Source organism: Dendrobates tinctorius, unplaced genomic scaffold, assembly GCF_039654945.1.
Source record: "Dendrobates tinctorius isolate UK_male_01 unplaced genomic scaffold, ASM3965494v1 ptg000028l, whole genome shotgun sequence".
Lineage (NCBI taxonomy): Eukaryota > Metazoa > Chordata > Amphibia > Anura > Dendrobatidae > Dendrobates > Dendrobates tinctorius.
In genome coordinates, this window is record NW_027361696.1 from 48828608 (window position 1) to 49116965 (window position 288358).

The window sequence follows — 288358 nt, forward strand, 5'->3', positions numbered from 1 at the left end:
CTAGCATTACCTAGCTTCAGCCAAATTTACCATCCTCATGGACAACAACCCGTTGACTCACTTGGAAACTGCAAAACTATGTGCACTATGAATTTACCATCAAGTACCGAGCAGGGCACAAGAATGCCAAAGCTGATGCGCTGTCCAGAATGCCTAATCTGCCAGATGCAGAAGACCCTGAGGCTCTTGAAGAAATAGAGTTACCGGCCAATTGCGGCCCAACATGCTCAAGGAGTGAGAAACCGACGGTCTGGCTTGAAAGAGGTCACCCTAAATCCATTGCCCCATCATGACTGGGGAGAAACACAGGATAGCGACCCCGCAGTCTGCCTGGTAAAGGAGCTACTGTCACAAGCTGACTCATGCCCAGAGTCGGATGCTCCTGAAGAAACCCAGCAGTTGTGGAAGGAAAGAGGTCGGCTGGTCATCTATGAAGGAAAGCTGTGTCGGAGGAGTATCAATGCCCGCACTCATGAGCTGGGCAGGCAGGTGGTAGTCCCAAAGAGAGAGGCATCAATGGTCTTGGAAGCATACCATAATGGAGCTGGACACTTCAGATGGAAGAAGATGGAAGCATTGCTCCGGGAGAGATTCTACTGGGCTGGTATGAGGAAAGCCATTGAAAAGTGGTGCTGGGAGTGTGGACAATGTAACCTGCGCAGAAAGGATCAAAACAGCCAGAGAGCTCCTCTACAGCCAATAGTAACCAAACAGCCACTCGAGTTGGTCGCCCTGGACCATGTGAGGCTGGTTCCAAGCCGGTCATGCTACATCTATGCTCTTACCATTGTGGACCACTACTCAAGATTCCTGGTAGCTGTGCCTGTCAAAGATCAGCCAGCCATGACAGCAGCAAGAGCATTCCAAAAGCACTTCTGTAGACCACATGGGTATCCTGAGAGAGTGCTTACAGATCAAGGTCCCGCCTTTGAGGCAGAAGTGTTCCAGAAATTCTGTAACTTGTATGGTTGCAAGAAGATCCGGACAACACCGTACCATCCACCGACCAATGGCATGTGTGAAAAGAAGAACCAGGTGGTGATCGATCTGCTGAAAACCTTGCCTTTGGAGGAGAGGAATCTGTGGCCAGAGAAGTTGCCCGATCTTGTAGACCTTTACAATCACATTCCTGTGAATTCCACCAACTGTACTCCAGCCTACCTAATGAGAGCGAGGCCTGGCAAGTTGCCTATTGATTTGGACATGGGAGTCCTTACACCTGAGGTAACAGCCCCAGGTGCTGACTGGGATACAGAAAGAAAACAGCAGTACCGTAGAGTACAAGAGTGTGTGGAGAAGAGTCTAGCACAAGAAAGGCACTACAACCAACATGCACCTGCAGTTCCCTTGTCACCAGGAGAACAAGTCCTCAAGAGGAAAAGAAGACTGCATAAATTGGATGATCAATGAGAAGCTGAACCCTACACCATTTTACCCTCAAACTTTGACAACACCAAGGTGTGCCTTATTAGTAAAGATGGAGGAGAAACCTCAGCAGCAATATCAAGGGATCATCTGAAACTGTGCCCTGACCAGTTAAAGGAAAGAATGGAAGAACAAAATAACATCCAACCCATAGAAGAAGAAGAAAAGGTCAGCACTATACTTGGAGAATTCCCTGAATTTGGACTAAAGTAAATGATGCTATACTGATGCCAGTGTTGACATTTCCCCAACTGGTAGTACAAGAAGACCGGACTCAAGAGAACTGTGAGAGTCAGGAAGTTCAGGTAGCAGATGCCATACCAGCAGTGGAGCCAGAGAACCATCGCCTTGCCAGTGGTGAATCTGTCATACCCATGGTGAATCTAAGAGTTTGCAGACAGCTACTACCCAGTTTACCTACAGTGAGCGGAAGTGGACCTTGAAAATCTAGTATCCCTGTGCTACGTAGAAACGTCAGTATTGTAGCCAGTTCAACACCAGTGGTTAGTACCAGACAACCAGTGAGTTCCACAACCACACCAGTATTACGCAGATCTACTCGTACAACACAAGGCATACCACCCTTTAGATTCCGCATATAATAAGTTAAAGTAATGTAACTGTCAAAGTTTTGTGCCTGCAGATATTCTGTAAGATTGTTCTTTTTGAATTTTTCCCGCTTGTTTTCATGGACATTGTGACCGCAGGACTGTGTGTGGTCACTACTCTTGTAAATAGTTCACCATTTGCCCAGGAATGGACCATGGACGCTGATGCTTGGATTTATCATCACAGGACTGTTTTTGGAGCTTTTGGTTTTTGTAATTTTTCCTTTTTCAAATCTTGTAACCTCCATAACTGTTTATTTGTCATTTGTTATATGTTTTTATGTTTTTCATCAGCCCAGGAGTGCTGACTTGCACTAGGGGGGAATGTGGCATCCCCAGGAGTATGGTCGCCACAATGGCATTGCCTTCCTCCAGGGAGGATGATGTCATGCTTGGAAGCAAGGAAGGGTCTCTCTAGCAGTTAACCATGTCACGCAACACAGTTGCCACTCCAGGCCAGCAGAGGGAGCTCTGAACCAGGATTGGGGGAGGAGCGCGCTCTGAGGGCCAGGAGGGGAAATAGTAGTTAGTGTGAGGAGGGCAATGAGTGTAGATGTGTGGAGAGAAGCTGGAGGTTGAGCTGAGGATGGAGAGATCCCTCCTTGAGATAGCGCATGATCTGGAGCCTGGTCTCCACGGTTGTATGGATACTGAAGGTCCTGCAACAGAAACCAGAGGAATAGGAAGATGTAAGTGTTCTATTCCCACCTAAGACTCGGAGGCACAACAGCGACTGGTGAGCCAAGAGAGATAGAGGGCTACAGCTGTCTGCCATACGAGGTAGTTCTAAGAGAAGATAAGAAGGAGGAACTTCAGTGTAGCACTGTACTGCATGTACCTCAAGCCAGTGCTAGGAAGGAGACTACACAACCCATCTGATAGAGAGATCCCTGAGTTGCTTCCAGGCTAGCCTGCTCCTTTGCCATCTGTAATCAGGACCCTGGACTGCGTTTGCCAAGTAAAGGTAAAGAAACTGCACCCTATTGTGTCCTTGCCTCCTTCCTGCAACATCCTCAGCACTGCTACATCTCTGTGCCAAACACTGCACCTTCTTCCTAACCCTTCATCCACACTGCCCTGGGACTACAGCCCTACCTGTGGAGGGCTACAACATCATAGCTGCACTACACCATCAGTCCCAGAGGATCTGCATGCAGTGTCGGCTTAACATCTCCCTTGCCGAACACCACAGGTGGCGTCACGAATCACTTATAAACTTTATTCCCAACTCAACCCCTTTTACATGGGCGCCCAGGGCTACGAACCGGGTCACCGCTGCTGTTATTCGCATCTGAGAGACCGACCCGGTACCGAGTACCCCACAGCCCTGGGAGGGCGACCCAATTCCATTTCCGTTTTATGGGCCACCATACAATAAAAGACTTTTGATGAAACATTGACTTTTATGGGTAGCATGAAATAAGAAACATCTGGTCCAAGGAGTGGCCGCCCTCATGCCCATAGGCTGCGTCAATCCAATCTACCAGAAACTTCTATTTTATGTAATAATATGGCCTAGGTTATGAGTGATGGAGACAAACCGTCTGTGATCCTTCTCCTTTCGGTAAGACAAACATCTTCATCTGGTTCGCACACTTTCCTTTTTTTTGAGCAGGAGGCAGCATTATCATTATAGCAAACGTGACACCACAAAAAGTTACCTGCAGTGCAATGCAAAAAATGTTTCAGCTCGATGAGTATGGTCAAATATACACAATATAAAAGGACATGGTGCATCAAATCACTGAAGACTCAAGCATTGATTCAGTGGAAGGCATTGACCTGTCTACTCTTGTTATTTTAGGGCAATCATACTGTATTTAAGGATAAGGATGCAACAAAAAAATCACTGACACTAAAAGGAGTTTTTTAAAAAATCCTCCAAAAATATTAAGAAACCACTGAAAAAAAGGTAGAGATGCTTACCTGCCTATGGCTCAAAATAATTGCACTATCAGGGTGCAGTGGACTCAACTAATTATGGCACCAACACAGGTGCAGCAATACCAATATAACCAATATAACCAATATATCACTCTCAACCTACCAACCCATGAAGGGGGTGATTGTTCAGTATACTAGTGCATACAAAAAAGATTCCATTCTGTACGCTGCATAATTCACACAGGTAATGAAGAGCATCTGGCTTACAGTCTATTACAAACGCCCATATTTTTAGATCAGGCGGGCCGCATACAGATTGGAATCTTTTTTGTGTGCACTAGTATACTGAACAATCAACCCCCCCAATGGGTTGATAGGTTGAGAGTGATTGTTAGGGCTTATACTCACTTGCGAGAGACTCACACGATTCTCGTGCGAGTTTCTCCATGTGAACATATATTCCCTATAAAAGCCTATTTTATTCAATGATATTAAAAAACACCATTTTCCCAGTGAAAAATAGCGGCAGATGTCACAAATTTAAACCAAAGACCTGTACTGAGATGCTACTGTGGCGCTCCTGAGGCTCAGCCACCACAGAGTACTGCACCTCCTTCTGAGGTGTGGTGCCCCACCATCCAGGTAGCTTGGAGGCTCCGGACCACGCTCCAACACTCGCATCCCACACAACACAGTAGTTCAGCAAAGCCACATTGCGGCTCCCTGCTTGGAGTGTAGCAGAGCACCTTTGGTGGCTCCCTGCTTGGAACATGAAACGTGCTGGGAGGCGGGTGGAGTTGAGAATACATTAAAGAGCGGGGAGGTTTAGAATTACAGGTCAGTCTGAGGGAGGAAGTCACTCAGAGAGGAGTGAGGAAAGGAGATCCCTGGAAGAGGGATGGAGGAAGGAGTGCTGCAGCTGCCTCAGTGATCTGAGCCAGCTGGCACGGGAAAGGAAAGAAGGAGAAAGACATTGAACTGACGCATGAGTTTCCATAAGAAAGAAAGACAAGTACGGAACGTAGGAGTAAAAGGGAACACAGAGGACGTGGGTTAGAGGAAGAACCCTGCCTAGAAGTTCTAAGCGCAAGGCCGGGACCCGGTCCCCGAGGTTGTATGGACACTAATGGTTCTGCAGCAGACACCGGTGGAGTAGTGGGCTGTAAATGCACTACTCCCATCTAAGACTTGGGGGCACAACAGCAACTTGGATAGTGAGCCGGGACTCAGGAGTAAGGAGTCCCCGAAGCAGGCTACAGCTGTCTGCCGTGCAAGTAGAGTTCTTGGGAACATCTGTCAAGAGGCACTCCAGTGTAACTCAGTACTGGGAGTACTTCACACTTAAAGGCACTATAGAGGAGACGTTCAGAAAGGCACATATTGGCGGAGTGTTGGAAGGGAGCATTCCATCTTGCCTGGAGGTTGACTGAGTCCCTGACCCGGAGGACACAGCATGGAGGCAGGCACCTGTGTGTACTACAGACTGTGAGTAAAGTTTTGGAACTACAAGCCCTGGTGTCCTCCATTCATTCCTGTGCCAACATAGCGGGTACCGCTACATCTGGGTACCAGCATCTACACTGCCCTGGGACTACAGCTCCACCTGTGTGGAGCTACACCATCTTGGCTGCAACCCACCATCAGTCCCAGAGGATTTGCATGCAGCGTCGGCCGAACACCTCACTTACCGAACACCACAGGTGGCATCACGAACTATTCATCTAATTACATTCCACCACCATTTCCATTCCCCCATTACTTGGGCACCCAGGGCCACGGACCGGGTCACCGCTGCTGTGACACATCCCGCCGACAGCGGCTCGGTACCGAGTACCCCACGGCCCTGGGAGGGTGACCCACTACACAACCCTAGGTTAGGTCTATCTGATATCTTCCTATCTGTGGAGGTTGGCACCCTAAAGATAATGATTTTTTGGTGCCCCCACTCAACGAGGACTGTCCCTTGCTCCCCTACCAGTCCCTTGTATCACAGGTGGGAAAACAATATCCGATAGTACAGAAATGAATCATCAGAGTGCCCTGGGTATAGTGCAAACAATCTCAGAAAAATAAACACCAATAAAAAAACAGATTACCACATCATGATAATCAGAGGTCCACCATATATCTACAGTGAGTTAAACATGCCCGGCAGTGGAGCATAGATAGACAACAAAGATTAAGAAAGTGGCCACTTATCATGTATGATGTCACCCCAACGCGTTTTCCCGCAAGAGCGGTTCATCAGGAGGTATAGATGATAGAAATGATGTCCATCATGCCAGATACCATGATGCAAAATGATGAGCCCTTATATTGGTATTGGTGCACCTGTGTTGTTGCCATAATTAGTTGGGTCCACTGCCCCCTGATAGTCAATTGTTTTGAGCCATAGGCAGGTAAGCATCTCTGCCTTTTTTAGTGATTTCTTAGGGATGCAACAACCCAAAGGGGTGTAATATGTACTATGGGGGCTATCCATGCAATGTGCAGACATGTCTGGTCCATTAGATCAAGATGACATCTATAGACCCCCATACCCTTTCGATAGCTGCCAGACAAACAATACTTCAACTGGCAGCTATCACGCATTAACTTCTCCATACAGAAGAGCGCTTGTTCTGCCGGGAACTCCTTTATTCTCTATGATAAAGCCACTGCCTGATATCTCCGGGATAACAAAAGGATTGGTAGTCCTAAATCAGACATACTGGATTCTTATCTCGCCTGACAACCATCTTTCCTGGGCCCCCATTCACATTGGACCAATGTCTGAACCCATCAATATGGCCAGGTCCTGCCAATATTAAGAAAGAGAGGGAGTTAAAGGGGCTGTGCACTAGTAGGGCAACCCCTTCTTAAGCTAAATGTTCAGCCCCAATAAAATATTAAAACCTATACTCACCTCCTGTGCTGGAAACATACCCACAGTGTCAAAACTCGCTCTCGCTGTGATGCGATGTTGTGACACATGATGCCCGGCACCCAGTCAGAGAAAGGGGTCACTGTCTTCACCTTCCCACAAACTTAACATAAAGAGGAAGTCAGAGATCAGCAGATCCTCGGCTTCCTCTTCATGTTCAGTTTGTCCAAAGGCGGAGACAGTGACACCAGCACTGATTAGGTGCCGGGCACCACGTGTCATTCTACTGCCTCACAGCCCAGGGACAACGAGTGCCGACACCACAGGGATGGCATCGGCACAGGAGGTGAGCATAGGCTTTATTATTTTATCAGAGCTGAAATTTTAGTTCAAGAAGGGGTTGTCCTAGTAGTGGACAACCCCTATAAGTTCGGGGCCATATAAGGAGGCATCTATGGAATTTATGGTGGAATATGAGGCATTTTATATTAAGAGGTGGCACACAAAAATTTGTACAAAATTTAGTCCAAAAATTATCACATAAAAACTACTAGTAATGGAAAAAACATGGCACCAAGTAGAGGAAAGTAACTTTATCTTACCGGGCATTAATCCCGGGATCGGTGTTGTCTTGGTGACTTTAATTGAGGAGTAAATGCTTAATAAATTATGTAAATTTCCATTTTCTTGAATGAAATTTTTGGTACCACAACCGAATGAGTAAACATTAAGCACTAGATTGAAAAACACAAAAACAGTCAACTCTACATCCAATTTTTTTTAATTAAAATATGAATAGTAAAATGAACAGCACATTATTGCTTTATATATATACAATATATATATTGTGTGTATATATATATATATACATACATACATACACACACATGCACATCTCTGGCAAAAATTAAGAGACCACTTTCAAATGTTCAGTTTGTCTGATTTTTCTCTTTATAGGTATATTTTAAACTTCTGACAACATGTCTCCGAATTTCCAAGCCATACATTTTGTATTTTTTTTCTGACAAAGAAAAATGGTCAAAATTAAAAAAAAAACAATGCTTTCAGACCTCAAATAATGCAAAGAAAACAAGTTCATAATCATTTAGAAACAACAATACTAATGTTTTAACTCAGGAAGAGTTCTGAAATCAATATTTTGTGACATAACCATGATTTTTAAAAAACGGCTTTCATGCGTCTTGGCATGCTTTCCACCAGTCTTTCACACTACTTCTGGCGCAAAAATGTAAGCAGTTCTTCTTTGTTTGATGGCTTGTGACTATCCATCATCCTCTTGATTACATTCCAGAGGTTCTCCATGGGGTTCAGGTCTGGAGAATAGGCTGCCCATGACCGGGTTTTGATGTGGTGGTTTCTTAATTTTTTCCAGAGCTGTACATATATATTGTGAGGTATTGACCATTGTCACAGGTAAGGGTCACTGTTTGTTCTCTCCAGGATGCACATGGAGGCATAGTGAGGCCATGAGGGGGCATTGCAGTCGCAGGTGTAGCTGTGATTGCAATGATGAAGCAGTAGCCGAAGTCAAAGGTAGGGGTCACTGTGTGTTCTCCCCAAGTTGTGCATGAAGGCGTATGAAGGCCATAGGAGTGCTTGGCAGTCACTAGCGTAGCGGTGGCTGCAATGCAGACTAGAAATAATAAAAATAAGTGTGGTCTTTTACATGCTAGTGTCCAAGGCAGATGTAAAGAATCCTGTTCTGGGATATTGTGCTATGAAACAGACTGCAGGATGATAGTTGTGCAGTTTGTTTCATTTCAGGCCCGGGTTTTCCATGTGGCTGGAGAATGCGGGGCAGTGTGAACTTAAGTATACCCCAAAGCCTGCTGCGTGTCGTTGTGTAAGTCTGCTGGAAAGATGGAGGAACTTTTGGAGCAGTATGTGCTTAGTCAGCAACGGTTTCAGCAAGAGGTGCTGCAGGTCCAGCAACATCAAGAGGTGCTGCAGTTCCAGCAGTGGCAAGAGGTGTTGCAGTTGCAGCAGCGGCAGCAAGAGGTGTTGCAGTGGAAGCTACCAGAGTTTCAGCTGTGTAAAGAGGAGATCCCTAAGGTGAGGGGCGGTCAACAGGGTCAAGAAGAGACCCCAAATTTAAGGGGTGATCAATGGGTGTACCAGTGGTCCTATGTAGAGTCTCGGCCCACCAGGTCACAGGCAAATGACTTGTTGCATTTGGTGGAGGAGTGGCCCCAACCTAAATTTTAGACCCCGACCAAGATGGTAGAGAGAGTGGTGGTCGATCGGATGATGCGAGCTCTGCCGGCCGCCATGCAGCCTTGGGTGGGACTAAGGGTCCTAGGCACCCTGGACCTGTCCTTAGGATTGATTGAGCAGTATAAACCCACTCAGGACGTTGTACCAAAGCAGGGGAAAAGTCCACAAATCATTGTTGGCGTTAACTAGGACCAAGGCCGTGATGTGGGGGTAACCCAAAGTGGGGATGACAAAACTCCTGTTTCCCCTAATGTGATTTTAAGGACTAGTCGGGCTGAAGTTGTTGAGTGTTGGCAGTGTCAAAAGCCCGGACATGGGGCTATCAACTGTTCTGTGACACCTGAGCCCATGGACTGTGGGAATACTCGCCATGTATCTAGGTATGCCCATCCAATCTATACCACCTCTATGGGCACTGCCGGCAGCAAGCCGCAATTATGCTAGGTACTTGTGAATGGGTGCCAAAAAGAGGCCCTCCTGGATACGGGGAGGAAAGTGACTCTGGTACATAGGTCACTTGTAGCCTGGGACAAACCCAAAGGACAGAAATTGAAGGTGATGGGTATCGATGGGAAAATCCATAAATATCTGCGGAGGTTAAATTTTGTGAGTAAAGAGACATTAACACTGTGGTGTATTCGCCCAAGGCTGCTGGTCAAAGGGAGGGCCATCGTGTTTAGTGACTGTAAACGGAAGGATGCTGTGTAGTATGTAGTGCAGTGAGATAGACACCAATTCTATGCATTATGAGATTATATGCACTTGCGTGTAAATTGAACATTTAATGCCGTGAAGTAACACATTAAAGGAGTTTTTTGTTTGAACTTTGTGGGTTACTGCCTCCTCACTGCATAAGTGTGCTACCGCTGCACTACTATATATATATATATATATATGTATGGTATATATATATTATGGGTGGGATTTTTTTTTACTTTCGAGCAATGTTTCATTGAAGAAGACACATAAGGTTTCTTCTCCCATGCACTCCATTGTACTCTTTGGGATGCAGACGTTGTCGTGATTGTCGGCGTAGCAGGCTGGACAGGAGACACCATTTTTCTTTAAATCTACCTCCGGTACTGCAGAAATCCACATGAAAAAAAAAGAAGTATACATCAATGTAACAGAAAGTTCTACATCCTCATGTTCAGTTTTTGCATGTAATTGCCCGGTTAGATGCAGAAAGAGGCTCGAGTAAAAAAAAGTTCTTTCAGACATAGGAGACATTTATACAACTATTACTAGTAGCTATGAATCTTTGAAAAGGAGATTGCTTTAAAGGGGTTATCCACCTTTGGGGAAATTTTATTTTAATTTTATTTTATTTTTCTTTAAGTGCCTGTAATTGGGGATAAAAATCATTTTTTCAACTGCATTACAGCAAAACATTTTGTGCCTTCTTTATCCTTTGTGTTGCGCTGTCTATAGCTGACTGCAGAAGGAGTTAACAGACTGTCAGTGAGCTCATTCTATGATGAGAGAGTTTATAACTAGGGGTGGTTGAGCACTAAAATGCTCGGGTGCTCGTTACTCGAATCGAGCAAATCGTAATGCTCGGATGCTCGTTTCCAGTAATGAGCATAATGGAAGTCAATGGAAAACTTGAGTATTTTTAAGACAGACCCTACCAGTAGGGCTGGGGCGATTGGAAAATCACTAAAATTGATGGAAACACCACTGAAATGACATGGGAAAAGCATGGTGAAGACCTTTGGACGCCTCTTTGAGTCACAGGACGCTACTGGGAATAATGTGGCCAGAGTATTACTCCACTTTTATGGACTGACAATAAAACATACAAAACCAAAGATAAATTGGAGTCTACAGGAAAAAATGTCAGGACACATTCTTTCCTAAGTAATGACTTGTATATAAGACAAAATAAAAAAAAAAGAGCAGAAAAAAAACACCATCTCTCACTGTAATTCCCTGTTGTTTTTAGAAATAAATAAATAAAGAATAAAAATAAATGGCGTGAGGTTCCCCCTACTTTTAATAACCAGCTAAGGCAAAGCAGACTGCTGAAGGCTGATATTATCAGATTGGGAAGTGCATGGTTATTAGCCCCTTCCCAGCCCTAAGCTGTCCATTAGACAAGCTAATTCTGGCACAGCATCTCATCTCTTCCTGATTGCCTTGTGGTGCAGTTGGGGTATTGGAATTTGAAGTTGATGACAGCTGTGATTTGTCAAATATCCATCAAGCCCTGGGGTTAGTATTACAGAGGTGACAGTCTGACACTCCTATTACTAACCCTATAAATAAAAATTAATAAACCCAGATACCCTCATTCACCAATTTATTTCCCCCCCAAAATCCCACACTCCAATGGATCCGCCATAACCCACATCGATGTCTCACGATTAGTGTTGAGCGATACCGTTTGATACCCAAAAATATCGTATCGGATGGTATCGCCCGATACGAAAAAAATATCGGGTATCGCCGATTCCGATACCGGAAGTCCCATTCAAGTCAATGGGACTTCCGGTATCGGAATTTAAAAAAGCCCTTTATTTCCTTGTTGGCTAATTCTACATAATTGAAAACAAATAAGAATCATGTAGAATGTATTGTGGGAGGTGGAGGAGACATTAAAGGCATAGTGATTTATTCAAATCACATGGTATAGCATTAATTCCAATTTTTTTTTTCAAGACGTTCGGAGTTAAAAAGATATTGACTGTTAACTTTTTTATATTTAGTCAGATATGTATGTTTCACAACTTCCATGCTCTTCACCTTCTTTTGTACTTCTCCCACACTTTCTCCTTCATGATCTGCAGCAGTAGCATTTTTTTCATCAACTTTTTCTTCACCTTATTCATCTTCTTCTTTTTCACCTTCTTCCCATTAATTTTTTTTTCCATTCTTCATATTCTTCTTATTCAGCTATTATTAATTTTCATATGCTATTTCTTCATCTTCTTCCTATTCTTCTTTTTCTTCATTTTCTTATGGTGACAGGCATTCCTGTAGTACTTATCTATAAAAGTTATAAGATTACACCTTACGTTCTGCCTGTCACAAAAGATTTACAACAGGATTTGTCCGCGTTCAGTTTGGCCTGCAGCAGCAGGCATTTTCCAGGGGCACCACGAGGAGGAACGGACTTACCCCCATTTACTGCTTAGTCTTCTTCTGCTTATAATTTTGATTTCTTCTATGCTGATTTTTAGTCTTATGCTTAATGTTCTTCTGCTTTCTGTTCTTCTGCTTTTGCTTCTTGTTCTTCTGTCTTTTGTTCTGTATCTTGGTGGTTGTCTTCATGTTCTTTGTCCTCTTGGTCATATTATTTAGGGTCATATTTCTGGTCTTCTTTGGTGTGGTCTTCAGGGTCGTCGTCATGGAGATCAATAAGGATTACCAAAGACAATTTCAAAAAGCTTGATCTTGGAAATGTAGCAGAAGGTACAAGAAGGCTGAGAAACTGGCGAGAACCAGCTGACAGTACTGGAACCCATAGTGGCAGCAGAAGGAACAATAGCCAATGGCACTACTGAGGAAGAGCTGACGGTGCTGGACCCCGGTTACTATGCAGGAGGTACCTGTGCTAGAAACCACTACCAAGGACCAGCTGACGTTGCTGGACCTTGGATACCGAGATGGAGGCACCTAGGCCAAAGGCTCTGGCGAGAACCAGCAGACAGTGCTGGTACCCGGATGGGTAGCAGAAGGAACAAGAGCCAATGGCACTACCGAGGATCATGTGACGGTGCTGGACCACGGTTACTAAGCAGAAGGTACCTGTGCTAAAAAGCACTACCAAGGACCAGCTGACTGTGCTGGACCTCGGACACCGAGATGGAGGCACCTAGGCCAAAGGCTCTGGCGAGAACCAGCAGACAGTGCTGGAACCCGGATGGGTAGCAGAAGGAACAAGAGCCAATGGCACTACCGAGGACCAACTGACGTTGCTGGACCACAGTTACTAAGCAGAAGGTACCTGTGCTAAAAAGCACTACCAAGGACCAGCTGACGGTGCTGGACCTTGGATACCGAGATGGAGGCACCTAGGCCAAAGGCTCTGGCGAGAACCAGCTAACAGTGCTGGAACCCGGGTGGGTAGCAGAAGGTACCCATCCAAAGCAAGTAGCCAGGCCGCAAGCCGGCCGCAGTTACCGAAACCCACAGTCCTACAGGGGGTCCATGTCCCATTGGCACTACAGATCCAGCCTTCGGTGCCAGTTCCCGCAGCCCACATAGGAGTCAACTAAACTGCAGGCACCGTAGAGTCGGCTAACCCGGCCGCAAGACGACAGGACAACGGATTGGTGGCATAGTGACCTTGACACTACCTGGAAACAGCTGGTGTGCTGGAACCAGGCTGGGCAACAGGGAGTACCCGTGCCAAAGACACTGCCGAGAACCAGCTGACGGTGCTGGAACCCAGATGGGTAGCAAAAGCTACAAGAGCCAATGGCACTACCGAGGAACAGCTGACGTTGCTGGACCACGGTTACTAGGCAGGAGGTACCTGTGCTAGAAAGCACTACCAAGGACCAGCTGACGGTGCTGGACCTTCGGATACCGAGATGGAGGCACCTAGGCCAAAGGCTATGGCGAGAACCAGCTGACAGTGCTGGCACCCGGGTGGGTAGCAGAAGGTACCCATCCAAAGCAAAGTAGCCAGGCCGCAAGCCGGCCGCAGTTACCGAAACCCACAGTCCTACAGGGGGTCCATGTCCCATTGGCACTACGGATCCAGCCTTCAGTGCCAGTTCCCGCAGCCCACATAGGAGTCACCTAAACTGCAGGCACCGTAGAGTCGGCTAACCTGGCCGCAAGACGACAGGACAACGGATTGGTGGCATAGTGACCTTGACACTACCCGGAAACAGCTGGCGTGCTGGAACCAGGCTGGGCAACAGGGAGTACCCGTGCCAAAGACACTGCCGAGCACCAACTGGCGTTGTTGGAACCCAGGGACAATCAGGGTGCAGGCCGAGGCCTACTTGGTGGCAGTTTGAGATTGTTTGTAGGCTACAACAGACTGTCAACGTGCTCCAATTAGGCATCTGTCTCCACTCTGTTTCCAGGATTTCACGTGACCACCAACACCGCCAGTTTATGCGTACAGTAGCCGTCTGCCCAATCCACACGTGTTCCTGTGTTACTGGGGTTCTGTAATGTCAGCAGATCCCCTGATGTGTGTCTTCCAATGTCTCCTGCTCTGTCCACATTCCCACCACTTGCAGTGGGAAGGTGGACAGCGCAGGAGACAGTGGCGGACACACATTGGGGGATCTGCTGACATTACAGAACCCCAGTAACACAGGAACACGTGTGGAATGCGCGGACGGCAACGGTGAGCAGGAACTGGCGGTGCTGGAGGTCAGGGGAAATACTAGAGACAGAGTGGAGACAGAGGCCAAATCAGAGAATGTTTAAATCTGAAGTAGTTACAATTTGGAGGCAGCAGCACTTTGCCCTCCACACAGCAGGGGATCAGCTGACGTTACCGACCCCCACTTTCACATGAACGAGTGTTTTTTTCTGTGTGGACAGCACTTCCGAGCACCAACTGGCGTTGTTGGAGCCCAGGGACAATCATGGTGCAGGCCGAGGCCTACTAGGAGCCAGGTGTAAAGCTGAGGTATTTTGACTTTGGAGGGAGCAGAACACTTTGCCCTCCACACAGCAGGGAATCAGCTGACGTTACTGACCCCCACTTTCACATGAACAAGTGTGTTTTTCTGTGTGGACAGCACTTCCGAGCACCAACTAGCGTTGTTGGAGCCCAGGGACAATCAGGGTGCAGGCCGATGCCTACTTGGGGGCAGTTTTAGATTGTTTGTAGGCTACAACAGACTGTCAACGTGCTCCAATTAGGCATCTGTCAGCAGGAACTGGCGGTGCTGGAGGTCAGGGGAAATACTAGAGACAGAGTGGAGACAGAGGCCAAATCAGAGAATGATTAAATCTGAAGTAGTTACAATTTGGAGGCAGCAGCACTTTGCCCTCCACACAGCAGGGGATCAGCTGACGTTACCGAACCCCACTTTCACATGAACGAGTGTTTTTTTCTGTGTAGACAGCACTTCCGAACAACAACTGACGATGTTGGAGCCCAGGGATAGTCGTTTTGTAGGCTGAGGCCTACTTGGAGGCAGTTTAAGATAAGACGTTGTTTGAATTTGGAGGCAGCAGGAGAGTTTGCCGTACACACAGCAGGGGATCAGCTGACGTTACCGAACCCCACTTACACATGAACAAGTGTGTTTTTCTGTGTGGACAGCACTTCCGAGCACCAACTAGCTTTGTTGGAGCCCAGGGACAATCAGGCCTACTTGGTGGCAGTTTTACATTGTTTGTAGGCTACAACAGACTGTCAACGTGCTCCAATTAGGCATCTGTCTCCACTCTGTTTCCAGGATTTCACGTGACCACCAACACCGCCAGTTTATGCGTACAGCAGCCGTCTGCCCAATCCACACGTGTTCCTGTGTTACTGGGGTTCTGTAATGTCAGCAGAGCCCCTGATGTGTGCCTGCCACTGTCTCCTGCTCTGTCCACATTCCCACCACTTACAGTGGGAAGGTGGACAGCGCAGGAGACAGTGGCGGACACACATTGGGGGATCTGCTCACGTAACAGAACACCAGGAACACAGGAACAAGTGTGGAATGCGCGGACGGCAACTGTGAGCAGGAACTGGCGGTGCTGGAGGTCAGGGGAAATACTAGAGACAGAGTGGAGACAGAGGCCAAATCAGAGAATGTTTAAATCTGAAGTAGTTACAATTTGGAGGCAGCAGCAGTTTGCCCTCCACACAGCAGGGGATCAGCTGACGTTACCGAACCCCACTTACACATGAGCGAGTGTTTTGTCTGTGCGGACAGCACTTCTGAGCAACAACTGGCGGTGTCGGAGCCCAGGGAAAATCAGGTAGTAGGCCGAGGCCTACTTGGTGGCAGTTTTCGATTGTTTGTTTCTAGACTACTACTAACTGTCAACGTACTCCAATTAGGCCTCTGTCTTCACTCTGTTTCGAGTATTTCCTCTGGCTTCCAACCACGCCAGTTGCTGCTCTGAAATGCCGTCTGCACAACCCACACTTGTTCCTGTGTTACTGGGGTTCTGTAACAGCAGCTTCTCCCTAGAGGTGAGTCAGGCAATGTCTCCTGCTCTGTCCACTTTTCCACTACAAGTAGTGGGAATGTAGACAAAGCAGGAGACATTGCCGGACTCACCTCTGGAGATGAGCAGATGTTACAGGACCCAGGTAACACAGGAACAAGTGTGGATTGTGCAGACGGCACTTGAGAGCACAAACAGGCAGTTTTGTAGGCAGGAGGAAATACTCAAAACAGAGTGGAGACAGAGGGCAAATCAGAGAACATATTAAATCAGAGGTAGTCAGAAGTTGTAGGCAGCAGGAGAGTTTGCCATACACACAGCAGGGGATCAGCTGACGTTACCGAACCCCACTTACACATGAGCGAGTGTTTTGTCTGTGCGGACAGCACTTCTGAGCAACAACGGGCGTTGCTGTAGCCCAGGAAATAAAGTTCAGGTCATAGAAACATGAACACAACAGGAGACCTGGATCCTGTTGCCAGCCAATTATTTATTCTGGAAGAGGACTGGCAAATTCAGGTGAGATCCAGGCCTTGTTCATTTTCAGAAAAGTAAGCCGGTCAACATTATCGGCGGATAGTCGCGTGCGATGGTCTGTTACCACACCACCTGCAGCACTAAAGACACGTTCCGATAATACACTGGCAGCAGGGCAAGCCAGCACCTCCAATGCATACTGGCTAAGCTCTGGCCATGTATCCAGCTTAGAGACCCAATACTTGAACAGGGAAGAGCAGTCTGGGAGTACACTAACAGGGCAAGACAAGTAGTCTGTCACCATCTGACGGAAACGTTGCCTCCTGCTGACTGGAGCCGTCTGTGATGGTGTAGCCGTTTGTAGCGGTCCCACAAAACTTTTCCACATTTGGGCCATACTGGCCTTGCCTTGTCCTGCGGCACTGCCTCTGCTACCTCTTTGTGCAGAGCTTCCTCCACTGCCTCTACCCACATGGCTGCTTTGAAAAGCACTACCAGCAACACTTGCGGGGGGAATGGAGAACATGATGGCCTGCACAAGTGTTTCTTGGTACTCCCGCATTTTTCGCTCCCGGTTCAACTGTGGTATGAGGCTTTGTAAGTTGTCCCGGTATCGAGGATCTATGAGGGTGTACACCCAATAATCAGCCGTGTGGAGAATGTTGGCGATGCGGCGGTCATTTAACAAGCACTGCAGCATGAAATCAACCATGTGCTGCAGACTGCCAACTGGACTGGAAACGCTGTCCCCAGCTTGAGGCAGCATCTCAGCCTGCTCAGCATCACCCCACCCTCGCTGTACACACTGACTACTAGAGCCTTGTGTACCTCCCTCCTCTGGAGAGATGTGTTCCTCATCCTCCATTGACTCCTCGTCATCCTCCTCACTAAGTGTCCCCTGCCTGGGCCTTTGTGTGGAGGCACGTTGCGCAGACTTGCCAGAAGCAGATGGCATTTCTGACTCCTCATCCTCGACCTCTTCAAAAACCTTCTCACTTAGTGCTTGTAAGGTTTTTTGAAGCAGACAGATAAGGGGGACAGTCATGCTGACTAGTGCATCATCTGCACTGGCCATCTGCGTGGAGTCATCGAAGGCACGCAAAACTTGGCAGATGTCCCTCATAGTGGCCTACTCAGTGGTGGTGAAGTGTGTCCGGCGCACAGTGCGACTTGTTTGCGCCTGATGCAGCTGGTACTCCATTACTGCTGCCTGCTGCTCACACAACCGCTCCAACATATGTAACATTGAATTCCACCTGGTGGGGAGGTCACATATGATGCGATGTTCTGGCAGGCGGAATCGGCGTTGCAGAGATGCAATGCGAGATCTTGCCATTCTGGAACGCCGCAAGTGAGCACACTCTAGGCGAACCTTGTGCAGCAGTGCATCAAGATCCGGATAGTCCCTCAGAAAGCTCTGGACGACCAAATTGTGCACGTGTGCCAGACATGGTATGTGAGTGAGGTTGCCTAGGCCAAGAGCTGCCACTAGATTTCGGCAATTGTCACTCACTACCAAACCTGGCTGGAGATTCGCTGGCACAAACCACACATCGCTCTCCTGCTTGATGGCATTCCAGAGCTCCTGTGCTGTGTGGCTCCGATTCCCCAAAGAAATTAATTTAAGGACGGCCTGTTGACGTTTGGCCACACCTGTGCTCATATCTGGCCTAACAGGCTCATGCAGTGCTGATTCCGAGGAACTAGAGTAGGAGGAGGACTCAATATGTACAGACTGCATTCCTGCAATCCTTGGAGTTGGCAGAATACGTACAGAGCCACTCTCCAGATCTGTACCCGGCTCCACAACATTGACCCAATGGGCAGTGAGGGAAAGTTATCGTCCCTGTCCATGGCTACTGGTCCACGCATCGGTGGTCAGGTGGACCTTGCTACTGACGGCGTTTAGTAGCGCATTTTTAATTTTTACCTCCACTTGCTTTTGCAGGGCAGGGACGGCTTGCCTGCTGAAATAAAAGCGGCTGGGCACATTGTATTGTGGAACTGCCAATGACATCAAGTTCCGGAAGGTGTCAGTCTCCACCAGCCTGAATGACAGCATCTCAAGGGCCAGTAGTTTGGCAATGCCGGCATTCAGAGCCAGTGCTCGGGGATGGTTTGCCGAGTATGGCCGCTTTTTCTCCCATGCCTGTGCTACCGATTGCTGGTGAGTGGCCTGGGAGTGTACTGATGACTGAGAACGTGGTTCAGTGGGTGGAATTTCACTGGGTCTCTGGACAACAGTGGCAGAGGTTCTTCCATGGCGTTCCAGTGAGGAAGCCGAACCAGCTGTGTGTGAGCTGGAGGAAGAGGCCCCAACATGAGCTGAAGAGGTGGTAGGTGCTGCTGAAGGTTGGCCTACATCTTCAGTGTGTCTGTGTAACTCCACCTCGTGCTTGGTACGCACATGTTTCCACATATTTGTGGTATTGAGGTTGCTCACATTTTTCCCTCGTTTAACTTTCTGATGACACAGCTTGCATTTGACAAAGCAAATGTCATCTGCAACTGTGTCAAAAAAAGACCACGCACTGCAAGTCCTGGGAGCGCCCGTTTTCTGTTTTGGAAGAGGATTGCTCCTCACGGGTGCCAAAGTGGAGGCTACAGGCAACCAAGTCTGCCCCCGCCCTCTCCCTCCTCTTTTGGCTGTTCGGGGAATCTCTTCCTCAGAGCTGCTCCCACCACCTTCCTGTGGTTGACGCCACGATGGGTCAAGGACCTCATCATCTCCACTTCCCTCTTCATGCACCGGCTGGTCCTGGGTTGTCTCGCCAGCACCGTACGCACCAGAAATTGGCAACTGAGTCTCATCATCTTCAGATGAGCACTGAGGTGTGCTGACAATAGGCACTGGCCCACCCGCCTCTTCAGATTCAGAGGGACAAAGCAGTTGTGCATCACTGCATACTCCCTCTTCTTCACGCTCTAGAATGCTGCTTGGCTGGCCACCTCTTTCCAAGCCAACAGATTCTGAGAACAGAAGTAAAGATTGAGATGGCTCCTGTCCAGGGCTCTCAGACTGCCTGGGCAATTTGGCAGGTGGTGAAGAGACAGATGGTTGCTCTTCAGTGCTCTGGCCCTGGGAAGATGCGGAAGTCATTGAAGTGGATGCGTTAGCTGCCATCCATCCGACAACGGCTTCATTTTGTTCGTCACGCAGCAGTGGGGTAAGGCGAGGTCCTACAAAGCTGCGCATGAAGGACTGTTGCCTGGTAAAAGTGGGGGATGCCGGGTCACTGGTGGCCACAGCAGACACCGCATCCCCACGTCCTCTCCCTGCTGAATCCCCCCGTCCTCTCCCTGCTGAAACTCCACGGCCACGACCACGTGCTTTACTCCCTGCCTTCTTCATCTTGGTAGACTGATAAAGATAGGCAGAAAAGTAAAAAAGGGGGGCTTAGTGTTCTTATTCCTGAACACCTGCTAACCAGTATAAGAAACACTAGTTTGGCTAAGAGTGTGTGTACTACACTTTAATATGATCTAATGTGGCCTACACAACTGTAAAGTGGAGTGTTTGGTGAAATTTATTTCCTTTTTTTTTGGGGGGGGGGGAGAAAAGGATGTGACCAAAGTTTGAAAGATATAGTATCACAAACTTTTTGGAGCGATTACAATGCAGGAAGCTAACCTACAATGCAATTGATGAGGCTCCAAAAAATAGGGTGATACTAGTATGGCTGGCCCTGAAGGGCACAAGCCAGCAAAAAGGCTCCTCCATCTAATCCTATATAGTGTTTGCAACCAACCAATGACAATGGATGCGGTTGGAAGCACACTAATATAGGAGCAAAAATCTGGCTAAATTTGCTGCAAAAAAGGGACTATGTTTGAGGCAGTGACGCACGCTGAGCGGACTACAACGAGCGGTGGCTGCAGAACAAACTGCAACGTGAGCTGCACTCACACACAGAGAGACCTATCAGACAGCCAAAAACAGTGCAGAGAGATGGGCTATAGCACTGAAAGGCTGCTGAAAGGCTCCGCTGTCCACTCCTTTAGTGTTTGCAACCAACGTATATGGATACGTATGGAAGCACACTATACAGGAGAAAAAAAAAGCAGCAATAAAAGAAAAATGTGTATGAGGCAGAGACACACGCTGGGCGGCCTACAAGCAGACGTGCCTGCAGGACACACTACACAGCGCGGGTCTGCACTCACACAGCCCTTGCAGACAGCTATTAAAACAGCGCTGCTGGGCTACAACAATGCTACAGTGGTGGATTATGTAGCCTGGGTAGAGCAATAGATATGTTTGATGATCGCTATTTCTAACTGTCCCTCACAGTCTTCAACAGCAGCCTGTCCCTAACTGAATTCACAGCAGAGTGACCAGAAATGGCGGCTGCTGCGGTTTTCATAGTGCATCATGACATCATTTCAGCAGCCAATCACAGCCATGCCAGTAGTTAACATGCCTACATGCCTAACAGGATGTGCCCACACTTCTGAGGATCCCCATTGGCTGAATCAAATCGAGCGGGCTCCTAGCATTATGGGAACTTCCGATTCCGGTATTCGATATGAAAAAACATCGGAACTAAGTATCGGAATTCCGATACAGCGAATATCGGCCGATACCCGATACTTGCGGTATCGGAATGCTCAGCACTACTCACGATGAGGTACTTCCAAAATTCCAGCATATGGAGCTCCATTCAGAGAATGGGGCTTAGGCTTTCACACCAGCATGCACTGCCGGATCTTGCACCGCTTCGCGATTGACGGCAGTTTCTGTGACATCAGGAAGGTTACCGCTGGTCACTCACAGATGCTGTTTCCCATGCTGTCCCAGAAGCTGGGAACTCCAGTAACCTTAAAGTCTCTCAGCTGTGTTCACATGTTGCATTCTTACCTCTTTTTGCCTCTTTTTTTTAAAGCGTTTTTTACCTGTGCTTTTGTACAGTAATGAATGTTGCTTAAAGCTGGTTGAAAAAAAAGGAAAATAGGCTTAGTTAAAGAGATGGATGGGTGGATGAATGAATGGATAGATGAGAATAGATAGATAGATAGATAATAGATGAGAATAGATCGATAATGGATAGATAATAGAGCCACTGCCTTTATTGATCAATTATCTACCTGGCTTCTTCACTTTCTTTCCACTGACATTCCCACTTTCATCATGTGTGACTTCAACATCCCCACTGATACCCTTCACTCAACAGCCTCCAAACTTCTGTCCTTTATTTCATCTTTTGGACTTACTCAGTGGTCCTCCTCAGCCACCCATACAGACGGACATACACTAGACCTGATATGCACCTGTCTCTGCTCTCTATCTAACTTCACAACCTCCACTCTCCCTCTATCTGACCACCATCTACTCACTTTCTCATCTCTGTCCTCCTCACCTGTCACCCATGTCCAGCAACATGTGCACCCACGCAGAAACCTCGCACACCTAGACACCCACACGCTCTCTGACTCTATTTTACCACTGGTATCCATATCCTCACTCCATGACACAGACAGAGCCACTAATTTCTACAATGCCACTCTCATATCAGCTATTGACATGGTCACCCCTCTCGTTCATGGCAGAGTGCGACGTATAGTCAATCCTGGCACAATAACTTCAATAAAAAGCTCTGGCAAGTGTCCAGGGTTGCAGAGCGACTTTGGAAGAAAACAAATTTGCAAGATGATTTCACTGCATTCAAACAGGCAACACTCACTTTCAAATCTGCCTTCACCTCTGCTAAATAGGCCTACTTCACAACCCTCGTATCTTCCCTTTCCTACAACCCCAAACATTGATTGAAAACTTTTAACTCCCTCCTTCGCCCACCACTGCCCCTCCAACCTCCCTCATCTCTGCTGAGGACTTTGCCACACACTTCAAAAATAAGATCGACCAAACAAAGCAAGTCTTTATTGTTCAACCATCACAACCCCTTTGTATACCAGATCAATGCCCAAACCCCATAACCTTCCTTTCCAACATCACTGAAGGGGAACTTAATTGTCTCCTCGCCAAATCGAACCTCACCACTTGTACACTTGACCCTATCCCATCCCACCTACTCCCTAACCTCACCACCACACTTATCCCATCCCTAACCCACCTCTTCAACCTATCACTAACTTCTGGTACCTTCCCTTCTCCTTTCAAACATGCCACAATCACGCCTATCCTTAAAAAGCCAACCCTTGACCCAACCGCTATGTCCAGCTATCGCCCAATATCACTGCTCTCATTCGCTTCCAAACTCCTGGAGCAGCATGGTCACACTGAACTTTCCTCCCATCTCTCATCGATCTTGCTCTTTGACAATCTACAATCTGGTTTCTGTCCCCATCATTCAACTGAGTCTGCTCTGACCAAGATTACTAGCGACCTACTTACAGCCAAAGCTAACGGACAATACTCTATACTCCTCCTTCTAGACCTGTCTTCTGCTTTCGACACAGTTGACCACTGCCTCCTACTGCAGATCCTCTCCTCCTTTGGCATCAAAGATCTCACCCTATCCCGGATCTCCTCATACCCTTCCAACTGCACATTCAGCGTCTTCCACTCCCACACTACCTCCTCATCCCACCCTCTCTCTGTTGGAGTCCCCCAAGGCTAGGACCCCTACTCTTCTCAATCTATATGGGTCACCCTCGCTCGCCCAGGGCAGCGGGGTACTCGGTACCGGGCCGGTGTCAGGGGGGAAAGCTTCACGGCAGCTGTGATCCGGTCCGTGGCCCTGGGCGCCCAATATCAATGGCGGTGATGTTAATGGTGTTAAAGTTTATATGAAGAGTTCGTGACGCCACCCATGGTGTTTGGCAAGGGGAGATGGTAAGCCAATGCTGCATACAGATCCAGTGGGACTGATGGTGTGGTGCAGCAGAGATGGTATAGCTCCCCACAGGTGGAGCTGTAGTCCCAGGGCAGTGTAGGTGCAATGGATGAGGAGAGGCGCAGAATGGTATGGATGTTGGTACTCAGTTGTAACGGTGCGGGAATAACTGGAGGACACCAGAGTATGCGGTTCCAAAGCTTTACTCACTGTTTGCAGTTCACACAACTGCCTGCCTCCGTACTGTGTTCTCCAGGTCAGGGCTCCAGCCAACCTCCAGGCAGGATAGGATTCTCCCTTCCACACTCCACCAACATGTACCTTACTGAACGACTCCTCCAATGCGCCTTTAGGTGCGAAGCACTCCAGTACTTAGTTACCCTCGAATGCCTCTCTCTAGGTGTTCCTAGTCTTTACTTGTATGACAGACAGCTGTAGCCTGCTTTGGGGACTCCACTTTGTGTCCCGGCTCTCTATTCAGTTGCTGTTGTGTCCCAAGTCTATGATGGGAGCAAAGTGTTAGCGGCTCACTACTCCTCCAGTGTCTGTTGCCGGACATAAAGATCGAATCAACCTCGGGGACCGGGCCCCGGCCTTTGCGCTCTCTGGACTGGAAGGGTTCTCTACCTTTCTTCAACCAGCTTCCCACCGTCCTTCTATTCTCCTTCGTTCCGATCTGTTCTCTCTTATGGAAGGTTAGGTTATCAATCTTATCAGTCTCTTTCTCTGGTCTTTCTCGCACCAGCAGCCCAGATCACTGGAACCTGCTGCAGCACGTCCCTCAGACACCCATCTTCTCTCTTCTCTCTCCTCTAACCAACTAACCACTAACTTTCACTCTTCCCACTCTTTTGTATCATCTCACTCCACCTGCCTCCCAGCACATCTCGTGTTAAGAAGCAGGGTTCCACGAGGGGTGCTCTGCTAACCCCCAGCTTGAAGCTGTTAGGTGGCCCCACTGAACTATCCTGTGCGTGGAATGCAGGCGTGGAGTGTGGTCAGGAGTTCCCACCCTACCAGGATGGTGGGGCACTACACCTTAGGAGAAGGTGCAGTACCTCTGTGGCGACTGAAACCTCAGGGGCGCCACATACCCCCCCATTAAACACAGCACGTCCGCGGGCTGTAAGACAACAAAAGGTACAATACAGGAACACAAAAAAAAATTTTAAATGCTGTTTAACAATACTTATCTAATCTTCCTAGTGTAGGAGGTACATTTCTTAAATGTTACAAACAGGCTAACTTCCTATTGTAGTATCCTACGCTTGGCCTGTCACCTGTCACTTTCAATTCTTCAGTCTTTATTCAATTCTCACATTCTATCTCAAAACCTTTCTAATTCTCTGTATCAAATATTCTATAAAAGACATTTACTTTTCATAAGACACAACATTATCAAATACTTTTTCATAAAACATTCAAAATTCTTGCAAAGTGCTGAACACTGCTCCCAGCCGGGATTTCTTGCAGTGTCCCTTGAGGTAGACATCATTCTTCGAAAAGTGTCCATTCAAAAACATTATCTTCGCAAAGAGTCTTTATATGTAAAACCAAGAGAGAGCACCCAAAGGGGTGGGTGCAAACTATTTACAAGAAAGTTTTGGATCACACAGCGTTCATGATCTCCACAGTTCCATTTGTAGAAAAGCACTGCCAATCAGAAGCAGGCAGCAAAAGTGCTACCGTAAAAACATGATAGCAAACAAGGCACAACTGGTGCAAACAAAACCCTCCTGGGTAACGAGATTTAGTAAATTATTTTAACGGCTACCAGATTCCAAGTAGTCATCATCAGCAATCCGCAGGTACTCCTCTTCCCACGGCGTCAAGCCAGAGATCTTTGGTTTGGGCTGCCAAACTGGAGGTGATGCAATAGCAGCCTGGTTCTTGGAAACAGGTACCTGAGCAGTCTGTTGGGTACCGGTGGATGGAGCATTGACTGGTCTTGATGGCAGGTACCTCTCGATGAACTCTGCAGGGATACGTCGTACGTTCAGGGTGTACCATCCCCTGAGTCCCTCATGCCGGGTAAAGGTCACATATTCCCCAGGCTGCAGGTCTCTATCTGGATGCCCTCTCCTCAGATGGGGCTCAACACATCCCGCCGGTTGAAGAACAGGTCACCAATGCGCTTGGGGTCCGCGATGAATCCAAAACCACTCTCCTTATTCACATTCAGCACCTGCCCCCAACCAGCTGCATCCTGGGAACCATAATACCCAGCACGGGCCCTCTCTTTCCTGCTCAAATCTGAGCCCAGTACAGCCATTCTCCTCTGCTCCCTCTCCCGGTAGTCATCTGCCAGCTTTTTAATGGTGGCTCGGCAATAGGCCTCATTCTGCTCCTCCCGGGACCTGCTTTGGCCTACTGGGGCCTGCGGTGCCACCGTTGGGGGTTCCGGTATCTCCCCCCCTGCTCTTCTGTCTTCTCATCTGCTTTCATCATGGCGTCCTTCTTCTTGCTGCGCCCTTCTGCTCGCCACTGGCTTTCTCTGCCCCTCCTTCCGGGGGCGGCGTCTTCTTCCAGCGCCTCAATACCAAGCCAGTATACGAACCCCTCGGGGGGTGGGCCATGCATCTGTCACATAGTAATTCAGACAGGGACAGCCCAATACGCTTCGCGGTCTTTTCTTAGGACCTCCCATCTCTTCACGCCCTTCTTCTCTGTGCCAGCGGCCATTTCTAATGTCCATTTTACAGTCCATTATTAAATTTGGTCTTCTGCACATTTTCAAAAGTTGTAAATCCAAGGCACACAGAACCCGATGGCATCGGGTCTCGTCATCCTGTTCGTGATGCCAAAATTGGGTCGCCCTCGCTCGCCCAGGGCAGCGGGGTACTCGGTACCGGGCCGGTGTCAGGGGGGAAAGCTTCACGGCAGCTGTGATCCGGTCCGTGGCCCTGGGCGCCCAATATCAATGGCGGTGATGTTAATGGTGTTAAAGTTTATATGAATAGTTCGTGACGCCACCCGTGGTGTTTGGCAAGGGGAGATTGTAAGCCAACGCTGCATACAGATCCGCTGGGACTGATGGTGTGGTGCAGCAGAGATGGTATAGCTCCCCACAGGTGGAGCTGTAGTCCCAGGGCAGTGTAGGTGCAATGGATGAGGAGAGGCACAGAATGGTATGGATGCTGGTACTCAGGTGTAACGGTGCGGGAATAACTGGAGGACACCAGAGTATGCGGTTCCAAAGCTTTACTCACTGTTTGCAGTTCACACAACTGCCTGCCTCCGTACTGTGTTCTCCAGGTCAGGGCTCCAGCCAACCTCCAGGCAGGATAGGATTCTCCCTTCCACACTCCGCCAACATGTACCTTACTGAACGACTCCTCCAATGCGCCTTTAGGTGCGAAGCACTCCAGTACTTAGTTACCCTGGAATGCCTCTCTCTAGGTGTTCCTAGTCTTTACTTGTATGACAGACAGCTGTAGCCTGCTTTGGGGACTCCACTCTGCGTCCCGGCTCTCTATTCAGTTGCTGTTGTGTCCCAAGTCTATGATGGGAGCAAAGCGTTAGCGGCTCACTACTCCTCCAGTGTCTGTTGCCGGACATAAAGATCGAATCAACCTCGGGGACCGGGCCCCGGCCTTTGCGCTCTCTGGACTGGAAGGGTTCTCTATCTTTCTTCAACCAGCTTCCCACTGTCCTTCTATTCTCCTTCGTTCCGATTTGTTCTCTCTTATGGAAGGTTAGGTTATCAATCTTATCAGTCTCTTTCTCTGGTCTTTCTCGCGCCAGCAGCCCAGATCACTGGGACCTGCTGCAGCACGTCCCTCAGACACCCATCTTCTCTCTTCTCTCTCCTCTAACCAACTAACCACTAACTTTCACTCTTCCCACTCTTTTGTATCATCTCACTCCACCCGCCTCCCAGCACATCTCGTGTTACGAAGCAGGGTTCCACGAGGGGTGCTCTGCTAACCCCCAGCCTGAAGCTGTAAGGTGGCCCCACTGAACTATCCTGTATGTGGAATGCAGGTGTGGAGTGTGGTCAGGAGTTCCCACCCTACCTGGATGGTGGGGCACTACACCTTAGGAGAAGGTGCAGTACCTCTGTGGCGACTTAAGCCTCAGGGGCGCCACATATACACTTGGCCTGGGACAACTCATAAAGTCCTATGGATTCCAGGACCACCTTTATGCTGATGACATTCAGATCTACCACTGTGGCCCAGACGTCACCTCTCTGCTGTCCAGAATCCTGGAGTATCTATCAGCCATATGCTCCTTCTTCTCCTCTCGCTTCCTCAAACTCCATGTGAACAAATCTGAACTCATCATCTTTCCTCCATCTCAGATATCTTCCTTACCTGATCTATCACAATTAATGACATCGCACTTTCCCCCATACTGGAAGTCCGCTGCCTCAGAGTAACCCTTGACTCTGCCTTGTCCTTCAAACCGCACACCCAAGCTCGTTCCACCACCTGTCGCCTCCAGCTCAAAAATATCTCCAGAATCCATCCTTTCCTCAACATCAAACTACTAAAATCCTTGTGCATGCCCTCATCATCTCCCACCTTAACTACTGCAACATCATTTTCTGTGGCCTCCCTTCTAACACTCTCACACCTTTCCAGTCCATCCTTAACTCTGCTGCTCAAATAATTCATCTCTCTCCTTGCTACAACTCCGATTCTCCCCTCTGCAGATCTCTTAACTGGCTCCCATTCCCTCAGTGTATCCAGTTCAAATTACTAATACTGACCTACAAAGCCATCAATAACCTGTCTCCTCAATATATCTTTGAACTAATCTCCCAATATCTTCCCTCACGTAATCTCCGGTCCTCCCAAGACCTCCTTCTCTCCTCCACACTTATTCGCTTCTCATCTAATCGCCTCCAAGTCTTCTCCCGAATATCACCCATCCTCTGATATTCTGTGCCCCAACACGTCCGACTATCAACCACATTTGGATCCTTCAGACGGAACCTGAAACCCACCTCTTCAAGAAAGCTTACAGACAGCAATGACCCCACTGCCTCCTCAACACTACCAAATCTACCACTTCACCAAGTTTGCAGCTGCTGCAACCCCCCAACCTACTGTCCCCACCATGGAAAATGTAAGCCAAAAGGCCAGGGTCCTCTCCCCTCTGTGTCAGTCTGTTATTGTTAGTTTGTTTACTGTAAGTGATATCTGTAATTTTTATGTAACCCCTTCTCATGTACAGCACCATGGAATCAATGGTGCTATATAAATAAATGATGATGATGATGTATAGAAAGATATATAGAGAGTTAGATAATAGAGAGATAATAGATAGACAGATAGATGGATAGATAATAGCTAGATAATAGATAGAAAGATAGATTATAGATATATAGATAATAGATAGATGATAGATAGATAGATAGATACAGAGAGATAGAGAAATAGCAGGCAGATTTCCAGCTAAGGCAAAGCAGACAGCTGCGGGCTGACGTCAGGCTGGGAAAGGCCATGGTTATTGGCCCTTTCCCAGACTTAAAATACCAGCCCTCAGCCACCTCAAAACTGACGCATCACACTACTTACCACAAATCTGGCGCCTTGTCTCAGCTCATCCCGATTGCCCTGGTGCGATGGCAATCGGGTTAATGGAATTAGGGGTTGATGTCAGCAGCTGGCACTGACACCAAGCCCTGATGTTAACAATGGAAAGGTGTCAGTCACACATCCCCACTAGTGACATTGAACACTGTAAATAAAATTGAATAAACACACACAAAAAAGTCCTGTATTTTGTAAAAAAAAAACCCTCTTTCACTAATTTATTTCCTCAAAAAAATCCCACGCTGGTCCATCGTAGTCCAATGGATCCGCCAAAATCCACATAGATGTCCCACGATGAGCCCTATCCATAATTCCAGCATATGGACGAGGCTTCCCAGGCTGTCACAACAGCACACACTGCCGAATCTTGCAGTGCTCCTTGAAAGCCGGCAGTGTCTGTGACCAGTGATGATGTCAGTAATCCTTTATCAAGGAGATAAAGCGGCCTTTTAACGCAGCAAAACGCGTGTCGGAGGTCACTGCCAGACACTCCCTTCTGCCCTTCTCCCTCCGCACTCCCTGGTAAGGTAATTGATAAAAAAAAAAAAATTCTGCTGCAGCTGTCCATGGGCATGTTTTTGCATCTCAGGTTGGCACTATGCTTCCTGAGTTGTTTCCTTGCTCCGGGTCTTTCATCTCACTCTAGGAGTTTAGAGCCAGTGTGCCATATAGGGTGACATTATACTTGGATATTTTGACTCTTGGTGGACATATTTTCAACATGTTACATATGGGGGTGATTATTTCACTCTGGATGGTGAGGAGTTGGCTAGGGTTTTACATTGACACCTCATTATTATTATGTGCACTTTTGTAATATATTTAAATAAACTTTGATAATTTTGCAGTCATTGTTTTGCTCCTTCTTTCTCCGTTTTTTTATTGTCCATTGGAGCAGATGTGGCTGCAGCCCGGGGTGAACAAATGGTTTTGGTATCATCCCTGAGCTTTTCAGCAATTTATATGGGATTCGTGTTCATAATATATAAATATATCAGTAACACACATATATCTTTATATTTCAAAGAGAAATAGATAGCAAAATAGCCGATAATTCATTTGTCGGCTGCTATAAAATCATTGCAGAAGACGACAGGATAGGAGACATGGTTTACATACTGTAAACCCATGCAGAATAGTTAGATTTAGATATGTCAGTGTCTAATACTGTTAGTAGTATGTGTGTGTAAAATTTGGGACCTGTACGTATTAAGTTAAAGAATGTATTCAAGGAAAAAACTGGCGTGTGATCCAGCACGATTTTCTGCTCCAGAGAAGGAAAGCCAGTGACTGAGGGCAGATATTAATAGCCTAGAAAGGGACCGTGGTTATTGGACCTCCCCCCGACTAAAAAAAAATCTACCCCCAGCCACTCCAGGAAGAGCACATCTGTAAGATGCTCCAATTCCACCACTTAGCCTCTCTCTTCCCACTGCCCTGTAGTGGTGGCATATGGGGTAATAATTAGGGGTTAATGTCACCTTTGTATTGTTGACATTAAGCTTGACTTAGTAATGGAGAGTTGTTAATAAGACACCTATCCATTACTAATCCTTAAGATTGTAAAGGGTTAAATAAGCACACACACATGCAGAATAAAGTATTTTTATGAAATGGAAGAACAGTTTTGCCTTCCTTATTCTTCTGCTAATTCCAAATGATGCCCTCGATAAAAAAACAACAAAATATACCATACCTGTCTGGCGAAAAGTCCCGCACAGTAATCCATATTTGGGGGTTAAATAGTTTACAACCGGAAGCAGTGCTAATGCAACCGCCTCGGCTGTAAACCACTGAGGAATGAATGAGATGCTGCCGGCAACAGCTTCAGTGACGTCAGGGCAGCCTACCAGCCTGACCCGAGATGAACTCTTGAGCGTGAGAAAGTGACAGTTCATTTTCCCACACTGCCAAGTTCATCGCAGGTCAGGCTGTGAGTCTGTGCAGCATCAGTGAAGTCATCGCTAGCCACTGATGCTGCACAGCCTCCCATCCTGACCTGCTATGAAGTAAGCAGCATGGGAAAATGAACTGTCACTTTCCCATGCTCAAGAGATCCCCTCAGGTCAGGATGGGAGGCTGCGCTGACATCACTAATGCTGTTGCCAGCATATTCTCATTCATTCCTCAGTGGTTTTCAGCTGGTGCCATAGCATTAGCAGCGCTCCCGGTTGTAAACTATTTAACCCCCAGATATGGATAACTGCATGGGACTTTTCGCTGGACAGGTATGGTATATTGTTGGTTTTTTATTTTTTACAGAAGATTGAGGGCATCATTTGAATTTGGCAGAAGAACAAAGATGGCAAAATTGTGTGTTTTTTCATTTCATTAAAATACTTTATTCTGCATGTGTGTGTTTACAAACTTAAAGATTAGCAATGGATAGGTGTGTTATAGACACCTCTCCATTACTAAGCCAGGCTTAATGTCACCTTACAATACAAAGGTGACATTAACCCCTTATTAATACCCCATATGCCACTCCTACAGGGCAGTGGGAAGAGAGAGGCTATGTTCTGCCCATTCATGTGCAGCAAGTAAATTCTTAAGTGCTGTTCCAGCTATGGCCATTAAAAGTCAATAGTTGCCCTTGTTCTTAGATTTAAGATCCTTTCCCTTTAATAGTTGTTCTGTTTAGAACCACCCCTTCATCTTTCCCAGGCTAGAAGTTGTAGCCATTTTCTCCCGGATCTCTGAGCTACTCACACGTGTCCTGCTCCCTGCAAATCCCTGTTTCTGTCAAGCGGATTCCAGTGAGGGTTTAATACAGTTATGTGTTTTTGCAATGCATCTGTGTAAGCTAGCCATAATGCAGCCCCGTGATGTGTGCAATGTATTTCCAACTCTTTGTAATGCTCTTGCACTGCATGTATAGTTAGATGCATTTCTGTTCAAGGTAGTGCAATGCTGCAGCCTAAGTTTGCTTAGATATCTCTCTTCACTGCATTTTGTGTTGTATTACTCATCCTCTGTAATAATGCCTGCTACTGATGTAAGAGCACCCTGTATCATTGCCTTTAAATATGTAATAGCACCCTGTATTATTGCTGTGTTGTTATCTGCCAGTACTGATATACTGCACTGTCTGTTTGTAGTTTTTACCAGATCTCATCCACTATTGTGTTCACCAATCTCATCTACTATATCATCCGTTATCATATCCCATTGATGTTCACATCATCTCAGTAAATATAGACTTAAGCACCCATACAGTCTTTTTACTGGGAGTGGATGAAGGGTTTAGCCGTATTCTGGAATCCACACAGCAACATACGTGGAAGAAGGCAGAACAGAAAAAACGGACCGCAGGTTGCATGCGGTGATTACACAGGCTATACGGGACTGCTATCACCCAGACTGCACCGCATATGGGTATTACAGCAGCTGCCATACAGCCGCAGGGAAAAAGAGCCCAGGGCTCAGTAAAGGACTGCTGGTCAAACACGGTGATTGCATAGACTGTACTGGAACACTACCACCCAAACTGCTCTGCACACAGGTACTACAGCAGCCCTATACAGCCGCAGAAGAGAGTGCAGCCCGCCAACAAGTGCTACATCATTCCCGCCACGCGGAAGCCCACCATGCATGGAAAGTTTCCCGCCAAAATATACTCAGCAGTACACAGCTAAACTCACAATGTCTCAGAACAGCACATCATCACTCAAAACGAGGTCACGAGCAAGCTCTAGCAGGTCATCAATAGCAGAGCTCGCTGCTGTTGCTCGTGCCGAAGCCGAAGCAGCCAAAGCAAGGTCCTCATTTGCCGAACGAGAGATGCATCTAAAGCTGAGACAAGCAGAGCATGAAGCAGCGAAGGTATGTCTGCAGGCAGACCAAGATGCGGAGGCCGCACGTTTGCAGGCTGAGAGAGATGGAAACTGCATGCCTACAAGCCAAAACTGCACATTTGCAGGCAGAGAGAGAATCAGAAAGTGCACGCCTGCAAGCCGAAACTGCACATTTGTAGGCAGAGCAAGAGGCGGAGAGTGCACGCCTGTCAGCGTCTCTAGAAAGACTTGCAGCAGACAAAGAGACAGCAGCTGCAATAGCCAAGGCAGAGTATTTGGAAGCTATTAAGGATCCTGCTTATGAGAGACGCAGCAACATTCTTGAACCAGATCTAGAGCAGCAAGATCCAGCGCAGCGCGTCACAGAGTATGTCCATCAACATTCTGGCGTGGATGATAGCCCTGACGCACCACATCGATCAGCCTATGCCGATTATCAGCGATCCAACCCCGAACTTCACTACCATAGACGAGGAGATGTCCAGCACAGAGATGTCGACCACAGCTACCATTCCACTGAGCAGAAGGTACAGCTCCAATCCCACCTTAAAGAGACACCTTCTTCACCAAGAAGGTACAGCACAAACTATCCGAAGTCAGAAGCATCTTACAGGTATGGTGATATATGGTGCCACTGAGGGTCCAGTCGCCACCGAGATACTGCACCTCCCCCAGAGGTGTGGTATCCCACAACCAGGTAAGGTGAGTGCACCTGACCAGATTCCAACACCCACACCCCACACACACCACTAGTGTAGCAGAGCACCCTTTATGGCTCCCTGCTTGGAACACAAAGAGTGCTGGGAGGTGGGCGTAGCGTAGCTGAGAGCAGGAGAGAAGCAAGGAAGTTAGGATGAGATCCCTCTGAGGGAGGGAAGGAGGAGGATGTGTCTGCAGCAGCTCTTGTAAACAGAGGCTGCTGGACAGATTGGATTACAGAAAGCTCCCGACGGGAAAGAAGGTTCTTCTGGGACACGGCTGGAGCATACTCCCCGTGGGTCCCTTCTCCATGCTGATTACAGGTCAGGTGGAGGGAGAAACTGGTCGCAAAGGGAACGGACCCTAGCCTAGATCGCATTCCTCAGGGTGCCACTAGCAAAGCAACAGCTTTGGTTACTTTATGGACCATCGCCCCTACCACAGTTAGTCCGACTGGAAAGGCAGCTATATAGAGATCACAGAAACGGTGAGGCGTTGTCTTAACAGGATTCGCAGCTGCTGGCCCAGAGCGATAATTGTGAAGCGCTGGAGTGGAAGGAGTTTAAGCAGCGTATTGTTTGGTGATGGCCAGGAAAGGAACGCACCGACAGGGAAAGCTGGAAGGGTGCATTTCATCTTATCTGGAAGTTGTCTGGACCCCTCACCTGGAGGACACAGCACTGAAGCGGGCATCTGTACTGCAGACAGACTGAGTAAAGCCCATTGAACTACATGCAATTGTGTCCTTCATGTTATTTCCGCACCTCACACCCAACTCTGCTACATCTTCCTCTCTACAATACTTCACCATCTACCAACTCACTTCATCTTCCCTGGGACTACAGCTCTACCTGTGGAGAGCTTCTACATCTCAGCTGCACCACGACATCTGTCCCAGAGAAGCAACACTGCAGCACTGGTCACTCTGACCAGAAACCACAGGTGGCGTCACAAATCACTTCATAAACTTTATCCCCATCAATCACGCCTTTTACATGACCACGGACCAGGTCACAGCCACTGTGACATCTCCCATTGAAGTCAACGGGCCCGGCGCCAAGCATCCCATGGCCTCCTGGGCGCGTCAGATACACCACACACTAGACATGACTATAACACACCGGCTCGTGCCAGCACTGACGGAGCCACCATGGACTTTGCAAAGTTCTTTGCTCGCCGAGAACTGGTTACAAAAGGACTTGTAAAGTTCACTGACAAACCCGAGAACTATAGGTCATGGCGAGCTTCGTTCCAGAACGCCATTCATGGTCTGGACCTTCCTTGTAGTGAGGAGTTAGATCTCCTGGTAAAGTGGCTCGGAAGTGAGTCGGTGGAGCATGCCAAAAGACTAAGAGACAATAATATAAAGCATCCACACACAGGTCTACGAAAAGTGTGGGAAAGACTTGATGAATGCTATGGGACAGTAGAAGTCATAGAGAATGCTTTATACAAATGAATTGATGATTTTCCTAAGATAGGACCTAAAGGTTATCAAAAGCTTAGAGAATTGAATGATTTATTGATAGAGTTACAGGTTGCCCAGGAGGAAGGAGATTTGCCCGGATTGGCATTCTTAGACACCGATAATACAAAAACTTCCTTACAACCTACAAAAAAAGTGGGTTACATGGGGTTCACAGTATAAATAAAATCATAATGTACCGTTCCCTCCTTTTATTTTTTTTGTAGATTTTGTCATCCAACAAGCTAAGATCAGAAATTACCCTAGTTTTGACTTCACTCTGTCATGTTCCACTGCCCCAGTGTCAAACGCAGTAGGACACCCGTGGCAGTCCACAAAACTAACACTGTTTCAATAGGCCTTCCTCACAATGTGAATAAACCCCCTCCAGATGAGAACAAGCCTCAGGGTGTCAGTAAACAGTGTCCTCTACACAAGAAACCACATCCTCTACTAAAATGCAGAGCCTTCAGGGAGAAGTCTTTGGAGGATTGCAAAGGTTTCCTCAAGGAGAACAACATCTGCTTCAAATGTTGTGTCACAACCTCTCACCTAGCCAGGAACTGTGAAGCTAGCGTGAAATGTGTAAAATGCAGCAGCATGGATCACAATACAGCCTTGCACCCTGGATCACCTCCACAAGTGTTGTCGCAAGCAGAGGAGCATGATGGGAAGCAGGACACTGACGAAGACACCCCAAAGGTCAGCTCTAAATGTACGGAGATCTGTAAGGGACTCACAGGAGGAAGGTCCTGTTCAAAAATCTGCCTTGTCCGAGTCTATCCTGCAGGCCACAAGCACAAAGCCCTCAAGATATATGCAATCCTGGATAACCAAAGTAACAGGTCCCTAGCCAGGTCCATCTTCTTTGACAACTTCAGCATTGTAGGCCCTGGTTCTCCCTACACCTTGAGGACGTGTTCAGGTACCGTTGAGACGGCGAGGAGGAAAGCAACCGGAAACAAGTTGGAGTCCATAGATGGCCAAATCTGCCTGTCGCTACCGACCATCCTGGGGTGCCACCAGATTCCGGACAACAGGTCAGAGATACCTTCACCAGAGGTGGCAGCACATCACCCCCATCTGAAGTGTATAGCCCACCTGATACCTGAGTTGGATCTAGATGCCCCAATAGCTCTACTCCGGGGAAGAGATAACAGAAACGGCTCCAAGAATGCTCCATACGCACAGAGGCTTGACCTTGGATGGGTCATCATAGGAGACGTCTGTCTAGGAGGAGCACACAAGCCAGCCTCAGTCAACAGTATGCTTATGAGCACACTAGAAAATGGACGTCCGTCTCTCTTCCGGCCATGTCACAATAGTCTGCTGGTAAAGGAATTGCCAAACAGCACTCCCCTACCTTACCCCTTCTCAGTACCTACTAACGAAGACCACGCCTGTGAAGGTGAACAAGACCACATGGGATGTACAGTCTTCCACAGGACAATGGAAGATGACAAGATAGTGATATCTATAGAAGATAGGATGTTCTTGGACATCATGGATAGACAAAAAGTCAAAGACAAATCAAAGAGTTGGGTCTCAGCTTTACCATTTCGACCTCAGAGAAGGTGCCTACCCAACAACAGGCAACTGGTCTACAGTCGATTCATCTCCCTCAGGCACAAGCTTCAGAAGTCACCTGAAATGAAGGAACACTTTTTTACCTTCATGGGGAAGATATTCCAGAACAACCATGCAGAAATTGCACCTGCATTTCGGTCCTCAGAGGAGTGTTGGAACCTGCCCATTGTTGGAGTATACCATCCTAAGAAGGTATTCAATTCAAGCGCCAAATGCAAAGATATTTCATTGAATGATGTCCTACTGTGGGGTACAGACCTCAACAACAGACTTCTGGAAATACTACTTTCTTTCCGCAGAGATACGGTGGCAGTTATGGCTGACATACAACAGATGTCCCACTGTTTTCTTGTCAAAGAGGAACACAGAAACTACCTGAGGGATTTGTAGCTCCAGCAACTATTCAAGGGAAAATGATACTAAGAGACTTCACCCAAGACACGTCTGATTGTGGCGTTCCACTTCCAGTAGACCTGTGAGAAGAGTGGAGGAGGTCTCTCGAGGCCTTTACTGAACTTCATTTGAAATGACCGTATGCTCCTGTGCCATCCACAGAAGTCAAGACACAAAGACTTTGTATCTTCTGTGACACATCTGTCAAAGTGATCACAGCAGTAGCTTACCTCAAAACCATGGATGTAAACGAACAGAGCCACATCGGGTTTGTTTTGAGCCGAACTAAACTGGCACCACTCCGTGAACACACGATACCCAGACTGGAACTCTGCGCTGCTGTCCTCGCAGTTGAGTTGGCCAAGCTTACCTCAAATGTGATGAATCTGGAGACCAAGGAAGCAGAGTTCTACACTGATAGCAAGGTGGTACTGGGATACATCTGTGATGAAATGCAATGCTTTTATGTCTACATCAGCAACTGAATACTGAGGATAAGAAGATCCACCTACCCTAATTAGTGGCACTATGTGCCTACTCACCTCAATCCTGCAGACCATGCGACTAGATCCGTTGCTCCAAGTCATCTTAAGGACACTACATGGTTCACAGGCCCTGCTTCCTTGTACCATTCAATGCCCCACATTGACAGGCCTGATACGTTCGAACTAGTGGATACAGATGCCGACAAAGAGCTCCATCCTCAAGTGTCTGCTCTGCATACAAGGATTTCAATTCATCACCTGGAATCTCATCGGTTCAGCAGGTTCTCAAGCTGGAAGTCAATTGTTCGAGTCATTGCTTGTCTACTTCATGTGGCCCAGTCCTACAAGTCAGCATCACCTGCAAGCCAGGGATCTTGTAAAGTTTGGCATCACTGCAAGCATGTGTTTACTGCCCTCAACCTGGAAAGAGCCAAGGTTACAATACTTTGTGTTGTACAAGAGGAAACCTACCCCAGAGAAATAGACAACCTCAACAAGGGACAACCCATTCCTGGAGACAGCGTGCTAAAGAAGCTCGATCCAATTGTCGACCAAGACGGGTTGCTGAGAGTAGGTGGCCGTCTTCAAGAAGCCGAGGTAGAAGTTTCAGAGAAACACCCGGTAATAATCCCTGGACGTCATCACGTTACAACCATGCTCATTCAGCATCATCATGACTTAGTGAGACATCAAGGCCATTTGTTTACCGAAGGGAATCTGCGGGCGGCTGGACTATGGATAGTCGGTCAAAAAGAGAAGCATGAGCAAACTTATCTTTAACTGTGCTACATGTCGCAAACTCTGTGGCATGTTCCAAAATCTGTAGCTGGCCAATCTTCTATCCAACAGACAGTACTGAACCCCACTTCACCAACGTTGGACTAGATGTAATCAGTCCTTGGTCCGTGGCTACTCGACGCACTAGAAAGTTCAATACTGAAGCAAAGTGTTGGGCAGTTCTATTCACCTGTCTGTCCATCAGAGCCGTTCATATTGAAGTAATCGAGTCTATGGACACTTCAAGTTTTATAAATGCATTTCTACGCATCATCGCAATCAGAGACCCTGTCAAGCATATTCGCTTTGACCGAAGTACGAATTTCATCGGAGCAGCAAGAGAACTCCAAATCCCTTCCAATTTAGACATCGCTAATGTTGAAAGGTACCTAGGCGAGCAAGGATGCACCTGGACTTTCAATCCACCACACTCTTCGCACATGGGAGGTGCCTGGGAGAGAATGATAGGGATGGTACGCAAAATACTAGACTCTATCTTCTTACAAATGAACAGCAGACTCACACTTGAGAGTTTAACTACGTTCTTGGCCGAGGTAAGCTATCATGAACGCCAGGCCACTGACAGCACTTTCCAGCGAAAAAAAACAGAAAACCTGTGTCCCAAGAGCTCCACTCGGAGAATTCAATGATAAATGGGTCGCCCTCCCAGGGCTGGCGGGGTACTCGGTACCGGGCCCGATGAGCTTCAATGGGAGATGTCACAGTAGCTGGGACCGGGCCGGTGGCCCTGGGTGCCCATTGTAAAAGTAGGGAAAGTTCAGTGTGCTTATGTTGATTAAAGTTTATGAATGATTTGTGATGCCACCTGTGGTGTTCGGCAATGAAGATGTTAAGCCGACGCTGCAGACAGATCCTCTGGGACAGATGGTGTGGTGCAGCAAGGATGTTATAGCCCTCCACAGGCAGGGCTGTAGTCCCAGGGCAGTGTAGGTGAAGTGACACGTAGATGGTGCAGTGTCAGGCATGGGGGACGTAGCAGTGCCGAGTATGTTGACGCAGGAATAAGTGAAGGACACCAGGGCATGTAGTTCCAAAGCTTTACTCACAGTCTGTTGTGGTACAAGGGCCCGCATCCGTGCCGTGTCCTCCAGGTCAGGAGCTCAGCCAACTTCCACGCAAGATGAAGTCTTTCTTTCCAACACTCCGCCAACATGTGCCTTTTCTGAACGTCTCCCTCTTGGTGCCTAGAGTGAAGTACTCACAGTACTGAATTACACTGGAGTTCCTCTTTTCTGATGTTCTTAGAACTCTACTTGTACGGCAGACAGCTGTAGCCTGCTTCAGGGTCTCCTTGCTACTAAGTCACGGCTCACTCACGTTGCTCTTGTGCCCCCAAGTCTTGTGTGGGAATAAAGTGGTGACAACTTCTATTCCTCCGGTGTCTGCTGCAGGACCATTAGTATCCATACAACCTCGGGAACTGGACCCCGGCCATGCGCTTAGAACTTGGGAAGGGTTCTGCTCTAACCCTAGTCCTTAATTCCCTTCTTCTCCTCAAGTTCCATACAAATCCTTTCCTTCTTATGGAGAGAGTCAGGCTTTCTATCAATGTCCCTTTCCTGTGCCAGTGGACTCAGGTCACTGAGGTCAGCTGCAGCACTTCCTTCCCTACATCCCACTCAGGGGATCTTCTCTCTTCCTCTGACTCCGTAAGACTGACTAAATCCTAAACTCTTCCCGCTCTTTTGGTGCAAACTAAACTCCACCCGCCTCCCAGCACACTTCGTGTTCCAAGCAGGGAGCCACCAAAGGGTGCTTTGCTACCCTACTGTGTTGTGTGGGATGCAGGTGTTGGAGCGTGGTTAGGTGTCTCCACCTTACCTGGATGGTGGGGCACCACACCTCAGGAGGAGGTGCAGTACCTCTGTGGCGACTGAACCCTCAGGGGCACCACATAAACACCTCTACAGAAGACAATGGAGGCAAGTATAAAGTGTGTCCAATGTCTTCTGGGACAGATGGAAGAAACTATACCTCTCCACTCTGCAAACCAGGATAAAGTGGCAAAAAGCCCACCCAAATATCCAACCCGGTGATGTTGTACTTGTCAAAGACAGTCAGTCACATCAAAATGAGTGGCCACTCGACCTACTCACCAAGCCTCTTCCCAGCAAGGATGGGAAAGTGCGCAAAGTAGAGGTCAGAGCGTGCAAACTTGGGGAGAACAAACTGTTCCTCAGGCCAGTTACTGATCTTGTATTGTTATTGTCCCCAAAAGAACCAAATAGTGGCATCCGTTGATTCCAAGTGCGGAGTGTTCTGCCCATTGATGTGCAGCAAGTAATTTCTTAAGTGCTGTTCCAGCTATGGCCATTAGATGTCATAGTTGCTCTTGTTCTTGGACTTAAGATCCTTTCCCTTTAATAGTTGCTCTGTTTAGAACCACCCCTTCATCTTTCCCAGGCTAGGAGTTGTAGCCATTTTCTCCCGGATCTCTGAGCTACTCAAACGTGTCCTGCTCTCTGCAAATCACTGTTTCTGTCAAGCGGATTCCGGTAAGGCTTTAATACAGTTATGTGTTTTTGCAATGCATCTGTATAAGCTAGCCATAATGCAGCCCCGTGATGTGTGCAATGTATTTCCAACTCGTTGTAATGCTCTTGCACTGCATGTAGTTAGATGCATTTCTGTTCAAGGTAGTGCAATGCTGCAGCCCAAGTTTGCTTAGATAGCTCTCTTCACTGCATTGTGTGTTGTATTACTCATTCTCTGTAATAATGCCTGCTACTGATGTAAGAGCACCCTGTATCATTGCTGTGTTGTTATCTGCCAGTACTGAAATACTGCACTGTTTGTATCTTTGTAGTTTTACCCGATCTCATCCACTATTGTGTTCACCAATCTCATCTACTATATCATCCGTGATCATCTCCCATTGTGGTTCACATCATCTCAATAAATATAGACTTAAGCACCCATACAGTCTTTTTACTGTGAGTGGATGAAGGGTTTTAGCCGTATGCTGGAATCCACACAGCGTCATACGTGGAAGAAGGCAGAACAGGTACGTGGCGGAATTGGAGTATCTTACAGATGCAATTTTTCTAGGGTGGCTGCGGGCAGATTTTTTTTAGCCAGGGGGCGGTCCAATAACCATGTTCCCTTTCTAGGCTATTAATATCTGCCCTCAGTCACTGGCTTTCCCTCTCTGCCGCAAAAAATTGCTCATGAGCACATTCCAATTTTTTCCTTGAATACATTCTTTTACTAAATACATACAGGTCCCAAATTGTACACACACATACTACTAACAGTATTATTCACTGACATATCTAAATCTAACTATTCTGCATGGGTTTACTGTATGTAAACTATGTCTCCTATCCTGTCGGCTTCTGCAATGATTTTACAGAAACCAACAAATGAATTAACAGCTATTCTGCTATCTATCTCTGTATGAAATATAAAGACATATATACAGTGCATTGTGAAAGTATTCGGCTCCCTGGAACTTTTCAACCTTTTCCCACATACCATGCTTCAAACATAAAGATATCATATGTAAATTTTTGATGAAGAATCAACAACAGTGGGACACAATTGTGAAGTTGAGTGAAATTTATTGGTTATTTTAAATTTTTATGGAAAGTCAAAAACTGAAAAGTGGGGCGGGCAATATTATTCGGCCCCTTTAACGTAATACTTTGTTGCGCCACCTTTTGCTGTGATTACAGCTGCAAGTCGCTTGGGGTATGTCTCTATCAGTTTTGTACATGGAGAGACTGAAATTCTTGCCCATTCTTACTTGGCAAACAGCTCGAGCTCAGTGAGGTTTGATGGAGATCGTTTGTGAACAGCAGTTTTCAGCTCTTTCCACAGATTCTCGATTGGATTCAGGTCAGGACTTTGACTTGGCCATTCTAACACCTGGATACGTTTATTTGTGAACCATTCCATTGTAGATTTTGCTTTATGTTTAGGATCATTGTCTTGTTGGAAGACAAATCTCCGTCCCAGTCTCAGGTCTTTTGCATACTCCAACAGGTTTTCTTCAAGAATGGTCCTGTATTTGGCTCCATCCATCTTCCCATCAATTTTAACCATCTTCCCTGTCCCTGCTGAAGAAAAGCAGGCCCAATCCATGATGCTGCCACCACCATGTTTGAAAGTGGGGATGGTGTGTTCAGGGTGATGAGCCGTGTTGCCTTTACGCCAAACATATCGTTTGGCATTGTTGCCCAAAAGATCGATTTTGGTTTCATCTGACCAGAGCACCTTCTTCCACATGTTTGGTGTGTCTTCCAGGTGGCTTGTTGCAAACTTTAAACAACACTTTTTATGGATATCTTTGAGAAATGGCTTTCTTCTTGCCACTCTTCCATAAAGGCCAGATTTGTGCAGTGTACGACTGATTGTTGTCCTATGGACAGACTGTCCCACCTCAGCTGTAGATCTCTGCAGTTCATCCAGAGTGATCATGGGCCTCTTGGCTGCATCTCTGATCATTCTTCTCTTTGTTTGAGATGAAAGTTTAGAGGGATGGCCGGGTCTTGGTAGATATGCAGTGGTATGATACTCCTTCCATTTCAATATGATAGCTTGCACAGAGCTCCTTGGGATGTTTAAAGTTTTGGAAATCATTTTGTATCCAAATCCTGCTTTAAACTTCTCCATAACAGTATGACGGACCTGCCTGTTGTGTTCCTTGGTCTTCATGATGCTCTCTGTGCTTCAAACAGAACCCTGAGACAATCACAGAGCAGGTGCATTTATACAGTGTTACGGACTGGCGGAACGCACCTAATTATAAATACGTAGCGGCTAGGTGCGTTCGCAGTCCAGGGTCCACCGTGCAGAGATGTTAACTGCTGCTAGACAATAAAGGACGGAATATAATAGGAGATAGCCGAACACCGGTGGGTTAACCACTGACCCAGTGTGTGCAGGAACGAATTCTGTTACTTCACAGAGTCCGCCCTTGCAGGCATAGAGGCCATGACCTGTTATACCTCACAAGCTACGGTTAGGAGAGCGCTAGTGAGGAGACGGGACGCTGACCCCAAAACACGGGAGCAGTGCCCCATTAGACCCAGTCGCGTACAGAATCGCTACTGCGGTGCCAGGGATAGTCCCTTACGGAAAGCAGCACCCTGTTAAGCTTCACAGGGCAAAACAAACTGTTGCTTACTGCTCTGAGCGGGTACAGCGTCTGCACTGGCAGTCGCCACTAACCAGCCTAAGCTTAGCTATGGAAAGTGCACGGCGCTGATAGACGTTGCGGTATTGTGGTGCCTTGTGCTGACTGGCGCCCTCAGGTGCTAATGGACGAGAGAATCTGAGTGCACTGCGGCGCTAGGCAGTGCCAGTACTCGGTGCTGACTCAACTCTGGAACCCTAACTCATACACAACCGAGGGAGGGAGTCTTAATGAGTCATTCACCTGTCTCAAACATCCATCATCATACACACCACTTTAGCAACAAGAGTAAATCTCTATCTTAGTGCATGGCTGGGTGGCCATGCGAAACTATTATAGTTGCAGCCCTCCGGGACCTTCCTGGTGGTCCAATCGGAGCAGCAACAGGACCTGAGCATGTGACCTCCGACCTCCAATGAGAGGTCGTTCTACAGGCATGCTGAGTAGAAGAAAACCAGGAGCATCTGCTTGCTGCTGACTTATGCATGGTACAATAGCTGAGCCTGGAGGAGCAACCAGACACCTAGCATTAGTCTGGGCAAAATGCTGGGACCGACGTTTCTGCTGAGCAGGCTCCTCTGCAGCCGGAGAGGAATGGGAGACCACAGAAGGCAAAGCTTGGGCTTCCTCCTGTGCAGAGGCAGGAACCCGACGCCTAACATACGGAGACTTGATTACACACAGATGGATTATATTTATCGTCATTTAGGACAACATTGGATCATTCAGAGATCCACAATGAACTTCTGGAGTGAGTTTGCTGCACTGAAAGTAAAGGGGTCAAATGATATTGCACGCCCCACTTTTCAGTTTTTGACTTTCCACAAAAATTAAAAATAACCAAAAAATTTCGTTCAACTTCATAATTGTGTTCCACTTCTTGTTGTTTCTTCACCCAAAATTTACATTTGGTATCTTTATGTTTGAAGCATGATATGTGGGAAAAGGTTGAAAAGTTCCAGGGGGCCGAATACTTTCGCAAGGCACTATATATATATATATATATATATATATATATATATATATATATATATATATATATATATATATATGTCTCACTGATATTTATATTTACTGTATATATGTTTAGATGAATATTTGAGGCCATGGATCAGTTGAATATCCATTTTGCAAGTCTGCGAGAAAATAACGGCATACCCATGCAGTATGGATGCCATATGGATGTCACACGGATACTTAGATGCAAGGAAATCGCATCCTCGCATTGCAAATGGATTACATACGGATCACTGTTCACGAAACATTGATGCAATTCTTGCCCGTCAAAATCAGACTAATTTTTTATACGTTAAGTGTGACTCTAGCCTAACGTTACCGCCAGGGGTGGATTAAGGGTAGCCAGGGCCCGGGGCAGTTCAGACTCTGTGGGCCCCCCTCGTCACGTGACGGGGGTCACGAATCGTAGAGCCACACTCTACATAGAGAATAATGGGGCCTCCAGCACCGACCTCCACCCGCAGAGCCACACTCTACATAGAGAATAATGAGGCCTCCAGCACCGACCTCCACCCGCAGAGCCGCACTCCACATAGAGAATAATGGAGCCTCCAGCACCGACCTCCACCTGCAGAGCCCCACTCCACATAGAGAATAATGGAGCCTCCAGCACCGACCTCCACCCGCACTCCACATAGAGAATAATGGAGCCTCCAGCACCGACCTTCACCCGCAGAGCCCCACTCCACATAGAGAATAATGGAGCCTCCAGCACCGACCTCCACCTGCAGAGCCCCACTCCACATACAGAATAATGGGGCCTCCAGCACCGACCTCCACCTGCAGAGCCCCACTCCACATACAGAATAATGGGGCCTCCGGCACCTACCTCCACCCGCAGAGCTGCACTCCACATAGAGAATAATGGGGCCTCCAGCACCGACCTCCACCCGCAGAGCCGCACTCCACATAGAGAATAATGGGGCCTCCAGCACCTACCTCCACCCGCAGAGCCGCACTCCACATAGAGAATAATGGGGCCTCCAGCACCGACCTCCACCCGCAGAGCCGCACTCCACATAGAGAATAATGGGACCTCCAGCACCGACCTCCACCTGCAGAGCCGCACTCCACATAGAGAATAATGGAGCCTCCAGCACCGACCTCCACCCGCAGAGCCACACTCCACATAGAGAATAATGGAGCCTCAAGCACCAACCTCCACCCGCAGAGCCGCACTCCACATAGAGAATAATGGAGCCTCCAGCACCGACCTCCACCCGCAGAGCCACACTCCACATAGAGAATAATGGAGCCTCCAGCACCGACCTCCACCCGCAGAGCCACACTCCACATAGAGAATAATGGGGCCTCCAGCACCGACCTCCACCCGCAGAGCCACACTCCACATAGAGAATAATGGAGCCTCCAGCACCGACCTCCACCCGCAGAGCCGCACTCCACATAGAGAATAATGGAGCCTCCAGCACCGACCTCCACCCGCAGAGCCACACTCCACATAGAGAATAATGGAGCCTCCAGCACCGACCTCCACCCGCAGAGCCGCACTCCACATAGAGAATAATGGGGCCTCCAGCACCGACCTCCACCCGCAGAGCCACACTCCACATAGTGAATAATGGAGCCTCCAGCACCGACCTCCACCCGCAGAGCCACACTCCACATAGAGAATAATGGGGCCTCCAGCACCGACCTCCACCCGCAGAGCCACACTCCACATAGAGAATAATGGAGCCTCCAGCACCGACCTCCACCCGCAGAGCCGCACTCCACATAGAGAATAATGGAGCCTCCAGCACCGACCTCCACCCGCAGAGCCACACTCCACATAGAGAATAATGGAGCCTCCAGCACCGACCTCCACCCGCAGAGCCGCACTCCACATAGAGAATAATGGGGCCTCCAGCACCGACCTCCACCCGCAGAGCCACACTCCACATAGTGAATAATGGAGCCTCCAGCACCGACCTCCACCCGCAGAGCCGCACTCCACAGAGAATAATGGAGCCTCCAGCACCGACCTCCACCCGCAGAGCCACACTCCACATAGAGAATAATGGGGCCTCCAGCACCGACCTCCACCCGCAGAGCCACACTCCACATAGTGAATAATGGAGCCTCCAGCACCGACCTCCACCCGCAGAGCCGCACTCCACATAGAGAATAATGGAGCCTCCAGCACCGACCTCCACCCGCAGAGCCACACTCCACATAGAGAATAATGGGGCCTCCAGCACCGACCTCCACCCGCAGAGCCACACTCCACATAGAGAATAATGGAGCCTCCAGCACCGACCTCCACCCGCAGAGCCGCACTCCACATAGAGAATAATGGAGCCTCAAGCACCAACCTCCACCCGCAGAGCCGCACTCCACATAGAGAATAATGGAGCCTCCAGCACCGACCTCCACCCGCAGAGCCCCACTCCACATAGAGAATAATGGAGCCTCCGGCACCGACCTCCACCTGCAGAGCCGCACTCCACATAGAGAATAATGGAGCCTCCAGCACCGACCTCCACCCGCAGAGCCTCACTCCACATAGAGAATAATGGAGCCTCCAGCACCGACCTCCACCCGCAGAGCCGCACTCCACATAGAGAATAATGGGGCCTCCAGCACCGACCTCCACCTGCAGAGCCACACTCCACATAGAGAATAATGGAGCCTCCAGCACCGACCTCCACCCGCAGAGCCCCACTCCACATAGAGAATAATGGAGCCTCCAGCACCGACCTCCACCCACAGAGCCGCACTCCACATAGAGAATAATGGAGCCTCCAGCACCGACCTCCACATAGAGAATAATGGAGTCTCCAGCACCGACCTCCACCCGCAGAGCCACACTCCACATAGAGAATAATGGAGCCTCCAGCACCGACCTCCACCCGCAGAGCCGCACTCCACATAGAGAATAATGGAGCCTCCAGCACCGACCTCCACCCGCAGAGCCTCACTCCACATAGAGAATAATGGAGCCTCCAGCACCGACCTCCACCCGCAGAGCCGCACTCCACATAGAGAATAATGGGGCCTCCAGCACCGACCTCCACCCGCAGAGCCGCACTCCACATAGAGAATAATGGGGCCTCCAGCACCGACCTCCACCCGCAGAGCCGCACTCCACATAGAGAATAATGGAGCCTCCAGCACCGACCTCCACATAGAGAATAATGGAGTCTCCAGCACCGACCTCCACCCGCAGAGCCACACTCCACATAGAGAATAATGGAGCCTCCAGCACCGACCTCCACCCGCAGAGCCGCACTCCACATAGAGAATAATGGAGCCTCCAGCACCGACCTCCACCCGCAGAGCCACACTCCACATAGAGAATAATGGAGTCTCCAGCACCGACCTCCACCCGCAGAGCCACACTCCACATAGAGAATAATGGAGCCTCCAGCACCGACCTCCACCCGCAGAGCCGCACTCCACATACATGGCTGCTCTCAGTGCTCTGTGCTGTGCGCACAGGACCTGTGATGAGGTCACAGGAGGGGAGGAGACAGGGGTCACATGATCGCAGGCCCTGACACCTTACCTCCTGTGATCTCATCACAAGCCTCTGCACGCTACCAGCAGCATCAGCGTTCACGCTACTTGTAGATGCTGCTGGTAGCAGAGCACATAATGCCGCCCCCACGGTCACTCACTTTTAGGTGGGGAGAAGATGGAGTGCCATTGCAGCAGCCAGCAGGAATGTGGTGGGGGCCCCCTTAGAAGCTCTTGTGGTGGGGGCCCCGGGGCTGAAGCCCCGCCTACCCTGCCTATAATCCGGCCCTGCGCGGTGGCGGATTATAATGGGGCAATTTACTGGCCTGGGCTGTGGGCCCCTTAACCCCACTGGGCCCGGGGCAACTGCCCAAATTGACCTCATTATAATCCGCCACTGGTTACCGCTAGTCACAGACACTGATACCCACGATGTCACACAACTTCTGTTACAGGCGGTAACCTTCCTGACGTCACAGTGGCCGGCTCTTGCACTACCCTCAGCGTGAGAACCGATAGTGGCTGCCATAGCATATCATATATGCTGCCGATGTCAGAACTGTGATCTTGGTGCCATGGAGTACATCAGAGCTGCGAGGGACCTTTACTTCCTAATACATGGGTAAATGGGGGGATTGTCAGGGAGTGTTTTTTTAAAGGACTTTTGTACGTGTTTACAATGAATATTCACTGCTTCTCCCATCCATCTCTAGGCGCTGAGAGATGGGCGGGGGAAGCAATAAATATTCATTTTAGGCTGGTTTCACACTTGCGCTTTTTTTGCGCTGTATTTTAGCGCTAAAAACGCATGCGCTTTTTTTTCCTATATTTTGCATGGGATGTGCTTATGTACGCATACACATGCATTTGTATGCGTTTTTACGCGCATGCATTTTTTTGTGGTGTGCGCTCGGGCACAGAAAATGCATCCTGCTGCTTTTTTTGGGCGTCCGACTTGCCTCAAAAAAACGCATGCACGCGCAATGCATTTTTTTACAGCAAGACACCCATTATAAGTCTATGGGTGCGTATATGTGCGCATTGGCATGCGCATGTATGCGTTTTTTTGCGAATGCGTTTTTTTGTTGACCATTGGTTAGACAATGGAAATTAGGGGTTTGGGTTAGAGTTAGAGTTAGTTAAGGGGGTTTAGGGTTTGGGTTAGGGTTAGTATGGTTTGGTTAAGGGTTAGGGTTTGGGTTAGGGTTAGTAGGGTTTGGTTAAGGGTTAGGGGTAGTATGGTTTGGTTAAGGGTTAGGGTATGGTTTGGTTAAGGGTTAGGGTATGGTTTGATTAATGGTTAGGGTTAGGGTTAGTAAAGTCATGGTTTGGGTTAGTGCGAGTGGCCAACTAATGTTGGAAAAAAAATGCAAACGCGGTAAAAATGCACTAAAAACGCATACAAACGCATAAAAACACTGCGTTTTTTTCATGCATGCTCATAAAAATGCTTGAAAAAAACGCAGCATTTGTATGCGTTTGTATGCGTTTTTTCCATGCGTTTTTTTGCGGGAAAAACGCGCTGCAAAACAAAGCAAGTGTGAAAGTAGCCTTATCCTCTCATTTCAGAGGTCAGAGGGCCGAGCATTGGGTCCCCAGGTCTTACATAGCCCGATGATGCGATGCACTATTGTGCATGAAAGGGAACCCCTGCATGTTGATTGGCTGTCTAACAGCCGCAAAACATGCGGGACAGGCACTCGAACATTACACGGCTGAGTAGCGAGCATGCCCAAGCACCCTAATGCTGTATCTAGTATTGAGCAGTGCCTAGCACACTCGCTCATCACTATTTTTCTGAGAACCTCTTGGCTGATTTCTGACCACAGACCACATCAAAGTTGAAAGTGCAGCAAAACAACTTTAAAATGCAAAACCATGCAAACTTTTTTCAAGAAAACCAATTGCAAAAATGAATTTTTAGTTGTAAATACATGAATTTTAAAAAAAATGTCCTCAAAGGTGGATAACCCCTTTAGGGACACCAAATGTTTTTTTAAGAAGAATATAATTTGGAGGTCTGCAGTTGTCTGGAGACACTATCTGTAAAATTGTAATTTTTCCTTTCTTTTACTTATCCCACCGGTTGGACCTCAGGGCATGTAAAGTCACTTTCCTCCTTTTTTTAACCCAATTTTTCCTTTGTCCAACCCTGAACCCTTCCTTTGCAACACTCTTTTACAATTCCTCATTGTCTTTTTCTAGGAGGGAACATAAAGTCACAAAGCAAACCACAGCGACACTTAAGGCCCCGTCACACACAGCGAGATCGCGAGTGAGATCGCTGATTTTGTGACGCAACAGCGATCTCGCTGTGTGTGACATGCATCAGTGACCCGCCCCCCGCTGGGTATCGCTGATCGTGCAGGATCGTCCTGGGCCATTTTTAGATCGTTGGTCTCCCGTTGGCCAGTTCACATCGCTGCGTGTGGCAGCGGGAGACCAATGATCAGCGAGCTCCCAGCGCTGTAAGCAGACGCTGGGAGCTGGTATCCAAGGCAAATATCGGGTAGCTAAGGACGCGCATCGCTTAGTTACTTGCTGTGTACCTTGGATACCAGCGTGCTCGCGCTGGGAGCTAGCATCCAAGGTACAGGGAGGGTAACTAAGCGACACGCATGCTTTGTTACCCGATATATTTACCTTGGATACCAGCATCCTCGCTGGTCCTGATCGCTGGTGTGTCTGCCTGTTTGACAGGTCACCAGCGATCATGTAGCGAGGCACCAGCGATCCTGACCAGGTAATATCGTTGTTGGGATCGCTGATGCATCGTTTAGTGTGACGGGACCCTTACTCACATAGAACTTTTCCAAGAAAAATTAGGCTAAAGTATAGACATACACTTGGACTACCATGACCATTTTGAAAAAAACATTTATCAGGAAAATATGTGTTCTTGCATAAATAATCGAAGCACCTACCCAGAACTTCCTGCGACATCGCCTTGGTTTTTGGAAGACATGCTGCCCCTCCCCCATTAGCTTTGTGCAGTACACACATGAAGCTCCATGTGCAGGCACAGTTCACAAACATCCCCCTCACAGCTGCACGAGCCCACTCTTTCTCCCTGATGGAATGCCCACTCACCCCTCCCTGTAGGTATACCAGCTTGTGTAATGTGATATCCTGATCTGCCCGGCTCAAGATGGAAGTAAAGGTTTAGAGCACATGTCCTTTGCTTATTCAAACCTGAATTTAATAACTCACGATAAGCCTAGAGACAGGAAACTTATATTTTTAGAATCTGCATAATTAAAGCTATCCCCAGCAGCGTTTTGTAGCTTGGGTGGCCACCAGAAACTGAGAAATGGATTTCTGCCTGCCCGTAACACCCAGACACGTCTGGTCGTGAATGAAAGATAATGTCGCAATAAGAAAAATGATACCCTTGTTGTCTCTTTCCGAGGTTTTCACCCAGAGTTATGACAAATAGAAATTTTTAAGAACTCTTTAGAAGGGGGCATATATCTTCTAGCTCAGCCCCCCCAATGAGGTCAGCTAGGGAAAGGTATAAATCTAGGATGCTCGATCAGGAAGTGGTCTTTTGCCTGGGGAATCAGCTGCAGGAAGCTGTGCATCTGTAACCCTTTGTTCTGGGAATGTTCCCCTCCCCCACATCCACATGGCATACCAGTGACTGAGATGTGTAAGTTCTTATTTTAATCGTAACGGTCTTTATATACTGTATTTTGTCTATTTTGTAACATCTTTTGTATTTTTGTAAACACTGCCTATATTTTCTGGGGTAAATCTATAAAATTAATTAGTTTAATTTTCCTTGCTCTATGAACTGACCACCACGTCCTCCTCGTTAAAGTATGCTACCTTGTTGGTGGGCACCTGACCCGATATTGGTTTTAAATTCAAATGAGGAGCTGGTGGCAGAAAAGTGTTCTGGGGGATTTTGGGAACCCAGGCAGTGACGAATAAAGGTTTATGTTTGTATTTCAAGCCTGAGAATGGGGATATACATGCCGCACTCAATGCAGAGTGCCCAATAGCCAGTACACGGCAAGACAGACTTTCTGGTGACTACTTATCCTAGGTGTAGTTCCCCAACTGACCTGAGACTAAGGGGGGCACCAGAGAGCTGCCAGTTCCAAAACAGGAACTGAAAGTGGGTTAGACAAGTAAATCCCTGACACATTGATGGCAGCGGTGGGATTCAAACCTTTGCCCCTGAAGAGACTGGAAATATGTCAGGAATTTACTTTTCTATCCCACTCTCAGTTCCCGATTCGGGGCGAGTGGACATTCCATCAGGGAGAAAGAGGGGGCAGGTGCAGCTGTGGGGGGGATGTTTGTGAGCTGTGCCTGCACATGAGGCTTCGTGTGGGTACTGCACAAACCCATTAGGGAAGGGGCAGCATGTCCTTCAAAAACTAAGGCGATGCCGCAGGAAGTTCTGGATAGGGGCTTCAGTTTTTTATGTAAGAACGCATATTTTCCTGACATATTGGAACAATTTTCCATAAAAATCATTATAAACTCTCAAATTAATTGGTAAAAAAAGGTTCAAGAGACTAAAACTAACATTCATGAAGTGATAGAGGATTGGCCCATCCCCAGATGCCAGAGACTGAAAGGAGATCTGTATGCAAGGCCTTATATGTGTGTATAATATATAGTGTTATGACCCTGCTTTTGCCAATTTTTAAGAATTATAAGAAAGCTTCTCATCGTAATAAATCTCTCCAAAATTAAAATGAAATGGCCCTGCTGACCTTGTCAAATGCTACACAGCAAAGCAAAAAAAATTAGGCAAAGAAAACAGAAATAGTTAGGTTATATTGCATTGAGTAAAACTGCAATATTATAGCTTGTTTCATTTGGATAGTCACATAAAAACGCAAAGTGCTAGTTTCCTCTTTGTGTTTAGGACTATCCACAATTTGCATAGCTTTAGGCGCTCCCTCAAAACACATTTGTTCAGAGCGGCTTATCACGTTCCCTAATCAAAGTCATTCTCTGTGTAAGTGTGCTTGTGTAGCCCATTCACTATATCCATGCATCCTTCACTCCCTCAAGATGGCTGGACCTTCATTGTATATACACACCTGTACTTTGTATCTCCCTCACCTCATTGTAGATTGTAAGCTCTCACGAGCAGGGTCGTCTTATTTCGTCTTATTTTGCTTTAATTATTGTATTGTTAACGCTGTTACTTATGACTTGTGTTTTGAAACTGTTAAACTGTAAAGCACTGCGGAATATGTTGGCGCTATATAAATAAAGATTATTATTATTCTGCCATTTTTTGGGGGGGTCAACCTCTCTCAATTAGTGACTTTTTGATTTGTAACAGATTCATAAAACAATTAGTTTCCTTTATCAACTTGTTTTTTCGTAGTCTAGTTAGGTTTTCCAGTTTTAGATAGATTCATGAATTGAATTTAAAAAAAAAAAAAATGCAAAATTTGGGTCAACTCCACTACAGTCCCTCTCACCCACCTGTAGTAACTTGTCACTTTACCTGCTAAGAAAGTTAAAGACAGAAAAAACGACAATTCTGGGGTGTTATCCATAATTTAAGAATCGTGTGTGCCATGATGATGAATTTGGAGCAAAAAAAAATCAGTGAAAACCACAAGTTAAAAAAAGTGACTTAAAACCCCCCGCAAATGATGAAATGGGCTCCCGAAAGTTTACAACATATATATATTTTAAGACAAAGGGGCAAAAATGGGAAAGCAAAATTAAAAGTTGATCTTTTATATTACAAATATTTTTTTATAGAACTATTTCTTTATCCTTTGTGCATTTTATGCATTTATTGCACAAACTATGGCTCTCAATCATTCCTAGATACCTACATACAGGCAGCAGCGGCAGGCAGGAGTCCGTGCTACAGCAGGTGATGCTGTATTTTAAGTAATGGCTGACAGATGTCATACTTCCATTCATGTTGCATTGAAAAGAATTACCGCAGGTGCGGTGAAACCGAAATCCGTTCTCTTTATTTTCACCTGATGGAACCAAGCATATGACAATAATGTGAAAACAGTTTTGCAGTGGAAGCCTCATATAGTTGACCCCAGATGTCCTTAAAATTTTCTGATTGAGCAAACTGCCAGATATTTCTTTCTGCATGGGAAACGCCTGGATAAAAACATACACCCTGCAATTTCAATGTCTACCACAAGATGGCATTGCATAACAACTTGGGGTCATACAATGCCATCTTGTGGTAGAAACTGAAATTGCAGGGTCTACGATTTTATTCAGGTGTTACCCCATCCTGTTTTATAATTTTATGCTGTCTCTGTACTAATACCAACTGTGTATTTTTTTTTAGAAGTTTAAATAAAGCTGAAGTTTTATTTTGGTTATAGTTATATTCCTTGCATTTCTTTCTCCTGAATGGCTGGGCAAATTTCCAGAGTCCTCAGGGAAATCAGCTATTTTTTAGGTTTTCTCCTTCGTTAACTAGCAGAAATGAGGCAGAAATGCATATGCAGAAGACATGTCTTCGGTATTAAGTTTCATTGTTGAGTTTGTTTACAGTACACAAGCTCCATCTAGTGGCTGAATTTATTTATTAGCACTAGTATTTTGTCCCTCTGCTTTTGTTAGCCCTTGTTCTGTAGTGGTGCACACTGGGAAGAAGAAACTTGTTACCTCACAGACTGGTGTTCAGAGGATATCCACCATTTTACTACCCTTTGTGACAAGAAGGATTATGTGGTACTTGTTTGCATCCACCAGATACCTCAGACTTTCACCCCTATAGCCAGATGCATTTATAAGACTGGATAGCAGGCTGGTCTAAAGGGGACCTGTCATGTCCACCATGCCCTCCAACCCAGCAGCATTCACCTATGTAAGACCAAATCCCTGCCTGACCAGCCCTGTATAACATTATACAGTGAAAGCGAGGTATGAAAAAAGCTTTTATACTGTCCCCGCTTGCTATGCTAATGGAGACTTTAAGTAGTAGATGGGTATTAGTTATCACAACCCTGCGATGTGCACCGCTCATTTCTGAAGCCGGGGATACGCTTACTGGCTTCAGAGGCGCGCACTGTCCATGTCTGGAAGTTTAGAAAGTAGCATCCGGTCATGTACAGTGCAGAAGTATACACCCGGCTTCAGAGATACTGCCGGAATGAGCGGCATGGCAGGGTTGTGATTAGAGATGAAAGAATATTTCAATGTTCAGTTCAGCTTACGATGGCCGAATTTGCAATGTTCACCGATTTAATCGTCAATTAAATAGCCAAATATAGCCAGACATACACAGCAAAAAAGCCGGCGTTTCCCACGCTGTTAGACAGCGTGGGAAACACCTGCGTAGCACTTCCGATCGGCGGTGAAACCATCCCCGCAAGTCAGAGAGCCGCGGTTCCAACACTGCCAGCTGTGATCAGAGGTATAAAGTTTACCTCCGGTCACTTGTGTCAGCTGATGGGACTATAGCTCCCATCACCCGACACCTGCTGCCACTAATAACAGTGAGAGCAGGAGCGGTAGATGGAGTATTCATCAGCCGCATCTGCACTGTAATTAAATTTAAAAAATAACCTGCGTGGGTTCCCCTGTATTTTTGATAACCAGCCAGGCAACCCTCAGCTGTCTGCTTCAGCAAGGTTGGTTATCAAGAACAGAGGGGTCCACACACTCTTTTTTTAATTATTTAAACAAATAATTTGAAAAAAAAGGTCATGGGGTCCCCCCATTTTTGAGAACCAGAATTACTAAAGCAGACAGCTGGGGACTGGTATTCTCAGATTGGTAAGGGGCCATGGATATTGCCCCCCCAGCGTAAAAATAGCAGACCGCAGCTGCCCAGAAAAGGCACATCGATTAGGTGTGCCAATTCTGTCGCTTTGCCCGGCTCTTCCCACTTGCCCTGTAGCGGCAGCAAGTCGGGTCCATATTTGTGGGGTTGATGTCACCTTTGTATTGTCAGGAGACATCAAGCCCATGGCTTAGTAATGGTGAGGCATCTCTGAGACACCTATCCATTACTATTTCTATGGTTAGATGGTAAAAAAAGACACAGCCAGAATAAAGTCTTTTATTAGAAATAAAACAAAACAGTTTTCCATTTTATTTTAAAATAACAAACGCAGTTATACTCACCTAACGCCTATTCCACCGAAGTCCTCGTTCTCCTGTAATAAAACTAAAATAAAAATAAATCTTGCCAAAATCAGACAAGATGATTTTCTGGATTTGTCTTCTCATTTTGACTCTCATAGTTGTGGTCTACCTATGATGTCAATTACAGGCCTATCTAATCTTTTTAAGTGGGAGAACTTGCACAGTTGGTGGCTGACTAAATACTTTTTCCCCCACTGTATATATATTATAGGGATTTGTACTCATTCAGGTGCGTTAGAGGAAAACAGGAGGAATGTTTCTTTAAAAATAAGTCTGTGCGGGTTTATTTGCTCCATAAACCCAGCAGTAACAACAAACGGTAACGGCCTTCAGAGCAGGCAAAACAACACAAAACTGTCCTTAGCCGGGCTCTCTGCTCCCTCAGGCCTGTGGGAACACAGGCTAGGCAATGTCCAGCATGCAGGTTTGGTCTGGAGCCACACACACAAGAGGCCTTCTACCTCCCAAGACACAGATCATGTGCCAAACAACAGCCACCTTGATATAGGCTGTAACCACACCCACATGCGAGGTACATGGGCAGCCAGACCCACCCATCTCTCATAGCTACCCACAACCCAGACCCAGGTGCATCAAACATCATCTTAGTGCTCACGCGCACTAAAGCAAAATTCTCCGGGTTGCATTGCAGGGAGCAGCCAACTCTGCGACACATACCTCCCATTGACTCTGCCTAAAGCCTTGGGGCTTGGCACCTTCCATTATCCGACTAGAGACCCCATCTCAGTCGCCTTTGTTAGTACACCTATCTGTCAAAATTGGGCCCTGTCACTGAACGTTTTTGGAACAATGTATAATCTGACTCAGTCACCTCCTCTGGTAGAGTTGCCCCTTTTCCAGACCATTCTCTCCCTGACCGCATCCACTGGTTTGTGCGGCCGCAAGACTCTCTTACAGTCGAGCCTACTGTCTGGTCTGAGTTTGACCCTTTGTCACTGCCTATGCTACTTATGCTACTCAGCACTGACTTAACAGATGAGTCAATACTTTTAACCGTTTTAGCTTCAGATTGCGTACTTCTAGTCTTTAGAGAATCCCTTTGTCTCTCTATACCTCGAGTTGGAAGTAGTTGCCACCTTCTGACCTCTCTGACCTTTCCCAGCACCTGCGCACTGCAGGACTTTACTCTGCCCTCAACAGGGCAGAGTAAGTACGCCTGCGCAGGAGTAGTGGCAGAAGTAAGAAGGAGGACGTCCCCTCTAGAAGATGAGAGGCGCTGGATCGGACCACAACACCCTCCGCACCCGACCACACCCCCCGTTGAGTATAATCTAACTTGTTTTTCTTATCTTTCAGGTTACATCGGGGGCTTATCTACAGCATTACAGAATGCTGAAGATAAGCCCCTGATGGCAGTGGCCGCAGCTCATAGGTCGAAAATGGGGTGACAGATTCCCTTTAAGACAAGGGTTTGCACATTATTTCTGTTAAAAACCTCTATTAAGTTAATCGCACACCTAGTATTGTCGCCACCCTGACAGAAGGGAACAAAACCCACTTGATACTTGTCCATGAGCCGGGGGCAACCAAGAATTGAGCCTATTCACTAACATGCAGGTAAAAATTTTAGGTCAGAATTTAACAGAACTATTGGGTTGTAGTTTGTACAATCCAAGGGATCCCTCCCAGACTTGGGGACAAGGACCAGATAAGAGCATGAGAGCGAGTCCAGGATGGGTGAACCCTCCATGAAGGAGTTGAACATCCTTATCATGTGTGGGGAAAAGCTCCTCTAAGAAGGTCTTATAATACAAATAAGTCAGCCCATCTGGGCTAGGAGATTTACCTAAGGGAAAGTCCTTCAGGATGTCTACGATCTCATCTTTAGATACTGGCTGATTAAGAAATGTTATTGCTTCTGGAGGGAGCACTGCGAAATTTAGTCCTGAGAGAAAGTTCTGTAGTAAGATATTCCTAGTTTCCGCATTGGAGGGAAGAGGATCCTTTAGGTTATATAATTTATCATAATAATCATAGGAAATATTTGAAATTTCAGCTGGGTTATAGTGAATCGTGCCATCGACTCCTCTAAGAGCCTGGGGACTAGCGGATGAGATTCTCTCCCTCAATTGCCTGGCCTGTATTGAGTGAGTCTTATAACCCTTTCATAATATTTTTGTTTAGTATATAGGAGAAGTTTATCAACTTTACGTATAGAGATATCTTTTAGCCTATTTCTATTACCCACAACTTTCCTTAAAATACCCAAAGAGGGCAATTCAATCAATTTACTTTCTAGACTAGATCCCAGCTATCATGGTGAGAAAAACTCTCACGGTGCTAGTAGGGATGTCATCAAGGTCACGGCAGTTCAGCCTAGCTGGGAATGGAGCCTCAGTGACCGGACGTAACCTCGATGACATCACCACCGGTCTCTGAGGCTGCGCCCACAGCAGTTCAGTCACCAGTGGTTTTCAGCCTGGACGGTTGCATCTTGGCCCCATCCAGGTTGAAAACTGTTTATCCCCCAGACATGGATTATGGCGTGGGACAGAATGACGGACAGGTATGGTATATTGTTGTTTTTTTATTTTACTTTTATTACAGGAGAACGAGGGTTTTGCTAGAATTAGGCATTTAAATAAAAATGGAAAACTGAGTTTAGTCTTATTTCAAATAAAGGACTTTGTTCTGGCTGTGTCTTTATTTACCATGTAACTATATGATTAGTAATGGATAGGTGTCTTATTGACGCATCTCCATTATTAAGCCAAGGGCTTAATGTCATCTGAAAATACAATGGTGACAGCAACCCACAAATATGAACCCCACTTGCCACCGCTACAGGGCAAGTGGGAAGAGCTGGGCAAAGTGCCAGAATTGGTGCATTTAATAGATGTGCCTTTTTTAGGCATCTGCGGGCTGCTATTTTTAGGCTGGGGGGGCCAAAATCCATGGCCCCTTGCCAGCCTGAGAATACCAGCCCCCAACTGTCTGCTTTAGCAAGGTTGGTTGTTAAAAAATGGGGGGACCCCACTCCGATTTTCTAATCATTTAGTTAAATAATTAAAAAAACAGCATGGGGACCCTTCTATTCTTGATAACGAGCCTGGCTGAAGCTGACAGCTGAGGGTTGCAGCCCCCAGCTGTGAGTTTTGAATGCTAGTTAGCAAAATTACAGGTGAATCCATGCCATTTTTTTAAAATTATTTATATACAGCGCAGGAGCGGCTAATCAATACACCCATCCGCCGCTCCTACTCTCACTGTAATTAGTGGCATCATCTGACATGAGTGACCGAAGGTAAACTTTATACCTCCGATCATAGCTGAGCGCTCATGCTGTTTATTGACAGTGTGGGAACTGCGGGTCTCTGACCGATGGGGATGATTTCACCGCCGTTCAGAAGCGGTGTTTGCCGCACTGTCATGCACATGACAGCGCAAAAAACATCCGGTGTTCGGGCAGCCAAACCCGAACAGTAACACGGACTTCCTGGTGAAGTCTGTGTTTGGTGTCCATGCCCGAACAGTAGGTGTTCAGTACGGACACCAAACTTTACTGTTCTGGTTCGCCCTTCTCTACTCTTTTATACAATACCCCCTCATGACTGCCTTGTGAGGCTCCCAAAGAACCGAGGGAGAAGAGACTGAACCTTCATTAAGATGAATTAATTCAGTAAGATGGTCAAATACAATCTTTCTAATATTGGGGTCTTAAATTAAGAACTCATTTAGGCGCTTTGACAGGCCCGGGAAGGAGGTTGAACAGATTTAAGATCCATCACCACTGGAGCATGATCAGACCAAGTTATTTTACCCATCTCCACTTTTTCCAACATCCTAAGAGTTATTATATTAGCAAAAAAGAAATCAATTCTGGTGTTGGTGTGATGAGGGGGAGAGAATGAAAATGCTCTTTCCCTAGGATGCTCTATTCTCCATAAATCAAAAAGGGAATTGGCCCTAATTAGTTTCCTAAAATCCATTGCCAGTCTAGTTACATTATGTGATGTGTATGTGATGTGGGCTTATTTCCCAGAGAATGTCTATCAAAAATCTCTGAAAAAGGCATATTAAGATTCCCACCCACCACTAGAGCCGCTAGTGGAAGTTTCTGGAGAAGAGAAGACACTCTACTCAAGAAGCGAATCTACCCAGTGTTTGGGGCGTGCAGATTGCATAAATTAATGAGCCTGCCCCCCGAGGAGGCTTCTAAAACAATAAGTCTGCCCTGAGGATCAATATTTGTCCTATTCACCTGAAGGGGATAAAATGAGGATACTAATATCGCAACAACTCCCCTCTTATTGCTATTAGCTGCATAAGACACAGGAAAGGTGCTGAGAGCAAACATAAACATACCAATCTTAATGTAGTGATTTTCTTGGAAAAAAGCAATATCAGCTCTCTGAAACTTTAGCTCCTGTAAAGTGAGCCTACGTTTTCTTGGGGAGTTAAGACCCCTAGCATTCAATAAAACTATGCAAGCCATGGCAAATGGGACAAATATTCACAAACACCGGGGGGCCCCCCCAAAAAATCCCTTATCAAGATCCAACATCAGATGAGGAATTTCCCAACTCTCTATGCAGTCATGACTCCTACCTCGAAACGGGTGTGCCTGTGCAAATAAAAAGGGTAGAAACACAAGGGCAAGGGGGAGACAGACAAGAACATACAAAAACACAAATAACAATTTGGACCATGACAACCAACATATTTCCCAGGAAAATACTCCTGGTCCAGGGCTACTCCTGTGGACTAAATGGAACCCACCAGGAGAGGTAAAATGGCAAAATAGCCCCAGAAAAAATCTTCTGCAGGGTGGGCCCAAAACCTAACAGTAAGGGCAAAGGGGAAACCCCATCTGTATGGGATGTAGATGTCCTTCAAAATGGACAACAAAGGTCTGAGGAGCCTTTTCTTCTGCATTGTGAAACAGGACAAGTCTGGAAACAGTTGGATCACGGTCCCTAAATAAGATATCTCTTTCTGCAACCTATCCTTTGCCATGATCCTCTCCTTAGTCTCATAGTCATGGAGACAGCAGATGACATAATCCCGTGGATATGGCATCGACCACTTAGACGTTGAGAGAGGCTCCCCTAGCACAGCAATAAAGATCTCCTGAAGGATTAGTTTAGGGTTTTCTTGCTCATTAGTTTACAGAATACCTCTCACTCTGTTATTGCATCTCCTTGGGACACACAATAATGCATTCAATTTTGTCATGACAAGCAGCGCTGGCATGTATTGCCAATATACTGCAGCCAGACAAGAGGGAGGACAGTGCAGGAAAAAGGGTAAGTCAGGCCAGTGTCTTATATTCAGCCCCTTCACCGGGTCTCTCTTGTGTCTCATGCCTCTCTTGTCTTCTGCCTCTAGACTTACTGTCTAGTGCCTCTGTCTCTCTCTGTCATCACTTCTCCCATATTTTCTATCTCCCGCTCTTTTCTTTCTTTCCTTCTACTGGGTTGTCTGTGGCTCCACCCCCTCAGTTTAGCCCCACCCCGCTATGTTCCACACTCTACAGCCTGGAAGGGAGAGATCGGCTGCCCGGCTCCTGGCTCAGCTGCTGACTGCAGGCTGGGATGAGTGATATAGCCTGTCAGGACTGATCCTGCCCAGCCTGCATTGCAGTGCAGAGTGCTATATCGCAAGGGCGGCACAGTGCTATATCTCAGGGGCCGGCACAGAGCTATATCGCAAGGGCGGCACAGTGCTATATCTCAGGGGCCGGCACAGAGCTATATCTCAGGGGCCGGCACAGTGCTATATTTCAGGGGCCGGCACAGAGCTATATCTCAGGGGCCGGCACAGTGCTATATCTCTGGGGCCGGCACAGAGCTTCTGCTGCAGGAGGATTGTGCTGCCCCCTGAGAGACCATGTAATAAAGTGTGTTTTAAACTGCCCGGTGAGCAAAAGAAGGGGAGCAGCGTGTCTCAGCCGGTCCGGGCCCCTCCTCTTTGCTGCTATTCAGCGGGCCCCTTACACAAGTAAGGATAGTAATTCCCTGATGGCGGCCATGCCCTCTACTATCCAGATCTTCCAGTTGTCCCTGCAATTCTCTGACAGACCTCTGTTGTGAACAGGTTAATCAATGGAGATCAGACACATGTGTTCTGGTAGTGTCATGTTCCCCCTCCAGTGAGTCTATGCAGCTAGTTAACTGCTGCAGGTCCTGTCTCATACAGGCAGTCTCAGATCTACAGGTTTCCTTAACCTCAGCAATCAGGGAATTAAAATCGTCCCTGGAGGGAAATTGTTCAAGAAGTCTTTTCCAGGATGACAAAGATGGAGAACCCATCTGACCCTCTTCTCCTTCAGAAGACTCCCCTGTGTAATCACTTGAGACCTCTACAATATTAGCAGAGTGAGAAATATTGGGGAGACTTGTCAGAGAAACCATTTCCTCTCCTCTAATTTCTGAAATGTTCTTTTTCTGAGAAGTCCCCTTATCCATGGGAAACAGTGGAGACTCATCTGCCTGGCAATGCAGAAAGGGGGGGAGCGGTATCTGCCCTCTCCATCCTGTGGTGGGATGCCATCTTGTGCTGCACAATGCCCTGAAGGAGACAGCTCCTTATGCTCAGCAGGAGCACGCTGATGCTGTAGTAAGTAGGATAAATGACCAACCTCTCTCCCAAGGTCAGGTAAATGCTCATCAGAGGGACTTCGGAGACCTCTGTCTGGTCACGCCGCGGTACCTCTACCTCCATAACTGCAGCCTCCTCGACCGCGCAGCAAGTTGGCGCTTGCTCTCTTGTGCCTGTCTGCTTACGTAGGAAGAAGGCATTCAATGCGGTCACCAGAGCAGCCGACACCGCTCGCAGCTGAGCTGGGTTGTTCAGCTTCCTGGGACCCATCGGTGCAGCTTGAAATAGAGCCGGTAGAGGAAAGTATGAGCTGCTATAAAGCCAGGCCTGGCCGGAGCTCCTCTCACCCACGTTCCATCAGCACAGCATACAGACATGCCTCCTGAATTGCCAACTTTCATTCTTTTATGGAATGTTATAAACTTTTTCCAATTTCATGAAAAATGCTCGTGTTACCGATCACGAATCCAAATGTACCATATTCGTGCCAAATTTATGTTTGGAGATTGTTTTCCGAACCTATTCGCTCATCTCTAGTTGATAAGGAACGCCCATCGACTGCTTAAAGTCTTCATTAGTATAGCAAGTGGAGACAGTGTAAATACTGTTTTTTATACCTTGCTTTCACTGAATAACGTTATACAGGGCTGATCAGGCAGGGGATTTTGCTAAAGAGCCTGTTAAAGTAAAATGAATGGCAAAATACATGTTTTCATCTTATGCACTAGAGTAAAAAAAAATATCCTCAGAGGAAGCAACCCCTTTTGGATTTTCAAACTGCAAAAAGTTTTTAGAACCTGGGTGAGGCTGGAATTTTTTAGTCTTAGGCTACGTGCACACGCTGCGGAATGGGGTGTGGATTTGGCGGCGCAGATTTTGTAAAATTCGCAGGTAAATCTGCAGGTCAAAAGACCTGCGGTTTTACCTGCGGATTGGCCTGCAGTTCTGCCCTGCGGTTTTTCATCTCCACAATGGAGGAGATGGCAAACCGCAGCGGAATCCGCAGAAAGAATTGACATGTCAGTTCTTTCTGCGGATTCAAAACCGCAGGAAAACCGCACGAAAAATCTGCACCGTCTGCACAGCGTTTTTTTATTCCCATAGGGAATAATGGTACTGTACACCGCAGCAAAACTGCTGTGGAACCGCAGCAGAATCGCAGCGTGTGCACACACCCTTATAACTAAGGAAGCGTACTTACTTCTCTTTTGTAAGACATAAAATACCAATAAACAGACATCATGTTCCGATGAACAGGTTTCTTCTTTCCCGAGTTTTTCATTGAAAAATGTTTGGGAAACTGGATGGTGATATATAACACACCTCAAGCAACAGGCTAGAAAAAGAAGACAACAGACACATAACACAATTTGCTGACAGTGAATAGAGACATACTTATTTCTATCCAGACTGGAGCGAGTGCCGGAGAGATAGATAGATAGATAGATAGATAGATAGATAGATAGATAGATAATCAAAAAAGATGGAGGCAGCACACCATATGAAATTTTAGAAAAAAGTTATTTTTAATAACCCATGTGGCGACATTTCGGTCTCAAGTGCAGACCTTTCTCAAGCCTGCACGTGAGACCGAAACGTCACCACATGGGTTATTAAAAATCACTTTTTTCTAAAATTTCATTTGGTGTGCTGCCTCTGTCTTTTTTGATTTTCTATTCATAAGGACTGGTATGTGCCTGGGAGGCTTTGCACCCTACTTTTTCCTGTGCTGTTGTTTCTTATTTTTTTAGATAGATAGATACTGTAGATAGATAGAGTGGGTACGGAAAGTATTCAGACCCCTTTAAATTTTTCAATCTTTGTTTCATTGCAACCATTTGGTAAATACAAAAAAGTTCATTTTTTTCTCATTAATGTACACTTTTGACTGAAAAAAAAACAGAAATGTAGACATTTTTGCAACTTTCTTAAAAAAGAAAAACTGAAATATCCTGTGTGACTAGGTATGTTGTAGGTACCTTTATACTCCCATAAATCAGTGATGGCAGCGGTTATGCATGGCGCTTCACCGATGAGCCGGGTATGATGTCACCGCAGGTCAGAGTCACGTGCCGCTAGTCTACACCCCCATCCGACACGTCCGGATGAAGGGGTGGAGTCAGCAGCAGCACACCCGGAAGTCAGGGAAAATAGTGTCAAGAACTAGAGTAACACACAGCAAAAACAGTTGAATGGAGTCTCAAATACCACAATTTGTAGCCCACAGATAGATGAGGCATGTGACGATCATACTACACTGTAAAATGTGTAGCCTGTGTTTTTATTTTTTTACAGGAAAATAGTGTCAAACACTAGGGTAAGGCTGGTTTCACATTTGCGTTTTTTAGCGCTGGAAAAAAACGCTAACCTGCGCATGCGTTTTTTCCCCTATCTTTAACATGGGTGCGCATACTTGCGCGTTTGTAAGCGCATGTATGCGATTTTCATGCGCTGCGTTTTTTTGGGGTGTGCGATTGGATTTTCCAGACGCATCATGTTGCATTTTTTGGCCCTGCAAAAAAGCGCATGCGCACATATGCGCACGTTTTGCGCTAAAAAGGGCCATTATAGCCTATGGATGCGCATATGTGCGCACTGGCATGCTCATGTAAGCGTTTTTTTGCATATGCGTTTTTTTTTTTTAACCATGGAATTTAGGGGTTTGAGTTAGAGTTAGGGTTAGTTAAGGGGGTTTAGGGTTAGGGTTAGGGTCAGGGTCAGGGTTAGGGTTGGGTTTTGGGTCAGGGTTAGGGTTTAGTATGGTTTGGTTAAGGGTTAGGGTCAGGGTTAGGGTCAGGATTAGGGTTAAGTATGGTTTTGTTAAGGGTTAGGGTCAGGGTTAGGGTTAGGGTTAGGGTTAGGGTCAGGGTTAGGGTCAGGGTTAGGGTTAAGTATGGTTTTGTTAAGGATTAGGGTCAGGGTTAGGGTCAGGATTAGGGTTAAGTATGGTTTTGTTAAGGGTTAGGGTCAGGGTTAGGGTTAGGGTTAGGGTTAGGGTCAGGGTTAGGGTTAGGGTCAGGGTTAGGGTTAAGTATGGTTTTGTTAAGGATTAGGGTCAGGGTTAGGGTCAGGATTAGGGTTAAGTATGGTTTTGTTAAGGGTTAGGGTCAGGGTTAGGGTTAGGGTTAGGGTTAGGGTCAGGGTTAGGGTTAGGGTTAGGGTTAGGGTTAGGGTCAGGGTCAGGGTTAGGGTTAAGTATGGTTTTGTTAAGGGTTAGGGTCAGGGTTAGGGTTAGGGTTAGGGTTAGGGTTAGGGTCAGGGTTAGGGTTAGGGTTAGGGTTAGGGTTAGGGTTAGGGTCAGGGTTAGGGTTAGGGTCAGGGTTAGGGTTAGGGTTAGGGTTAGTTAGGGTTTAGGGTTTGGGTTAGGGTTAAGTATGATTTGGTTAAGGGTTAGGGTCAGGGTTAGGGTTAGGGTTAGGGTCAGGGTTAGGGTTAGGGTTAGGGTCAGGGTTAGGGTTAGTAAAGTCATGGTTTGGGTAGTGTGAGGGGCCACCTAAAAATGTTGGAAAAAAACGCAAACGCGGTAAAAACGCGCTAAAAACGCATACAAACGCATAAAAACGCTGCGTTTTTTTCATGCATGCTCATAAAAATGCTTGAAAAAAACGCAGCAGTTGTATGCTTATGTATGCGTTTTTTCAATGCGTTTTTTTGCGGGAAAAACGCGCTGCAAAAAAAAGCAAGTGTGAAACTAGCCTAACACTCAGCAAAAACAGTTGAACGGAGGCCTCAAATGTCACAATTTGTAGCCCACAGATAGATCAGGTGTGTGACGAAGATACTACACTGTAAAATATGTGGCCTGTATTTTGTTTTACAGCAAAATAGTGTTAATAAATGGAGTGACACACAGCAAAAACAGTTGATTGGAGGCCTCAAATGCCAATTTTTAGATAGATGAGGCGTCTGACGGAGATAGCCTACTTTCAAATATCTGGCCTTTTTTACAGCAAAATAGTGTCACTAACTAGGCTATGACACAGCAAAAACAGTTAAATGAAGGCCTGAAATGCCACAAACTTTAGCCCACAGATAGATGAGACGTCTCGTCTAACGGAGATAGACCATTTTCAAATATCTGGCCTGTATTTTTTTTTTTGTGTGTCCAGAAAAATTATGTCAATAAGTAGGCTAAGACACAATAAAAACAATTCTAAACAGGCCTGAAATGGCACAATTTTGAGCGCAATGATATGCCATCCATGTGGCGGACAAAACCCAATGTAAAATATCTGCCCTGTAGCTAAATATTTTTTTGGCAGCTCAGTATTTTTTGGTAGCAAAATGGTGTCAAGAAATTGTATAACATCACGAAACAATCACTGACCTCAGGGAGACCAGTCAAAGAAAACACTGCGGCAGCCGGCTGCCGCAGTGTTTTCTTTGACTGGTCTCCCTGAGGTCAGTGATTGTTTTGTGATGTTGGTCTACTAGGCATTGCTCCCACCTAGCCAGAATCCTACTCCACACTGATGAGGGGCAACACCCTGAAACAGCTGTCTGTGGATGGATACCTGGCCTTGGTATTTCCCTTGTCATATCTGTAAACGCGTAAAGAGCTAGATATTGACTTAAAGGGCCACTTAATATGGTGGTAATGGTGGTTTCCGAAAGGAGCCACCCCTTGGCTGGGTCCTTCCCTGGAGGAAGATCTGGCTAGTCCCGTGTTTGACACTCTTAAATGAGGCTCCACGGACTTTATAAGAAATTGTATAAGACACTCCCAAACATTTTTTACAGTACCACAAAAATGGCAGAATTTTATGTGCAATCAGATGTGATCACTGGGACAGGCAAACCCGTTTAAAATAGTTGGATTTTCACGCTGTACTTTGAAAAGGATTTGGCTGTATTCTGCAGTGTCAATGAGCAAATGGAGAAAAAAGGGGGCACTGGATTGCATTGGAATAAAATAATCAGGATTAAGATGCCCACTGATACCTGGGGCTATATATACGGTCAATATATGTAATAGGTAGCATCAGATAGTAATGGAATGGACTCCCTTGATGTATGCAATGAAGTATGCCACATACAATGCCTGCTTGCTACTGATATCTATATACCCACATACACTCCATGCCTACCTAGCACTGCAATCTACAGTATATACCCCGTAATTAGTCCTTAGAAGGACTGTTGATTTAGCTGGATTTGTGCATTCATTTACGTTATATCCACACTATCTTTGATACCCCCAAATCTGATCCTTTCTCGGCAGCAACTCTCCCTACAATAGCTGATTCCAGAGCTGAATGTGACGAGCAGGGCGGCGCCAAGTCTGATATAGACCTGTTGTCGCTCTGCGGCCAGCCAATCACTATAATGCCAAAACCAACATGGCTGCAACATTACAGTGCGTGGCACACAATCTCTGCATGTTGATTGGCGCTCAAAAGAGCGCCAAACATGCAGGGTGGGGACCCGAGCTCCCGCCGAGCAAACCCGGAAATGCTCGGCGCTCACTGAGCATTGTGAGTACAGCGACGCTCGGGCGACTACCGAGCATTACCGAGTATGATCACTCATCACTAATTGATAATATGTACAGTATAAATAGAAAATAGAAATATAAATAATGGATAGATAATAGATATATAGATAGATAATAGATAGATGGATAGATAGATGATAGATATAATAGACAGATAGATAAATAGATAGATATATTGTAAATAGAAAGATAGATAATAGATAGATAAATAATAAATAGATAATAGACAGATAGATAACAGATATATAGATATAGATAGAGTTGAGCGAAACAGGTCGGTCAGATTCAAAAATCAAAACCCGACCCTAGCGTTAGGTCGGCCATGAGGTCGCTGATCAGCGCGCCAAAGTCGTGTTTCAAATGATGCTTTCAGCGCCTTTTCTCACCCAATGATGGAGGATGCACACTGTGGAAAACGCGATGACATGCGCAGCGGCCAGCACCATCTTAGAGAAGGGCATTGAAGTGATTGGCTGGCTTTGTGTGGCGTCACAGTGGATATAAAAGGCTGTGAAAGCCGACCACCATCTTACTTCTGCCGATCTTACAATAGGGAGAGGTGCTGCTGCTGATTCTGAACAGGGAGAGCGAAGAAAAAAAACTGCTTCTGCTGATAGCGCTTTTCACTGTACAGTTAGTGTGCAGTGAAAAGGGAGGATTTTTGTTGCGTGTAGCAGCGCTGGTGGTGATTAGGCTGCCTTTTAAGGCTACCTGCTAGCTGCATTGCTGTGTGCACACTGCTGTTCAAACTGCTTTTTTCAAAGCACTCCAAATTTTATTATTTTGTCCTGGTGAGTTACTGAGCGTTCATTTTTTCACACACCGTACAGCGTTGTACGCTCCTCACACACTACCGTGTACCGGCTGGTATCACGGGCAAATAGAAGCTACCTGTGTGTGACTCTGTAAAAAAAAGCTGAGGAGTTTTTCCGTTTTTCCAGAACTACACCTTAGAGTCGTGTCCGTTTTTCAAACAGTTTCGTATATCTGCTGTTTGATCACGGTCAAAACTACACAGAGACAGCGTGTGTCAGTCCGTATACAAATACACGGAGCTTGACAATTTTCATACACACACGGTACAGCGGTGTGCGCTCCTCACACACTACCGTGTACCGGCTGGTATCACGGACAAATAGAAGCTACCTGTGTGTGACTCTGTAAAAAAAAAGCTGAGGAGTTTTTCCGTTTTTCCAGACCTACACCTTAGAGTCATGTCCGTTTTTCAAACAGTTTTGTATATCTGCTGTTTGATCACGGTCAAAACTAGACAGAGACAGCGTGTGTCAGTCCGTATACAAATACACGGAGCTTGACAATTTTACATACACATATCGTATAGAGCTGTCAGATTCTCCAACAGTATTGTATATCTGTCATACGCATTACAGTCACTTTTATACCTAGTCAGCATGTGTGTATGACACTCCGTAAATACCTACACGGAGATTGTTAGTTGCACAAAAATCATATACAGCTGTACACTTCTGATACAGTTCCGTATATCTGCTTGTTGGATTACGGTCCAATACATACTGTGAGAGCGTCTGTGACTAACATAATATATACAATGATTTAATTTGTTTAATATACCTTACACAGCTGGACGCTCCTCATACAGTACCATCTCTCTGCTGGTATTTTTGGTACATTTTCCCAAACATGAGGAAGTATGGTAGAAGAGGCCGCGGACGTGGGCAGGGGGGAGCAGCTGGTACTGATGGTGGTGGTGCATCGGCTGGTTCTGGCAAAAGCACAATAGCAGCTAAGGCAGGAGGTGTTGAGCCTGCGTCATCCTCTGGCCCAAGAAGGCTTGTAAGGTTGCCTTTTCTTGGAGTAGGAAACCCGCTTTTAAAGCCGGAGCATCAGGAACAGGTTTTGGCGTACATTGCCGAAACAGCCACCAGCTCTATTGCCTCCTCTTCTGAACGGTCGAAACCTGCAATCACGGAGTCGTCAGTGCAGTGTTCTGGTCATAAAAAAGCCCTTTCCTTGTGTCCTTCACCCCCACCAAAAGTCAAGGATGCGGCAGCCCACACTCCAGATTACTCTATGGAGCTCTTTTCACATACCATGCCTGGGTTTTCCAGTCAAATCCTGAATTCCCCAGTCCAAGATGAATCTTACATGGAGTGCACTGATGCACAGCCACTGCTAGATGATTCTGGCTCCACAAGGCCGCGAAGGCTCCCTTTTCTGGGAGTAGGTAAACCGCTTTTAAAGCCGGAGCTTCAGGAACAAGTTTTGGCTTACATTGCTGACACAGCCTCCAGCTCTATCGCCTCCTCTTCTGAACTTTCAAAAAATAAAAGCACTGAGTCGTCATTGGAGGCTCATTGTCAGGAACCACACCTTTCCTTGTGTCCTTCACCCCTACCAAAAGAAAAGGATGCAGGCCACACTACAGATTACTCCATGGAGCTCTTTTCACATACCATGCCTGGATTATCCAGTCAAATCCTGAATTCCCCAGTCCAAGATGAATCTTACATGGAGTGCACTGATGCACAGCCACTGCTAGATGATTCTGCTGGTACATTGACCCACAGCACTACATTGCCCTCGCAGTCTATTGAGCCAGTATCTGACCCTGATGAAACCCAGATGCCCCTTCCCACATGCTATGCCACCTTACACGGTGACACAGAGGAAGGTAAAGAGGAAGTTGCAGATGACTTTGAAGAGGAGGTGATGGATGACCCAGTTCTGGACCCGGATTGGCATCCATTGGGGGAGGAGGGTGGCACTGGTAATAGTTCAGATAAGGAGAAGGATCCGCAGCAGGCATTGACATCGCAGGAGTGGTTATCTAGCAGGCCCGTAGCTGTCCTAAAACTTGGAACAAAAACTAAAAGAGTTGCAGGACAGCTTGACCAGACGGTCAACTTAGCACAGCGTGCAAGGCCAGAAAATGTTTACCATAGTAGGAAGAGTGCAGTGTGGCACTTCTTTGTCCAAAATCCTACTGATGAGGCAAAGGTTACCTGTAAGAAGTGTGGAAGGACCTTTAGCCGAGGTAAACAACTCAGAAATTTGAATACCATTTGCATGCTTAGACATTTAATCAACATGCACTTGCAAGCGTGGACGGACTACAAAACCTCAGGTAGCACATGTGCACCTGCTCCGACTGAAGGTAGCCAACAACGCTCCATCGCTACCCCCACTGTAAGACCACCGCCACCATTAAGCACACCACCAGCACTAAATGTGGAGGTGTCGTCGCAAGGCCAAAGCACTCAGGGAATCACAATGGTTTTGCAACACAACACTGAATCTAGGCCATCACCACCAATACCATCACCAACCCCCTCTCACTCCATCCGGTCCACCGCTATTTCCCCCATATGCAGCTCTCCAGTCCAGCTCACCCTACCAGACACTCTGAGTAGGACAAGAAAGTACTCATCCTCTCATCTGCGTACACTGTGTTTGAACGCCTACATTGCCAAACTAATCTCAGAGATGGTGCCCTACCGTTTGGTTGAAAGCGAAGCTTTCCGCGACCTCATGGCCTACGCTGTCCCACGCTATGACCTACCCAGTCGGCACTTCTTTTCTCGAAAAGCCATCCCTGCCCTCCACCGGCATGTGAAAGACCGCATTGTCCATGCACTAAAACAGTCAGTGAGTGGAAAGGTGCACCTCACAACAGATGAATGGACCAGTAGGCATGGCCAGGGCCGTTACGTGTCCATCACTGCGCACTGGGTTTATGTGGTGGATGCAGGCTCCACTGGGGACAGCGGCGGTGGAACAGTGCTGCCTAGCCCACGGTATAGGAAACAGTTGGCTGTAGGCTTTCGCTCCTCCTCCTCGTCTATCAGCGAAAGCTTGTCCACAGAGCGCAGTCGCACGAGCACTACATCTGCAGCTGGCAGTGTTGCACACGAGGTATCCCACTATCGAACAGCTAGTGGTAAGCGTCAGCAGGCTGTGTTAAAGATGATGTCTTTGGGTGACAACAGACACACCACGGAGGTACTGGCCGACTACTTGCAGCGACAAACAGAGTCATGGCTGGGCAGTCTACATCCTGAGGCAGGCAAGGTAGTCAGTGATAACAGCCATAATTTTGTGGCAGCCATAGCCCGTGCAAAACTCACACACATACCTTGCCTGGCTCACACTTTGAACCTGGTGGTGCAGTGCTTCCTTAATAATTATCCAGAGTTAACATCCCTGCTCCATAAGGTGCGAAGACTGTGCTCGCACATCTGTCGCTCGGCCGTACACTCCAGTCGTATGCACAAGCTCCAGCGATTGCTCCACCTCCCCAAGCACCGCCTAATCATAGACGTTGCAACAAGGTGGAACACCACAATGCACATGGTTGAGAGGCTGTGCGAACAGAGGCAGGCTGTAATGCATTTGTGGGAGGATACACGGGCAGGCAGTTTGAGGGAAGACATGGAATTGTCGGGTGTGCAGTGGTCAAAGCTGAAAAGCCTCTGTAAAGTCCTTCAGTGTTTTGAGGAATGCACACGGCTGGTAAGCACAGACGACACCATCATAAGCATGAGCGTCCCACTTATGCGTCTGCTCATGCAAAGTTTGACGCACATTAAGGATATTAAGGATCAGGCGTCTGCAGCAGAGGAGGAGGAGGGAAGCCTTGATGACAGTCAGCCATTGTCTTGGCAGGGAACTATCCTGGAGGAGGTGGAGGAAGAAGAGGAAGAGGAGGAGGATGAGGATGAGGGGGATGATTATTTTCGGCAGGAGGATGTTTCTCACGGGGCAAGAGAAAATATTGGCATTCCAAGGTCAGGTACAGTGTTTGTGCATGACTGTAGGGATGTGGATTTGCCAGAAACTGCTCCTCCACCCACCACAGGCAGTGCATCATTGACACCTGGAACATTGGACCACATGTGCGATTATGCCTTGCGGATCCTAAAAAGGGACCTCCACATTGCCAAAATGATGAGGGATGATGACTACTGGCTGGCCAGCATCCTTGATCCACGCTACAAAGGCAAATTACACAACATCATGCCACAGGAGAACCTAGAGATAATATTGGCAAACAAAGAAGCAACTCTGGTAAACCGTTTGTTTGAGGCTTTCCCAGCACACAGCGGCATTGCTGGTTCTCCCACGAGCCGTAGTGGGCACAATGGAAGAGGTGTTCGTGGTGCACACAGCAGAAGTGGCGTTGGAGACAGAGGTTTAATGACCTTGTTGTGGAATGATTTTTCAGGTACCGCTCACGTGACTGCTAATACTGCATCGATTAAAAGTGACAGGAGGCAGCAGTTGGCAACTATATTTACAAACTACTTTTCCTCCCATATCGATGTTCTCCCTCACAGGTCATTCCCCTTTGACTATTGGGCCTCTAAACTGGATGCCTGGCCTGAATTGGCACAATATGCCTTACAGGAGCTCGCTTGCCCTGCTGCTAGTGTGATATCTGAAAGGGTCTTCAGTGCTGCTGGATCAATCCTGCAAGTAAAAAGGACCCTTCTGTCGACCCAAAATGTTGAGGATCTAACCTTCATTAAAATGAACCATGCATGGGTTTCAAAGGATTTTGTCCCACCTTCCCCTGATGACACACAGGTTACCAGAAAAGTGCCTCGGTTTTTTCCTCCTGTTCCTCCGATTTGCCCAATTACGCCCTTTGCAGCAGCTGAATGTCCAGCCAACACATCAACATATGCCAATTTTTAAACCTCCCTATCTGGGCTGCCCACCCCTCCCCCAACAGCTGGGGTCAAGACCTGGCGCACACGGGCAAGTGCCGTTGCTCTGAACAGGTGGAGGGGCCCACTGATGGCCGATGGCAATGGCACAGGGCCCCTCATAGTACAATACAGTGTATCAGACGGTGGGAGGGCCCACTCGCCGTCAGACACACCAGCGTACTATGAGGGGCCCTGTGCCAGTACCGTCGACCACGATTGTGCCCCCCCGCTTGGTCATGGCCACAGCACTTGCAAGTTGCAATACTTACCTCTCCCTGCTCCACCGCTGTGTAGTCTGGGCAGTTAAATCCTTCACAAGGACAACCACTGGAAATTTGGTATATTGATCAATGATGGTTAAGATGTAGCTATGGCCTGTCCTGCTGGCCTCTACCTTCAGATGATCAATGGCTTCCATTTGAAATGGACGTCAACTTACAAGCGGATGCAGTGGTGGTTTATGATCACCTTTCACAGTTGTGATAGTCACTGACCTGTGACATTCCTGCCACCATTTTTCAACCTCTCCTCTGATGCCAATCCAATAGAATCGCCTACGGCCTGTGGCTTCTGTCTTTTGCACTCCAAAATGACCAGACACATCATGATAGGCAGTGGGGACCATGGGTACATCTTTCCCTGTGATCAGAATTTGATGGAGACGAGTGACGGTGATGTCATCCACGCTACTGCGATAAAGCAATCCTTTCTTCACAAAGAACCTTTATCGCTTTCTCCACAGATACAGTAATTGAGGGTCTGCATCGCCTCTGCAACATCTACCGAGAGGTTTTCCCGCGATGAGTAATTCCAAAATTTCTGCTAACACTCGACTTTGCGTCTATACTTGTATCCATGTAGTTTCCAGTAGCGGAGATTCTGGACTGGCTTACTGAGATTGAAATATATACAAAGATTTAAAAGTACCACAACACTGTATACTGGTGTACGCTATGAATACCTTTCCCTTTTTCTACTTTAATTCTGGTGTAATACATAGTGAGCCTGTGAGTGTCTGTGTCTGACTATGGAAATATAGACGGAAATTTAACCCTAGACTGGACACACCTGGTATGTGCTGATACAGTACCTTGTGTCATGATCTCAGTGCGGGTTTGACTCGCACACGTGGGGTTAATGTTTGGAACCAGTGCTGATGACTGGCATTTCTGGGGTTAAAGGTTGTGATCCCGATGCAGGCTTACCTGCACACCTGGGGCTATGATTGTGGCCTCTCCCTGGTTCTGGGGGAGGCTTCTTATAGCCTCAGGACGCTCCCATCTCTGTCAGTTATACTCTTGCCCTTGGCATTGTGTGGTGACCCCTGAGTGTGTTAGTGCTGTGTTCTGGTTGCTTGATTCTCTGTGAATGACTCGGTCTGTTCCCTGGATATCGCTTTGGATTCTGCCTGGTACCTCCTATGTCTGTTTGGTTTTGATCTCTGCTTGGCCCTGATTATCCGCTCTGTCTCCTCCCTGGTACTGTACTGATATCTTGTGTTTGACCTTTGGCTTTGTCTGACCTCCCGTCTGTTTATCCCTCCTGTACCTCGCTGGTCTGTACCGTGCATGACTTCTGCTTTGCCATAATCTGAGTTCTCTGGCTTCTCTGACACTATTAGTTGAAGCATGCTTTGTCACCTCTGCTGCCCTGCTCCCCAGGTAACTCTTAGCACTGCTTCTGTACTCAGGACACGTGCACTGGCTCTATGAGCAAGTGTAGTGTGGTGTCTCTGACACCTTGTTTCAAAAATTTGTATTAAGGTATCATCTGTAGGATAACCAACTATAGGGGGGGGACCCTCTTCTTGCTGCAGACAAACACAAGACTGAGACAGAGTTTGTATTGAACAGGTCCGTTTTTAGTGCCCATCCTTCTGTCGACAACAGCAATTCACCACAGCCGTTTCACATTTCTCTGTACGCAGGCCCCGGTACCTTCACTTCCTGTGTAACTATAGTTGTGGCGTCCTCTGTGGCTCTTCCACTGTGGCTGGCCTAGGCCCAACCACCACTGCGCTGCACCAGTCTGAGCACACCGTCCGTATGATAGTCCCAGGCCGTCTTCATCTGCGGCTACCATCCTCTGGACCACCCCCCAGTGACCGCCTCAACTGTCAGTCCTCTCTGGAGCCTTTCCACTGTCTCTATTTCCTCAGCAGAACTTCCTCTTTACTGTGCTCCCTTCGCTGACTGACTCTTCCAGGACCTTCCCTCAGCCTTTTATACTTCCAGTTCTGGTAACTCCACCCACCATCACCTAACAGTTTCTCTGACCAATGGCAGTTATTCAGGTCCACTCCTACACTCTCCACTGCCCTCCAATGGGCAAGCTAAAACATTGTACCCTCTCTCTCTATCTTAGCGGTTTCACACCTACACTGCGCTACACCTCTGTTTCTCACTACAGGCTGGCTTGTCTGTCAGTCCACCTTCCCTACATCATCCATAGTGAGTGAGCGTGTGTGGGTTACGCCTTCTATATTTATGGTGAATGAGAGAAAAAAAATTGTACACTTTACTCGATACAGCTTGTATCTTGTTATACAGTACCTTTGTTCGACATTTAGCATTACGGTCAAATCCATACTGTGTAAGCATCTGAGAGTGACTACAGGACTATTTATACGGAGATTTCAATTGTACCTTAAAAAATATATACTTGCTATCTTGTTATCCAGGACCTTTTTTACAACATTTTTTATTATGGTCAAAACCAAACTGAGTGAGCGTCTGAGGGTGACTACGGAAATATATACCGATATTTTCAATTTGACCAACACTGTATACAGCAGAACACTTTTGATACAGTAACCTTTTTAGCTATTTATATTCTGCTGTAATCCATAATGAGCCTGTAAACGTCTGTCTGTTACTCCGGCAATATATTTGGAACTTTAAGATTACCACAACACTGTATACAGCAGTATGCTTGTGTTACATAACCCATTTAGAGCTTTTCATATTCTTGTGTAATCCATACTGGGCCTGAGAGCGTTTGTGTCTGCCTCCTGAAATGTATACGGTGAATCAGTATGTTTACACTATACTATATATACCTTGTATCTGGTGATACTGTACCCTTTTCCAACTTGTTATTTTATTGGGTAATCCATACTGAGGCTGTGAGCGTCTGTGTGTGCCTCATGAAATATATACGGAGATTTACTGTTATCCATAGACTGTATAGAGCTGTACGCTTCTGATACAGTACCATATATCTGCTGGTATTTTGGGTCCATTTTCCAAAACATGAGGAAGTATGGTGGAAGAGGACGCGGATGTGGGCGTGGAGGGCCACCTGGTACTGATGGTGGTGGTGGTGCATCTGCTGGTAGTGCCAAAAACACAATAGCAGCTAAGGCAGGAGGTGTTGAGCCAGTGTCATGGTATAGCTCTGGAAGGCCTGGAAGGCTCCCTTTTCTGGGAGTAGGTAGACTGCTTTTAAAGTATCAGGAACTGTTTGTGGCTTACATTGCTGAAACAGCCTCCAGCTCTATCGCCTCATCTTCTGAAGCTGTAAAAAATGCAAGCACTGAGTCGTAACTGCAGGCTTCTGGTCAGGAGCAACCCCTTTCCTTGTGTCCTTCACCCACACCAAAAGTGAAGGATGTGGAAGCACACACCTCGGATTACTCCATGGAGCTCTTTTCACATACCATGCCTGGGGTAATTAAAATAGGGCCCATCATGTACTGGAGCAATGTAAATGGGGCAGATCAGACACTGGAGCAGCATCTAAGGGGCCCATTATACACTGGAGCATTACACATGGTGCCAATTATATATGGAGCATTATTAGGGCCCATGATACACTGGAGCATCATCCATGAGGCCCATCATGTACTGGAGCAATATAAATGGGGCAGATCAGACACTGGAGCAGCATCTAAGGGGCCCATTATACACTGGAGCATTGCAAACGGGGCCCATTATATCTGGAGCATCATCCATGAGGCCCATCATGTACTTTGAGCATTGTAAATGGGGCAGATCAGACACTGGAGCAGCATCTAAGGGGCCCATTATACACTGGAGCATTACAAATGGGGCCCATTATATATGGAGCATTATGTGGAGCTCATCATATACTGTATGGAACATTATATGTGACTAATTATTTGGTATGGAGAAATATATGGGGCTCATTATTCTGTATGGCGCACAATGTGGTGGCCATAACACTGTATGGAGTAATATACTGTCCTGTTTTTGAGCTATTGTACAATTTAAAATAGATCAGTCATGTAAGCAGTAAAGTATGTGTCATTGTACTATACCTATATTTCTGTGGCGTATCGGAGCATCATGAGTTGTGGTTAGAGTTGAGCGACACGGGTTGGTCAAATTAATAAGTCACCGACTTTCACTAAAGTCGGGTTTCATGAAACGAACCCCGACCACAGCGCGAGGTCGGCCATGAGGTCGGGGACCAGAGCGCCAAGGTCGCGTTTCAAATGATGCTTCCAGCACCCTTTTTCAGCCAATGATGGAGGACGCACACTGTGGGCAACGCGATGACATGGGCAGCGGTCACCACCATCTTTGAGAAGGGCATGCAAGTGATTGGCTTGCTTTGTGTGGCGTCACAGGGGCTATAAAAGGGCGTGCACGCCGACTGCCATCTTACTTCTGCCGATCTTAGCATAGGGAGAGGTTGCTGCTGCTGATTCTGAATAAGGGAGAGCGTTAGGCAGGGAAGAAGAAAAAAAAACTGCTTCTGCTGGTAGTGATTTTCACTATTACAACACAACAGTTTGTGTGCAGTGACAAGGGAGGATATATTTTTGTGCATCAGCTCTGTTGGTTATTAGGCTGTCTTATAAGGCTCCCTGATAGCTGCATTGCTGTTTGCACACTGCTGTGCAAACTGCTTTTTTAAAAGCAAAAATACTTTTCTTCCTCTTTTCTGCACAGTTACCAAGCATTCATTTTTCCACACTTTTGTGTGCAGCCGTCCTGCTTATTAGGCTGCCTGTGTCCATACTTGGACTGAGAGCATCGTTGTCAGCGTCCTCAAATCTCTAGTGAGATCCAAATTCTCACCAATCCTATAGACACCCTCCACCTTGTCATACACCATCCAATTTCAGCCTGTTACATTGAGGTGTAATCTATAGTGGGCCTGAGATAATAGTTCATCCTCCTAAAATCTCTAGGGAGATTCAAATTCTCCACAATACTATATACACCTTGTACCTTGTCATACACCAGCCTATTTCAGCCTGTTAAATTGAGGTGTAATCTTTAATGGGCCTGAGATAATAGTTCAGCCTCCTAAAATCTCTAGGGAGATTCAAATTCTCCCCAATACTATATACACCTTGTACCTTGTCATACACCAGCCTATTTCAGCCTGTTAAATTGAGGTGTAATCTATAGTGGGCCTGAGATAATTGTTCAGCCTCCTAAAATCTCTAGGGAGATTCAAATTCTCCCCAATACTATATACACCTTGTACCTTGTTTTACAGTACCATATAGCTGGTGGTATTTTGGGTACAATTTCCCAAAAATGAGGAAGTATGGTGGAAGAGACCGTGGACGTGGGCGGGGGTTGCCAGCTGGTACTGATGGTGGTGGTGCATCTGCTGGTAGTGGCAAAAGCACAATAGCACCTAAGGCAGGAGGTGTTGAGCTTGCGCCATCAACTGGCTCCACAAGGCCTCAAAGGCTCCCTTTTCTGGGAGTACGTAAACCACTTTTAAAGCAGGAGCATCAGGAACTGGTTTTGGCTTACATTGCCGAAACAGACTCCAGCTAATATGCCCTCCTCTTCTGAAGTTTCAAAAAATGCAAGCACTGAGTCGTCAAGTGCTGGCTCCTGGTCAGGAAGAACCCCTTTCCTTGTGTCCGTCACCCCCACCAAAAGTGAATGATGCAGCAGGCCAAACTTCACATTAATCCATGCAACTCTTTCTCACATACCATGCCTGGGTTATCAAGTCAAATTGTGAATTTCCCAGTCCAAGATGAATCTGACATGGAGTGTGGGTCGCCAGCCAGGGTAGTGGGGTTAATCGGTACCGGGCCGGTGTCTCAGAAGGATGTGTCACGGTGGTGGTAACCCGGTCCGTGGCCCTGGGCATCCATGCAAAGGAGTGAATAACGTTTATAGGTGAATGATACGTGACGCCACCTGTGGTTTCTGATCAAATTGACCAGCGCTGCAGTGTCGCTTCTCTGGGACAGATGTTGTGGTGCAGCTAAGATGTAGAAGCCCTGCACAGGTAGGGCCGTAGTCGCAGGGCAGATGAAAGAGTTGGTAGATGGTGTGCAGTGCAGGATGTAGCAGAGCCGTGCGCCAGGTGCAGGAGAAAGATGACAGACACAGTCGTCCAGTTCCTTTACCTGTACTTGGTAAATGGGTAAATGCCGTCCAGGACCCAGAGTACAGATGGAGAAGTAGTTGGTCAGCCTGGAAGCAAATTAGGAATTCTCTCTCTGCAGATAGGTAGTGTGGCCGCCATTCTAGCGCTTATCTGAGGTACTCGCAGTACTGAGTTCATTGAAGTTCCCCCTGTTGACTCGCTTTTGGAAATTTCTCGTACGGCAGGCAGCCGTAGCCTTTTCCTTCTGGCTCACACACGTCGCTGCTGGGTCCTCTGAGCCTTAGTTGGGACCAGAGCATTTACAGCTGCTACTTCCTCCGGTTTCTGCTGCAGGACCGTCAGTGTCCCTACAATCTCGGAGACTGGAATCCGGACCATGTGCTCCAGCTCGGAGTGAGCCTTAACTCTGCTCATCCTCCAGCTCCCCTTCTCACATCCACACACTTCCCCTTCCCTTCACAGACTGCCCTAACTTCCCTCCTCCCGACCACAGAGAGAAGCTCCTCAGCAGTCAGGTTCAGAGCTCTCCCTGCTGGCCTGGAGTGGGAACTGTGTTATGTGTTGGTTTAACTGCTAGAGAGATCCTTCGTTGCTCCCAAGCATGTCATCACACTCCCTAGGAGGAAGGTAATGCCACTGTGGTGCCCATACTCCTGGGGGCGCCAGAAGTGCACTGATGCCCAGCCACTGCTAGATGATTCTGCTGGTACATTGACCCAGACCACTACATTCCCCTCGCACTCTACACAGCCAGAATGTGACCCTGATGAAACTCAGGTTCCCCTTCCCGCATACTATACCACCTTACACGGTGACAAAGAGGAAGGTGCAGATGAAAGTGCAGGTTCCTTGAGCAGGTGGGGGGGCATACTCATGGGTGACGGCACTTGCACAGGGCCCCTCATAGTACGCAAAAGTGTCTCTGCCAGTGGGAGGGCCCTACCCCCACCCCCACCCCCACCCGGGAGGGCCCACCCACCGTCAGACACACCGCCGTACTATGAGGGGCCCTGCGCCTGTGCCGTCGCCAACGAGTGGACCCCCCTGCTTGCTCAGGATCACAGCACTTGCAAAATTGAAATACTTACCTCTCCCTGCTCCACCGCCGTGACGTCTTCCGTGTTTCCTGAGAGTGACATTCTGGTCAGAGAGCGTGATGACATCACATCTGTACGCCCTCTGCCTAAACAGTCCAAGTGCAGAGAGATGGAAGATGGGGACGACGAGGAGTCCAGAGTACAGGGATTCCCTAGCGAGGAGACTTATTTAATTGTTTTTAAGGTTGGGAGCAATTTTTGGGGAGCACTATACTCTGGAGAATGATATATGGGGCTCACCATACACTGGAGCATTCCAAAGGTGGACTTCAGACACTGGAGCAGCATTTACAAGGCCCATTATACACTGGAGCATTAGAAATGGGGCCCATTATATATGAAGCATTATTTGGGCCCATAAGACACTGGAGCATCATTCATGGGGCCCATCATATACTGGAGCATTGTAAATAGGGCAGATTATACATGGAGCATTATTTGGACCAATCGTACACTAGAGCATCATCCGTGAGGCCCATCATATGCTGGAGCTTTCTAAATGGGGGACATCAGACACTGGAGCAGCATTTACAGGGCCCAATATACACTGGGGCATTAGAAATGGGGCCCACTATATATGGAGCATTATCTGGGCCCAGAAGACAGTGGAGCTTCATCCATGGGGACCAACATATACTGTAGCATTTTATGGAGCTCATCATATACTTTATCGAACATTATATGGGACCAATAATTCTGTATGGAGAAATATATGGGCCTCATTACTCTGTATGGCGCACTATGCCGTGACCATAATACTGTATGGAGTAATATACTGTCCGTTTTTGGAGCTATTGGAGAATTTAAAATGGATATCAGTCATGTGATGTAAGAAGTGAACTATTTTTCATTGTACTATACCGCTATTTCTCTGCCGTATCAGAGGATCATGAATTGTGGCATGTGTTAAAGGAGCCCAGTGACAGTCTTTGGCCCTGGGCCCACAAAAATCTGGAGCCAGCCCTACCCCCCCCACAACTTTAGCCAAATAGCCCCCAGTTTTCAATGCCTAACTATTATTATAAAGTAAATTAAGGTTGACAAGCTTAAGTAATAAGAATTGATGTTTTTGGCATTAAGATGGGCACTGTAGGTGTGCTTACTGTCCTCCACTCACTGCCGACTTTTCTTCCCCATTGACTTGCATTGGGTTTCGTGTTTCAGTCGGCCTTTGACTTTTCACGATATTCGGCGGATTGCGTTCGACTCGACTTTTGCGAAAGTCGGGTGGTCCGAACCCAACTCGACCTGAAAAAAGGGAAAGTCGCTCATCTCTAGTTGTGGTATGTGTTAAAGGGGCGCACTGACACTCTTTGGCCCAGGGCACACGAAAACCTGGAGCCAGCCCAACCCCCCCACAACTTTAGCCAAATAACCCCCAGTTTTCAATGTGTAACTATTATTAGGAAGTAAATTAAGGTTGACAAGCTTCAGTTATAAGAATTGATGTTTTTGGCATTGAAATGGACACTGTAGTGTGTTTCCTGTCCTCCACTCCCTGCCGACTTTGCTTCCCCATTGACTTGCATTGGGTTTTGGGTTTCAGTCGGCCTCCGACTTTTCCCTATAGTCGGCCGATTTCGTTCGACCCGACTTTTGCGAAAATCGGGTATCATGAAACCCGACTCGACCCGAGAAAAGGCAAAGTCGCTCATCTCTAGATATAGATAAATAATAATTAGATAATAGATAGATAGATAATGGATAGGTAGATAACAGAGATAGATAATGATAGATAATAGATAAATAATAGATAGATAAATAGATAGTGGTGATGAGCGAGCACCAAAATGCTCAGGTGCTCGTTGCTCGGGTCAAGCAAATTGGAATACTTGGGTACTCGTCAAATCGCAGGGGAAAACCCGCTGGCCAATCCGCAGGAAGACCTCAGGTCACTTTACCTGCGGTTTTACCTGTGGATCCGCACAGAAAAATCCGCTGGTGAATCCGCAGCGTGTGCACATAGCCTTAGGGTCTAAAAACATCTGAAAAGGATGGAAACTGCTGGAATGACATGGGGACATCATGATGAAGACCCCTGGAAGCATTTATGACTCCCAGGTCACAGCTGTGAACAATGTTTTATGACTTTTACGCCACAATAAAACATACAAAAACGAAACCAAAATGGATTTTACTGAGAAATATGTTAAGGAACATCCTTTCCGGGGTAATGACTTTTATGTAAGGTAAAAATGAATAACCCAAAACAAAAATATTCCTCCACCACTTGGGCTATGTTCAGACGTAGCATTTTTGATGCGTTTTTCAGCTTTACCATTGCTTTTAACCAAGACAAATGCATTCACTGGGAAATGTCACTTTATCAGTTTACAAAGTTTACAACCTTATTTGGCCATGTGGTGTGTGACACATCTTCAGAAACATCTTGTTTCATTCATGAAGGAGGGACTCTGAAAGTCACAAAGTCTATTTTTATAGGGCAAGCAGTCGGCCCTCACTATTCTTAGGCCTCTTTCACACATCAGGTTTTCGCCGTCAGGCGCGATCCGGCGCTTTTGACAGAAACCAGATCCGGCGAAATGCAATGCCGGATCCGGTTTCCCCCCCATTGACTTGCATTTGCGCCGGATCGCGCCGGATGGCCATGCGTTTCATCCGGTTTTCGCCGGATCCGGCAATGTGTCGCGATCCGGCGTCTGGAAAAAACGGCTACTGTAACGTTTTTTGTCTCCGGCGAAAAAGCCGGACACGCCGGATCCGGCGCGTCCGGCTTTTTCACACAATGAAAGCCTATGAGCGCCGCAATGCGCCTGATCCGGCGAAAGCCGGATCCGGCGGCCGGATCCGGTTTTTTTGGTCTGAGCATGCTCAGTAGCTCTGCCCACAAGACATATATAAAAGCAAGACAGTGGGACCCACAGCCACACCCAACATGCCACCCAAGAAAGCAACCAAGCGCAGCAGGAGAAGGCAGGAGACCACTGCAGCACCATCAGCACCACCACCACCCCAAATGGAGCAGCAAATGGAACATGCTGAGGAGGGGAGGCCAGCAGCAGATGAGAGACGGTAATTATCAAATCCCCCATTCCTCCAAACTAGGGCTATTGAATATCAAGATATTCATTGGCCCTTTGTTTCTCTTTATTCAACAGCCGCCCAATAGATGCAGCAGCAGCAGCAGCAATGGCAGCAGCTGGAACACCACCCACAGGCATGGAGTGTGGCCACCAGGAAGACAGCACATCATCTTCTGGGAGCCCTCCCTCGCATCGTCAGCGTTTGACGGTAAGTTTTTATTTCCAAAATCCATCATCTCTGTAAGATATGTCTATTCATTGCCTTTTATTTCAAAACAGGATTCACAAGATGAAGAGGAGCTCCCAGAAGAAGAAGGAAGGGGTGGACAGACACTTGGAGTGGGCTCACAATTGGTAAGTTTTTTGCATCAAACGCAGAAACACAACATCACACTACACACAACACATAGAAAACAATGTTCTGCAGACCACACACAGCAAACAAATGCCTACATCCAAAGACATAACATTTTTTGTTTTCTTCTCTAGTCTTCCCAATCTGGTGCTCGGCCAAGAGGTCCTCGCAGTGCCTCCCAGGGTCGTCGGCGACAGCAACGCGGCGGTCACCAGCGTGTAAGTATAAATATTTTTGCTTTGTTTTTTTGCACTTTTTATTTCATTTCTTTTGTGGAGGCTAATTATGTTATTTTTGTCTTTTTCTTTAACAGCCTTCACAGCGTGCTCCCGACTCTGACGGTGAGGATGGAGGACTCGATGTGGACCACCTCATCGATCTCGTCAGAGAAAGGGAGCCGCTCTTGAATATGGCTGACCGCCGCCACGCTGACCTTATCGTTACCCGAAGACTCTGGGAGGAAATCTGTTCGCTCCTTGTGGGCCGCTGGGAGGACCTCGATGTTCGGGCCCAGATTAAAGAGCGTAAGTATATACAGTACCGGTTGCTTGATGTAAACCAGTGTTTCCCGAACTCCAGTCCTCGTGGTCCCCACGGATCATGTGTTCAGGATTTCTATTTACTATGAAAATCCTGAAAACATGACCCCTGGGGACCATGAGGACTGGAGTTTGTGAAACACTGATGTTGTATACTAACCACTCCTTTCTCGTTTCAGGGAACAGAATTGTGAATCGGTGGCGGTCTGTGAGGGATCGTTTCAAGAAGGAGTTCAATAAAGAGATGCGGGCCCCGAGTGGATCTGGAGGACGCAGGAGCAAGTACAAGTACGCACAAGCCCTGTCGTTCCTCCGGGAAACAATGGTCACTAGAAGGTAAATATTACACACCACATGTGAAAAAAAATGTTAGATGTAACTTTTTTTTTTCAGCCAGGGCCATACCATGTCAGTATTTTAATTGTTTTTTTTTCTCTTTATTCCACAGCACGGTGAGCAGCACTCGGGAGCCTGCACGATTGGACCCTTCTGAGGCGATCCCTGAGGAGACCGGCACCGAGGGACACTTCGACCGCCCCGGTACATCTGCACCTTCCCAGCCTTCCCACACATTCGACCCATCTGTCCCATCCACCAGCACAGGAGCATCGTGGCCGCCTACATTACATGAAGCTGCTGGTGAGGAGATCGCTTTCCCTTTACCCCACCCTTCTGCCCCTGCCACCTCTAGTACACCTGCGGGTACTGGGCGACAGCGGCAGAGGGGTCAGGAAAAGAGTTATGCGCCAGAGTTCTTGCATCTGAATGCATCTTTCCAGAACTGTCTAAAAGTCTTGTCAGAGCAAATCTCCGCAGGCTTTCAGCAGATCAACTCCAGCATTCTGGAGGTGAAGACACTTCTGCAAACCATGCATTCAGAAGCAAGATCTTCACCAAACCACACCTTTTTCAGGTCTGTTGTGGAGCGCATGGCAACACTATCTCCTACCCAGCAGATGCATGTAATGCATTCGTGCCACGGTGCTCTACAGCAGGTTACCTCCCAACCTCCACCTCCCACCACTGTAGTTCCTCCACCTGCACCCCCTCCAGCCACTTTCCATCCTCCCCCTCCTATTACATCTGCACCCCCTCCAGCCACTTTCCATCCTCCCCCTCCTATTACATCTGCACCCCCTCCAGCCACTTTCCATCCTCCCCCTCCTATTACATACCAGCAACCTCACCAGTACCAGCAACCTCCCCAGTACCAGACATCTCCCCACTTCCAGCAACCTGCCCCGTACCAAACTCCTTCCCCATACCAAACTCCTTCCCCGTACCAAACTCCTTCCCCGTACAACTTTCCATCAACATCATCTGCTCCTACAGTCCCTGCCCAACCCTCCACTCCACCGACCACCACCTCTTCTGCCTCCCACATGTCCACCCATTCTGTAGCTTTTTCCACACCATCACCTCTAACTGTTCCTTCCCCACCACGATCCCAGTCCTCTCTCCACACTCCCATTGTCGAAGTGTCCCGCAGCCCGTCCAGCAGTATTTCCACCCCACACTACACCGAGTTATAATGTTTTTTTTGTAATAAAAATGCCCATTTGGTTGGTTTCAAACCTTTATTAGAAAAGTTTTTTTAACTTTAAAAACAGTTTACACAAAAAAAAATATTTTAAATAAAAGTTAAATTATTGTTTACACTGGTTGTCTGTCATTTCTTTCTGCGGCGAAATATGTTTAAAAAAAAGGTTAAATACAGGGTATTTAAAAGGTAAAAAGGTATTCAAAACCAGGTATATAACTGTGGGTAAATTTTAGCTTTTTGCCACAGTTGTGTTCCTGGTTGTGTTTGAAGCAAAGTATTTCACCTGAAAAGTTGTGTTTATTGTTGGTGATTTCCTAACAATGTACACAACTTTTGTTAAAAGGTGAAATACTTTGCATAAAACACAACCAGGTACACACCTGTGGCCTAAAGCTAAAAATAGTAAGACCATGACTTTGGTTGGCAAAGGTATATACTGTTGGTCCAGAAGGTACACAAGTTTGGTTAGGGCACAAATCTTTCACACTCTGTCATCCTGCCAGTGTACTCTGCCTTGAGGTGACATAAAGTATAGTGCAAAATTGTCCCTCATTACTGAAACCGACACAGAACTTCTAGTGGTAATATTTCCAATGACAACATCCATCTTCGCCAGTAACTTGCTCTTCTCTCCAACCTGCACTTTCTTCTCTACAACCTGTCAAAGAAGGGCTGTAGGAACATGCTATATATAGTTTTCCAGTAGCCAATCCCGTTCGGAAGGCCACAAGGGTCAATTTTAAAAACCGGATCCGGCGTAATCCGTCGAAAAACTGATAGAAAAACGGATGAACCGGATGAGACGGATCCGGTTTTGTCTGTCAAGAACAAGACGGATCCGGCAGAAAACCGGATCCGGCACATCAGGTTTTACAAAACATTTGCCGGATCCGGCATTCCGGCACGACGCCGGATCGCGCCTGACGCCGAAAACCTGATGTGTGAAAGTAGCCTTAGAGAGCCATCGGCCGGCTATGCTTTGTTGCTCCCGTTATTAAATAATGTGTCCCTTATACTGTTATCGTGTATGCATTGAGTGGCAGGGCTGCCCAAAATTTGGATGTACCTATTGAACAGACGTTATGGATCACCACATGCAACCAAAGTTCCAAGTATTCATTTGGTACTCCCATACTGTTTGTTTTTGCTTTGAATGCAAAACCTGCCCTGCACCAAAGTTACACGCACACCAAAAAGCCTTTGAACACATGTCCTGGATGTCCACATGAAATCAAAGTTCCTATTTTTCTGATTTTTTTTAAGTCACCTAAAGTTGAAGTGAATACAAGGTCTGTCCAAAATTTGCACACACTCCAATCCCCCAATGAAGAAATGTGAAGGTCGGTCTCCGAAAAATGTTTTCCCAGTTTAAAGGAGCAGGTCTCCTATACTTATAATGCCCATACACTAAGTGTATATGTGACACCCCAGAGTTCGGTTGTCACAGTGACATTGCCTCCCTCTAATGGGTAAAGTCATGCCTGGAGGCAGGAGGGGGGCCCCATGCCAGATAACAGATTACATTACAATTCCAGCTGCAGGTCAGAAAGAGGAGCTGCCTTATAAATTCTGGCCAGCAGATGGGGTTAGTGAGTTAGCAAGTAGTGAGCTGAGGGAAAGCACAGGGGGTTGTCATGGAGACAGGAACAGTGAAGCTATGACAGGACAGTTAGTGAATGAGTTGAAGACGGGAAGCTGATCTGTGAGGAGGGGAAGGACAAGGAGCTGAGACAAGAGGCTCCGGGGAAGCTAAAAACTGCTTATAGCAGAACCCAGAGCGAAGCGCTAATAGAGAGAAGGGGACGCCAGAGTCCTGGGTGGGCAGGAGCTGTATGTCCTGACTGCCGAATCTGGAACTACAGGGGACTGCAAGTTCCTGAGCGACATTGAACACCTGAGGGTACGGCAGCGGATCAGGAGCCCGGGGATGACGGTGAAAAGGACAGTACTCATAGAATAGGCTCATGCTGACAGCCATACAGGTTAGAGAAACCATCACGCAATAGAGGGTCGCAGCTTAGCTACAAACAGCAGAGACCCGCACACAGAGCGCAGAAGGAAGGTCACAAACCCCCACCTGGCAGGGTGGATCGCCTGAATGCCTCACTCTATCACCTGTATGTGGTACTCCGGATTGCAACCAATTACCAGTAAAAGGTAAAGAAACTGCACCTCTCTGTGTCCTTCCCTTATTTCCCTGCACCCCAACGTTCACCGCCATCTGAACTATTAATCAACTCTTAACAGCCCTGGGACCATTGCTCTACCCGTGGAGAGCCATTTCCACCTCAGCTGCGTCACACCAACAGTCTCAGGGGAACAAAACCGCAGTGATGGTCACCTCTGACCAGAACACCACAGGAGGCGTCACACTTAAATACCACACAACTTTCCCCTATTTTATTACTGGACCCCTCAGGGCCATGGACCGGGTCACCGCCACCGTGACATCCCCCATTGAAGTCAACGGGCCCAGTGCCGAGTACACCAAGGATCCGCGGGGCGCTCCAACTGGCGTCATGAACAGAATCTACCAAGCCTAGCAAAGCTGGGTACAAGGAGCCTGGCAAAGCTGGGTACTGTGTGCCATAGACTTTATTAAATTGAGTGCTAGAGACTTTAATGAACTTTCAAATAACTGCCATAACTGCGTCATACAGCGCGTGCGAGCAGTGAGGGACGTGCCATTCTGGGCGGAGCCAGAAATAAAGCATGACGCGAAGCCCCCTGCCCATGCTCTGACACTAGTGAGCAAGTGAAAAAGCAGGAAGAAAAATGCTCGACGCGGGTGAAGATTCAGCGGCGGTCGCAGCGGCAGCCTCCATAATGCCGCTGTTAATGCCATATATACCAGGAGCAGCCTGGTTACCACAGTACTCAGGGGAGTCGCACACCCTGAGCGATTTTAAAGAAAGACTATGTAGTTTGTTCAAAGTGTACCCCCTGTCTGAGAGCCAAAAAGTCAGTATCCTCATTGGCTAGTTAACTGGTACGGCTCAGAGGAAAGTAAAGTCCTGGTCAGACACTGATAAAAGAACTGTCAAACAAATCTTAGCCAGACTGAAAGACACTTTTGATACCCGTACTGCAACAGAGATAAAAATGAGATTGCAGGACAGTATATGGGACTATGCCTTTAATCTTCAGGAGGCACTATGGGCTGTAAAGCAGGTTGACCCCGAGAGCGTGCAAGATGAAGATAGATTACTAACAGAGCAGTTTATAGAGGGACTCCAGTCTAACAATCAAAGGACACAGATGCGCATAATGGCCCTACAAAATCCTGAATTGGACTTTGCACACTTTAAGGATAGAGCCATACGGGTGCTACATGAACCAAATCCTAGCAGCACAGAGCCCTCTAAGCATCCAGCAATTACATAGCAGCAGGAGGCAGCATCCTTTCCAAAAACCCCTATTGAGACTGACACGCTGGCCCAAAATGATGACTCTGCTGCAGACTTACGTCTCCAAGTCAAGGAACTAACCAAAAGTGTGGCTGCACTCACTAAAACTGTGCAGTCCCTACAAGTGGCTCCAAAGTTAAAGATCCAGCTGGCCTCCAGTCCAGATCATGCTCCATGGCGACAGCAGAGGAGAATCCCGCCGACCAGTGGGAGAGATAACGATCGTTACGATGAGGACAGACAGCCCATTTGTCGCTGCTGCATCAAGGCAGGACACCTAGCAAGATTCTGTCATTTAAACAAGCAACCCCTGGGGCAAAGGGCCAACCTTCAGGAGTAAAGGGGCCTTTACACATAGCGATATCGCTAGCGCGTCACCGATTTTGTGACGCAGCAGCGATATCGCTAGCGATATCGCTATGTGTGATACCACCGACTGGCTCCCCCACTGTCTGTCGTTGATCGTGCAGCTCCATTTCTCGTCGGGCGCTTCCTGCTGGGCTTCAAGCTGGCGCCGACGAGCGACGCGTGGACGCGGGCGGGAGGACGTCAGGATCGCCGCGTCTGAAAAGGTAAGTAACGACCGCTGCTGCGTCGCTACATCGCTGTGAGATCTGCCTGTGTGGCAGCTCACTAGCGCTCCTGACCGGTTCGTATCATTGTTGGGATCGCTGGTGCATCACTAAATGTAAAGGGGCCTTAAGACGACCAGGTCCACCAATTTGGAGAGACAAGTACGTAGGGGGATGGCCAGTCCTGCCTATTGTGATTGACGGCTTTCCAATGAACGCTTTACCGGACACCGGCTCACAGGTGACAACGATGCCATATGTTCTTTTTAAGCAGTACTGGGCTGATTCAGACATTACTCACAGCCCAGATAAAGACCTTGCCATTTTTGCCAGCAATGGTCAGCCCTTGCCTCAGATGAGATATAAAGAGGTGACCATCAAGATTGGCCAAGTAGAATTGCAATCGCAAGGTTTGATTATAGTTTATATTGACAAACGAGAATGCCATCCTATGATCAATTTAGGCACTAATGTCATTGAAAATTGTCTTGGAGAAATTATTGTTTTGTTACAACAGATAGCCGAGACCGCCAGCTCCAGTCAGCAGCGGGTCCTGCAGAAGGAGATCAGAGCCCTGATGCAGAGGCAACAGGTAGAGCTGTCTGGTGGAGAAGTCGGCAGTGTCAGAGTAAGTGATCCTTTTCCCACTGCAGTACCTCCCAGAAGTGAAATGTTAATTTGGTGTCGGGCAAAAATAGGCCTAAGGGGTCAAGATTACCAAGCCCTGGTTGAACCCATGTACTCTGATAGTAGGCCTACTATCCTGACAGCCAGAGGGGTAGTTGATGTCCGCAAGGGGAGAGTACCAATACGCATCTTAAATTGTGGGGAGAGGGAGGTCCACTTACCCCGGTATGCCACCCTTGCTAAGCTGTTCACTGTCAGTAACAATGCAATAGAGGCACTAGAACCCTTGCTTCCGTCTGACAAGGAGGAGGAGAATGGCTCTGAAGGGCAGCAGGAGGATTGATGTCAGCAGCTACACGTAGGCACTGACTCCACCCCTTCGCACAAAAAAATATGGGGCTTACTGGGTGGCTCGAGAATTTGAACGGGTCTTCAGCAAGCATCCTCTAGACTATGGGCAGGCAAAAGTGGTCCAACACCATATCCCCACCGGAGATCATCCACCCATTAAAGAGAGGCACCGGCCTGTGCCCCAGCACACTATCAATGTGCCAAGAGTATGTTAGGGGAGATGAAGGAGGCTGGAGTAATCAGAGATAGTTGTAGCCCCTGGGCAGCTCCATTAGTCTTCATTAAGAAGAAAGATGGTACTATGAGAATGTGTGTAGACTACAGGCGGATTAACAGCATTACACATAAAGACGCTTACCCATTGCCTAGAATTGAGGAATCACTAGCTGCACTGAGAACCGCTAATTATTTCTCTACCTTAGATCTCACCAGTGGGTATTGGCAGGTTCCTGTGGCAGAGGCAGACAAAGAGAAGACAGCGTTTACAACACCAATGGGCCTCTGCGAGTTTAACTACATGCCATTCGGGTTCAGCAATGCGCCAGGAACATTTCAGCGGTTAAAGGAATGCTGCCTTTGAAAACGTTCTGCTGTACCTGGATGACATCATCGTCATTTGAAGCACCTAGCCGAGGTATTCGAAGCCCTGTCGAACTTTGGCTTGAAAGTAAAGCCGTCCAAATGTCTACTTTTGAAACCCAAAGTACAGTACCTAGACCATATGGTGAGCGCGGAAGGTGTGGCACCCGACCCTGACAAAGTCACCGTTTTCCGGGACTGGCAAAGACCCAGCACTATTCATGAAGTAAGGCAGTTTCTTAGATTAGTAAGCTACTACCGAAGATTTTATCAAGGACTTCACCAAAATAGCTGCACCCCTGCAAGATCTTCTAGTGGGCCAATCCAAGAACAAAAATATGCCGTTCGAGTGGAACAAAAGGGTAGAAGAGTCCTTCATCAGATTGAAATTGGCCCTCACGGGAGATGAGGTCCTTGCCTACCCTGACTATGACCAACCATTTGTACTTTACACTGATGCCAGCAACGTGGGATTGGGAGCAGTGCTGTCACAAATGCAAAAAGGCAGAGAGAGAGTGATTGCCTATGCTAGCAGGAAGCTTCGTCCCACTGAGAGGAACCCCAACAACTACAGTTCCTTTAAACTGGAGTTCCTTGCCATAGTCTGGGCGGTAATCGAGCGCTTCAAGCACTACTTGGCTTCAGCAAAGTTCACCATCTACATGGACAGTAATCTGCTAACTCACCTTGAAACGGCAAAGCTAGGGGCACTTGAGCAGCGTTGGATGGCCCGGCTGCCAACTATGAGTTTACCATCAAGTACCGAGCAGGACGCAGGACATAAGAACGCTAATGTGGATGCGTTATCCAGAATGCCCAATTCACCTGACGGGGGAGAAGATCCAGAACAATTCGAAGAAATCGAGTTACCAGCCTTCCACCGTCCAGTTGCAGCCCAGAGCTCCCAAGGGGTGAGGAATAAGCGCTTTATCGTACGAGAGGTAACGTTGAATCCATTACCCCATCATGAGTGGGCAGAGACACAAGATAGTGACCCAGCTGTTCGCCTAGTAAAGGAGTGGCTGGCACAAGCTGATTCACACCCTGGTCCTGATGACCCACAGGAAGCACAGCAGTTATGGAAGGAGAGAGGCAAGCTGTTCATCTACGAGGGTAAACTGTGTAGGAAGAACATCAACTCGCGCACACACGAACTGGTCTTGCAGATGGTAGTCCCAAAGAGGGATGCGCCAATGGTCTTGGAGGCGCACCACAATGGAGCAGGGCAATTCGGGTGGAAGAAGTTGGAGGTCCTACTTAGTGAAAGATTCTACTGGGTTGGCATGAGGAGAGCCATTGAGAAGTGGTGCCGAGAATGTGGCCCATGCAACCTGCGCAGAAAAGACCGTAACAGCCAGCGAGCCCCATTATAGCCGATCATCACAAAACACCTGCTTAAACTGGTAGCCTTGGACTATGTGAAGATAACTCCAAGTAGGAATGGCTACACCTATGCTTTGACCATAGTGGACCATTACTCAAGGTTCTTGGTAGTCGTTCCTGTTAAAGACCAAACAGCAAAGACCGCGGCCAAGGCATTTCAGAGCATTTTTGTCGACCGCACGGATACCCTGAACAAGTGCTCAACGACCAAGGTCCAGCCTTTGAGGCAGAAGTGTTCCAGGAGTTCTGTAACATGTACGGTTGCAAGAAAATCAGGATGATGCCGTACCATCCACAGACAAATGGCATGTGTGAGAAGATGAACCAGGTGGTCATTGACTTATTGAAGACCTTACCTCTGCAAGAACAAAACCAGTGGCCAGAGAAGTTGCCAGATCTGGTAGATCTCTATAATCATATACCAGTAAACTCCACCAATTGCACTCCGGCCTACCTGATGAGAGCGAGACCTGGCAAGTTACCCATTGATTTGGATATGGGAGTCTTAACACCTGAGATGACATCACCAGATGCAGACTGGGACACAGAGCGGCAGCAACAATACCGCAAATGCAAGAATGTGTGGAGAAAAGTTTGTCCTAAGCAAGACAGAGGCAGGAAAGGAATTACAATCAACACGCCCCTGCAGTTCCCTTGACACCAGGAGAACAAGTACTCAAAAGAAAGAGACGTGTTCACAAACTAGATGACCAGTGGGAGGCAGAGACATGCACCATTATACCTTCAGACTTTAATAACACCAAGGCATGCCTCATCAGCAAGGATGGAGGAGAAACCTTAGAAGCAGTCTCAAGAGATCAATTGAAGGACAAGAAAGAAGTACAAGACACTCCACGGCCCATAGTAGAGGTGGGAGAAAAGATCCAATCTATCCTTGGAGAATTTCCTCGGACGTGGACACAAGTAAATCAGGCTATCGCAGTGTCAGTCCTAACCTTTCATCAGCCTACTGCACCAGATGAAGCAGAGACTCATAATGAAATGGCTCCAGTAACAGATACCACATCTGCAGTGGAATGCGGAAATCTGTCCCCTGCTACCAGGCTAATCTGTCAATCTCATGGTGAGTCTAGGAGTCAAGAGAAGGCAGTCCAGAATACCTATATTACACAAGTCTACTTATAGCGTAGTGACTAATGCACCAACAGTAGACATCAGAGAACAGGTCAGGTCATCAGAGATACCTATACTGCATAGATCTACTCGTAGTACTAGAGGTCAGATCCCTGTCCGTTATAGAGAGTACATAATGTAAATAAATTAATAAGAATGTTTAGTTGCAACTGTTAAGCATGAGAGCCTACAGAGACTTACTGTATGAACTTTTAAAATATTCGTAATAACCTGTTAAAGGACAATTGGGCCACAGGACTATGTGTGGTCAGAACTTTTATTTGTAAATAGTTACTCCAACTTGGCCTTGAAAATAAGCCACCGGCGTGGCCGAAAAACAGGCCCATCTACAGAGTGCCATGTAGCCACGCCCAAGGATGACACACAAAGTGGGCTAAGGCGGTTCCCACCAACCAAACTCCAGGTACAAGGACAGAGACAATTCCTGGATGGCAGCGTAAGGAATGGTCACTGCAGTAACTGTGTTATTGTTCTTTTTTCTTTTCTGGTTTTTGATAATTTTTACATTTCTAAGACTTTGTAGATTTTCATTAATTGCTGTTGTTAACAATTCTTGTTATGTTTCCTCAGTCCGGGAGTACTGAACTTAACTGGGGGGAATGTGACACCCCAGAGTTCGGTTGTCACAGTGACACTGCCTCCCTCTAATGGGTAAAGTCATGCCTGGAGGCAGGAGGGGGGCCCCCATACCATGTAACATTACATTACAATTCCAGCTGCAGGTCAGAAAGGGGAGCTACCTTATAAATTCTGGCCAGCAGATGGGGTTAGTGAGTCAGAAAGTAGTGAGCTGAGGGAAAGCAAAGGGGGTTGTCATGGAGACGGGAGCAGTGAAGCTATGACAGGACAGTTAGTGAGGGAGTTGAAGACGGGAAGCTGATCTGTGAGGAGGGGAAGGACAAGGAGCTGAGACAAGAGGCTCCGGGGAAGCTAAAAACTGCTTATAGCAGAACCCAGAGCGAAGCGCTAATAGAGAGAAAGGGACGCCAGAGTCCTGGGTAGGCAGGAACTGTATGTCCTGACTGCCGAATCTGGAAGTACAGGGGACTTCAAGTTCCTGAGCGACATTGAACACCTGAGGGCACGGCAGCGGATCAGGAGCCCGGGGCTGACGGTGAAAAGGACAGTACCCATGGAATAGGTTCACGCTGACAGCCGTACAGGTTATAGAAACCATCATGCAATAGAGGGTCGTATCTTAGTTACAAACAGCAGAGACCCGCACACAGAGCGCAGAAGGAAGGTCACAAACTACCACCTGGCAGGGTGGATCCCCTGAATGCCTGCAGGCGAGCTGGACTCACTTCATCACCTGTATGTGGTACTCCGGATTGCAGCCACTTGCAAGTAAAAGGTAAAGAAACTGCACCTCTCTGTGTCCTTCTCTTATTTCTCTGCATCCCATCGTTCACCGCCATCTGAACTATTAATCAACTCTTAACAGCCCTGGGACCATTGCTCTACCCATGGAGAGCCATTTCCACCTCTGCTGCGTCACACCAGCAGTCTCAGAGGAACAAAACCGCAGTGCTGGTCACCTCTGACCAGAATACCACGGGTGGCGTCACACTTAAATACCACACAACTTTCCCCTATTTTATTACTGGGCGCCTCAGGGCCACGGACCGGGTCACCGCCGCCGTGACATCCCCCATTGAAGTCAACAGGCCTGGTACCGAGTTCCCCAAGGCCCTGCAGGGTGCTCCATAAGGGCTGAAAAACATTTCCCCCTGGGGGGTACACATCAACCTTCTGTGTAAATATTTCTTTTACGGCCATTATAAACACCATTGCAAAAAACTATACAGTAGTGGCTGTTGCATCACGGACCACAATTACCCTGGTGATCTAGTGGTGGTGTCGGAAGAGATGTGGAGGATGGCCTACTAAAACTGTTTTCCCACTTTACAGAAGCGGGTCTCCTATACTTGTAATGCCCATACACTAAGTGTATGGGCTGACAAACATTTCCCCCTGGGGGTACACATCAACCTACTGTGTATATATTTTTTACGGCCATCATAAACACCATTGCAAAAAAGAATAATTGGTGTTGCATCAAGGAACACATTAACCGTCGTGTTCTAGTGGTGGTGTCTGAAGAGAAGTGTAGTATGGCCTTCGAAAAATGTTTTCCCAGTTGAAAGGAGCGGGTCTCCTATACTTGTAATGCCCATATGTGGCGCCCTGCATCTTTATTGCCACAAAAGGGTTAAATATATACTGTTTTGTATGTGTTTTGTGAGCAATGGGAGTTATGCTTTCTCTGCTAGAGACCACAACACACACACACAATTTACCTCACTCCCTTACTTGTCTGAAGCTTAGAGCTTTGCAGACATGCCCTAACTGTGAGGGGGAGGAGTCGAGAGTTGTTGTTTCAGTGAAGGAGAAAGAACGCTCCTGGCAGCCATGATGACATGAGCTCCATCCAGGAGTAAAGCTAAGAAGCATCAGGGAATCAGCCCCTAGGCCATCCATGCTTTCAGAGCAGGGTGGTAAGCTGAGAGACTGTGTGAGTTTATACAACCACCAGCAGTGTGTTTTCCCTGGGAAGGTTGCATCAAACTAGGATCAGTGAAGGATTGTGCAAGAAGGAACTTGAGCGTCACGCATGATCCAAGCCGCAAGTTGCCCGAGGAGGAAAACACAGTGAGTAGTGGCTATACTGGAAAGTTCTAGACTCCGGGAAGCCTTGGTTCCAGAAGGGATTAGAATAGCTGGAAGCTTATACCAAGTCACAGCAGAAAGAAGGATAACTCCCATTCTGCAGAGCAGACTGTAACCTGGTTAGAGTTGTAATATTTCCTCTGAACTGCACCTGAACTACAGTAAATGATAAAGTGACTTTCCTTGTCTCCTGCCTTATTACTCCGTGCTTTCTACTTCCATCACAATCTCTGGGGGTCAACCCTGGTTGGAGAGGGTTTAATATCTGCACTGCCATCACCATCTACCCCCCATGGATCACCTGCAGTGCCAGATATACTACAGTCGAACACTCCAACTGGCGTCACGAATCACTACATAAACTTTATCCCTAATCAATACTCCCCTTTTACATGACCGCCTTGCGCCACGGACCAGGTCACTGCCACTGTGACACATCCCTTTAAGACGACCGACCCAGTACCGAGTATTCCACAGCCTCTGGGCGCGTCACATACACTAAGTATATTGGCTGAAAAACATTTTCCCCTGGGGCAGAGCACCTCAACATAGAGTGTAAACATTTTTGGAATGGGCATTACAAGTATCCTTTTTAATGGGAAAAAATTTGATGAGGCCTTCCTCCATGTTTGTTCCAAGGGGGATTTGGGTGAATACAAGTTTGGGGCAGGCCTTGCATTCACTTCATGGGCAAACTTTATGGGAGTACAAATTTCATAATAATGGGAACATTGGTTTCATGTAGCCATCCAGTATGCCGGTTCAAAGGGTTATTGGGGTGCGTGTAACTTTGTGACAGGGCAGTTCTTGCATGCAATGCATATGCTAACAGTATGGTAGTACCAAATGAAAAATAATGGGAAATTTCGTTTCATGTGGCCATCCAGTACATCTGTTCCAAGTGTTATTGGGGTGCGTGTAACATTGTGGCAGGGCAGGCCATGCATTCACTTCATGGGCAACTTTATGGGAGTACAAAAATCATAATAATGGGAACTTTGGTTTCATGTGGCCATCCAGTTTGTCCGTTCAAAGGGTTATTGGGGTGCGTGTAACTTTAGGGCAAGGCAGGCCTTGCATTCAATGCATTAGCAAACTATATGAGAGTAAAAAAAATAAAAGAATAATGGGAATTTTGGTTTCATGTGGCCATCCAGGATGTCTGTTACAAATGTTATTGGGGTGTGTGTAACTTTGGGGCAAGACAGTGCGTTTGGCGCAGGTTGGCACACCATCAAAAGGACACATGCGGCGGCAAAAGCATACCTGCGCACGGCCTGCGTACCCAATGCTAAAGATAGGGTACGCAGGTCACATGCAGCATCATGCGCCCATAGGAGGAGCTGACCGGAGGAGGCGCGGCAGGGGGCAGAGCTTCACGGCGAGCGTCCGCTGCGCCTCCAAACGCTAGTGTGAAACTAGCCTTACTGAACACCTTGGACAGGTTGTAGAGTTACTAAAGATCTTGGACAGATAGTAGAGTTACTGAAAACAAATTTCAAAAACTGACCGTCACATCCAAGCATAAACATTGTGTGAACAGGTGCTTAACCTAGAGTCACCAACTCATATACATGCAAGCAAAAAAGGAAGCACACTGTAGCACCATAACATGCAAATCTGAAAAATGAATTGCATTACTGCATTAGAAATATGAAAAATTGAGAAAGTTTAGTGCATAAAATGGCCAAGTAATGTGTACCTGGAAGCCAACGTTAAGGCATTTCTCGTTTTCCAGGTCCCTGCCTATGCCAATCCTCACTAAGACTGAAGTCTCCATCTGAATGGGGACCTATGAAAAATCCGCTGTTTAGACTGAAGTCTATATCTCTGTGGAGGGGAAGTGGCCCTGCTTTGATTAAAAACGCCTGCGGCTAACAGGTGGAGTGCTCAGTCAGAAAGTAAATGAATGCAAATTTCAAAAACAGACCATCACATCCAAGCATAAACATTGTGTGAACAGGTGCTTAACCTAGAGTCACCAACCTATGACTCTGGGCATCGCATGACGCAATTTATGATGATTGCCACGGATTTAGCTTGCCATCATTAGCCTTATTGCCTGACTGTATACTGGCTGGTCACCCTTAGCATAATTTTCTTCCAGCCTATATGGCGACTATTAGGTACTTGTAACAGCCTTAGAACATGTCGGCATATTTTACAAACTATCTTGGCTTATGCTGTGTATAGGTGCAGTCATCATTTTTACCTCTGCCTGCCTTCCCTGTTATCGGTGTCTATTTGTTATCTGCAATTTTGCTGGTTATTTAAACATGTTGTTTGTGCCCGCATTTAATAAAGAATTTGATATTTTTATACTATTTGGATTCGTTTGCTCCCATTTTTTCTCCTAAATTTGCATGCTTATGGAGCGGAACTTAATTCTATCATGGCGGTTTATTTTCATGGATTGCCGCATTGTGTCTTTTTGAAAGTACTGGGCTTATGTCTATTTCTAGGAATGAAATATGTAGAATAGATGGTAAATATCACTCACCTGCCGCCATGAGAAGAGAGACGACGCACGCTGTTACGACAGGACCCCTCATGCTGAGCCGGCATCCGTCTCACCAGCTTTTCTGGAGTGGATGCTTTTCTTACATCTGCTGCCACTCCCTAAAGAGCAGACAAGAAGCGATCTCAGTAGAAATTTTCTCTGGAGAAATATTATTTCTGTACATCCTCATAGTGCTGATGTGAAAATGTGCAATAACAGTGATCAAATCTCGCAGCTGTCGCCAAGTTGAATATGTTCTCTAATGTTTGGATTCTAATAGTTTGTGAATCGGAAGAAGAGGTCTAAGGGGTAACATTTCTCATTATGGCATTTCAAGCCTGGCATGTCAGAGTGAGGAGACTTAAAAGCCATGCATGCTCCTCTGGGAAATTAAATATGCAAATTGAATCTTCAGAGAGAAAGAGGACTAGAACTCTCATGTCACTTATTGGAATCAGCAATCCTAAAAGTCAATATCGACCCATGGCTTTTAAGTCTCCTCATTCTGACATGCCAGGTATGACATGTCACTCTCCACAAAGAGAAACCTTTCCCCTTAGACCCCAGTTCAGAGCCTCTCAGCTAACTCAGATGTCATACTTAGCATTGATGAGGAACAATCACCCCGAAACTTCATGTCTGCAAACTGAGATTCTGGTTTGTCTTTTATCCTAAGTCATATTGCAAGGTTTGTCGAAGGGTAGATATTGACTTTTAGGATAGCTGCTTCCAATAGACTAGAGTTCAAGTCCTCTTCCTCTCTGAAGAGACAATTTGCATTGTGGTTTGGGACAAGAAATTAACATAATAAGGCTTTAGGTAAAATTACATTTAAAGACGTTGCTTGAAATTATAAAAAAAATTGCTGCTTTTTGTCAAACACAAAGATCAAACAGGTTCCATTTGGCACTGCAGCTGCATTGAAGTGGAAACGAGTTGCAATACCACCCTCAACCTGATATACGAGGATGGTGCTATCTATGTGAGAAGTAAGCTTGTAAGTTGTAATCTTTTCCCAGTTCAAGACCTGGTCATTTTCTTTTTCATTTTTATTAGTGATCAGTAGTGTTGAGCATTCCGATACCGCAAGTATCGGGTATCGGCCGATACTTGCTGTATCGGAATTCCGATACCGACTTCCGATATTTTTTCAATATCGGAATTCGGCATCGGAATCGGAAGTTCCAAGTTGATTGACAGACTGACGTCATCATGATGCGCGGTGTGTGCGCATCATGATGCGCCGTCATTTCGGGCCTTCCGGGGGTCTCTGCCGGCCTGCCGGGGGGCTGTGCCGGCCTGCCGGGGGGCTGTGTGGACTGCCCGGGGTCTGTACCGGCCTGCCGGGGGGCTGTGCCGGCCTGCCGGTGGTCTGTGCACCCTGTGGGGGTCTGTACCGGCCTGCCGGGGGGCTGTGCACCCTGTGGGGGTCTGTACCGGCCTGCCGGGGGGCTGTGCCGGCCTGCCGGTGGTCTGTGCACCCTGTGGGGGTCTGTACCGGCCTGCCGGGGGGCTGTGCCGGCCTGCCGGGGGGCTGTGCTGATGTCCGGGGGTCTGTGCAAGCATCGTCCGATGGGACTACAAGTCCCATCGGGCGATGCCTGCTACCATGACAGTGATTGACACATTAGCCAATGATGGGACAGTAGTAGTCCCATCATCCGGCTAATGTGTTAAATGTTAAAAAAAAAAAAAAAAATACTACATACATACTACATGCATGCTACATACATACTACATGCTACATACATACTACATATATACTACATACATGCTACATGCATGCTACATACATACTACATGCTACATACATACTACATATATACTACATACATACTACATACATGCTACATACATACTGCATGCTACATACATACTACATACATACTACATACATACTACATGCATGCTACATACATACTACATGCATGCTACATACATACTACATGCATGCTACATACATACTACATGCATGCTACATGCATGCTACATACTACATATATACTACATGCATACTACATACATACCACATACATACCACATACATGCTACATACATGCTACATACTACATACATACTACATACATACTACATGCATGCTACATACATACTACATGCATGCTACATACATACTACATACATACTACATGCCACATACATACTACATACATACTACATGCATGCTACATACATACTACATGCATGCTACATACATACTACATACATACTACATACATACTACATGCATGCTACATACATACTACATGCATGCTACATACATACTACATGCATGCTACATGCATGCTACATACTACATATATACTACATGCATACTACATACATACCACATACATACCACATACATGCTACATACATGCTACATACTACATACATACTACATACATACTACATACATACTACATGCATGCTACATACATACTACATGCCACATACATACCACATACATACTACATACATACTACATGCTACATACATACCACATATATACTACATACATACAATACATTCATACAATACATACATAGACATACAGTACATATAACATAGAGTAACATACTTACCAATACTTGTCACATTGTTCCCCGAAGCCATTGTCTTTTCCGGAATAAATATTAACATAACAAACCACAAAAATACTCACCCACGATCCGAAGCAGTCCACGAGTGTGTCCCACGACGATCTTGGGTAGAGAACTGCAGCATCAGATGATGCTGCCGTTCTCTACGGGCTGCAGGAATCCAATGACGGAAGGTAGGTATCCTTCCGCACTGTATTCCTCCGCCACTTAAAAAAAAAAAGTCCCTAGTCTCACTTTATGCCATTGCTGCGTGGGAAATTCCCACACAGCAATGGCATAAAGTGAGACTAGGGACTTTTTTTTTTTTTTAAGTGGCGGAGGAATACAGTGCGGAAGGATACCTACCTTCCGTCATTGGATTCCTGCAGCCCGTAGAGAACGGCGGCATCAGCTGATGCTGCAGTTCTCTACCCAAGATCGTCGTGGGACACACTCGTGGACTGCTTCGGATCGTGGGTGAGTATTTTTGTGGTTTGTTATGTTAATATTTATTCCGGAAAAGACAATGGCTTCGGGGAACAATGTGACAAGTATTGGTAAGTATGTTACTCTATGTTATATGTACTGTATGTCTATGTATGTATTGTATGAATGTATTGTATGTATGTAGTATATATGTGGTATGTATGTAGCATGTAGTATGTATGTAGTATGTATGTGGTATGTATGTGGCATGTAGTATGTATGTAGCATGCATGTAGTATGTATGTAGCATGCATGTAGTATGTATGTAGTATGTATGTAGTATGTAGCATGTATGTAGCATGTATGTGGTATGTATGTGGTATGTATGTAGTATGCATGTAGTATATATGTAGTATGTAGCATGCATGTAGCATGCATGTAGTATGTATGTAGCATGCATGTAGTATGTATGTAGCATGCATGTAGTATGTATGTAGTATGTATGTAGTATGTATGTAGCATGCATGTAGTATGTATGTAGTATGTATGTGGTATGTATGTGGCATGTAGTATGTATGTAGCATGCATGTAGTATGTATGTAGCATGCATGTAGTATGTATGTAGCATGCATGTAGTATATATGTAGTATGTAGCATGTAGTATGTATGTAGCATGCATGTAGTATGTATGTAGCATGCATGTAGTATATATGTGTTATGTATGTAGCATGTAGCATGCATGTAGCATGCATGTAGTATGTATGTAGTATATATGTGGTATATATGTAGCATGCAGTATGTATGTAGCATGCATGTAGTATATATGTAGTATGTATGTAGTATATATGTAGTATGTATGTTGCATGTAGTATTTATGTAGTATGAATGTAGCATGTATGTAGTATGTAGTATGTATGTAGTATATATGTAGTATGTATGTTGCATGTAGTATGAATGTAGCATGTATGTAGTATGTAGTATGTAGTATGAATGTAGCATGTATGTAGTATGCATGTTGTATGAATGTAGCATGTATGTAGCATGTAATTTTTTTTTTTTTTTTTTTTTTACATTTAACACATTAGCCGGATGATGGGACTACTACTGTCCCATCATTGGCTAATGTGTCAATCACTGTCATGGTAGCAGGCATCGCCCGATGCCTGCACAGACCCCCGAAGCCTGCACAGACCACCGGCAGGCCGGCACAGCCCCCCCGGAGCCTGCACAGACCACCGGCAGGCCGGCACAGACCACCGGCAGGCCGGCACAGCCCCCCGGCAGGCCGGCACAGCCCCCCGGAGCCTGCACAGCCCCCCGGCAGGCCGGCACAGCCCCCCGGCAGGCCGGCACAGCCCACCGGAGCCTGCACAGACCACCGGCAGGCCAGCACAGCCCCCCGGCAGGCCGGCACAGACCACCGGAGCCTGCACAGACCCCCTGGCAGGCCGGCACAGCCCCCCGAAAGGCCCGTACAGACCCCAGAGAGGCTGTACAAGGGCAGGAAAGGGTTTTTCTTATTCCGATACCGGAAGTCCCATAGACTTGAATGGGACTTCCGGTATCGGAATCGGCGATACCGATACTTTTTTTAAAGATCGGCCGATACCATCCGATACGATACTTTGAAGTATCGGACGGTATCGCTCAACTCTAGTGATCAGTAGTGATGATCGAATAGTGAAATATTCGGATTGGGGAAAATCGGCACAAATAATTTCTAATATCCGTGTATTCATACCGAATAATGAATCCAATGCAAGTCAATGGGAAAAATATTTTTCTGCTGGAGTTGGCAACAGCATGGAGAAGATGCTTGCATGCCTTTCTGACTCACATATGGCATCTGGAAATAATGTTGTCAGACTATTGCGCCGGTTTTACAGATTTATAACAAGACCTACCAAACTAATTTTTTTTTTAAAGTGAAAAATGCTGAGAAACATTATTTCCTTCATATTTACAATTATATAATGCAAAAAAAAATTATACCTCCCCTTTAGCATATGTTTATGTTTAGCGCACAAATGAATGGAAGACACCAGGGCTTGTAGTTCCAAAGCTTTACTCACAGTCCGTGGTACACACTGGTGCCTGCCTCCATGCCGTGTCCTCCAGGGCAGAGACTCAATCAACCTCCCGGGCAAGTCAGGATTCTCCTCTCCAACACTCCGCCAACATGTACCTTTCCTGAACGACTCCTCTATTGCTCCTTAAGGTGTGAAGAGCTCCAGTACCGTGGTACTCTGAAGTTCCTCTTGTCTGATGTTCCTAACAACTCTACTACAACTGTAGCCTCTCTTGGGGACTCCCTTCTCCGGAGTCCTGGCTCTCTATTCAGTTGCTGTTGTGCCCCGAGTCTTGGATGGGAGTAATGTTGTGAGTTCATTTTCCCCTTAACCATTGAGGTCTGATGAACTCCCTCTTCTGGTGAAGGAAGGTAGTGAGGCTGATTACCAAGCACCTGTGCAGGATGATGATGACTGGGTGACTGGAATTGCTGACTGGATATAAGGCAGCCGACGCCCTTCTGCCTTGCGGGTGATTTCTCTGAGGGATTCTAGGAGACCAGTCTGATTCCTGCTCCTCAAAAGCTAAGTTTTCTGCTCTGCTTTTTGCATTAGTGTTTTGGTTTTGTTTTGCCTTGTTTTTCTGGATTTCTGCCATTCCCTGCTGGGGTGAGCTGAATTCCTTTTTGCTCTGTCTTCAGAAAATACCTGAGTACTGATATAGTCTTTTTGAAGCCTAGCGTCTTCAGGGCTTTTTTCCCTATCAGTCTGTTGGCTCTTGTTTTGATAGGGTTTTGGGCGGATTGCAGACAGCAGCGTTTCTATCCTGTCCTATTTAGTTAGCTTGGGCCCCATCATTTGCTCAGCCTATCTTTCTATCTGTGTGAGTGTTTTTTCATCTTGCTTCACCGTCATTATATGTTGGGGGCTGCCTATTGCTTTGGGGTCTGCTCTGGGGCAGTTTAGATTTCCCTTTCTGTCTTTAGGCTATATAGTTCTCCGGCTGTGATTGAGGGGTCTAGGGCACCGTAGGAACCCCCCACGGCTACTGCTAGTTGTTGTTGATAGGTTCAGGGGTCTGCAATCGGATAGCTGCCAACTTCTCTGGTTTTCTGGACTTAGCTAGTATTTCTGTTTTTGCCTCCTACGGTGACTCATTCATAACAGAGTAATGCATTTACAGCCAACTACTCCACCGGTGTCTGCTGCAGAACCATAAGTGTCCATACAACCTCGGGGACCGGGTCCCGGCCTTGCGCTGAGAACCTATAGGCAGGGTTCCTCTTCCAACCCACAACTCCTCTCTGTTCTCCTACTCCTTCGTTCCGCACTGTTCTTTCTCTCTCTTATGGAAGCTTAGGTTGCAGTTCTACGTCTTTCTCCTTCTGTTCCTTTCCCATGCCAGCTGGCTCAGATCACTGAGGCAGCTGCAGCACTCCTTCTCCTCGGACCCGTCCTCAGACTCTCCTGACTGACTGTCCTACAGACTGATCTCAGACTCATCTCAGACTGATCTGTAATTCTAAACCTTCCCAACCTTTTATATCTAACTCCACCCACCTCCCAACACATCTCGTGTTACAATGTGGTCCTGCTGAACTATCCTGAGTGTGGGGTGCAGGTGTTGGAGTGTGGCAAGGAGTTCCCAACTTACCTAGGTGGTGGGGCACTACACCTTAGGAGAAGGTGCAGTACCTCTGTGGCGACTGAGCCTCAGGGGCGCCACATTTACACGGAGCGTTTTGGATTTAGTTTTTCCTTTAACATTTGGGAGAGTTCTCACTCCTACATTTGGGAGGTCCCTTCCTCATGCCAAATAGCTAGATAGTGGAATACGTATTCCCTATCCCTCTACAATGCCAGCTAAAACATGCCCATTTGAATTAGGGGCTTTGCCCGCCAACACCACCATGTCATTATTCGGCCCTCGCTTCACATTTTCAGAGGGCCAGCAGATGCCATGAAACATGAGTTTTGTACGGTTCACAGTTCATTTTGGTCACCAGATCACAATGGAGCCTCTGTCATAGCAGGTGAAGCTGCTGTAAGGTGAATATAATACTGGAGTTGGGGGAGCTGTATGAACAATATCAGTAAATTGGATTGTACTAGACACCATAAGCATTAGAATTAAATTCTGAATTCAGTGTATGCAAGCGAGGGTCTGTATTGTGGTCAGTCTGTTAGACCTGAAACCCATGTCTGGAACATGTACAAGCCTCATTTTCCTTGGAAGCAGCCTCCTCAAGAGAAAGAGACAGGAGTGCCATTGACCAATCTGCACAAGACCAAGCACTTCTGGAAACTATCCAACCAGGCAGAATGTATCTTTTGCATTGTTTTGAGAAAGAATGGAGTAATTCCAGGATATGTCCCAGAGAGTGTCGAGGTCTGTGGAGTGTATTACTCAGGTGACAGGCAGTGCTACAGAGCTAAGGTAAAGGCCTTAGCGTGGCAACGACCATGTTCCAATATGTGAAAGGCTGCGGCCTGAATAGGTCTGTGGAGCGTGTTAACCCAGTCTCTTAGGCCTGTTTCACATTTCTGTTTTTTGTTGTCAGTTGAAATCCGCCGAGAGTGTAAAAAAACGGATCCGTTTCCGTTATGCAACCAACTGAAGCATCCGGATCCATTTTTCGGACGGATCCGCTGCAGCCGGCATTGACTGAAATTTAAAGGAACCAGTGTTTGGAGAGATAGAGAGAGAGAGACTTTTTCGTCGGGATTTGGGGTTAAATATTTTACAAGGAAACAATACATCACAATACACTTTACAGTTATTACAAGAGGTAGAGATAGAGAGTACAAGTTTCACCATTGCACAATGTGCAAAGGTTTCAAAAAGTACAAAACAATACCCACATGGGGTATACATAGATGAACACAAATTACTTGTTGCAGAGGCAGAAGGAGGAGGAGTTGATTTCCTGAGCAAAATGGTTTTGGATGGTAAGGGATGAACGTCAAGACAACTTCCAATAAAAAACATTTTGCCTACATTTGCATAACGTTGCTGTCATCCATAGGGCTTACAAAGTTAATGGAAATCCAGCTCTTGTTCAATTTTAGATGAGTTAGCCTTTCTGCATTTTCCTTTGACAGCTGTGTGCACCTATCCGTTATGATTGTACCTGCTGAAATAAAAACCCGCTCAGACAACACACTCATGGCAGGGCATGGCAGCACCTCTAAGGCGTACAAGGAAAGGTCGGGCCAAGTGTGCAGCTTGAACAATCAATAGTAAAAAGGCACTGAAGAATCAGGAAGGATGCTGGTATAGTCACTTAAGCAGTTCTTCAGCATCTTGGTCAACTTATCCCTCCTCGTTATAGTTATACCCACAGATAGCCCTTGCTGATGGACGGTCTCATGAAAATGGCCCAGGTGGTGTACATTTTCTCCCAACCTGAGTTGCACCTTGTGTTTTTAGCTCTCACCTGTAATCCCTGCGGGTGAAAAGAACTGATACCTCTGCCACCAGCGTTGTCTGAGGGTAATCTTTTGCGCAAGTCTTCCACTATGGCCCTCTGGCACGCATGCAATGAAAATGGCACATTTCTACTGTACTTCTACCGTGGGTCAAGAAAGGCGCACAGCCAGTATTTCACGGTAGACAAAATGTCTTTCACGTGAGGGTCTTGGGAATGGCATCTGGACGTGAACTCTGCCATGTGTGGCAGACTACAAAGAGTCAAACGTTCAGTGTTCTCACCAGGAAGATCACTAACCATCCGCTCATCCTCACGACGCATAGCCTTCTCCTCCTTCTCTTCAGGCCATCCATGCTGGACAGACGTGAAGCTGAGATTGGGAGTCATCTCTGTAGCGCAGAGCGAAAAATCCTGTTCCTTCTCCTCATTTTCCTCCTCCTGTTTCTCGTCATCACCCAATGTGGCATGAGAATACTGTGTGAAGCTGGGCTGCGTGGTATCAGCCACTGTAGAATTTTGCTCCATAGCCACCTGCTCGGCATTCAACACTTCCTCTTTCAGATTCTGCAGTAAACTTTTTAATAGACAGAGCAGTGGAATGGTTAAGCTCATAATAGCATCATCAGTGCTCACCATCTTGGTACAGTTGTAGGAGGGATAGTTCCACTGTGTAACCGGACCCGAACCAAGGGGGCTGTCACCAAGGTAACTGGGGGAACTGTTTCCGGGGGACATAATTAGAGGACGGACCAGAGACAGTTCTAGAAGGAGTGGGGGCAGAGCAAGTATAAAAGGAACTCAGAACGCCAGTAGGGGGCATTCGACAGCGGGAGAGAAGGAGCAGGAAGCCGAGGTGGCGCCAGAGAGCCAGAGCCAGCAGGAGTGAGCGACGACCAGAGAGATTGAAGGGGGACAGCAGAGGGACGCCAACAGAATGACCGCGCTCCCGCTTCTGCCACTTAGACCCATGGTTGCGGCCTACCCGCTGCCACTCACGGCCGCCACTGCCCGACTCCAGCCCGCGGTTGTGGCCTACTCGCTGCCATCCGCAGCTGCCAATGCCTGACTCCAGCCCACGGCTGCACCCTGCCCGCTGCCACCCGCGGCCACCATGGCCCGACTTCTGCCTGCGGTTGCGGCCTGCCTGCCACCACCTGCGGCCGCCGCTGCCTGACTCCAGCCCACGGCTGCAGCCTGCCTGCTGCCACCCGAGGCCGCCACTGCCTGACTCCAGCCCGCGGTTGCGGCCTGCCCGCTGCCACCCGCAGCTGCCGCTGCCAGACTCCAGCCCACGGCTGCGGCCTGCCTGCCGCCACCCGCGGCCTCTGCTGCCCAACTCCATCCCGTGGTTACGGCCTGCTCGCTGCCACCCGCGGCCGCTGCTGCCGACTTCAGCCTGTGGTTGCGGCCTGCCTGTCGCTACCCGCGGCCGCCGCTGCCCGACTCCGGCCTGTGGCTGCAACCTGCATGTCCAAAGCCCCGGCCACCATCCGGCCTCGGCCGGGAGGCCCAACGCTGAGGAACTCTTCAGGGGCCTGTTGTGCCCACTCTCCACCTGGGCGTAGGAACACCAGAAATTTACGTCAACTCCTCGTTGGCTGGGCCGAGCGGCTGAGATGCCGAATAGACACCGACCACCACTCTGCCGGACATCAGAGAAGGATAAGTGACACGTCATAGTTGATCCATCATAGTTCTTGGACCTGTGGTCGGCCATACCGCGGCCTCATAGTTACCATTTCCGACAGGTTAGTTAATATCGTGTTACTTGTGTATTATTGTTTGGATCCCTGCGAGGATAACTGTTGTCAGCTTACTAGTTACTCAAGATAGCCCCTATATAAAAGTTGCATTTTAAGCTCACTCCGGCTCCCGTCTCGTCACTGCATCCCACGTACCTGCGATTACTGCATTGCATTCAAAATTTTGAAGAACCTCACATAGGTCAGCGATCCACACACACTTGGCAGTTGTTATGTGTGGGGCTGAGTGTTACTCTGATGGGTATTGAGAAGCTGGAATTCAGAGACTGCCATCTGCTGCTCACTAATCCTTGCCAACATATGAAAGGTCGAATTCCAACGTGTAAGCAGGTGCTGATTATTTTTTTTTTAAATATGCACACTACTCCAACAGACACATGTGCACAGTAGAACAATTTTTTTTTTACACACAGTATTCCCACAGACACGTTTGTAGAGTAGAAAAATTTGTTTTTACGTAGATTGCTCCCACAGACACGTGTGCAAATTATATAAAAAAAACAAACACATTACACACTCTACTCCCAACGACACAGGTGCAAATTATTTAAAATTTGTTTTTATGCACAGTTCTGCCACAGACACAGTTGCAGAGTACATAGAGGCTCAAAGGATTAGTGCTCCCAAAGACACAGGTGCAGACCAGAAAAAGTTGATTAGGCACACTACTCTCACAGACACGGGTGCAGAGTACACACAGAGGCTTTTTGGCAGAGTGCTCAAACACAGAACTTAAAACTGTATAATGACCCCCGAATTAGCTCTAGCACTGTATAATGGCCCCTGCTGTAGCTCCCATGCCTTTGATTCTGGTCTCTGCCATTTCTGTGGCCTCCAACTTGCACAGCTTATATATATATATATATATATATATATATATAAAGAGAGAGCTATTTGAAATATACGGCTGCCAAACATTCCAACATTTACCGATCTTCAATATAGCAGCAAAAAAATGAAGGTGGCACACCATTTAGACAAAATGAAAAAAACTGAGTTTTGGTTCTCATGGGAAAAGGTTCTCAGAACAACCGACATGTGGCTGAGCCCCAATGGGCTATGAAAACACTATTTTTTAATTTTGTCAATGGTGCTCTGCTTCTTTTTTTGCTACTACATATTTTTACATTTACCGGTGTGTGTGTGTGTATATATATGTACATCATAGCTCCCAACTGTCCAGGATTTGGTGGGACAGTCCTGTTTTTGATTGTCTGTCCCGCTGTCCCGGTCAGGAGCTTATTTTTCCCGCATTTCACTGAGCTGCATGCCCCCCCATGCACCGACCCCATCCTCACCCTCCCAGGCAGGCCCATCAGCCACCTCAGCCCCACACTGATGAATCCCAGCAATGACATCGCTGGGCTGTTCTGTGCGCACAGGACCTGTGATGAGGTCACAGGAGGGGAGGAGTCAGGGGTCACATGATCAGGGGCCTCTTCCTGAGGCCCCTGATCATGTGACCCCTAACTCCTCCCCTCCTGTGACTTCATCACAGGTCCTGAGCACACAGCCCTCAGTGTATGCAGGACTCTGTTGTGCTGGTTGTCATGGTGCTGGATGAGGGGAAGTTTATGTGTGGGGTCAGGAGGGGTTTACAGTGTGGATTAGCAGAGCCGAGCGTGTACGAGGTGTACGGAGCAGAGCCACACGTGTACGAGGTGTACAGAGCATTGCTGCATGTGTACTAGGTTTACAGAGCAGAGCCGCACGCATACGAGGTATACGGAGAAGAGCCACACGTGTGCGAGGTGTACAGAGCAAAGCGGCGTGTGTACGAGGTGTGCAGAGCGGAGCCGCGTGTGTATGAGGTGTATGGAGCAGAGCCACGTGTGTACAAAGTGTGCAGAGTGGAGCCATGTGTACGAGGTGTACGGAGTGGAGTCGCATGTGTACAGGGTGTACGGTGCAGAGCCGCTTGTATTCGAGGTTTACGGAGAGGAGCCGAGTGTGTAGGAGGTGTACGGAGTGGAACCGTGTTTGTACAAGATGTATGGAATGGAGCCCTGTATGTACAAAGTGTATGGAGCTGAGCCGTGTGTTTACGGAGCGGAGCAGAGCCACATGTGTACGGAGCAGAGCCACGTGTGTACGAGGTGTATGGCGCAGAACCACGTGTGTACGAAATGTATGGAGCAAAGCCTCATGTGTACAAGGTTTATGGAGTGGAGCCATGTGTGTACAAGGTGTACAGAGCGGAGCTGTGTGTGTGTGCGAGGTGTACGGCGCGGAACCGTGTGTGTACGAGGCATACAAAGCAGAACCGTGTGTGTATGAGGTGTCCCGGATCCAGCGGGACAGTCCTGATTTTGAGAGTCTGCCCCACTGCCCCGGCCGGGAGCTTACTTTTCCCATGGACATAGAAGTACACGGCGGAGCCTCAAAGAGCACTTTAAAATTCACACGTGACATTCAACCGGAAGCAACGTGCTAGAAGCTGACCAGAAATGAGGTAATTTCGGGAGGAGATTGGGACGGAACCAAAGAGGCACTTCAGGGAATGCTTCAGATCCATCACCATGTCCTGCTCTGATAGCGCAGACAGCGGGATCGCCTTTGACTCGGGCATGTCGGCCATGTGAGCGGATCATGATATGTCCTGCATCGGGAGGCTCAGATGGGCATTACAATGGGAGCCGGGCTGCTATAGTATCTTTATAGAATATTTCTTTCTCTCTCTGTTTCTTTCTTTCGCTCTCTAATCTTTCTTTCTTTCCTCTTTCTTTCTTTCTTTCTGTTCTTTCTTTCCCCTATTCCTTTCTCTCTCTGTTCTTTCTTTTGCTCTGTTCTTTCTTTCCCCTCTTTCTTTCTCTCATCTTTCTCTTTTTCTCTGTTCTTTCTTTCCTCTCTCTCTCTTCTTTCTTTCTCTCTCTGTTCTTTCTTTCTTTCTTTCTTTCTTTCTTTCTCTCTCTGTTCTTTCTTTCTTTCCCCTATTGCTTTCTCTCTCTGTTCTTTCTTTTGCTCTGTTCTTTCTTTCCCCTCTTTCTTTCTCTCATCTTTCTCTTTTTCTCTGTTCTTTCTTTCCTCTCTCTCTCTCTTCTTTCTTTCTCTCTCTGTTCTTTCTTTCTTTCTTTCTCTCTCTGTTCTTTCTTTCTTTCCCCTCTTCCTTTCTCTCTCTGTTATTTCTTTCTCTGTGTTCTTTCTTTCTCTTTCTCTGCTCTTCCTTTCTCTCTGTCTCGCTGTGTGTGTTCTTTCCCCTCTTTCTCTCTCTGTTCTTTCTTTCTCTTTCTTTCTCTCTCTATGTTCTTTCTTTACCATCTTTCTTTCCCATCTCTCTGTTCTTTCTTTCCCCTCTTTCTTTCTCTTTCTTTATTTCTTCTTTCACTCTCTGTTCTTTATTTCTTTCCCTTCTTTCTCTCTCCCTCTCTGTTCTTTCTTTCCTCTCTTTCTTTTGTACCCTCTCTCTGTTCTTTTTTTCTGTCCACTCTTTCTCTCTTTGTTCTTTCTTTCCTCTCTTTCTCTCTCTGTTTTTTCTTTCTCTTTGTTCTTTCTTTCCCCTCTTTCTTTCTCTTTCTCTGTTCTTTCTTTTGTTCTGTTCTTTCTTTCCTCTCTTTCTTTCTCTAATCTTTCTTTCTTTCTCTCTTTCTCTCTGTTCTTCCTTTCTTTCTCTCTGTTCTTTCTTTCTTTCTTTCTCTCTGTGTTGTCTTTCTTTTCTTTTCTTTCTTTCTTTCTTTCTTTCTTTCTCTCTGCTCTTTCTTTCCCCTCTTTCTTTCTCTCTCTGTTCTTGTTTTCTTTCTATCTCTCTGCTCTTTCTTTCACAAACTTTCTTTCCACTCTTTCCTTCTCTGTTCTTTCATTCTCTCTCTGTGTCTTTTTTTCTTTCTCTCTATCTCTCTGTTCTTTCTTTTTCTTTCTTCTTTCTTTATCTTTCTTTCTCTCTCTGTTCTTTCTTTCCCCTCTTTCTTTCTCTCTCCCTCTCTGCCTCTCTGCTCTTTCTTTCCCCTCTTTCTTTTGCTCTCTGTTAATTTTTTTCTGTCCCCTCTATCTCTCTCTGTTTCTTTCTTTCTCTCTATCTCTCTGTTCTTTCTTTATTTCCCATTTCTTTCTTTTTCTCTCTAATCTTTCTTTCTTCTCTTTCTCTCTCTCTTCAATCTTTCTCACTCTGTTCTTTCTTTCTTTCCCCTTTCTTTCTCTCTCTGTTCTTTCTTTCGCTCTGTTCTTTCTTTCTTTCTCTCTCTCTGTTCTTCCTTTCTCTCTCTCTGTTCTTTCCTCTCTTTCTCTCTGTTCTTTCTTTCTCTCTCTCTGTTCTTTCTTTACCATCTTTCTTTCCCATCTCTCTCTCTGTTCTTTCTTTCCCCTCTTTCTCTCTCTCTGTTCTTTCATTCTTTCCCCTCTTTCTTTCATTCTTTCTCTGTCTGTTCTTTATTTCGTTCCCTTCTTTCTCTCTCCCTCGCTGTTCTTTCTTTCCCTTCTTTCTTTTTTCTACTGTTCTTTTTTTCTTTCCACTCTTTTTCTCTTTTTTTTTTCTTCTTTCTTTCCTCTCTTTCTTTCTCTCTCTGTTCTTTCTTTCTTTCTCTAATCTTTCTTTCTTTCTCTCTCTCTGTTCTTCCTTTCTCTGTTCTTTCTCCTCTGTCTTTCTCTCTCTGTTCTTTTCTTTCTATCTCTCTGTTCTTTATTTCCCCTTTTTTTTCTCTCTCTCTCTGGTTTTTTTTTTCTTTCCACTTTTTCTCTCTGTTCTTTTTCTCTCTCTTTGTTCTTTCTTCCCCTCTTCCTTTCTCTTTTCTTTTTCTCTCTGTTTCTTTCTTTCTCTCTGTTCTTTCTTCATTTCCCATTTCTTTCTTCATTTCTCTCTAATCTTTCTCTCTGTTCTTTCTTTCCTCTCTTTCTCTCTGTTCTTTCTTTCCTCTCTTTCTCTCTCTAATCTTTCTTTCTCTCTCTGTTCTTTCTTTCCCTCTTCCTTTCTCTCTCTGTTCTTTCTTTCACTCTGTTCTTTCTTTCCCCTCTTTCTCTCTGTTCTTTCTTTCTTTCTCTCTCTCTATTCTTCCTTTTTCTCTCTCATTTCTTTCCTCTCTTTCTCTCTCTAATCTTTCTTTCTTTCTCTCTGTTCTTTCTTTCTTTCCTCTCTTTCTCTCTCTCTTCAATCTTTCTCACTCTGTTCTTTCTTTCTTTCCCCTTTCTTTCTCTCTCTGTGTTCTTTCTTTCGCTCTGTTTTTTCCCCTCTTTCTTTCTCTCTCTGTTCTTTCTTTCTCTCTCTCTGTTCTTCCTTTCTCTCTCTCTCTGTTCTTTCCTCTCTTTCTCTCTCTCTGTTCTTTCTTTCTTTACCATCTTTCTTTCCCATCTTTCTCTCTCTGTTCTTTCATTCTTTCCCCTCTTTCTTTCTTTCTTTCTTTCTCTCTCTGTTCTTTATTTCGTTCCCTTCTTTCTCTCTCCCTCTCTGTTCTTTCTTTCCCTTCTTTCTTTTTTCTACTCTGTTCTTTTTTTCTATCCACTCTTTTTCTCTTTTTTTTCTTTCTTTCTTCTTTCTTTCCTCTCTTTCTTTCTCTCTGTTCTTTCTTTCTTTCTCTCTGTTCTTCCTTTCTTTCTCTCTGTTCTTTCTTTCTCCTCTTTCTTTCTCTCTCTGTTCTTCTTTTCTTTCTCTCTGTTCTTTATTTCCCCTTTTTTCTTTCTCTCTCTCTGTTCTTTTTTCTTTCCACTCTTTCTCTCTGTTCGTTCTTTCTCCTCTTTCTTTCTCTGTTCTTCTTTTTTTTTCTATCTCTCTGTTCTTTATTTCCCCTTTTTTCTTTCTCTCTCTCTCTCTCTCTCTCTCCGTTCTTTTTTTCTTTCCACTCTTTCTCTCTGTTCTTTCTTTCTCTCTGTTCTTTCTTTCTCTGTTTGTTCTTTCTTCCCCTCTTTCTTTCTCTTTTCTTTCTCTCTCTCTCTTTCTTTCTTTCTCTGTTCTTTCTTTATTTCCCATTTCTGTTATGATTGAGTCACCATAGGAGGCAGACACAAAAATAGAAGCTACGTCCAGAAAACCAGAGAAGTTGGCAACTATCAGATTGCAGACCCCTGAACCTATCAACACAACTAGCAGTAGCCGTGGGGGGTTCCTACGATGCCCTAGACCCCTCGATCACAGCCAGAGCACTAAATAGCCTAAAGACAGAAAAGGAAATCTAAACTGCCCCAGAGCAGACCCCAAAGTAAAAGGCAGCCCCCAACATATAATGACGGTGAAGCAAGATGAAAAAACACTCACACAGATAGAAAGATAGGCTGAGCAAATGATGGGGCCCAAGCTAGCTAAACAGAACAGGAAAGGAAGGTTGCTGTCTGCAATCTGCCAAAACCCTATCAAAGACATAAGCCAACAAGCTGATATGAAAAAGACCCTGAAGCAGCTAGGCTTCAAAAACTAAATCAGCACTCAGGTATTTTCAGAAGACAGAGCTAAAGGAATTAAGCACACCCCAGCAGGGAATGGCAGAAATCCAGAAAAACAAAGCAAAACAAAGTCTAAGCACAAATGCAAAAGGCCGAGCAGAAAACTTAGCTTTAGAGGAGCAGGAATTCAGACTGGTCTCCAAGGATCCCACAGAGAAATCACCAGCAGGGCAGAAGGGCGTCGGCAGCCTTATATCCATTCAGTAACTCCACTCAGCCAGTCATCATCATCAGACTCGAGTGTTTGATAATCAGGCTCACTACCTTTCTTTACCAGAAGAGGGAGTTCCTCGGGCCTCAGTAGTGAAGGGGAAAATGAACTCACAACAGTACCTCCCCCTTGAGGAAGGGTCACCGAACCCTCAACCACGCCACCAGGGCGATCAGGGTGAGCCCGATGAAAGGCACGCACCAATCTTTTGGCATGAATATCAGAGGCAGAGACCCAGGAATTATCCTCCTGACCATAACCCTTCCACTTAACCAAATACTGGAGTCTCCGTCTAGCCAGACGGGAATCCAGTACTTTCTCTACCTCATATTCCATGTTACCTTCAACCAATACAGGGTCTGGAGGTGCCACCCCCGGAACAACAGGTTCAACAAACCTCTTCAACAAAGATTTATGGAACACATTATGGATTTTAAATGTGACAGGAAGAGCCAAACGAAAAGAGACCGGATTAATAATCTCCAAAATCTTGTAAGGTCCAATAAATCTAGGCTTAAACTTAGGAGAAGCCACCTTCATAGCAATATTTTTTGATGATAACCACACCATATCACCAACCTTAAACTGGGGACCAATGGTCCTATGTCGGTTGGAAAACCGCTGGGCCTTTTCCTGGGAGAGAGATAACTTATCCACCACTTGGTCCCAGATTTGGTGCATTCTCTCCACCACAGTGTCAACACCTGGGCAGGCAGAGGGCTCCACCTGCCCTGAAGAAAATCGAGGATGAAACCAAAGTTACAAAAAAAAGGTGACATCAAAGTGGCAGAACTAGCTCTATTATTTAAAGCAAATTCGGCCAAGGGCAAAAATGAAACCCAATCATCCTGATCAGCAGAAATAAAACATCTCAAATATGACTCCAAGGTCTGGTTTTTTCTCTCTGTCTGCCCATTGGTCTGAGGGTGAAAAGCAGAGAAGAAGGACAACTGAATTCCCAGCTTGGAACAGAAAGTTCTCCAAAATCTAGACACAAACTGGACTCCTCTGTCAGATACAATGTTCTCAGGAATCCCGTGCAAGCGAACCACCTGTTGTAAAAACAGGGGCACCAACTCAGAGGAAGACGGCAACTTAGGGAGTGGTACAAGATGAACCATCTTAGAGAACCTATCACAAATCACCCAAATAACAGTCATCCTTTGACAGACAGGCATATCAGAGATGAAATCCATTGAAATATGGGTCCATGGCCTCTTGGGGACAGGCAAAGGCATCAACAACCCACTAGAGCGAGAACACGATTTAGACCGGGAGCACGTCCCACAGGACTGCACAAAATTCCTGACATCACGAGACAAGGAGGGCCACCAAAATGACCGACTCACCAGATCTCTAGTACCAAAAATACCTGGATGACCAGCCAAAGCAGAGCAATGAACTTCAGACATCACTCTCTTCTTCCACTGGTCAGGAACATACAACTTTCCACTGGGACAACGCTCAGGTTTGTCCTCCTGGAACTCTTCCAGAGCACGTCTCAAATCGGGCGAGATGGCAGAAAGAACTACCCCTTCGCCTAAGATGGTAGCAGGCTTGGTCACCACAGGAGAATCAGCAAAGAAGCTCCTAGAGAGGGCGTCAGCCTTGACATTCTTAGTTCCAGGAAGAAAAGAAACCACAAAATCAAAACGTGTAAAAAACAAGGCCACCTAGCCTGTCTAGGGTTCAAGCGTTTAGCCGACTCTAGGTAAATCAAATTATTGTGGTCAGTGAGGACCACAACTTGATGCTTAGCTCCCTCCAACCAATGTCTCCACTCCTCAAATGCCCATTTCATGGCCAACAGTTCCCGATTCCCCACATCATAGTTACGTTCAGATGGAGAAAACTTTCAGGAAAAGAAAGCACAGGGATTCATTTTAGATGTTACAGGATCCTTTTGGGACAAAACAGCTCCTGCACCAATCTCAGAAGCATCCACCTCTACCTGGAACGGAAGTGAGACATCAGGTTGCCGCAAAACCGGGGCGGAGGTGAATCTTCGCTTCAGCTCCTGAAAGGAAGAAACAGCCTCCGGAGACCAGTTTAACACATCAGCACCCTTCTTAGTTAAATCAGTCAATGGCTTGGCAATACTAGAAAATTTTGCTATAAATTTCCGATAAAAATTAGCAAAACCCAAAAACTTCTGGAGGGCCTTCAAAGAAGTGGGCTGAACCCAATCGTATATGGCCTGTACCTTGGCCAGGTCCATTTCAATAGTTGACGGGGACAAAATAAATCCCAAAAAAGAAATCCTCTGTACTCCAAAAAGGCATTTAGATCCTTTGACATACAGGGAATTCTCCCTCAAGATCCGGAACACAGTCCGAATATGTTCCACATGAGAATCCCAATCCTTGGAGAAGATCAAAATATCATCCAGATAGATAATCAAAAATTTATCGACAAAATCTCGGAAAATATCGTTCATGAAGCACTGGAAGACAGAAGGGGCATTATTGAGCCCAAAAGGCATCACCAGGTACTCAAAATGTCCCTCCGGAGTATTAAACGCCATCTTCCATTCATCCCCATGCTTAATGCGAATAAGATTATACACCCCCTGAGGTCAAGCTTGGTAAACCAGCAAGCACCTTTAACTCTGGAGAATAGATCAGAAATCAGGGGTAACGGATACTGATATTTAACAGTAATTTTGTTGAGGGCACGATAATCAATACAAGGTCTTAATGATCCATCCTTTTTGGCTACAAAAAAAAAAACGGCACCTAAGGGTGACGAGGATGGTCTAATATGACCCTTCTCCAACGCCTCCTTAATATAGGATCGCATAGCCTCGTGCTCGGGTACAGATAGATTGAAGAGCCGACCCTTGGGAAATTTACACCCCGGGCTCAGTTCAATTGCACAGTCATAACTCCTATGAGGAGGCAGAGACGCAGACTCATTCTCACTAAATACATCATAAAAGTCCGCCAAATAATCAGGAACATCATGCGACTGAGGAGAGGTGGAAAACACGGGAGCCTCACTAAAGGCACACCGAAAACCCCAACTCACCACAGACAGATTTCCAATCCAAAACTGGATTATGAATTTGTAACCAGGGAAACCCCAGAACAATAGTATCATGCAGATTATGCAACACCGAAAATCTGCAATTTTCTTGATGGTCTGGGGCGACCCGCATTACCACCTGGGTCCAAAACTGAGGTTTATTTTTAGCCAAAGGAGTAGCATCAATCCCCCTCAAAGGGATAGGCGTCTGCAGAGGTGTCATCGGAAATCCACAACGTTTAGCAAAATCCAAGTCCATTAGGTTTAGGGCTGCTCCCGAATCCACAAAAGCCTTGGCGGAAAATGTGGACAGGGAGCAGATCAGAGTAATAGCCAGAAGAAACTTAGGTTGAACACCACCAACAGAAAACGTGTGTGCAAAGCGTTTCTCTCGTTTAGGACAGACAGAAATAATATGCGAGGCATCTCCACAGAAAAAACACAACTTATTACGCCTTCTGAACTCCTGACGCTGCTCTCTGGAAAAAACTCTATCACATTGCATAGGTTCAGACATTTGTTCAACAGGTGGCAACACCTCTCGTGCAGCTTTGCGTTTGCGCAAACGCCGATCAACCTGAATGGCTAATGACATAGAATCGTCAAGACCAGAGGGAACAGGAAATCCCACCATAGTATCTTTTACGGCTTCTGACAACCTCTTCCAAAAGAGCGCAGCCAAGGCATTATCATTCCAGGTAGTAAGTACTGCCCACTTTCGGAATTTTTGACAGTACAATTCTGCAGAATCACGACCCTGGTTCAATGCCAGCAGGGTCTTTTCAGCCTGATCAATGGCATTAGGTTCGTCATACAACAACCCCAAGGCCTGAAAAAATGCGTTCACATTAGTCAGAATAGGATCATCTGGTTTCAAAGAAAACGCCCAATCCTGGGGATCGACATGCAGCAAAGAGATGACAATTTTAACCTGCTGCACGGAGCTCCCTGATGAGTTAAGGCTTCAAGGCAAAAAATAATTTACAATTATTTTTGAAATTCAAAAATTTAGACCGATCCCCAAAAAATACATCAGGTGTAGGAATCTTTGGTTCAGCAGCATGTGAATGAGCAAGGTAGGCGGAAATCCCCCGCACTTCAGCAGCGAGCTGCTCCACACGATCAGACAATTGCTTTATCTCCATTGAGAGAAAAAAAAAATTCCCCTTACGGCCTCAGAGTTATAGAGGAAAAAATATGCACTTTTTTTTTTTTTTTTTTTTACAATTCTTTCCTGCTATTGAGTACCCTAGGATCTGCGGTATGGCGGGTGATTCTGTTATGATTGAGTCATCGTAGGAGGCAGACACAAAAATAGAAGCTACGTCCAGAAAACCAGAGAAGTTGGCAACTATCAGATTGCAGACCCCTGGACCTATCAACACAACTAGCAGTAGCCGTGGGGGGTTCCTACGATGCCCTAGACCCCTCGATCACAGCCGGAGCGCTAAATAGCCTAAAGACAGAAAAGGAAATCTAAACTGCCCCAGAGCAGACCCCAAAGTAAAAGGCAGCCCCCAACATATAATGACGGTGAAGCAAGATGAAAAAACACTCACACAGATAGAAAGATAGGCTGAGCAAATGATGGGGCCCAAGCTAGCTAAACAGAACAGGAAAGGAAGGTTGCTGTCTGCAATCTGCCAAAACCCTATCAAAGACATAAGCCAACAAGCTGATATGAAAAAGACCCTGAAGCAGCTAGGCTTCAAAAACTAAATCAGCACTCAGGTATTTTCAGAAGACAGAGCTAAAGGAATTCAGCACACCCCAGCAGGGAATGGCAGAAATCCAGAAAAACAAAGCAAAACAAAGTCTAAGCACAAATGCAAAGGGCCGAGCAGAAAACTTAGCTTTAGTGGAGCAGGAATTCAGACTGGTCTCCAAGGATCCCACAGAGAAATCACCCGCAGAGCAGAAGGGCGTCGGCAGCCTTATATCCAGTCAGTAACTCCACTCAGCCAGTCATCATCATCAGACTCAGGTGTTTGATAATCAGGCTCACTACCTTTCTTTACCAGAAGAGGGAGTTCCTCGGGCCTCAGTAGTGAAGGGGAAAATGAACTCACAACACATTTCTTTCTTCATTTCTCTCTCTAATCTTGCTTTCTTTCTCTCTGTTCTTTCTTTCTTTCCTCTCTTTCTCTCTCTAATCTTTCTTTCTCCCTCTGTTCTTTCTTTCCTCTCTTCCTTTCTCTCTCTCTGTTCTTTCTTTCGATCTGTTCTTTCTTTCCCCTCTCTCTCTGTTCTTTCTTTCTTTCTCTCCCTCTCTGTTCTTCCTTTTTCTCTCTCATTTCTTTCCTCTCTTTCTCTCTCTGTTCTTTCTCTTTCTTTCTCTCTCTGTTTTTTCTTTCTTTACCATCTTTCTTTCCCATCTCTCTCTGATCTTTCTTTCTCCTCTTTCTTTCTCTCTGTTCTTTCCTTCTTTCCCCTCTTTCTTTCTTTCTCTCTGTTCTTTATTTCATTCCCTTCTTTCTCTCTCCCTCTCTGTTCTTTCTTTCCTCTCATTCTTTTTTCCCCTCTGTATTCTTTTTTTCTGTCCACTCTTTCTCCCTTTCTTTCTCTCTGTTCTTTCTTTCTCTCTGTGTTCTCTTTCTTTTCCTTTTTTTTCTTTCTTTCTTTCTTTCTTTCTCTCTGCTCTTTATTTCCCCTCTTTCTTTCTCTCTCTGTTCTTGTTTTCTTTCTATCTCTCTGTTCTTTCTTTCTCTTTGTTCTTTCCTTCCCCTCTTTCCTTCTCTGTTCTTTCTTTCTCTCTCTGTGTCTTTTTTTTTCTCTCTATCTCTCTGTTCTTTCTTTCTGTCTTTCTTTATCTTTCTTTCTCTCTCTGTTCTTTCTTTCCCCTCTTTCTTTTTCTCTCTCTGTTAATTTTTTTCTGTCTCCTCTTTCTCTCTCTGTTTCTTTCTTTCTCTATCTCTCTGTTCTTTCTTTGTTTCCCATTTCTTTCTTTTTTTCTCTAATCTTTCTTTCTTTCTCTCTGTTCTTTCTTTCTTTCCTCTCTTTCTCTCTCTCTTCAATCTTTCTCACTATGTTCTTTCTTTCCCCTCTTTCTTTCTCTCTCTCTGTTCTTTCTTTCGCTCTGTTCTTTCTTTCCCCTCTTTCTTTCTCTCTCTGTTCTTTCTTTCTCTCTCTCTGTTCTTTCTTTACCATCTTTCTTTCCCATCTCTCTCTCTGTTCTTTCTTTCCCCTATTTCTTTCTTTCTTTCGTTCTTTATTTCTTTCCCTTCTTTCTCTCTCTCTCCCTCTCTGTTCTTTCTTTCCCCTCTTTCTTTTTTTCTTCTCTGTTCTTTTTTTCTGTCCACTCTTTTTATCTGTTTTTTTCTTTCTTCTTTCTTTCCTCTCTTTCTTTCTCTCTCTGTTCTTTCTTTCTCTAATCTTTCTTTCTTTCTCTCTCTCTGTTCTTCCTTTCTTTCTCTCTGTTCTTTCTTTCTCCTCTTTCTTTCTCTCTCTGTTCTTCTTTTCTTTCTATCTCTCTGCTCTTTATTTCCCCTTTTTTTCTTTCTCTCTCTCTGTTCTTTTTTTCTTTCCACTCTTTCTCTCTGTTCTTTGTTTCTCTTTGTTCTTTCTTCCCCTATTTCTTTCTCTTTTCTTTCTCTCTGTTTATTTCTTTCTCTCTGTTCTTTCTTTCCCATTTCTTTCTTTATTTCTCTCTCTAATCTTTCTTTCTGTTCTTTCTTTCATTCCTCTCTTTTTCTCTCTAATCTTTCCTTCTCTCTCTGTTCTTTCTTTCCCCTCTTCCTTTCTCTCTCTCTCTGTTCTTCCTTTCTCTCTGTTCTTTCTTTCCCCTCTTTCTCTCTGTTCTTTCTTTCTCTCTCTCTGGTCTTTCTTTCTCTCTCTGTTCTTCCTTTCTCTCTCTCATTTCTTTCCTCTCTCTCTCTGTTCTTTCTTTCTCTTTCTTTCTCTCTCTGTTTTTTCCTTCTTTACCATCTTTCTTTCCCATCTCTCTCTGTTCTTTCTTTCCCCTCTTTCTTTCTCTCTGTTCTTTCCTTCTTTCCCCTCTTTCTTTCTTTTTCTCTCTGTTCTTTATTTCTTTCTTTTTTTCCTCTCTCTGTTCTTTTTTCTGTCCACTCTTTTTCTTTCTGTTCTTTTTCTTTCTTTCGTTCTTCATTCTTTCTCTTTGTTCTTTCTTTCCTCTCTTTCTTTCTCGCTCTGTTCTTTCTTTCTCTTTGCTCTTTCTTTCTTTTCCCTCTTTATTCCTCTTTGTCTCGTCTTTCTTTTGCTCTGTTCTTTCTTTCCCCTCTTTCTATGTCTAATCTTTCTTTCTCTCTCTCTGTTCTTCCTTTCTTTCTCTGTTCTCTTTCCCTTTTCTTTCTTTCTTTCTCTCTGTTCTTTCCTTCCCCTCTTTCCTTCTCTGTTCTTTCTTTCTCTCTCTGTGTCTTTTTTTTCTCTCTATCTCTCTGTTCTTTCTTTCTGTCTTTCTTTATCTTTCTTTCTCTCTCTGTTCTTTCTTTCCCCTCTTTCTTTTTCTCTCTCTGTTAATTTTTTTCTGTCTCCTCTTTCTCTCTCTGTTTCTTTCTTTCTCTATCTCTCTGTTCTTTCTTTGTTTCCCATTTCTTTCTTTTTTTCTCTAATCTTTCTTTCTTTCTCTCTGTTCTTTCTTTCTTTCCTCTCTTTCTCTCTCTCTTCAATCTTTCTCACTATGTTCTTTCTTTCCCCTCTTTCTTTCTCTCTCTCTGTTCTTTCTTTCGCTCTGTTCTTTCTTTCCCCTCTTTCTTTCTCTCTCTGTTCTTTCTTTCTCTCTCTCTGTTCTTTCTTTCTTTACCATCTTTCTTTCCCATCTCTCTCTCTCTGTTCTTTCTTTCCCCTATTTCTTTCTTTCTTTCGTTCTTTATTTCTTTCCCTTCTTTCTCTCTCTCTCCCTCTCTGTTCTTTCTTTCCCCTCTTTCTTTTTTTCTTCTCTGTTCTTTTTTTCTGTCCACTCTTTTTATCTGTTTTTTTCTTTCTTCTTTCTTTCCTCTCTTTCTTTCTCTCTCTGTTCTTTCTTTCTCTAATCTTTCTTTCTTTCTCTCTCTCTGTTCTTCCTTTCTTTCTCTCTGTTCTTTCTTTCTCCTCTTTCTTTCTCTCTCTGTTCTTCTTTTCTTTCTATCTCTCTGCTCTTTATTTCCCCTTTTTTTCTTTCTCTCTCTCTGTTCTTTTTTTCTTTCCACTCTTTCTCTCTGTTCTTTGTTTCTCTTTGTTCTTTCTTCCCCTATTTCTTTCTCTTTTCTTTCTCTCTGTTTATTTCTTTCTCTCTGTTCTTTCTTTCCCATTTCTTTCTTTATTTCTCTCTCTAATCTTTCTTTCTGTTCTTTCTTTCATTCCTCTCTTTTTCTCTCTAATCTTTCCTTCTCTCTCTGTTCTTTCTTTCCCCTCTTCCTTTCTCTCTCTCTCTGTTCTTCCTTTCTCTCTGTTCTTTCTTTCCCCTCTTTCTCTCTGTTCTTTCTTTCTCTCTCTCTGGTCTTTCTTTCTCTCTCTGTTCTTCCTTTCTCTCTCTCATTTCTTTCCTCTCTCTCTCTGTTCTTTCTTTCTCTTTCTTTCTCTCTCTGTTTTTTCCTTCTTTACCATCTTTCTTTCCCATCTCTCTCTGTTCTTTCTTTCCCCTCTTTCTTTCTCTCTGTTCTTTCCTTCTTTCCCCTCTTTCTTTCTTTTTCTCTCTGTTCTTTATTTCTTTCTTTTTTTCCTCTCTCTGTTCTTTTTTCTGTCCACTCTTTTTCTTTCTGTTCTTTTTCTTTCTTTCGTTCTTCTTTCTTTCTCTTTGTTCTTTCTTTCCTCTCTTTCTTTCTCGCTCTGTTCTTTCTTTCTCTTTGCTCTTTCTTTCTTTTCCCTCTTTATTCCTCTTTCTCTCGTCTTTCTTTTGCTCTGTTCTTTCTTTCCCCTCTTTCTATGTCTAATCTTTCTTTCTCTCTCTGTTCTTCCTTTCTTTCTCTGTTCTCTTTCCCTTTTCTTTCTTTCTTTCTCTCTGTTCTTTCTTTCTTTCCCCTCCTTCTTTCTCTCTCTGTTTTTTCTTTCCCCTTTTTTTCGTTCTCTCTCTGTTCTTTTTTTCTTTCCACTCTCTCTGTTCTTTATTTCTGTCTTTGTTCTTTCTTTCCCCTCTTTCTTTCTCTTTTCTTTCTCTCTCTCTGTTTCTTTCTTTCTCTCTATCTCTCTGTTCGTTCTTTCTTTCTTTCTCTTTCTTTCTCTCTCTGTTCTTTCTTTTCCATTTTTTCTCTCTCCCTTTCTGTTCTTTCTTTCCCCTCTTTCTTTTTTCTCTCTCTGTTATTTTTTCTGTCCCCTCTTTCTTTCTCTGTTTCTTTCTTTCATTCATTCTTTCTTTCTTTCTCTCCCTGTTCTTTCTTTCCCCTCTTTCTTTCTCTCTCCCTCGCTGATCTTTCTTTCCCCTCTTTCTTTCTCATTCTTTCTTTCTTTCTCTCTCTGTTCTTTCTTTCCCCTCTTTCTTTTTTTCTATCTCTCTCTGTTCTTTTTTCTGTGCCCATTTTCTTTCTCTCTGTTCTTCCTTTCTTTCTCTCTGTTTCTTTCTTTATTCTTTCTTTCTCTCTGTTCTTTCTTTCCCCTCTTTCTTTCTCTCTCTCCTTTTTTTCTCTCTCTCTGTTTTCTTTTCTCTCTCTCTGTTCTTTCAATCTTTTCCTCAGTTCCAGTCAGTGTGCCCACAGTACCAGCCACTGTGCCCTAAGTACCAGTCAGTGTGATCAGCAGTGCTAAAAGGGTGTGGTTGGGGCATGGACATGTGTGTGACTAGTTCTGAAATGGGTGTGGTCAGGGGCGTGGCCTAAAATTTGCCGCGGCACGCTGCTTGCTGCAGCCTTTGTCCTTCTTTCCCTTCTTCAAAAGTTGGGAGGTATGTGTACATATACGTATGTATATAGGAAGAGGGAAAGTCATATACTCTTATCTGTGCTGTCCTGCAGCCGAAGTGATGTCTATCAGGGCAGAGCATAATACTGACTACTCATGTCAGTCCCTCTATCTGAGGCACAATGAGATTTATGGCAGCTGATTTGCATTGAGGAGACACCTTCTGAGCTGTTTAAAAGTTCAAGTAGCCGCAATCAATCTATTGTGCCTCAGATACAAGACCGCAAATGCAAAAAATAAACCATCCTGGACTTGTAAGGAGGTGAGCAGCATTCTGCCCCCTCCTCACTGCACAGACACCTCAGGGAGCCCGAGTTCTTACTCACAGCACCATTTTGTCTTGCTCCTCTCCTGCAGGAAGAAGAAGCTGGTGCTGCATGGTGGTCTCTCCTGCAGACACACAGGGTGAAATGTGGGCGTGTCTGCAGTTTGCTGGAGGCTGTTAAAAGGTATAGTCTCCCTGCACTACAGTGAAGCTTAACTACATCAGTGAGCTGCACACGCTGACATAGTTAACAGTAGCAGGAGCTCTGGGTGGGCCCCCTCAGAGCAAGGGGCACGGGGCGACCACACCCTCTGCTACCTTGGTAGCTATGCTACTGTGTTGTACTGTAATCAATTTTTGTTAGCTAAGATCTAACATTTACCTGCCACTGGATGTCAGAATGTAGTGATGGGGAGAATTAGTGTGTTGGGAGCCAGGGCCATAGTAATGGCTGACAAAGACTGCTCAATCATGCCCTGGTCTCCCAACACATGCATACAATGTCCCCTTTGCAGCATGCCTTCTGCTAAACCTTCTGCACTGTCAGAGTCTCATCTGGTCTGCTGAAGTTCTACTTCTGGCATTGTTATACAAAAAGAGACAGTCCAGTTCCATCTCAACAATAAAGACTTTACTTGCTGCAGTACTCAGTATGTCCATTTCAGTTACAGCCATATCATCAGGTTCCACACAGTATGCATCCTTCGCTTTCCCTGTGTCTTCCCTCATTCCTCCCAGGGTGTACCCAGGACATACTGACTTGTTTGGTACCGCAGCATCACTCTTGTAGAGCTTCCCTAACTTTAGGAGTTCCCCTGTCCGTTTTGCCCCAGACATAAGAGCATCTGCCCATGTAGTTAGCTGCCACATCCTGGTGCTGCACTGCATTGTCTTCCTGCTGTAACCTTCGGCCTCTATCAGGCCCTGGACAAACTGAGCTCTTAGCTTGAACATTGTGGGGTCACTGTTCTGTCCCGGGCTTAAAGCCCTACAGGACTCTTTGGGCTCCCTGGCCCTACTGACTCTAATCAGGAAATGATCCTGGCTTATCCCCAGTTGACACCACCTATTTAAATTATATACACTAATGTACCCCATCTAGTGTCCACATTGAGGTACTGCACTTACTCTCTCTGTTTACAGAGTAAGCGATGAACCAATGGTCTACCGGGGCAAGTATGGGGAATCATACCACCCTTGCCACCCCTTACATTAGCATGGCGTCCCCCATTCCCAATGTGCATTGCATCCAGTTTCTTCGCAAAGTGGATGTGATTTCATGAAAACTCAGTCTGCTTAATGTATTTCATTGATATACAGTAGTGAAACAAAGGAGGGCACCACCGAATGAAATGTTGGGATCCTCCTGCAGTCAGCAAAAGACAGATACTGTATAGAAGTAGAAAAGCTACTGACCAAAAACAAGCAGGGATCACCAAAACAGTATAGTAAATTTTATTAGACAACCATAAACAACACCAACATAAAAACAATTAAAAGTCATGCATCCGGCCCCTGTCTGATGATGCGTCCTCGCGCCTCCATACAATGCGTCTGATTAGGTAAAGCCTCTCAGCTGCTATTTATTAAGTCTATTAGGATATGTATATATAAGACTTCCAGTGCATACACCCTTCAGCCCCTGACGAAGCCACCTTGCGGTGGCGACACGCGTCGGGCAGGGCACTCCACAAGCTCCCCCATATGTAAGAATGTTATAAGGACATTGCAGGCAGTATTTTTTATTTATCTCTTGCAGAGCATTTTGTGCCTCTATCGTTAGATGATGTAATACATGGGTCTTATTTACCTTGGCTTTATTTCAGCTTGTCCTCTTATCTTCATTAGTGGTATTTATATTACATTGAATTGTGATTGTTCTGTACTACTGTCATAATTGTTAGTGATACGGGATGTTGACATTGTTGTTTTTTTGACTCAATTACTACAATTTTTACATCAAATTACACACTGCTCTCTTTAGATTATTTGTACCACTTTCATATTACATTTAACTGCCTAGCCATTTTCTTAGGTATATGGGGGATGTCTTTTTGGCTTTATTAGGAGCCTAGTGTACAATTTGTCATGTGTTATGACTTTTAATTGTTTTTATGTTGGTGTTGTTTATGGTTGTCTAATAAAATTTACTATACTGTTTTGGTGATCCCTGCTTGTTTTTGGTCAGTAGCTTTTCTACTTCTATACAGTATTTCATTGATATCTCCTCCTGCCAGGGTGGAATTAAATGGCAAATGGGTGTGGCTAGGTTGTGTATTTTCGGTCCTGGACAAAATTTTTGCCGTATACCGTGAACACCACAAGACCTGCCGTGTACTAGGAACACCCCACAAGACCTGCTGTATACCAGGAACACCCCCAAGACCCACCATATACCAGGAGCACCTCATAAGATCTGACAAATACCGGGAACACCTGACATGACGCATCATATACCAGGAACACCCCACAAGATCCACCATATACCAGGAACACCCCACAAAATTTGCCGTTACTGGGAACTCCACAAGACTTGCCATTTACCGGGACACCCCACAAGACCTTACGCATACTGGGCACACCCCATAAGACCTGTCATATAGTGGGAACACCACCCCACAAGACCTGCAATATACCAATAACACCCCCAAGACCTGTTTTATACTAGGAACAACCCACAAAACCTGCAGTATACCATGAACATCCCACAAGATCCTCCATATACTAGGAACACACAAAAAGACGTTGCATATATCAGGAACACCCCACAAGACTCTCTGTATAGTAGGAACACTCCAAGAATTTGCATATATCAGGAAGACCGCAGAAGACCTGACATATACCATGAACAACCCCCACAAGACCCTCTGTATACTAGTAACACTCCAAGAAGTGCTGACATATACGGAGAACACCCCACAAGATTCACTGTATGCCAGGAAAGCCCCACAGGAGCCACCATATTCCAGGAACACCCCCCAAGATCCGCTGTATGCCAGGAATGCCCCCAGAGAATCCACCGTGTACCAGGAACACCCTACAGGATCCAGCATATACAAGGAACACCCCACAAGACCCACCACATACCAGTAACACCCCACAAGACCCACAATATACCAGGAACACCCTGCAAGATCTGTCATTTACTAGGAACACCACCAAAAAATGTGCCATTATTGGGAACACCCCACATGACTTGCTGTATACAGTGAACACCCCACAAGACCTGTTGTATACAGGGAACACCCCTCAAGACCTGCTGCATACTGGTAACACCCCACAAGACCTGCCGTATAAGGGAACACCCCACAAGACCTGCTATATACCAGGAACACCCCACAAAATCTGTCATATACTAGGAACACCACAAAAGATCTATCGTATATCAGAAACATACTCCACAAACCTGCCATTACCGTGAACCCCACAAGACCTACTGTATACTGGGAACACCCCACAAAACTTGCAAAACTTGCCATATACCAGGAACACCCCAAAGACCTGCCGTATACCAGAAACACCCCCCAAGACCTACTATATGCCAGGAACACCCCACAAGACCTGCCATATACTGTGAACTCCACACAAGACTTGTTATATGCCCAAAACATCCTATAAGACCTGACGTATACCAGGAACACCCCACAAGAACTGTCATATACCAGGAAGACCCAACAAGACCTGCCATATACCAAGAACACCCAACAGCACCTGCTGTATACCAGGAACACCCAACAAAACCTGCCAGATTTGAATTCTAATTATCAATGGTACGATTAGATATTCAGTGTACATAATTAACTCAATGCAATACCACTCTTGACCCCTTGGTGTGCTGTAGGGAAGTGTGTCCATGATAAAAGCAAAGTCTCAAACATTTACTCAGGAACATACAAGTTCTGTGAATGTCCCATTAACTGGTTTATAAAAATTTTCTCCTTTTGACAATTTTGGGCTCACGTCAAAGGGACAGAATATAGAGCATAATGGAAATATGAATACGATACAGCTAACACATATAGAGTTCAAATATTTAGAGATTGTTTTTGTACCTCCACTTTCTTCTCTGCAAAATTTGCTTGATAGATTATTTCTTTCTATAAAGAGTTGTTGTTTTTTTTCCCCAAAACAGCGCCATCTTTGTAGTCACAGTTATAAGTAACGTGAAGGGCGCACCACTATCTGTAATTCATGACAAAATCAGAATGGGGTGCAATACCTAGTCTGTAAACTGATACTGAACATGGAAGAAAGAAAGACTAGACTAATAGTGGTATGCACAACCACATGATATTAACATGTAGAAAAACCTTTATTGCACCACAAACAAGACAAACATCGGTTCCCCCCCCCCTCCTTCATTTGGGACTTCATATCCATATGGCTTCTTATATAAGCCTGATTTGAGCTGGCATTGTGACCAGAACTGCTTGCATCCTATGTGGCTATTAAGTCTTTCTACATTCCTTTGCATGAGTTAGCTGCCATTTATCAGGTTGTATACTTACCTTTCTTTTATTGTGATTGTGAGACGCTTCTGGTCTCTGGCTCGCAATTGTTATGTCATATGTGGGCACTGATTAGCTCTTTATATATACATAAGTGATGATAGCTTTGGATCTGGGGCTTATGGTGTTTTTTGTACATGCTCACATGCCCTTTGAGTTATTGCATATATGCTTGCACATTTTTTGATGGTTTATGTATGTAACCCAAATGTCTTTATTATAATAGTTCTCAGTATATTTGCAGCAGTTGTTACCATGATACAATTTGGATGCATCATGATTCGCTATTAGCACATGGTTTCTTTATATGTATATTATTATTATATTGATCTTAGATCAACCATGATCTGGTTTTAACATGTGCCTTTTCCATTAGCCAGCTTAACTTGATTAATGGTGGATTTCCACTCAATTGCCTATATGGTTCCATCAGGTACAGAGTGGGGCTGAAATTCAGTCCTGGCATTGGAAATCACACAGGCCCATGTTGTCCTTGTCCCTATGAACCAGATGGGAAGTATTACTATTATTACCCTGGATGGAGGAAAGAAAGATTTTCTACAAGACCAATATTTCTAATGTTCTTGAGAACACCGATTCTGTTAACAACATAGCAGACAAGACAGGCCCTTATGGCATTTGCCAGAATTGCCAGATGGCCAGTCCGGCCCTGGGTTCCATACATGGGTGTGTTGGTCATTTGTTATGCTCTATTGGTATTTTAAATGATTTAATGTTTGTCTTGTTTGAGGTGCAATAAAGGTTTTTCTACATTTTAATATCATGTGGCTGTGCATTCCACTATTAGTCTAGTCACTCTTTCTTCCATGTTCATCCTTGTAGCCACAGGTCGTGGCTGGTATCACAGCTGGTATTTCACAATAGCCTTCTGTTATGTGCTAGGCGGTAGCATGCCGCCGCTGCACCTTTTGTTTTTGAATTGTGTTCTCTGGAGGATCTCTCTCCTGGCAGTTCCCTGAGACAAGCACCTGGTGCTAGAGAAATATAATTATAGGTGGATGGTGACAACCGGCTCAGAACTTACAGTCACTATGAGGCGACCGGTCACTGGATTTTGCATTTTTTTCAGGTCTTAAAGCAACCGGTAAGTAATAATATAGATGTAGAAAAAAAACCTAAAAGCCCAATCGCGGTGAACTACGGCTACACAATTTACATAGTTCTGCTGATTATTTGCTTTGCATTGGAGAAAATTTGCCAAACAATTATTTGTGGCGCTAAACACTTTATTATAGATTGCGGAATGTGTATTCTTTATAGTCTAATGCATACACCCGAGATAAGGCCTCATTGTAACGATATCCACAGGCTGCAGCTGAGCCTATTGCGTAAAGGGTCACCGTCCTTTAATTTCCATATCATAAATCGATAGTGCACTTGAAAATAATTACTTTGCAATATATTTTATCAGAGAAACCTGCTTCTTTCTCCTCCTGGGATGATCATTAATTCTTAATTTATGGGTAACATTTGTATTCAGTGAAGACAGATTGTCCAATGCTGAGATAGGAGAAGACAGTTGGTGCTCATAATGTTCTTTGTGGAGAGGAGGGAGGAGCTAGAGCTAGAACTATATAGAATAGTATAAGCACCAACTGTTTAGTTCTGCCTCAGTACTGGAAAAATCTGTCTACACTGAATTCAAATGTTCCCCTAGAATTGAGAATGAGTGATGAGTCCAAGAGGAGAAAGAAGCAGATTTCTCTGATAAAGTATATCACAAAGTTACTCATTTTTATATGCACTATTGATTTCTGAAAAAGAGATTGTGCCCAAATTGTGTGGACTTCCATGTGAGCTGTTATTGCCCCCTGGGGATTAGAACCACTCTCCAGTTACAGAATAGATGCACAAAGATATCTCCACCAAGAAGAAGGTAAGGAATGAAATGAAAAGTTGATATACTGTATGAGACACTGTATTTTATCATAGTGTAATGACAGTATAGTAACAAAATCTATAGTGAAATCATAAAAACTACAGTGTAATAACAAGATTATGCCAGCAGAATCAAATACATGTGCAGATTATACATTGGTACTGAAATTTAAAATATAATAATAAAATGTACACTGTACTAACGGCATAGAAACAAAATATAACTGTATATTATATTTGTTACACTGGATAACAGAATATTAAGTTATTAAGACAAGATATAGTACAGTAACCAAATATACAATGTAATAATATAACACGCATATAATGATAGTATAATAATAAAAAATGTATAAAAATATATGTGTATAATAACAGTATAATAATAAAATATGCAATGTAATAATATAACAAACAGATAATAGCAGTATAATAACCAAATAATCATAATATATGCAATGTAATTATCTAACATATGATAACAGTATAATAACCAAATAATAATGATCATAAAAAATATATATGTAATAATCTAACATACAGTACAGCTAGTAATTATAATAATAATAATAAAATATGCAATGTAAAATTATAATAAACATATAATAACCAAATAATAATAATAATGATAATACTAAATCTATGCAATGTAATATAACATGTGTATAATAACTGTATAATAATGAAATAATATATAATGTAATATTATAACATGCAAATAATAACAGTATCATAGCCAAATATACTGTGTAATAAAATATATAAATAATAACAGTATAATAATTATAATGTAAAGTGTAATAATACGATATACACGTAATATCACTATAATAAAAAAAATCCAGTATAAAAATATAATGCACATATAATTACAATATAACAACCAAATATAAAGTCTAATAATAAAACGTACAAATAATAACAATATAACAATAATATGCAATGTAATAATATAACGGACAGTGTAACAGTATATTTACCAAATATACAGTGTAATAATATAACATACACATATAATTACAAAATTATATGTTTTGTAATACACATGTTTATTGCTCTTGTATGTATAGGAACAACACAAAAAAAAAACAGAGAAAAAAAGTAAATTGAACACAATTTGACAGAAAACCCCCAAAATGGGCCATACAATATTGTTGGCACCTTTCCAAAATTGTGGGTAAACAGCTTTGTTTCAAACATGCAATGCTCATTCAAACTCACTTGTGACAAAAAGGGGGAAATTGACTCAATCTTTGCGTTGTGTGTCTGTGTGTGCAACACTAAGCATAGAGAACAGAAAGAGGAGAAGAGAAATGTCTGAGGACTTGAGAACCAAAATTGTTTAACAATATCAACAATCTCAAGGTTACAAGTTCATCTCCAGAGATCTTGGTGTTCCTTTGTCCTCGGTGCGTAACATAACCAAGAGGTTTACAACCCATGGCATTGTACCTAATCTCCCTGGATGTGGACGAAAAAGAAAAAAATGATGAAAAGTTGGAACCCAGGATAGTCCAGATGGTGGATAAGCAGCCCCAATCATGTTCCCATGGTGCATCAGTGTCAGCGCAATCTATCCATCAACATTTAATGAAATGAAATGTTACGGCAGGAGACCCAGGAGGACACCCAGATAGCTTTGTTAGCGGCTTTACAGGCTTCCACCTAATGCCTTAATTTTTATCAGACTAGGGACAGACACAGGAAACTATAGCAACAGTATAGGATTTAGTTAGAGTAATAAGAACGGTTAGAATAGGGTTTAGCACATTGGAGGCCACTGTAGTTTAGGAAGTTAGGTAGGTTTAGTACAGAAATAGTTAAAGGGAACCTGTCACCAGGATTGTGCATAGTAATATACACACAGTGTCAGGTTGGCGCCGTTATACTGATTAAAATGATACCTTGGCTGATGAAATACGTCTTGTGGTTGTTGTTTAATCTTTATTTGTAGTTTTCAGTTATTGAGATTCTCATGCTCCATGGTGGTCTGTGGGTGAGGCTGTGGGCATGGCCCTGGGTGGGGCTTTATGTGGTGCTCTGATTACATATTCATCTGTATGGCTTCTGACAGGTCACTGATCCCTCACTGACCTGCCCCCTATTTTACATACTGAAAATTATATATATTGAAAAAAAAATTACATTCAGCAGGCAGCCGCCAGCGCCTGCACTACAGAAAGATTGCATCAATAATATGCATTAAATTGTTTTATTTAGTCATATACATTTAATCTGAAAAAAAAAATCTTTCTCAAAATGGTGCCTGCCACACCTGCGCAGTAGCATCTGTCAGCGATAGGGCTCATGGATACAAGGAAACGGGAGTAGCATGAGAATGGCAGCATGTAGTTTCAGTGGGATATACAGGAACGTCCGAGACCTATGGTCTGGAAAAGGTATTGAAGAGACATCCTTTATTTTGCCCTCGGAGGGGAAAACGGGTGGGGATCCCCAAGCAAGAACTATCTCATGAAACCGTGGTACCGGATGGTAGGTCTCAAAGGCAAGGATTGCCAGGAGAGCAAGGGACAGCACAGGTGGAAGGAACTGTGAACGGTGAAAATACTGTGCGGTATCGGTGACTGAACTGAACTTGTTGAGTAAAGTTGATATGTTAAAAATGGACTTGGAGTCTGTCAGTCAATGTGTGGTGACATCAGAAACCCGGACCATGCAACCTGAGGAGATTTCCAACCCAAAAGTGAGTGATGTGCACTTTACGCCAACCACACGACAGACAGGACATTATCTTTTCTTTGCAGGGTGCCAGGGTGTCCCGGAACAGCAGCCCATCGCCATAACTACCACCCTGGCCACCTCACATCTCTATACGGTATAATAGTATAATATGGAATCTTCTGATAATATAATAATGCAATATATAGTATAATAATGTAATATGCAGTATACTGTAGAGTGTAATAATACTGTATCCACTTTAACTTTAGAATAACACATTACACAGTACAATAGTTATTGTATAATAATGGTATGTGACTTCCGCTAATAACTGGCTGTCTGGACTGTCATTGTAGGAAACTTTTTGTTGTGCCATTTCTGTAAAGATCGGGCTGCCACATGTGCCGATCTTATGATGTTGTGTCTTTCTACCCAGGACGTATGCCTTTCTGAAACAGTACGAGTAACAGAAGGTATGTATCCATTCATAGAACGATGATTCTGAGTCATGTTCACACTTACAAACTGAAACCATGATGTAGTGTTGAACCCAAATGGTGCCCGACAGACCTAGTTAGGGCCAAAATAGGAATGAAATTCAGCCATGCCATTTTGAAGCACATAAGCCCATGCTGTCCTCTTTCCCACCCACCCCCATACACACTTCAGAAAATGAGGTTCTTTATCACAAACATGTCCCTACCAGAAGATAAATAATAACCCTCCATCCATCCATATCTGCTGAATGTAACACACAGACATTTTTAGCTCATTGCTTTTCCAGTGCCTTCCTTACATCCCCCACCTCTACACAAACTAAATAGTGCTATAACCAGCGCCCTCGACAGTAATAATGCCAGACTCTGTGGCCTCCACAGTAATACTACCATTCTTCTGCACCCCCTACAGTAATAATGCTCCAACCGTGCCTCTACATAGGAAAAGTGCCTTCTCTGTGCCTCCACATAGTTATAATGGCCCCTTCATTGTCCCTTATAGTTTGAATGCCCCTTGTGCTTCCTTATCTAAATAGTGTCCCCTGTACTGTTATACCATATCAGGTTTATACAACCCCCGTGAATCTTTATATAACTCTTACTGAGCCCCCTTGCAGTCCTAATGCCCCCCTGTGCCTCTGTGTAGTAATAGTGCCCACATCTGAGCCTCCTTATAGTAATAATGTCCTGTATGGCTCCATGCAGTAAAAATGACCCCTTATAGTTATAATACTCCTAGTGCCTCCATATAGTAATAGCCCCTCATTCCTCTTTATTAGTGTTGAGCATTCCGATACCACAAATATCGGGTATCGGACGATATTCGCGGTATCAGAATTCCGATACCGAGTACCGATATTTTTACAATATCGAATACCGGAATCGGAAGTTCCCATAATGCAATGAACCAGTTGTGTTAGCCATGTTAACTAATGGCATGGCTGTGATTGGCTGCTGAAATGATGTCATCATGATGCGCGGGCTGTGCGGGCCTGCCGGGGGTCTGTGCGGGCCTGCCAGGGGTCTGTGCAGGCTGCCGGGGGTCAGTACGGGCCTGCTGGGGGTCTGCCCCAGGAATACAATAACGGGAGGTAGGTATCCTTCTGCACTGTATGCCTCCTCCACTGTAAAAAAATAGTCCCTCGTCTCACTTTTAGCATTGCTGTGTGAGAAAGTTCCCACGCAGCTTTTGCCATAAAGTGAGACCAGTGAACTATAGTAACCTCTCAGTGATGCACTGCAGGAGATCGTCGTGGGACACTCGTGGATTTCTGTGGATCAGGGAGTATATTGCTTGTTATTTTAATATTTTTTACAGTGAGATGACACTGGCTTCGGGGATCAAAGTGACAAGTGATGGTGAGTATGTACTCTGTTATATGTACTGTATGTCTATATGTATGTATTGTATGAATGTATGAATGTATTGTATGTAGTATGTATGTAGTATGTATGTTGTATGTAGCATGTTGTATGTATGGAGTATGTAGTATGTATGTAGTAAGTATGTAGTATGTTTGTATGTTGTATGAATGTAGTATGTATGTAGTATGTAGTATGTATGTATGTTGTATGAATGTAGTATATATGCAGTATGTATGTTGTATATATGTTGTATGAATGTAATATATATGTAGCATGTATGTAGTATGTAGTATGTATGTATGTATGTTGTATGAATGTAGTGTATATGTAGTATGTATGTATGCTGTATGAATGTAGTATATATGTAATATGTATGTAATATGTATGTATGTTGTATGACCCGCACAGACCCCCCGGCAGGCCCGCACAGACCCCTGGCAGGCCTGCACAGACCCCTGGCAGGCCCGCACAGACCCCCGGCAGCCCGCACAGACCCCCGGCAGCCCGCACAGACCCCCTGGCAGGCCCATACAGACGCCCGGCAGCCCGCGCAGACCCTTTATAACACCACCTTGAAAAATGATTTTAAAATCCAAAATGTTGGCCTACTGATTGTATGTTCAGTAAATGCACTCAATACTTCGTCGGGGGTCCTTTTGCATCAGTGCGACATACCATGGAGTCGATCAGCCTGTGGCACTGCTGAGGTGTTATGGAAGCCCAGGTTGCTTTGATAGCAGCCTTAAGCTCATCTGCATTGTTGGGTCTGGTGTCTCTCATCTTCCTCTTTACAATACCCCATAGATTCTCTATGGGGTTAAGGTCAGGTGAGTTTGCTGGCTAATCAAACACAATGATACTGTTGTTTTTAAACTTCACACTAGACCTTGGAAATCCAGGTCCCAGAGTCTGGAGCAAGAGTGGAGAGGCATCCACAATCAGAGTATCCACAATCAGTGATGGTTTGGGGAGCCATGTCATCTGCTGTAATAAGTCCACTGTGTTTTATCAAGACCAAAATCAGCGCAGCCATCTCCCAGGAAATTCTAGAGCACTTCATGCTTTCCTCTGCCGACAAGCTTTTTTGAGATGGAAATGTCATACTCCAGCAGGACTTGGCACCTGTCCACACTGCCAAAAGTACCAATACCTGGTTTAGAAACAACAGCATCACTGTGCTTGATTGGCCAGCAAACTCGCCTTACCTAGTGATGGGCGAGCATTAAAATGCTCGGGTGCTCGTTGTTCGAGTTGAGCAAATTGAAATGTTCAAGTGCTCGACCCGAGCAACAAGCCCAATGTAAGTCTTTGGGAAACTCGCACATTTTTACCACGCTCCCCGGGGGGTGGTCTTTAGAGAGACTAGAAATCATGGAAATTGATGGGAAAAGTGCTCAAATGACTTGGGAACATCATGGGGAAGACTCCTGGAAGCATTTCTGACTCCCAGGTCACTGCTGCGAACAATGCTACGTTATGAACTTTAGCGGAGAATATGTGTGTCTCTCTTCTGCTGTCTGCATGTGTGTGCTGCTGTTTGTGTGTGTGCTGCTGTCTGCGTGTGTGCTCGGGTGTCTGTGTGTGTGCGGGTTTTTGTTGATGTCTGCAGTAGTCTGTGGGTGTGTTGGTGTCTGCGGGTGTGTGCATGTGTGTGCAGGTGACTGTGTGAGTGTTAACGCAACCACTGGTACTGTCGGTCACGGTGCTGCGGGATCATGCTGACAGATGTCAGCGTGATTCCGCAGCTGACTGTGACCCGCAGCGGTGACCTGCAGTAAAAAAACAGGTTTAGAGAGTACTGCTCCCATCGGGCTATTTCTGGTGTCACTGATAACAGTGACAGCAGGTGCCGCTGATGGGAGAGTAGTAGTGTAGCAAGGTGGCATGGGGGGGGGAAGTTGTGGCCGAGTTATTTAAAAGCAAAGTTCACAGATAGAGTCTACTGAGCAAATGGTCAGCTAGCACCCCCCCCGGCCCCTTGTACATAAATAAACGGGACCGACACAGCTTTTCACAGAGTTTACCTAGTTCTCTCTCCGGCCACGGTAGTCCAGGCAAATTAGAGTCCAAGAAGGCAACTGTTGTCCAACAGGGAATAACTTTTAATGAACAGGGATAGGATAGGAGAATAGTACAACACTGGATTTCTGATCTCTCCCTGACACTCGCCACTGCCCACAGCCTCTACCCACAGCCGAAGATTCATAGTAGTCTGCTTGCTGGGATCTGGGCACTTAAAACCACTTCAGCAGGGGTCATCCTAGAGTCCTGGGGCCCGTGTTGCCGTCCTTATTCCTTTTTAGTCCTTCTGAGCTCTTCTGGGTCCTTTTGAGGCTGGGGCAACAGATCTCTCCCTATCTGGGAGTCTGGCAATGCCCCGGCTGCCACTATACATCTGCCCTGGACCAACGTGTCTGGGCTACTGACAGGAAGCAGGAGCAGACCTCGAGCCCCTTGACAGTGGTGGGCTGCGTTTTTTTTTAACATGGGGCTAGTCCAAGGGTCAAGGTGGGGACACAGCTCAAAGTAACGCAATCCAGCAGCCACATCCGGAGTCCAAAATCATCAACCGCCAAGGGGTTCTGGTCCCATGATCCAGCAGGGGAGGCACCAATGGGTGCAAACAAACTGGGAGGAGAGGAAAACAAACAAGCATGGCCACTAACTGGTGAACATGTCAGGCGCCATTGTCCTTGGGTGCCATACAGGAGTAATTGCCCTCTTAGGGACGCAGAACAGTCCCTTGCTTTGGGTGCAACTGGCACCCATATAAAATCTTAAAGGGGCCGCTTAGTCTGTACATGGCCATTGACTTTCATAGTCGGCTGCACTTGGCCCTTGTACCACTACATAAACATTAGATGAGAACCCACTGGAGGAGGAAGAGTCCCTGCTGTTTCTTCAGCTCCACACTCCCTCCAGTGATGGTCCTGCAGCTCCTGGAGTCTCCGCCTCGCGTTTCTGAAGCACCGCTTTCTCCTGTACGGCCGGGGCAACTGCGGCCGTAGCAGCCGGCCGTTCCACATATGGAGTCTCCTGCGGTGGACTGGTCTCCCGGTCGGAGGCCATTTTTATGGCCACTGCGTAGAGCCCCAGGGGTCCTTGCTCCTTGATAAATTTCACATAATCCCCCTCCTGGAGGGGGCCATTGAACATGGGAGAGCCAGCATTAATGTAGACCTTAGCTCCGGTCTCCAACTCTTGCACAAAGCCATAGCCCCTGTTTCAATCAAGATACCAGACGAGGCCGCGGGGCATCCGGCCTGCTGCGGTTCCTCCGCCAAGACGCTGCAGTTCCCAGACAATCCGGCACTCCCGTTGCCTCTTCTCTGAATGACCTCATGGATCCACTGGTCCTCCGCAATTGTAGATACACGGGGTTCCTCCACACCCCTGCCACGGGTGGCAGCCAGAACGGGGATGACCTGAGGAAGCGCAGTGGCCATTGCTGCTGCAGATGACAGATGTGGAGGGTCTTTATTCACTGCCATGCCCATTGACAGTCCTCGAGCGTGGCCGCCAGGGTCAGCAATCACGACTGACATGGTGCCTCGCAGGCTCACCTCCAGAGTCTTCTGCGTACATGCAGGCTCCATCCTCCTCATAGTCCTCAGCCTCCACAGGCGGCAGGCGCGTCCGCCGGAACAAGGGTCACTCCTCCAGTTCCTCTGACCACCAGAGTTCAAAGTGCAGGACCATCTCCACCCGGGCCTTGGATCGCCTCCAATCCTGGCAGCTGATGCCTCCACAGTGCTACATGCTGCTCCACTCCATGTCAGCAGACAATAGCGCCTCATATCGGATAGTCCATCTTTGCTGAGTTCCACCCATTCGTGGGTGGAGTCACTCCTTTCTGCTCCACCTGTTTCTTCTTATCAGGCTGCAAGGGCAGCAGCTCCATCTCCGCCCGAACTCACTTAGGATGGCACACTTCACAAAGGGACGTGGCTTTCTTCTTTTTGGTGCCAACTGCTTCATTGATGCCCATGAAAAACAGCCTCATCCTTACTTTTCGCGCCAAAGGCTGCCATCTTTTCGGTAGCGGTCGGCGCCATTTGCAAATCAACAACATCCGCCATCTTTACTTCTTTTACAGCAGTCCACTGCCCAAAGTCTCTGTCAGCTACCTGTAATGCTGGAACGGTGGGCAAAAAAACACAAGTCCCAAATTCACAGTCACAGCTCCATTTCTTCCAGTTCAGGTAGCACATCACAAACCTAAGGCTCACAGTCACGGTCAGCCGCCATCTCTATTTCTTCTATGGCAGACACTTCAAAATCACAGTCGGCTGCCATCTTTAATTCTCTCACAGCAGACAGCATTCCAAAACCACAAGTCAAGGCAAATTAGAGTCCAAGAAGGCAACTGTTGTCCAACAGGGAATAACTTTTAATGAACAGGGATGGGATAGAAGGAGAATAGTACAACACTGGATTCCTGATCTCACCCACAGCAGCTGCAGCAGCCAAAGATTCACAGAAGTCCACTCGCTGGGATCTGGGCAATTAAAACCCCTTCAGCGGGGGCCCTTCCAGAGTCCTGAGGCTCTTGTTGCGGTCCTTATTCCTTTTTAGTCCTTCTGAGTTCTTCTGGGTCTTTTGAGCCTGGGGTAGCAGATCTCTCCTTATGGCTGGAGTCACTCTTAACGTATAAAAATTCGGTCCAATTTTGACAGTCGAGAATCGCACAAATGGTCCCTAACAGTGATCTGTATGTAATCCGTTTGCAATGCAAGAATGCGATTTCCTCACATCTAAGCATCTGTGTGACATCCGTATGGCATCCGTATGCCATTATTTTCTTGCACACTTGCAAAATGGACATTTAACTGATCCATGGCCTCAAATATTCGTCAAAAATATATACAGTATATATATGTCAGTGAGACACATATATATACTGTATACATATGTCTTTATATTTCCTACAGAGATAGAGAGCAGAATAACCGTTTATTCATTTGTCGGCTTCTGTAAAATCATTGCAGAACCTGACAGAATAAGAGACATGGTTTACATACAGTAAACCCATGCAGAACAGTGAGATTTATATATGTCAGTGTCTAAAACTGTTAGTACTATGTGTGTGTAAAATTTGGAAAAGATACATTTCAGCTCACCTCTTGTAGGTTCGTAAGAACTATTGAAAAGCTCTGAGCGCGGACACGTCTCTGCCAGGACGTATAATGACTCCAAGAAAAGGAAGAAAGGTCCAGCTCCAGAAATTTAAAATCCAGGATTTTTATTGTATCATGTTTAAAATACATTCATGGCTGCTTGTGATCAAGTAACGGCAGCAAAGTTCACCGCATGGGGATATTCTCCAGGTCTCTGTACGCGTTTCGAGCACAAGTGCTCTTAGACTCAGAGTAGCCACTCTGAGTATTTTAAACATGATACAATAAAAATCCTGGATTTTAAATTTCTGGAGCTGGACCTTTCTTCCTTTTCTTGGTGTAAAATTTGGGACCTGTATGTATTTCCTAAAAGAATATATTCAAGGAAAAAACTGGCGTGGGCTCCCATGCAATTTCCTGCGCCACAGGGGCAAAGCCAGTGACTGAGGGCAGATCTTAATAACCTAGGGAGGGACCATGGTTATTGCCCCCCGGCTAAAAAAAAATCTACCCCAGCCACCCCTGAAAAGGTGTATCTGCAAGATGCGCCAATTCCGGCACTTAGTCTCTCTCTTCCCACTGCCCTGTAGAGGTGGCATATGGGGTAATAAGGGGTTAATAACACCTTTGTATTGTAAGGTGACATTAAGCCTGGCTTAGTAATGGAGAGGTGTCAATAAGACCTATCCATTACTAATCCTAAAGTTTGTAAAGGATTAAATAAACACACACACACATGCATATTAAAGTATTTTAATGAAATAAAAGAACACACAGTTTTGCCACCTTTATTATTCAGCTAAATCCAAAATGATGCCCGCTATCTCCTGTAAAAAAATAAAAATAAAAAAAACAACAATATACCATACTTGTCCTCCAAAAAGTCCCACGCAGTAATCCATATCTGGGTTTTAAATAGTTTACAACCGGGAGCAGTGCTAATGCTAATGCCCCAGCTGTAAACCACTGAAGAATGAATGAGACGCTGCCGGCAGCGGCATCAGTGACGTCAGCGCAGCCTCCCAGCCTGACCCGAGGTGAGCTCTTGAGCGTGGGAAAGTGACAGCTCATTTTCCCATGCTGCCGAGTTCATAGCAGGTCAGGCTGGGAGGCTGCGCAAAATCAGTAATGTCATCGCTAGTCATTAATAAAACAGTACATAAAGAGTTAAATAAAGATAAACACACACAATCTACGTGAAGCACAATATCTGTTTATTTAAAAAGAAAAAATGTAAAAAAATTGCATGGGCCCCCGCGTAATTTTCATAATCAGCAGAGGGAATGCCGACGGCTGAGGGCTGATGTTAATATTCTGGGAAGGAGCCAATAGCTATAAAGGTTCCCAGGCTATTAAGGTAAATAAAGACACAGCCAGAATAAAGTCCTTTATTTGAAATAATCACACAGACTCCTTTATTGAATCTTAATTAAACCATACTTACTGCATCACCTAATCCCGTACTCCCTCTATCTCCTGCAATAAAAATAAAATAATAAGCCAACACAAATACTCCCTGTTCGACACAGTCCATTTACCGAGTGCCCCGACGATCTCACGTGTAGAACAGTCACATCAGGAGATGTGACCGCTCTACCCGGCCTCCGGTGATACACTGACAGGAGGTAATACCTCCCGTAGTGTATCACTGCACTGCCGTGAGAGTTCACTGGAGTTCATGAGTTCTCACTTACAGCAGTACTGCTGTGTGAGAACTTTCCCACGCTGTGGTGCCGTAAGGGAGAGCACTGGAGCCGATCAGCTGATACACTGCAGGGGCAATTATCTCCTGTCAGTGTGTCACCGGCGACCAGGTAGAGCCGTCACATCTCCCGTTGTGACTGTTCTACACGTGAAATCACCATGGGATCTCTGGTTTACCTTGGACTACAGCAAACAGGGAGTATATGTTTGTTTATTATTTTACGTTATTCCTAGGAGACTAGGGCGTTGTGGATTTGGTGTGCAGTGAGTGTGTATGTATTATGTGAATATGTATGTAATTTTACTTTTTTTAACAGTTTTTTAACTGTGAGCACAGGCACTGGCAAATGATACTACTCTCCCATCAGCGGCACCTGCTGTCACTGTTATCAGTGACACGAGACATAGCCCTATGGGAGCAGTAGTCTCAATGAGCCAAGCCTGCTTTTTTACCACAGGTCAACGTTGCGGGTCACAGTCAGCTGCGGAATCACGCTGACATCTGACAGCATGATCCCGCAGTGCTGTGACCGACAGTCCCGGCAGTAGCATTACCGTACACACAAACACCTGCACATGTTGCACCCGAGGGGCTGTGGGATACTCGGTACCGAGCCCGTTAACTTCAATGGGAGATGTCATAGTGGCGGTGACCCGGTCCATGGCCCCAGGCAGTCATGTAAAAGGGGTAGAATTGGATGGGGATAAAGTTTATGTAGTGATTCGTGACACCAGTTGGAGTGTTCGACTGTAGTATAGCCGGCACTGCAGATGATCACTGGGGGAGTAGATGGTGATGGCAGTGCTGTTGTTAAACCCTCTCCAACCAGGGTAGACCCCCCGAGATTGTGATGCAAGTAGAAGGCACGGAGTGATAAGGCAGGAGACAAGAAAAGTCACTTTATCATTTACTATAGTTCAGGTGCAGTTCAGAGGAGATATTACAACTCTCACAAGGTTACAGTCTGCTCTGGAGAATGGGAGTTATCTTTCCCTGCTGTGACTCAGTGTAACTTCCTGCTATTCTATTCCCTTCTGGGACCAAGGCTTCCTGGAGTTTAGAACTTCCCAGTATTGCTTCTACTCACTGTGTATTTCGCCTTCAGCAACTTGCAGCTTGAATCCTTTGTGAAACAGCTCAAGTTCCCACTTGCACTATCCTTCACTGATCCTAGGTTGTTGCAGTATTTCTGAGGGAAAACATTTTTCTGCTGGTTGTATAATCCCACGCAGTCTCTCAGCTTACCACCCTGCTCTGAAAGCATGGATGGTCTAAGGGCTGACCCCTGATGCTTCTTAGCTCTCACTCCTGGATCAAGCACATGTCTAAACATAGCCTCCAAGACTTTCTTCCTCCTTCTTGTTCACTGAAACAACAACTCGGCCCCTCCCCCTCCAAGTTAGGGCATTTCTGCAAAGCTCTAAGCTTCAGACAAGTGAGGCAAATTGTGTATGTGTGTTGTGGTCTCTAGCAGAGAAAGGATAACTCCCATTGCTCACAAAACACATACAAAACAGTACATATTTAACCCTTTTGTGGTGATAAAGACGCAGGGCGCCACACACACACTCGCAGACACATGCAAACACACACACAAACACCCACACACAGCCACACACACACATGGACACCCACACACAGCCGCACACACAGACACAGCATGTGATGAGCATTGCAGTGCCAGGTCTGATATAGACCTGATGATGCTGTGCGGCCAGCCAATCAATCACTGTAATGAAACAACCAACATGGCTCTAAAGAGCTCCAAACATGCAGGGAGGGGACCCGAACTCCCACTGAGCAACCCCTTTAATACTCGGTGAGCTCCAAGCATCCCGAGCAGTGAGATGCTCGGGCAAGTACCAAATAGTGGCAAGTATGCTCGCTCATCACTAGCCTTACCTTAACCCCATAGAGATTCTATGGGGTATTGTCAAGAGGAAGATGAGAGACACCATTCTCAACAATACAGATGAGCTGAAGGCTTCTATCAAAGCAACCTGGGCTTCCATAACACCTCAGCAATGTCACAGGCTGATCGCCTCCTTGCCACACCACATTGATCCAGTAACTGATGCAAAGGAGCCCCAACCAAGTATTGAGTGCACTATACATTTTAGTAGTCCAACATTTTGGATTTTAAAATCATTTTTCAAGGTGGTGTTATGAAGTATTCTAATTTACTGAGATAATGACTTTTGGGATTTCATTGGATGTAAGCCATAATCAGCAACAATAGCAGAAATAAACACTTGAAAGAGATCACTCTGTTTGTAACGACTCTATATAATATGAGTTTCACTTTTTGCATTCAAGAACTGAAATAAAATAACTTTTTGATGATATTCTAATTTTGTGAGATGCAACTGTATACATATACAGTATATACTGTGTGTGTGTATATATATATATATATATATATATATAGTTATGTGCAAAATAATAGCAATGTGTGTAAATGGGTAAGTAACTGGCTTAGTCATACAAAGCAGAGGGTGGTTATAAATGGTATAGTCTCTAACTGGGTCACTGTGAACAATGGGGTACCTCTGGGGTCGTTGTTGGGACCAATTCTCTTCAACATATTTATTAACATTTTTCGCTCCACTCAATCCCAGAGCCATAACATTTTTATTTTCCTGTCAATATGGCCATGTGAGGGCTTATTTTTTGTGGGACAAGTTGTATTTTTGAACCATAACATTGGTTTTACCATGTCATGTACCAGAAAACAGGAAAAAAATTCCAAATGAGGTGAAATTGCAAAAAAAAGTGCAATCACACACTTGTTTTTAGTTTGGCTTTTTTGTTAGGTTCACAAAATGCTAAAACTGACCTGCCGTTATGATTCTCCAGGTCATTACGAGTTCATAGGCACCAAACACATCTAGGTTCTTTTTTATCTGTGGTGAAAAAAAATTCCAAACTTTGCTAAAAAAAATTTGCACCATTTTCCGATACCTGTAGCGTCTCCATTTTTCATGATATCGGCTTTGGTGAAGGCTTATTTTTTGCTCGCCATTCTGTCATTTTTATTGATACCATTTTGGTATTTTGGTGCAGATATGTTCTTTTGATCGCCCGTTATTGAATTTTAATGCAATGTCGCAGCGACCAAAAAAACGTAAATCTGGTGTTTTGAATTTTTTTCTCGCTACGCCATTTAGTGATTGAGTTAATCCTTTTTTCTTATTGATAGATCGGGCGATTCTGAAAGTGGCGATACCTAATATGTATATGTCCAAATATACAGTAATCTCCAGCGATCTCATGCAGGAAGGTAAGTATAAAAACTATTCCTTTATTTCTTTCATTTAAAGAACATATTACAGGCAGTGGATGCCCCAGTGGATGGTAAAAATTACGACGTGTTTCAACTCAGAAGAGTCTTAAGGCCCTTTTACATTTAGCGATGCACCAGCGATCCGACCCGGTCAGGATCGCTGGTGCATCGCTAAATGATCGCTAGTGAGCTTTCACACAGGCAGACCTCACAGCGATGCAGCAGCGACGAAGCGCACGATACTCACCTTTCACACACAGCGATCCTGACGTCCTCCCGCCCGCCTCCACGCGTCGCTCGTCTCACACAGCAGGAAGCCCAGCAGGAAGCTGATGACGAGAAATGGAGCCGCCCGATCTCGCGCGATCAGCGACGGACAGAGGGGGAGCCGGTCGGAGGTAAGTATCACACATAGCGATATCGCTAGCGATATCGCTATAACATCACAAAATCAGTGACGTTTTAGCGATATTGCTAGTGATATCGCTATGTGTAAAACCCCCTTTAATCATCAGATTTTTTTACCGTCCACTGGGATATCCACTGCCTGTAATATGTTATTTTAATGAAAGAAATAAAGGAATAATTTTTATGGTGCTTGAACCTCTAGATTCAAGCAACATATTGTAATCCGATTTCTTATATTTTATTCTACTTGTTCTTCTCCGCATTTTCTGCGATTAATGTGGCCCGAACCGCTTGGTGCAGAGACCCCGTTCAGGCGGCGTTTCGAAGCCCTCGGTGGGGACAGGTGTGCTATGTACAGTGGGGTACATAGCACACCTGTCACCAATGCTTTCCTTCTTTCTCAGGATGTACCAAACTGTAGATTTTGCCACTCCTAATGTTGTAGCAATTTCTCGGATGGGTTTTTTCTGTTTTTGCAGCTTAAGGATGGCTTGTTTCACCTGCATGGAGAGCTCCTTTGACCGCTGGTTTCCTTCATAGCAAGACCTTCCAAATGCAAGCACCACACCTCAAATCAACTCCAGGCCTTTTATCTGCTTAATTGAGAATGACATAGGCTACTTTCACACATCAGGTTTTCGGCGTCAGGCGCGATCCGGCGTCGTGCCGGAACGCCGGATCCGGCAAATGTTTTGTAAAACCTGATGTGCCGGATCCGTTTTTCTGCCGGATCCGTCTTGTTCTTGACAGAAAAAACCGGATCCGTCTCATCCGGTTCATCCGTTTTTCTATCCGTTTTTCGACGGATTACGCCGGATCCGGTTTTTAAAATTGACCCTTGTGGCCTTCCGAACGGGATTGGCTACTGGAAAACTATATATAGCGTGTTCCTACAGCCCTTCTTTGACAGGTTGGAGAGGAGAAAGTGCAGGTTGGAGAGAAGAGCAAGTTACTGGCGAAGATGGATGTTGTGATTGGAAATATTTTGAAGAATTTGGCGGATTTTATAGCGGAGGCGAATCGTTTGAGGGTGATTGTTCTGGAGAAGGAGAGAGCGAGACAGCAGCGCATCAGGCATCGTAGACGACGTTTGTGGATCCACCCCATCACAGCCAAGAGAATGACGCGTGGGGTCTATTCTACACTCTGCATGGACCTTCGACGAAACCCGGATAAATTTTTTGGATATGTTCGGATGAAAATGGAGAATTTTGATTACTTGGTGGAGCGCATTGCACACCTCATAAGAAAAGCGGACACCTATTGCCGCTTCTCTGTTTCACCCGCAGAGCGTCTGATGGTGACTTTAAGGTAAGCCACATTTATTGGATATGCTCGCATCAGAGCACACTTTCACTGCAATCTTGTTGGTGGTAGTTTGTATCTCCAAGTGTTATAGCTGACTTTTGGTATGTAATACTGTGATTTAAAACTAATTTATTGTTTTTTAATTCCCCACAGATTTCTTGCAACTGGAGAATCCCTTTCGTCACTGCATTTCCAGTACAGACTCGGGATTTCCACCATATCTGGAATAGTGAAGTACACATGCCGTGCACTGTGGGACTCCTTAGCTGAAGAGTTTTTACCAGAGCCCACAACAGAGAGGTGGATTGAAATTGCTGACAAGTTTCAACAGATATGTCAGTTTCCCAACTGCTTGGGCGCTGTGGACGGGAAACATATCCGCATTGTAAAGCCAGCCGAATCGGGATCTGAATATTTCAATTACAAGAAATATTTTTCAATTGTCCTCATGGCCATCGCTGACGCGGAATACAAATTTATTGCTGTTGATATTGGGGCCTATGGCCGCTCCAATGACTCTCAAGTTTTCAAACTGTCTGCCATGGGGCGTAAACTGTATGGAAACACCTTCCAGTTCCCACCACCTAGACCGCTGCCGCAAACATCTGATCCACCTATGCCATTTGTCTGTGTAGGGGATGAAGCCTTCCAGCTGTCAGAACACCTTTTGAAACCGTACTCTAGCAGAGGATTGACAAGACCAAAACGCATTTTTAATTACCGCCTCACAAGAGCAAGAAGAATGGTTGAATGTACCTTTGGTATTCTGACAGCCAAATGGCGGGTCCTATTGACTGCGATCAACCTCAAGACAGAAACTATTGACGAGGTGATCAAAGCTTGCGTGGTACTCCACAATTTTGTTATCTGCAAGGAACCCATTTCCATTGAGGACACCTCTGAAGAAACCACCTTGCAAGATTACCATGACATTACCACTAGAAGTTCTGTGTCGGTTTCAGTAATGAGGGACAATTTTGCACTATACTTTATGTCACCTCAAGGCAGAGTACACTGGCAGGATGACAGAGTGTGAAAGATTTGTGCCCAACCAAACTTGTGTACCTTCTGTACCAACAGTATATACCTTTGCCAACCAAAGTTGGCTATCTTGTCATGGTCTCTATTTTTAGCTTTAGGCCACAGGTGTGTACCTGGTTGTGTTTTATGCAAAGTATTTCACCTTTTAACAAAAGTTGTGTACATTGTTAGGAAATCACCAACAATAAACACAACTTTTTAGGTGAAATACTTTGCTTCAAACACAACCAGGAACACAACTGTGGCAAAAAGCTAAAATTTACCCACAGTTATATACCTGGTTTTGAATACCTTTTTACCTTTTAAATACCCTGTATTTAACCTTTTTTTTAAACATATTTCGCCGCAGAAAGAAATGACAGACAACCAGTGTAAACAATAATTTAACTTTTATTTAAAATATTTTTTTTTTGTAAACTGTTTTTAAAGTTAAAAAAACTTTTTTAATAAAGGTTTGAAAAAAAACTGGGCATTTTTATTACAAAACACACATTACAAATCTGTGTAGTGTGGGGTGGAAATACTGCTGGAGGGGCTGCGGGACACTTCGACACTGGGAGTGTGGAGAGAGGACTGGGATCGTGGTGGGGAAGGAACAGTTAGAGGTGATGGTGTGGAAAAAGCTACAGAATGGGTGGACATGTGGGAGGCAGAAGAGGTGGTGGGCGGTGGAGTGGAGGGTTGGGCAGGGACTGTAGGAGCAGATGATGTTGATGGAAAGTTGTATGGGGAAGGCGTTTGGTACGGGGAAGGAGTTTGGTACGGGGAAGGAGTTTGGTACGGGGCAGGTTGCTGGAAGTGGGGAGATGTCTGGTACTGGGGAGGTTGCTGGTACTGGGGAGGTTGCTGGTACTGGGGAGGTTGCTGGTATGTAATAGGAGGGGGAGGATGGAAAGTGGCTGGAGGGGGTGCAGATGTAATAGGAGGGGGAGGATGGAAAGTGGCTGGAGGGGGTGCAGATGTAATAGGAGGGGGAGGATGGAAAATGGCTGGAGGGGGTGCAGGTGGAGGAACTACAGTGGTGGGAGGTGGAGGTTGGGAGGTAACCTGCTGTAGAGCACCGTGGCACGAATGCATTACATGCATCTGCTGGGTAGGAGATAGTGTTGCCATGCGCTCCACAACAGACCTGAAAAAGGTGTGGTTTGGCGAAGATCTTGCTTCTGAATGCATGGTTTACAGAAGTGTCTTCACCTCCAGAATGCTGGAGTTGATCTGCTGAAAGCCTGCGGAGATTTGCTCTGACAAGACTTTTAGACAGTTCTGGAAAGATGCATTCAGATGCAAGAACTCTGGCGCATAAGTCTTTTCCTGACCCCTCTGCCGCTGCCGCCCAGTACCCGCAGGTGTACTAGAGGTGGCAGGGGCAGAAGGGTGGGGTAAAGGGAAAGCGATCTCCTCACCAGCAGCTTCATGTAATGTAGGCGGCCACGATGCTCCTGTGCTGGTGGATGGGACAGATGGGTCGAATGTGTGGGAAGGCTGGGAAGGTGCAGATGTACCGGGGCGGTCGAAGTGTCCCTCGGTGACGGTCTCCTCAGGGATCGCCTCAGAAGGGTCCAATCGTGCAGGCTCCCGAGTGCTGCTCACCGTGCTGTGGAATAAAGAGAAAAAAAACCAATTAAAATAGTGACATGGTATGGCCCTGGCTGAAAAAAAAAAATTACATCTAAACATTTTTTTGTCACATGTGGTGTGTAATATTTACCTTCTGGTGAGCATTGTCTCCCGGAGGAACGACAGGGCTCGTGCGTACTTGTACTTGCTCCTGCGTCCTCCAGATCCACTCGGGGCCCGCATCTCTTTATTGAACTCCTTCTTGAAACGATCCCTCACAGACCGCCACCGCTTCACAATTCTCTCCCCTGAAACGAGAAAGGACAAAGTGGTTAGTATACAACATCAGTGTTTCCCAAACTCCAGTCCTCATGGTCCCCAGGGGTCATGTTTTCAGGATTTCCAAAGTAAATAGAAATCCTGAACACATGATCCGTGGGGACCACGAGGACTGGAGTTCGGGAAACACTGGTTTAAATCAAGCAACCGGTACTGTATATACTTACGCTCTTTAATCTGGGCCCGAGCTTCGAGGTCCTCCCAGCGGTCCACAAGGAGCGAACAGATTTCCTCCCAGAGTCGTCGGGTAACGATAAGGTCAGCGTGGCGGCGGTCAGCCATATTCCAGAGCGGCTCCCTTTCTCTGACGAGATCGATGAGGCGGTCCACATCAATCCCTCCATCCTCACCATCAGAGTCGGGAGCACGCTGTGAAGGCTGTTAAAGAAAAAGACAAAAATAACATAATTAGCCTCCACAAAAGAAATGAAATAAAAAGTGCAAAAATATTTATACTTACACGCTGGTGACCGCCGCGTTGCTGTCGCCGATGACCCCGGGAGGCACTGCGAGGACCTCTTGGCCGAGCACCAGATTGGGAAGACTAGAGAAGAAAACAAAAAAAGTTATGTCTTTGGATGTAGGCATTTGTTTGCTGTGTGTGGTCTGCAGAACATTGTTTTCTATGTGTTGTGTGTAGTGTGATGTTGTGTTTCTGCGTTTGATGCAAAAAACTTACCAATTGTGAGCCCACTCCAAGTGTCTGTCCACCCCTTCCTTCTTCTTCTGGGAGCTCCTCTTCATCTTGTGATTCCTGTTTTGAAATAAAAGGCAATGAATAGACATATATTCCAGAGATGATGGATTTTGGAAATAAAAACTTACCGTCAAACGCTGACGATGCGAGGCAGGGCTCCCAGAAGAAGATGTGCTGTCTTCCTCATGGCCAGACTCCATGGCTGTGGGTGGTGTTCCTGCTGCTGCCATTGCTGCTGCTGCTGCTGCTGCTGCATCTATTGGGCGGCTGTTGAATAAAGAGAAACAAAGGGCCAATGAATATCTTGATATTCCATAGCCCTAGTTTGGAGGAATGCGGGATTTGATAATTACCGTCTCTCATCTGCTGCTGGACTCCCCTCCCGTTGTTCAGCATGCTGCTCCATTTGGGGTGGTGCTGATGGTGCTGCTGCTGCAGATGTCTGCTGCCTTCTCCTGCTCCTGGTTCTTGGCTTGGGTGGCATGTTGGGTGTGGCTGAGGGTCACACTGTCTTGCTTTTATATATGTCTTGTGGGCAGAGCTACTGAGCATGCTCAGACCAAAAAAACCGGATCCGGCCACCGGATCCGGCTGTCGCCGGATCAGGCGCATTGCGGCGCACATAGGCTTTCATTGTATGAAAAAGCCGGACACGCCGGATCCGGCGTGTCCGGCTTTTTCGCCGGAGACAAAAAACGTTACAGTAGCCGTTTTTTCCAGACGCCGGATCGCGTCACATTGCCGGATCCGGCGAAAATCGGATGAAACGCATGGCCATCCGGCTCGATCCAGCTCTAATGCAAGTCAATGGGGGGGAAACCGGATCCGTCATTGCATTTCGCCGGATCCGGTTTTTCTCAAAAGCGCCGGATCGCGCCTGACGGCGAAAACCTGATGTGTGAAAGTAGCCATAACGAAGGGATTGTCCACACCTTTCCATAATAATAATATAATAATAAATTTTATTTCTATAGCGCCGACATATTCCGCAGCACTTTACATTTCAGAGGGGATTTGTACAGACAATAGACATTACAGCATAACAATAATCACATACAGTAGATTATAACAAATACCTAGAGGAATGAGGGCCCTGCTCGCAAGCTTACAGTCTATGAGGGAAAAAGGGAGACACGAAAGGTGGGTGGTAACAGTTGCCCTGATTGTTTGGACCAGCCATAATGTTAAGTGTGTAACAGTACAGACACAGAGGGCTGATGGATGCATAAAGCATGTGGGAACATGATGCGGGGAACCTGGTTATGGTAAAACTTTTGGCTGTGCCACACAGGGATAGATTAGGTTAATGTGTTGAGGCGATAGGCCAGTCTGAATAAATGCGTTTTCAGGGCACGCTTAAAATTGTGGGGATTGGGGACTAATCGTATTGACCTGGGAAGTGCATTCCAAAGAATTGGCGCAGCACGTGTAAAGTCTTGGAGACGGGAGTGGGAGGTTCTGACTATTGAGGATGCTAACCTCAGGTCATCAGCAGAATGGAGGGTGCGGGTAGGGTGGTATACTGAAACAAGGGAGGAGATGTAAGGTGGCGCTGAGCTATGGAGGGCTTTGTGGGTGAGGGCAATAAGTTTGTACTGGATTCTGGAGTGGATGGGTAGCCAGTGTAATGACTGGCACAAGGTAGAGGCATCGGTGTAACGATTGGTGAGGAATATGATCCTGGCTGCAGCATTCAAGACAGATTGGAGAGGGGAGAGTTTGGTAAGAGGGAGACCGATTAGAAGAGAGTTACAATAGTCGAGACGAGAGTGAATAAGAGAAACAGTAAGAGTTTTTGCAGAGTCAAAAGTAAGAAAAGGTCGGATTCTAGAAATGTTTTTGAGGTGCAGATGACAAGAGCGAGCCAGTGATCGAATGTGGGGGGCAAAGGAAAGCTCGGAATCAAGTATGACCCCAAGACAGCGGGCCTGTTGCTGGGGAGTAATAGTGGAACCACACACAGAAATGGCAATGTCAGGTATAGGTACATTAGAAGAGGGAGGAAACACCAGGAGTTCAGTCTTTGACAGGTTCAGTTTCAGATATAGTGAGGACATGATATTAGACACAGCATTTAGACAATCGCCGGTGTTTTCTAGAAAGGCTGGCGTGATGTCAGGAGAAGAAGCGTATAATTGGGTGTCGTCAGCATAGAGATGGTACTGGAAACCAAATCTACTGATTGTTTGACCAATAGGGGCAGTGTACAAGGAGAAGAGGAGGGGGCCTAGAACCGATCCTTGAGGAACCCCAACAGTAAGGGGAAGGTGAGAGGAGGAGGAACCGGCAAAAGATACCATAAAGGAGCGGTCGGAGAGATAGGAGGAGAACCATGAGAGAACGGTGTCCTTGAGGCCAATGGAACGGAGCATAGTGAGGAGGAGTTGATGATCCACAGTGTCGAATGCTGCAGAGAGATCCAAGAGAATTAGCATGGAGTAATGACCATTTGATTTAACTGTTAGTAGATCATTAGAGACTTTAGTGAGGGCAGTTTCAGTAGAGTGTAAAGAGCGGAAACCAGATTGGAGAGGGTCGAGAAGAGAGTTATCAGAGAGATAGCGGATCAGACGGGAGTGGACCAGGCGTTCCAGGAGTTTAGAGATGAAGGGAAGATTAGAGACAGGTCTATAGTTAGCGGCACAGTTTTGGTCGAGGGATGGTTTTTTAAGTAGTGGATGTATGATAGCATGCTTAAATGATGAGGGAAAAATACCAGAAGAGAGAGAGAGGTTAAATATTTTAGTTAGGTGAGGGGTGACAGCAGGGGAAAGGGACTGGAGCAGATGTGATGGAAATGGGTCACTGGTGCAAGTGGTTGGGCGAGAAGATGCAAGGAGCCTGCTTACTTCTTCTTCTGTGACTGGTTCAAAATCAGAGAGTGAGTTAGATGCAGTGGGGGAGGGAGGACAGTGCATGGTATGAGGTGATTGGGAGATAATTTCCTGTCGAATCTAGTCAATTTTTTCTTTGAAGTAATTGGCCAGATCGTCAGCTCGGAGCTCCATGGTTGGGGCCTGTACTCTTGGGTTGAGTAGAGAATGAAAAGTGTCAAAGAGACGTTTAGGGTTATTGGATAGTGACGTGATAAGGGTGTTGAAATAGGCTTGTTTGGAGAGGTGAAGGGTAGTGTTGTATGTTCTAAGCATAAACTTAAAATGGATGAAATCTTCGTGTAGATTGGATTTTCTCCACAGACGTTCGGCGCACCTGGAGCAGCGCTGCAGGAAACGTGTTTGCACAGTATGCCAGGGTTGTCGCCGTCTGCGTTGTGGTGTTCTATTTATAGGGGGTGCAAATTCATCCAGGGCACTTTGAAGTGTTTCATTGTAATGCTTCAATGCAGAATCAGGACATGAGAGGGAGGAGATAGGGGCCAATGAAGACTGCAAGTTCTTCATAAGTTTCTGGGTGTTAATGGCCTGTATGTTTCTATAAGTCTGGACAGTGGGGGTGACCTGAGCAGCCTGGCAGTTCTTGATAGAGAATGAAAGAAGGTTGTGGTCAGAGAGTGGGAGAGGGGAGTTTGCAAAATCATCCACTGCACAAAGCCGAGAGAAGACCAAATCAAGGGAATTTCCGTCTTCATGCGTTGGAGAATTAGTAAGCTGCGAAAGGCCAAATGAGGAGGTTAGAGATAAAAGGTGAGTAGCAGATGATGAGAGGGGAAGATCAATGGGGATGTTGAAATCTCCCATGATGAGGGTAGGGATGTCACAGGAGAGAAAATGTGGAAGCCAAGTGGCAAAATGATCCATAAACTGATGGGAGGGGCCGGGAGGACGATACACCACCGCCACTCGCATGGAGAAGGGGGTGTAGAGTCTGATGGCATGGACCTCAAAAGAAGGGAAGACTAGTGAGGGTAGTTGAGGGATAACTTGAAATGTACATTTTGGTGATAGGAGCAGACCAACGCCTCCACCTGCTCTATTGTCTGATCTTGGGGTATGAGAGAAGTGTAGTCCCCTGTATGAAAGAGCAGCAGCAGCGGTAGTGTCTGACTGCTGGATCCAGGTTTCAGTAAGAGCCAGGAGGTTAAGAGAATTAGAAAGGAAAAAGTCATGAGTGAAGGAGAGTTTGTTACACACTGAGCGAGAATTCCAAAGTGCACAATTAAGAGAGATAGATGGCAGGCAGGGAATATTGATAAGATTAGAGGGGTTTCTGAGTGTAGCAGATGGGGGGTTTGACTTTTTATAACATGGGGGGCCAGGGTTGGGAGCAATGTCTCCTGTGACTAGGAGAAGGAGGATAGAAAGAGTGAGCAGATGGTTAAGTGATTTGTGAGAGCATCTCTTATGTTGAATGGTGGGACTGACTGGATCTGTGCTGTGTAGCAATGTGAAAAGAGCTTGAGTGCTATACATAGGAGAGGAAAGGAGCGAGGAGCTGATATGGATGGAGTGTAGAGCGTTAATGCCAGGGCGGTGGATGTGTGTGAATGGAGCGGCCAGGATATAAATTACACAAATGCATATCTATAATAATAAATGCCCTAACCAGCTTCCGGTTGTAACAACTTCCGTCCAGTTGTAACCGGTGACGTCACCACACACGCACGCACGTTAACCCTCAACACACCACACCGCCTCAACACACACTCCTCTCACCTTTCACCTCCACTCATGTCCACTCACTCTTTCACTCCACATACGTTCCTGTCTCTCACTCCGTTTCTCATACTCACACCGTCATCGTCGCTGCCCCGACATCTTCATCCGCCGCCGCGATCCAGACGTTCTCCAGGCCGCCGACATCGGGATCCAAAAAGATGGCGTCGGCGAAATCTCGCGAGATTACGCCGACGCCATTTTGGATCCCGATGTCGCCCATGCCAGCGACATGTTGTTGCGGCGACGCCATCTTGAATATCGCGGGACTTCACGAAATCCAAGATGGCGTCCCGCAAGAACATGTCGGCGGCCTGGAGAACGTCTGGATCCTGGATCGCGGCGGCGGAGGAAGATGTCGGGGCAGCGACGATGACGGTGTGAGTATGAGAAACGGAGTGAGAGAAAGGAACGTATGTGGAGTGAAAGAGTGAGTGGACATGAGTGGAGGTGAAAGGTGAGAGGAGTGTGTGTTGAGGCGGTGTGGTGTGTTGAGGGTTAACATGGCAAGAGGTGTGAGGCTGTGTGCACACGCTGCGGATTTTGCTGCGGTTCCGCAGCGGTTTTGGCCGCTGCGGACCCGCAGCAGTTTTTGCTGCGGTGTACAGTACCTTGATTCCCTATGGGAATCAAAAACCGCAGTGCAGACGGTGCGGAATTTTCCGCGCGGATTATCTGCGGATTCTCCTGCGGTTTGCCATCTCCTCTATTGAGGAGATGAAAAACCGCAGGGCAAAACCGCAGAGCAATCCGCAGGTAAAACCGCAGGTCTTTTGACCTGCGGTTTCACCTGCGGATTTTACAAAATCCGCGCGGATGAATCCGCACCTAATCCGCAGCGTGTGCACACAGCCTTAACGACGTCGGCGAAATCTCGCGAGATTTCGCCGACGCCATCTTGCATTTGTGAAATTGCGTCATTTACCTCACGCCGACATGCTGTGCGGACGCTTGGCATTGACTGTACCACCATAACTACTGCTGCCTTGGTCCTATGCCTGTTTACTGCCGGTGTCTAATTACAGGGCCAATTTGCCTATACTGCCATAACTATTGCTACCTTGCTACTCTGCCGGTGTCTAATTACAGGGCTAATTTGCCTCTACCACCATAACTACTGCTGCCTTGCTCCTCTGCCGGTGTCTAATTACAGGGCTAATTTGCCTCTACCGCCATAACTACTGCTGCCTTGCTCCTCTGCCGGTGTCTAATTACAGGGCTAATTTGCCTCTACCGCCATAACTACTGCTGCCTTGCTCCTCTGCCGGTGTCTAATTACAGGGCTAATTTGCCTATACCGCCATAACTACTGCTGCCTTGCTCCTCTGCCGGTGTCTAATTACAGGGCCAATTTGCCTATACCGCCATAACTACTGCTGCCTTGCTCCTCTGCTGGTGTCTAATTACAGGGCTAATTTGCCTATACCGCCATAACTACTGCTGCCTTGCTCCTCTGCCGGTGTCTAATTACAGGGCTAATTTGCCTCTACCGCCATAACTACTGCTGCATTGCTCCTCTGCCGGTGTCTAATTACAGGGCCAATTTGCCTCTACCGCCATAACTACTGCTGCCTTGCTCCTCTGCTGGTGTGTAATTACAGGGCCAATTTGCCTATACCGCCATAACTACTGCTGCCTTGCTCCTCTGCCGGTGTCTAATTACAGGGCTAATTTGCCTCTACCACCATAACTACTGCTGCCTTGCTCCTCTGCCGGTGTCTAATTACAGGATCAATTTGCCTCTACCGCCATAACTACTGCTGCATTGCTCCTCTGCTGGTGTCTAATTACAGGGCCAATTTGCCAATACCGCCATAACTACTGCTGCCTTGCTCCTCTGCTGGTGTCTAATTACAGGATCAATTTGCCTCTACCGCCATAACTACTGCTGCCTTGCTCCTCTGCCGGTGTCTAATTACAGGATCAATTTGCCTCTACCGCCATAACTACTGCTGCATTGCTCCTCTGCTGGTGTCTAATTACAGGGCCAATTTGCCTATACCGCCATAACTACTGCTGCCTTGCTCCTCTGCCGGTGTCTAATTACAGGGCCAATTTGCCTCTACCGCCATAAGTACTGCTGCCTTGCTCCTCTGACTGTTCACTGCCTGTGTCTAATTACAGGGCCAATTTGCCTCTACCGCCATAACTACTGCTGCCTTGCTTCTCTGCCGGTGTCTAATTACAGGGCCAATTTGCCTCTACCGCCATAACTACTGCTGCCTTGCTCCTCTGCCAGTGTCTAATTACAGGGCCAATTTGCCTCTACCACCATAACTACTGCTGCCTTGCTCCTCTGCCGGTGTCTAACTACAGGGCCAATTTGCCACTACCACTTCATAACTACTGCTGGGCAATTACAGGGTCAATTAGTATCTGTTTACTCTACAATACTCCAGGACGCCTTCTTCACTGCCAGATAACTGCCAAATAGACTCCTTTACCTGTGCCAACATGAGTCATAACAAAAAGTATGCCAATGCCAGTGAAAGGAAAGCAGCTTTAGCACTACAACAAAAACAACGCCGTGCTAATGAGACTCCTGAGGAAAAACACCATCGCCTTGAGAAGATTAAGGCTTATAAACGCCGTCGCCTCACACACGAATCCCCTAACTCTAAATCCATAAGATTGGCTGAAGAAGCCTCTGCACGCCGTCACCGCCGACAACAGACGGCCTCTTCCTCATCATTATTATTAGACTCACAACAGGATGCTTCCACATCAGCATGTGGGACAATTTACTGCTACACTTCATCCCATATGCCGTTCACTGACATAACTAATCAGCAATCTGTTTCTGCCCTATCAATACCACCATTCAATACCGATGCACAGTATGCCAATGCCAGTGAAAGGAAAGCAGCTTTAGCACTACGACAAAAACAACGCCATGCTAATGAGACTCCTGAGGAAAAACAGCATCGAATTGACAAGATTAAGGCTTATAAACGCCGTCGTCTCACACACGAATCCCCTAACTCCAAATCTATTACATTGGCTGAAGAAGCCTCTACACGCCATCACCGCCAACAACAGACGGCTTCTTCCTCATCATCTATAATAATAAATGCCCTAAGCAGCTTCCGGTTGTAACAACTTCCGTCCAGTTGTAACCGGTGACGTCACCACACACATGCACATGTTAACCCTCAACACACCACACCGCCTCAACACACACTCCTCTCACCTTTCACCTCCACTCACGTCCACTCACTCTTTCACTCCACATACGTTCCTTTCTCTCACTCCGTTTCTCATACTCACACCGTCATCTTCGCTGCCCCGACATCTTCCTCCGCCGCCGCGATCCTGGATCCAGACGTTCTCCAGGCCGCCGACATGTTCTTGCGGCGACGCCATCTTGGATTTCGTGAAATCCCGCGAGATTCAAGATGGTGTCGCCGCAAGAACATGTCGCTTGCGTGGACGACTCGGGATCCAAAAAGATGGCGTCGGCGAAATCTCGCGAGATTACGCCGACGCCATTTTGGATCCCGATGTCGTCCACGCCGGCGACATGTTCTTGCGGCGACGCCATTTTGGATCGGCGAAATCCCGCGATAGTCAAGATGGCGTCGCCGCAGGAACATGTCGCCGGCAAGGACGACGTCGGGATCCAAAATGGCGTCGGCGAAAACTCGCGAGATTTCGCCGACGCCATTTTGGATCCCGACGTCGTCCACGCCGGCGACATGTTCTTCCGGCGACGCTATCTTGACTATCGCGGGATTTCACGATACTCAAGATGGCGTCACCGCAAGAACATGTCGCCGGCGTGGACAACGTCTGGATCCAGGATGGCACCGGCGGAAGATGATGTCGGGGATCGTGGAGCAGCGGCGATGACGGCGTGAGTATGAGAGACGGAGTGAGAGAAGGGGTCGTATGTGGAGTGAAAGAGTGAGTGGAGATGGTGAAAGGTGAGAGGAGTGTGTGTTGAGGAGTGTGTGTTGAGGGTTAACATGGCAAGAGGTGTGATGCTATCGCATCCTCCCGATGCGATAGCATCGGGCCATAATCTAGTGGTATATATTTGTTGTACTCCAAATGTACAGGGAATAGATTTATTTATTTGTCTTACCTGTCTCCTGCCTTGTCTAACTGCCATGTTATAACTGCCAGTACTTTGATACATGTACTTCGATTACATGTGCATAAATGCCCCCTGCATAAATGCCCTCCCCAAGCTATGTCTGAATATATAGGAGGTTAAGGCTAAGATTTTTTTTTTTTTTTTTGCTCTCTCCCTTCTCGTTAATCAATCACACTAAATTGAGACACCAGGACCCAATAAAATGTTGTGGTCAAATAAACACATGTCCAGCACTACATGGATCATAAAGCACTTTGAAAAGTTTCTTGACCTCACAACATAAGGGGACAAGCAGAGTAAGTTGAAAAAACTATATACCAGAAATAAGCTTGCATAGTTGAAAACACATAGATAGCATTCAGGATTAACTGCTTGCTGACATTGAATGGAGAAACACAGGAGTGGATTCAGAGCAGAGAAATGAAATGAAATAGCCTTGGAGTCAATTGTCCAATTACTTTTGGTCCCTTTAAAAACAGGGTGGCACATGTTAAGGAGCTGAAACTCCTAAACCCTTCATCCAATTTTAATGTGGATACCCTCAAATGAAAGCTGAAAGTCTGAACTTCAACTGCATCTGAATTGTTTTGTTTAAAATTCATTGTGGTAATGTCTACAACCAAAATTAGAAAAATGTTGTCTCTGTCCAAATATATATGGACCTAACTGTATTTTTGGAGTCGATCCGTAGTTTTTTTTTTAAAAATTGCATTTTAAGCAAAAATGGGGCAGGTTGTCAGAGGCTGTGAGAGGCTGCTGGAGCCTGGGGGCAGGTTATCAGAGGCTGGGGGCAGGTTGTCAGAGGCTGGAAGAGCCTGGGGGCTGGTTGTCAGAGGCTGTCGGAGCATGGGGCAGGTTGTCAGAGGCTGTCGGAGCCTGGGGCAGGTTGTCAGAGGCTGCTGGAGCCTGGGGCAGGTTGTCAGAGGCGATCTGTGAAGAAAAGATCACTCTGACCCCGGTTTTCGGGGTATTTTGGCATCGCAGTGCAATTTTCATGTGTGCAGTAGCATCAGCTAAGGATTCCTCAGATTTTCCTGCAAAAACCGCATGCGTTTTTTGCAGGAAAATATGAGGAATCCTTAGCTGATGCTACTGCACACATTAACATTCGACTGCGACGAAAAAATACCCCGAATAACGGGGTCACAGTGACTTCTTCGTTACAGATTTAATTTTAAGTGTGTGCATTAGGATCAGGGCACCCCCCCAAAGACTGACTGTGTAAAAAAATTACTTAAAAACAGCCCCAAATCACTAGAACGGGGATGTGTAATGTGGGGGGCAGGGTTAGCATGTTATGTCGACACCTGATACACTGCTGGAAAGCTGGCAGCGCTGTTCAAGCACCATGTATTTCCTTCAGGAAATGCCCATCTAGTTATACTTCCCTTCCTGCCTGAAATCGCTGGAGATTACTGTGTATTTTGACTTGTATCTGCCAGGCCAGGGCGGCTCCATGCAATGGTGTGGATCCTGCTCTCCAAGGATGCCAAGGGGTGAGCTGAACATTTTTTCACATGTGTATGTGTGATTTCTTTCTTTTGTTTTATTTTGAATGGGGCGAAAGGGGGGTTGATTTGAACTTATGTTTTTTTTTATTTTTTTATATTTTTAAACACTTTTTTTTACTTTTACCATGCTTCAATACTATCCATAGGAGACTAGAATCTGGCACAACTCGATCGACTGAGCTACATAAAGGTGATGAGCAGATCACCTTTATGTAGCTGAATTACTGACTTGTTATGAACACCGACCACTGGGTGGTGTTCATAGCAATCCGGCACTGACAACCATAGATTCTCCAGGAAACCTCAGGTTGTCATGCCGACACACCGGTGACCCACGATCACGTGACACGGGTCACCGGTGTGCGTATTTCTGGACCGATAGCCGGAAGCGCCATTTAAATGCCACTGTCAGCGTTTGACAGTGGCGTTTAACTAGTTATTAGCTGCGAGTGTATCACGATTCCACCTGTGGCTATTGTGGGCACATGTCAGCTGTTCAAAACAGCTGACATGTCCCGGGAAAGATGTGGGCTCACCGCCGGAGCCCACATCAAAGGGAGGGATGCCAACATTGGCGTAATTATACGTCTGATGTCGGTAAGGGGTTAAATAAATAAATATATATATATATATATATATATATATATATATACACACGCTACCGTTCAAAAGTTTGGGGTCACCCAGACAATTTTGTGTTTTCCATGAAAAATCATACTTTTATTAATCAAATGAGTTGCCAAACGAATTTAAAATCTAGTCCAGACATTGACAAGGTTAAAAAAAAAAGATTTTTATTTGAAATAATAATTTTCTCCTTCAAACTTTGCTTTCGTCAAAGAATGCTCCCTTTGCAGCAATTACAGCATTGCAGACCTTTGGCATTCTAGCAGATAATTTGCTGAGGTAATCTGGAGAAATTTCACCCATGCTTCCAGAAGCCCCTCCCACAAGTTGGTTTGGCTTGATGGGCACTTTTTGCATACCATACGGTCAAGCTGCTCCCACAACAGCTCAATGGGGTTGAGATCTGGTGACAACTCCATTACAGATAGAATACCAGCTGCCTGCTTCTTCCCTAAACAGTTCTTGCATAATTAGGAGGTGTGCTTTAGGTCATTGTCCTGTTGTAGGATGAAATTGGCTCCAATCAAGCGCTGTCCACAGGATATGGCATGGCTTTGCAAAATGGAGTGATAGCCTTCCTTATTCAAAATCCCTTTTACCTTGTACAAATCTCCCACTTTACCAGCACCAAAGCAACCCCAGACCATCACATTACTGTACCTCCACCATGCTTGACATATGGCATCAGGCACTCTTCCAGCTTCTTTTCAGTTGTTCTACGTCTCTCACAAATGTTCTTCTGTGTGATCCAAACACCTCAAACTTGGATTCGTCTGTCCATAACACTTTTTTCCAATCTTACTTTGTCCAATGTCTGTGTTCTTTTGCACATATTAAACTTTTCCTTTTATTAGCCAGTCTCAGATATGGCTTTTTGTTTGCCACACTGTCCTGAAGGCCAGCATCCTGGAGTCGCCTCTTCACTGTAGACGTTGACACTAGCGTTTTGCGTGTACTATTTAATGAAGCTGCCAGTTGAGGACCTGTGAGTAGAGTTGAGCGACTTTAGTCGGATCTGGTTTCATGAAACAAAATTTGTTTCAGATGAAACTTGTCCGACTAGGGCAAAAAAAGTCAGAGTTTGGTCCGAAACCCGACCGCAATGCAAGTCAATGGGGAATAAAAGTCGGCATTGAGCGGATGACATTCATCCACTCAATGCCGACTTTTATTTCCCATTGACTTGCATTGGGGTCGGGTTTCGGACGAAACTCCGATTTTTTTTGCCCTAGTCGGACCAGTTTCATCTGAAACAAATTAAGTTTCATGAAACCCGATCCAACTAAAGTTGCTCAACTCTACGTGTGAGGCATCGATTTCTCAAACTACAGACTTTAAAGAACTTGTCTTGTTGCTCAGTTGTGCAGCAGGACCTCCCACTTCTCTTTCTACTCTGGTTAGAGCCTGTTTGTGCTCTTCTCTGAAGGAAGCAGTACATCCCATTGTAGGAAATCTTCAGTTTCTTGGCAATTTCTAAGATGGAATAGCCTTCATTTCTAAGAGCAAGAATAGACTGTCGAGTTTCACATGAAAGTTCTTTTTTTCTGGCCATTTTGAGAGTTTAATGTAACCAGCAAATGTAATTCTCCAGATTCTCAACTAGCTCTAACGAAGGTCAGGTTTATAGCTTCTCTAATCAGCCAGACTGTTTTCAGCTGTGCTAACATACTTGCACAAGGGTTTTCAAGGGTATTCTAACCATCCATTAGCCTTCTTACACAGTTAGCAAACACAAAGTACCATAAGAACACTGGAGTGATGGTTGATGTAAATGAGCCTCTATACACCTATGAAGATATTGCATTACAAACCAGACATTTGAAGCTAGAATAGTCATTTACCACATTAACAATGTATAGAGTGTATCTCTGAATCATTTCATGTTAGCTTCATTGGAAAAAACTGTGCTTTTCTTTAAAAAATAAGGAAATTTCTAAGTGACCCTAAACTTTTGAACGGTAGTGTATATATATATACACACATTACATATGGACTTATTCTCTATACAGATGATGTGTGCTGCCCTGGACAGCTTCTTCTTCTTGTAGCCTGTACTACTACCTCTCTTTTCTAGTGCAGCCTTTCCTCCTCGTGGAGACGGCTGAGCTCTTTTGCTGTAATTGCAGGTGTAACATCCCACACTTTCTGTGGACGGGGAGTACTCACTTGGCTGGTCCTTAAAGCATATGCTGGGACACATAGGGTTAAATAAAAGTCCATTTGGTTTATTAAGTACAACATAAACCACTCCTCAGGAACTTAATACCACTACAGCAGCCAGTACACAGTCCGTTATAAATTCGGCTCTATAGAAGAAATACAGTCTCTCACTGACCCCGGTTAGCATAACACGGATTCCTCTCTGTTACCTGTTAGTGTCGGCCACGCAGGTTCCCGGATGCCTCTTGTCCTCAGAGGTATCCAATAAACACAGCATAAACACAGTCTCTTTCTGACCCCGGTCAGCACAACATGGATCCCTGTCCGTTACCTGTTGGTGTCGGCCACACAGATTCCCGGATACCTCTTATCCTCAGAGGTATCCCATAAACATCTCTCACTGAACCCGGTCAGTATCACTCACAGTTATCAGACCATCCACTCCTGAGGTATCTCACAGGCCTCCTTCCTCTGGCTCAGACTAGCCAGCACTCACCCACATGTGCCAAACATTCCTCCATTACATAGCCCTAACCACTCCCAGGTACCTATCACATGGCTAGACCTCACCGCAGTTCCTCAAACACACAATCACATACAGGCTTCATCTTGGGTATTCAGACACACACCCCTTGGGAGGGTATGTAGGTGACTGGACCCACCCATCTCTCCAAGTCACCTGGAAGCCTCCCAATGTATAGCAAAAACCCTCAGCAGTAGATCTGTTGAGCAAAACACGCCCAGGCTTCCATCACAGGGAAACCCACTTCTGCGATATATACCACCCATCAATCACATGACCAGTCACCATGCCACACAGGGTAGACGGCAGGATGGGGAGAACTGAGGGCTAATATGCAGAGCAGGGGAGGCAGAGAGAGCAGTGCCATATTGTAAAGCAGCCGCTCTGCTCGGCTGAAGACCAGAGCTGGTGAGCGGAGCCTCCTCATCTGCTGTACCAGAGCAGACACAGAGTCACCCTTTGCGGATGGACATGGCGCAGCCATCGCACTGATTCATATGCTGTTTTTGCACAAGTGGATCCTTCTTCCGACTGGAATTGCGGAGAATTATCTTGTGGTCTTTACCGTCCTTAAGATACTGTCACACTTAGCGATGCACCAGCGATCCCGACCAGCGATATGACGCGGTCAGGATCGCTGGTGCATCGCTAAGTGGTCGCTAGTGAGCTGGCACACAGGCAGATCTCAATAGCGACATCGCTAGGGACGGGGGTCGCTACTTACCTGTCACACCAGGCGATCCTGCATCCTCCCGCCCGCGTCCACAGGTCGCTCGTCGTCACAGCAGGAAACCCAGCAGGAAGCTGACGACGAGAAACAGTCCAGCCTGTTCTCGCGCGATCAGCGATAACCAGCGGGGGAGCGGGTTGTAGGTAAGTATCACACATAGTGATATCGCTAGCAATATCGCTATAACGTCACAAGTTATAGCGATATTGCTAGCGATAGCTCTTAGTGTGACATGCCCTTAAGGATGCAGATACTGTTGAGATTATGATGGGGGAAGGGTCCGTAGCTGTTCGACACCAGGCCCTTCTGTCCTAAGGGCTCCATAGTGGCTGTGAGGGCTTCTGCTATGGGCAATACGCCCCTGCCTTTTACAACATTTGTACGTCTTAAGTCACAAACCTTTAAATAATTAAAAGCTAAAAAAATTATTTTGCATAAACTAATTGTCATTTTTTAATGCAGGGAAAAATGTTGATGTATACGTATCAAAAAAGTGCGCAGCATCAAAGGATTGTAGCTTTGCCGGTAGCATCACCAGCCTGGATAGAGCGATAGCTGTAAAGCGTTCCTGCTGTTACAACAACTTTTGCAATACTTCAATTGCTACGTGTAAGATGTTATCTGTAAATGTAAAGATAAGTAATGTCTGGAAATTAAATCCTCTTTGGCACTGATGTGAGACTTCCTACAAATTATAATACTTCCAGTGGAGCACCACTGACTTAATTTGCTTTCAACTGTGTGGTGCCAAAGGGGAATGTGTTATGATTGAGTCACCGTAGGAGGCAAAAATAGAAATGCTAGCTAAGTCCAGAAAACCAGAGAAGTTGGCAGCTTTCGGATTGCAGACCCCTGAACCTAACAACACAACTAGCAGTAGCCGTGGGGGGCTCCTACGATGCCCTAGGCCCCTCGATCACAGCCGGAGGACTACATAGCCCAAAGACAGAAAGGGAAATCCAAACTGCCCCAGAGCAGACCCCAAAGCAAAAGGCAGCCCCCCACATATAATGACGGTGAAGCAAGAAGAAAGAACAAAACACAGACAGAAAGATAGACTGAGCAAAGATGGGGCCCAAGCTAGCTTAGATAGGAAAGGACAGGAAGGCTGCTGTCTGCAATCAGTGAAAAACCCTATGAAAATAAGAGCCAACAAACTGACAGTAAAAAAGGCTCTGAAGACGCTAGGCTTCAAAAAAGGCTATGTCAGTACTCAGGAATATTCTGAAGACAGAGCAACAGGCAAAAGGAGATTCAGCTCACCCCAGCAGGGAATGGCAGAATCCAGAAAAGCAAGGAAAACAAAACACTAATGCAAAAAGGCAAAGCAGAAATCTTAGCTTTAGATGAGCAGGAATCAGACTGGTTTCCTAGACGTCCACAGAGAAATCACCCGCAGGCCAGAAGGGCGTCGGCAGCCTTATATCCAGTCATTAACTCCACTCAGCCAGTCATCATCATCAGCCCCAGGTGTTTGACAATCAGGCTCACTACCTTTCTTCACCAGAAGAGGGAGTTCCTCGGGCCTCAGTAGTGAAGGGGAAAATGAACTCACAACAGTACCTCCCCCTTGAGGAGGGGTCACCGAACCCTCAACCACGCCACCAGGGCGATCAGGGTGAGCCCGATGAAAGGCACGCACCAATCTTTTGGCATGAATATCAGAGGCAGAGACCCAGGAATTATCCTCCTGACCATAACCCTTTCACTTAACCAAATACTGGAGTCTTCATCTAGCCAGACGGGAATCCAGTACTTTCTCTACCTCATATTCCATGTTACCTTCAACCAATACAGGGTCTGGAGGTGCAACCCCCGGATCAACAGGTTCAACAAACCTCTTCAACAAAGATTTATGGAACACATTATGGATTTTAAATGTGACAGGAAGAGCCAAACGAAAAGAGACCGGATTAATAATCTCCAAAATCTTGTAAGGTCCAATAAATCTAGGCTTAAACTTAGGAGAAGCCACCTTCATAGCAATATTTTTTGATGATAACCACACCATATCACCAACCTTAAACTGGGGACCAATGGTCCTATGTCGGTTGGAAAACCGCTGGGCCTTTTCCTGGGAGAGAGATAACTTATCCACCACTTGGTCCCAGATCTGGTGCATTCTCTCCACCACAGTGTCAACACCTGGGCAGGCAGAGGGCTCCACCTGCCCTGAAGAAAATCGAGGATGAAACCCAAAGTTACAAAAAAAAGGTGACATCAAAGTGGCAGAACTAGCTCTATTATTTAAAGCAAATTCGGCCAAGGGCAAAAATGAAACCCAATCATCCTGATCAGCAGAAATAAAACATCTCAAATATGACTCCAAGGTCTGGTTTGTTCTCTCTGTCTGCCCATTGGTCTGAGGGTGAAAAGCAGAGGAGAAGGACAACTGAATTCCCAGCTTGGAACAGAAAGTTCTCCAAAATCTAGACACAAACTGGACTCCTCTGTCAGATACAATGTTCTCAGGAATCCCGTGCAAGCGAACCACCTGTTGTAAAAACAGGGGCACCAATTCAGAGGAAGACGGCAACTTAGGGAGTGGTACAAGATGAACCATCTTAGAGAACCTATCACAAATCACCCAAATAACAGTCATCCTTTGAGAGACAGGCATATCAGAGATGAAATCCATTGAAATATGGGTCCATGGCCTCTTGGGGACAGGCAAAGGCATCAACAACCCACTAGAGCGAGAACACGATTTAGACCGGGAGCACGTCCCACAGGACTGCACAAAATTCCTGACATCACGAGACAAGGAGGGCCACCAAAAAGACCGACTCACCAGATCTCTAGTACCAAAAATACCTGGATGACCAGCCAAAGCAGAGCAATGAACTTCAGACATCACTCTCTTCTTCCACTGGTCAGGAACATACAACTTTCCACTGGGACAACGCTCAGGTTTGTCCTCCTGGAACTCTTCCAGAGCACGTCTCAAATCAGGCGAGATGGCAGAAAGAACTACCCCTTCGCCTAAGATGGTAGCAGGCTTGGTCACCACAGGAGAATCAGAAAAGAAGCTCCTAGAGAGGGCGTCAGCCTTGACATTCTTAGTTCCAGGAAGAAAAGAAACCACAAAATCAAAACGTGTAAAAAACAAGGCCCACCTAGCCTGTCTAGGGTTCAAGCGCTTAGCCGACTCTAGGTAAATCAAATTCTTGTGGTCAGTGAGGACCACGACTTGATGCTTAGCTCCCTCCAACCAATGTCTCCACTCCTCAAATGCCCATTTCATGGCTAACAGTTCCCGATTCCCCACATCATAGTTACGTTCAGATGGAGAGAACTTTCGGAAAAAGAAAGCACAGGGATTCATTTTAGATGTTACAGGATCCTTTTGGGACAAAACAGCTCCTGCACCAATCTCAGAAGCATCCACCTCTACCTGGAACGGAAGTGAGACATCAGGTTGCCGCAAAACCGGGGCGGAGGTGAATCTTCGCTTCAGCTCCTGAAAGGAAGAAACAGCCTCCGGAGACCAATTTAACACATCAGCACCCTTCTTAGTCAAATCAGTCAATGGCTTGGCAATACTAGAAAATTTTGCCATAAATTTCAGATAAAAATTAGCAAAACCCAAAAACTTCTGGAGGGCCTTCAAAGAAGTGGGCTGAACCCAATCGTAAATGGCCTGTACCTTGGCCGGATCCATTTCAATAGTTGACGGGGACAAAATAAATCCCAAAAAAGAAATCCTCTGTACTCCAAAAAGGCATTTAGATCCTTTGAAATACAGGGAATTCTCCCTCAAGATCTGGAACACAGTCCGAATATGTTCCACATGAGAATCCCAATCCTTGGAGAAGATCAAAATATCATCCAGATAGATAATCAAAAATTTATCGACAAAATCTCGGAAAATATTGTTCATGAAGCACTGGAAGACAGAAGGGGCATTAGTGAGCCCAAAAGGCATCACCAGGTACTCAAAATGTCCCTCCGGAGTATTAAACGCCATCTTCCATTCATCCCCATGCTTAATGCGAATAAGATTATACGTCCCCCTGAGGTCAAGCTTGGTAAACCAGCAAGCACCTTTAACTCTGGAGAATAGATCAGAAATAAGGGGTAACGGATACAGATATTTAACAGTAATTTTGTTGAGAGCACAATAATCAATACAAGGTCTTAATGATCCATCCTTTTTGGCTACAAAAAAAAACCGGCACCTAAGGGTGACGAGGATGGTCTAATATGACCCTTCTCCAACGCCTCCTTAATATAGGATCGCATAGCCTCATGCTCGGGTACAGATAAATTGAAGAGCCGACCCTTGGGAAATTTACATCCCGGGCTCAGTTCAATTGCACAGTCATAACTCCTATGAGGAGGCAGAGACGCAGACTCATTCTCACTAAATACATCATAAAAGTCCGCCAAATAATCAGGAACATCATGCGACTGAGGAGAGGTGGAAAACACCGGAGCCTCACTAAAGGCACACCGACAACCCCAACTCACCACAGACACAGATTTCCAATCCAAAACTGGATTATGAATTTGTAACCAGGGAAACTCCAGAACAATAGTATCATGCAGATTATGTAACACCAAAAACCTGCAATTTTCTTGATGGTCTGGGGCGACCCGCATTACCACCTGGGTCCAAAACTGAGGTTTATTTTTAGCCAAAGGAGTAGCATCAATCCCCCTCAAAGGGATAGGCGTCTGCAGAGGTGTCATCGGAAATCCACAACGTTTAGCAAAATCCAAGTCCATTAGGTTTAGAGCTGCTCCCGAATCCACAAAAGCCTTGGCGGAAAATGTGGACAGGGAGCAGATCAGAGTAATAGCCAGAAGAAACTTAGGTTGAACACCACCAACAGAAAACGTGTGTGCAAGGCGTTTCTCGCGTTTAGGACAGACAGAAATAATATGTGAGGCATCTCCACAGAAAAAACACAACTTATTACGCCTTCTGAACTCCTGACGCTGCTCTCTGGAAAAAACTCTATCACATTGCATAGGTTCAGACATCTGTTCAACAGGTGGCAACACCTCTCGTGCAGCTCTGCGTTCGCGCAAACGCCGATCAACCTGAATGGCTAAAGACATAGAATCGTCAAGACCAGAGGGAACAGGAAATCCCACCATAGTATCTTTTACGGCTTCTGACAACCCCTTCCGAAAGAGAGCAGCCAAGGCATTATCATTCCAGGTAGTAAGTACTGCCCACTTTCGGAATTTTTGACAGTACAATTCTGCAGAATCACGACCCTGGTTCAATGCCAGCAGGGTCTTTTCAGCCTGATCAATGGCATTAGGTTCGTCATACAACAACCCCAAGGCCTGAAAAAATGCGTTCACATTAGTCAGAATAGGATCATCTGGTTTCAAAGAAAACGCCCAATCCTGGGGATCGCCACGCAGCAAAGAGATGACAATTTTAACCTGCTGCGCGGAGCTCCCTGACGAGTTAGGCTTCAAGGCAAAAAATAATTTACAATTATTTTTGAAATTCAAAAATTTAGACCGATCCCCAAAAAATACATCAGGTGTAGGAATCTTTGGTTCAGCAGCATGTGAATGAGCAAGGTAGGCGGAAATTCCCCGCACTTCCGCAGCGAGCGCTCCACACGATCAGACAATTGCTTTATCTCCATTGAGAGAAAAAAAAATTCCCCCTACAGCCTCAGAGATATAGAGGAAAAAATATACACACCGGTTTTTTTTTTTGGTTTTTTTTTTATACAATTCTTTCCTGCAATTGAGTACCCTAGGATCTGCGGTATGGCGGGTGATTCTGTTGTGATTGAGTCACCGTAGGAGGCAAAAATAGAAATGCTAGCTAAGTCCAGAAAACCAGAGAAGTTGGCAGCTATCGGATTGCAGACCCCTGAACCTAACACAACTAGCAGTAGCCGTGGGGGGCTCCTACGATGCCCTAGGCCCCTCGATCACAGCTGGAGGACTACATAGCCCAAAGACAGAAAGGGAAATCCAAACTGCCCCAGAGCAGACCCCAAAGCAAAAGGCAGCCCCCCACATATAATGACAGTGAAGCAAGAAGAAAGAACAAAACACAGACAGAAAGATAGACTGAGCAAAGATGGGGCCCAAGCTAGCTTAGATAGGAAAGGACAGGAAGGCTGCTGTCTGCAATCCGTGAAAAACCCTATGAAAATAAGAGCCAACAAACTGACAGTAAAAAAGGCCCTGAAGACGCTAGGCTTCAAAAAAGGCTATGTCAGTACTCAGGAATATTCTGAAGACAGAGCAACAGGCAAAAGGAGATTCAGCTCACCCCAGCAGGGAATGGCAGAATCCAGAAAAGCAAGGAAAACAAAACACTAATGCAAAAAGGCAAAGCAGAAATCTTAGCTTTAGATGAGCAGGAATCAGACTGGTTTCCTAGAAGTCCACAGAGAAATCACCCGCAGGCCAGAAGGGCGTCGGCAGCCTTATATCCAGTCATTAACTCCACTCAGCCAGTCATCATCATCAGCCCCAGGTGTTTGACAATCAGGCTCACTACCTTTCTTCACCAGAAGAGGGAGTTCCTCGGGCCTCAGTAGTGAAGGGGAAAATGAACTCACAACAGGAATGGATGAAGGTCTCACTTCACAGTGTCTTCCACCACTATCCAGTTTTCAGGTCCGTCATTTTGTGTTGATTTTTTAATACCTACTGATAGAGTTCCTAAAATTTTGCATAGCATTAAAAGTTACATTCCATCTACCTAAAGCCATCACTAGGGGGAGCTAAGTGATTTCCTGAATACAGGTTTAATACTAAGTTCAATATATCTACAGTATGCAGTGAGCTCCCACTAGTGGTGGCTTCAGATAGACAAAGTTTTACAATGTAAAGAATTAGTCTAATGTAAATATTTGAATAGACATATTATAGCTAATGTTCGGCACAGATACCTGGTGTCCTCCTTTTGAAAGTTACTGTCACAATTTCTCCTGAGATCTGGAACCATCTGATGACAGAAGCCGGTGGAGTGAGCACAGAAATAGATATTACATTTGTAATGCAGGTGTCTGGATGCAACAAGCAGAGATCACGGGGCAGAAACAGCAAGGGGTTCGTATAATTCTATTGTTAGGGCACACGAAATGCATATGTTCTTGCCTTAATTGTCTGCCGCCAAATTGTATAGGAGGTTTACGGCCAGGAAAAATCACGGGACATGGAAAATGAGTTGTCTCAAATGAATTCTGGTTTATTGGTTGAAATGTACAGTAGTTTATAGAGCGAAATAAGGGGTTTTGCCACACATTACCTCATTGCCTTATCTCATAGGTGAGGGTCACTGTTTGTTCCCCCCAGAATGCGTATTGAGGCCATGAGAGGGCATTGCAGTCACAGGCGTAGCTGTGATTGCAATGCAGACTAAAGTGAGTATACAGTTAGGTCCATATATATTTGGACAGAGACATTTTTCTAATTTTGGTTCTAGACATTACCACAATGATTTTTAAACATTTTTTATCCCTTTAAAAACAGGGTGGCACATGTTAAGGAGCTGAAACTCCTAAACCCTTCATCCAATTTTAATGTGGATACCCTCAAATGAAAGCTGAAAGTCTGAACTTCAACTGCATCTGAATTGTTTTGTTTAAAATTCATTGTGACAATGTCTAGAACCAAAATTAGAAAAATGTTGTCTCTGTCCAAATATATATGGACCTAACTGTAGGTCTAGGACATGCTGGTTGTCCAAGGCAGATTTAGGAAAAACCTGCTCTGTGCTTTTGTGTTTGAAACAGACTGCAGATGGAAGTAGTGCAGTTCATTTAATTCCTGGCCGGGATTCCATGGGGCTGAAGGCCACACTTTGCTAGTCAAAAACCCTGCAGTATAGGGTTTGGGTGTGTCAGGTTCAGAGTCCATGTCAGTCTGGTGTTTGGAGGAGTACAGAGCAGAAGGCTCTGCAGAGCTTCACCCTGTGTGAGGCAACGCAGGCAAGCGGAGCCAAACAGCCAAAGCAGCTGTAAGACTTGGCACCCACAGCGTACACAGCGGTGCAGTCACCCATCGCAACTAGTCTAAGGAAGTGGACTGGCACTGTCATGTTTATTGGCTGTAATCCAGAGGATATGGTTCCCGGATGCGATCTGGAGGATATCGTGTGCTGTGCATTATTTGTAAGTTAAGTATTAAAGAGCCTTTTGCTTTGAACTTTGCTGCATCACTGCCTCATCACTGCATATGGTGTTACTGCTCTCACTACATATGGCTGGAGAATGTGGAGCAGTGGCATACCCCAAAGCGTGCTGCATGTCAGTGATTAAGCATGCAATGCTACAGCTCAAGCTGGATGACAAAATGGAGGAGCTTTTGAATCAGTTGGTCCTCTCTGAGCAGCAGCAAGAGATGCTGCAGTCACAGCAGAGGCATCAGCAAGAGGAGCTGCAGTTGCAGTGACAACAGCAGGAGCATCAGCAAGAGGTGCTGCAGTGGCAGCAGCAGGAGCAATTGTAGTTACAGCAGCAGCAGCTGGAACAGTACAATCATCATCAGCAGGTGGTGTATCATCAGCAGCAAAAGACTAATGTGATGATTCTGCAGCAGGTTGCGGTTATGTGAGAGGCACCCTCCACAGTAACCCCAATTCATTCTGAAGCCTGGCACAAAGTCCGGACAGCACTGAAGAATATGAGTCCTGAGGACAACATGGAGGCCTCCTTACCGTCTTTGGTCGCACTGCAGAGCAGGAGAGCTTACCGATGTCACAGTGGGCTGAAATGGTGGCCCATTCCTGACGGGAGATGCCCAGAAGACTTACCTGGACCTCAGGTTTGGAGGATACCCTGGACTATGAGAAGCTGAGAGGTGAGATCCTTGCTCGACTGGGGGTTAATACATATGTGCGGGTTCAGCGTGTGAACCAGGTCTCAGGAATATGACTTGTTGCAGCTGATAACAAAATGACTCCAGCTTGAGACCTTAACCCCATCCCAGATGGTAGAGAGGGTGGTGCTTGACCGGCTGGTGAGAGCTCTGCCAGCAGTCATACAGCGTTGGGTGGAGCAAGGAGAGCCGGGAACTCTGTACCAGGTGGTTGGACTGGTAGAGAGGTATACAGCCACTAAGGACTTTATATGAGACATGGCTCCACTTCGGCTGTCACGTAAGGCCCCACCAGCCCAGGAGCTGGGGAAAAGTCCAGAAACTTTTTGGGACTAACTAGGACCAAGCCTGGGATGAGGGGGTAACCCAAAGTAAAACTGGCAGCGATCAGATGTTGGTGGTGCCAAGGGCCCAGATATGTGGCTGTCAACTGCCCAATGATATCTGAACCCATGGACTGCGGGTATACTCGCTGCATGTCTATGTATGCCTAGCCAGTCGGTACCGCCACTACAGACACCGCCAAGAGCAAATCCCAGCTGTGCCAGCTGCTTGTGAATGGGTACCAAACAGAGGGTCTCCTGGACTCGGGGAGCTTAATGACTTTGGTCCATGGGTCCCTGGTTGCCGGGGACAACCCCAAAGGGTGGAAAGTGGAGGTGATGGGTATCCATGTGGAAATCTGGGAGTACCCGACCGTGGAGGTTAATTTTTCCACACCTTGTGGGGACATTAAATATGTGATGGAAGTGGTGAAGACTGAAGACCCTTCCATATGGGGTTGTGTTGCAAAGATACTTGCCCCTGTTCTGGTCCCTGTGGGAGACCAGGGACAACCCTCTCAAGGTAAATGTTGTTCCGAACGTAGAACCCGAAGATCTCAAGTCAGGGATACCAGCCATAGGGGTCGCCAGCCTAGGGACAGAGTGTAACCCCGATAGGTTCTCCCTAGAGGTATTGGCAGGAGAGGCTGAGGATGTTATTCTGGGCGCAGAACCCGAAGATCCCGAGTCCGGGATACCTGCCATAGGGGTAGCCAATCTAGGGACAGAGTGTAACCCCACCAGGTTCCCCCTAAAGATAGTGTCAGGAAAGTTCGTGGAGACCCCACTGAACTACGAGGTGGAAATGTCCCCTGGTAAGTTTGGGACAACTCAGTTCCAGAGTCCCACACAGAGATGCAGGTATAAAAAATGCACATATAAAAAGAAAGCCTGGAGGAATCAGGAAGGTGTGATCATGGAGGCGACTAGGGACATGCACACGAGGAGCCCTCTGGCACCATCCAAAGATGTGGCCGGGGGTCAGGAGAAAATGGATAGAGCTCTCGCTAGACAGCAGCATCGAGAGGCTCGGATTCAAGTTCGGCGTGGTAAGGATGTATGCTCGGAGTTACCAGGGCAGACTGTGGTGTTTCAACATGACGTAGAGGCATGTGTAAGGGTACGGAAGAAAGGATACCAAGGGCCCAAAGGCAGGTACTTAGGTCACGGGATGAGCTGCGGGGTTAGTGAACCAAAATAAACAAGGTCGAGACCACCCAAAACTGGCCCAAATCTACTGTTAGTCACGAATGTGGTGTGTCTTCTACAACAGAGAGCGGGGAGGACTGTGGTCATGTAACAAAGTATGGAGGAGAAATGCGAAGGGGAGGAATGCTTGTGTCAACCGATTGTTCCAGTCCCTTCTTTGGTTTCTCAGTACAGTGTCAGGTGAGGGAGTCACAGGGTCATGCGGATGACCTGTCACATTTCCATGTGGGGTGACAAGTGTTCAATCTCACAGGTTTCAACAGAGGGAGGGGGTATGTGAGGTGTTACAAGTCAGGGGGGCCACTGTATGTTCCCCCCAGGATGCGCACAGAGGTGTATTGAGTAGAGTTGAGCGAAACGGGTCAAAAAATTTCAAAAGTCGCCGACTTTTGGCAAAGTCGGGTTTCATGAAACGAAACCCGACCCTAGGATGAGGTCGGCCACGAGGTTGGCGACTTACGCGCCAAAGTCGAGTTTCAAAAGTTTGTTTTGGGCTCTTTTTCAGCCAATCAGGATCCACGGACACTGTGGGCAACGTGATGACATAGGCAGGGGTCACCACCATCTTTCAGAAGGGCATGCAAGTGATTGGCTTGCTTTGGTGGGCGTCACAGGGGTTATAAAAGGGCGTGCACGCCGACCGCCATCTTCTGCCGATCTTAGCATAGGGAGAGGTTGCTGATTCTGTAGGGAGAGCGTTAGGCAGGGAAGAAGAAAAAAAAACTGCTTCTGCTGCTAGCAATTTTGCCTGTGCAACACACCAGTCACTGTGTGTGCAGTGCAAGGGGAGGCTATATTGTGGTGGATCAGCGGTGTTGGTTGTTAGGCTGCCTTCTAAGGCTTCCTGACAGCTGCATTGCTGTTTCCCCACTGCTCTGCAAACTGCTTTTTTAAAAGCAATCCCAATTTTTTTTTTTTGTCCTGCTGAGGTACTGAGCGTGCATTTATTCACACCATACAGCGGTGTACGCTCCTCACACAGTACCGTGTAACGGCTGTTATCACAGCCACAGTGAAGCTATCTGTGTGTCACTGTGGAAGGATAAGTGGAGGACTTGTTCCGTTCTTACAGACCTACACTCTAGGGAGATTCCTATTCTGCCAAATTCTACATACATCTTGTAGTTTGTGATACACTAGCCAATTTCTGCCTGTGACATAGCGCTCTGATATTCAGTGGGCCTCACACAATCCAAAAGTGTCCAGTGTCCACAAGTGTCTGCAGAAATTCAAACTCTCCCTTATCCTGTAGTCACTTTTTTCACACCTGTGCCATCGAGCCTGTGACATAGCGCTCAGATATTCAGTGGGCCTCACACAATCCAAAAGTGTCCAGTGTCCACAAGTGTCTGCAGAAATTCAAAATCTCCCTTATCCTGTAGTCACTTTTTTCACACCTGTGCCATCGAGCCTGTGACATAGCGCTCTGATATTCAGTGGGCCTCACACAATCCAAAAGTGTCCAGTGTCCACAAGTGTCTGCAGAAATTCAAAATCTCCCTTATCCTGTAGTCACTTTTTTCACACCTGTGCCATCGAGCCTGTGACATAGCGCTCTGATATTCAGTGGGCCTCACACAATCCAAGTGTCCAGTGTCCACAAGTGTCTGCAGAAATTCAAAATCTCCCTTATCCTTTAGTCACTTTTTTCACACCTGCTGCATCGAGCCTGTGACATAGCGCTCTGATATTCAGTGGGCCTCACACAATCCAAAAGTGTCCAGGGTCCACTAGTGTGTGCAGAAAATCTAAATCTCCCCTGTCCTATAGACACCTTGTACCTTGTTTTACATTACTATATAGTTTGTTTAATTTTGTCTACATTTCTACCAAAAATGAGGAAGGCTGGTGGAAGAGGCCGTGGAATTGGGCGGGGGTTGGCAGCTGGTAATGATGGTGTTGGTGGTGGATCTGATGGTAGTGGCAAAAGCAAAATAGGACCGAATGCAGGAGGTGTTGAGCCTGCGTCATCATCTGGCTCCATAAGGCTTCGAAGGCTTAGTTTTCTAGGAGTTGGCAAACCGCTTTTAAAGCCAGAGCATCAGGAAAAAGTTTTGTCTTACATTGCTGACTCAGCCTCCAGCTCTATCGCCTCCTCTTCTGAAGTTGTAAAAAGTAAAAGCACTGAGTCGTCATTGGAGGCTCATGTTCATGAACCACACCTTTCCTTGTGTCCTTCACCCCAACCAAGATTGAAGGATGACGCAGGCCATACTACTGATTACTCCATGGAGCTGTTTTCACATACCATGCCTGGATTATCAAGTGAAATGGTGAATTACCCAGGCCAAGATGAATCTGACATGGAGTGCACTGATGCACAGCCGCTGATAGATGATTCTGCTGGTACATTCACTCAGAGCACTACATTGTCCTCGCAGTGTACAGAGCCAGATTCTGACCCTGATGAGACTCAGGTGCCCCTTCCCGCACACTATACCACCATACACGGTGACACAGAGGACGGTGCACATGACATTGAAGAGGAGGTGATGGATGACCCAGTTGTTGACCCAGATTGGCATCCATTGGGGGAAGAGGGTGCTGCTTCCAATAGCTCAGATGAGGAGCATCCACAGCAGACATCGACATCGCAACAGCTGTTATCTGGCAGGCCAGGAGCACTCCAAAGACAGGTTCCAAAAATCAAAAGAGTTGCTGGACAGCTTGTCCAGAGGGTCAAAACATCACAGCGTGCTAGGCCGCAAAATGTCTGCCAAAGTAGGAAGAGTGCAGTGTGGCACTTTTTTGAACAAAATCCTCATGATCAGGCCAAGGTTATCTGTAAGAAGTGCGCAAAGACCTTTAGCCGAGGGAAAAATCTGAAAAATTTGAATACCAGTTGCATGCTTAGACATTTAACCAGCATGCACTTGCAAGCGTGGACACAACACCAAACCTCAAGTGCCACATGTGCAACTGATCACAAAGAAGGTAGTCAGCAACGCTACATTGTTTCCCCCACTGTAAGCCCACCGGTTAGCACAGCAGCAAATGTTGAGGTGTCGTTGCAAGGCCACAGCAGTCAGGGAATCCCACTGTTATATCAACGAAATACTGAATCTAGGCCATCAGAAAGAACACCAACTCCATCACCATCATCAACCCTCTCTCAGTCCGCCCTGTCCACCGCTACTTCCACCATATGCAGCTCTGTTGTGAGTTAATTTTCCCCTTCATTACTGAGGCCCGAGGAACTCCCTCTTCTGGTAAAGAAAGGTAGTGAGCCTGATTGTCAAACACCTGAGGCTGATGATTGTGACTGGCTGAGTGGAGTTACGGACTGGATATAATGCTGCCGATGCCCTTCTGCCCTGCGGGTGATTTCTCTGTGGGATCCTTGGAGACCAGTCTGAATTCCTGCTCCTCCAAAGCTAAGTTTGCTGCTCAGCCTTTTGCTTTTGTGCTTTGATTTTGTTTTTGCTTTGTTTTTCTGGATTTTGCCATTCCCTGCTGGGGTGTGCTGAATTCATTTAGCTCTGTCTTCTGAAAATACCTGAGTGCTGATTCAGTTTTTGAAGCCTAGCTGCTTCAGGGCCTTTTTCATATCAGCTGGTTGGCTTTTGTCTTTGATAGGGTTTTGGCAGATTGCAGACAGCAGCCTTCCTTTCCTTTCCTATCTAGGTAGTTTTGGGGCCCCGTCTTTGCTCAGTCTATCTTTCTGTCTGTGTTTGTATTTTCATCTTGCTTCACCGTCATTATATGTTGGGGGCTGCCTATTGCTTTGGGGTCTGCTCTGAGGCAGTTTAGATTTCCCCTTTCTTTCTTTAGGCCTATGTATTTCTCCGGCTGTGATCGAGGGGTCTAGGGCATCGTAGGAACCCCCTACGGCTACTGCTAGTTGTGTTGATAGGTTCAGGGGTCTGCAATCTGATAGTTGCCAACTTCTCTTGTTTTCTGGACTTAGCTTGTATTTCTGCTTTTGCCTCCTACGGTGACTCAATCATAACAGAATCACCCGCCTTACTGCAGATTCTAGGGTACTCAATAGCAGGAAAGAATTGTAAAAAAAAAAAAGTGTGTATATTTTTTCCTCTACATCTCTGAGGCTGCAGGGGGAATTTTTTTTTCTCTCAATGGCGGAAGTGCGGGGAATTTCCGCCTACCTTGCTCATTCACATGCTGCTGAACCAAAGATTCCTACACCTGATGTATTTTTTGGGGATCGGTCTAAATTTTTGAATTTCAAAAATAATTGTAAATTATTTTTTGCCTTGAAGCCTAACTCGTCAGGGAGCTCCGCGCAGCAGGTTAAAATTGTCATCTCTTTGCTGCGTGGCGATCCCCAGGATTGGGCGTTTTCTTTGAAACCAGATGATCCTATTCTGACTAATGTGAACGCATTCTTTCAAGCTTTGGGGTTGCTGTATGACGAACCTAATGCCTAGATCAGGCTGAAAAGACCCTGCTGGCATTGAGCCAGGGTCGTGATTCTGCAGAATTGTACTGTCAAAAATTCCGAAAGTGGGCAGTACTTACTACCTGGAATGATAATGCCTTGGCTGCTCTCTTTCGGAAGGGGTTGTCAGAAGCCGTAAAAGATACTATGGTGGGATTTCCTGTTCCCTCTGGTCTTGACGATTCTATGTCATTAGCCATTCAGGTTGATCGGCGTTTGCGCGAACGCAAAGCTGCATGAGAGGTGTGGCCACCTGTTGAACAGATGTCTGAACCTATGCAATGTGATAGAGTTTTTTCCAGAGAGCAGCGTCAGGATTTCAGAAGGCGTAATAAGTTGTGTTTTTTCTGTGGAAATGCCTCGCATATTATTTCTGTCTGTCCCAAACGAGAGAAACGCTTTGCACACACGTTTTCTGTTGGGGGTGTTCAACCTAAGTTTCTTCTGGCTATTACTCTGATCTGCTCCCTGTCCACATTTTCCGCCAAGGCGTTTGTGGATTCGGGAGCAGCCCTAAACCTAATGGACTTGGATTTTGCTAAATGTTGTGGATTTCCGATGACACCTCTGCAGACGCCTATCCCTTTGAGGGGAATTGATGCTACTCCTTTGGCCAAAAATAAACCCCAGTTTTGGACCCAGGTGGTAATGCGGGTCGCCCCAGACCATCAAGAAAATTGCAGATTTCTGGTGTTGCATAATCTGCATGATACTGTTGTTCTGGGGTTTCCCTGGTTACAGATTCATAAACCAGTTTTGGATTGGAAATCTGTGTCTGTGGTGAGTTGGGGTTGTCTGTGTGCCTTTAGTGAGGCTCCGGTGTTTTCCACCTCTCCTCAGTCGCATGATGTTCCTGATTATTTGGCAGACTTTTATGATGTATTTAGTGAGAATGAGTCTGCATCTCTGCCTCCTCATAGGAGTTATGACTGTGCAATTGAACTGAGCCCGGGGTGTAAATTTCCCAAGGGTCGGCTCTTCAATTTATCTGTACCCGAGCACGAGGCTATGCATCCTATATTAAGGAGGCGTTGGAGAGGGGTCATATTAGACCATCCTCGTCACCCTTGGGTGCCGGGTTTTTTTTTGTAGCCAAAAAGGATGGATCATTAAGACCTTGTATTGATTATCGTGCCCTCAACAAAATTACTGTTAAATATCTGTATCCGTTACCCCTGATTTCTGATCTTTTCTCCAGAGTTAAAGGTGCTTGCTGGTTTACCAAGCTTGACCTCAGGGGGCGTATAATCTTATTCGTATTAAGCATGGGGATGAATGGAAGACGGCGTTTAATACTCCGGAGGGACATTTTGAGTACCTGGTGATGCCTTTTGGGCTCACTAATGCCCCTTCTGTCTTCCAGTGCTTCATGAACGATATTTTCCGAGATTTTGTCGATACATTTTTGATTATCTATCTGGATGATATTTTGATCTTCTCCAAGGATTGGGATTCTCATGTGGAACATATTCGGACTGTGTTCCAGATATTGAGGGAGAATTCCCTGTATGTCAAGGGATCTAAATGCCTTTTTGGAGTACAGAGGATTTCTTTTTTGGGATTTATTTTGTCCCCGTCAACTATTGAAATGGACCCGGCCAAGGTACAGGCCATTCACGATTGGGTTCAGCCCACTTCTTTGAAGGCCCTCCAGAAGTTTTTGGGTTTTGCTAATTTTTATCGGAAATTTATAGCAAAATTTTCTAGTATTGCCAAGCCATTGACTGATTTGACTAAAAAGGGTGCTGATGTGTTAAATTGGTCTCCGGAGGCTGTTTCTTCCTTTCAGGAGTTGAAGCGAAGATTCACCTCCGCCCCGGTTTTGCGGCAACCTGATGTCTCACTTCCATTCCAGGTAGAGGTGGATGCTTCTGAGATTGGTGCAGGAGCTGTTTTGTCCCAAAAGGATCCTGTAACATCTAAAATGAATCCTTGTGCTTTCTTTTCCCGAAAGTTCTCTCCATCTGAACGTAACTATGATGTGGGGAATAGGGAACTGTTGGCCATGAAATGGGCATTTGAGGAGTGGAGACATTGGTTGGAGGGAGCTAAGCATCAAGTCGTGGTCCTCACTGACCACAAGAATTTGATTTACCTAGAGTCGGCTAAGCGCTTGAACCCTAGACAGGCTAGATGGGCCTTGTTTTTTACACGTTTTGATTTTGTGGTTTCTTTTCTTCCTGGAACAAAGAATGTCAAGGCAGACGCCCTCTCTAGGAGCTTCCTTGCTGATTCTCCTGTGGTGACCAAGCCTGCTACCATCTTAGGCGAAGGGGTAGTTCTCTCTGCCATCTCGCCCGATTTGAGACGTGCTCTGGAAGAGTTCCAGGAGGACAAACCTGAGCGTTGTCCCAGTGGAAAGTTGTATGTTCCTGACCAGTGGAAGAAGAGAGTGATGTCTGAAGTTCATTGCTCTGCTTTGGGTGGTCATCCAGGTATTTTTGGTACTAGAGATCTGGTGAGTCGGTTTTTTTGGTGGCCCTCCTTGTCTCGTGATGTCAGGAATTTTGTGCAGTCCTGTGGGACGTGCTCCCGGTCTAAATCGTGTTCTCGCTCTAGTGGGTTGTTGATGCCTTTGCCTGTCCCCAAGAGGCCATGGACCCATATTTCAATGGATTTCATCTCTGATATGCCTATCTCTCAGAGGATGACTGTTATTTGGGTGATTTGTGATAGGTTCTCTAAGATGGTTCATCTTGTACCACTCCCTAAGTTGCCGTCTTCCTCTGAGTTGGTGCCCCTGTTTTTACAACAGGTGGTTCGTTTGCACGGGATTCCTGAGAACATTGTATCTGACAGAAGAGTGCAGTTTGTGTCTAGATTTTGGAGAACTTTCTGTTCCAAGCTGGGAATTCAGTTGTCCTTCTCCTCTGCTTTTCACCCTCAGACCAATGGGCAGACAGAGAGAACAAACCAGACCTTGGAGTCATATTTGAGATGTTTTATTTCTGCTGATCAGGATGATTGGGTTTCATTTTTGCCCTTGGCCGAATTTGCTTTGAATAATAGAGCTAGTTCTGCCACTTTGATGTCACCTTTTTTTTGTAACTTTGGTTTCATCCTCGATTTTCTTCAGGGCAGGTGGAGCCCTCTGCCTGCCCAGGTGTTGACACTGTGGTGGAGAGAATGCACCAGATCTGGGACCAAGTGGTGGATAAGTTATCTCTCTCCCAGGAGAAGGCCCAGCGGTTTTCCAACCGACATAGGACCATTGGTCCCCAGTTTAAGGTTGGTGATATGGTGTGGTTATCATCAAAAAATATTGCTATGAAGGTGGCTTCTCCTAAGTTTAAGCCTAGATTTATTGGACCTTACAAAATTGTGGAGATTATTAATCCGGTCTCTTTTCGTTTGGCTCTTCCTGTCACATTTAAAATCCATAATGTGTTCCATAAATCTTTCTGGAAGAGGTTTGTTGAACCTGTTGTTCCGGGGGGTGGCACCTCCAGACCCTGTATTGGTTGAAGGTAACATGGAGTATGAGGTAGAGAAAGTACTGGATTCCCGTCTGGCTAGACGGAGACTCCAGTATTTGGTTAAGTGGAAGGGTTATGGTCAGGAGGATATTTCCTGGGTCTCCGCCTCTGATATTCATGCCAAACGATTGGTGCGTGCCTTTCATCGGGCTCACCCTGATCGCCCTGGTGGCATAGTTGAGGGTTCGGTGACCCCTCCTCAAGGGGGAGGTACTGTTGTGAGTTCATTTTCCCCTTCATTACTGAGGCCCGAGGAACTCCCTCTTCTGGTAAAGAAAGGTAGTGAGCCTGATTGTCAAACACCTGAGGCTGATGATTGTGACTGGCTGAGTGGAGTTACGGACTGGATATAATGCTGCCGACGCCCTTCTGCCCTGCGGGTGATTTCTCTGTGGGATCCTTGGAGACCAGTCTGAATTCCTGCTCCTCCAAAGCTAAGTTTGCTGCTCAGCCTTTTGTTTTTGTGCTTTGATTTTGTTTTTGCTTTGTTTTTCTGGATTTTGCCATTCCCTGCTGGGGTGTGCTGAATTCATTTAGCTCTGTCTTCTGAAAATACCTGAGTGCTGATTCAGTTTTTGAAGCCTAGCTGCTTCAGGGCCTTTTTCATATCAGCTGGTTGGCTTTTGTCTTTGATAGGGTTTTGGCAGATTGCAGACAGCAGCCTTCCTTTCCTTTCCTATCTAGGTAGTTTTGGGGCCCCGTCTTTGCTCAGTCTATCTTTCTGTCTGTGTTTGTATTTTCATCTTGCTTCACCGTCATTATATGTTGGGGGCTGCCTATTGCTTTGGGGTCTGCTCTGGGGCAGTTTAGATTTCCCCTTTCTTTCTTTAGGCCTATGTATTTCTCCGGCTGTGATCGAGGGGTCTAGGGCATCGTAGGAACCCCCCACGGCTACTGCTAGTTGTGTTGATAGGTTCAGGGGTCTGCAATCTGATAGTTGCCAACTTCTCTGGTTTTCTGGACTTAGCTTGTATTTCTGCTTTTGCCTCCTACGGTGACTCAATCATAACACAGCTCTCAAGTCCAGCTCACCCTCCCAGACACTATGAGTAGGTCAAGAAAGTACTCAGTCTCTCATCCGCGTACACTGGGTTTGAACGCCCACATTGCCAAACTAATCTCGTTTGAGATGATGCCCTATCGGTTGGTGGAAAGCGCAGCTTTCCGCGAACTCATGGCCTATGCAGTACCACGCTATGACCTACCCAGTCGCCACTTCTTCTCTCGCAAAGCCATCCCAGCCCTCCACCATCATGTAAAAGACCGCATTGTCCATGCACTCAAGCAGTCAGTGAGTGGAAAGGTGGACCTCACAACTGATGCATGGTCCAGTCGGCATGGCCAGGGCCATTACGTGTCCATCACTGCGCACTGGGTTAATGTGGTGGATGCAGGGTCCACAGGGGACAGCGGTGGTGGGACAGTGCTGCCTAGCCCACGGCATAGGAAACAGTTGGCTGTAGGCGTTCGACCCTCCTCCTCCTCCTCCAGAAGCGAAAGCTCGTCCACAGAGCGCAGTCGTATGAGCACTCCATCTGCAGCTGCCACTGTTGCACACGAGGTGTCCCCTTATCGAGCAGCTAGTGGAAAGCGTCAGCAGGCTGTGTTGCAGATGATGTGTTAGGGCGACAGACACACCGCCGAGGTGCTGGCCGAGTACTTGAAGCGACAAACTGAGTCATGGCTGGGCAGTGTACATCTTGAGGCAGGCAAGGTAGTTAGTGATAACGGCCGTAATTTTGTGGCAGCCATAGCCCTTTCAAAACTCAGCCACATACCTTGCTTGGCTCACACCTTGAACCTGGTGGTGCAGTGCTTCCTCAAAAATTATCCGGAGTTAACAGCCCTGCTCCATAAGGTGCGAAGACTGTGCGCGCACATCCGCCGGTCGCCTGTACACTCCATTCGTATGCAGAAGCTGCAGCGATTGCTCCACCTTCCCAACCACCGCCTCATTATCGACATTGCAACAAGGTGGAACTCCACCCTGCACATGGTGGAGCGGCTGTGCGAGCAGAGGCAGGCCATAATGCATTTGTGGGAGGATACACGGCCAGGCACTTTGAGAGCAGACATGGAGTTGACAGGTGTGCAGTGGTCGAAGCTGAAAGACCTCTGTAAAGTCCTTCAGTGTTTTGAGGAATGCACACGGCTGGTAAGCGCAGACGACGCCATCCTAAGCATGAGCATCCCACTTATGCGTCTGCTCATGCAAACTTTGACGCACCTTAAGGAGCAGGCGTCTGCAGCCAATGTTGACGAGGAGGAAGAGGTGGAGGGAATCCTTGATGACATTCAGCCATTGTCTGCTCAGGGACCTCTCCTGGACGAGTTGGAGGAAGAAGAGGAGGAGGAGGATGATGATGGGGATGATTACTTAGGGGAGGAGGATGCATCTCGTGGGGCAAGTGAAAATGTTGGCGTGGCAAGGTCTGGTACAGGGTTTGTGCATGACTGGAGGGATGTGGATTTGCCAGAAAGTTCTCCTCCAACCAGCACTCGCAGTGCATCATTGACACAGGGAACATTGGCCCACATGTCAGATTATGCCTTGCGGATCCTAAAAAGGGACCCCCGCATTGCCAAAATGATGAACGATGACGACTACTGGTTGGCCAGCATCCTGGATCCACGCTATAAAGGCAAATTACAAAACATCATGCCACACGAGAACCTTGACCTAATATTGGGTTATAAACAAGCAACTCTGGTAAATCGGTTGCTTGAGGCATTCCCAGCACACAGCAGCGGTGATGGTTCTCACACGAGCCGTACGGGCCAGGGGCAGCTTGGCAGAGGTGTTCATGGTGCACACAGCAGAAGTGGCATTGGAGACAGGGGTTTCATGACAATGTTGTGGACTGATTTTTCAAGTACCGCTCACACAACTGGTAATACAGCATCGATGGAAAGTGACGGGAGACAGCAGTTGTCAACTATGGTTACAAACTACTTTTCCTCCCATATCGATGTTCTCCCACACAGGTCATTCCACTTTGAATATTGGGCCGCTAAACTGGACACCTGGCCTGAATTGGCACAATATGCCTTACAGGAGCTCACTTGCCCAGCTGCAAGTGTGCTATCGGAAAGAGTCTTCAGTGCAGCTGGATCAATCCTGACAGAAAAAAGGACCCGTCTGTCAACCCAAAATGTGGATGATCTAACCTTCATTAAAATGAACCATGCATGGGTTTCCAAGCATTTTGTCCCACCTTCCCCTGATGACACATAGGGTGACAGAAAAATGGCTTGCTTTGGTCCACCTCTTCCTGGGACTTGACCTATTTCGCCTTTTGCATCAGCTGAATGTCCAACATCAACATATGCCACTTTCTAAAACTCCCTAACTGTGCTGCCTCCCCCCCCATGGCCGGGGTCACCACCTAGTGCACGACACCGTGCGAGTGCCGTTGCACTGGACAGGTGGGTAGGCCGACTCTAGTGCAATCAAGTGTCTCTGACGGTGGTGGTGCACACCCGCCGTCAGACACACCGCCGTACTATGAGGGGCCCAGTGCCAGTACCGACGCCCACGAGTGGGCCCCCCTTGCTTGGGCAGGGCCCCAGCATTTGCAATCTTTACCTTTCCCTGCTCCTCCGCTGTGTAGTCTGGGCCGTCAAATCCATACTGTGCCTGACACCGTCTGAACCTGCCTCCTGATGTATAGACATATCTTTTGAATGTGTACGCTATCCATACATGTTATCCGGGGATACGGTACCCTTTCTCACCTTTGTGCAATCACGTGCAATCCATACTGTGCCTGACACCGTCTGAACCTGCCTCCTGATGTATAGACCTATATTTTGAATGTGTACGCTATCCATACATGTTATCCGGGGATATGGTACCCTTTCTCACCTTTGTGCAATCATGTGCAATCCATACTGTGCCTGACACCGTCTGAGCCTGCCTCCTGATGTATAGACATATCTTTTGAATGTGTAAGCTAATCATACATGTTATCTGGGGATACGGTACCCTTTCTCACCTTTGTGCAATCACGTGCAATCCATACTGGGCCTGACACCGTCTGAGCCTGCCTCCTGATGTATAGACATATATTTTGAATGTGTACGCTATTCATACATGTTATCCGGGGATACGGTACCCTTTCTCACCTTTGTGCAATCACGTGCAAGCCATACTGGGCCTAACACCGTCTGAGCCTGCCTCCTGATGTATAGACATATCTTTTGAATGTGTACGCTATCCATACATGTTATCCGGGGATACGGTACCCTTTCTCACCTTTGTGCAATCACGTGCAATCCATACTGGGCCTGACACCGTCTGAGCCTGCCTCCTGATGTATAGACATATCTTTTGAATGTGTACACTATCCATACATGTTATCCGGGGATAAGGTACCCTTTCTCACCTTTGTGCAATCACGTGCAATCCATACTGGGCCTGACACCGTCTGAGCCTGCCTCCTGATGTATAGACATATATTTTGAATGTGTACGCTATCCATACATGTTATCCGGGGATACGGTACCCTTTCTCACCTTTGTGCAATCACGTGCAAGCCATACTGGGCCTAACACCGTCTGAGCCTGCCTCCTGATGTATAGACATATCTTTTGAATGTGTACGCTATCCATACATGTTATCCGGGGATACGGTACCCTTTCTCACCTTTGTGCAATCACGTGCAATCCATACTGGGCCTGACACCGTCTGAGCCTGCCTCCTGATGTATATATCTTTTGAATGTGTACGCTATCCATACATGTTATCCGGGGATACGGTACCCTTTCTCACCTTTGTGCAATCACGTGCAATCCATACTGGGCCTGACACCGTCTGAGCCTGCCTCCTGATGTATAGACATATCTTTTGAATGTGTACGCTATCCATACATGTTATCCGGGGATACGGTACCCTTTCTCACCTTTGTGCAATCACGTGCAAGCCATACTGGGCCTAACACTGTCTGAGCCTGCCTCCTGATGTATAGACATATCTTTTGAATGTGTACGCTATCCATACATGTTATCCGGGGATACGGTACCCTTTCTCACCTTTGTGCAATCACGTGCAAGCCATACTGGGCCTGACACCGTCTGAGCCTGCCTCCTGATGTATAGACATATCTTTTGAACGTGTACGCTATCCATACATGTTATCCAGGGATACGGTACCCTTTCTCACCTTTGTGCAATCACGTGCAAGCCATACTGGGCCTGACACCGTCTGAGCCTGCCTCCTGATGTATAGACATATCTTTTGAATGTGTACGCTATCCATACATGTTATCCGGGGATACGGTACCCTTTCTCACCTTTATGCAATCACGTGTAATCCACACATGGGCGTGAGAACGGCTGGCGAGCTGTTAAGCAAGCTACAGCACCTTTGGTTTGTACACGTAAGTTTTTCATTTTTTCAGGAATGACGGTTAGGCCTAATTCCGGAACTGCGGTTGACCTGCACTTACTGGGAAATCATCGTTCGCGGGTAATAATTGTAATCAGTGATCCCCATCACTAACGTTGTTCAGCGGGTTATCTGCACCTGTAAGCGACAAACGCTGGCCTTTTCAGTGTAGCGCACATGCAGCCACGGACATGTAAGGGCATGACACACCAGTTATTGGCCAATCTCATGTGCCAGAGCCTCACGTGTCCCTCTAGTAAGCCGGACTCGGACCGCGGGGCATGACGGAGTCTCGTTCATTAACGGAATTAAGCTTGCAATGTGTGCATCTGTTCTGTAGCTGGCATGGTTGAGGCTTCCCAGGTGGAGTCGAATTTAACCGTAGGCTCCACTCCTGGTGGTGCCCTTCTGGACATTCCTTTAAGGTTCAGCTTTTCAACCATACTGCCCACGTAAAACAAACACTTTGCCTTCATGAACGCTGTTTGGAGGGTCATGACTCGTGGGAATAACGCCGCCCAATCAGTTAACCTGCTAGAGAGATCCTTCGTTGCTCCCAAGCATGACATCACACTCCCTAGGAGGAACGTAATGCCACTGTGGCGACCGTACTCCTGGCGGCGACACAAGTGCACTGATGCCCAGCCACTGCTCGATGAATCTGCTGGTACATTGACCCAGACCACTACATTCCCCTCGCACGCTACACGGCCTGAATCTGACCCTGATGAAACTCAGGTTACCCATCCCATATACAGTTCCATCTTACACGGTGACAAAGAGGAAGCTGCAGATGAAAGTGCAGGTTCGGCCCACCCCCCATCAGACACACCACCGTACTATCAGGGGCCCTGTGCCAGTGCCGTCGCCAACGAGTGGGCCCCCCCTGCTTGCTCAGGATCACAGCACTTGCAAGGTTGAAATACTGTGCAGTGAGATGGAAGATGGGGACGACGAGGAGTCCAGACTAGTACAGGGATTCCCTAGCGAGGAGACTTATTTGATTGTTTTCAATGTTGGGACAGCAATTTTTGGGGAGCACTATACTCTGGAGAATGATAGATGGGGCCCACCATACACTGGAACATTCCAAAGGTGGACATCAGACACTGGAGCAGCATTTACAGGGCCCATTATACACTAGAGCATTAGAAATGGGGCCCATTATGTTTGGAGCATTATTTGGGCCCATAAGACAATGGAGCTTCATCCATGGGGACCAACATATACTGTAGCATTATGTGGAGCTCATCATATACTGTTTCAAACATTATATGGGACCAATGATTCTGTATGGAGAAATAGATGGGCCTCGTCATGAGATGTAAAAAGTGAAGTATTTTTCATTGTACTATACCGCTATTTCTCTGCCGTATCGGAGCATGATGAGTTGTGGTATGTGTTAAAGGGGCGCTCTTTCGCCCAGGGCACATGAAAACCTGGAGCCAGCCCTACCCCCCCACAACTTTAGCCAAATAACCCCCATTTTTCAGTGCGTAACTTGTATTATGAAGTTAATTAAGGTTGACAAGCTTAAGTAAGAAGAATTGATGCTTTTGGCATTCAAATGAGCACTGTAGGTGTGTTTCCTGTCCTCCTCTCACTGCCGACTTTTATTCCCCAATGACTTACATTGGGTTTCGTGTTTCGGGACGACCCCGACTTTTCCCTATAATCGGCCGATCTTGGTCGACCCGACTTTTGGAAAAGTCGGGTTTCACGAAACGAAACTCAACCCTAAAAAACCAAAAGTCGCTCAACTCTAGTATTGAGGCCATGAGAGTGTATTGTAGTCACAGGCGTAGCTGTGATTGCAATGCAGACTAAAGTGAGTATAGGTCTTGGACATGTTGTTTGTCCAAAGCAGATTTAGGGAAAACCTGCTCTGCGCTTTTGTGTTTGAAACAGACTGCAGATGGTAGTAGTGCAGTTTGTTTCATTCTTGGCCGGGTTTTCCATGGGGCTGAAGGCCACAGGTTGCTAGTTAAAAACCCTGCATTATATGGTTTGTGTGTGTGTTAGGCTCAGAGTCTCTGTCATTCTGGTGTTTGGTGTTTGGAGGAGTACAGAGCAGAAGGCTCTGCAGAGTTTCCCCCTGTGTGAGGCAACACAGGCAAGCGGAGCTAAACAGCCAAAGCAGCTGGAACGCCTGGCACCTACAGCGCACACAGCGGTGCAGTCATCCAGGGCAACTGGTCTCAGGAAGTGGACTGGCACTGGCGTGTTTATTGGCTGTAGTCCAGAGGATATGGTTTCCTGGCTGCGATCTGGAGGATATCGTGTGGTGTGCATTATTTGTGAGTTAAACATTAAAGAGACTTTTGCTTTGAACTTTGCTGGGTCACTGCCTCATCACTGCATACAGTGTTACCGCTGCACTACACTAGTCATTGCAGATTTCTGTCACCCATATGTCATGATCTATATTACTCTAATGGTTAATCAATTAGGTCAAGCTGACATCTTGTCTTGCAGTCTTGCACATAGCATGTTGATCGACATGAGGGGAGTGGGGACTGGTACACATTGGTAAAGCCATATTCAGTATTGTTCATCTTTGATTATCTTAATGGATCACATCATCATATCAGAGTCCACTTGATATGAGAGGTATGACTTGGAGCTCGTACACATTTTAATTTATATCTGTGATTCTTACACATATTCAGAATAGCGTCCATTTTGTCTATAAAAGTCCATATTTTGTATATCTTCATAATCAAATAATTATCCTTAACACTATATATATATATACAACTGTAACTTAGTGTTAGTAACGTTGCATTTTAACAATAGAGGGAATCACATCAGGTTTAGAATAACAAAGAAAGTATTTCACTACTTAACGTCAGTGTCCTTTTCACAAAGGTCGTACACCCAGTCTTGAGAGTCACCGTGTGAGTTCTCACTCAAAGCTCGGCCCTAGCGGGGGTCACTGGGTTTTCCCGCTAGGCAGCAAGTCTCTTCCTGACATAGTTTATTAAAGTTTGTTGAGCTTCCCACGCACCAACCTGCCCCCTCCCAACCTGTAATACTAGTCCCAGCCAGCGTCGGGACTGTAGATGATAGCTGGAATTGATGGCTGTGCTCACTCGCACTGCTCCTCCATAATCGCAGGCGTGCTTCTCCTGTCGCAGTCTCCACATGGCTCTTCTCAACTTGTCCATTGATGGAAGTCTCTCAGGGCAGAGAGGACTGGGCCTCAGCTCTTGACAGGCGACGTCGGGCCTCAGAGGCTTGACCAGCACAGGGAGCAGATCCTGGTTCTGATCATTGTAAGCAGTACTTGGGGATATCTTCTGAGGAATCCCGACCTTGCCAGACGGTGACTGGCACTTGGATGGCTCAGACTTCCCACTGAGGCCTGTCATGTTGGTCTCAGCGGTGTCTCTGAAGCACATCTGCCCTGCTCTCTTCCCTGGTGCCAAATACCCCTTGTGGTTAGGCTTTTATATCATGGAAGTCCTTCCCGTGGGTCACCTGATCCGGTCCAGCCCACGAGGTTGCTCCCCTGCAAATCTTCCGGCACACTTTGGTTGCACTTGATTTCAGCTACGCAGCAGATAGCAGCCTCTCCTCATTAATGGCACATCCTGCATGAGTTCTCCAGAGATCTCATGGCTTCTTGTTACACATCAATGTAAAACTAGACAGAATCTGTTCCTCACCAATGCACAGTTTTCTGGTTCATTACCATTTCTCTGCTCCTGCTTAGCTAATTTGATACCTATTTGCTGACCTTGGGTCATATTTTAACTATTCTACTTCCCAGTGATTTTGTCACGCTTTCTGACCTCTATATACTGACCTGGTTTTCTGACCATCCCCTGCCAGCCAGCTCCACCGGCCAGCAGGCATTCCATGGATTCAACACAGGGGCACCTGTGTAAGTCTAGATCCCTGTACATGGCTAATAATAGTATGAAGTCCAGGGTACCCTGAGTCTACCAGACAAAGTGTCTGAAATGGAGGCCAGGGGGGTAGTCGTGGTTGAGAGTGGCAGCACTGGCACACCATGGCCCTCCGTTCTATTAACACACGGTAGCTCACTCACTTGCAAGTCAGGGTCCATTTCACACTGCCAGGAGTCCTTTTCCTTTAACACCGCACAATGACAGTCAGAGTCCAGGTCCATCTTCAATAAAAACAATTTTACTCAGCTGGTTCAGTTTAGTGACAGAAACAGCACAAGATTCTTTGCAGAATTTCACCATTACGTTCCCTGTACTGGCCCTCACTCCTCCAAGAATATCTTCCGGATCTGCCAGTCCCGCAGCTTTCTTACTGGTCGGACTAACCAGCTTCAGGAGTTCCCCGCCCACTTCCCTCTCCAAAAGTGAAGTCGAGAAATGGCTCACCTTACCAGGCTGTAGGCTTTGAACGTTTAGGGTTGTTCCCACGAAGTTAGCTGCTACCATTCTGATGATGCCAAGATATTCCTCCACCACGTGTGACTGTCAGCTCTAAGGCCCTGGACTGCTGGGCTCATTGGCTTAAACTGTCCCCCTAGGACACGACTGTCCTGTCCTTGCTCCCGGTTCTCACACACTCTTTCTCTACTCTGACTAATTCCAACAAGCTCCCCAACTACTCTTTCTTCCTAGCCCCTCCTAACTAACCTAATCCTATTGGTCTGTCTAATCCTTGTTCTATTCTATTCTATTATGCTCCCTCTACTGGGCTAAGTCCTACACTATCCCTATATCTATACAGCACATGAACATCAGAACATTGGCAATACATTATATATTTGTATACATTACATGACATATGAGATACACTGTTTCTATCAGGAACATATTTACAAACGGTTATGATTCAGTAACCAAGGAGGATAACAGGGAAATAGGCTAGGCAACCAGATACCCAGAGAGGTTGGTAACTTAGCGGATTGCAGACCCCTAAACTGACAACTCAACTAGAATTAGCCGTGTGATGTACCTTTGTTGCCCTAGACGCCTCGACACAGCCAAAGAGTTAACTAAGCCTAAAGAGAGTAAGGGGAAAGCTAAATTGCCCCGGAGTAGAACCCCAAAGGAATAGATAGCTCCCAAACATATATTGCCGGTGAGACAAGATGAGGCACAAAACACAGTAAGCAAATGATGGGGCCAAAACTGTCTGGATAGAACAGGACAGGAAAGGATACTGTCTGCAATCACGCAAAAACCCTAAGAAAAATTCCAACACGTCTGATATGCAAAAATACTGAGGCCTCACGACCTCTCCCCCACTAAATCAGAACTCTGGTGTGAACTGGACGCAAAGCAAAAGATACTGAAATAACAGGGGACTAGAAATGCTGAAAAGACTGACAAAAGCAGTGGCAAATGAAACAGAGTCCAGCACAGGTCCCAGCAGGGAACCCGGCTGAACTCACACCAGCAAGGCAGAAATCAGAGAAAAGCAAAAAGGGAACAAATGCCACAGACTCAAACAGACAAAACTTATCTGAAAGATGCAGGACAAAGCAGGAAGCAAGCAGACTTCCAAAAGGCTCAGGAAGAAAACCAAATCACCGGCAACAACTGAGGGAAGGCTGCTCACTTAAATCTCTCCAGTCTGTAACACCTGACCTCCAATCATCCTCTTCAGGTGATTGATTTCTGTCAGCCAGACCAGCTCCATTACCAGCAGCAACAAAGGGGAGCCCAAACTCAGAAGCCAAATCAAAAGTGTTCACAACAGTTCCCCCCCTTATGGAGGAGTCACCGAACCCTCACCGAAGCCACCAGGCCGATCAGGTTGGGCCCGGTGAAAGGCGCAAACCAATCTCTCGGCATGAACGTCAGAAGCAAACACCCAAGAATTATCCTCCTGACCATAACCTTTCCACTTGGCCAAGTACAGGAGTCTCCATCTAGCCAGACGAGAATCCAATACCTTCTCTACTTCTTACTCCAGATTGCCCTTAACCAATGCAGGATCAGAGGGCACAGCCATCGGAACTACTGGCGCCACAAACCTTTTCAACAAAGATTTATGAAAGACGTTGTGAATCTTGAATGTTCCTGGAAGCGCCAAATGGAAAGAAACGGGATTAAGGATTTCCAAAATCTTATAAGGTCCAATGAGCCTTGGCTTAAATTTTGGAGACGCAACTTTCATAGGAATATTTTTTGAGGACAACCAAACCATGTCACCTACTTTAAACCGGGGACCAACAGTCCTATGCCGGTTGGCAAACCGTTGGGCCTTCTCCTGAGAGTGAGACAACTTATCCACTACTTGATTCCAAATCTGCTGCATTCTCTCTATCATAGAATCAACACCTTGACAGGCCGAAGCCTCCACCTGCCCTGAAGAAAACTGAGGATGAAACCGAAGTTGCAGAAAAAAGGGGATATCAAAGTAGCAGAACTAGCCCTATTATTTAGAGCAAATTCAGCCAAGGGCAAAAAAGAGACCCAATCATCTTGATCAGCAGACACAAAACATCTCAAATAAGTTTCCAAAGTGTGGTTTGCGCTCTTAGTCTGCCCATTGGTCTGACGGTGAAACGCAGAGGAGAAGAATAACTGAATTCCCAGTTTAGAACAAAAAAGCTCTCCAAAATCTGGAAACAAACTGGACTCCTCTGTCAGACATAATGTTCTCCGGAATGCCGTGCAAATGAACCACCAGCTGAAAACACAAGGGCACCAATTCAGAAGAGGATGGCAACTTCGGCAGTGGTACAAGATGGACCATCTTGGAAAATCTATCACAGATAACCCAGATAACAGTTATTCTCTGAGAGACAGGGAGATCGGAAATAAAATCCATTAAGATATGGGTCCATGGCCTCCTGGGCACTGGCAGTGGCACTAACAATCCACTAGAACTAGAACAGGGTTTGGACCGAGAACAAGTCCCACAGGACTGCACAAAATTCCTATTTCAAAAACTGACCGTCACATCCAAGCATAAACATTGTGTGAACAGGTGCTTAACCTAGAGTCACCAACTCATATACATTCAAGCAAAAAAGGAAGCACACTGTAGCACCATAACATGCAAATATGAAAAATGAATTGCATTACTGCATTAGAAATATGAAAAATTGAGAAAGTTTAGCGCATAAAATGGCCAAGTTATGTTATGTTTTTCACGCGTTTTAATTTTGTGGTCTCTTTTCTTCCAGGCACTAAGAATGTTAAGGCAGACGCCCTTTTCTAGGAGTTTCTTTGCTGATTCTCTTAATGTGACCGAGCCTACTACTATCCTAGGTGAGGGGGTAGTTCTTTCTACCATTTGAGACGCGCCCTGGAGGAATTTCAGGATGATAAACCTGAGCGTTGCCCTATGGGAAGATTGTATTTTCCTGACCAGTGGAGAAAGAGAGTGATGTCTGAAGTCCATTGCTCCGCATTGGCTGGTCATCCGGGTATTTTTGGTACCAGAGATTTGGTGAGCCTCCACCTGCCCTGAAGAAAACCGAGGATGAAACCCGAAGTTGCCCTGTAAATTCCTCCAGGGCAAGTCTCAAATCGGGTGAGATAGCGGAAAGAACCACACCCTCATTTAGAATGGTAGTAGGCTCAGTCACATCAAGAGAATCCGCAAAGAAACTCTGGAGGCAACTGAGGGAAGGCTGCTCACTTAAATCTCTCCAGACTGTAACACCTGACTTCCAATCATCCTCTTCAGGTGATTGACTTCCCATCAATTTTAACCATCTTCCCTGTCCCTGCTGAAGAAAAGCAGGCCCAAACCATGATGCTGCCACCACCATGTTTGACAGTGGCGATGGTGTGTTCAGGGTGATGAGCTGTGTTGCCTTTACACCAAACATATCATTTGGCATTATTGCCAAAAAGTTCAATTTTGGTTTCATCTGACCAGAGCACCTTCTTCCACATGTTTGGTGTGTCTCCCAGGTGGCTTGTTGCAAACTTTAAACGACACTTTTTATGGATATCTTTGAGAAATGGCTTTCTTCTTCCATAAAGGCCAGATTTGTGCAGTGTACGACTAATTGTTGTCCTATGGATGGACTGTCCCACCTCAGCTGTAGATCTCTGCAGTTCATCCAAAGTGATCATGGGTCTCTTGGCTGCATCTCTGATCAGTCTTCTCCTTGTTTGAGATGAAAGTTTAGAGGGACGGCCACGTCTTGTTAGATTTGCAGTGGTATGATACGCCTTCCATTTCAATATGATCGCTTGCACAGTGATCCTTGGGATGTTTAAAGTTTTGGAAATCATTTTGTATCCAACTCCGACTTTAAACTTCTCCACAACAGTATCACGGACCTGCCTGTTGTGTTCCTTGGTCTTCATGATGCTCTCTGTGTTTCAGTTGAGGTCTCCCAGGCTATTTTAAGACAATTATCTGTCTTTCTGTCAGAGGTTCTTTCAGGGAACCTAAATCATTAAGGAGAAGGGAGGACTTCCTGGCGAGATCGCTACGCCAATTTTTTTAAGCTTCATCCCAGAATGAGGATGTCTCTTCCTCAAAAGGGTACCTCCTTTACAGGGAATTGATTATCTGGGACTTCCTCTCTGGTTTTTCCCCTTCCCTTTTAATGAGTCCTTGCCGCTGTTAGTAACATAGGGAAGGCTCTACGTTTTCCTTATTGCAAGCTTGTTGAACATGAGTTCTATGGTTTTCGCATCTACCAGCCCCATGGTAAGTCAGACTGCTTTAATAAGATTGTCCGTACTGTATCCTCTACTAGGAACACATCTTTCGCAACTGAGCTACTTCCTCAGTAGTGAGATTTATCTGAGTCCTCCTCTGATCCCTATGGAGTCCTCCTGGGAGATCAATGAGGGGCTGGCCTATCCCTTGTTTTGCTATCCATGATCGTTGACTGCAAGCCCTTCCTGATTTACAGACTTCTGACTGAATCAGGGATCTCCGACTCTTAGCAAAGTGGGTGTCTCTTCCGCTACTGTTTTATCAATACAGGCCTGACACAACCTCATATTCCTAAGGGACTTCTTGCATAAGGAATATTCCTTATTCCTAGTGTCATGGTCACGTGTGTCAGGACGCAGATGATACCGCAAGGCGGACCCATAACACACGTGACCCTGGATACACCGCCTCCAGTGGGGTGCATTTAAATAATAAAACGTGCAGGTGGATACGCCGCCTCCACCTGGCGAATTTAGGTATTACACGTTATACATACAATAATCAAATAATAAAGGGGGAACCTAGGAAACTTTAACAATGGTGGGCCCTGCGATAGGGAATGGGGACATGGAGACCTCCTAAGCTCCCCTGAGCCAGTGTCCCTGCACTCCTTACATTCCCTAAACAGGCTCCGCACCTGTCGCCGCACGCGTACCTTAACGCCCTTGCTCACCCTGACCCTAAATCCTCACTAGGGAATGGGTCGGTGCGGAGACTAATCCCACCACTGCACTAATAACACACATGAGGAAAGAGACAATACAGGGGAAACACCACTTAGCTTTGCTCTGTTGCGTGCGCTCCTAGCAACAGAGCCCACCACCTGCGTGCGTCTTCTCCTCCACCCGGATCCATCACCATAACAGGAGCCTTCACCTTAGTGCAGCCTTGGAGCAGAGTCCACCACCAGTTGCAGCTGCTTAGAACCAGAGTCCCAAGGATGAGTTCAGCTTCTGACACGAAGTCGAGCATGCTTGAGTCCAGTTCAGCAGCCAAGTCCCACATGGTGAGTGCCACTCTCCATAGTCGCCACTCCACCAGCCCATGCAGACACTTCCCGCTGACACCATCACTGCGACTCCACCACGCCATGCCAGCCCTTCATCCAGACACCATAGCTGAAACACGTCCCCCCTGGCTAAGCTGCGCAGGACTCCTCACCAGCTCCATCCTTCCTCCCGGCTCTCAAACTCAAAGTGCACACAAACTCACAATATCACAGGCAGTGATTACACACCCCTAGCACACCTTTATAGGGTGTCACACCTGATCCATAATTAAGTGCACAAAAAACCTAAAGTGCGATACCGCTAACCACCACCGGGGACAGTCAAGACACCTTGGAACTTTCCAAAGTAAAAAAAGTTCACCCAGTGCAATTTAAAACTGTCAGATCATGACAGTACCCCCTCCTTAATGAGGGGCCTCTGGACCCTCAAGACCACCCCTCATTAGGAAACACCCACAGCGGGGACGCCCAGACCCTGAGTTCACCCCACCATTACCTGACATTTCAGGTTTATGACAAATGCACCACTGGCATTGGCAATAAAGTTTATTTTGGAGGCATCACTCATCTCCACAGCGCCGACCTGGGGGACGAGTTTATGTATGTGTATGTTTGTTTGTTATGAGCTGATCAGGCTCCACAACACACTTCCACAAGATGTTTTTTGGTGGCACACATACACGCTCGTTCACACACAGGTCCGGACCTGAACGTTTATTACACACATACATTTGTCATAAAATTGGTGAACTCATTCAGGACCTGATCACAGAGGCGTCCCCCTGTGTCACCACACTCACACCCCCGCTATTCACCAAGGGATCACCACCCTCCAACCCTCTTCACCATGAGGTCTGCGCCTCCCAGGGTTGGTTTAATGGCGAGGGTTGAGATTTGTCCCTACTCCCCCGCAGCACACCTGCTGCTCACACCAGGAGGAGAGGGATCGCATATGGAGGAAATATACACTCACTGGCCGCCTCCACACGGCCAGGAGGGGCGGCGTCTACGGTGGTATTTGAAGATTTGGCGTAAACCCCACGGACTCTACATCAGTCTGCTCATCACTGGAACGCACCCCTTCACCTCGGGGAACACCAAGCAGCTCCGTGGGGCACCATTCCTCCCACCTGCCTGGGTACGCCCACGTGCATGAGCAAGTCCCGCTCCCCAGCAGCGACTCCAGGGGCTTTTGCCAGACCCGCAATTTGCCAAAGCCGCCATTTTGATTTTCTGGTTACCTGAGCAGAGGCCCCAGACCGTGATAACTGCTGCTGCAGCGGCTCTAAACACCTTGCCGCTCCCCACTCACATCAGTGAGGCCCGGCAGCAATTACTCAGCGGTCTCCACATGGCCAAAGCTCACCAGGAAAAAAACTGTAAGGCCTGTGATAATGTCATGGTCACGTGTGTCAGGACGCAGATGATACCGCAAGGCGGACCCATAACACATGTGACCCTGGATACACCGCCTCCAGTGGGGCGCATTTAAATAATAAAACGTGCAGGTGGATACTCCGCCTCCACCTGGCGAATTTAGGTATTACACGTTATACATACAATAATCAAATAATAAAGGGGGAACCTGGGAAACTTTAACAATGGTGGGCCCTGCGATAGGGAATGGGGACATGGAGACCTCCTAAGCTCCCCTGAGCCAGTGTCCCTGCACTCCTTACATTCCCTAAACAGGCTCCGCACCTGTCGCCGCACGCGTACCTTAACGCCCTTGCTCACCCTGACCCTAAATCCTCACTAGGGAATGGGTCGGTGTGGAGACTAATCCCACCACTGCACTAATAACACACATGAGGAAAGAGACAATACAGGGGAAACACCACTTAGCTTTGCTCTGTTGCGTGCGCTCCTAGCAACAGAGCCCACCACCTGCGTGCGTCTTCTCCTCCACCCGGATCCATCACCATAACAGGATCCTTCACCTTAGTACAGCCTTGGAAAGAGTCCACCACCAGTTGCAGCTGCTTAGAACCAGAGTCCCAAGGATGAGTTCAGCTTCTGACACGAAGTCGAGCATGCTTGAGTCCAGTTCAGCAGCCAAGTCCCACATGGTGAGTGCCACTTTCCATAGTCGCCACTCCACCAGCCCATGCAGACACTTCCCGCTGACACCATCACTGCGACTCCACCATGCCATGCCAGCCCTTCGTCCAGACACCATAGCTGAAACACGTCCCCCCTGGCTAAGCTGCGCAGGACTCCTCACCAGCTCCATCCTTCCTCACGGCTCTCAAACTCAAAGTGCACACAAACTCACAATATCACAGGCAGTGATTACACACCCCTAGCACACCTTTATAGGGTGTCACACCTGATCCATAATTAAGTGCACAAAAACCTAAAGTGCGATACCGCTAACCACCACCGGGGACAGTCAAGACACCTTGGAACTTTCCAAAGTAAAAAAAGTTCACCCAGTGCAATTTAAAACGGTCAGATCATGACACCTAGCCTTTGATTTACCCCTTTTTTGGGACCTCCAATGCTCTACTCCACCAATGTATGTAAAAAGAGGGGAGAGAGGAGACAAGAGAGAGAGAGAAAGAGAACAGACATTATCGTACTGGACTTTCTCGAAGCTCACTCACCACTTGGATGCTTCACAGGATGGATACCACATCTGGAAGCTGACTGGTCTGTACACATGACTCACATCGGGACTGTGGACCCCTCCTTTTTACACCATGACGATCCTCCCGTACGCTGTTCAAGCGGCTTCCACTGTAGTTATGGCGCGTCTGGCTCCTCTCATCTGAGCGAGACCGCCACTCCTGCACCTCCTGGCGTGGCTGTAAGTGCTCTGGTGAAAAAGGCTCTCAATCTTAACAAGTTAGCTGCTGCCGCTTTCAGATGAGAACTGTCACATTCAACCTAGAATGGTTGGTGACCCCTGCCAGCAATTCTAACAGCATTACCCCCTTTTTTTTTTTTTTTGAATGATCACCTGGTTGCTGCTGGCCGCTTGCGCTTCCTGGATGTACCCCCATGTATGCGCACTGTAGCTGGCCTATGCATGCACTCAACCACATCTGGTGCACTCTGTACTATCTAGTGCCCAGAATATTACCCGAGTGTATCCGGTCTGAGGATAATGCGCGCGCCCCCGGCACTTGCTGCCGACATACTGTCCTGAGGCTGCCTTCCATTTTCCGGAGCACCTTTAGTGCATACTCCTTCCAGGTGCCCGCCGGCACCTCTGTTCTCTGGGTGTACATGCTGCCTGCATGCCCCAGGATATTACATCCGGTGTGCGCCCGGATCACTTCCGGTGTGCGCTTCCGCTCATGTGTGGCGCCCCTGGGGCCCGGTCACCACAGAGGTACTGCACCTTCTCCTAAGGTGTAGTGCCCCACCATCCAGGTAGGGTGGGGACTCCTTTCCACGCTCCAACACTCACACCCCACACAACAGGGTAGTTCTGCACAACCACATTGCGGCTCAGTGCTTAGAGAGTAGCAGAGCACCTTTGGTGGTTCCCTGCTTGGAACACTGGATGTGCTGGGAGGTGGGTGGAGTTAAGATATATAAAAGAATGGGAAAGTGTAGTGTTATGAATGGGTCACCGAGGAGGAAAAAACCTAAACATGCTAAGCCCAGAAAAACCAGAGGTTGGTAACTATGCACATTGCAGATCCCTGATCCTAACCACACAACTAGCAGCAGCCGTGGAGTGTACCTACGATGAACCTAGACGCCTCGTCACGGCCGGAGGACTAAATAAGCCTAAAGCAAGAAAAGGGGAAAACTAACTGCCCCAGAGCAGACCCCAAAGGAATAGACAGCCCCCACATGTATTGACGGTGAAACAAGATGAAAACACAAACACAGGCAGGAAAATAGGCTGAGTAAACGATGGGGCCCAAACTAACTAGAAAGGAGAGGAAAGGAAAGACACTGTCTGCAATCTGCCCAAAACCCTACAAAATAATGTCCAACACTTCTGATAATAAAATTAACCCTGAAGTCACTAGACTTCTCCCACTATATCAGCACTCTGAAATATTCTGAGACAGAGCAAAAAGAGGCCAATCTAATAAGGGACAAAAAGCAAATTGGCAAATACAGATAAATAAGAGTGGAAATTCAGCCCAGCCCAGCCGGGGCTGGCTGACCACACAAAAAACTGAATAGAACAACAAAATCAAGTGTGAACATTAGCAGAGAAACTTAGCTTGAGCTGACTGGAACAGAGCTGAGAACCAAGACCTGACAAGCAGAAGGAATCACCAGCACTAGAGTAGGGCGTCGGCTGTCTTAAATCCAATCTGAGATCCGTGAGGTCCAATCGTCATCCTCATTATCAGGTGGCAGATCTCTACTGATTAAATCAGCCTCACTACCTCCTGTTACCACCAGAGAGAGCCTGGAAGGAGAACTCAATGAACTCACAACAGTACCCCCCCTTGAGGAGCTTGTTTTCTCAGCAGATCTACTGCTGAGGGTTCACTTTACATTGGGAAGGCTTCCAGGTGACTTGGAGAGAAGGGTAGGTCCAGTCACCTACATACCCCCCCGGGGATGTGTCTCAACACCCAAGATAGAGCCTGTGTGTTTGTGCACGGGCGGCAGAGCTGGCTAGTCTGAGCTGGAGTGAGGATTGTTTTAAAGATGTCTGTGAGGATAAGAGGTATCCGGGAACATGTGCAGACGTCCCTGACAGAATACGGACACTAATCCGTATTAGGTATGTAAGGAGATGGCTGGTCCCCTCAGTTGCACCCGCTCCTTCTGCCGTGTGAACCCCTGTGCACTTCTTATGTACATAAGTTATGTACCTGTACTGTTTTATGTGTGTCCTATGCCTTGCAATGTACTGCATTATATAGTGGATGTTCCCCTTTAAATGTATTAGAGTTAGGGCAAGCAATGGTTAATGTGAGGGGATGTGTCAGCAGCAGTAGAGAGAGGGAGCTGCTCTTTCCCTCCAGTTCTGCTTGGATCCTTGACAGGTGCAGACATGTCAGACAGACGGGGCACTGCCAGACCCCCAGATGGGAGAGGTCTATTGTCCCTGACTAAAGAAGGCCACGGACTAAAGAGGACTTCTATATAGGCTCTCTGGACTATAGAGGGGCCTCCGCTGAAGGGGTTTCAGGCGCCCAGATACCAGCGGATTGGACAACTGGGATTCTCGGCTTCTGCAATCGTAGTGGGTGCTACTGCAGTTCATGTCAGGGAAAGAACAGGAAATCCAGTGTTTGGGATTGTCACTGATGTCCATTCTTCACTACCTGTTTTCAATAAAAGTTATGCATTCCCTGTGGGAACACAGATACATCTCTGGACTTTTAATCACCTGGACTGCTGTGACAAAAGGAGAGAAGGTAACTTCATTTAGGGGAAAAACCTAATCCATCTCATATCACATTTACAAGGGGCCGGGGTGTATACAGATTGTGTTTAGTGGGTGAGCTTGGTCCAGACTACCACCCCAGTGCCCTTTGTATTGCAGGTACACCGGGACTCAGTGAGGACCATAGGTTGTATAAAGCTGAATGATTGCTGGATGGGGTGCTGTATGTTACCAAGGTCCTGAAGAGAGGTTTATGCTGTGTCCTAATAAACCGAATGGACTTTTTAACCCCGAGTGTCCCGGGATATTCCTCAACGACCAGCCAAATGAGTACTCCCCATCCACAGATAGTGGAGACGTGTCACAGTTGGTGCTAGACTGTGGGCATTGGTCCAGGAGGTACCTGGGAGGATTACAGCAGATGAATGCTGTGGATCTGCTGGTCCACAAACTCTGGGCAGCTTGCTGTGGATCGATGAGACCACGAACTCCGGGCGGCTTGCTGTGGATCGGCGGGTCCACAATATCTGCACAGCGGTGTGGAGCCATGCAGAGAAGTGCAGAACCTTGCAGAGCGGTAGGAGCCTCGCTGTGAGGAACTGTTGGGGCAGAGAGACTGCCTTGCAGGTGGTGAGGTACCTGAGAGGGCAGTTGGGAGTCCACAGCGTGCACCCAGAAAGGGGGTAGAGTCCCAAAAGAGGGCAGTGTCCCAAACAGGGATGGTTTCCCAAAAAGGGGTGGTGGCAAATGCGCCGAAGGTCTGTTACCGGGAACAATATTTGAACAGGATTATGTACTGACTATCCATCTGACAAGATGTCACAGAGGTCTTCTGTGGAAGTCAATGGAGAGATGTGACTCAGGTGACTCAGGGAGCTCGGTGACCCTGGTGAGCACCACACTCCCAGTCTATCTGATTGTCAGAAGGAAAATGGAAGTCCACTCAATCCATGGTGTCGCTAGGGACTACCCAGTGTTCAGGGTGATCATTGAGACAACCACGATTATTAGCAGCCATGACGTCCCTGTGGTCCTGGATTTGCCATACCCTATTATAATAGGCCGGGACTTTAAATTGATTTGGGACTTGTAGGAGGAAACAGAGGTGTCTGATTGCTCAGAAGAGATCTGTAAGGACCCTAAGGGAGCCCCACTATAGCAGGTGGCTGAAGGGGTCCCTGTTAATGTGATGTATAAAGAGGAGGAGGTAGCAGCCCCTAAGGTTGATAGTCCAGAATTAGGGGTGACCGGAAGAAAGTGTGGGTCTGACCAATTCAGGGACTTAGCACGGGTGACCAGCAGGCTGACCATTGAAATCAGGGTAGCACCAGAAAAGGGGTCCAACACCTGGTTAAATGAGGACTTGTTGCTCCAGGGTCACAGGGTGAGTGGTGGTGATTCCAATTGAGACTGTGACTCTAACGCAAGGGAAAGAGAGTGCGGTAAGAAGGACCCAAGTAAAAGTGACAAGTCTTCCCCTTATCGCCAGGGACACGGCGGCTGCAGAAAGACAGAGTCAGGTGCAAACAAGCTTAATGTCCTTGATAAGTAGGTCACATTGCCGCTGACAAACCTCAGCAAAGAGGTAGTCGATGATGTGTTGAAAATAAAACTGGCACATTGTGATGGTGGAGATCAATCTAACAAAGGTTGTGGTAGGAGAGTGCGCGGGTGGAGGGAAAACCCACAAAGGTTACAGAGAGCAGACTGTTGGTTCATTCACCTCTGAGATGGCGGAAGATGACAACTGCGCCAAGACTCTGGAAGCGTAAGGGAACAGTACTGTGGCATGTGACACCAGGACAGGAGGTAGTGAGAACTCCAGAGAACCCAAGGCTGGGGAGATGGAGTCTGGGAACAAGAACATTGAATCTTCATAGAGCCCAGCAGAGGCCCTAGAGGTAATGAAGGGAGGACCCAAGAGAAACAAGAGAAAGCTGAACCTGCTGATGAAGGAACAGGTAGAACTCTGAAGCGTCAGAGAGTGGGTGGGCAAGCTGCCCCATCTGAAAATATAATTAACGAGTTTATGGTGCTAAAAAAATGGAACAGGATCACGAAATGGAGTTGTTTAAGGAGACAGTAGGAGACAATGTCGAGCGAGAAAAGGTCCTGAGACAAGTGGCTGAACACAGAGTGGATGAGCTGGAGAAGGAAGTCTCTGAGCTCAGAGATCATCTGTCAACGTGGAAAACAGTGAACAAAGCCATGCTGGATGACATGGAGGCGCTCAGAGAAGCGTTAAGGGGGCTTCAGCAGGAGAAGGAGATGGTAGTCGCAGATGTACAGTGGCAGTGCCAGAGTGGTAAGGAGGCGGAGCTGCAAAGGCCAATCTTGGCAAGGTGTCTTCAAGAGTAATCCTCCAATTTAGTGAGTGTACACACAGCTGCTGGAAAAACGGCACCTGTGATCGACACGCGTTGCCGTCATACCAGCAGCTGTGTGTACACTCACTATATTGGAGGATATTTCTGCCAATCTATGATATTTTAATGTTTTTTCAATAAAAAAAATTGTTTTTACGGAGCTGGAACATCAATCCTTTTGCTTCTTGTTACCTCTATGTTGGGTCTTAACGGAGTTCCGAGCACTTGTGGCAGTTTGGTGAGCTGGCTTGGGCTTCTGCCCAGTTTTGTACTTTGTTTATATGTCTTCAAGAGTGTGAAGCTCAGGGAGAGTTGGCGCAAAAAGCTGAACAAGACAGTCACCCGGTGGTGGTAGATGACTTGACGGAATTATCCAAGGCAAAGCAGGAGCCACCTGTCCATGAAGAGGATGAGACTTCGCTCTTCAAGTGCGTAGTAGTACTCGAGGACGTGCAAGAAGCTTGTGCCAGTGAGGCTGTGCATAAGGAATTTAAAAAGGCAGTGGAAGTGTGTAGTGTGGACTGGGTACCAGAGTCTAAGCAGTTAGATGTACTGTCAACTAGGGAAATCATGGTGAAGAGGGTGGCTATCCTGAGTGACATGAACCTAAACTGTGTTCGCACGAAGCAGAGGATCCTGTTGAGGAATGAGGAAGCTGCTCGACATCTGAAGCGTGCAAAGAAAGCTCAAAGTCGGTTGGAATTGGTGGAGGACATTGTTCAAATGCCCAGGAATCTGGTGAGAAAAGTTATTCAAACCTCCAAGAAGCCAGACGAGTTCAAAAAACGCCCCAAAACATGGTGTATCCTATTAAGTATTAGGCTATGTGCACACGCTGCAGTTTTTGCTGCGGTTCCGCTGCGGGTTTGGCCGCAGCAGAACTGCAGCAGTTCTGCAGACAGTGTACAGTAGCATGTTATCCTATGGGATTTACATTCTGGTGTGCACATGCTGCAGATTTTTAACTGCGGAAAAGCTGCGGTTTTGAATCCGCAGAAAGAATTGACATGTCAATTGTTTCTGCGGATTCTGCTGCGGTTTGCCACCTATTCCATTGTCCAGGTGGCCAATCCGCAGGAAAACCTCAGGTCACTTTACCTTCGGTTTTACCTGCGGTTCCGCAGATAAGAATCCGCAGACCAATCCGCAGTGTGTGCACATAGCCTTAGACACACAAAAGTAATTTTTGTGCAGAAATGTGTAAATATTTTATTCATACATAAATATCCATAAAACATGAGTAAATACAAAAAAAGAGTACATATATGGTGGAAGACTATATAGCCAAGCCACCCGACTAGAATAGTAACAGCTGCTACCGTATGGAAAAGAAACATCAGATAGAGTTCAGTACAGGGATTGGGGTTTAGGCTATGTGCACACGCTGCGGTTTTTGCTGCGGTTCCGCTGCGGTTTTGACCGCAGCAGAACTGCAGCAGTTCTGCAGACAGTGTACAGTAGCATGTTATCCTATGGGATTTACATTCTGCTGTGCACATGCTGCAGATTTTTAACTGCGGAAAAGCTGCGGTGTTGAATCTGCAGAAAGAATTGACATGTCAATTGTTTCTGCGGATTCTGCTGCGGTTTGCCACCTATTCCATTGTCCAGGTGGCAAACCGCAGGGCAAAACCGCAGGCCAATCCGCAGGTCATTTTACCTGCGGTTTCGCAGATAAGAATCCGCAGACCAATCCGCAGTGTATGCACATAGCCTTATAGGGATAGTCCCTGGAACCAATTAAGACACTCTTCGGGTAAAGTTCCCAGTCCTGTCACATAATGTATGAGTGCCATAGGACAGGGACAAAATCCTCCAACTAGCAAGTACTAAGCTAAATAGCCAACCGCAAACCACTGTCTCTTCACCCTAAGCTCAATCATCAGACCACCGGCAAAAGTGCAAAAGGGGAAAATTTCTTAGCCATAGTGGGAGTCGGGAGGTCCTGCCTTTGCCCCGACGCGTTTCGCTCAAAGGGCTTCCTCGGGGTGCCATGTGACTAGTATTCAGGCCAAGGCGTTTTTTATAGGGTACATGAGTCAGTGGGTATTGGATGCATGCGGCCATCTTGGCCGGCGCATGCGCCGTGAGCACGGAGCCCCCGCCGCATCATTTCCGGCCATCCCGGAGGCCAACTCACGTCACGGCGTCCACAGTAGCCATGGAAACCCGAAGGGCGCCGACACCGTATGGATGCCTTTCACAACGCGGCAGGTGTGAACACTGCGCATGCGCACACCACAGCGGCCATTAATATAAAGGGCAAAATTGTGGGCAATTTATAATACAAAAGGACAGGGGAAAAGAAGGTAAAATTCCCTGCCAAAGAGGTCTATATACATATTCTACCACTAAAAGCGATCTCATTGGCAACAATCATTATTCAATATAATTATATGACATATCATACATTTTCACATACAGTGGGGCAAAAAAGTATTTAGTCAGTCAGCAATAGTGCAAGTTCCACCACTTAAACAGATGAGAGGCGTCTGTAATTTACATCATAGGTAGACCTCAACTATGGGAGACAAACTGAGAAAAAAAAATCCAGAAAATCACATTGTCTGTTTTTTTTTTTCATTTTATTTGCATATTATGGTGGAAAATAAGTATTTGGTCAGAAACAAAATTTCATCTCAATACTTTGTGATATATCCTTTGTTGGCAATGACAGAGGTCAAACGTTTTCTGTAAGTCTTCACAAGGTTGCCACACACTGTTGTTGGTATGTTGGCCCATTCCTCCATGCAGATCTCCTCTAGAGCAGTGATGTTTTTGGCTTTTTGCTTGGCAACACGGACTTTCAACTCCCTCCAAAGGTTTTCTATAGGGTTGAGATCTGGAGACTGGCTAGGCCACTCCAGCACCTTGAAATGCTTCTTATGAAGCCACTCCTTCATTGCCCTGGCGGTGTGCTTTGGATCATTGTCATGTTGAAAGACCCAGCCACGTTTCATCTTCAATGCCCTTGCTGATGGAAGGAGGTTTGCACTCAAAATCTCACGATACATGGCCCCATTCATTCTTTCATGTACCCGGATCAGTCGTCCTGGCCCCTTTGCAGAGAAACAGCCCCAAAGCATGATGTTTCCATCACCATGCTTTACAGTAGGTATGGTGTTTGATGGATGCAACTCAGTATTCTTTTTCCTCCAAACACGACAAGTTGTGTTTCTACTAAACAGTTCCAGTTTGGTTTCATCAGACCATAGGACATTCTCCCAAAACTCCTATGGATCATCCAAATGCTCTCTAGCAAACTTCAGACGGGCCCGGACATGTACAGGCTTAAGCAGTGGGACACGTCTGGCACTGCAGGATCTGAGTCCATGGTGGCGTAGTGTGTTACTTATGGTAGGCCTTGTTACATTGGTCCCAGCTCTCTGCAGTTCATTCACTAGGTCCCCCCGCATGGTTCTGGGATTTTTGTTCACCGTTCTTGTGATCATTCTGACCCCACGGGGTGGGATTTTGCGTGGAGCACCAGATCGAGGGAGATTATCAGTGGTCTTGTATGTCTTCCATTTTCTAATTATTACTCCCACAGTTGATTTCTTCACTCCAAGCTGGTTGGCTATTGCAGATTCAGTCTTCCCAGCCTGGTGCAGGGCTACAATTTTGTTTCTGGTGTCCTTTGACAGCTCTTTGGTCTTCACCATAGTGGAGTTTGGAGTCAGACTGTTTGAGGGTGTGCACAGGTGTCTTTTTATACTGATAACAAGTTTAAACAGGTGCCATTACTACAGGTAATGAGTGGAGGAAAGAGGAGACTCTTAAAGAAGAAGTTACAGGTCTGTGAGAGCCAGAAATCTTGATTGCTTGTTTCTGACCAAATACTTATTTTCCACCATAATATGCAAATAAAATGAAAAAAAAAACAGACAATGTGATTTTCTGGATTTTTTTTTCTCAGTTTGTCTCCCATAGTTGAGGTCTACCTATGATGTAAATTACAGACGCCTCTCATCTTTTTAAGTGGTGGAACTTGCACTATTGCTGACTGACTAAATACTTTTTTGCCCCACTGTATGTAAACACAGTATGAAGCCACACAATGCACCAATCCATTGTAACAGATGAATAGATGGTTATTTATTTTCATGTCATCCACTGAATCAGTCCAGATCTTCAAAACTTGATAACAAGAGTACACCTTCTGAGGTCAGAATAGCATGAATTCATATATACTCAGGCTAATAAAAATAATAAAAAGAAAAAAGAAGAATTAAAAACAACCCAAAACACCCATAAAAACAAAGGAAGCTGCTCGACGTCTGAAGCGTGCGAACAAAGCTCAAAGTCAGTTGGAATTGGTGAAGGACATCGTTCAAGCGCCCAGGAATCTGATGAGAAAAGTTATTGTAGACTTGGGAAAGTAATTCAGGAAATCGTAGATAAGTCTGGTGTGGCGAGAGTGAAGATTCCAGCTGATGACGAAGCCCAGGTAGCTGGTGAAGGTGGGATGGAACAATGGAGAGCCTTAAAAATATCCAAATACTCCTGGAATATCATGTGGCGTACCAAAGAGGGGTAGAGCAGCTAAGACTTGACAGGCTGCAGATTGATAAACAGCTGTAGGAAATGCGAAAAAGATGGCGGCCCCTTTCAACCCAAGGTAAAGAGAGACGAAGGGGTTCTCTACAGGGTGAAAATACTGAACCTGAGGCGAAAATGGAAAGTAGAGATAAATGGGATGACTGCTCTCTGGGTAATAAAGACAATAGGAGAAATTGCCAACAAAGACATAATTGAAGGTGGCCTGATGGAAGAGGACAATGAAGAGTTAGAAGTAGTGACTCCTCTGTTAGCTCAGTGTTGAGTGGCCTAGGCCGGAGACCCTGTTGTGGACATGATGACAAAGAGTCATATCAGACAGAAGATATGAGTACAAGGGAATCGCAACATTGTACTGACCACTGGGGATGGGGGTGGTCCGACAAAGGGCAATCCTATCAGAGGAGGTGACAGAGTCGGATGACGTATTGTTCCAAAACGGTTCAGTGACAGGGCCCGATTATGACAGGCGGTTTGACTTTCAAAGGCAACCGAGAAGGGTCTCTGGTCAGGTAATGGAAAGTGCCAAGCCCCGTGGCTTTAGGTGGATGGGGGAGGTATGTGTTATGGCGGTATGTATCCCATAGGTAGGTGGCCGTGTGATGCAAGCCTGAGCTTGTTTTCTCATCAGATCTACTGCTGAGGGTTTACTATACATTGGGAAGGCTTCCAGGTGACTAGGAGAGATGAGTGGGTCCAGTCACCTACATACCTCACCCCAGGGGGTGTGTCTCAACACCCAAGATAGAGCCTGTGTGTTTGTGCACAGACAGCATAGCAGGATAGTCTGAGCTGGAGTGAGGAGTGTTTGGAGGATGCCTCTGAGGAAAAGAGGTATCCGGGAACCTGTGCAGACGTTGCTGACAGAATATGGACACTAATCCATATGAGGTACACCAGGGCTCAGCAAGGACCGGAGGTTCTATAAAGGCGAATGGTTGCCAGATGGTGCACCGGATGCTGTATGTTACCAAGGTCCTGAAGAGAGGTTTATGCTGTGTCCTAATAAACCGAATGGACTTTTTAACCCCGAGTGTCCTGGGATATTGCTCAAGTGGAGACACGCCACAATAGATAATAGATAATATATATATAGATAGATAGACATATAGATAGATATGTAGATAGTAGATGATAGATATATAGATAGATAATAGATAGGTAGATGATAGATAGATAAGATAGACAGTTAGATAGATAGATAATATATAGATAGTAGATGATAAATAGATAGATAATAGATAAGTGATAGATAATAGTCATGATCAAGCACTAAAATGCTCGGGTGCTCGTTGCTCAGGTCGAGCAAATTGGAATACTCGGGTACTCGGACAGAACAACGAGCCCAATGTAAGTCTAGGGGAGACCCAAGCATTTTTGCCACGATCCCCCCCGGGGGTGCTTTTAAGGTCTAGAAACGTCTGAAAATGATGGAAACACTGCTCAACTGATACGGGGATCGCCCCTGGAAGCATTCCTGACTCCTAGTTCACAGCTTTAAACAGTTTTTTCCAAGATTTATGCCATTTTTCCTGGTGAAACAAAAAACACACCAAAACGAAACCAAAACGGATTTTGCTGGGAAATATGTTAACGTACATCCGTTGCAGGTTAATGACTTGCCTGTAAGGCAAAATAATTAACCCCAGACCGAAATGTTCCTCCCCCACTTTTGCGTTTTTGAAGCTTTTTTCAACTTTAACTTTGCTTTCAACCACTACAAATGAATTCACGGAGAAATGTCATTGTAACATTTAACAACCCTAGCTGGCCATGTGGCGTGTGACACATAAGCAGATCCATCTTGTTTCATTTATGAAGGAGGGACTCTTAAAGTCACAGAGCCTATTTTTACTGGTGAATCAGGCAGCATTAATCTTCTTAAAGGGACATTATTAAACAGTGGGTCTCCTAAACTGTTGTAGCCTATGCTATGAGTGGATGGGCTGCCAAGAATTGCGACGCACCCCAATAGCCCTTTCATAAGATGTCCAGGAGGGCCTCCATAAAAAAGGTAGCACTGAGTGCAAGGCCTGCCCAGCTACCAATTCATATGCACCCCAATAAGCTTTTTAACTCACATACTGGATTGGCCAATGAAAATCCACTTCACAATATTCATTTGGTACTCCCGTACTCTTTGTTTTACACATTGGCAGCAAGGCCAGCCTTGCTACATAGTCATATGCACTCCATTACACATTGGTATCCACATACCAGATGGGCCCAGGAAAATCCACTTGACCATATTCATTTGGTACTCCCGTACTCTTTTGTTTACACAGTGACAGCAATGTCTGCCCTGCTGCATAGTCATATGCAACCCATTACACCTTCGTATCCACATACTGGATGGGCCCATGAAAATCCTCTTCACAATATTCATTTGGTTCTCCCGTACGCTTCGTTTTACACATTGGCAGCAAGGCCAGCCTTGCTACATAGTGATATGCACCCCATTACACCTTGGTATCCACATACTGGATGGGCCCAGGAAAATCCACTTCACCATATTCATTTAGTACTCCCGTACGCTTCGTTTTACACATTGGCAGCAAGGCCAGCCTTGCTACATAGTTATATGCAACCCATTACACCTTGGTATCCATATACTGGATGGGCCCAGGAAAATCCACTTCACAGTATTCATTTGGTTCTCCCGTACTCTATTGTTTACACAGTGACAGCAATGTCTTCCTTGCTGCATAGTCATATGCACCCTATTACACCTTGGTACCCACATACTGGATGGGCCCATGAAAATCCACTTCACAATATTCATTGGGTACTCCTGTACTCTATTGTTTACACAGTGACAGCAATGTCTGCCCTGCTGCATAGTCATATGCAACCCATTACACCTTCGTATCCACATACTGGATGGGCCCATGAAAATCCTCTTCACAATATTCATTTGGTTCTCCCGTACGCTTCGTTTTACACATTGGCAGCAAGGCCAGCCTTGCTACATAGTGATATGCACGCCATTACACCTTGGTATCCACATACTGGATGGGCCCAGGAAAATCCACTTCACCATATTCATTTGGTACTCCCGTACGCTTCGTTTTACACATTGGCAGCAAGGCCAGCCTTGCTACATAGTGATATGCACCCCATTACACCTTGGTATCCACATACTGGATGGGCCCAGGAAAATCCACTTCACCATATTCATTTGGTACTCCCGTATGCTTCGTTTTACACATTGGCAGCAAGGCCAGCCTTGCTACATAGTTATATGCAACCCATTACACCTTGGTATCCATATACTGGATGGGCCCAGGAAAATCCACTTCACAATATTCATTTGGTTCTCCCGTACTCTATTGTTTACACAGTGACAGCAATGTCTTCCTTGCTGCATAGTCATATGCACCCTATTACACCTTGGTACCCACATACTGGATGGGCCCATGAAAATCCACTTCACAATATTCATTGGGTACTCCCGTACTCTATTGTTTACACAGTGACAGCAATGTCTGCCATGCTGCATAGTCATATGCACCCCATTACACCTTGGTATCCACATACTGGATGGGCCCAGGAAAATCCACTTCACCAAATTCATTTCGTACTCCTGTACTCTTTTGTTCACACAGGAACAGCAATGTCTTCTGTGCTACATAGTCATATGCACCCCACTACACCTTGGTATCCACATTCTGGATGGGCCCATGAAAATCCACTTCATAATATTCATTTGGTTCTCCCGTACTCTTTGTTTTACACATTGGCAGCAAGGCCAGCATTGCTGCATAGTCATATGCACCCCGTTACACCTTAGTACCCACATACTGGATGGGCCCAAGAAAATCCACTTCACCATATTCATTTGGTACTCCCGTACTCTTTTCTTTACACAGTGACAGCAATGCCTGCCCTGCTGCATAGTCATATGCACCCCAAAACGCCTTTGAACCCACATACTGGATAGGCCCATGTAAATCCAAATCCAATTCACAATATTCATTTGGTACATCCACAAGTCGCCAATGATAGACATAAAAGGTCTGTTAATCTACCCAAGTGATGATTAATGGGCCATCAGTGCAAGGTTTCCAACATATCAAAGTAAATGGCATTTCCACGCCAAAAAAATAACTTCACCTCCATGCAAAGTGTGCGTTTTCTCCAGAGAAACCCTTGAAAATCATTATATATTTTTTTCGACTGTTATTGTATCAGATAAAGAAAATAATGTTCCTTCCCTGAAGTCGTCTTCTGATGGCAAAGAAGAGCATTCATTGAACTGTGAAACTGTAGGAAAAGATCGTACATTGCAAGATGGTGGACGTTAAACAAGGCATGGTTCCCAAAGATATTTTTCAAATGTCAGAAAAGTGCGTTTTTCCCCTACTAAATCCATATGTCAATGTTCAAATAAAAAATCACATAGAAAATCACACGAAGTTAAGGAGAACTGACTGCAAGGCAAAAAATGGAAAGAATCTGCATCTCTTCCTAAAAAAATTGCTAACACTTTTGAGTTCTGGCAGATTAAAATCTCACCAATTACTCCAAAAGCCAGTGAAACAGATTACGTAAACTCCTTTCAAGACTATAAAGTTTAATAATGTGACACAAAATGATGTCTGTTTTCAGTAAAGCTTTTGAGAATAACCAACAATGCAGTCTGAATGACGTGATTGGAGATAGGAGACAGTTAGTTAAAAAAAAGGGTACCTTGAAACCTGAAGCTCTCAAACCCTTTTTTTTCAAATGGTAATGGAATCCCAAGAATATGTTGAGAGCAGGATGCACAACATTGAAGGACGATCAAATTTGTGTATTTTTTAATGGTACGATGGCTCCCTCTTTGCAGAATTATTTATGTGTGAATTAGGCTATTTGATTTGACAAGTTTTTAACACTAAGGTTCAGATACGGCTTTAAAGAAGGCTAATACTTGAAATATAACGCAATTTTATTTCAAATTACAAAATTCAAGGAATAGTATGATTGAATAGTATGAGTGCGTACACTTTTGTATATTTTAACATACAAAGGTTAAGTACATATAAGGATTACATACATATAATGATTAAGTATATATAAAGACTAACTACATACAGTATACTTACATCATCATCAAGAGGCTTTTAAACATCATTCATCTGGAATTTCAGAGAAGCAACACCAAGACAGAGAACCCCAGGGAGATTCACTACACTGCATGGGCATCCCCAATTATGCAGGTATGAACACACTGTACATGTGCAGGTAACCCATTTTTTGCTTCTGTCTTAGTCATGTTTCTCTGGTGTTATATAGTGATTTACACTATGTAGTAACTCTAGCTTCACCCAGCTCTTCAAGTGGCCAACTTTTAAGGTCAGATGAAACTGAGATATAATGGAGTCATCAGACGAGGGGCCATAAACCATTAGAATATAAAAGCCACAAGGATTTTGATAAAAACACCACAGACAGAGGTTAAGTAAACCTTAATGTTTTAAAATGACAAACAACAAAGGTATAGAAGCTTAGAACTGTTTGTGAAGTGAATAAACAAACAGTTGTCAAGATTGTGTCACTGTGAGCATTGTCTGTCACATCTGTAAATGTTTGACCAGAAATGCAGCTATGTAATTGTCTGAATGCATTTTGTATATTTCAATATGGACTCAAAATAGCCTTTGGTATATTCACACTACACTATTACCACCAATCATATCTTTATTCAGGCTTTCTAGAAAAACTTAAGCTTAACCTATTGAGTACTATGGATAATCATGACAATGTTCTTGACCAGTTTCTATAGGTAAGTAATTTTAAAACTATATGAAATGTAAGAAAATACCTGCGCTGGTTAATATATATATATATATATATATATGAGTAAAAAATAAAAAAATAATAAAAAATATATGATATCAAATATGTCTTCTTCCAATATTCTCTTGGACATCTCCATTGATGGATTCCTTGGTTTCTTCTTCCCTCAATGAATTGCCCCATCTACATGCAATTTGATCAAGCTATGGACTACATGGATAAAGTCTCGATATCTTCCTATTGGATTTTTCAAATATATTGATAATTGCTAAAGTTTTCCTTATTGTATCTATGGATTTTAACTAGCTTTTCAGCTTGTTTTGCATTAATTTTTTACATGTTCACATCTTATTCCCCTTGTGTGGCGTTTCTGGTTGTGATTTACATTTCCATCTTAGGTGTTCTGCATGTGTTGCATGTGTTTAATATACCACATTAAACACTTGCATGTGGCTATTCCCATTGAGTGTTTTATTTGCACGCATGCATCACATTGGATTCACATGGTTATAGTAGCTTAGCGTCTTTTGGGTCCGGGGTGTGGGGGTCATTTAGGCATGTTTGCCATTTGGGAGTGGGCTGTCAGTGGTGCGGGCTGTTTCAGGAGAGCAGTGTGGTGCAGTCTCCCTGGTAATCCCCTCTTGGGTTATTGATTGACCATGCACAATCTCCTCATTTTGGAGATTGATCCACTCTAGGGACTATTTTTCATGTCCTTATATTATGAACAGAGGATATTATATTTTTTAGCACCTTCTTATCCTTTAATATCCTTTAATGTGTATTATCCATATCTGGTTACTGTGGCTCTTCATATATAAACCTTATTGAGGACATGGGTGAGCATCATTTATATTGACCTATCTGACCTTAAATAAAATGACTATATTCGTTATCTATAGTCCTTGTTTTAAGTTGGTTATGAATTACCCTTTTCACCTTATGACTTTTACTCTGTTCCCCCCCCTCCTTTTTCCTAACCAGACTGGTCATTTACATTGTGCGATACACATCCTTCTTCCTTGTCCGCTTCTCTTGGCTACTAGATTGAGGTATTCAGTGTGATGCAGCCTCCTCTGTAATCTTTTCTTAGTTCATTAATGATCATGTATAATCTCTTCCTTTTGGAGAATGGTTCATTTTATGGATCATTCCTATTGTTCTTACATTATGAACTGAGAATATTATCTCTTTATTATATCCTTATCCTCTAATGTGTACCATCTATATCTGGTTGCTGTTGCTTCCCATATGTAAATCTTATTGAGGATTTATGCAAGTACCATTTATATTGATCTATCTGATGCTAAATAAAACCTCTATATTTAGCATTTATAGTCCTTGTTCAACATTTGGCCATGAATTATCTGTGCCATATCATGGCTGTTTAATTCCTGTGTTACAGTATGTGTATTCTCATTACCTGACTGGTCATACACACAGTGCGATATACAACCCTTTTTTTTTTTTTTCCCGTCTGTGTCTGCTTGCTATTGAGACTCCCGGGAGCCGCGCATGCGCACTTTATGCTTCATTTCATGTCATCTGCACCGCGCTGTAATCACAGCGTGCGCGCAGCTGACGACTTGAGCAGAGACGTCTGCCAGGTTTTCAGTTTTCCTCTTTATTTCTGGTTTGGGTCCGACATGTTCCTTCACAGGTCGCTGGACTGAGCTCTTCATATACAGGTATTTAAAGGCTTTAGCAGCAATGTCATGCATACCTCCCCTGATGAAGCCGCCTTGATACGGCGACACACGTTGGGTTTCCTCCCTTCTGCCGTCCTGTCTGTACTGTTGCCTTGGTATGGATCTTTCATGCATTTCATTACACCTGCTTCACATGTGAGCTGTTGCTTCTAACCGTGAGAGGGCTGCCATTCACTGGGCATACTTGGCTGTTTTCAACAGCGTTGTTTGCCTGATATCTTATTGCCACTTATTTATGTGGCGTCTTTCATGCAGATCCACATTAGTGTGGTTTTCATTTGGTATTATCATGGCTTTTTGAATAATATCTGCCTGTTTGATACTTTATTACCACTCATTTAAGTGTTTTTATGTGCGCAGCTCAGCATTCAGTGCGGTTATTTATTCATATTTATGGGATTGAACCATTTTTTTGCACATGTTGTGCGCTGGTCTATATATATTTTTTCTGGACCTTCATCTCAAGTATCGTGGATGCTATATATTCTATTAGACTATGTGGCACTTCAGCTGTGATTGACATGTGATCCATGGTATTTTTCCACGTGAATGCTATTTTATTGTTTGAGTCTCCAGTAGTAGGGCGATTTGATCAGGATTGTGCGCCATTAGGTGCTCTTTGGTGTAATTATATATTTACATCTATCATATGGATACACTTTATTGTGGATGTTTTTCCTTTTTTGTTCCTTTATTTATGCTGATGATATATGCATGAGACTCAATTCATCATTGTATTGATCAGGACTAACAGGGGGATTGTATTCCCTTTTTGTTTTTACATGTTTTTAAATTTATATTGTTGTCAATAAAGCTTTTCTTGTTATTATTATATATATCGGTGGTGTGCATTTTTATGTGGTCTTTCTTTCCTTTCTTGGTGCGTATAATTACGTCTCTGGTGAAAAGTACGGTGTGTGTGTAACGGGGCCTGGAAACGGAGGGCCAAGAAGAGATTGCGGTGTATTGTGAGGGCCGTCAGTCGGACGGCGGAGAATAAACTTGGACCTGTTACACCTGAAACCTGCCTCCATCTTGTGTCTGTACATCACTGCGCGGTATACAGAGGGACCACCCCCCAGCCCGGCCTGCAACCCTACACTTGGCGTAGTCGGCAGGATCAACGGCCCTAATACAATATCTTCTTCTGAGGCAGGCCTGCCTCTGAGGAATGGAAACGGACTTGGACTGAACTGTTTGGATTATAAACACCTGTGGATTACAAATTACCAACCTGTGGATTACAAATTGGGAGCGCTGTGGCGTATCTGCGTTGCCAGCAGAGGATCCAGGGCAGTACCAGGTTCAGAGCAAGATGGCGGTGCTGCTTCAGCGCAGAGGAGAGGTCCGGGAGTTTGCAGTCGTTCTGGATGGACTGGGACTCACTCCTACGTATCCCTGTGGACAGCGATATGTACCAGGAGGCCGACGCTCCCACATACTGTACCCTTGCAGGTGGGTGGAAAGGCCTGCCGTTGCCCCACCCAGCAGAGGGAGTGGCACCGAGGAAAAGATTGGCTGCGGCTGTTTGGCGCCATTCGATTGCTGCCCACCGGACGGGATGCGACGCTGCGGTTGTTGAGGCATCGGCCGCCTGGAGTGGCGATGGCAGCGGGAGGTCGAGCTTCGCCAGAAGATCCATACCTCAGAGTCACGAGCAGCCAGTCCGATCTCGGGTGGAGGAGCGGAGCCATGGCGGATCCCACGGGAGCAGCCGCCAAAGATACCAGCAGAGAGCCTCTCTGCGGAACCTCTGAGCCTGGAGGCCAGCCCCACCGAATGGTGGAGTGAAGAGTGGAGACTGCGGGAGCAGCCGCGGAAAGATGTGATGGAGACCGCGGTGCCGGGGAAGGTGAGAGTTCCCCCGGCTCTGCCAGCGGCTCCGCAAGCGGCCCCCACCACTCAGCCGCAGCATGCGGCCTCCTGTGATCCCAAAAGTCTGGCCAAGGAAATCCCCACTGTCTATGCGGAGCTGCGTGGGGCCTCCACTCCCAGCCCCGAGCCACCCCGCCCGGTGACGCCACACCCGGTGTCGCCGGTGCAGAGCCTGTCTCCAGAAGACGCTGTTGCATTCCCCCTGCAAGTGGCGACAGCCTCCCCGAAACCGGCCGTTACTCTGGTTATGCTGCCTCCGGCTGAAGCTCCGGATGCAGTTCACCCTGCGACCGCGGCTATGCCGGCGTTGGAACTGGCTGCAGCCTATTTGTCAGGCCCTGTGGCCCAACCTTTGGAACACCTGACTGCCCCTATCCGCCACCCAGCCCCAGCGGCTGCTGGGCCGCTGACATCATCCGCCGCCTCTGCCCTGTTTTCACCCCCCGGCTAAGTCCCGCCCACCGGACTCCCGGGCTTACACCGGACCCTCCATTTGGGTCGCAGAAGTTGTGAAAAAGAAGAAGGCCAGGGAGCAGGAAGTATGGAACCTGCTCCATGCAAAGGGGGAGGCTGGCATGGCGGCTACACAATCCTTGGGACAGCTCGTGTACACCAATATACTTAAGGGGTATGGGTTCATCCGAGACCTTGCAACTGGCCAGAAAGTATATATTAATGTGACCTCTATCCGCCACGGCCGGGCTTTGCAAGAGGGGGACTTGGTGTCGTACTACAAAGAGTACTGTCCCCGCAGCTACTACGCGGTAGCTGTGATTGCTGAACCAGAAGGTCACGAGCCCCCGTAGAAAGAACTCTAGAGACACTCCCTGCATCCCAGGAGCTCCACGGCAGTGGGGCTCCTTGCTACCGGCCATCAGGAGATGGTCTGGACTGTCGGGATTTTGTTGCACCGTTGTGCAGACCACGAGGACAGTTTTCCGTCCAGGTTACAGAAAATGTTTTTTTTTATGTTGAAGTTAGTTTGCCTGACATGGCAGGGATGCGGAAAAAAAAGGGCAGTGTCAATGTCAAAGGAAGGGGGAGAAAAACTGTTATGTTTTTGTTTTATTATATGTTGGTTTTAAAAAAAAAAAAAACAGTGAATGAAAAAAAAAATAGAAAAAGGGGAACTTGTGCTATTATAAAGTTGTTTGATGTATAATATGCAAAAGTAAAATGCAACAGATCCGGGTAAGAGAAGGTCTGTGTGACTGAAGGGGTCCATGAGTTGAGAGGGTCTGGGAGACCGAGATGCCGACCATGACTGGTAACCAAGAGAAAGACAAAGAGGTGGAAGATTTGAACCGGACAGGAGTCCCAAGTCAGGTCCCTGACACCACAGACACCCCAGAAAGAAGAAGTCGGGCGCTGGTAATGATCTGGTAGGTGTAAGGCCTCGATCATGGCGTACCGGATTGTGAAAGGTGACAGAAGGGGAGAGTAGGGGAAGGTACACGCCGGAGGGAGAAAATCCAGGTGTACCTAGCCCAGTTTCGAAAGATGTTGTCATGTGGCGTGCGCACTGGTGAGTGGCAGTAGGCCGCTCGGAGCATGGTGCTCCCGGTTTGGTTTGGCCTCCGCGGATAGTGGGTTTGGCCCAACAACTGGTCCGACAACAGATGGTAGCAGAAGTTTTGGAGCGACTAAGGCATGGACGACAATAGACAAAGGCAGGAGGAGTGTAGGGAAGGTGACCTGATGGATGGACTGACTGGTCAGATTTCAAAGGGGTTTGCACTTGTCGGGCAGGATGTCAGTTATGACAGAAGGGAAAACAGGAAAGTGTAGGTGATGTGCAGTACCTGGAATTGACATTAGAGGGCAGGGAGGAGTGTGAGCATAGGACTTGACATCAGCTTAGGGCTAAGAAACCGTTGGTCATGGGGGCGGAGTTACAGGGAACCGGGAAAGCTATAAATTTGACAGGAGGGTTCCAGAAGATTCCAGTCCCCAGGGGGAGCTCAAGTGACAGGAAGACTATGACAGTTGGTGTACTGTGAGGAAAACCTAACCAGGGGACTGAGGAGAGAGAAAGTTAGGGGGGTGGTCCTGACACAAAGTACCGCAATACAGACGAGGCCCCGGGGGCAAGCACACCGAATTAAAGACGACAACCGACCAGTAAAATTGCTGTTGATGTACAGGCCTAAGGCGGCCACAGTGACTGAGCTGTCAGGAGTGTCGTGGAGTTGAAAAAAGGGACGGTGTGCATAATTACGTCTCTGGTGAAAAGTACGGTGTGTGTGTAACGGGGCCTGGAAACGGAGGGCCGAGAAAAGAGATTGCGGTGTATTGAAAGGGCCGTCAGTCGGACGGCGGAGAATAAACTTGGACCTGTTGCACAGAAACCTGCCTCCATCTTGTGTCTGTACGTCACTGCGTGGTATACAGAAGGACCACTCCCCAGCCCGGCCTGCAACCTTACAAGACTCACAGGATTTCCCTATGAGTGGCAAAAGGAAGGGCTTTCTACATAAGAGAACCGTAATAGGCCTTTTTTACTCAATATAGTTTTAATATTTTTTCCAGCTATATGAATATATACTGTATAATTTATTCACCCTAGATCATTGTTACTTTTCTTCAGAGGTGCCCCAAATAGGTTTGTGAACATGACTGGCTGTGGCATGCCATCCTTCTCTCTGAGCACACTTACATTGTTTTTCAGCAACTTATCAGCAAACAGAACCACTTACAAAAGTGCCACTTTGATCCCAAGTATGTAAAGTCTCCAATGTTGCTCTGTATAGAAGGTAGCGAACATATTAGTCCAAGTAACATTACACATGAAGGTCACACTTCAAACAACATAAGCAAATACAGACACTAGATTGAAATCCAGAGTCAAGAAGTGTAAAGAAGGATCATAATAAGAACTATTCCTTATTACGGTAATTATTGTTAAAATAAAGTTGAAAAAGGTGCCTCATGCCAAAAGCGGAAGCAGCAAAATACATACACTGCTGGTTTAAATCATATACAAGTCGATTGCCTATATAATGCAAATCTATAGATCAATAATTAAATTCCCAAGATAACTATATACTTCGGTGGAGACTTACATATTCATAATTAGTGCTAGATAGTTTAATGATAGGATTAAACCCATGAGAAAAAGTATATAAGCACTAGATTTTTAGAAAAAGTGCTTAGTGCCAAATATCAATAAAATGCTGATATGGGTGCCATCAGAATAATGGTATGTATACTAAAACATCCAAGAACCAGTTAAATAGTATACACTATATTTTTACATAAATATGCAAAAGATATAAGGAATTACATACCAACAAACAGTAATCAATATTAAGCAATCAGCAGACCAAGTGGTCATATATAGCTAAAGATGATATAGTGAAGCATATAAGAAAGGGAGATGAATCCAAAAGAGCTTAGTACTTGTACCAATAGGACAGTACAAGTGTTATATCTATGTAGTCACTATATATATATATATATGTATATACAGTTAAAAAAAAATTACTTAAATAAATGACATTGGAAACAAAGTGCCAGCTACGTCCCTCACCCCGACTCATGTTTTTCGTGTCTTTTTCCGTGGACGTGTCGTGCTAAATAGGATGCACAATACAATACAATAGATGTGCTCCTGTGGAGTTTGCATCGGGAACTGCATCACTTTTAGGCCACGTTCACACATTCAGTATTTGGTCAGTATTTTACATCAGTATTTGTGAGCCAAAAACAGGAATGGAACAATCAGAGGAAAAGCATACTAGAAACACGTCACCACTTCTGCTTTTTTCATCAACTCCTGTTTTTTGCTTACAAATACTGATGTAAAATACTAACCAAATTCTGAATGTGTGAACGTGGCCTTACACTCTGCAGTAAAAATATTATTTTGTGAAGATGTCACTCACTTTTGCCCACCACACATAAAGAAGGAATGTTATTTCTTTTTCTATCTAGGCAGAAAATATTTTACTTTCTATAATTTTATGATTTAATGGTGCATTTATTATTGTATTTAGCATTAACAGTAAGAAATGATTTATTCTCTATAGTTTTGGACTTAACTTTCTTCTATAGCACACCATATGGATGGGAGTGGTATTGCAAGTAAAACATTAAAAAGCTTTTTATGAGAATGACCAGCGCATCTTGTTTTGTTTTTTTTCGAGTCTCTCTAATAAAATTATTTGTTTCCTGTCTCTTTCCAGGTAACATCCTTTATTGCCATAAAAACATAACCTCCATTATCTTAACACATCTTTACAGTCCTTATATATGTTTACCAGGTGAAGATGTCTGTATATCTGAGACCACTCAGGTTACAAATGGTAAGTGCTAAATACTCTATGATTGCCCTACAATTTATGCTTCCAGTTAATGAGCAATCAGTAGACATTGATAGGTTACATGGTTAATACGTTTTAAAGGTGTTTCATAGAGATGAGCAAAGCTGCTAAACTTTGAATTTGTCAGATTTGCTCAAAATCATTCAATGAATTGAGTGCAAATTGAAAAAAGTTGGGGTACAAATTGAATAAAACCCTCATACTCTCCTTGGCCTTCCACATACCTCTACCACTGTTAATCCTCCATTCAGCTCCTCTGTCTTCTCTCTTCTATCTTACTCTTTTCAATCTTTTTTTAATCTTTTTATTTTTATATAGCACTAACATATTCCACAGCGCTTTACAGTTTGCACACATTATCATCACTGTCCCCGATGGGGCTCACAATCTAAATTCCCATGCAAATACGGGGAGAATATACAAACTCCTTGCAGAGGTTGTCCTTGGTGGGATTCGAACCCAGGACCCCAGCGCTGAAATGCTATCCACTGAGCCACCGTGCCACCGTATTCTTTCTGCCACCGTTCTTCACGAAGATCTATGGGGTTAAATCGGCACAATGCTCAGATTAAACTGATGGCATGGGGCTAAATGAAGAATGGCAGTGCCAGAAACCATGAAAAAAGAAGATAGAAAATGGAAAACAATAGACAGAGAAGCTGATCAGAGGCACAGCAATGGCTGGAGATGGACAGGGAATTCTGAGGAGAGAGAAGTAAAAGTTTTTGCTAAATCCCTCATAATCTAGTAAATTTGGAAAAAAATGGCTAATCCAAATTTTTGGGGAGATTTGTAATTAATTTGATTTTGTATTAGCCGATTTGTTCATCTTTAGTGTTCCTCTTCTACTCTGAATTTCCCTCAAGCCTAAGAAAGAGCATATCTTCCATTTTCTCATAGTCATGTTTGCGGTCACGTGACAACTTTTTTTTACCACATTCCTAACCTAAGAACATATAGTACACTATAGGAACAAAAAAGCGCAAATAGGGTCTTATCCGGGTTAATATTAAAAAATATAAAAGAAATTCACTCACCTATTGCAGGAGAGATCAGGCATGTACGATTAGTAGTCAGCTGCTGCACGTCCAAAGGTCAAACAAGTGACCGCTGATATAACAATTCTTATGGAACTAATTTATGGACTTCCATGCGCTGCTTGACAAAATACAGGATTCCAATTATGGTGGAAGATTAATCATTTATTTCCAACGCGTTTCGAAGTAAGAACTACTTCTTCCTCAGGGGATGACAAACATGAGCAGATAGCGTTGTCTCAAGACTATGTACACTCCATATTTGAAAATTGGTGCCAATAGTCACATGTTCTTTTGCAAGAAGTCAAAGTTCAAACATATAGAACAACAAAATCATTAATCTTTACCTGATAAAATAACAATATGCCTTTATTATATTATAGATAAAATTTAAACAAGGAGGAAAAAGAAGAAAAGAAAAAAGAAGAAAAGAAAAAAGAAAATATCTCAGCGAAAAAACAAACTCGCTGCAAGAAAAGAGTTGGAAAAAGCGGTGGAAAACTTAAGGGCCTGTCACACTAAGCGATATCGCTAGCAATATCGCTATAACTTGGGACGTTATAGCGATATTGCTAGCGATATCGCTGTGTTTGATACTTACCTACGACCCGCTCCCCCGCCGGTTATCGCTGATCGCGCAAGAACATCCTGGACTGTTTCTCGTCGTCAGCTTCCTGGGGCGCTTCCTGTGGAGAGACGAGCGATGAGCATGGAGCCGGGCGGGAGGATGTCAGGATCGCCTAGTGTGACAGGTAAGTAGCGACCCCCGTCCCCAGCGATGTCGCTGGTGAGATCTGCCTGTGTGGCAGCTCACTAGCGACCACATACCGATGTACTAGCGATCCTGACCGCGTCATATCGCTGGTCGGGATCGCTGGTACATCGCTAAGTGTGACAGTACCTATAATCCACTGTACCAGATTAGGAACAACTCACAAAGGAAGACAAAGGAATAAATGAAGGTACAAAGCAAGACATTCACAAAAGCAATATATATATATGAAAAAATATATATTAAAAAATCACTTTTTTGTGCATTTAAAATGCCAGTTCGAAAAATAAAAATAAAATATGTGTATCTCAATAAAAACTATAAATATTTCCATGAAAATGTATGTGTCAATTAATTTCTAAATCTTGTTTAAAAAATAAGCATTGTCTTTTTACAGGGTCACATCACATTACAAGAACGTGTCAATTGACATTTAAAAAGGGTCACATCACATTATCATGGAAATATTTATAGTTTTTATTGAGATACACATATTTAATTTTTATTTTTCGAACCGGCATTTTAAATTCACAAAAAAGTGATTTTTAAATATAGTGGTTAAGTGTCCCACCGCTTTTTTCCAACTCTTTTCTTGCAGCGAGTTCATTTTTTCGTTGAGATATTTTCTTTTTTCTTTTCTTCTTTTTTCTTTTCTTCTTTTTTCTTTTCTTCTTTTTCCTCCTTGTTTAAATTTTATCTATAATATAATAAAGGGATATTGTTATTTTATCAGGTAAAGAATAATGATTTTGTTGTTCTATATGTTTGAACTTTGACTTCTTGCAAAAGAACATGTGACTATTGGCGTCAATTTTCAAATATAGAGTGTACATAGTTTTGAGACAACGCTATTTGCTCATGTTTGTCATCCCCTGAGGAAGAAGTAGTTCTTAGTTCGAAACACGTTGGGAATAAATGATTAATCTTCCACCACAATTGGAATCCTGTATTTTGTCAAGCAGCGCATGGAAGTCCATAAATTAGTTCCATAAGAATTGTAACCTAAGAACATAGTGATGATTTGAAGAAATCTGATGAATCTCTATATAAAACAAATCAAACATTACATATTTGGTTCAAGTAGAGTTCAGCCACCTCGTCAAGAACATCATCTGTACCATATGTAATAAAAATGTACCCCAAGAACATAGTTGAGATTTCTAATGGTTTCATATGACCTTAATGTCCTCAATCCAACCAAAACTATCCTCATTAGAAATAACATCTGTATTGGTGGGTGAACACAGATGATGGAAAAATTAAAAGGTTTCCACCCATGGTATAGAAGACGTTGAGCACCAACAACGCAGCAGTAGACCATTCCAAAGTTTGCCATCATTGTAATAAGAGTTGACCCTTCTTTTGTAGTTTCAGGGGATGATGGAGCTCCAACAACCAAGCAATAGATCATGCCAAAGCTGGTCACCATAATAGTAGAGTTGTTTCTTTTATAGTTTCAGGAGCCGTAATATCCACAGAACAGAAAAGAAGATGTGGGTCATCAAGTGATTGTGGTCGAGCCATTGTTACTAGTGACCTCACAAGAAATATCGCCATCAACACGACATGTTGTAAAACAAATGGATGCAACCCACTGCCAGCCATTGGTAAGACAATTTTTTTTGTTTTATCCTAAATAATGTCTGGAATAGTGCTACCAAAAGATTTATTTTATCACTTTTAAGTTCCCGCAGTGAGTAAAATACAGGGAAACCTCACTTGCAAATCATGCTATGGAAAAAATAGAGATCGTTGTCTCGCTGTTGATACCATGTATTGCATGGAAAACCAGAACAGGTGTATCAAATACTCAGTGGCCAAGAATGGTAAGACTCTTCATTATCTTATCCGTGTATACTGTAACTACATGGAATGTCACAATACTCAGAGGGTTGGGTAGTTATAGGTCTTCTTGGAGCTTTGTAGGCATCATGCCAACTAGAAGACGGTTTCCAAGAAGGTTTCCATAGGCCATGGGTTTCATACTCAGAATTTTGGGGTACAGGCAACAGGAAAGCACACTTTATTTAGGATACATATTTAGGTTTCAGCTAGCTCCGATCACATCAATTTAACCTTTTAGATTATGCTGTTAATCGTGGACCTTAAGAGGTTGGAAATGGGGAATCATCTTTTCTGTTGCCCATCAGCAATGACAGGGTGCCAATGGCATTGTCATGGCACCAGGAGCCTACTGATAGTCCCCTGTCTGCCATGTTGGTTCAGCTATGAAAGCCCCAAGCCTGATTATGGTCTTCTTAAGAGATTAGTATTTATGCCACAGACTGCCATACTACCGTCAAGAAATCTCAGGTTCAAGACATCTAAGAAGACTATTAAAAATGGAAAATAATATTTTTAAAAATGATAAAAAAAAGTATAAAAAGTTCAAACTGTCTCCTTTCCCCAAATCTAAAAAAATAACATATGGGTTTCTCGATGTTCATAATTGAACTAATAAAATATTTATCACATACTCTGAAGTGTGGAAAACAGAATAAAAATTTCAGAATTGCTGTTTTTGGTCACTTTACCTACTAAGTAAATGATGTAAAATGAAAGCAGAAAGTCATACTGACTTTATGCCATGCTGTAGAACAAAAAGTAAAAAGGGATAGTTCTCAGATTATGGATATTAAAAGGCAATATATATATTTATTTTTTACATTTTTTTAAGTAGCATATCAAAGAAAGCCTATGGAATTTTGATTGTTTTTTTCTTCCCAAAAAAAAAAACTCATTTTTTTATCAAACCACAAATGTTAAAATAAATTAGTTTTTCCACCACACTGTGTCGATAGAATAATAAAGAAAAAGTAAATGTTCTTAGAAGATAAGAAGAAAAAAGCAACAGAGAAAAAAATTAAAAATGGCTAATATGTTTTCAGGTACTACCAGCTTGACAGAAACTCTTGAAGGCTGCGGAACTGAAGGGTCATGCTCGTATGTCAGGAGTATTGTGAGCCACCTTGCCCACTATGTGGAGGTGAACCTAAGTTGTGTTACTAATGATATCCTAAAGGATACTCCAAACAAAACTTCCATTAGTGTCAGTACTTAGCGTACAATGACATCTGGAATAACCATCGGATCTGCAAAGAGTGTCAAAGTGCCACCACCATCTACACTCATAGTAGCACAAGGATTGGCTCCCCCAGCACAATCGCAAAGAGTGTTCCTAGTACTGTACATGTCACTACTACAAACACTACCACAACTGTAAGCCCAATCCTTGGAACCACTATAAGCAAAGCTCCTAAATGTACTACGAGCAGCCTTCCCACCACTACTATAAGCAGCTTGTATAGCATCAGTACAACCGATACTCCCAGGCCTGACCTGACTACAAGCAACATCCCTCCAACTGTTGCAAGCATCGATCCAGTTATTAATATGGGTAGCACTGGTGCCAGTATTACAGAAATTCCTCTTGCACCTGCCACCGGTAGTATTGCTGACACTACTATAAATGGTGCCATTAGTGACACTATGAATAGTATTCCTGGCCTGACTGGAAGCGATAATCTTCAATATATAAAGGACAACACAATTAGCATTAATGCAACCATTTCTACCCGAACCCCAGACCTGGTCACAACCACAACCAGTGCCCTTAAATCTACTAGCAATCTTGTGGCCTCAATTATAGGCAATGGTTCTGTATTTGTCGGCAGTAGTAATCCCTCCATTACAGTAAGTAGCACACTTGGAACCACTTCAGGCAGACCTACCGATCTGACCTCAGGCAATGTTCTTACAGACTCAAGCAACAATACTCACACTACTACAAGTAGTATCAATGAATCCTCTACAAGCAAAAGCTCAAATGTTGTCACAACCAGTCCTCCCTCCTCTATAGTTGTAATATATACAGGCAATAGTAGTCCTTCTACTACAATGGGCTCCAATATAAGCAGACCGATCAACCTGACCTCAAGCAATGTCTCTCTTGCCGCAAACAATCATGACACTGAGACAAGAAATGTTCCTGAGTCTACTACTAGTACCATGCATGGCTCCACTATGGACGGTGCACCTTACATGACTACCAGCAATGTTCCTGAATCTACTACCAGTAACATTAATATTCCTACTACTACTACTAATAACAGTAGTAGCATGCATACCTCCACTATGGGCAGTGCATATTTCATGACTACCAGCAATGTTCCTGAATCTACTACCAGTAGCATTAATATTACTACCACTGCTACTAGTAGCATGCATGACTCCACTATGGGCAGTGGACTTGGCTTGACTATTAGAAGTGTTCCTGAATCTACTACCAGTAGCATCAATATTACTACTACTGCTAGTAATATGCATACCTCCACTATGGGCAGTGCACCTTACATGTCTACTAGCATTGTTCCTAACTCTACTGCCAGTAACATTAATATTACTACTACTACTGCTACTAGTAGTAGTAGCATGCATGACTCCACTATGGGTGGTGCACTTAACATGACTACAAGCAATGCTCCTGAATCTACTACCAGTAACATTAATATTACTAATACTACTAGTAGTAGCATGCATGGCTTCACTAAGAGCGGTGCACCTAACATGACTACCCACAATATGCCTGAGTCTACAACAAGCAGCATTCCTGAAACAGGTGATACTCTTGACACTACTAAAACACCAACTTTGAAAATAGCTGCAATCACCTTGACTGAAACTATAGGCAAATACATTTCAGGAACTGATGCGGATGCTAACGGAGATGCTGACACCATTACAAGCAGCATTCTTGACATCCCTGGGATCCATCATGAGACAAGCAATGGTCCTAATGTTCCAGACAGGTGTGGTTTTGACGACACATCAATAAGGATCACCAATCCTACTCCAATGACAAGCATGAGTAATACCCAAGGTACGGCTACAGCTGATGTGTCCAAAACCACTGCAGGTACAACTACAACCAAGGATATCACTAGTACTACGAACAGTGTCTCCAACTCCACCAAATCCAGCTTCCCGAGCACCATCAGTAGTGCCACCACCAACAGAACAAGTGTTTCTTCTGTAGCGACTCAACCCATAGTTCCTAATAGTAAAGTAATTACTACCTCTAAAGGAACTTTCTTATCACCTCTTTGATGACTACTAAAACCACTGCTTTTACAGTTTCACAACTCATGACTACAATGAAGGATATCACGACCACTATACACAGTGCCTCAAGTTTCACCAAAACCAGTTTCTCCAGCACAATGAGAAGTGCCACTAACAATGGAACAAATGGTCTTTCTCAATCTACTCAACCCATAGTCCCTAAAAGTATTATAGTTACTACATCTAAAACCATGTCTACGAAGAAAACTGCAAGTACCAATGCAGGCCACCAAAGTGCCACCACAAATAGCCGTAGTTTGATCAAAAGCAAAACTAATCATGAAAGTTGCAGCCTCACTCTTATGTTACTTTGCTTTCTTATAGTATTCTTCACAAGTTTTTACCAACGTGATTCTTACAGTTAGTGCCAAATCTGTATAAGGGGCATCAACTGTCAAGTATCGAAGTACCAGATGTGAAAGGGGAGACAATCATTTACCAGGTTCTTGAAGGTCTGCGATCTCTACACCCCCTTGCTGAATGTATAGATGGTTAAGTCAATACTAGAAGCTTGATACTAATGGTTACAATGCCAAATAAGTGAATAATAATCATGTAGTATTATAGCTGATATTTTGAAAAACAAAGTCCACGTTTTAGTCTTTTGTTGATTTTCCCAAGTCCCAAGTAAAAAATGTTGACATTTTTTCATTTGTCAAGAGTTTTTTGGAGGAGACACCAACTTACGGTAGAATATTGTTGGGACTCAAGTGCATAGGTCTAGTAATGGTAATATACCAACAGTTAGGATCCAATAAAGTGACTGTCCAATGGGTGTATACTGCGTATCAGAAAGACTGGAGGGTTATGGAGGAAGCATTGAAAAATGAGAGGAGAGAAAAAGAACTCTATATTACCGGCATAAATAGGCGGAAGCAGGTGAGTCATGTTCAACATAGGAGAGCACCATTTATCAACTTTATCTTATCATATACCCTTCAGCCAGTACGTTAAATTACTGACAGTGATTATCTCAATCAATGGCACCTGTGCCAAATGATAATGGAAACATCTGGGTCAGAGCATCTCCAAAATGGGTTTATGGATTATTCTTGGCAGTGATGTAGAGTTGGCTTCCAGGGCCTTGGGTAAGGTAAGTATTCTTCATCCCCAAACCCGTGTATCTCTAGCTCCCAATGAGTTCTTTCAATCAGTCCAATATTGATCATGTATTGTAATTTGTGAAAAGGGAAGAAGGACTGTCACAGTGTAGAGGGATCATCATTATTCTCATTTGCACATGGAAACACGAGAAGCAATGGAACAAAACTGAAAGGGAGAAGATACAGATTAGATATTAGAGAAAATTTTTTGACAGTGATGGTGATCAATGAGTGGAACAGGCTGCCACGAGAGGTGGTGAGTTCTCCTTCAATGGAAGTCTTCAAACAGAGGCTGCACACACATCGGTCTAAGATGGTTTAGTGAATCCTGCATTGAGCAGGGGGTTGGACACAATGACCCTGGAGGTCCATTCCAACTCCAGCATTGTATTATTCTAAAAATGATGACATAATTATTGTATGCAATTTTTCTACGGAAATCAGACATAAAATCTTAAAAAAAAGCAGTAATAGTTTTTTTTAGCTTTTATTTTATTTCATTTTTTATATATCAATTTTAAAACACTAGTTATATCCCTAACCCTAACTCTTTCCTTAATCCTATTCCTAACCCTAGCCCTAACTGTAAACATATTTATAAATCTAGTTAGGGTTAGAAACGTAACAGCAGCTCTTACTAATGAATGAAAACAGTACAGAATCAAATGCTCTGCACTTGTTTCTATACTGTCCTCGATCATTAATTGCTCATCTTCTGTCATCTCGGTCAGTGGTTATGTGGTTCTCAGCAGAGATGAGTCTGTCACCAGCTGGTGTGCTCTGCGTTGGCAGCGTCAGAGATAAAGCTCGTTAGCTTGTTATACTGTTATACTAAGTTTTGTCACATTGGCCTCTACCTAAGAATTCAGCTGGCAATAGCAAACTAATCTGGAATGCTGTGCTCTGCATGAACATAGCCAAGAAGAAGCAGTGCTTGCAGGTGTCAATCATGGGACTTTTCGAAAGAATGGGGCAAACATTTGCGCTCCATAGGCTTCTTCTAGACTTCTGGTTCCTCCTTTTCCCAATGCTACGCCACTGATAATCCTCAGGTTTTCGAGATGTTTCCAGTATACAGTGCCTACTGAAAGTGGTCCGTGGAAGGAGAATTGGTGAACTAGCACCATGGTCATAAATGCAGAGGTTCATTGATGGACGATGGGGGTAAAGTCTAACCCATCTGACCTGATCCCACAGATGAGAAACTGTAGCCGAAATTACTGTTGTCTATGATAGAAAGGTGTCAGATCACAAAGAGTTTTGCAGTTTGCTGCAAACGTGGCTCTTTAGCTGCAAAACGGTAGAATACCTATATTGACCATAAGTGCTTACAATGAGTAATTAACCATGGAACAATGAAAGAAGACGACCTGGTCTAATGAATCATGCTTTACATCTGGATGTGTGTCACTTATCCAGGGAAATGGAACAGGGAAAGAGTCAAGCTCTCATCTGTCCCACCATTGCAGCTCTTTGTTTGGTCCTCCACAGTCGTCCCTCCCTCGATCTTTTTCTCTTCAGTCTTCAGAGAGCCCAATAAAATCAATAGCCTGTTCATATAACGTATAGACACAACAGGTCGTCTGGAGTGGGTATTCCTCACCAAATGGACGAGTGAGTAAATAAATTCCACTAAACTCACCATAATGAGCATCTAATGTCTCTCCTTCTGCAGTTGAATGTTATTATTATTTATTATTATTTATTTATTGTTCTAGCGCCATTTATTCCATGGCGCTTTACATGTGAGGAGCGGTATACATAAAAACAAGTACAATAATCTTAAACAATACAAGTCATAACTGGTACAGGAGGAGAGAGGACCCTGCCCGCGAGGGCTCACAATCTTCAAGGGATGGGTGATAATACAGTAGGCGAGGGTAGAGCTGGTCGTGCAGCGGTTTGGTCGATCGGTGGTTACTGCAGGTTATAGGCTTGTCGGAAGAGGTGGGTCTTCAGGCTCTTTTTGAAGGTTTCGATGGTAGGTGAGAGTCTGATATGTTGTGGTAGAGAGTTCCAGAGTAGGGGTGATGCGCGAGAGAAATCTTGTATGCGATTGTGGGAAGAGGAGATAAGACGGGAGTAGAGAAGGAGATCTTGTGAGGATCGGAGGTTGCGTGCAGGAAAGTACCGGGAGACGAGGTCACAGATGTATGGAGGAGACAAGTTGTGGATAGCTTTGTATGTCATGGTTAGGGTTTTGTAATGGAGTCTCTGGGCAATTGAGCCAGTGAAGGGATTGACAGAGGGGAGAAGCTGGGGAATAGCGGGGGGACAGGTGGATTAGTCGGGCAGCAGAGTTTAGAATAGATTGGAGGGGTGCGAGAGTGTTTGAGGGGAGGCCACAGAGCATGAGGTTGCAGTAGTCAAGGCGAGAGATGATGAGGGCATGGACTAGGGTTTTTGCAGATTCTTGGGTGAGGAATGAACGGATGCGTGAAATATTTTTGAGTTGAAGTCGGCAGGAAGTGGAAAGGGTTTGGATATGTGGTTTGAAGGAGAGATCAGCGTCAAGGATTACTCCGAGGCAGCGAGCTTGTGGGACTGGGGAGAGTGGGCAGTCATTTACTGTAATTGATAGGTTCGTAGTGGGGGTCACGTGAGATGGGGGAAAGATGATGAATTCTGTTTTGTCCATGTTGAGTTTCAGATATCTAGTGGAGAAGAAGGATGAAATAGTGGACAGACATTGAGAATGTCCCTTAGATACTTTTAGATACAAACTAGCACAAAACAGCCCCACAAATCTTGCCGTCGCATCAGTACTCACATGATCTTAACGAACAATATGTGTCTCAGCTTGTTACCCTGCAATTAAGAAAGACGGACTGACTCATGGCTGGCACTGGATGAGGCGCTAGAAGAAATCTTGCTTTTTTCAGGTTGGATTCAATAACATCATCTGGGACTCACTGAGCCTCAGGGCAAACATCTCATTATTATGCTTTATTATTTAAGTATATGTGGGAAAGTACGGCTCTGCATGAATGTGTCTATTAGAACCAGTGAAATGCCCAGCAGCTTATTAAACACAATTGGCGGTAATATATGCAAGTAAACCGCCATATCAATACAAATTCCACTCCATGCAAATACTGAGAAAAATAGGAGAACAAACGGAGTAACGGATTCAATACGGTAAAAAATGTAACAATTTTATTAGTCACAATACAATCTAGAAATAATAAAATGGCATAATAGCAGAACACAGGACAGACACAGAAACAGAGGGATAAAGGTCCCATGCATAATACCCTATATCAATATAGTCAGCCATAACATAAGTCACACAATGTGACTGGCTGCATAAAGAGTACGAGCAAGCTAACCCTAATAAATTCCTAAAAATAAACCCAAGTGGGTGAATAATCATACATGTGGAGCAGAGGCGTAGCTAGGGTTTTGGTTCAGGGGGGGCGAAACTTCTGAGTGGGCCCCTAACTAGGTAACTTTGATTACATCTCGGTGACACACCTTAATAGTGGATGTAGGAGATGACTGCGCTCATACTGAAACTAATCTCTATAAAAAGACCAACATGGATATTACATGGTCAGTGGTAAATACCAGTCCTACAAAACATATAATAGATTACAGCAGAGTTACAGATAATGACTTACCGCTGATGTTCTTTCTGATGGAATCGTTCACTTTTCACGTCTTTTCCATCTGGCCCAGACCGACATGACAACTCCTCCAGCCAGGACTCGGCTACAGAGAATACAACAAAGACATGTTTCACGTCTCATATTCCAGCCCCATCACCATGTATCTCCAACCTGCACAAACCCCTCATCCTGCTGATACCCCAATGCTGAGCCGCTGCTGCCGTATGTGTCCCTATTACTGCACCTGATACCCCAATGCAGAGCCGCTGCCATATGTGTCCCTATTACTGCACCTGATACCCCAATGCTGAGCCGCTGCTGCCATATGTGTCCCTATTACTGCATCTGATACCTCAATGTTGAGTTGCTGCTGCCGTATGTGTCCCTATTACTGCACCTGATACCACAATGCTGAGCCGCTGATGCCGTATGTGTCCCTAATACTGCACCCGATACCCCAATGCTGAGCCGCTGCTGCCGTATGTGTCCCTATTACTGCTTCTGATACCCCAATACCGAGCCTCTGCTGCCATATGTGTCACTATTACTGCACCTGATGCCCCAATACTGAGCCGCTGCTGCCGTATGTGTCCCTATTTACTGCACCTGATACCCCAATACTGAGCCGCTGCTGCTGTATGTATCCCTATTACTGCACTTGATACCCCAATACTGAGCCTCTGCTGCCATATGTGTCACTATTACTGCACCTGATACCCCAATATTGAGCCGCTGCTGCTGTATTTGTCCCTATTACTTGATCTATTGTGTGGTTCTGTGTGACCTCTAAATTCTAAAGCATCCCTCTATAATATAGTGTTGCCTGGTACAAGTGCCCTAGAAAACAGCACCCACATTTTGTCCCCTAGAATGTAATATTGCCCTCTGTATGCCCCGTTTGACAGTCACAGTAACCTGAGTTCCCCTATAACAATAATTTCCCACTTTGCATTTAATAATGTCCTGAGTCTCCCCCCCTGTACAGCTCCCCTATACACAAGAAATGCCCCTCACTATATACATACTGACCCCTTACTATCCCCCAATGATGGCTCCAACACTGTATGATGGCCCCCTCACTGAAATCTCCACATTGTATGATGGCCCCCTAGATAGCCTCCATATAATATGATACACCAGATAGTCTTCAATATAGTATAATGCAGCCCCCATAGGCAGACTGTACAGTATAATGCAGCCCCCCATAGGCAGACTCAATAGTATATTGCAGCCCCCCATAAGCAGACTGTAATATAAGGCAGCAATCCCCCCATATGCAGACTGTAGTATAAGGCAGCAATTCCACCCTAGAGGCAGACTGTAATATAAGGCAGCCCCCCATCCCCTATAGGCAGACTGTAGTATAAGGCAGCACCCCCTGTTGTGAGTTCATTTTCCCCTTGGTCACTGAGGTCTGGTGAACTCCCTATTCTGATAAAGGAAGGTAATGAGCCTGATTATCAGGCACCTGAGCCTAATGAGGATGACTGGCTGAGTGGAGTCATGGACTGGATATAAGGCTGCCGACGCCCTTCTGCCCTGCAAGTGATTTCTCTGTGGACTTCTAGGACACCAGTCTGATTCCTGCTCCTCTAAAGCTAAGTTTTCTGCTTTGCCTGTTAGCTTTTGTGTTTTGTTTTTGTTTTCCTTGCTTTTCTGGATTCTGCCATTCCCTGCTGGGGTGAGCTGAATCTCCTTTTGCCGGTTGCTCTGTCTTCAGAATATTCCTGAGTACTGACATAGCTTTTTTGAAGCCTAGCGTCTTCAGGGCCTTTTTCACTGTCAGTCTGTTGGCTCTTATTTTCATAGGGTTTTTCACAGATTGCAGACAGCAGTCTTCCTGTCCTTTCCTATCTAGTTAGCTTGGGCCCCGTCTTTGCTCAGTCTATCTTTCTGTCTGTGTTAGTGTTTTCATCTTGCTTCACCGTCATTATATGTTGGGGGCTGCCTATTGCTTTGGGGTCTGCTCTGGGGCAGTTTAGATTTCCCCTTTCTTTCTTTAGGCCTATTTAATTCTCCGGCTGTGATCGAGGGGTCTAGGGCATCGTAGGAACCCCCCACGGCTACTGTTAGTTGTTGTGGATAGGATCAGGGGTCTGCAATCCGATGGTTGCCAACCTCTCTGGTTTTCTTGACTTAGCTAGCATTGCTGTTTTTTGCCTCCTACGGTGACTCAATCATAACAACCCCCCCATCCGCTCCGTACACCTTGTACACACACGGCTCCGCTCCGTACACCTTGTACACAAACAGCTCCGCTCACCCCATACATACACGGCTCCGCTCCTCCATACACCTCATACATGCATATCTCTGCTTCGTACACCTTCTACACACACGGCTCCACTCTGTACACCTCATACAAACACAGCTCTGCTACATTCACCCTGTAAACCCCTCCTGACCCCACACATAAACTTCACCTCATCCAGCACCATGACAACCAGCAGAGCACAGCAGAGTCCTGCAGCCACGGAAGCCCCTGATCATGAGACCCCTGACTTCGCCCGTCCTGTGACCTCATCACAGGTCCTGTGTGCAGATTAGCCCAGCCCAGGACGACATTGCTGGCTGTGAGGTGGGGCCCCCCACCGCTTTCTCAGGGGGCTGTGCACGCCGATACAGTTACATTAGTGTAGCTCCGGTGGGCCCCCTCAGAGCGCGGGGCCCAAGGTGACCGCCCCCCTCTACCCCCCCGGTAGCTACCCTACTGATGTGGAGGGAAGCTTACCAATGGGGATATGCACGGACCCAGGACAGAGGGTAAATGTGTCTATATATGCTCCTGTTCTCGTAGTATGCACAGAATTTTACTTGATAGAGCAGGAATGGGAAGGAACTAATTAGGCATGTCTCCTCCATGAAGGGTCCAGAACCGTCGGGTCTGTCACCTATATTGCGGGGTGGAAAGCTTGAGACTCCAGACCGCACTCGGTGTTTGAGAAAAGGGGGCATGGCTAAGGCCACGTTCATACTGCGTTAATGCAGTCCGTTCAACGCATAGCATGCTTTATCTGCAATAGCGGTGACGGACCCTCGGACGCTGCAGACCGCGTTCAAGAGTCCATCACAGAATGACGGCACATCGCTAGCGCATGCCGATTATGGCATGCGTTAGCGATGCGCTCGTTAATGGTAGTGAATGGCAGCATCAACGGATTGCGTTACATCACGTTATGCCGCTGTGCAATGCAATCCGTTATATATGGACTGCAATAACGCAGTATGAACCCAGCCTAAGTGGGCAGGGATGCAGTGCACGAGTGACCAGACAGTTTGGGCGGGAACTTTGGGCGCGCAGGACGCCTGTGAGGTAAAATCAGGTGAGAGGCATCTGGGCAGAGCAGAGCCTGGGACGACAGAGTGCTTTGACAGGAGCCCGTCGACTGAGTACCGTTCAGACACTGCAGATGGAACTGCAATCCACCCGCGGTTCATAACATGTTATACGTTGCTGTCAATCTCTGACAGCGGCATTTAACTCACGCTTACAGGAATCGCGTCAAAATCCCAGCCAATTGAGGCACCCGTCACATGATCGTGGGACACCGATGAGTTGGCATGACAAGTTCACGGAAGATGATAATTTTTGCTACACATAGCAGTGCTGAAGAAGTACTATGTGTAGCATAAGCGATCGGGCGATCACAGCTTCAAGTCTCCGAAGGAGAGTATTGAGGAAAGTAAAAACTAGAAAAATAAATGGATTTAAAAATATTTGAAAAATTTTAAAAATATAAAAGTTCAAATCACCCCCCTTTTGCCCCATTCAAAATAAAACAATAAATAATACCTATTTGATATTGCTACTTTCAGAAACGCCCGATATATCAAAATATAAAGTAAATGGCGTAACGGGAAAAAAAATCAAAACGCCAGAATTAAGTTTTTCTGGGTGCCGCAACGTTGCAATAAAATGCAATAACGGGCGATCAAATCATTGTCTCTACCCCAAAATGGTATTATTAAAACATCAGTTTGGCGCGCAACAAAAAAGCCCTCACCCAGCCCCAGATCCTGAAAACTGGAGACGCTACGGGTTTCAGAAAATGGTGCCATTTATTTTTCTTACAAACTTTGAATTTTTTTCACCGCTTAAATAAAAAATAAGCTAAACATATTTGGTATCCGTGAACTCATAATCACCTGGAGAAGCAAATTGCCAGGTCAGTTTTAGCATTTAGCAAACATAGTAAAAAAAAAAAAAAAATTGTGGAATTGCACTTTTTTTTGCAATTTTACCGCATTTGGATTTTTTTTCCCTGTTTTACAGTAAACTGTATGGAAAAATCAATGCAGTCCCACAATAAAACAAGCCCTCACATGGCTATATTGCCGAAAAAATAAAAAAATGTATGGCTCTGGGAAGGGGGTTAAAAAATGAAAGCAAAATAACTAAAAAATCTCAAGTTCGTGAAGGGTTTAATAGTAATAAACATGGGTAAATAAACTTTAGCAAAACAGTGACAAGTTGAAAAAAAAATCACGTATTTTTTATGTTTACAGCTTTGTCTCCATGGACACAGACTAGAAGCAAACCCCGAGTGTAGTCAGATTTTATAGGTATGGTTTATGATTTGCGATCAGACCACTTTTCTATAACTTTCCTGTAGTATCAAAAAGTTCAAAAAGTTCTAATTTTCAGAATTTATCATGGCGAATTTATGGGTGTCTCAAGCTGAAAAAAAGGCATAATTTTTTTACAACCTTTTCCAAAGAGTAAGGCTGAGTTCACACGTAGCGTTTTTTTCGCGTTTCCGCGGCGGTTTTAACCGCGCGATTTTGCCTCGAAAACGCGAAAAATAAGCATCCCATGCATTCCTATGGGATTCCGCAATGCTGTGCTAATGCTGCGGTTTTTACCGCAGCGGAATCGCTTCGCGGCAAAAACCGCAGCATGCTCATTAATTTGCGGAATCGCGGCGATCCCGCCCCCATAGGAATGCATTGTTCCGCTTACTTCCCGCATGTGGTTGTGCACACCATGCGGAAAGTAAGCAGAACAATTGCAGATGGTACCCACGGCCCGGAGGGCTTTGGGTACCATATCCCTGTAAAAAATAGAATTTAAAAATAAAAAATATTGTTATTCTCACCCTCCGTCGTCCCGCGCAGCCTTCCTGCCTCTCTCCACGCTCCCGTTCCCAGTAATCCTTTGCGAAAATGCCCGCGACGGCGTCCGTTCTCGCGGGATCGCGAAGTCTCGCGGTCATTCGCGCGACAGCATCGCGAATTACCGCGAGACATCGCGATCCCGCGAGAACGGACGTCATCGCGGGCATTTTCGCAAAGGATTACTGGGAACGCCTGCGCGGGACGTCAGAAGGTAAGAATAACACCATTTTTTATTTTTTTTACATTCTATCTTTTACTACTGATGCCGCATAGGCGGCCTCAGTAGTAAAAAGTTGGTCACACTTGTCAAACACTATGTTTGACGAGTGTGACCAACCTGTCAATCAGTTCTCCAAGCGATGCTACAGATCGCTTGGAAAACGCTATCATTTTGCAAGCTAATTACGCTTGCAAAATGCTAGTTTTTCCGCGGGAAAATCGCGGGAATTTAAAATGCGATTTTCCCGCGGACTGGAATTCCGGAATTCTCGCGGTAATTTCCGCAAGAGTTCCGGTACGTGTGCACTTAGCCTAAAGGGAGCTCTTGCTCTGTTTGTGTGAAGGGGGCAACACGAGGATGTGGCTTAAAAAATGTCCCTTTTCTGCCAACAGCAATGGCTGTAAGTCTGAAAATAATGATGGCAGGATTAGACTGTGCAGATGCATATTTGTAGTCTGTAACTATGGACATACATAGGGCTGCATAGGAGCTGCGTACACAAAACATTACATTTTTATAAATATTTGTATATAATATATTTATATGTATATGCATTCGGAACAATAGAAAATATGTATCATTCTCTTTCAGATTTGCCATTTTCAGAAAAGAAAAGTGGGCTCCTGTGCCCCAACAGCTACAGCAGTACTGGGATGGGAAACTTGGTTGAATATATCATGAAATGCAGGGAAAATGAAACTCAGTGCTTTATGTACAATGAAGTCATCAGATCAAGTAATTAGGAAAATTAAAGGGATGGCGGGGAAGGGTTAAAACCGGCGCAAATCAAAACTGAGAATAATTAAAGCCATGGAATTATCTTTTCAGCATCTATTTTTTTTTAAAATAACTCTGTATTAAGCCGTTCCTCTGTTACTTCTCCTGGAAATGTATAAATAAATTGACAGCTGGGTGTAATCATTCTGCATGTAAAATAGGCTGGTCCATATGCATTGTGACATCATCAGTATTGATTGGACAGTATGAACACACCCACAACTAGTAACCTGTAATTGTCAGTTTATTCGCAAACTTCCAGGAAGAGTAATAGAGGAACATTGAAACAGATATAATTCTAAGAAGATATACTCTAGAATTCTTAGTTTAAAGGAAAGAAAATAATTTGCTGAAATATACCCTAAACCTAACCCTAACCCTGAAATAGACATTTCAGAGCCTACCCATACCTTTAGCCCTAACCTTAACCCTTTGCAACATCACAATAAGAACCCACTACTTTTACAGGTACAGTTCCTCTAGTACATATCCTTCCAGCTAACTACAATGGAGTGCAAGTGTGAGCAGGTAACGGGATGCAGTGACAGACAGGAGGCAGAACAAGGGTTAACAGGTTTATTAACAGAGATATACTTCACGCAGGAAGGTAATAGGTTAAGCAGGGGTATGGGAGGTGATATTACCACGGTATGGGTGCAAGGTGAGGTAAAAGGTAAAGCAACTGTTCATGAAAGGGTTAACTTATCAGTCTGCCGGCTTCCCGACTGCAGAGCCTTAGGTTCAAACAGTGGCGCTCACACAAGTGGCGTGTGATGACTCCGGTGTCATCGTGAAGAAGTGGGGGGTCCGGTTCCTGGTGATGGCGGCGAGTCCTTGTCATCCTAAGGCCTTTTTCACATTTCCGTTTTTTGACGTCAGTCAAAATCCGCCACTTTTTTAAAAAAACGGATCCGCCCCTTTTTTGGCATATCCGTTTTTCCCCCATAGACTTACATTAGTGGCGGATTTTGACTGACGGTCGTCCGTCTCACCCGTTTTTTGACAGATCCGTCAGAATTTTAGTGGCTCCCGGGCGGAGGAGACGGACTCTGAAACGTTTTTTCAGAGCGACAGTCCGCTATTTTGTATTGCGCATGCACGGCAGATTTGCTCTGGCAGGGATTTTACGGAAAGGCCGTGGAAGAAAAAAATCTCTCTCTCTCTCCCTCTCTCTCTCTCTCTCTCCCTCTCTATCTTTTTCCAGGACGCGATTGCTTTAAATTTCACCCTCTTGCCGTCTACAGCGGATCCGTATACATAACGGATCCAGTGGCATCAGTTTGGCCCATGACGGAGGCGGATCCATTTTTTAACCGCCTAGCGGATTTTGACTGACCTTGAAAGACGGAAATGTGAAACAGGCCTAAGCGGGGTCCTAGATCCAAGGTTCGTTGGACGAGGTACAGCGCTGTCTGTAATACCGCTGGAGCGTGACTCAGCTCGGCAGTAGTATGTGGGTGAGGAATGACACAGTTTTAGATGAGTTACCTGGTCTGTCTTAGGCGGCACACATGCAGCAACCACCGACCCAGAGCGTCTGAAAGTTTCATTCCCGGGAGACAACGGGAACATGGCAGATCGCTGTCCACAGTCACAGTACCTGGACACAGGTAATCTACAGCGTGAGCCTACACTATCACGATGCTCAGGGGACGGAGCACCAAACTTCTCCTGCTGCACGCTCTGTCTTCCCACCCAGTCTCCTCTCCCTTTCCTGCACACAGGACCTTTTATCAAAGTCATGCCCCCCTGTTCTCGAGTGCAAAGGTCGGTCCAGGTTGGAAACCTTTCTCCCCGGACAAAAATGGTGACAGCCCCAACAGTTCCGGAACAGGCGCAAGAGAGGAACCCCCGGTCCGGTTCATTTTCTTCCACAACCTGTGGATGAATGTTTTTTTAACCCAATCCCTCCTAGTGCTTAGCCCACACCTAGGAATCATGAGTTATAAAGTATCTTAATTTTAACTCCTTCACGACACTTGACATACTATACCGTCCATGTGCCCTGGGCCTTAATGCCCATGGATGGTATAGTACATCATGAGCGGGGGGAGCGCGGCTGATCCCTGCAGGGTGTCAGCTGATTCTCTCAGTGTTCCGGGGGCACTTTAACCCCCAGAACACTGCAATCAAACATGATCTGCCTTTGGATCGGAGACCCCACGTCATGACTCAGGGTCCAGATCGCTGCCATGGAGACCCGATGTTGTCATGACAACATCCAGGTCTCCAGAGATGAGAGACTTCCTGTCATGTGCAGTGCATATCAGGAAGTCTGTCAGGTCAGTGTGCATAAAGTGCATCGCTGACAGCTTCTATAGCATGCAGATCTGCATGCTATAGAAGCGATCAGCCTGCACAAAACGAGTATCGCATAGTGGAACACAGTGTAAAAGTAAGAATTGAATAAATAAAAAATGTTTAAATATTTGTAAAAATATTTAGAAAAATAAAAAATAATTAAAAAAATCAATATTTATTCCATCAATAAATATTTAAATAAAAAAAATCTAAACAATATAAGTACACATATTTAGTATCGCCGCATCTGTAATGACCCGACCTATAAAACTGTCCCACTAGTTAACCCCTTTAGTGAACACCATTAAAAAAAAAACAAGGCAAGAAAACAATGCTTTATCATCATACCGCCGAACAAAAAGTGGAATAACACGCAGTCAAAAAGACGAATATAAATAAACTTGGTACCGCTGAAAATGTCATCTTGTCCCACAAAAAACAAGCTGCCATATAGCTCCATCACCGTAAAAATAAAAAAGTTATAGCTCTTAGAATAAAGAGATGCAAAAATAATCATTTTTTTATATAAAATAGTTTTTATTGTATAAAAGCACCAAAACATAAAAAAGATATAAATGAGGTATCACTGTCATCGCACTGACCTGAAGAATAAAACTGCTTTATCAATTTTACCACACGCAGAACAGTATAAATGCCCCCCAATAGAAATTCATGAATTGCTGGTTTTTGTTTATTCTGCCACCCAAAAATCGGAATAAAAACTGATCAAAAAATGTCATATGCCTGAAAATGGTACCAAAAAAAAGTCAACTCGTCCCGCAAAAAACAAGACACCTCACATGACTATGTGGGCCAAAATATGGAAAAATTATAGCTCTCAAAATGTGGTGATGCAAAAACTATTTTTGCGATAAAAAGCGTCTTTTAGTTAGTGATGTGACAGCTGCCAAACCTAAAAACCCACTATAAAAACCTGTTATCTATAGTAAATCAAACCCCCCTTATCACCTGCTTAGTTAGGGAAAAATATTAAAATAAAAAAATGTGTTTATTTCCATTTTCCCATTAAGGTTAGGGTTAGGGCTAGGGTTATGATTAGTGCTTTAGTTAGCATTAGGGTTGGGGTTAAAGTTAGGGTTAAGGTTGGGGTTAAAGTTAGGGTTAGGGTTGGTGCTAAAGTTAGGGTTAGGATTCGGGCTAAAGTTATGGTTAGGGTTGCGGTTGGGATTAGGGGTGTGTTAGGGTTATAGTTAGGGTTAGGAATAGGGTTAGGGGTGTGTTGGGGTTAGGGTTGGAGTTATAATTAAGGGGTTTCCACTGTTTGGGCACATTAGGGGCTTTCCAAATGTGACATGGTGTCTCATCTCAATTCCAGCCAATTTTGCATTGAAAAGTCAAAGAGCGCTCTTTCCCTTCTGAGCTCTGTCATGCGCCCAAACAATGATTTATCCACACATAAAGGGTATCAGCATACTCAGGACAAATTGTACAACAACTTTTGGGGTCCAAATTCTCCTGTTACCCTAGGAAAAATAAAAAATTGGGGGCAAAATAGTCATTTTTGTGAAGAAAATCTGATTTTGTATTTTTATGGCTTTACATTATAAACTTCAGTGAAGCACTTGGGGGTTCAAAGTACTCACCACATATCTAGATAACTTCCTTAGGGGGTCTACTTTCCAAAATGGTGTAACTTGTGGGGGGTTTCCACGGTTTGGGCACATCAAGAGCTCTCCAAATGCGACATGACGTCCAATCTTAATTCCAGACAATTTTGCATTGAAAAGTCAAACGGCACTCCTTCCCTTCCAAGATCTGCCATGCGCACACACAGTGGTTTACCTGCATATATATAAAAAAGTTAAATATTCATTTTTTTAAAACATTCCAAAAATTCCTGTGAAGCACCTGAAGGGTTAATAAACTTCTTGAATGTTGTTTTTAGCACCTTGAGGGGTGCAGTTTTTAGAATGATGTCACTTTTGTGGATTTTCTATCATATAGACCCCTCAAAGTGACTTCAAATGTGATGTGGTCCCTAAAAAAAGGCTTTGTAAATTTTGTTGTAAAAATGAGAAATCGCTGGTCAACTTTTAACCCTTATAACTTCCTAACAAAAAAAATTTTGGTTCCAAAATTGTGCTGATGTAAAGTAAACACATGTGGGAAATGTTACTTATTAAGTGTTTTGTGTGACATATCTCTGTGATTTAAGGGCATGAAAATTCAAAGTTGAATAATTGCGACATTTTCAAAACTTTTGCCAAATTTCTGTTTTTTTTCCACAAATAAATGCAAGTCATATCAAATAAATTTTACCACTATCATGAAGTACAATATGTCATGAGAAAACAATGTCAGAATCACCAGGATCCGTGAAAGCGTTCCAGAGTTATTACCACATAAAGGGACAGTGGTCAGAATTGTAAAAATTGGCCTGGTCATTAACATGCAAACCACCCTTGGGTGTAAAGGGGTTAAAGGGTTTGTCCACTTTGATTACTGTATGTCCCATTGCCAAGTATCCCATTAGTCAAGTTTTGGCGACTATGATAAAGGACAGCCTGACACTGACTTCATGACCTATAAAAAAAAAATATTGTTAATGAATTAATAATCAGAGCATATTTTCTTAGAAGTCTGCATTAATTAGTACTTCCATTATTCCTTCTGGAAATATATGCTGTTTAAAAAAATATTGACAACAGCCAAGTGATACTTAGTCCTCTAGTGAACACACTTGTTTATCAGTGGCCAAATATTGCTGAATGTGTCAGTTGCCAACTAAAAAAAGCCCTCCTCCTCCAATCTAAATTTTGGTCTTTTTAATATATTGCATTCATCATATTATATGGTCCTGTGCACTTACAATTGCTCATTTTGCCTTTCTACCCAGATAATTCTTCTCTTTTCCATTAAGTTTATGACATCACATGATAAAATCAGACTAGCTGAATCCTTCAAGGCTCTATGTAGAAACAGGAGGTCAATTATTCCTGTATGAGTTATGAGTCTCTGCAAAAGTCCCTGGCAGGGGGAGGAGGGAGCTGAAGAAAGAGATGACTCATGCAGTCACAACAGACTTCCTGTTTCTACATAGAGCAGAGCAGCTAAAAGAGAAAAATTATTTGGGTCGAAAGGCAAAATGAGCAATTATAAGTACACAGCGCTACATGGTATGATGACTGCAATATACTAAGAGGATAACAACTTTGATGTGGTTAATTTATTAAACTTCCAAACAAGTAATTCTCCGCTGTCCTCTAACAACCCAGAACCTCTCCTCAATTGGGCGTTTCAAAATGTTTTTTTTTATTGGACCTGGTTCTTCTCCCCACCGGATTTTAATCTCTTTCAGAATATTATAACAGTTCCACTGACATCAGTAGTTGTACAAGCAAAGATTTCTGCAAGACTGAATCTTTTTTAAGTACTGCCGTAAATTCCAGTGAGACCTTATCCTGTACTAAAGAGTTTCCACAAAAGTCATTGATTCCAAGTGAGTATCTTGCATGATAGCAAACTGTGATTATTCTGAACCTCCTGGTTCATGCATATTCCAACTACAGTGGAGGGGGGTATAGCAGAGTGTATCTTTTGAGAATCCACCGGTACACATAAGAGAACTTCACTGAACAAGTTATCTTGAGTTAACAGCATTTACTTCATATGGGTAAACATGAGGTAAGAATTCAGAAGCACACAGCCCGTGCTGCTGGCATAATACACTCAAAATCGAAAGTAAAAGTAACAACAACAGAGAACTTCCCTCCCCACAATACAGCAAACATATAACTTCACACCATCGCCATCTGCTGTCAGGCTAGTATAAAGTCCTCCCTTCACTTATAATAAGTCCATTCCTGCTGCATATGCCAACAGGGTATAATTCTATATAACGAAGCAGATTTACAGTATAGGCTATTCATTCATTCATAAACTACTGGAACGCTTGGTCCACTCCCGTCTTATCCGCTATCTCTCAGATAACTTTCTTCTTGACCCTCTACAATCCGGCTTCCGCTCTTTACACTCTACTGAAACTACCCTCACTAAAGTCTCCAATGATCTACTAACAGCTCAATCTAATGATCACTACTATATGCTGATTTTCCTGGATCTCTGCAGCATTTGACACTGTGGATCATCAGCTCTTCCTCGCTCCGCAGCCTCAAGGACTGTTAAATATTAATAATTGGATATATTTCTTATTACACTCAGTTCTGTACTGAACACATGGTCTTCCACTGACACTACATATGTTATTTCTGTAAGTTTAGCTCACGGTAAATGTTAACCTCATATATAGAGACCACGTGCTCTGAGAGACGGATATATAAGGGGGACTTACTCTAAGGGGCATTCTCTTCTTCACCACCATGAGACACACACTCGAGGGGACATCTCTGTTCGGCCACTACGTTGAATGAACAGCTGGTATGTAACTTAATCACCACGTGTTGCTTCAAGAGACAGAATTAACAGTTCCTTGCAGAATTCCAGGAAAGAAGGATACAAGCTTTGCTATGAACAAATGGACAATCTCTTTATAATCATTTCACTTATTTTTATGTTTTTCTGTAATAATCTTTTTTGATTGAAGAATCCAAATAAACCACTACATTTTTTAAAAGAACATTGTCACATTTTAGAGTATCACATCTGGTAACAAGCCCTAAACGCTGTGCACATGTTGCGGATATTTCTGCGCGGATTTGCTGCGGTTTACAATCCGTAGCATGTCAATTGTTTGTGCGGAATCCGCTGCGTTTTCACATCTCCTTCATTGTAGAGGTGTGAAACCGAAGGGCTAAACTGCAGCCTAAACCGCAGGTCTTTTTGACCTGCGTTTTTTCCAAAATCCACGCGGAAAAATCCGCACCACCGAAAACTATGTGTGCACATAGCCTTAAAGAGCTTTGCTAATGTCAGATGTGCAAGTTATCAGGAACTCCACTACTATGGACAAGTCACAAGAATCAGACAGAACCTAGAAGTGAGGACTAAGAATTGCCAGATGGATTGAGAAGTACTACAAAGACAGATGTACTACAAGATAGACATGTGAAGACAAAAGCCCAGCTTTGAAAGGAACTACAAGCTGAGATATTTCAAGGTAAGAAACATGGATGTCATTACTTCTTTTTCTAAGCAAAGTAAATTGAAATTTATGTCTGTAGACAAGTCTAATTTAGACATTTTATGGCTCAGCTTATATGCAGAATGTGAAATGGAAAATCTAAAGTTAGATTCTAAGCTGGTGTCCTTTAATAGAGAAAGAGAGAAATTGAAAAATATTTTACAATTGGTTGACGTATATCACAAGGTTGTATCAGAGAAATCCAAAAATGATTGTGGAAAGGAAAGTAGTGATGTTCCTGAGATTGATTGTATTGTGGAGAAACAGTTACAAGATGAGAGGCATGTGTCTGCAGCAGCCATTCAAGGTGACCTTGCAGACATGGAAAAAGATGGAGGAGTAGGAGGAGACTTCAGAACTGACGTAGATGACGTACGAGAGACAGACGTACCACTAAAAATAGACCACTCAGAGGCTCAACTCCAAATTAAAGTTAGGAAAAATTTGTTAAAATTATGCAAAATCATTCCTATATATGATAACAAAATCCATGTGTGTAGAAACTCGGAGATATTTGGGAGCTTTGTTGATAAGTTTGATTTGACAAAAGAGGAGAAAAATCAGTTGTTTAAAATGTGGCTTCCTGTATCCTTTTCCAGGCGGTTATCTTTAAGGATATTATTATTATTATTATTATTATTATTTATTGTTATAGCGCCATTTATTCCATGGCGCTTTACATGTGAGGGGGGTATACATAAAAACAAGTACAATAATCTTAAACAATACAAGTCATAACTGGTACAGGAGGAGAGAGGACCCTGCCCGCGAGGGCTCACAATCTTCAAGGGATGGGTGATAATACAGTAGGCGAGGGTAGAGCTGGTCGTGCAGCGGTTTGGTCGATCGGTGGTTACTGCAGGTTATAGGCTTGTCGGAAGAGGTGGGTCTTCAGGCTCTTTTTGAAGGTTTCGATGGTAGGTGAGAGTCTGATATGTTGTGGTAGAGAGTTCCAGAGTAGGGGTGATGCGCGAGAGAAATCTTGTATGCGATTGTGGGAAGAGGAGATAAGAGGGGAGTAGAGAAGGAGATCTTGTGAGGATCGGAGGTTGCGTGCAGGAAAGTACCGGGAGACGAGGTCACAGATGTATGGAGGAGACAAGTTGTGGATGGCTTTGTATGTCATGGTTAGGGTTTTGTAATGGAGTCTCTGGGCAATTGGGAGCCAGTGAAGGGATTGACAGAGGGGAGAAGCTGGGGAATAGCGGGGGGACAGGTGGATTAGCCGGGCAGCAGAGTTTAGAATAGATTGGAGGGGTGCGAGAGTGTTTGATGGGAGGCCGCAGAGCATGAGGTTGCAGTAGTCAAGGCGAGAGATGATGAGGGCATGGACTAGGGTTTTTGCAGATTCTTGGGTGAGGAATGAACGGATGCGTGAAATATTTTTGAGTTGAAGTCGGCAGGAAGTGGAAAGGGTTTGGATATGTGGTTTGAAGGAGAGATCAGCATCAAGGATTACTCCGAGGCAGCGAGCTTGTGGGACTGGGGAGAGTGGGCAGTCATTTACTGTAATTGATAGGTTCGTAGGGGGGGTCACGTGAGATGGGGGAAAGATGATGAATTCTGTTTTGTCCATGTTGAGTTTCAGATATCTAGTGGAGAAGAAGGATGAAATAGTGGACAGACATTGAGGGATTCTGGTTAGTAGGGAGGTGATATCTGGTGAATCACATATAAATTTAAACAATAAAGACAGATTAAAAATTCTGAATTTTTGTGCATCAAATAAAAATTATCCAGATATTGATATTCTTCAAAAATTAAGGATTGGTCGGAAAGAATGTACTTTTACATTCATGTCCATATTTGATCGGTTGTACAGAATGCTCGTTGAAAATGTCAAAACACAGTCCATGATAAAGAGTTTGTAAACAAATTTGGGTTTCTAAATCCTGCATCTCATGTTATTGCGTCCCAAAAAGATTCTTTATTTGAATGTGCGCAATCCCTTGATTTTGCTAGAAAACATTAGAATCGTGAAAGGAAGATAAGTCATGCTAACTTTGTAAAATCTTCTCAGAAGTATCAAAACCTCCTAAACTGAGTTATCCCCATAATCAAATCTATGAAGAACGAAGAAAATCACATATTTGAGTTCTGACCTTCTTTCTGTAAAAAGGCAAATGGCAGAACTTGACTGCCAGAAGCAGCTGACTTTGCAGAGTGAGATCATTGGCTGTAAACTGAGCACTCTGCTCAGAGAATCCATTAGCTTCAAAATGGCAAGAATTTTTCAGGACATTTTTTACAGAGAAATAAGATTGGGTTTAGGAATTGGCTAAAAATGCTTATATGTTGTGTAAAAGTGTTATACAATGTATTTGTCAGTTGTATGAAATTATTATATAGAGCATAATTCTGTAGTTCTAAAGTTTTGTAGATAGATATATATATTCATACAGAATATAGAGTGTTTGTATAAGTAGAGATTGTCGAACTGTATTTTTTAGTGAAAATTAAAATTTACTCCAGTACATATATGTCTAGGATATTACAATTGTTTTGTTTCTGGATGAATATGATATTAACCTTATCTTTTATTTTTCCTTAGAACTTTCATTTCAAAGCAGGACTTAATCGGAAAAAATTCTCTTACAAGGATTTATGCCTTTATTTACACAAGAAGTTGTAATAACTGCATGATTTTATATATTTAACACTTAAAAGAAAATAACTAACTGCATCTTAAATGTTTTCTGTGTGTATGTCTTTACTGCATGGCATGACATGACAAGTCACAGCATGTGAAATCTGAACAATAGGGATTCCACACCCGTTTCAGCTTTTGTAACTTAGCCTGTAGCCTTAGTGAAAAGAATTTTTGAGGGGTCTCAGCTTTTGCAAATCAAATGAATTTTTTCCTAGGGCCAAGTTTCAAGTATAGTTATACAGCATATATTTATGTTATGTGTCTTTGTGGAATATTCAAAGAAATATTAAGATTACATTTAATAGTTTACAATGTGCATTGATAATTAGGATATAATTATTTGGGTTATATTTATGTATTCACACCTTTGTATGTGGAATCTGTGGTGTGAACTTATACAGTATGTGACACAGTCTGAGTGACAGATGACAGATGCGTGTATGAGCAGCTGCTAAGAGAGTAATGATGTATGAAAGAGGCCTCAGGACTCTGTATGTTAGAGGAAAAAAATTTGGTCTTTTTGGGAAATAATGCAAATCAGTTAAATTATTAAAATATTAAGATACATAATTAAATATTATCTACACAACATATATTTCTATATTTCTTTAGTAATTGTTATTTCTTGATTTAGTTAATTGTGGATAATTGTAATCACACATCAAAATGGTTTATTAAGAAAATCTACATTTAAATTAATTTTAATGGTTACACATCTTCAGACAAATATATGGTATAAAGGAAGTATAAAATTTACACAATTTATAAATTAATTACTTTTAATTTTGGTTTTGATAAATGAATTATTTCATAAAACAATATTTTTTAGTATTAAGAGGGAAAAGCCTGACTACATCATCACATTTGATTAATACCTCTTCACACATTTTAATAAAGAAGAAATATAAATAAGGTACAATGGTATAAGTATTGGGGATAATAACATTAAGTATTATAAAGAGTCTTTTCTTTACACTAAGAAGAGTATTACATGCAAAGTTGCATAATTTGAATATTTTGGCAATTCAAGTTTATGACAAATATGAAATAATCCAGATCATGGAAATATTAAGGGTATATGTTATTGAGGACATAGCTATTCTGCATTTGGTATCAACATAAAGGCCTTATTTTTATTCTTATTTTTATTTTTCATTTTCAATTTTAATTATTTTTACTTTATTTTTATTTTCAATTCTTAAATTTTTATTTTTTCTGTCAATCAAGAAAAAAACATCAATATTTAATAAAGTAATGTCTAGTATGAGAATATTGCTTCATTAAATATAGCGATGATATGGTTCCATTACAAAGGAAAAATGTTTCAATTCTGAGTTATATGCAACAATTCTTTCATTCACTCATATATTCTTATTTTGGCTCATGACTATACATTCTTACATATTATTGGTCTAATAAATATATTCTATTAATAAAGTTTTCGTAATGAAGATGAAAATACTTGTTACATAAAACACACTGACACCTATGGGTTGAAAAAGGTAATTACACCTATGACATAAAAATGTTCCATCACATGAAGAATATGGATAATAATGTATTATCACTTATTATTGTTTTATTATTTCAAACTTGAATTCCATATTAATATTCTGATAATAATTATATGGATATTACTGATTGCTATGGTACGCTGTGATATTATAGGTTAGGAAAATTACCAGATTTGGTATAGAATAGGGAATGAAGACTTCAAGAAAGATACTGAATTTACGATAGTAAAGACTTTTCATATTTCTAAATTCAATTGATTCTTACTAGTTGCAAGAAGAATGCAATCCAGAAGTCCCAGCAGGTAACAAAGCTATGATTTCTGAGTAATAGACTGTGTCAATTACAAGTGCAGTATCCACCACTGACAGTCACAATTAAAGTATCTAACCTGACAACCAGAGGACGATGATGCTGAGATGAACTGTGTTATCACGTTTTTATCAAGTTCCAGTGGTTTCCTATCACCTGCAAGCTTCAATGAAAAGCTGGTGAACTATAAGGTAATTGTCAGGAAGCTACGACCCTGACATGTGTCCTGTGCATTAGGACTGAGGACTGGTTATGGTGCTAATGCTATGTTTAGCAAGGAAGAGTTATTTTAACCCTTGCTTAGCTGACCAAAGACCAGTGCCGATGGAGGATTCCAGAAATATCCAAGGCGAGCCAATGTAAGCCCAGGTTTTTAAAGGTGACACTGCACAGATATTAAAGCTACATTTCATCTATAGATTTTGTTTTCTTATCAACATTTGAATTTATGGACTTTGATTTGACACACGACACGATTTCTACAACATCTATATGCTATTACAAAGGAATTACAATATAAAGACTATGTTTTAAAAGAACCAAGAAGGAGACAGAAGACATCAAAATGAAGACCAGATGACATCAGATGATGATGACTGGACCTGAGATGCTTCAATTTAGATTTAGGGAAGTATAATTACATATGTTATATGAATATTGTTCACGGCTTACCATAACATGAATTCACATCATTATGTTATTGAGCACGTATAACAATAATCTGATATTATTATTATTATTATGGATATTAAATTATTTTGCCAAAAAAGAAGAAAGGAAGAAAGATCTTATTATATTTTTAGGGTTCCAACTAATGTCTGTCACCCTCAAAAGGGGAATTGTTAAATATTAATAATTGGATATATTTCTTACTACACTCAGTTCTGTACTGAACACATGGTTTTCCGCTGACACTACATATGCTATTTCTATAAGTTTAGCTCATGGTAAATGTCAACCCCATATATAGAGACCACGTGCTCTGAGAGACGGATATATAAGGGGGGCTTACTCTAGGGGGCGCTCTCTTCTTCATCACCACGAGACACACACTCGAGGGGACATCTCTGTTCGGCCACTATGTTGAATGAACAGCTGGTATGTAACTTAATCACCACGTGTTGCTTCAAGAGAAGTCTATGACAGAGACAGAATTAACAGATCCTTGCAGAATTCCAGGAAAGAAGGATACAAGCTTTGCTATGAACAAATGGACAATCTCTTTATAATCATTTCACCTATTTTTATGTTTTTCTGTAATAATCTTTTTTGATGAAAGAATCCAAATAAACCACTACATTTTTTTTAAAAGAACATTGTCATATTTTAGAGTATCACATCTGGTAACAAGTCCTGAATAAATAAATATACAAGAATATGTAAATTTAACAAAGGCACAGTTCTCTCCTGGTCCTCCTTCTACCTCTGACCGCTTCTTCACTGTATCTTTTGCTGGCTCCTCCTCTCCCCCTTACTGTTGGGATTACTGAAGGATCAGTCCTAGGCCCCTTCCTCTTCTTCTTGCATACTGCCCCTATTGGACAAACAATCAGATTTGGTTTCCAGTCCCATCTCTAATGACACCTAAGTATACACCTTGTCTCCTCACATCACACCTGCATTAATTATTACAAAACACCAGTGATTGTCTTACCGCTATCTTCAACATCATGTTCTCCCTCTATCTGAAACAGAACCTGTCAAAAAATGAACTCCTTGTGTTTTCTCCCTCCACTAACTTACCTATGCCCAATATTGCCATTTCCGTGTGTGGTTCTACCATTATTCCACAGCAACACACCTTCCCCCACATCCGATCACTCTCTCCCTCATGTCAACTACACTTCAAAAACATGTCTTGACTTCAATCTTTTCTTGCCTTTGATTCTGCAAAATCTCTTGCTGTAGCTCTTATTCATTCTTGCCTGGATTATTGCAACTCTCTACTAATCAGTTTCCCTCCTACTAAACTCTCCTCTCCAATCCATCCTGAATGCAGCAGCCAGGATCATATTTCTTTCCAACTGCTACACTAATGCCTTTACCCTGTGCCAGTCATTGCACTGGTTGCCTATCCGACACAGAGTTCAATGCAAACTTATCACTCTCACCCACAAAGCACTCCACAGTACAGCACCACCCTACATCTCCTGTCTTATCTCTATCACCCTATGCCTGCCTTCCATTCTGCTAATGACTTAAATCTAAAATCCTTAATAATTTGAACCTCCCATCCCTGTCTCCAAGACTTCTCGCGTGCTGCGCCAATTTTCTGGAATGCACTGCACTACCCAGGACAATTCAATTAATTCTCAACACTCACAGTTTTAAGTGTGCCTGGAAAACGCACTTCTTTAGACTGACCTATCGCCCCACCTCACTCATCTGACTATCCCTTTATTGCCCAGATAACTTTGACCAAGGTTTCTGACTTTAATTGGCCTGTTTGGGTTGTGGCTTGTTCACTATCATTGTTAGGAAAGGCCAGGTAATGGAAATTTTTCAGCTTTATAAAAACCCAACCTTCTCTAACCTTATGCAAAAAATAGCAGCCATGGGTTCTTCTAAGCAGCTGTTTCCATAACAATCTGAAAATGAAAAGCAGAAGGCTATAAAAAGATAGCAAAACATTTTTAAGTTGCCTTTTCCTCAGTTTGAAATGTAATTATTAGATGTTAACAGTAACAGTGAAGGTCAAGATAAGAACTGGAAGACGAAGCAAAGTTTCAATGAAAGCCTCTTGTGGAAGTGTTAGAGAGGCAAATCAGAACCCATGCTTGACTGCAAATGACCTTCAGAAAGATTTAGCAGACTTTGGAGCTGTGGTACATTGTTCTGCTGTTCTGAGACACCTGCACAAATATGGCCTTCATGGAAGAGTCATAAGAAAACCTCTCCTGCATCCTCACCATAAAATTCAGCATCAGAAGTATGCAAAAGAACATCTAAATAAGCCAGAAGCATTTTGGAACAGTCCTGTGGACCGATGAGGTTAAAATAGAACTCTTTGGCCACATTGATCAAAGGTATCTGTGGAGAAAAAAGAGCAGAGTTTCAGGAAAAAAACATCTTTCCAACCATTAAGCATGAGGGTGGATCAATCATGCTTTTGGATTGTGTTGCAGCCAATGGCACAGTGAACATATCACGAGTAGAGGGAAGAATGGATTCAATAAAATTTCAGCAAATTCTTGATGCATATAACACCATCTGTAAAAAACTTGAAGTTGAATCTAGAAATGAAGAATGATCCTAAACACATGTTAAAATCCACAATACACTACCTCAAAAGGTGCTTACAGGAGCTTTTGTGCCCCTATTGCCATTGCTTAACCTTGGAAGTATCACACGGGGCATTCTCTCTTCCTCCAGTTTTCCTTCTCAGTGCTGCTCTGTCCTTTGACTGTCAGATAACTTTACCATTCTGCTAGGCTTCCTGCCCCAGACCTCATCTCTGGAGAATCAATCACTCCTTCTAACAGTTTTCTTGTCCCCACTCTGTCATGTTGTCTGTTAACTCAGTCTCTGCTCACTTTAGGGATATCCAATTCATGTGGCTCTGCTGACTAATCAGACCAAAGGTCTACTCTAGCTTAAAGCTAGGCCCTATCTGCGTTTCTGACAGGAAACTCCCATTGTTCCTTCATTGTAGCCCCTCACACTCTGGGCTAGTCCCAACCATTAATGCTACCTGGCACCATCAACTATCTGTGGTATGGCAGAACACAACTCTATTGATTACTCTATTATTACTGATTAATAACGCGCATCACTAAACACATTACACATCCACATACATTGTAATAATACACTTGTGTATCCAAGGGCAATGGGAGCAACTCCTCCACCTCCTTACATTTCTCCCCTCTTTAACAATGACCATTCTCGGCCATCTGAAACCTGCAAAACACCAATAAAGTCTCGCCATCACACAGCCGTTGTTAAACAATTCTGGGACCTCTTCCTCTTGTAACGCAACATCGAGTTGGACCTTATCGGTAAAGACCCCAGGAAAATAACAAGCCAAGTCCTTTAACCTGGAACCAGTCCATCAGATTCAGCTGGCTCTTTAAGGGTTAAAATGGGCAGCACAGTGATGTCCTTACACTTCATCCAAAGAAAAATTAAACCATTGCAGGTCTTAGAAAATGGTGACACAAAAAAAAATTATACAAAGTTCTAAAAAAAATTTACCACTTAAAAAAAAATAGTTTGTTATCGCTCTAATCATATTACCAAAAAAGTATTGTGCAACTGTGTTTTTTTTCACCACTTTTGTTCTATCCCCACATGAGGCGAATGGAGGTGTAGTTGATTGGGGCTGGGAGAGATTCCTACCTTACGTTTCCTCAATGCAGAGCAGACAGGACCATTGTTGCTGTTTTGCTGTTCATGCGCCCGGAGAGATTGTACACACCAGATATTGTGAAGTCCAGACTTGTTTATTGGAAATCTGGACATACAGCGTATGATTGGTAATGCAGTACTTCTCCAGAAATGCAGGTGTAACAACTCAGGTGGCACAGCAAGATGTGTGCAGCAAGGTATGCAGCAAGATGATTCAGCAAATTTAGCAAATTGTGAGTGGTCAAAAAACTGATGCCTTTCACAGCCTGGTAAGTCTGTCTCTCCCAGGAGAAAATGAAAATAATAATGGCCAACGGCAGGAAGAGAAGCAGTGACTGACCAGGAAGTTGAAGGCATGTACTAGAATTAATTAGCTGCAATCTGCTATACAGAAAAAGGACAGCAGGTGGCAGCAGACCAAATACAAAACTGAACACAAAGAATGGTAACATAACACAATTATATAAGCATACAATCATAGCCTTAGATGGAACAGCACACTCCCCGTCTGAAATTCCGAAAGGGATTTCACTATATTAATGTTTTTAAGTAAATTTTGATAACCTAGAAAGGAAACACAAATATGCATGCAATAATGACAACAGTCTATGAGGAAAGAGGGAGACACGAAAGGTGGGTGGTAACAGTTGCTCTGATTGTATGGACCAGCCATAATGTTAAGTCTGTAACAGTACAGACACAGAGGGCTAATGGATGCATAAAGCATGTGGGAACATGATGCTGGGAACCTGGTTATGGTAAAACTTTTGGCTCTGCCACACAGGGATAGGTTAGGTTAATGTGTTGAGGCGATAAGCCAGTCTGAATAAATGCGTTTTCAGGACACGCTTAAAATTGTGGGGATTGGAGACTAATCGTATTGACCTGGGAAGTGCATTCCAAAGAATTGGCGGCACGTGTAAAGTCTTGGAGACGGGAGTGGGAGATTCTGACTATTGAGGATACTAACCTCAGGTCATCAGCAGAACGGAGGGCGTGGGTAGGGTGGTATACTGAAACAAGGGAGGAGATGTAGGGTGGTGCTGAGCCATGGAGGGCTTTGTGGGTGAGGGTAATAAGTTTATACTGAATTCTGGAGTGGATGGGTAGCCAGTGTAATGACTGGCACAAGGTAGAGGCATCGGTGTAACGATTGGTGAGGAATATGATCTTGGCTGCAGCATTCAAGACAGATTGGAGAGGGGAGAGTTTGGTAAGAGGGAGACCGATTAGAAGAGAGTTCTAGTAGGGCAGTGTTCTGTTCATGGTTCATTCTACCGGAACGTCCTCAATTGGCAATATCAATACGAGCTCGTGGATTGACCTCTGAAATGTCTTAGGCTCGCGTTTCCTAAGGACCTTCAGCTTCACCTTCCGGACCTTACCGTCTTGACTAGGGAAAGTCTTTGCAACGATTCCCATAGGCCAGTCGATCCTTCGGGCTTGTTGTTCTTTCATTAGTACCACGTCTCCTTCTTTCAAGTTCGGTTTATTCTGTCGCCATTTTCTTCTTCCTTGGAGAGTCACGAGTAGTGTTGAGCATTCCGATACCGCAAGTATCGGGTATCGGCCGATACTTGCTGTATCGGAATTCCGATACCGACTTCCGATATTTTTTCAATATCGGAAGTCGGCATCGGAATCGGAAGTTCAATGTTGATTGACAGCCGAAATGACGTCATCATGATGCGCGGTGTGTGCGCATCATGATGCGCCGTCATTTCGGGCCTTCCGGGGGTCTCTGCCGGCCTGCCGGGGGGCTGTGTGGACTGCCCGGGGTCTGTACCGGCCTGCCGGGGGGGCTGTGCCGGCCTGCCGGTGGTCTGTGCACCCTGTGGGGGTCTGTACCGGCCTGCCGGGGGGCTGTGCCGGCCTGCCGGTGGTCTGTGCACCCTGTGGGGGTCTGTACCGGCCTGCCGGGGGGCTGTGCCGGCCTGCCGGGGGGCTGTGCTGATGTCTGGGGGTCTGTGCAAGCATCGTCCGATGGGACTATAAGTCCCATCTGGCGATGCCTGCTACCATGACAGTGATTGACACATTAGCCAATGATGGGACAGTAGTAGTCCCATCATCCGGCTAATGTGTTAAATGTTAAAAAAAAAAAAAAAATACTACATACATACTACATGCATGCTACATACATACTACATGCTACATACATACTACATATATACTACATGCATGCTACATACATACTGCATGCTACATACATACTACATACATACTACATACATACCACATATATCCTACATACATACTACATGCATGCTACATACATACTACATACATACTACATACATACTACATACATACCACATATATACTACATACATACTACATGCATGCTACATACATACCACAAATATACTACATACATACTACATGCATGCTACATACATACTACATATATACTACATACATACTACATGCATGCTACATACATACTACATACATACTACATACATACTACATGCATGCTACATACATAACACATATATACTACATGCATGCTACATACATACTACATGCTACATACATACTACATATATACTACATACATACTACATACATACTACATGCATGCTACATACATACTACATGCTACATACATACTACATATATACTACATGCATGCTACATACATACTACATGCTACATACATACTACATATATACTACATACATACTACATACATACTACATGCATGCTACATACATACTACATGCTACATACATACTACATATATACTACATGCATGCTACATACATACTACATGCTACATACATACTACATATATACTACATACATACTACATACATACTACATACATGCTACATACATACTGCATGCTACATACATACTACATACATACTACATACATACCACATATATACTACATACATACTACATGCATGCTACATACATACCACATACATACTACATACATCCTACATTCATACTACATGCATGCTACATACATAACACATATATACTACATGCATGCTACATACATACTACATGCTACATACATACCACATATATACTACATGCATGCTACATACATACTACATGCTACATACATACTACATATATACTACATACATACTACATACATACTACATGCATGCTACATACATACTACATGCTACATACATACCACATACATACTACATACATACTACATGCTACATGCTACATACATACTACATATATACTACATGCATGCTACATACATACTGCATGCTACATGCATGCTACACACATACTACATACATACTACATGCTACATACATACCATATATACTACATACATACTACATACAATACATTCATACAATACATACATAGACATACAGTACATATAACATAGAGTAACATACTTACCAATACTTGTCACATTGTTCCCCGAAGCCATTGTCTTTTACGGAATAAATATTAACATAACAAACCACAAAAATACTCACCCACGATCCGAAGCAGTCCACGAGTGTGTCCCACGACGATCTTGGGTAGAGAACTGCAGCATCAGCTGATGCTGCCGTTCTCTACGGGCTGCAGGAATCCAATGACGGAAGGTAGGTATCCTTCCGCACTGTATTCCTCCGCCACTTAAAAAAAAAAGTCCCTAGTCTCACTTTATGCCATTGCTGCGTGGGAATTGTAGTCCCATCGGACGATGCCTGCACAGACCCCCGAAGCCTGCACAGACCACCGGCAGGCCAGCACAGCCCCCCGGCAGGCCGGCACAGCCCACCGGAGCCTGCACAGACCACCGGCAGGCCGGCACAGCCCCCCGGCAGGCCGGCACAGACCACCGGAGCCTGCACAGACCCCCCGGCAGGCCGGCACAGCCCCCCGGCAGCCCGGCACAGACCACCGGAGCCTGCACAGACCCCCCGGCAGGCCGGCACAGCCCCCTCGAAAGGCCCGTACAGACCCCAGAGAGGCTGTACAAGGCAAAAACAGGGTTTTTCTTATTCCGATACCGGAAGTCCCATAGACTTGAATGGGACTTCCGGTATCGGAATCGGCGATACCGATACTTTTTTTTAAGATCGGCCGATCCATTCCGATCCGATACTTTGAAGTATCGGACGGTATCGCTCAACTCTAGTCACGAGATATTCCTTTCTCCACCGGTTCCAGAAGTAGTCAGCGAGGTACTGCACACATTTCCACTGTTTCTGGTAGGTGTTTGCATGAGTAAACTCTCCGCTGACTGTTAGCGGGTTCCCAGTCTTTTGGGTGAGAAGAGTAGCTGGCGTAAGAATGGTTGGCATTTCGGGATCCATTAACACTGGGACAAGTGGTCTTGAGTTGATTATGGCACAAAACTTCAGCCAGAAGAGTAACCAAGGTCTCATGCGTAAGCCTTGAAGAGTTTGCGTCCATAAACATAGAATTCAGGATGTTGCGTGAGATCCCGATCATCCTTTCCCAGGAACCTCCCATGTGAGAACTATGCAGAGGATTGAAGATCCAGGTGCAACCTCTTTCTGCCAGTTGATCCTGACTTGGCTTGATGTCAATATCCAGCTTTCGACATGCACCGATGAAGTTGCTTCCACGGTCGGACCTCAACTGTTTCACCGGTCCTCTTATCGCTAGAAACCACCGGAGAGCGTTGATCAGGCTGGATGTGTCCATAGACTCTATTACCTCTATGTGGATGGCACGGACACTCATGCAAGTGAATAGTATGGCCCATCATTTGCTGTTGGCATGGACACCTCGAGTTCTGCGTGCAGATACCATCCATGGCCCAAAGACATCTAGGCCAAAGTAGGTGAAAGGCGGCTCGGCACTCAATCTGTCTGAGGGCAGGTCGGCCATTTGTTGATGTACCTGTTTTCTTCTGGTTTTCAAAAAAATTGCACACAGCGATGTAGTGATCCTGCTACATGTCTTTTCATACCTATAATCCAAAGCCCTGCAGACCGTAACTTGCCTTCTGTGATCTGCCAGCCTTGGTGCTCGGTTTTTTCATGAAAGTGCCGGATCAGTAGATCAGTGATATGATGTTTAATGGGAATGATGCAAGGATGTTGCTCTGAAGCCGCAATCTTGGCTTGATTTAAACGACCACCAACTCTCAGCAAACTGAAGCTGTCCATTACTGGATTCAAATGGGCAATGGGGCTTTTCAGAGGGATCTGCTGTTTGTGGTGCTGGCATTCCCATTCGGTACTGAATACGCTCTGCTGGATGTAACGTATTATAAGGGACACACAGTGAGAAATGTCCTCAGCAGAGAGTGGTTTATGGCAGATGTGCCAACCACGACAGTCTTTGTCTCCACATGAGCTGTGATAAGATCTTGCAATGTGGACAAACCTTGCGATAGTCTTGACAAGTCTTATCCAATTGGAGAAGCATTCAAAGCGCTGGCAACCGAGGTTGGAGGTTGGTTTAGTGTTCGTAGCCAAAGCACTGACCTCGGAGCAGACTTCTGGATCGCCATCCGGATCCTGGATGCTGAAGACTTCCTGGACACGTTCACTTCCCTTCTGTTTCAACAGAAACTTAGGACCTGAAAGCCAAGAAGAGTTAGCAAAGGATCTTATAGACATAGGTATAGTGGCATGGTCAGCTGGATTAAGTTCAGATGGGATATAGTGCCATTGTTCAGGCTTGGAAGACCTCCTTATTCTCTCGATGCAGTTACTGACGTACACGTAGAAGCGCCTTGTTTGATTGTAGATGTAACCTAAGACAACCTTACTGTCACTGTATTATTGCACGTCATCTATGTTGGTGTCCAGCTCATGCTGTATAAAGTCTGCGAGTTCTACTGTAAGCACGGTCGCACAGAGTACAAGCCTGGGAATAGTGTGGTCAGGCTTGGGAGCCAACTTAGCCTTGCCGAAGACGAATCCAACGTGATCTTGATTGTCGGGTCCCGTCACCTTCAGATAGGCAACTGCTGCAATGGCCTCCGTGGATGCATCCGAGAACATATGGAGTTCCTTCCTAGTGCTAGCAGCAAGTGAGGTTCTGGCGTAGCATCTCGGTATGTGGATCTCATCCAAGTCACACAAAGACTGCTTCCAGGTTTCCCATTTTGGTTTCTTCTCAGGAGGGAGTGGGGCATCCCAGTCCTTGACGGTTTCGGAAAGCTGTCTCAGAAGGGATTTACTTTGTATGATAATTGCTGCTACGAACCCCAGTGGGTCGTATAAGCTATTCACCACTGACAGGACACCACGTTTAGTGAATGGTTTGTCTGCACAGTTTATTTGGAAACTGAAGGTGTCGACTGACAGGTTCCACCTCAAGACTAAGCTTCTCTGCACAGACAGACAGTCTGGTCCCAGGTCTATGTCCTTGAATCCTGCTGCGTGGTCACTTGAATCAAAGGCTCTCATGACAGCCAGGCTGTTTGAAGCAATTTTGTGCAATCCAAGCTTAGCTTGGTTCAGCATACCTTGGGTCCTCTGGAGTAGATCGATAGCCGCTTCTTCTGTGGGTAGAGATTTTAGTCCATCAACTACATAGAAGTCTTTCTCTACAAAGTCTTTGGCGTTTGTTCCATATTCGGTCTCTCCTTCTTGTGTCGTTCTCCGCAGACCATAGTTTGCCACTGCTGGGGAAGGGCTGTTCCCGAATACGTGCACCCTCATGCGATACTCCACAATCTCTTTGCTGGGGTCATTGTCCTTGTACCACAGGAACCTGAGGAAATTCCTATGGTCCTCTCTGACTATGAAACACGGAACATCTGTTCAATGTCAGCGGTGATGGCGATGGGCTCTTTCCGGAACCTCATCAACACTCCTACTAGGTTGTTTGTAAGGTTAGGACCCGTGAGGAGGACATCGTTGAGAGATACACCTTGATGTTTGGCGCTTGAATCAAAGACAACTCTAATTTGCTTAGGTTTCCGTGGGTGATATACTCCGAATGAGGGTAGGTACCAGCACTCCTCGTTTTCCTTTAAGGGAGGCGCTGGCTCCGCATGGTTATTCCAGAATATCTTGGTCATATTGGTGACAATGTGTTCTTTCATCTCCAGTGTGCGCTGGAGAGAGTTGAATCTGGACAAGGCTTGTTCACGATTGTTCGGGAGTCTTACCCTGATAGCTTGAAAGGGTAGGGGAAAAACCCAATGATTGGTCTCATCCTTAAGGAACTCATTGTCCATTATCCTGACAAATTCCTTGTCTTCCATTGACGAGGCTACTTTGTTGTCTTCCTTAGTTGTATGAAACACTGATCTTCCCAAGTCGTCTGCATAGGGAGAAGGAATGACATCAGGCAGCTGTACTGGATCTGGAGGCTTCTCTTTCACCTCGTAGTGATGAGGGCATGGTTTGCAGAAAGTAGCTCGTCCGTCTCTGCGTACATAGGTCTTAAAGGAATCGACTCTTGTTCGGTCAAAGCACACATTTCCTATGATTACCCACCCCAAGTCGAGTCTCTGTGCGTATGGGGCATAGTCAGGACCATTGCACTGTTGGCGGACCTTATGTATCCTTAAATTGTCTCTGCCAAGCAGAAGGATTTCAGCACCTGTGTCCATAGGTGGGATAGCGCTGACTAGGTGCCTTAGGTGTGGTTGGTGGAACGCAGCTTCTGGGGTAGGAATCTCATCCCTTTGGCTGGGTATTTGATCTCATTCGATTAGCGTAGTGTTATGAATGAGTCACCGTAGGAGGCAAAAACAGAAATACTAGCTAAGTCCAGAAAACCAGAGAAGTTGGCAGCTATCGGAATACAGACCCCTGAACCTATCAACAACAACTAGCAGTAGCCGTGGGGGGTTCCTACGGTGCCCTAGACCCCTCGATCACAGCCGGAGAACTACATAGGCCTAAAGACAGAAAGGGAAATCTAAACTGCCCCAGAGCAGACCCCAAAGTAATAGACAGCCCCCAACATATAATTACGGTGAAGCAAGATGAAAAAACACTCACACAGATAGAAAGATAGGCTGAGCAAAAGATGGGGCCCAAGCTAACTACATAGGACAGGATAGAAAAGCTGCTGTCTGTAATCCGCCAAAACCATATCAAAACAAGAGCCAACAGCTGATAGGGAAAAAAGCCCTGAAGACGCTAGGCTTCAAAAAGACTATATCAGCACTCAGGTATCTTCTGAAGACAGAGCAAAAGGAATTCAGCACACCCCAGCAGGGAATGGCAGAAATCCAGAAAAACAAGGAAAAACAAAACCAAAACACAAATGCAAAAGGCAGAGCAGAAAACTTAGCTTTTGAGGAGCAGGAATCAGACTGGTCTCCTAGAATCCCTCAGAGAGATCACCAGCAAGGCAGAAGGGCGTCGGCTGCCTTATATCCAGTCAGCAATTCCCATCACCCAGTCATCATCATCCTGCCCAGATGCTTGGTAATCAGCCTCACTACCTTCCTTCACCAGAAGAGGGAGTTCATCAGACCTCAATGGTGAAGGGGAAAATGAACTCACAACAGCGTAGGTAGGGGTATTTCTACGCCTCCGTTGACCGGAGAAGCAATGAAACCTTGTGCCCTCCTGCCCCTAGTCTCTATGCGGCCTGAGCAAGTGTTCAGATTATAGGGCATTACTTGTCCCTTGATTCCAAAGGCTTCAAAGAACTTAGGTCCAGCTAGGGATCGATTGCTCTGATCGTCAATGTTGGCATACATTTTTACTGCCTTCTCTGATTGCCCTTCTGGATAAACTCTGATTAGGCATATCCTGGCACAGCATTTATCACTTTAGCTCTCCCCACATACCTCTGAGCATGAGCAGGAGGTAGCCGTGGTAGAATTGGCGTTATTCTGTGGCTCCCCGCCATGGCTCGTAGCCGGACTAGAGGTAACTGCGACTGCTGGATCGCTGGTGGCTGAGGTTGGATGCAGAGCTGAAGGGTGTTTGTCACTATGACACGCTTCACACTTAATGGCAGATTTACAGTCCTTGGCCATGTGTTCTAATGAGGCACAGCACTTGAAACATACCCCAAGTTCGCTGAGGATTTTCTTGCGCTCCTGCATGGTTTTGGACCTGAAGCCTCTACATTTATTCAGTGAGTGCGTTTTTTTGTGAATGGGACACTCACGATTGAAAGACTTATCTCTCGATGGAATAGTGTACTGTTTATCGGCAGTTACTGCAGGTGGTGGCAGGTTAGTCTTTCTGACACTTATACTGCTCCTCAAATCCTTGTGTCTATGTGAGATGCTTTCATACCTTGATGACGGTGTTGCTGGAGCTGTAGTGTTAGACTCCAGGAAGTCTAGGCAAGGGTCGTTCCTCATTTGGGCCTGTTCGTCGACAAACTTGCAGAACTGATTGAACGAAGGAAAGGTGACATCATGTGATCTTTTGTACCTGGAAACGCATACAGCCCACTTCTCTTGCAGACTATGCGGCAGCTTTGAGATGATTGGGTTCACCCCATGGGCAGTGACCAGGAAGCATAATCCAGACAGATCTTTTGCAAGATCCAGCTCCATAAGCAGGTCGCTTAAGTCCAGAAGCTTGTGGGCTTCCTTAAGGTTGATCCTTGGAACGTTCTGCAGTCTCTTGAATAGGGACTTTTCTATGGCTTCAGCGCTGCCATAGGTTATTTCGAGTCTCAGCCAGGCAGCAGCGAGACCTGCTTCAGCTTGCCCCACATAGACAGTCCGAAGACTCTTGATACGGTTTGTGGAGTCAGGACCCAACCATTTTACCATGAGGTCGAGCTCCCGTTCTGCAGATAAGTTGAGGTTCTCTAAGGTGGCCTTGAAGGTTGCTTTCAAGACTCTGTAGTTCTCTGCACAGTCGTCAAACTTTGAGAGGCTGGTGCTGATTAAATCTTTACTCACCATAAACCTGGCTAACTCGGGCATATCCGATCCTTCACTCCTTGTTACCGTGTTAGCTTGTGTTGCCTCTCGGGCGTATAAGCTGTGTGGCGTGGAAGAGTGAACTGTTCCCGGGTAGAATCATGTTGCTGCAGGGTTGAGCTGTGGTTTAACCTCTGAAGATTTCGATGACTGCGGCTGGAACTGTGGAGATGGACTGGAGTGTATCTTGTGGTCGTCTTGTGATGATTGCTGCACCTGAGGGGACACATTATTGCGTTGGTCTGGGGTCTCTGCAGATGCTGTGGGTAACACTGGCACCATAAGTTGGGCTGACTTGGACATTTCCACATTGTTGGGTTGAACGTCGCTGTAGGTGTGTGCTGCAGATATCTGATTCTGCACGTAATCACTGGTACGGACAGCTGGGTCCTCTTCTTCCAGTGGTGGTAGGCAAATCGGGTCGAGGTTTTGATTCAATGCTTGCTCGAGTATTTTTACTTCAGCTAGCGTGATTTCTTCCTCCATTTCTGTTTGAAGAATCTTTGCCTAAGCCTCTGCTTCTGCTTTCTTGGCTTCTGCCTCTGCTTTCTTGGCTTCTGCCTTTGCTTCTACTTTCTTTTCTGTGTAGGAGCGTCTTAGTTTGGATCGCTCTGCGTTTAAACGGGCTTCTAGGATTCTGTCGCTGAGGGCTGAAGTTCTTGAGCAGCATGATTTGTATGACCGAGCAGAGCGTCTGGATGAGCCTGACCTGTGAGATCCAGCTTCTTGCAGATAAGCGATACGGAGCTCCGCTTTATCTTTGGTGTCTTGCACAGAGGCGTCCCTTTCTCTGTCTGTGGAATTGCTTAATTCTGATGAGGCTTCATCAATATTAGAATCTTTTAGGAAGGCAATGTACCTTGCGGACAGTCTCTTGTATCTTCCGTGGGCCGTGTCTAGCCATTTTATAGTGTCCTGTAGACTCGCTGCATTATTTTTGTGGCGTTGGATGCTTGACATGAGGGACGTGACTCGTTCCCATAGGTCGTCCAGGTTGTCATTGAACTCATCCTTTGCACTGTGATAGTTTTCGACAGCCTTTATGGTTGGTTTGACAGAGCGTTTTGGTCGTGAGTCTTGGTCTGTTTCTGAAGCTGGCTCTGTTTCCCCCTCTTCATAATGGACAGTATCGGGTAGTATTTGCTCTGTTTCAGCAGTGGGAGACTGTGCAGGGTCTTTTTCGGCCATTTTGATTTAAGGTGCACTGTCTCTTTAAGAAACTGAACTTTTGAATTGGGGGCTGGAAATTGCAGTGCAGCTTGGTTAAGTCGTCCTGACGAGATCCCCAATGTGTTTTTAGAGAATTGTGGGGTTTTGCAGTTCGACAATCTGCAGCAATGTTGTATAATATACAGACAGTCTTTATGCACAGTGCGGTCAGGGGTGACTCTGCAGAGTTTCTTTGCAGAGCAGGGCTGCAGTATGACGAGTTAGGATATAAGGGTGATGTGATTTTTTGCCGGGCTTCAAGGCAGTTTTTTGACTGTTCTGTCCCCACATGAGGTGAATGGAGGTGTAGTTGATTGGGGCTGGGAGAGATTCCTACCTTCCATTTCCTCGATGCAGAGCAGACAGGACCATTGTTGCTGTTTTGCTGTTCATGCGTCCGGAGAGATAATACACACCAGATATTGTGAAGTCCAGACTTGTTTATTGGAAATCTGGACATGAAGCGTATGATTGGTAATGCAGTACTTCTCCAGGAATGCAGGTGTAACGACCAAGGTGGCACAGCAAGATGTGTGCAGCAAGGTATGCAGCAAGATGATCCAGCAAATTTAGCAAATTGTGTGTGGTCAAAATTACTGATGCCTTTCACAGCCTGGTAAGCGTGTCTTTCCCAGGAGAAAATGAAACTAATAATGGCCACCGGCAGGAAGAGAAGCAGTGACTGACCAGGAAGTTGAAGGCATGTACTAGAATTAATTAGCTGCAGTCTGCTATACAGAAAAAGGACAGCAGGTGGCAGCAGACCAAATGCAAAACTGAACACAAAGAATGGTAACAAAACACAATTATATAAGCATACAATCATAACCTTAGATGGAACAGCACAACTTTTCAGTATTTTATATACAAAGTGAGGGTATGTGCACACGTAGTTTTTAGTCTCTGCGGATTTTGTAGAGAAAACCGCAGGAAATCCGCAGGACAAAGTGCTGCGGTTTTTCTGCGGTTTATCTGCGGATTATCTGCGTTTTTTCTGCGGTTTTGCCCTGCGGTTTTACACCTCATAATGGATGAGGTGTAAAACCGCAGCGTTTCTGCACCAAACAATTGACATGCTGCGGATTGTAAACCGCAGCAAAACCGCGCGGAAAAAAACGCAGCATGTGCACAGCTTTTTTTTATTTCCATAGGAAATAAAGGTACTGTACAACGCAGCAGAATCTGCTGCGTTTCTGCAGAGCCAAAAACGCTGCGGAAACACAGCAGAATCCGCAGCGTGTGCACATACCCTAAATGTTATTAAAAACTAAGAACTCGTCCTGGATAAAACAAGTTCTTGTAAGGCTGTATTCATGTAAACATACAAAAAAAAGTCTTTTGGAAGAAAAGGAGGAAAAAACAAAAATTGCCCGTAGCGGACAGCAATTAATATCTGTTGTGAGAATTGTTGAATACAAATAGTCATAATTTATTACTACAGTATTTGTTTTTTAACATTTTTATTTTCTATTTTTACTCCTTGAATGATAATTTTTCTATTACTATAGCTTATCAGTTATTTATTAACTTTTCTGTTTCAGGCTTTTTTCAGAAATGCAAATTTAAACATGAAAAAATCAAAAGAAAACCACTCACTGACTTATGTTTGCCGGATGAGGACGTCTGTTTATCGGAGCAAATAAGGGTGGAGGATGCAGGTAAATGCTGGCTGGATACAAGTACAATAAAAATAATTTTTTAGGTTATATGAAACCTTCTCATGGATGTTTTCTTCATTTAAAAAATGGCAAGAACAATAAAAAAAGGGCAATTCTGCTATTGTTTTTATTACTTCTACTTTGTGACTCAAACAATGTGATCATTTTCTATTTTGTCTCGTTACTAGAGATCAGCGGATCTGACAAAATTTTGATTTTGCCAAATTGTGTGTATTTTCCAAAGAAATTTGATTAAAATTCAGTGTTCCCTAATATGCTCTGGGTCTCTCCAGACCCCAGAGCATAGTAAATGTAAAAATAAAAAGCAAACTCATACTCACTTCACTGCTCAACTCTTCAGCCACCTCCACTGCTCCCTTCCTCTTTTCCAGTTCTCTGAACCTCCATTGTGTCACATCTCCCTAGGTACAGGAAAGATGTATATCTTTGTACCGTGTTAGCCAGTAGACAGAAAAATATTCAGAATTGAGAGTCCTCAGTGGTTGATACCTTTTAATGGCTAACTGAAAAGATGGTAACACATTGCAAGCTTTCAAGACTACTCAGGTCTCTTCTTCAGGCTAGTCTAACCTGAAGAAGAGACCTGAGTAGACTCGAAAGCTTGCAATGTGTTACCATCTTTTCAGTTAGCCATTAAAAGGTATCAACCACTGAGGACTCTCAATTCTGAATATTTTTCCATCTCCCTAGGTATGAACTGCTTCTGGCTAAAAGTCACCACGTTGATCTAAGCTGAGATTTTTGGCCTCAGGCTCTGAAGGTCACTGCTCATACACAATGTCCTTTAGGCCTGATCAAGCCAGAAGTCCTGATCCTGAGTCAACACTTGGTCAGAGACACCGCTACACAGAGGTGCGGAGAACTGAGCGGCCAGAGATGTGAGAGGCGAGTTGCTGGCCTTCTACTGTTCAGCAAGATGGAGACCACAGCCTGTCACCATTTAGCTGAATTCAAATTGAATTCCAAAAAAATCTACATTTTCCAAAATGTAGATTTTTGTAAAATTCTAGTAGAATTAAATCATCATTAAATCTAATCATTACTTATATTTTCCCCAACCAAAAAAAAAAAATTTTTAATAGGAAATAAAGGGGTTTTGTATCTCATTTTTGTTTATATTTTTACATAATTTTTTTCTTTATTGCATTTTGCAATATACAGGAAAAAATGCGGTACCATACGATACATTTTTCTTTATTCAGGGACTTGACCCTGCAATTTCTTTATCGCTTCTACGATACAATGAAATTATTTATGATTGTTTTATCATGTTATTTACATGTTCTACAAGTTATTTGCTAACTGCAGGGTTTCCAATAATTGTTTTTATTCTACAGTTTTACTTATTATTATTATTTATTTATATAGCACCATTGATTCCATGGTGCTGTACATGAGAAGGGGTTATATACAAATTACAGATATCACTTACAGTAAACAAACTAACAATCACAGACTGATACAGAGGGAAGAGGACCCTGCCCTTTCGGGCTTACATGCTACAGGATGGTGGGGAAGGAGACAGTAGGTTGGGGGGTTGCAGCAGCTCCAGTGATGGTGAGAGGGTAGCTCCAGTAGTGGTGAGGAGGCAGCGGGGATCATTGCAGGCTGTAGGCTATCCTGAAGAGGTGTGTTTTCAGGTTCCATCTGAAGGATCAGAGTGTGGATGATAGCCGGTCGTGTTGGGGCAAGGAATTCCAGAGGATGGGGGATATTCGGGAGAAATCTTGGAGGCGGTTGGGTGAGGAGCGAATAAGTGTGGAGGAGAGAAGGAGGTCTTGGGAGGACCGGAGATTACGCGAGGGAAAGTATTGGGAGATTAGTTCAGAGATGTATGGAGGAGACAGGTTGTAGATGTTGCCTTTGGATAGCCCCTGATGTACCTGGGGGCAGTCCGGTCCGATGGGTGTCGCAGGTCCGGGTCCAGTGCCTCCCATCTTCTTATTATCTCCGGCCTCCTGCTAGTTTCACAGGCTCCCCGACATTGCGCTCCTGCGCAGGCGTACTTCTCTACCCTGTGTGAAGAGATTATTATGATTATTAATACTATATAGATAGCATTTTTCTAGAATTATTTTTTCTATTATGTATGTCAAGTCCTAGTTCACCCCTTTCTCCTTCTTTCAATTTTGCAGTCCAGTATATAATGTAATCTGACTCTCATTATTTTATCTAAGTATCAACATTACAGGTACTTTATTTATTTAGCAGCTTTTAGTCAATTATGCGGCTCAGAAAACTATTTCCATTAAAATCAGCAATACAAAAGTTGACACTTTGCAAGTTTTCAATATGAGTGTCATGATTCCACCACTCATGGTATGCTAAGTGTGCTGTGAGTGACAGCTTAGTCAACCTCTGGGATCAAGGACGTGCTGGGCTGTCAAGTATTGTGAGTGACAGCCCAGCTGTCCAATTTGGTTGGGCCTATGGAGTTTCCTCCAGGTGTCACCCGTTCAGGGTGATTGCCTGGCTACTTAGCTGGCTGGCAATGGTCAGACCATTTCCAGTCGTAGCCTTGCTCGATGGTGTGCTCTGTGTTCCGATCTTTATTGCTGGACTTTGGATTTTCCTATTGACTACTCATTTCAATTAACATTTTTGTCTTACGTACTCTGACCTTAGTTTCCTGACGTTGCTTCTGACTATCCATTTGTCTTATTCCTTTATCTTTTGACCTTGGACTTCTTGACTTCTCGCCTCATGACTTGTCCGTGGGAAGTGACTCATTAATAAATGACCTTATCTCGACAGTCAGGAAGGACAACTCTCATTATTTTACATTTCTCAATACTGTATATCATTTGTATGGAATATTAATGGGTAAGGGGCTCATGGCATAGGAAAGGGTACTGGCTAGAACTGAAATTTTCATTGGGTGGGCAAATTGATTTTGTATAAAATATTTCCAGTGAAAAGTTGTCGAGAATGATTTAAATAAATCTGTATTTACTTTGTATCCTCCAATATATAACACCTCAAACGATGCAATAAAAGGTTCTCAAGGATATTCCCCCAAAAATAAGTTATTCCCTATCAATGGAATAGGGGATAACTTCCTGATCGCTGAGGATCGCTCTGGAGTCTTGACAACAGTGCTCTACTGCTCCAGCTTTCATACAGTGTTGGTTCCCATGCTCAACTTCATAAAATTCATTATCTATGGGACTGATGCAGAAAGCCTAGGGTTGTCCTCAGATATTTCTGTTGGCCCCAATGAATGGAGCTGAGGCCAACACTCTATCCTTCCTCTAGTGTTAGGGTTGTGACCGACCAGTTTTAGGTTTTAAATGCATACAAATTCTACATACATTTGTTTATTGCATCAAGACTTTTTGACTTTTTCAGGAACTTATTTTTAAACAAAATACAATAAAATAAAACTATTTTACTAAATTGTAAAATGCTGTTATTAAAATTATAACATTTGTGTTGTTGGGGTCAATTTCGACCCAGGTCTAATATAAGAGTAAAAAAACAATAATAAGTCCCAAAACTGAACTCATAAACACAATATAAACCAACAGCCCACAGCCAGCTCTACCTCCAACAACTTGAGTTAGGGACATGTCCAGGCATGTATGGCCAAATCAGCTTAGAGTTGGTACTTTGCAGAGTATACATCTCCAGTTTACACATGCAACAATGAGGAGAAGATTTGATGTAAGCCAAATTCTGGATTATATCTTAGATGATAATGAATCAGAGGACACACAGCAGCAAACTGATACAGATGTACAGGTTTCTGAGGAGGAAGATGATGTGGAGTATCAACTGGAAGACAGACAGTTCTGATCAGTCTGATGAGGAGGTCACTGATGCTGAAGCTGCTCCCGCTGAAAGATTCAAATACAAAAGTGGCAAGATCAGTTGGAGCTCAGTACCTCCAGATGTACATGGCAGGGCAGATGCTACAAATGTCATAAAAATGACCCCTGGGATTACAAGGTTTGCTGTGACAAGAGTAAGTGACATCAAGACATGTTTTGATCTGTTTATGCCATTGTCAATAAAAAAAGTAATTATTGCTATGACAAACCTTGAAGGAAAAAAACTCCACGGCAACATGTGGCATGACCTTCATGATGATGTCCTGGATGCCTACATTGGTGTTCTTCTCCTTGCTGGAGTGTACAAATCCTGCAATGAGGCCACTGATAGTCTCTGGGACGCATCGACAGGCAGGAATATTTTCCGGGCAATAATGTCACTTCAAAAGTTTCAAATGATATCAAGAGTCCTCAGATTTGACAACAGAGACACCAGAACAAAATCTGACAAACTTGCTCCCATCAGGGATGTGTGGGAGAAATGGGTGCAGCTCCTTCCACTGATGTTCAACCCAGGGCCAGAGGTGACAGTAGACGAACGTTTTCTCCCTTTCCGCGGAAAATGCCCCTTCCGGCAATACATGTCAAGTAAGCCAGGCAAATACGGCATAAAAATCTGGGCAGCCTGTGATGCAAAAACTAGCTATGCATGAAATCTACAGATTTACACAGGCAAGTCTGCAAGCGGCATCCCTCATAAAAAACAAGGAAAACGTGTAGTCCTCGATATGACTACTGGACTGCAGGGTCACAACATTACTTGTGACAATTTTTTTACCAGCTATGACCTTGGACAAGAACTTCTCAGGAGGAAAATCACCATGGTGGGCACAGTGAAAAAAAATAAACCTGAGCTGCCCGCTGAATTGTTGCAGATGAAGGACAGGGCTCCACTTTCCTCAAAGTTTGTTTTTACAGACACCACCACTGCTGTTTCATACTGCCCCAAAAAATGACGGAATGTGGTACTGATGTCCACACTTCACAAAGATGCAGCTGTGTCATCAGGAAGTGACAAAAAGCCCAGAATCATCCTGGACTATAACAAAAACAAAGGAGGAGTGGACAACCTGGACAAGCTGACTGCCACCTACACTTGTCAGCGAATGACTAGGAGATGGCCAATGGTTGTATTTTACAACATCCTTGATGTGTCAGTATGCAATTCATTTGTGCTGTGGACCCACATTCACCAAGGATGGAATTCAAAGAAAAAAAACAAGCGGAGGATGTTTCTTGAGGAACTAGGAAGATCCCTTGTCAAGGCGCACATTGACCAAAGGGAACGAGTGCCCCGAGACCCAGCCGCTGCAGCCTTGGTCCGACAACCCCAGAGCTCAACAAGTGCTTCGTCCACACCCACAGCAACACAAAGAGCATCATCACCAGCATCCTCCTCAACCAGGCCTGCCTCAACATCAACCACAACAGCCACAACCCCAGTGAGACCACCTGATTCTAAAAGAAAGAGGTGTCAGGTCTGCCCTAGCAATCAGGACAGAAAGACAAACACATCGTGCTTCACCTGCAAAAAATACCTCTGCAAAGAACACACAAAAAGTGTCACTTTTTGCCACACATGCATCTAAATACTAATGCATCTAAAAACTAGTACTTGATTTCTGTTGATTTGATTTGCTTGATTGATTGTTGTTTGTTTGTTTGTCCTAGAAAAGCTACTTTTTATTATTATTGCTATTAATGTTAATATAATTTTCATCTTTTATTTGTATTAAAGTTCTATAAAAAAAAATCTGTTTTTTGCCTTTTTCATAAAGTAGTTAGATATGGGTCAAAATTGACCCCTAGCACCATAGATGTTACTAGAGTTAATAATATAAAATATATATATATGTATATTTTTTTTTACATTTAAGAAATGTGTTCTAAAACCCTTCAGTAATAGTCAGGTAATATAACAAACTTTTAAGTTTATATTATTCTCTTGAGGTTCATTTGACAATATTTTTATATTGAAAATGAAGGGTATGCTCTCAAATGAAAGGCCCAGGGGACCACAACAAAAATATTAAAATCAATCCTTCCATGGATGAGAAACCCTAACAAGGTAACTAAGAGGTAAGAAACAAATTGGATCATAAATAACTGTGTTTAGGGTATCCTAGGGGTGATTTAAGACACGGGTCAAAACCGACCCGTTAACATAAGAAAGAGTAACAGAAAGCTAACACTAGAGGAAGGCTATGCAAAACAAGGCTGGAGAGCCCTGTTCTCAGGATTCCATAACCCCCGATCTTGGGATCGCTAACGATCCCAGCAGTCGGACTTTCAGCAATCAGCAAGTTATCACCTGTCTCACAGATAGTTAATTTTTTATTTTTTTGGAAATAACCCTTAAAAACCTTTTAACACATTGTGTTCTACAATTTTTACCGCTTCTTTTGGGTGTTATACTCTTCCCATTTGTCATAGATACATTGTAACATACATTTATTTATCATGCTTGCCAACTTTTTTTTTGAGCTTTCTCCACAGAAAGGATTTTAAAAAATCGTCGGGAGAAAAAGAAATCTGGAAAAAAAAAAATCAAAAACAGTATTCGGACAGCAAAGTGCATTTTCCATTGAAATGAGCAGAAAGAACATTTAAGAGAATTTGACATTTTGGGGGTAGAATTTGCTTCAAAATCACCCACTTTTAGCCCAAAAAGAAAGAAAAAAAAATGAGTGGTATACAGAAATTTTAGGAGCTTGCAACTTAAAAGAAGAAAAAATGGAAAAAAAAAAAGAGGACATTACCCTTGACGGGAATTACCTCTCTATACATTCCAGTAAGAAGCATCCCGTCCGCCAAACCCAGCGTCATCCTTCATCAGTCCACCAGATAATGCAACATGATTATCACTCTGCTTTTTTTTGCTATTTTTTAGCATTATTTCTTATCTAAAAAATACAACAGATTAAGTGATAAAGCAATAAATAAATTATAATTTATATCTATAAATAAAAGCAAAAAAAAAGAAAAATTTACAATTAGCAGATATTATCCTGACGAAGACAAATAAACCAAGAACATAAAGCATTCCCCGCAGACTTTCTGCACTGTTTCCACAGAACGAGCCAGGTGCTCGGCAAGTGTCAGCGACACATAATTGCAAGTTAATTATGGCTTTGTATATATCCAATTCTGATGTAATATTAGAAGGTTCTTTATTTTACTGACATCACACAGTGGATTAGACTTAGAGTATATTTGGTTGAGCTGAATTTATGGACTAATACTGGATAAGAGAGAGCCGGCCTTTCGGGTTAGATGGCAATTTTAGACAACCCTTTGCACAGTAGCAGGAGCAATGCATACTGGAATTGAAGGAAATGACATTCCAATACCTATAGTGCTGGCAGAATGCTGATATAAAGAACCAAACAATTAAAAAAAAAGTGGATGACAAGTTGCAAATCATGAGAATTGGGGCAGTTCTTGGATATATTACACTTGTACGGGCATCTAAAGTACAGTATATACTCGAGTATAAGCCGACCCGCGTATAAGCCGAGGCACCTAATTTTGCCACGGAAAACTGGGTAAGCTTATTGATTTGAGTATAAGCCGGGTATGCATTGTCCCCTTATCTCTGTCCTGCTATGCGTGGCTCCCCCCGTCCTGTCCTGGTATATGTGGCTCCTCTGTCCTGTCCTGCTATGTGTGGCTCCCTCAGTCCTGTCCTGCAATGTGTGGCTCCCCCCATCCTGTCCTGCTATGTGTGGCTCCTATGTCCTGTCATGTGTGGCTCCTCTGTCCTGTCCTGCTATGTGTGACTCCCCTCGTCCTGTCCTGCTATGTGTGGCTCCCCCTGTTGTATGCATGGCTCCCCAGTCCCGCATGGCTCCCCCTGTCATGCATGACTCCCACGGTCCCGCATGGCTCACACCCAAACATTCTACTCACCCTCCTCACACAGTCGCTGCATCTCTGTTGTCCTGGTGGCAGCTCTCCTGTGCTGAGCAGTCACGTAGTACAGCTCATTAAAGTAAGAAATATGCGCTCCACGCCTATGGGAGTGGAGATGCGTGCATATTGATTACTTTAACCCCAGCCTATTTTGACCTTAATGACCTGGCCATTTTTTGCATTTCTGACCAGTGTCCCTTTATGAGGTAATAACTCAGGAATGCTTCAACGCATCCTAGCGATTCTGAGACTGTTTTTTCGTGACATATTGGGCTTCATGTTAGTGGTAAATTGAGGTCGATAATTTTTGCGTTTATTTGTGAAAAAAATGAAAATTTGGCAAAAATTTTGAAAATTTCACAATTTTCAAATTTTGAATTTTTATTCTGTTAAACCAGTTATGTGACACAAAATAGTTAATAAATAACATTTCCCACATGTCTACTTTACATCAGCACAATTTTGGAAACAAATTTTTTTTTTTGTTAGGAAGTTATAAGGGTAAGGCTGGGGTCACACTAACCGGGCGCAAAATACGGTCCGTAGTTTACCGGCGTAATACAAATGAATGACCTCTAAATAGTGCTCCGTAGGTCATCCGTAAGCAAGGTGCGGTCGCGTATTTTGCGCATGTGAGCATCCGTATGTAATCCGTATGGCATCCGAATGCAATCCGTATGACGAGATTTTCTCACAGCCTTGCAAAATGGACATTTAACGGTTTTGAGGCCTGCAAACTATTTAAATCATTAGCCTGCACCCTATTTATTGGCTCAGGAACAGATGGCTGCCTCCATTCTGTCCATTTGTGACCTTGCCTTCACTAGGTGTGTTGGTGTTGTATGTGCAACATGGCAAACAACTGAGCAGGTTCTCTTCAACTGGCTTTTGTCACGCCGCTTTGGCCAACCATACCCAGTGATAGTGGATCCGCGGAGGAGACACATGTGGGTACATCCACTTTTGAGGCAACGACTCACAAGAGTTAATTTTCACCGCCTCTATTCTTCTCTGCGGGAGCATCCTGTCAAATTCTACCAATACTGTCGCATGAGCCTTGCAACATTTGATCGACTCTTGGAGACAGTGCGCCCTGTGATAACCTTTCAGGATACAAGGATGTGCAAAGCTATATCTGCAGAGGAGCGACTTCTACTCACAATACGGTATGTACTACACAACCATATTCTCTATGTTCATGATGTGTTGGGCAAAGTTTGAATTTTTGCCTTCTTGGAGTAAGTTTTAGGCCCTCATCTTAGTCCACATATGTTTCAACTTACAGACCCGAATGTTATGTGGAATATGTACTGAATATCACTTACTCATTGTGCAAAGCAAGATGTGTGTGTTATTTGCTCTGAAATCTTACCAAGTTTGGTATGTATGGACCTGTTTGTTTTGTAAATGTGTGCATTCGACAATCATCCTTTTCTGTTGTTCTTCAGCTTCCTGGCCACTGGCCTGTCTTATGCTGCCCTCCACCATGAGTTTCTGATTGGAAGATCAACCATATCTGGCATAGTCAGGTCAACATGTAGTGAAATATGGACAAGACTATATCAAGTCGTTATGCCCGAGGCCAGGATGGAAGACTGGTTGAGGATATCAAGGGACTTTGAGGAGGAATGCCAGTTTCCTAATTGTATTGGGGCCCTTGATGGCAAACATATCCGGGTGCGTTAGCCGCCGAACTCTGGCTCCCAATTCTTCAATTATAAACAATACTTTTCTGTTGTATTGTTGGCTCTGGCCGACCCTCAATACAAGTTTATAATTGTTGACATTGGGGCCTATGGAAGGACGGGAGACTCTAGAGTCTTCAATACTTCCATTATGGCTTGGCGGCTACGCACCAACCAGTTGGATCTACCACCACCACGCCAGCTACCAGGCTCCACTCAAGAATGTGTCCCTTATGTCCTTGTGGCAGATGAGGCCTTTCAGTTAAAACGCAATGTCATGAGGCCATATCCCCGGCGCAACCTTCACCACAGTTGCAGGATATTTAACTTGCGCCTATCACGTGCTCGGCGACTGGTGGAGTGTTCCTTTGGCATTCTTTGTGCCAAATGGCGGGTACTCCATTCTGCCATTCAGCTGAGTGAACAAAATGTTAATGAAGTAGTGAAAGCCTGTGTGGTTATTCATAACTTCACCAGGATACATGATTGTTCCTCCTCTGCTGGTGTTGTGAGTAGGCCGGACAATGTGCGTAGGGTGAGACCACCTATCAACCATCAACCTAGACCGATCTCTGGCCTCAAAGTGTGTGATATTTTCACTAATTACTTTATGGCACCTCAGGGGGAACCTCCTTGGCAAGAGCATGCTGGATCTATGTTGGCAATGTTGGTTTGATGTGTGTGAAAATATATATATTTCTACCCCTTCAGAATCTATGACTGTTGAATTGATTTGGTAAGCGTATTTTGATAGGGGTTTGGACAATTAAGACAGAGACGTAAAGTGTAGTTGCCAAATTTTTCTTTTGCCTTTTTTTTGGGTTTTTTTAGTTTGTAAGGCAAACATATTCTTGCCCTATGAAAAACTTGGGCAATGGTCCAAATTGGCCTTTTGGCATATTTCAACATTGTTGTACAAACAAAATTACAAACAAATCCTACAACATACATAGTGCAATAACAACATTGCAACTGTACACATTTGGAATCCAAAGTAAAAAAGAGGAGTTATCCATCATCAAAATGAGCTACAAAAGAGAATACTAACATTTAGAGTTGAGCGAAACGGGTCGAAAAATTTCAAAAGTCGCCGACTTTTGGCAAAGTCGGGTTTCATGAAACGAAACCCGACCCTAGGATGAGGTCGGCCACGAGGTCGGCGACTTACGCGCCAAAGTCGCGTTTCAAAAGTTTGTTTTGCGCTCTTTTTCAGCCAATCAGGATCCACGGACACTGTGGGCAACGTGATGACATAGGCAGGGGTCACCACCATCTTTCAGAAGGGCATGCAAGTGATTGGCTTGCTTTGGTGGGCGTCACAGGGGGTATAAAAGGGCGTGCACGCCGACCGCCATCTTACTTCTGCCGATCTCAGTATAGGGAGAGGTTGCTGCTGATTCTGTAGGGAGAGCGTTAGGCAGGGAAGAAGACAAAAAAACTGCTTCTGCTGCTAGCGATTTGGCCTGCACAACACACCAGTCACTGTGTGTGCAGTGCAAGGGGAGGCTATATAGTGGTGTATCAGTGGTGTTGGTTGTTGGGCTGCCTTCTAAGGCTTCCTGACATTCCTGCATTGCTGTTTACCCACTGCTCTGCAAACTGCTTTTTTAAAAGCAATCCCAATTTTTTATTTTTTTTTGTCCTGCTGAGAAGAAAAAAAAACTGCTTCTGCTGCTAGCAATTTGGCCTGCACAACACACCAGTCACTGTGTGTGCAGTGCAAGGGGAGGCTATATTGTGGTGTATCAGTGGTGTTGGTTGTTGGGCTGCCTTTTAAGGCTTCCTGACAGGCTGGCATTGCTGTTTACCCACTGCTCTGCAAACTGCTTTTTTAAAAGCAATCCAATCTCCTTTATCCTCTAGTCACTTTTGTCACAGCTGTGCCATCGAGCCTGTGACATAGCGATCAGATATCAGTGGGCCTCACACAATCCAAAAGTGTCCAGTGTCCAAAAGTGTGTGCAGAGATTCAAAATCTCCCTTATCCTCTAGTCACTTTGGTCACAGCTGTGCCATCGAGCCTGTCACATAGCGCTCAGATATTCATTGGGCCTCACACAATCCAAAAGTGTCCAATGTCCAAAAGTGTGTGCAGAGATTCAAAATCTCCCTTATCCTCTAGTCACTTTGGTCACAGCTGTGCCATCGAGCCTGTCACATAGCGCTCAGATATTCATTGGGCCTCACACAATCCAAAAGTGTCCAGTGTCCAAAAGTGTGTGCAGAGATTGAAAATCTCCCTTATCTTCTAGTCACTTTGGTCACAGCTGTGCCATCGAGCCTGTCACATAGCGCTCAGATATTCATTGGGCCTCACACAATCCAAAAGTGTCCAGTGTCCAAAAGTGTGTGCAGAGATTCAAAATCTCCCTTATCCTCTAGTCACTTTGGTCACAGCTGTGCCATCGAGCCTGTCACATAGCGCTCAGATCTTCATTGGGCCTCACACAATCCAAAAGTGTCCAGTGTCCAAAAGTGTGTGCAGAGATTCAAAATCTCCCTTATCCTCTAGTCACTTTGGTCACAGCTGTGCCATCGAGCCTGTCACATAGCGCTCAGATATTCATTGGGCCTCACACAATCCAAAAGTGTCCAGTGTCCAAAAGTGTGTGCAGAGATTCAAAATCTCCCTTATCCTCTAGTCACTTTGGTCACAGCTGTGCCATCGAGCCTGTCACATAGCGCTCAGATATTCATTGGGCCTCACACAATCCAAGTGTCCAGTGTCCAAAAGTGTGTGCAGAGATTCAAAATCTCCCTTATCCTCTAGTCACTTTGGTCACAGCTGTGCCATCGAGCCTGTCACATAGCGCTCAGATATTCATTGGGCCTCACACAATCCAAAAGTGTCCAGTGTCCAAAAGTGTGTGCAGAGATTCAAAATCTCCCTTATCCTCTAGTCACTTTGGTCACAGCTGTGCCATCGAGCCTGTCACATAGCGCTCAGATATTCATTGGGCCTCACACAATCCAAAAGTGTCCAGTGTCCAAAAGTGTGTGCAGAGATTCAAAATCTCCCTTATCCTCTAGTCACTTAGGTCACAACTGTGCCATCGAGCCTGTCACATAGCGCTCAGATATTCATTGGGCCTCACACAATCCAAAAGTGTCCAGTGTCCAAAAGTGTGTGCAGAGATTCAAAATCTCCCTTATCCTCTAGTCACTTTGGTCACAGCTGTGCCATCGAGCCTGTCACATAGCGCTCAGATATTCATTGGGCCTCACACAATCCAAAAGTGTCCAGTGTCCAAAAGTGTGTGCAGAGATTCAAAATCTCCCTTATCCTCTAGTCACTTTGGTCACAGCTGTGCCATCGAGCCTGTCACATAGCGCTCAGATATTCATTGGGCCTCACACAATCCAAAAGTGTCCAGTGTCCAAAAGTGTGTGCAGAGATTCAAAATCTCCCTTATCCTCTAGTCACTTTGGTCACAGCTGTGCCATCGAGCCTGTCACATAGCGCTCAGATATTCATTGGGCCTCACACAATCCAAAAGTGTCCAGTGTCCAAAAGTGTGTGCAGAGATTCAAAATCTCCCTTATCCTCTAGTCACTTTGGTCACAGCTGTGCCATCGAGCCTGTCACATAGCGCTCAGATATTCATTGGGCCTCACACAATCCAAAAGTGTCCAGTGTCCACAAGTGTCTGCAGAAATTCAAAATCTCCCCTGTCCTATAGACACCTTGTACCTTGTTTTACATTACTATATAGTTTGTTGGATTTTGTCTACATTTCTACCAAAAATGAGGAAGGCTGGTGGAAGAGGCCGTGGAATTGGCAGGGGTTGGCAGCTGGTAATGATGGTGTTGGTGGTGGATCTGATGGTAGTGGCAAGAGCAAAATAGGACCGAATGCAGGAGGTGTTGAGCCTGCGTCATCGTCTGGCTACATAAGGCCTCGAACGCTTAGTTTTCTAGGAGTTGGCAAACCGCTTTTAAAGCCAGAGCATCAGGAAAAAGTTTTGTCTTACATTGCTGACTCAGCCTCCAGCTCTATCGCCTCCTCTTCTTCAGTTGTAAAAAGTAAAAGCACTGAGTCGTCATTGGAGGCTCATGTTCATGAACCACACCTTTCCTTGTGTCCTTCACCCCAACCAAGATTGAAGGATGACGCAGGCCATACTACTGATTACTCCATGGAGCTGTTTTCACATACCATGCCTGGATTATCAAGTGAAATGGTGAATTACCCAGGCCAAGATGAATCTGACATGGAGTGCACTGATGCACAGCCGCTGATGGATGATTCTGCTGGTACATTCACTCAGAGCACTACATTGTCCTCGCAGTGTACAGAGCCAGATTCTGACCCTGATGAGACTCAGGTGCCCCTTCCCGCACACTATACCACCATACACGGTGACACAGAGGAAGGTGCACATGACATAGAAGAGGAGGTGATGGATGACCCAGTTGTTGACCCAGATTGGCATCCATTGGGGGAAGAGGGTGCTGCTTCCAATAGCTCAAAAGAGGAGCATCCACAGCAGACATCGACATCGCAACAGCTGTTATCTGGCAGGCCCGGAGCACTCCAAAGACAGGTTCCAAACATCAAAAGAGTTGCTGGACAGCTTGTCCAGAGGGTCAAAAGATCACAGCGTGCTAGGCCGCAAAATGTCTGCCAAAGTAGGAAGAGTGCAGTGTGGCACTTTTTTGAACAAAATCCTCATGATCAGGCCAAGGTTATCTGTAAGAAGTGCGCAAAGACCTTTAGCCGAGGTAGAAATCTGAAATATTTGAATACCAGTTGCATGCTTAGACATTTAACCAGCATGCACTTGCAAGCGTGGACACAACACCAAACCTCAAGTGCCACATGTGCAACTGATCACAACGAAGGTAGTCAGCAACGCTACATTGTTTCCCCCACTGTAAGCCCACCGGTTAGCACAGCAGCAAATGTTGAGGTGTCGTTGCAAGGCCACAGCAGTCAGGGAATCCCACTGTTATATCAACGAAAGACTGATTCTAGGCCATCAGAAAGAACACCAACTCCATCACCATCATCAACCCTCTCTCAGTCCGCCCTGTCCACCGCTACTTCCACCATATGCAGCCCTCAAGTCCAGCTCACCCTCCCAGACACTATGAGTAGGTCAAGAAAGTACTCAGTCTCTCATCCGCGTACACTGGGTTTGAACGCCCACATTGCCAAACTAATCTCGTTTGAGATTATGCCCTTTCGGTTGGTGGAAAGCATAGCTTTCCGCGAACTCATGGCCTATGCAGTACCATGCTATGACCTACCCAGTCACCACTTCTTCTCTCGCAAAGCCATCCCAGCCCTCCACCATCATGTGAAAGACCGCATTGTCCATGCACTCAAGCAGTCAGTGAGCGGAAAGGTGCACCTCACAACTGATGCATGGTCCAGTCGGCATGGCCAGGGCCGTTACGTGTCCATCACTGCGCACTGGGTTAATATGGTGGATGCAGGGTCCACAGGGGACAGCGGTGGTGGGACAGTGCTACCTAGCCCACGGTATAGGAAACAGTTGGCTGTAGGCGTTCGACCCTCCTCCTCCTCCTCCAGAAGCGAAAGCTCGTCCACAGAGCGCAGTCGTACGAGCACTCCATCTGCAGCTGCCACTGTTGCACACGATGTGTCCCCCTATCGAGCAGCTAGTGGAAAGCGTCAGCAGGCTGTGTTGCAGATGATGTGTTTGGGCAACAGACACACCGCCGAGGTGCTGGCCGAGTACTTGAAGCGACAAACTGAGTCATGGCTGGGCAGTGTACATCTTGAGGCAGGCAAGGTAGTTAGTGATAACGGCCGTAATTTTGTGGC